The sequence below is a fragment of the Aulonocara sp. 'chitande type north' Nkhata Bay genome, linkage group LG19, assembly GCF_057382095.1.
Source record: "Aulonocara sp. 'chitande type north' Nkhata Bay isolate Kocher_YH1m ecotype deep benthic linkage group LG19, A_spYH_male_GT1.1, whole genome shotgun sequence".
Taxonomy (NCBI): Eukaryota; Metazoa; Chordata; class Actinopteri; order Cichliformes; family Cichlidae; genus Aulonocara; species Aulonocara sp. 'chitande type north' Nkhata Bay.
Genome location: NC_141362.1, coordinates 13,634,903 through 13,914,607, shown reverse-complemented (window position 1 = coordinate 13,914,607; position 279,705 = coordinate 13,634,903). Strand labels below are relative to the sequence as shown.

Here is a 279,705-nt window from a genome sequence, read left to right as displayed (position 1 = left end):
GATATACAGGGAGTGCAGAATTATTAGGCAAATGAGTATTTTGTCCACATCATCCTCTTCATGCATGTTGTCTTACTCCAAGCTGTATAGGCTCGAAAGCCTACTACCAATTAAGCATATTAGGTGATGTGCATCTCTGTAATGAGAAGGGGTGTGGTCTAATGACATCAACACCCTATATCAGGTGTGCATAATTATTAGGCAACGTCCTTTCCTTTGGCAAAATGGGTCAAAAGAAGGACTTGACAGGCTCAGAAAAGTCAAAAATAGTGAGATATCTTGCAGAGGGATGCAGCAGTCTCAAAATTGCAAAGCTTCTGAAGCGTGATCATCGAACAATCAAGCGTTTCATTCAAAATAGTCAACAGGGTCGCAAGAAGCGTGTGGAAAAACCAAGGTGCAAAATAACTGCCCATGAACTGAGAAAAGTCAAGCGTGCAGCTGCCAAGATGCCACTTGCCACCAGTTTGGCCATATTTCAGAGCTGCAACATCACTGGAGTGCCCAAAAGCACAAGGTGTGCAATACTCAGAGACACGGCCAAGGTAAGAAAGGCTGAAAGACGACGACCACCACTGAACAAGACACACAAGCTGAAACGTCAAGACTGGGCCAAGAAATATCTCAAGACTGATTTTTCTAAGGTTTTATGGACTGATGAAATGAGAGTGAGTCTTGATGGGCCAGATGGATGGGCCCGTGGCTGGATTGGTAAAGGGCAGAGAGCTCCAGTCCGACTCAGACGCCAGCAAGGTGGAGGTGGAGTACTGGTTTGGGCTGGTATCATCAAAGATGAGCTTGTGGGGCCTTTTCGGGTCGAGGATGGAGTCAAGCTCAACTCCCAGTCCTACTGCCAGTTTCTGGAAGACACCTTCTTCAAGCAGTGGTACAGGAAGAAGTCTGCATCCTTCAAGAAAAACATGATTTCCATGCAGGACAATGCTCCATCACACGCGTCCAAGTACTCCACAGCGTCGCTGGCAAGAAAGGGTATAAAAGAAGAAAAACTAATGACATGGCCTCCTTGTTCACCTGATCTGAACCCCATTGAGAACCTGTGGTCCATCATCAAATGTGAGATTTACAAGGAGGGAAAACAGTACACCTCTCTGAACAGTGTCTGGGAGGCTGTGGTTGCTGCTGCACGCAATGTTGATGGTGAACAGATCAAAACACTGACAGAATCCATGGATGGCAGGCTTTTGAGTGTCCTTGCAAAGAAAGGTGGCTATATTGGTCGCTGATTTGTTTTTGTCTTGTTTTTGAATGTCAGAAATGTATATTTGTGAATGTGGAGATGTTATATTGGTTTCACTGGTAAAAATAAATAATTGAAATGGGTATATATTTGTTTTTTGTTAAGTTGCCTAATAATTATGCACAGTAATAGTCACCTGCACACACAGATATCCCCCTAAAATAACTAAAACTAAAAACTACTTCCAAAAACATTCAGCTTTGATATTAATGAGTTTTTTGGGTTCATTGAGAACATGGTTGTTGTTCAATAATAAAATTATTCCTCAAAAATACAACTTGCCTAATAATTCTGCACTCCCTGTATATGTGAAAAAAATGAAAATATCCAGCGAGCGGCAGTTTACTGGATAAAAATCCTTTGTTGATGTCAGAGCTCTAAGGGGAATTTCCAGGTCGCTTCAACAATCCGTCAGCCGGTCTCCGGACTCTCAGTTTCTGATTCAACATTTGTTTGCACATTTGCCTGAATACTGTTGACCATGTCCATCTCTTTATGAGCACAGTGTACCTCACTTCTGATGGCTCCTTCCAGTAGGATAACACCACATACCAAAAACTTCAAATTATCTCACTAGTTTCTTGAACATGACTTGTGTTCGCTGTACTCAAACGGCATCCACATTCACCAGATCTCAGTCAAACAGAGCACCTTTGGGATGTGGTGGAATAAAAGATTCACATGATGTGCAGCCGACAAATTGGCAGTGACTGTGTCAATCTTAAATTTGATTTGATTGATAGGAGGCGATTTCCAGCAAAGTTTGGCTCTGCGCTGGAAGTGGTGTCCATCATGGTCCTACTGAAAACAACAAGTTGAAATGTAACGATTTTCTTCAGCCTTTTATCTGTTCCGCCATCTGACTAATCACTCACTTCCTGTTTCATTTTGTATCAACAGCATTGACGCAATACTTCAGAAGGGATACGATGATTAATTTAATGCATACATTCAACAAACTGTATTAGAGTCTCTCTCTCTCTCTCTCTCTCTCTCTCTCTCTCTCTGGTCATCTGTTAGAGTCTGGGGTGCAATTTCTGGACATGATTTAGGTCCATTTATTCTTTTAGAAGCAAAGATGATACAAAATGCTACAAGGTTGCTCGTAGGGATTTACTTTATGATCAACCATGACAATGCCCACATGCAAATGTCATGACGTGTCAGTGAGGATAAAAATGATGTGGATCATGTCCTTTGTCCTTTGCAGTGAGTCACATTTTCTACTCCACGACCATCATCAAAATAACCAATGGAAGGAATGTCTTTTTGGCAGACTAGTGCAAAGGTGCACTAATGTGTGACTTCCTCTAGGCAGTGCTGTGTGTTCTTGCCAACCCCTGCTTAGGCTGAATTACACAACTATGCCTGTGTTCGAAGTCAGATCTGGATTTTTGAAAGTAGTAAGTGTGTATGTGTGCGTGAACAACCCATAAAGTAGTAGTGCAGTTCTGAAAAAACTGGAAGTTGCAAACCTAACCTAGCTCGCACCGGTTGTAGCTGACATGACCTCACCTCTACCAGCAAATATGGGTCCTAGAGAACCAAATCCGCCAATCACAACAGGAGGAGTTCACTTTGTTTGGGAGGGCACGAAAATAACTAAAACTAAAAACTACTTCCAAAAACATTCAGCTTTGATATTAATGAGTTTTTTGGGTTCATTGAGAACATGGTTGTTGTTCAATAATAAAATTATTCCTCAAAAATACAACTTGCCTAATAATTCTGCACTCCCTGTATATGTGAAAAAAATGAAAATATCCAGCGAGCGGCAGTTTACTGGATAAAAATCCTTTGTTGATGTCAGAGCTCTAAGGGGAATTTCCAGGTCGCTTCAACAATCCGTCAGCCGGTCTCCGGACTCTCAGTTTCTGATTCAACATTTGTTTGCACAATTGCCTGAATACTGTTGACCATGTCCATCTCTTTATGAGCACAGTGTACCTCACTTCTGATGGCTCCTTCCAGTAGGATAACACCACATACCAAAAACTTCAAATTATCTCACTAGTTTCTTGAACATGACTTGTGTTCGCTGTACTCAAACGGCATCCACATTCACCAGATCTCAGTCAAACAGAGCACCTTTGGGATGTGGTGGAATAAAAGATTCACATGATGTGCAGCCGACAAATTGGCAGTGACTGTGTCAATCTTAAATTTGATTTGATTGATAGGAGGCGATTTCCAGCAAAGTTTGGCTCTGCGCTGGAAGTGGTGTCCATCATGGTCCTACTGAAAACAACAAGTTGAAATGTAACGATTTTCTTCAGCATTTTATCTGTTCCGCCATCTGACTAATCACTCACTTCCTGTTTCATTTTGTATCAACAGCATTGACGCAATACTTCAGAAGGGATACGATGATTAATTTAATGCATACATTCAACAAACTGTATTAGAGTCTCTCTCTCTCTCTCTCTGGTCATCTGTTGGAGTCTGGGGTGCAATTTCTGGACATGATTTAGGTCCATTTATTCTTTTAGAAGCAAAGATGATACAAAATGCTACAAGGTTGCTCGTAGGGATTTACTTTATGATCAACCATGACAATGCCCACATGCAAATGTCATGACGTGTCAGTGAGGATAAAAATGATGTGGATCATGTCCTTTGTCCTTTGCAGTGAGTCACATTTTCTACTCCACGACCATCATCAAAACAACCACAGGAAGGAATGTCTTTTTGGCAGACTAGTGCAAAGGTGCACTAATGTGTGACTTCCTCTAGGCAGTGCTGTGTGTTCTTGCCAACCCCTGCTTAGGCTGAATTACACAACTATGCCTGTGTTCGAAGTCAGATCTGGATTTTTGAAAGTAGTAAGTGTGTATGTGTGCGTGAACAACCCATAAAGTAGTAGTGCAGTTCTGAAAAAACTGGAAGTTGCAAACCTAACCTAGCTCGCACCGGTTGTAGCTGACATGACCTCACCTCTACCAGCAAATATGGGTCCTAGAGAACCAAATCCGCCAATCACAACAGGAGGAGTTCACTTTGTTTGGGAGGGCACGAAAAGTGCCTAATAATCTGTCTGGGAGAGTCCTGAGATGATTTCATTCCATGGGGTTTTTTTTGTTTTGTTTTTAAATCACATTGTTCACCTATATTACACCCTGTGCACTTAACTACTGCAGCATTGTGTATTTCATTGTTAAAAAAAAATGAAATTATTATGATTTTTACTTTGCAAAAAACTCCTGCCATTCATGTTTCGCAAGCAATTCGTCCAAACAGCATGATCAAACGATAGATGAAGAAATGTTAAAGGGGGCGAGTCCTCTGTGCCGCCATTGGTGGGATTTATTCCCCGAGTAAAACCTTACAGGTAATGGGCTTCGTGAGCTCTACTTTATTTTAACATTATACTTAAATACTTCTCCTCCAACGTCAAACATAACTTAATTTTAACTTGAATATGCACGTGTATTTAACTTTGATGGAATACAGTGTGACACTTATCCTGGAAGGTAAGTTCAAAGGGAAAAATTAGCAACCTAGCAAAGCTTCACTCGAGTGACGTATTCCAATGCTAAACAGAAAAGGGGCGGGTCCCTTGAGGTTATCCAATCAGAAAGTAGGCGGCAGTCCTCGACGGCGTGTCATTGGCTTAAAGTTTCTCCTTAGGTTGTTCATATAAATAATAACATTTCGGCTAGCATGTGGCAAGCATACCAGAGAGGTAGCGCGTTTCCTCACTCAGTTAAAATTGTCCAAAGTTGTTTGTCCGCTCGACACTAAGGTAGAGGTAGAGGTCCGGGCAGGGAGAAGCAGCGGCAGTATGTCGGTCGACAGCGTGTTTAGGACCCGGTCCCTCGGTGTGGCAGCCGTAGGTCTTCCTGATCAATACGCCGATGGCAAAGCAGCGAAAGTGTGGCAGCTGTACATCGGAGACACGAAGAGCAGGACGCAGGAGTACAGGAGCTGGGTGGTGTCCCTGCTGAAGCAGCACGGGGTGCGGAGTGTGCTGGATGTAGCCTGCGGAACAGGGTAATGTCAGGTCAATTTAGCAGTTTCATAGTGACACGTCTGACAGGGGCTTCAGCTCTGCTTCATCAAAATCCACTTACAAATCGTTCAACTTAGTATGGATTTATAAATATGATCAAATAAAAAAAAATATAAGCAAAAACTTTAAGTTCTGAAATTTCCATAACAAAATCTTAAATACGGCTTTATCCAAGTATCTCGAGCACGCTTTTGTCAATGGTTAAACTGATTTAAATTGCATATGCCAAACAAAAACCTGAACTCACAATGATACAGCAGGTGAACAGCTGCTGATGACGTCATAAAACGTGCTGATTCAGACTGCATTATTGCTTTTCAGATTTGTGAAAAGGTGTGACTCTTGTGTGATTCACAGTGATTGTGCAGCTTCAGAACAGAGTTGTGTAGGCGTAGCTGATAGTGATGATGGTGTTTGCTTCTTTGCTGTTGATAGATCTGTAGGTAAAAAAATAATGTGATTTCAGCTCACATAGGCCTTTTTGTACTTGTACCCATCTTTATAGCTGTTCAAGTGAGTTTGACGTTTGTGGAATTTCAACTCACTGACCCTTTTTAACTCGGGACAAAATCCGGATTAAGCCACAGAATAATGAATGAAAGTGCAGAGTTGCACCTGATCCTGAGCCACGTCCTGCCTCCTGCACTGGTCTGGACACAGCAGGTTTACACATGCTGGTTAAATGTGATTCAATTAGAGAGGCGTAATATGTCTGAGACACAAGCTTGTAGAAGCAAGTGTTGTCCATTTAAATTTCCTGTTTCTAAAGCAAACTAAACACAAGCGAACCCTAAACTTACATTTAGTAGGTCAGTGGGTGATGAACTAGTGCTGGGTAGTCGAAAGGAGTTTTTTCTGGTTTCCTGCAGTCTTTTTTATCTCCCTTGATACATTGACTGTGCTTTCACACAGCAGCAAGGCCATTGCCTAAGCACAGACAAGCAGACCATAAATGTCACCTCAGCTGTTGTTTTTCTCATGGAGAATTTTCACTGGAGATGCACTATAACAATTCTATTATTTGATGTTTATTATAAATGTATCTTCTTTTTTCTTTGCTCATCACTTAGCACTCATTTCAGCTGCTAATCAACATTACAGAGCTTATAATGTTCATGTAAGAACTGCAGTCATTTCCATAATAACTCAGCTCCATATATCAGGCCGCATGGTTGTTTTCCTGCGGTTTGGAGCACCCCAGCACATTGATTCTGACCCGATACCCTAGTAGTGGTGCCCCTCCATAGTGCAGCAGCCTCGAAGTAAACATATTCCTCGTGGATCACGGTTACAAATAGCTATTTTTGGCAGTGTGTTTGTGATGCTTTCTAATTCTGAGAAGAAGCTTCAGGCTGTGAATCACTTTCAGCTGAACCTGTGAGAGTTTTTTAATTTAGGATTCCATAGGTTCTAGCAGGAAATCTTATGTATAACTGCAGAATGGATAGGCATACAGACAAATTAAAGGGGAACCATGAATCCCTGACTTATACCTCAAGGATTATACTGGATCTGTTAAGCTGAGGCCTTCACAGTCACCAGACTGAACACAGTTGAACCAAATGAAGGACCATCAGAGTCCTTTGAGACTTGTTGCCAAGATGAAATCTAAAAGATATGAATTTGCTTTTAGCCTAAGACTGTTTAATCCAAATCTGAAAACTGGCTGTTCTTTTTACGTAAGCTTTATTTGTTTTGTTGTTATATTATCTTGTAGTTACCCAGTAGATGTTAATGATTTCTGCATTATTGTCCATTGAATCCCTCCCCCCTGTTGCACTGAAACACGTCAGTATTGTTTATTATTAACTCATAAATTGCCGAGAAAACATTTTTGGAAGTCAGTCAGTAGCATCTATTCAGGCTGTGGTTTGGCCCACAATCACGTTTTCCTGTCAGGTTTTCAAAATAGGAGTAGCTTCTGGCTACTATACAAATCATCTCTCCTTACCTGTGACAAGGTTAGTATTCCTGTCTGTAGTGAGACGATAAGCTTATCAACCTACTACTAAACCACATGTAGTGCAGTCACAGCAAACACACACTCGCACTCAGACTTGATCAAACTGGTTTTTTAGGGGAAGATGACAGCAGGGATTACTTCTTCTTTTTTTTTCTTTTTTTCTTTTTTTTTTTTTTTCTAAATGACATCAAAAACAGCAGTATGCGACATTACGTGATGGCAGAGCTTCAGTTCATCCTTTGTCATTTTTTTTTTTTTTTTTTTTTTTTTTTAATAAATAGGACAGGGGGAATGAATGAGAGAAAGAGGGGGAGAGAAAGAAAGAAAACCAAAGGGGAGAAGAGACGGTGAGAAGGGGGGGGAAGAGAGAGAAAAAAAAAAAAAAAGAACTCCTGGGTCACCTGTATGGAGAAAAAAAACAAACAAACAAAAAAAACAAACAGAGGAGACAGCAAACAACAAAGAGCAACATAATAATAGAGAAAACAAAGCACCATCACAATAAACTAGCTAGTCATAGATATCAATATTTACTAAATAATAAACGATATTGTGCAGCACGCAAGATAGACAGCGCACAGTGTGCTTTGAGGTAGCAGCCAAGAAAGCTTTAGTCCGCGTCTGTGAATACCCATGTGTGCATACCTGTGTGGATCAGCATGCTTGCATTCCATTACTTCAAAATCAAAACACACCTACTGCATGATCCTCACAGGTCGGTTGTTGTTTTTAATGTATTCATGGATTTTGTTTTCTAGGATTGACTCCATTATGTTGGTGGAGGAGGGGTTTAATTTAGTGAGTGTGGATGCCAGCGACAAAATGCTCAAGTATGCACTGAAGGCGAGATGGGACAGGAGAAAAGAACCAGCTTTTGACCAGTGGGGTATGAAAATTAAAATATATTTATTGAATCAGTGAGTTCCACAGATTTAGATTCTATTTGTGCCAGTAATCAAATCATATTCGCCAAGCATTTTGTGACAGTCTCTTTGTGAGCCTCTCGTCCTCACGATTAGCTCAAAAGTCCACCATCTTGGACTACAGCTGGAGACGGCAGCCCTTGTTCTTCTCTGTGACCTCAGCAGAGCAGCACAAGCTGCAGGTTCTGATCCCCAAGTGGAACATAAGAGCAGAACAAGGACTACAGAGTCAAGCTGCAGTACAAGTTGAGCTGGAGCAGCTCCAGTCATGGGATGAGATCCTCTCCAGGGAAGCAGCTAAAGGATATTGAAGCCAATGAGCCAACTGGTAGTTAAAGCATAAGACAAGGGCCAAGGCGAGTTGCCAGGGAATTGTTAACTAGTAAATTGATCTCTCATATGAATCAATGGAAAATAACCTTAAGAAGAAGTGACACAAATGAAGCATTCGTCAGAGAATGTGCATCCTAGCATAAAGTTAACTTAATCAACAGAGCAACATCAGTACAAGTGATGGCAGGGTAAGCTTAAAGTTGAAAAGCTAAGCAATCAGTATGACATTTAGTCACGGACCTCCTTATAGTAATAAAACAAAGACTGTGGTGTTTGTTTTGCATTGGCCGTCATGCCTGGGTTGCTCCCAATAAAGCCCTGTGTGTGGGCAGCACTCAGAGTTGTTTCATTTGTCTTAAACTGTTGCAAAGTGCACATATTTGTGGTGATATCTACATTTCCTCAGGTGACCTCATGTTCTGCTCTTTTCCTTCTTGTCTTCAGTGATTGAAGAGGCCAACTGGCTGACTTTATCAGAAGACATTCAGAAACCAGGAGATGGTTTTGATGCTGTCATCTGCCTCGGCAACTCATTTGCCCACTTACCAGACTTTAAAGGTACACAAATAATAAAAGTGTTGTTAATTTTATAGGTGAGCTTAAGGGCTTTTCCTCTGGGCCTGTCAAAACATCTCATTATGCCTGGACTTGGCAAACGTAGGCATTAGAGTTTAAAGGTATGACCTGTCTGGGTGCACCTCTGAACACACCCAGCGATGATGTTGCAGTGCCCTGGAGTGCTCTTTCACCTCACTGTAGCAGGGTGTAGAGGCATGGCAAGCCCATACAGGATCTGTCTCAAAGGATTTATCCCACAACCTTCGTCCCAGAGATTGTCAGAGATATTAGAAATATATTTGTGGAAGGGGAAAAAAAAGTGTCCAAATAATTTTTGCCTTGTCAGAATGATGATGTGACTCATTAAATTGCCATGTGATTACTCCTGCATCCATAACTCAAATCAAACATCTCCTTGAATCGATGCACACGCCTTTGCCTTCCAGTTTGTTACCATGTGTTTAGCTGCCAATTTGATCCCTTATTCATGCACTCAGTCGTGCTGTTGTTGCTGTTAGGGGACCAGAGTGACCAAAAGCTGGCCCTTCGAAACATCGCCAGTATGGTCAGACCAGGTGGGGTCCTCATCATTGACCACCGCAATTACGACTACATCCTGGAGACCGGGCGTGCTCCACAAGGCAAGAACATCTACTACAAGGTACCAAACATATACCAATATTGGATTTACTGCAGTGATTATTCTTTTTACAACATAATTGCATAACAGTGTAAATACAGCTTTTAAGAACTCATGGTGGAAACTACAGCCTTCAGGCTCACGACACCTGCTTAGTTTGGAAAGGTGAAATGCATCAGTTAACAGTTGGTGTACATTTTAGTCTGTTTTTCTTAACCCTTTCCAAAGTACTGCAGGCTTATGGCAATTGAACAGTTTCAGATATTTAAATTTAATTTCAAAATATTATTTTAAATTGAATATTATTTTAATTTGCTTGTATATGCTCCTATAGTTCGTGGAGAGAAAATCAGAATCAGCAAAAATCTGTTTCGACGGGTAAAATTTAGAAAGGAAAAAAAAATGGACTCAGCCAAGAAAATTGGACCCGGTGCCCCTCTGCTTTTAATCCTTTGGTAAATCACTTCTGGGATTTCGCTCTAGAGACTGCTAAGAGAAGCTTAGGATTGTTATTTTTTGGTACGAACCCAAAGCACACAGCAACATATGAATGATTAACCTTGTGTTGTGGCTGCGCTGATCACAGACGTTCTGTCTGCTGCTGTTTGTTTTAGTCATTTATTCTCTTTTCAAGGATGACGGTATGTTTGATTGAACCTCTGAGAACAGATACACTGTTTAGTTTATTCAAGTTCAAAGAACTGGATCTATTTCTTACTCAGTGGTGTCTAGAGCCTGACCACTTTATCAGTTGGCCAATATTAGCCTTTTGGTGATCTATCAGCCGTTAAATCCATCCTGTCATCCATTCGCTGGAGCCTATACAGCCCTTAAATTAAAATTTAAAAGGTAAAGAAAAAATTGGAGAGACACCCTCCAGCCATCTTACGAGTGTTGATATTGCATAATTTGTCCACCAGAGGACACTCTGCAACTTCCCTTTTGGCAACAGCAGCTTGGGCAGCACAGCTATCAGCTGATCTAAGAAGACTTGGGGATAAGATAAATGACTACATGTAATAAATATTAGAGAATCTGTTCATGCATCTGAATATCAGATTGTTAAATCTCCAAATATTGATTTAGCTCTTCCTACACTGGCTGAGCTCTTGTGGTGTCTAACTGCTTGTTTATTCTTGGAAATTATGGAGCATTTGGACCTGGAAATGGCTGATTACATCCTTCAACGGTGTAAAAGATGGACGTAGCTCCTGGACGTCACCTGTGAATTTCCCACTTTGAAGCCTTGAGACGAGCATTTTTGCCATTGGTGTCCTTTTGCTTTGAAATGTGCTTTGAAATATGCAAAATTCACTTAATTTTTAATAAAACTCAGTGATTAAAATTGAATTGATAGAATTGATCAGAAAGTAATTTACAGAGGTCAGACCTGAAATTTGTTTTCAGACTTTTTACAGGACCGGAAGTCATTTTGCAGCCACAGTTGGCGCTCCCCATTGGTCCTTCAAATGAGTGCAGGTTTAAGGCACTTCTGTGTTGGCTTCACTTTTCAGGGCCTGAAGCTACATCTGTCTTTTATACTTTGCTGAATGTGAATTAGTCATACAACGTGCAGTTATCTATTGGCTTTTTCTCAAATATCATCCTTATTTTATTGTCATACAGATCATAAGTTTTGGACTTCTCTCTCTGCCCAAAAAGAGAATCTGAAGTTTGAAGCCATTCTTCAGCCCTCAGTATGGATGGCACAAAGAAGCCCGTTTTTAATCTTAATTCTCTGCACAATCTGGTCTTTTATTGCTTTGCGAGTAGTAGTGGGACAGACAGTATTGTTTAAGAATGGTTTATTTACGCCATCCCTAGCAGCAGCTGGCTTTAAGACTTAAATCCCCACACGGAGCCTGACGGATATTGTGAGATTTTCACTAAAACTGGTGCAGGAGAAACAGAAGGAAATGTGTTTGGGTTTTCATATCATTTTGGCAAATGGGGCAAAAAATGGATGAAGTCAGGAATAATGAGTAAAAAGCCCTTTGGGAAGACGGGGAAACAACATGACTGAAAGTACACGTAGCCTCTAGTGTGCACATTAAGTGGACACTTCTGTATAGATTGCATGTATGATTTTTTTTATTTTTTTTTCTGTCTCATCCCCTTTTTTTAACCTTGTGTTCACATAATTCAGACAATCAGCCAGGCTTGCATTTGGAATGAGCTCAGATATGAGATGTGGAGAATACACAACAGCAGGTCGTGACTGTAGGGAGCCATATTTGATTCAAGATGTTTGCATTAAAAACAACGTCCATATTCTTTAATCCAGCCAAAGCAGGAAGTATCCAGCTGGAAGGCCTCAATATAAATACTATGTCAACAATTGCTAGTTGGCAAAAATCAGCTTCTGATGCCTTCGTAATCCCTGAGTTTGCTCTTGTGCTCCAACACTGAACCAACCAAATCTTTTTTTCCTTTCATCAGTCTCTTCTGTTCAGGCTGTGTTTGGACATCATAGAAGAAAATGAGGATAAATTGTGTGTGTGTGTGTGTGTGTGTGTGTGTGTGTGTGTGTGTGTGTGTGTGTGTGTGTGTGTGTGTGTGTGTGTGTGTGTGTGTGTGTGTGTGTGTGTGTGTGTGTGTGTGTGTGTGTGTGTGTGTGTTGCAGAGTGACCTAACTCAGGACATCACCACCTCAGTGTTGTGGGTCAACAGTAAGCCACATATGATCACTCTGGACTACACCATCCAAGTGCCACAGGCCACCCTCCAGAACCTGCCTGAAGTTAGGTGAGTCGGGCTCTGATGCTGCTGCAGAGCTGATAGGAGACTGAGCTCACACCTCATACATTATATCTTGATCCTTTTATGGGAGACCTATTCTAACTGGTAGATCTGGACAATACATTATACATTTGTCATTATAGCATCTACAATTTCATGTCTTGTATGCATTAAATGCAGCTTTTACTGTATCTCAAATCTTTAGGTTTACATTGCCTTGAATATTTTTGCTTTCCAGCCATAAACTGTAATGTTAATTCATTAATATGCTAAAAAAAAAAAAAAAAAAAAAAAAAAGTTGTCTTACATTCACTTTAGATGGTGTTTAAACGTCATCAGCAGGATTGTGGTTTTGCATTTTCTAATTAATTTTCCTCTTGATTTTGACTTTATTCTGAATTCAGTTTATTTTCAGTTCTTTGAAAATGTTTAGTTTTAGTTAGATTTTTATTAGTTTTAGTGTTATTATTGTTGTATGAAGGCTTATGTCAGAGGCAAGAAATAAGAAAATCAGTACATGAATAAAAGTGCATGACTTTTTGAAAGCAGTTTATTTACAGTCTTGAGACATCCATCACCAACTCATCAGGCAAACTAATCAAACAAACAGACACTAAAACTAAGGATATTTCCTCTATTTTTAAATTAAGTCATTTAGGCTTTAATTTTAATCAAAGATGTTTTTTATGTTTTGGTCAAATAAAATGTTTTCTTTTTTTTTTTTTCCCCCACATTTAGTCTTAGTTTAGGGTAACCTTGGTTACTGGTCATGCCGCCACATTAGACTATATATATATATATATATATCTCACCATAGCAACAAAAGAGCACAATTTTTCACGTAGACCAGTGATTAATCCTAACCCTCATCGGGCTTTATAAACATCATTCATGATGTGTAAATTATTTTACACCCGAGGTCGCTGGGCTCCATCCTCAGACACAATAACAGCTGTTAAACTGCGCTGCATTCCTGAAATCAAGGACAAATGGTCTGCAGTAGTGTTATTGTTAAAACTAAACTTTGATACTTTTAAGTATCACAGTTGAAACTGAGCTGAATCTCATAAATACTACCAAACTTCAGTAACTCTGGTGTTTTGCTCTGTTTGTGTCCTCCAGTAAATTCCGTTTGTCCTACTACCCTCACTGCCTGGACAGCTTCAGAGGTCTGCTGAACGAGGCCTTCAACGGCAAACTGGAGCACGCCGTTTATGGAGATTTCAAGACTTACGTGCCGGGCCAGTCTCAGGCTCCATGCTACTTCATCCACGTCTGTAAGAAAAAGGCCTAAGAGGAATACCGGGAGCCACCTTGATACTGATGTGCACACAGTGCTTGCAGGAAGGAGGGAAAAACATCTCTGCTTAAAAAGTCCCAATATATTAGCTTTCTTTCAAAAATACCACAACACACTTTGTCACATGGATACTGAAAAAAAATGTTGCTTTAAAGCAGTTTTTGTTTTTTTTTCCCAGTAGCTTTAAATTAAGAGTACATAAAAAATAAAAAAAAAACTTGTCTTTTAGGCATTTGAGCTGCCAAGACTCATTGGTTCTGCTAGTCGACACTGTTCATTCGTTTGACTTAAAACAGTTTGTTGTTGTTTGAAAAGCTACATTTACATGTGTCGGACCAGTGTTTTGCCCATGTCTGGTAGTTTTCCTCCAATGTGCATTCATGCGTTCATCTCTTTGCACTGTAAAAAGAATAACCCTATTCAAATTAAAAAAAATGATGTCCAATTGTCACATCCAAAATATTTGGCTTCAGAGAATCCAAATTGAGTCACTTGATTTGACCTGATACTTTTATGTTGATATAAACAATATTACTAGACTTGACTGAAACTTTAAATTTTGCATTGATCCAAATTGATTTTTTTACATAGAACCATATTTTAATTATTGAACCAAGCTAATATATTGAAATTTAACCAACCTAATGTATTCACATCGAACCAAATTAACATGAACTAATATGTTTGTGTTGAAGCCAGGTAATTGATTTACATATATTCAAACTATATTTTTTACATTTCATTTTATTTCAGTTCAAAAATGCTCTGCATTTCCTATAAAAAACAAGACAGTTGGCCAACCAATTATTTCAAAATTATTTATTGTTCCAAACCATTTTAACTATAATCAATAGAGAGGATTAGTAATATACAGATTTAGTGCTACGGCAGAAATGATTAGAGAAATGTTTGTTTTATAAAACCTGCAACCTTTTGAAAACCAGTATAAAACCTGCAACCTTTTGAAAACCAGTATAAAACCTGCAACCTGTCTAAAACTGGCATAAAACCATTATAAAAACTCTTTTTAAACCAATTTGCAAGTACTCAAAAATGTTTATATGTGCACTGTGCCTGTACAATGTAAAAAAAAATCTACACATGTATCAATGAAATCAACTTAAATCTCCCTTTCAAATGGGTGTTCTTATAATTTTTGAATGTAGAATACCACTGCAGGCCAACCAAGAAAATAACCAAGCACACATGCACATGCATGTGCACATACACATCCACACATGCATGCAAACACACTACTGTGCAGTGTTAAGTTCACAATTAAGTTTGCGAATCTTAGAGGTCATCTTGTTAAAGTCAAGCTCCATCATAATCTTTTGAAGAGCCTCAAAGGTGAACCTGAATCCTCGTGGATATTCCATATTAAGAGCATAACAGAGTCCAAAGACCATTGCCACTCCAGCTGCCACAGAAGGCAACTCATTCAGGACTTCCACACCATCAATGATTATCCCGATGTCTCGACGCTGATGTAGGAAGCTTGAGTTGTCCCTGAAGATGAAGAGTGCCATGGTGGTTACTCTGCAGCTCTTCCTCAGCTTCATCTTTCTGGGATATCTTGAGGTAAAATATGGAACAAAATGTACAAGTGAAGAACTGAAGTCTGGCACACCTGATAAATCTTTGACCATAATAAACTACTATTTTGATAGTTGTTTGGTCACAGACTATTAGAACAATTATTTGACTAATCAGATTGTGAATTGCATAATCATTAAATTAAATCAATGGTGGAAAATTTTCATAAATGTTCCACAAAGCCCAAGAAAAAAAAGAAAACAATACAGAACCCTAAGATATTAACTTGATGAGTTTATTAATCGTTGCTGTCCTACATTAATCATTGCATTTAATAGCAGAGTTGTCAAATTTACATCAAGAGACTGCATCTCATGTAGAGACAGAACAGATATGGACATACCATGTATTCTTTTATCAAGTCCTCAACACATCAGCAAGGTGAATGAGAGGATAATGATGGAGGGTCTAGATTATTATGAAATGTTTAAAAAGGATGTGCAGTGTAAATGCAAAATGATACCTGTTCAGATTAAATGAAAATGTATGCTTCAGCCATGGAATGGATGGAGCGATCTGTGGTTCTGAAAGCATACAGAAAAAAAAGAATAATGTTACTTCTCTATAAAACACATAACATAGAAAAACCAAGAAATACGTAACATGACATACACATCCTTATAAAAAGCTAGTACTATAATTTGATTTAGGTTTACCAAACAGTCTACAGACCAGCCATTAGCAACTAAGTTTGGCATAGGGTCAATTTAATGCTGTTAAAATTAAAATTTCTTCAGAAAATGCACATTTTTCCGAGCCGCGCCTGAAAGTCAATTGAAGGAATTAGTCTTATGTCATTGATCTTATATGCTGGCGTGTTATTTCTGTCTCTAAATCATGCACATTAATAATTATCTTTTGCGCTCGGTGTACACACACATAACACACAGATATTTATATGAAGAGAGACAGAGGCAAACGTGCGCGCACAAACACAAGCTTGTGTCTAGAAACCGCGCGCTCACCAGAAAAATTCAAACGAAGCGGAGCACGGAGTTATACTATGAATGTTATGAACTATGAACTTATGCTAGCTAGCTGTATCCACCACCGATGCATCGTGGTAACGCTAGCTAGTTAGTATACTGGTAAAAAACGGCTTTTTGCCTAACTTGCATTCCTGACTGTGATGGTCGGTTTCTGGTAACCAGTTCTAACGTCGCGCCGGATAGCTAGCTAGCTTGTAGCTAGCAGCTACAATCATGCAAAAATTAGGGGTGGCTGTCGACCCAGCTTAAATGGGGTTATTTTCTGCAATTTTGGCAATACAAATTATAAAAGCTTTTGTAACACACTTGGCTTTACTTACGTTTATTTTCAGATGAAATTAATCAAAGATGTGACACGATGTTTCCAGCAGCCATGCAGAATAAAAATGGGTCCCGGTCTATTTCTGGTAGGCGTGTTCAAGTGCAAATCACTTTGACTCAAATTAAAGATATTATCTGTTCAACATGAAAAGAAATATATGTTTTGAGAGAAATCAAAAACTTTGCGTTGTGTCCTTTGTACAGATATTTAGTTTCATCCAAATCAAAAGTGGTATTTTAAAATGCAAAAAGAAAGGGTTTCACAATCAAATCAATGATTTTATTCTGTTTTGAATGGCACTTATTAGATTGAATGAATGACTGCATGTTAGACTTTTTTCAGTGTGGGCTGCTCTCTACATCCCGCCTCTTTGAACACATTTCAAAATGGTGCTGTACATTTGTGGTACTCCTGCTTTTTGTTGCCAAAAACGTACAAAGATGTATTCTTAGATGAGTGTATTTTGTAAGTTTACCACTTTGGTCTTAAAAAAAACATCTGTGGCTTTGATTACGGTGGCCTGATTTTTTAAAATGTATTTTCAACCTGGAAAGAAAATGCAGCCATTTTGGCCTTTTGCCTTTGACAGGCACAGATTGAAGATTTGAATTCAGGTAAACCCAAGAGAACGACTAGTAATAACTGTGAATCACCTCGACTTATACAGGAAAACCTCACCTGCCTGTTAGATCAGATTTCCTCTTCTTTAAAGGGTCGTGTTGAAAACACGCAGTTCTTTGAATCTTTGGGCTGAAGGAGGGACAATACTCGGTGTATAAATGCTCAATCAACAATCATTTATTTCCATACAATTCAACAGTCAGAGCATTACAACGTCCGGACGGGAGAGATGCTACCAGAGGGTCAGGCACATGTCTCAAAATGGTGACGGGTTGCTCAGCTTTTTATAGTCTCTAGTGGCCCCCAGCTAGTCGTAAAAGCCAAAACATCACATTTTTTCTCTGTTACAGCGCCTAAGTTATGACCTCGGCAGTTGTTTCTCTGCTTTCTGTAAGGTGGGGGTGTGGAATGTGGTCTATCTATCTCCCCTGTCTTTAGACACAGAGTCTCCTGCTTACAACCTTCTCTTCATGATTCAACAATTAAGCATGTCAAGAAAACAGTGTAACACATTCCCAGCAGATCAAGGATGCACCTTTATCTAATGAACTAATATGTGAATATGTTCTGTTAACTCAAAAGTATAATGAGAACTAAACTACATACAGATCACACACTCTATTTTAAAGGGTATAATATGATCTACAACAATATCATAATTCAACTATTTTGATTACATCTATAAGGTAACATATAATAACAGAATAATATCACAGTCGTTACAGTAAAGGCTCTCCTACCTGAACAGACTTTGCTGTAGAAATGTAAGTTTTGTGATCGGCTTTTAGACAGAAAGCCTTTAAATTTTGTGGAAACTGCCACTAATGAACATGAAGCAGGCCAGTACTGAGCATCAGCAAACATGAAACGACAATAAAAACTGGAGCCCCGACTAATTGAACCACGTCATCAAACAGAAAGATGACATTAAGGTAATAAGATTATTACTGAATGCCTAACCTGCTTATCAACCAAAGATATTTAAGAATATTAAACTGTTATCTCATGTAGACTAAGAAAACTCTGCACAGTAGATAATCTTCCATCATGTTTTCCACCATTAATTTACACTGCTGTATTATCCAGGTGTAAATATTTTTTTTCTGTATTTTTGCAAACTCAGTAGGGCCATTTTCACTTGAATGCGAAAGGAGTTCGACCACAGTGAAGTGAAATATTCTCACATCTCTGCCTGAGTGCTTTGTGATATTGTGCTAGTGCTTCCTGTAGGACAAAATGTACGGTATGCAAAGTTCATGATTAGTTTAAAAGCAACATTAGATGTTAAGGTGTTAAACATTTTATAAAATTCATTTCCTGCATGATTATCGAAATCTTTTGCCATAAAATAAAAATATTTGAAATAAGCACTGCTGTTTGTGTACACAATATTTTTTAGGACAATGCTAAAAGTTTGATGTTTGCTAGTGTAACATGTAACACAAGTATGAAGTGAAGGCTGCCGGGGATGTCATTAGCTTTGCAAATAATTAGCATGAACTGGTTCTTTGAACAGAATCTACCTTTGAGCGTGCGAGTTTGATGAAAATGTAGTTCATAGCTGCTAATTAATGGTCAGTAAGTGATGGCTAATATGAACGGTTACTGAAGTCCAGTAGGCTGAAACATTAGCATGATTGTTTTCAGAAAAAACTAATTTGTCAACTCTTAAGTTTTGTGTGAGCGCAGCTTTTTGTCTTCCCTTTTTAAAATAAATAAATAAATAAAAAATCCTTGGGTATTCAAGACTGGAGCTAAATTAAATGTAGGTATTGAAGGAAACGGTTTCCAAGGCCTAATCCGTGGATCGACTTCCTTTGAGGCGTGGACGTCTATCAGCAGAGAATGTACCTTCACCTATCAGCAGAGAATGTCCCTTAGTCTGTAACACAGTCAAATATATTCTCAAGTAATATTCAAGCATGCCATTCAGCGTGTTAGTACGAGCTCGGGAGCAGCTTGGGAGAACAAGAAAACAGAGACTGCTTCAGATTGTCTTCCCAAATTGACTCAACTTTATTCACAAGTACAACAGTTTATATAGAGGGTAAAATTCATGAGACAGCAGATTTATCAGTTTAAACCAGTACAGACCAAGATAAGGCAGCGTCTTCCTGCCCTTGGGTGAAGAAGCATCCTTTGTGTAGTGTATCAGTTCAGCTACAATTGTGATTATCTCAGCGACATATTTTCAAGGCACAAAACAAAGAGTTCTTTCATTAGTGAAATCTGAAACAAACCATTTGGCCTTCAACAGGCGTCTAAAAGATTAAGAAACTAATGTAGCTGAGGGAGTGATCTCTGTGGTATTTCAACCTTGTACCAGCCTGTGATTCTCACACATCAATTCTTGGGTCAAAGAGAAAAATAACTAAAACAAAGGGGCCTTATTGAATGACAGAGTTTTCCTGCATAATGTCACTATAAAACAATATCCAGTAAATGCTACCATGGTACTAAAATACCTAACAGTTCCCCTCTTTTATTATTTTTAAAAATAATAACTCAAATAGAAAGGAAAAATCACAAATGTAATAACATAATATAAAAAGCAAATCATAAAATGTAATAGTTCACAACCTAATGTTCAATATACACATCAGGAACATCATTGGTAACATCTGGCACATCCTCAGGATCAATTTGTGCTAATTGCAAATACATTGAAGTAGCTGTACTAGTAGCTATATGGGTTATCATTGAAAATGTGGCTTGCAGAAATGTGAACAGGGTTGCACTTTACAATACGAAATAGTAAATAAAAATCCTAAGGTTAATGCAGTAGATATGATTAATAACCTAAATATATAAAAAAGACAGTTCTTTAGTCGTCTTCTGGCCTGGTCCCAGGTTCGAGAGACACCGTATAAGCGTCGTGTGATGACAATGGGCATTTCATTTTCTCCATTATCAGGATGAAACGAGTCTATCTTTATCAGGTTAGACATTGTGTGGTACTCTAGGCTTTCTGTTCCTGCTGGATGTTCGAGTACCTTGTTGTTGTTCTTTCAGGCGTTGTGTGTTAATCAGTGATTGTGTGTGTGTAGGTGGATTGGATCCGGGCATTGGCTCGCCTGAGTCGTCATCTACTTGATCCGACGCCTTAGGTGGTTTGGTGGGGCTGGTCTTAACCCTGCTGGCATGAATCCACTGAGGTTGTCCATCTGTTAGGATGCTGGTTCTCGTCACTGCAAGTACAGTCTGGGGGCTGGAACACGCGGCCTCCCCGAGTGCCCTTGGTTTTAGCGACTTTACCAACACCGCATCTCCTGGTTTCCACGGATGGGTTGGATCTATGGAAGGGAGAGGCTGAGAGAGACAAACTTTCTGATAGTTATTATTCAGTGTTTCTACCAGGTTATGAACATAGTCAGACAATGCAGTGTCTATGTCCCCTTCCAATAGCGGTGCCCCTCTGGAGGCTGACCATGGTGTTGGAAACGGTCTTCCCATGATTATTTCAAATGGAGATAATTTGGTTGCTGCGGATGGAGTCATTCTAATCTCGCAGAGGATTTGAGGAAGTAGTTTGATCCAGGTCATTCCTGTTTCTATCATTGCTTTAGTCAGGCGATTTTTTATGGTCCTATTCATTCTTTCTACAACTCCTGAACTCTGAGGATGGTATGGCACATGATATTTCCAGTCTATTGCTAGAGTTTTAGCACACTTTTGAATTACTTCTGATGTAAATGAAGGTCCTCTATCACTGTTAATTTGGTGAGGTATTCCAAATCTGGGTATTATTTCATTGCACAACTTTTGACAGACTACTTCTGTAGTTTCTTTTGATGTTGGGTAAGCTTCTACCCATTTACTAAATTGGTCCACTATTACCAGTAAGTACTTGATGCTTCCTTGTGCTGGCATGTGTGTAAAATCAATTTGTAATGTATGAAATGGGAAATCTGGTTGTGGTAAATGCTGATGTTTTGCTTTTGAGCTACCTACATTAGTTCGTGCACATGTTAGACAGGTTGCTAATATGCGTTTTACTGCGTGTGATGTTTTCTCGATTACAAATCTTGATTTTATTGCTCCTATTACCCCTCTTTGTCCGACATGACTCACACCGTGAAAATGGCGGACAAGGATTGGCAGTAGTGAAGATGGGAGGGCAATCAAACCCTCAAGATTTTTGTATAAGCCGTCTCTGTTATCTAAGGTACAATCATTATTTTCCCAGTAAGTGTAATCTAAGGCAGAGGCCTGCTCCTGTATGAATTTTAGGTCAACATTTGCTTCTAAATAGTCTGGGAGTGTGACAAGTGGCAGCTGTAAAGGCAAAGATAATACTTCCTTTCTGGGTGGTTGCTGTGAGGCAGCAGCTGCTTTCGCGGTTACGTCTGCAAGAGCATTTCCCACTGCTTCGTCTGTGTCAGCCGTGCTGTGCCCCTTCGTTTTAACAACTGCAATTGCCGATGGCAGCTGTATAGCCTGCAAAAGTCTTTGAACAAGGTCAGAATTAGCGATCGATTTTCCATCAGCAGATCTAAATCCTTTTTGTCTCCACAATGTGCCAAAGTCATGCACCACACCGAATGCATAACGGCTATCAGTGTAAATTGTTACCCGCTTATCCACATGGAGCTCACAGGCGCGTATTAAAGCCATGAGCTCTGCTTTTTGTGCTGAGTGAAATGGTAATGAGTGAGCCTCTAGTATGATGTCAGGCAATGTCACCACCAAATAGCCACAAAGAAATAAGTTGTCATTTGGTTTTGAACAGGACCCGTCCACATAAACAATGACTGAGTCTGGGATTGGTGTCTGTTCTAAGTCTGGGCGTGGTGCTGTGGATTCCTGTATACGTGTCATACAATCATGAACGTCAGGGTCGTCTGAACCATCCTGTCGGTCAGAGGAACACAGCATACGAATGAGTAAGTGTGCTGGCGAATTGGGTGTGCTGCTTGCTTTTATAGTGAGATTTGCTGTTGAAGTCAGTGTAGCTTCATAACCTGAGCGACGTTGTGCGGTCATGTGTTGTGTAGTTATGTTTGCTAGAATGGTCGTGACCTGGTGATTGGTGTGTAGAATAGTGTCATGTGAGAGTGTGAGCTTCTCGCAGTCCCTTATCATGATAGAGCAAGCTGCTACTGCTCTCAGGCAGGCCGGCATCCCCTGAACTACTGCTGGCAGGACCTTTGAGTAGAAAGCTACTGGACGGTAGCCACAGCCATGCTCTTGGGCCAATACACCTGCACAGGTTGTGCCGTTCTCTGTGACGTACAGGTGGAACGGTAAGTGGTAGTCAGGCAGACCCAAACAAGGGGCGGAGGTCAGCGCTCCCTGTAATGCATTGAAAGAGGCAGTCATTTCTGTGGACCACAGTATTCGAGGAGGCTTGTCTTTTTTGCAGCATTCACGCAGAATGTGGTCATGAAAAGAACAGTCTGGTATCCACTGTCTGCAATAGTTCACCATGCCTAGGAAAGACAGCATTTCCTTCTGTGTAGTGGGCTTAGGGACAGAGGTCACAGCTTTGACCCTGTCTGCAGTCATGGAACGTTGTCCGTGAGACAGTGTAAATCCCAAATATTGAACAGAAGTCTGACAGTACTGCATTTTCTTTGCTGATGCTTTGTGGCCAGTCTGTTGGAGGTGCTGGAGTAGCATGTGTGTAGCAGTTTGACATAGTTTTTCACTTTCAGCACAGAGGAGGAGATCATCTACATACTGGATCAGAGTACAGCCCTCTGGAGGAATGAAGCCGTCCAGGGTAGCACGTACCACCATTGAGAAAGCCGCAGGGCTGTCTACCATGCCTTGGGGTAAGCGAGTCCATGTGTACTGCTTATCTCTATGTGTAAAAGCAAATATCGGCTGTGTGTCCTCATGCACAGGTACTGAGAAAAAGGCGGAGCACAAATCCACCACAGTAAAATGTGTAGCTGTTGCTGGAATACCTGTCAGTATGCTGGGAACATCTGGGACAAGAGGAGGTAGAGGCATAATGACTGCATTAATTTGCCTTAAGTCTTGTGTGAAACGCCATACGCCAGGTTTGTTAGGCTTTGGCACAGGATTGACAGGAGTGTTATATGGAGATACTGTGGGCTTTATTACTCCAGCTGTCAATAAATCTCCTATGATGATGTCTAAGGCTGCGGCTTTTTCAGCGGAAATGGGATATTGCTTGACATATACCGGCTTGTTGTTTTTCAGCTGAGCATGATAAGGTGTACAGTCAATAAATCCTACATCATTCTCACCTCTTGACCATAATGTCATGTTTTGATATTCAGCTGGCAATGTGACAGCAGAGATAGTACAGTGTATGGGGTAGGTTAGATCTATGTGTCGACATGGTGCAGTAATGTCATAGCCTATGTCTGAGTTATGTGACAAAACCACTGTTCGGCCTTCACTGGTGTGTGCAGTTATCATGTTGTTGAACAGTGTGAGAGAAACAAATATGTGGCTTCCAGGCATGGGGTTACCTGGTAACGATGTTTGCACATGTTTTTGACACAGAGTGTGACGTGGGATACCAGTCAGATGGATATTGAGTTCATTCTCCGCTGAGGCGTCCAGCTGACACAGAGGCTGTTCCTTCTCCATGGTGTCGGTGCATAGGGCAGAGAAAACATAGCTGTTATCAGTATCTGCAAACATTTCACCCTTTGTGTTAAATGAAATACACAAGTTCATTTTTGCCATTAAATCTCTGCCTAATAGATTCACAGGCGAGTTTGGAATAATTATGAATGGATGATATGTAATTTCGTCTGGTTTTGGGCCCCAGCGTGTCTTTAGAGAATGAGTTTTGGGGCATTGCACTAGAGTTCCGTTTATTCCCATGGTGTTGATGCACACAGAGGAAACAGGCCCACTATAGAATTTTCCAGACAGTGAACTTTTAGTGGCTCCACTGTCAACTAAAAAGGAATAAATCTTTTCACCTATTTCTATATCTAACATGGGCAAGCTTTCTGTGTTACGGGACAATTGCAAATGCAGCATCGTGTGTAGTGCTTCACACTGTCCCTCATCTTCACCTGGGCCTCCCTATTGTCGGTCCAGTCTTTCGTTATCATATGGGTGGGGATTAAAATGTGGATTATAAGGTTGCTCCCTAAGTGCAAAGGGGCCATTATTTTGATGTGATTCCTGTCTGCGTTGCCAGTTACCTTGTCTGTAAGAGCTCTGCTGACGCCTAGTGGCAGGAGCTGGTCCTGTGTTTTGTGGTTGAGACCTACGTGCTGCTGATTTGCATTCCCTCCTCCAGTGTCCTATTTTTCCACAGTAAAAACATACGTCTCCACTCCTATCTCTCCTTCTGAAATCTCCCTGCTGCGCTTGTTGAGGGGGCGGGGCCCCTGCATACATCATTTTTTCACTTTCCTCTGAGCCTTCAACATCAAAATTCAACATCATCTTAACACTTTTAGCCTTCGTGCTGTTGGGGAAAAGATCTGCACCAGCTTTTGTTTTGACAAGTGTGATAAAGTTCTTTATTTTCATGTCATGGAGATTATCAGTGGCAGTCAGCTTCAATAGTTGTGAACATTCTGGATGAATATTGTTTAAGAATGTTGTTATGAAAATCTGATCATTTCCTCCTTCAGGCATGCATGCCTCATTAGTCCAGCAGTGTGTGAAACGTTTCATAAAAACTAGAATGGATTCATCTGGCTTTTGCTTACACATGGTTACTGCATTTAAATCAATTTTATCTCTAGACATTGTGAGCAGAAATTTCTTTAGATTTTGAAAAAAGGCTGTGATTTTGTCATCGTTTATCCACAAAAACGAGGTGGTATTGGCTGCTTGGTCATTTTTAGGGTCTAGTTCCTCTACTTCTTCAATAAGCTGAGATTCAGTCACACCTGGAATTCGTTGACATAATATATATCTATAGTCAGGCCCACCCAAGTGGTGGTATCTGGTACTTCTCTGTAATGCAGAAACAAAGGCTGTAGGATTTTTTAGAGGATCGGGAAGTTCTTTAATGGTTGCTGCTAACTCTGAAATTTTAGGGGGTTGAATGCAACACATGTCCCCTATTATCATGAACGGAAGGGAGGTGCTGACGTCATTAAATTGTGATCCCTGCTTTTCTTTATAACGGGTGTTTTTGTGGGGGCCCTCTTGAGTTTTTTCCTCTTTTTTCTGCTTTAAGTAGTTCCTTATTAAATTTCTGGTGTTAGTTATTGCTTTTGGCACAGTTAAACCATTCGCTACTCTAGTGTGGCGCTGAACATGATTATCTATGACGGAAACGGCTTCCTGCAGTTCAGCTTCCGTACGTTCAGTTAAAGGATCTTTCATGATTTCCTCACACTCTGTCATTAACTGTTTTGTTTGCTTTTTATGTTCCTGTAACTCTCTTTCTCGTTCAGTGTATTCTCGTTCCTGTCTTTGATCTAGGTTAAACCAGTCATCTTCTTCTGATTTAGGTGTCATTTCAGTGCCTTCCTCACTCTTTTGGGATTCTGCTGTTATATCAGGATATACGCGCTGATGACGTGCAGCCGCCGCAGCAGCTATTAATTCTGTTTTTTCATCATAAGGCGGCGGAGCCGTAGGTTGAACGGATGGGCATATAAGGCTAGTTTTTTCTGCAGTGGATTTACTACACTCTAAGAAATGACACACTGATGTTGGTAGCATTATGTAAATGCTTCATGTTAAAACTAATGCCACCAATTGATTTTTAACTTTAAACACAAGTATGTTGTTTTGAATTTAATTAACAACATAATATTTCAATACAACAAAATGCAGTAAATTAAATCCAACGTAAAAAGTTCATTTAAAATGAAGAGCACTTTAATTTAAAGAGGATTGTCCTAATAGGCTCTCCGTACTTCTGAGTTTGCACATGTGCAGTGTGGAAGTTTGATCATCCGCCATTTTCAACTGAGACTTGCATATGCTTAGCATCCTGGATAGAATCCATCGCCATCTGAGGATTATTTGGTAAGTACAACAATTTAAGGATGACAAATTTGATTAATGTATACTAACTGATACACATCTGACACTTTCGGGAATACTTTTGCATTTTTTTTTAAACAAATGATGCCTGGCAAATTTTTTAACACTCTAGCTTGTATATCTCTCTCACATGTTAGAAGTATGAAAACATTTAACAAATATTGTTGAACCTGCTTCGGTGTAATTTTCCTAAATCTTTTGCAATTCTTGTTAAGATGAGACTTGCCTACTAAGACCGACAGTTTTAAAATTACTCCCAACATCTACCGCACCTGCTCCCTGACATCAGTAATGACCACTGGGAGTGCCAGCGATCCTGTAGTTTGAAGAATGAAATGAATGTGTAGTGTATTTTAGAAATGTGCATCAATTAAGTTGCTACATTGTTTGAAAGAATTCGACTCCATGTTGATTTCTGGTTTAGTGTCAGAAATCTTCACTGAAGAAGCTTCACTTTTCTTTCCAAGCTCCTTAGACTACGATGACCTGGATGACTGTGAACCTTCACAGACTTATTGTTATCCACAAAATGTCATGATAGGATTTTAAGTCCATATTGCCCAGTTCTAATCTTCTATTTAATTTTAATATTTTTAGGGGCACAATTATTAAATATATTGTTGAACAATCTAGAATTGATTAAAGCAAAAATGAAAGCTTTCACGTAATGTCAAAATTGAAAAGCTTCAATTTTTGGGTTCATATATTTGTTAATCTGACACAGAGGAGTCAGTGCCTTACCAATCATGAACCTCACTGCACATCACTGATGTGAGTTATGAAACATTGCTTAATCATCTGCTATGTGTTAATATTTTTGACTTTGTTTTGTAAAGAGGTTGAAAGGAACCAAAATAGGAAACTTCTCTCATATTGAGTTCTTATCTCCACCAGAATCCCAGCGTTGATGTTCGACGGGAATGCATTCTGAAAGCTGTCTGTGTCTACTTAAATGAAAAGCCAGATGACCTGTTCAAGGAATTCTTGGTAAGTTAAAAAAGGAAAACGATCAGTTATTTTCCTTTTTTAAATTTGGGATTGGAAATGGAAGGTGGACTTACTTGTCCATATGTATATGTACGCAATTAACTTATCTTTTTTTAATTTTTATTTAAAGGATGTGGATCTTGGTGCAAGCAGAGAAACGGAGCAGCTGACTTTGGGAGTCTATGTTGTCAGACATGAGAGCAAACTCTGCAGATACACCTGAGGACATTGGTGTCATCATAGAAGGATGCACTGTGCTGCAAGCTCTTAGTGATGTGGCAAAGGGTTGTGCCCTCCTGCTTGGACTAATCTATAGTCTAAATCTGAGCTACCCAAAGCACCTGAAATACACATTTGAATTTCTTCAGAAGGTGCTGATGGAGTTGGATGGGAACAACCTATCCATGAAGGTGCAGGTTCTGAAAAACAAACTGCTTGAGTGAAACAGCCTGCAGTGAACTATAGAGGACACTGAACTTTAAGGTTCTCGAACCCTTCTCCTTGCACTTCATAAACTGTTCAGTTTGAATTGCCACAAGAACTTCTGCAAGGCCTTTCACTTTTCTGCGTTCTTTGTTCTTGAACCTTTACCAACATCCAACTACACTGAAAAAGACTGCTCCTAACTTTGGACTTCAGTTTAAGTTTTGAAGCAAAGGTTATTTTTCTAAATATGGACAAAAATGACACAAAAGTAATTTCTACCTGCTGTTTGCAGGGCTGTATTGTGGGCTTTTCATTGTAGCCCAATCAAGTTTAAATTAAGTCATGTTAATGTTAAAAATGTTGGAATCACAAGTTTCCAGTTTTAATCATTTCAGTTTAACATGACATTCTGTATCTTGTCTTCCTGCACCTAAAATGCACTTGAATATATGTAAAGATTGTTTGGGGAAAAAGATCTAGAAGCATTTGAATTGCTCAAAGTGTGCTTCAACAAGTTTTACACAAAGTGTTATTAAAGTTAGGTTAACTGAATAAACTTGTGTTCGATTTATTTAATTTACAAACTTAAATAGAGTAAGTTGCAATTCTGTTAAAGTGATTTAATCCTATAGTTTCAGTAGAGCGTGTTTTGGGTGAGTAGATTTATCAGATTTACTTAAAATTTGTTGTTCAAATTAAATATATCATACATTTTATATTTCACTAACCCAGTTGTGTGGAACCGGTTGACATAACTGGGTGGAGTAAATACAACATGTATAATCAGGTAATTGCTGGAACATGAATACCTAAACTAAATATATCAATTCCTTCAATAGCTAGTAAGACATTTCACTAAAAACGAAATAAATAAATAAATAACCAGCTCAAGTGAAACTTGCATCATCAAAGTCATCTGACAGGTCTTTTTGAGACCATAAATGTCTCCTTTCATGTGAAAATAAAATACAAGTACACACAATGATTCTGTGTGTTGTAGACACTTTCAGTAATAAGTTAAAATAATTGCCTTATGTATGAATTTCTCAGTCGGTCATTTAGTTGTTGAGGAATTTAAGCCCACTCTCGTTTACAGCTGCTTCAGCTCACTGAGGTTTGCAGGCATTTATTTACACACATCTCTCTTAAGTTTAAACACAGCACTTGGAACAGGTAAAGTCTGGACTTTGATGACTGGGCCATTGCAATACTTTGATTCTTTTTTTCTTCTTCCGTTGTACATTTGCCCAATTTAGCCAAACATTAGCTGTTTGGAGATGTCCCCACATTTGACACCGGGACTCTTTGGTATACAGAGGACTCCGTGACAGCCTAGTGCCCAAATCACCAACCCTTTTATTTATTTTTTTATTTTTTTATTGCCAAACATGGTGCTATCCATTATGATCAAGGATTTCCACTTCTGTCTAATCTCTCCAAAGGGCACTGTTATGTCCAAGTCTTGTGATTTATCCAGATAAAAGCATGATTTCAGTTTATCCTTTGCAAACCCACACCATACTGCCATGTTCCTTTTAGAAAAGAGGCGATCTCCTGGCGAACCTCCCAAAGATGCTTTGCTTGTCTTTTTCAAATTCTACTCTCATAACCGTTAACATTTAATGTACTGAGGCCTTTATACTCTGAGCATTTCACAGCTTTAACTTGAAGTGAGTTTGTTGGGATGTTTCCTCCCTTATTAAAAATCTAATTGTAGAATGACGGATTTAATCTCTCACCTCCAGTTTTCTTTTGACATGTCCGTTACACCAGGGATTTGTCTAGTGAGGTACTGCATGCCTTGTCGAGAGAGTCGCTGTGACAAACTGATACAGAGCATATGAATGTGTTGTGATTTATACACATTGTAGTCAGAAGTTCTCTAATCCACACAGGGTCAACGCTTCAATAGATAATCAATTCAAACATTTCCTTTGACTCTGCTGAAGTCAGAGGAAAACTGTCAAACAAGATGCTTTATTCCATCAAAATTAAATACCAGAGAAGAGCAAAATACAGGCTTGGCACAAGAGGGCAGCATCTCATTATATGATTCCCACAGACCCACGTCTTTCCCTCATCCAGCTTTCACAGTGGCTATGTTCCTCATCTGGATCTCATTATCACTTCATCCTCTTCCTTATCAGACTTTTTGTCTGCTAGCTCTTATTATCTGTTATTTATTGCCAGTCATTCTCACACTGGTTTATAGGGCCATTTTCTTTCCTTTGTTAGTAATCTTTGTTTCTCTTCTTTCTGCATGCTGAATTTTAGCTTCATACCACTTAGTTAAGACATAAATTTAATGACACTGCTCTAGTCTCAGTTTATTTTATAGCGAGTATGAAACTGATTTAAAGGGCTTTTTGAAATTTGCTTTAAATTAGCTTTATTTTTCTAGAAGCCACAAGATCCTGCAGCATCTTATTAAAATAGTAGAAAGTTAAAGCATACAGCTGTTTCTTTGTCTGGTGTTTTTGTCAAAGAATGACATTTCCTCTCTCTGTGTATCTGACCTCTGAACACAAACTTGCACACTATCCTCTAGCCATTCTTCCCTGGAGTGTCTGTATCACATCTTATGCCTGCAAGGCAGGCTATCAGACAGCCGTGCAAAGAGCTGATACACAAACCAGATGTGAAAACCGCTTGCCAGATGTGGCTGCTCTGCTTTGCTTTGCTGTAGTTAAGGGAGTCAAAGTGGTCAACCATGAATGGGTTTACTGGGGAGGATTGCTTTCACAGCACAGTCATTGGCCAAATCAAACAAAAGCAGAGGGAGCTGAGAGAGACCCATTGGCTGGAAAGAAGGAGATGAGTAATTACGATGAATAATGATTATGCTCAAGAGCCTTTAAAGGAGAAAAAGAAAAAGGAGTCAAATTAACGATTTATGCTGTATGGTCTTGTTAAGAATTTATTGAGTTGAAGAGAAAATAATCTTTCTCTGGATTTTCTTGGAAACATTAATAGAAGACAGACTCGAGGCACTTTCATGCCGAATTCTAGCTTTTGATGAAGGAGCTTTAGTCTTTAACATGCCCTTTTAGAAACCTGTTTTTGTCTACTTTAATTTTATCCAGCTGTTTCTTTGTTCATTTCCAGAAAATTATATGTTCAGTGACACAATGCAAGGTCAATACTTGTAGTCAGCTCCAGCTCTGGTATCTTAATTTAGTTTGGAATAATGAAGCAAGCTTCCCAAGCCAGTCTCCAATTAGTTTTGAGCTTCTGAAAGTGGGAAACTGTTAAACCTAAAGAAAATGTTAATCATAGTCCAAATATTTATGGACCTAATTGTGTTTTTGGGATAGAGGGACGCACAGAGCTGCTGTTACACTCCAGATTGTTACACCCATAACGTCCTGGAGGATATATTTTGAACCAATATGTAACCAATGTGTTCAATGTGTACTTTATTCTAGTGAGCACTGTAATACTTTCTCAGGTTTTTATATTTCTGTGACAGCTTCCAGATCAAATGTGGCAGATTAGGAAAACATACTGAACATAACCCAACACATTTGCCTTAATATTTCATACTGCAACTCTTCATTTACTCACATGTTTTTACGACACACTTAATGAATGTAATAATCTATAGTTATAATACAAGTATATTTAAAGCTGCAGTTATTGCCGTTTGTATGGAATCAGTTCCACAGAAAGCTTTTTAATGTCTTTTAGCTACTTAAACATACCATAAATATCTTTTTAAAAGATATATTAAAAAGTACTATATGTACCACAAATCTCAAAACTTAGTGGGAGGGGGAATAAATGCCAACACATTGTTTGGACATTGCCAATGTGCTAATGCTAATTGCTAATAACATCCCTTCAGCTTTGCTTAGTGGCCGGTAAAAATCCAATTAGTTCTTTGTTCTCTATTTCTTGTTATCATTATTTAAACCTTTCTTTGATTTCTTTCGTTTTGCTATTTGGGAGAGGATTCTTCCCATCCCCAGTCTTTGTGCTAAGGTAAGCCAAGCTAACAAGCCTGAGCTAGCTTTACATTTAAAGCAAGTTTTCAGCGTTACCCAAGACAAATAAAGCATTTAATATATAGACCGAAGAATTTTTTATGAGTGTGCGGTACCTGTAAAAACCATTTAAAAATCATGCTGTGTAGAATAAAACTAAAGCTCCAAATCTAACATGAAGTGCATAAATTTATACAGTGAACAAATTAGTGTTAATTAAAAATGTCTTCTGTTTTTAATGAGAGCTTTGCACATTAATAGAGATATTTCAAATGGTTCTCAAATAACGACTGACCCTACAAACAAAATTCTCTTAGGACTGCATATTTATCCAACACCTATTTTAATGTAAATCTAAACTTTAACAACACAATAGAATAACATTTCCCCACCTTTGATAAAACGTCACTGCTGTGTCAAAATACATTGAATTTTAGTAATTCTCTAACATTACTGCAATGTCCATGTGTGGTGTGCGTTTTATATTTTGTTCAAGGCCACCACTTTGTAACGGTGCCACTTGAGACCAAAGGGATTCCCCACAGGCTGCAGAGTTAAAAATACCCGATTTTACAGCCCTGAAGTGCATATTTAAACACGGTTACAGCAAATGGTTTTGACCTCTGTGGATGGTTTTCTTCTCCTTATTGATTTGGGGGTTGGTGACGTTTTTTTTTTTGTTTGTTTTTTAATTTAAAATATTTTTTTAATAAATGATCTGCCTACATACTAGAATAAGGGGTGTGGTTGCCGTTTTGGCAGGTGTCCAACACAAGCAACCGGAGTCAATTACGCCTGCTAAGCTTTGCCCAAAACCATTGGATGATGTCACTTTTGTAATATAAAAATGTTGCAAGATACCAAACTATGATCAAATGCAACACTTGCGTTATGCAATACCATAATAGCATTAATGATGTTGGCAATTTTTTGGCTTCTGACATGCCTGCTCATCTGGTTTGCACTTTCTCAGCTCATCTCAGAACGCTGGATGAGATGAGGTGAACATAAGAGCAAAGCAAAAGCAGCCGATACTGCTAACAAAGCAGATGAAGTGATAGGTGTGTACGAACATCAAACATTTGGGACTTTCTTAAAATAGAAAAGGACACTGTAAAAAAAAAAAAAAAAAAAAAAGATGATAGAAAGAAAGGAAAATAGAAGGCAGGTGAGAACCAAGGTTAAAATTCACTTTCACGCCTTTGCCAAAAACACCTTCCAGGAAAAACTTCAAGAGAAAACTGAGGACAACGAAAGCATGTAAAGAGGAAAAACTGCTGAAGTGAGAGAGGAAAAAACAGAACCCAGAGGTGTTGAAAGAAAAAAAAAAGCAGAGAAAGAAAAGGGAGGGAAAAGTCAGACAATATCTAACTGGCTTTAGTTGCTTCCAATGTAAGCTGCCAGATTATGATTTTCCAGATGTAAGAAACAGGGGGAAGGGAGGGAAAAGGAGAGGGGGGAATAAATTCCTAACTGAGCTTCCAAAGCTGGCCAGAGCACAAGTTAAGTGCCTTGAAATGGTAGAGTGAGGTGAGGACATCTGAGTGCTTTGATGGCCTCTATTAGCCTCAACAGGAGAAACAGCGCCGGTTAGAGTAAAATAAAATAAGATAAATCTATCGAGCTTAATGGCTTTCTATAAATTTGTTGAACTGCTTTCTTTCCCCTCACATCTTTACCAATTGTTTGCTTTCCAGGGTGCATGAGAAATCATGTTTTAGTATGCGTGTCATGTGATTCCTTCTTACTAGCTCTCAATTTTCAGTTTCTCTGTGTGTGTGTGTGTGTGTGTGTGTGTGTGTGTGTGTGTGTGTGTGTGTGTGTGTGTGTGTGTAAGCAGAGCAGCAATACTAAAAAGTCCCAGCTGTCCTTTCCCCAGCTGCTGCTGCTGGAACATCCAATACGAAGTTAAAGAATATATAAACTGCGTTTTCTGTAAATTCACCTTTGACACTGAGGGTTATTTTTTTATGCATGTATGTGTGCTTACTTTGATGTGTCATGTGTACATAATGTGCTTGAATCTGTGCCTCATTGGTTTCTTGAAATCGCTCATGGGGACGGGCCAAGTTAAGGGTCTGTAAGCATTTATGGAATCGTTATAATAAAAGAGTGGGTCACACCAAAAACTCTACAGCAGCTCTGGGATTTTCCAGCCCTCCACTCAGCCTGTGCCAAGTCACTGTTTGGACAGAGAAGGTTGGAGATATTAAATGCCTTGTCTAGTGTTATGCAGGGGAATAGTTTAATCCAGAGTGGGCCCATTCTTTCCCACATGAATAGTGTGTGTGTGTGTACGTACGTGTGTGTCTGTCTGTGTACGTACGTGTGTCTGTCTGTGTGTGTGTCTGTCTGTATATGTGTGTGTAAGTGAGACAGAGAGAGAGAGGCTGGTAAGAAAATCAAGAAACAGACAACATCCTCCTGCCGAGCAGAGAGAGCCCGAGGAACAATAAACCCTGGCGAGTGAAGGAAACACACTGGCTGGGGGCCCACTGCTGGACAACGCTTGTGTTTTTTGGGGGGACCTAAACAAATAAAACAAACAAAACAAACACACCCACCCACAGATGAACACATAGGAAAATCAATATGGTTTATTTATTAGAAAAGGATTGCATGTGGACCAAACCAATTCAAGATGTAATCAATCCTTGAGGGAATGTTTGAGTAAACACTGAGACGGATTTGTAGGTGCACTGTTTTTTTTCCTTGCTCTGAGTAAAATGTGTTCTCATAGTTTTCTCTTTATGTAACAGGAACTTAAGTGAAATAAGTGTGTCTACATCTAATGGTGAGATTATGTTTTTAGTTGCTGTCCAGACCATAAGTATTAGGTCAGCTACATATTTTTTGTCCTTTGGCTGTACATAAAAGCTGAATGTAGCCTTGTCTTTAAAGGGCCTTCTTGTTACGGGTCTTGTTTGGAAATAATTTTAAAACCTTCAAACTAAGAGTATTAAACGAACATGAAGAAACAAAAGCTATGACATTAGGTCCAAGATGTCTGTGTGTGATGTAGTATAGATATCCACTTGGTGAAATAGAGTCTGGCTGTACTCTTGCATAAAACTACTTTTTAACAAAAAAATAGTTTGGAGATTCAGGTCACTGCGCTGAGACATAACTCAAGGCAAAAGACAGACGTAGCTTCCAGGTTTTTAAAATGAAAAACAACGAATTTTCAATAATTCAATTTCAATAATGTTTAGCGCCAAATCACAACGACAGTTGCCTGAAGGCTGCTTATAGTGTAAGGTAAAGATCCTACAATAATGCAGAGAAAACAGAAAAAACCCCAACAATCAAATGACCCCTATGAGCAAGAGCTTTGGCAACAGTAGGAAGGAAAAACTGCAGTTTAACAAATTGGTGTGCTATTCAGCTTCATGGATAGATAAAGTTGGGATCATCTGCATACAGTAGCAGTGAAAATATATACTATGCCTTCTAATGATACTGTCTAAGGGAAGCATGTATAATGTAAACGGAATGGGTCCAAGCATGGAACCATGTTGAACTCCATAATTAACCTTAGATGTGAAGAAGCCTCTCCATTTACATGAACAGATTGGAGTTTATTAGATTGATATGATTCAAACCAATGCAGCACAGCACTTTAATACTTACAGTATGCTCTAAGTGCTGTAATAAAATATATTATGTTTTTATAATCACCTTAAACCTACATTCTTTTTGATGGCCACCAGGGGGCAGATACAGCGGCTGCAAAAAGAATTCCAGTCCTAATCATGTGACCACTACTCATGTGATGTTAACATGACTGCCATTTGCGATGTGTAATACTCATAGTGATAATGTAGGATTAAGACTCCAGTCACACAAGCCTACAGACCAATTTACAGTCATCTGGGAAGTATCAGTTGTGAATGGAAATATTAGTATTCCCTGACTGGTAGCAGGAGGTTGATTGTAGTCCAGCTACTCTGAGCTGTAGTGAAGTTGTGAAAAATGCAACACAAACTATACATGGAGAAGTTTTGCTTTCAAAGCAAAATGTTGTGTTTTATGAAAGAATCATGTTGGTATGACTGTGGTGAAGCTCAACTTTTACTCTGAAGGTTAGCCTTCTCCATTCCAATTTGCTTTGGAATTATTTAAGTTGAACAACCGCTCGGCATGTTAGTTCACATGCATTTGCAGATAAACAAAGCAATGACTATGAGGTTGTTGGTGCAGCGCCTTCTTTGAAACTGATTTTCAAAAACTGCCATGAATCATGGTTAACTTGCCAGGGAAAAAACACGACTGGTTGTATAATTTTAATATCGTTAGAGAATATTGGAGGAAACAAAACATCATCTAGAAATCCAATTCCATCAAATGAAGCATGTCAACATCCACATATCAATTATAAATTTAAACCTTACTAAAATTTAGATGGATGAGTTATAAATAAAATCCCCCCATATAGACTCTTGAATACTGAGCAAAACTGTTTTGTAGCAGGCAGTAAACATGTTTGATGGAGCATGCCCCAAGTGGCTATTAGGGGAACTGCAGTTTTCAGAGCTTAAGATTTCATTTTTTATTCACCACTCTATACTTTACTGATATGTGTTGATTAATATCACAGAGTACCCAGACTAAAAAAAAAAGTTCAAATGTAACTGAATACTTTGTTGCTAAATAATAACCTATAAAAATGATGGCCAATCTTGAACGAAGCTCAGACGATGAGAAAAATCAGCTATTACTCATTTCATAAGTCTACTTTCATTACAAAGAAACACCACTCTAATTATTTTACTGCAGTCAGTCTGCTTCTTTTAGTAAAATGGAGTCAAAAGGCAAAGATGTATGCCCTCCTCCCTCCTGCAGTAGTTAAATTTACAAAGCTATCAAATAAGTTTGAACTGTTTCTGGCCTTGAGCCATTTGGTCGAGCTCACACCTTTTCTGCTTAGACTGAGCTGGTGTTTTCTGTCAGTGAACGCATTTTCTGCCACGTGCTGTCAGTTCGTGGAGTAAAGAGCATGCAAGTGAGGAGTGATATCAAAGGCTGTCAGTTTGTCAGTGCATGCGCACACAGAAAAATGAGAAAAAGTGTTGTTGATGTAGAGAAAATCATTTGCCTTGTGAAGAAAAACAATTTTCATGACTGCACAGCAAGTCCAGAATGCTCTCCAGATTGGAGGTAAATGTTGTCAACAATGAGGAGAAGATTTTATGATCAGAACCTCAGAGGGTTCACCACAAAATACAAATCCCCGGTAAGCCAAGAAAACAGAGGCTGCAGGCTGCAGAGCAGAGGAAAAAAAAAATCCAAAAAGAAAACAGTGGAGTGACGATGGAAAGAATAAAGATGGAGAAAAGAGGCACAGCTTATGATGCAAAGACAAACATGGTGGCGCTTCTGTTATGGCTGAGATGCATGGGTGCCACTGGAACTTGAAAACTGGTATTTATTGGTAATTTCACTGCTGACAGCAGAAGCGGGATGACGGCAGATCTATACCAGTGCATTCTGCTCAGATTCTGCCAAATGCTTCAAAACAAAGACAAAGAAAAAACTATAGGAAGACATGAACATCCAACCAAATCAAATATAGATTTTTTAAAAATCTATCTTTAGCTTTGTTTTTTTTGCATCCACCCAATTAAACATGAACCACAGGACTCTGGGTACTAGCTCCGGTCAAATGCAATAAGAATTTGGTAGAAGAAGCTGTAACCAGCATCTTCAAACACTTTCCTAACTTAATTTGTGTGCAGAGTCCCCTTTCTGTTTGTTCTCTTAACATATATATATATATATATATATATATATATATATATATATATATATATAAAAGAAGCTGGAGAAATACCAAGGGCTCAGAGAAGAGCTCGAGAGGATGTGGAGGGTGAAGGTAATGGTGGTCCCCGTGGTAATCGGAGCACTAGGTGCGGTGACTCCCAAGCTAGGCGAGTGGCTCCAGCAGATCCCGGGAATAACATCGGAGATCTCTGTCCAGAAGAGCGCAGTCCTGGGAACAGCTAAGATACTGCGCAGGACCCTCAAGCTCCCAGGCTTCTGGTAGAGGACCCGAGCTTGAAGGATAAACCGCCCGCAGGGGCGTGCTGGGTGTTTTTTTTTTAATATATAAATATAAAAGAAAACCACCACAAATGTGTATTTTAACCTGATCCATCCATCTATCCGTTCTCTTCCATTTATCCAATTCAGAGTTGCCAGGGGGGCTATAGCCTATCGTAGCTGCTATAGGACGAGAGGCAGGTCACCAGTCTGTCACAGTGCTTAAATCTGGTCATGTGTAATAATATTGTATATTTATCAAGGCTGGGAAATTTTAACAGCAGTGTTGTGTTGCTGTGGTTCAGTTAGATCCTCTTATATGAACCATGAGATACTGATTGTATAACCATAAAAAAGGCATTTGCATGTCTTTGTTTGCCTTCTTTAAATTTTCTTTAAACAGATTTGTTTGACAGCCATTTAAAGTTTTCCAGGATTAATCGTGTAAGACTATATTTGGTGTAACTCATCGTGTCCACACAAGAGACCACACACAGTCCACATTGAACTGATACATTTTCTTTTGTATTGGTGTTCTAATTAATTCCCAGCTATGTTGAGACAACAACGATACATGGTTAGAGTGAGCCCAAGATGGTGATTTGGATTAAAATTTGTCTTTAACAAAAAAAGGTGAGAGGATAATTTGTAAACTTGTTCATGAACATAAACATTGTATTTTCAGTACCATTTCATGTTTTTCCATGAAATCAGGCTTGACTTTATTCATAACAGCCTCTGGACTTTGACACTTTGTATATAGTTAGTCAAGGTATAATTGATGTTAACATGTTGGCTGGTTAGATTATATTTTTCTATGGAAGACACACTCTGTTTGGCTATTCGCTCATGTGTTTGTGTGTGCAGCAGTCAAATCTCCCTACTGTAGCTTGTGTGTCCACTTATAGCTCAGTAAACACTGCTGTGGCCTTACTATGAAGCTGTACCACCATCATTAATACTTACACACATGCACGCAGCCCTTTTATGTTCATAGGCACACTGGTACTCCCGTAGAAACACATTAACATTAACATGTTACACACAGTCATAACAGCTATGACTCGCTGGGCCTCGTTGATTCGGTTTGTTTTTTTTCCCCCTTTGGTTAAACTCTAGTTTAACTTTCTGGTGTGTGAGGTCTCCGTCTCTTTCTGTCTGTATCTTGCCACTTCCCATTCATACACTACACACTTAGTTTTCCTCCCGGTAGTCCTCCAGGTTCCTTTCAGAGAGTGTTGCCAGCTTGCCACAGGTTAGACAGAAATAACAGCCAGGCTGTCCAAGTTAAACAGCGACCTTGCCACACCATCTGAAAGCCCCTGTGCTTCCTCTGGGCCGCCCACTGCTCAAAGAATGCCTCTTTAATTCACTGAGAAATGGCAAAAAGTGTGTACACACACTGTCAAACGAACCAGAATGCACATGGAAATGAACATACAGATGTCACTTTAACATGGGGACAAAGCAGGCTAACACAGGCAAGCTCTCGCAGTGGTCATTTCAGTGACAGTCTCGAGTACACTACGTCTATTGTTTGGAGGCTTTGAGGGCCCCAAAGAGAGCGGCAAAGGGTTTGACTTAGACGGGGGGGGGCGTATACATTTCTACACACCACTGAAACTACAGCCATTCTCCTAACTCAAGCCACCTGGTGAGTTTTCCCAGTGGTGTACAGAACACACTCACACTCGCACACACACACTTTACTCCTGGAGATGCTTGAAGTTTCCATGCAGTTTAAATGTTAAAGAAGAATTAAAGTAACATCTGCATATGAGCCTTTAAACAATATGGAGTGGGAGAAGTTAACCCTGCATGAAGTCAATTAATGCTCATGCGCTTATCTCAGAGTTTTCTATTAAAATATAACAATTCATGTGTGCCTACAGGACTGTTAAACCTTTTAGTGGTCGAGGATTTGAATGAAATTTTTAGAGAATTTAGGGAAAAACTGGGAAATACTGATGTTTGCCTGAGAAAAATGAAACTGACAATACCAAAGCCCAACAATGGATTTCAATATAACTACTGTAGCCTAGTTAATTGATAGGACTAAGGCCTCCATTATACTTTCCATGTCCACAAGTGCATGTTTTGATCTCTGGCTCGCCTAGTCTGCATGTTGAAATATTTGTGCGCAAAAGTTGGTTTTACTGCTCAAATTGAGAACAAAAGCTGTATATCAATGGCAGTCTATTTAACAGTTCCTGTCCAGGGGATAATGAAGGATCTAAGACTCAGCCATGCAAGCTCAGTGAGACTGTCCACATAGTGATGGTTTGAGCTTACAAAGGGAATGCTAACATGTTACTTAACAGCTTCATGTTTTCCAGTTGGGGGCTTCTAAGCTGCATGTAGACTCTGTCAAAGTCTTATTATCTGTTTAGTTTTATTTAGTTTTGCAATAACTTTGTAATAAATTAACTCAGGAATTGTCACTGTGAGGGATTTAAATTTTGCATTTTTGACACATTGTCACAGCTACAGGAACACGGGTTTTATTAACATTTGGAAAACAGCCCCAGACAGGAACACTGACTGTGAGTCATTAATTGCTACATGAGTCACGGTGGCCTGTTAATAGCTAAGCCTTTACACCTTTCTTGGCCACACAAACACTAGAAACCATCACACATCCACAAGAATCATAGTCTAGCTGAAATAACCACCACAACACCAAGAATTTAAGCTTAAGTTAACCATTAACAGTTTGAGTCACTGCATAAAACTGTACATACCTTTTTGTGAAAATAGTAGAGATACCACAATATATCATTCTTGCCACCCCTAAAAGGATGGTGATGCTATCCTTAGCTAAAATATTAGATTGTTTAAAGCAAGTCAATTGCTTTATTATTAATTGCTTTATAAATGCTGTATTATTCTTTGCTGTATTATTAAAATGCCATAGCTATCTTATTATTGACTGTGATGTGACACTTACCTAGCTTGTTAGTGAGCAGAATAATTAAATAGCTCTAGCATTATTTGTCTTTCACCCATTCGCAAAGCATTGTTGTCTGTGCAGTGCTGAAGCTAAACTTGGTAAACGTGGTTACTTTGAAACTAGGAAATGTTTCGAGTGGGACTCATGACAGTCTTTCTGCTAGCACTAGTTTTACGTTGCAGTTCAAACTTTCTACTTTTTTCATAAATCTGATCAGTTTTTGCCGACTCGTTGAGTTGGCAACGACTGAGGGAACATACTCCGAGTCCCGATGGCATTGCGAGACGAGTCCCTTGTATTGGAAATTCAAAGCGCGACAGGAAATTTAACCAAACTCCATTTGCACTAAATTTGCAGAGGGTGTTGTTAACAACGCTCCCTACTCTGTGTATCAGTTTAGCTGCTGCATTTCAGAAAACCATTGATAAATTGGTCCTTTTTTTAAAAAAAACTTTTAAAATGCTGTTTGCTTTTCCTTTTTCTAAATGGGTGCACAGGCACTGGTTTACGTATCGCTCGCTAAGAATGAAAGTGATAATTGTGCCTGTGTTAGTTTAAAAGATGGCTTGGGTATAACTGGAAATTAAATGCGATGTCATGGTCCTGGGTCGGTGACCCAGCGCCTTTAGTTATCATTTTCTAGTTTATGATGATGATGATTATTATTGTTTGAGTTCTGTGTGTTATATTTGGTCTGCCTTTGAGTCTGTCTCTGTCTATGGTGTCACCCCATCTGTTTGTGAATCTGTCTGTTTAGTTCAATGTCTTGCCTGGTTCCATGTGTCTGAGTTTCCTGTTTTATTGTGAAGGTTTGTGTCATATGTGAGTGTGCTCAGTTACGTTTCCCCTGTCTCGTCAGCTGTGATTTCTCCCAGGTGTGTTCCCCTTCTGTCTCTCATCCCTTGATTACTGCCGTCTGTGTATTTAAGCCCTGTGTTTCTCTGTGTCAGTGTCGCGTCGTACCCTCAACTAGCTGTGTGTTCTGCTTCTATGTTCCTAGTGTTTGGTCTCCTGCTCCAGTTTAGTGTTTCTTTCCAGTGTTTCAGTCCTTGGTTCCTCTGTTCTGACTTTTGGTTTTCTTTTGGTGAGTTTAGTTTGTACGAGGTTTTTCCCAGCAATAAAGCTGCGCCTTAAGTTTCACTTCCGTGTCTGAGTTCTGCATTTTGGGTCCACCACTCCTGCTTGCCTGCCACACAGCGATTCATGACAGAACGACACGACCAGTAATGGACCCAGCAAACTCCGTACGGAACCGGCAGCGTGCAGACTCCGCCTTCCCTAACGAGAGAAGGCGGGAGGCTCGGCATGCCCGGGAGCGCGAGTCTGCCTTCTATGGGACTCGATTGGCTCTAGGTGGGCCGCGCAGCCTCCAAACTGCAAACGCTGCTGCCTTTTCCCCACATCGTCCCACGGTGATAAGAGTTGGATGATTCAGCCTATCGCCTGCCACAACTCCTCCGGCCTTCTCAACTTCCGGTTCACCTCCCCAGTCGCCGCCCACGTCCTGCGCAAAGAAGAGGGTTACTCGGCGGCCGAGGAGAGATTTCGTGCCTCCGACAAGCAGCCTATCTCCGCTGCAGTCCTTTGCGCTCTTCCTGGGACTTCCACGCTCGGAGCTGCACAAGCTCCCCGTCTCTCCGGCGCAGCCCGGTTCGTCATCGGCTCAGCCAGCCGACATCACCGAAGTGCCTGCGCCCACTGCCTCGGGAACTCACGGCACAGTTCCCAGGAATAAACGGCGCTCACGCCGTCGCCACCCTAAAGTTACTGAGCAAACTCCGTTGGTGAGTGACTCTGACAGTTTTTTCCATGCCACTTCCATGTCGGACCGACTCGGACAATATTCTGCTCCTGAGTCCGCTGTTTTTCAGGTCCGTAACACATCAGAAATGAATAGTGAGTTTGAATATGACTGTGTTTCCAGGGCTCATAATGTTTCTAAGTTCACCTCCGCACCTTTTAAGCACGAGACTGAGTTCATCACCCCCCCAGAGACTGCTGTTCATGCTGAATTAAAGAATCCTGGCACTGTAAGCTCCATGCGCGTCATCCCAGAGGCCATTAACTCCGTGTCTGGTAATTCTGGGTCGGTTAATCCTGAACCTGCATTACCTACCCTCACGCCCATGTTTCAGAGTGACTATTTTTCCTGTGCTCCTTCCAGGTCAGCAGCAATTAACACACAGACTGATAATCTCACCTTAGAGAAGCAAAAGACTATTGTTGAGCTGCATACTCATGAACAACACCGTGAAGTTAACAGTTCTGAGGTCCCTGTACCTGCTGAGTATAAGACTGTGAATGGTGTTTCTTCACTCCTGGACTATGCTGCTCTCCAACCTATATATTTAGAAACCGTTTGTGTGAATGCTCCTGTGTCCGCAACGGATCCCTTTGTGCTCGGTATTACTGACTCTGACTCTGCTAAACCTGGATCTTCCTGTGCTATGACTGTTTTAGAGACTGCTACTCCTAACATGGACAGCTTAAGGCCTACAGAGTTGCCAGGAGTGACTCGCCATGAATCTCTGTTAGCCGCCCGGCCCGAAGCTCAGTCGCCACCTCCATCACATTCAGTCTCGCTTCCCATAGCACAGTCACATCCACAGCCTGACTTACTACAAACCTTATTTCAATCCTTAGCCCAGTCAATAGCTCAGTTGGTAGAGGAATCATCAGCCTTATCGTCAGCTCGGTTTCCAACTTCACAACCATCATTTTCCCGACCTTTTCTTCAGTTGCCCTCAGCTCGGCCACCTATACAGCCATCATCTTCACCTACACCTCCGGTACAGCAAGCTATGTCTATCCAACCCTTACAGAACTGTTCCACAACCTTGAATCCTAATCAGAGAGACAAACCAAACAATATTGTTATCAGTCCTCAAAAGCTGGCCAGTTCTGAGACTGAGATTCACTCCAGGGCCTCCCCAGAGGCTGGGTTTCAGCCCCCAGCAGACTCTGGACCCCTGGCGGTTAAGAAGCCAGCTGAGGACCGCACCCGGCCGTTGCTGCCTGAGCAGACTCAATGCTCTGTGCAGCTGCAGTCTGCCATGTGTTTGCCAGAGGCCCGTGTGCCTGCTGGTCCTGTTCTGTCCCTGCCAGAGGCCCGTGTGCCTGCTGGTCCTGTTCTGTCCCTGCCAGAGGCCCGTGTGCCTGCTGGTCCTGTTGCGTTCCTGCCAGAGGCCCGTGTGCCTGCTGGTTCTGTTGCGTTCCTGCCAGAGGCCCCCGCGCCTGCTGGTTCTGTTGCGTTCCTGCCAGAGGCCCCCGCGCCTGCTGGTTCTGTTGCGTTCCTGCCAGAAGTCTCCGCGCCTGCTGGTTCTGTTGCGTTCCTGCCAGAAGTCTCCGCGCCTGCTGGTTCTGTTCTGTGTGTGCCAGGGGCTCCAGTGCCCACTGGTTCTGAGACTGTTTTTGCTGGGGGGCCCGAGGAGCCCGTCCAGCCTCCTTTCTCGTCAGTTGGGGGGCCCGAGGAGCCCATCCAGCCTCCAGCTGCTCCACCAGCAGCCTCATCCACGCTTGCAGCAGCGGTTTCATCCATGCCGCCACCTGCTGCAGCGCCTCCGTCTGCATCCTCCACGCCGTTGCCTGGCCCGGCCTCTGCTGCATCCTCCACGCCGTCGCCTGGTCCGGATTCGGCATCCTCAGCGTCGCCTGGTCCAGCGCATGCTTTGGCTTCATCCGCTTCACCTGGTCCAGCCACTGCTTCATCCTCGCCTGGTCCAGCCTCCGTGTCTTCATCCTCGCCTGGTCCAGCCTCCGTGTCTTCATCCTCGCCTGGTCCGGCCTCCGTGTCTTCATCCTCGCCTGGTCCAGCCTCCGTGTCTTCATCCTCGCCTGGTCCGGCCTCCGTGTCTTCATCCTCGCCTGGTCCGGCCTCCGCTTCTGCTTCAGCCTCGCCTGGTCCGGCCTCCGCTTCTGCTTCAGCCTCGCCTGGTCCGGCCTCCGCTTCTGCTTCAGCCTCGCCTGGTCCGGCCTCCGCATCCCCGCCTGAGCCTCGTCCGGCCTCCGCATCCCCGCCTGAGCCTCGTCCGGCCTCCGCATCCCCGCCTCGTCCGGCCTCCGCATCCCCGCCTCGTCCGGCCTCCGCATCCCCGCCTCGTCCGGCCTCCGCATCCCCGCCTCGTCCGGCCTCCGCATCCCCGCCTCGTCCGGCCTCTGCATCCCCGCCTCGTCTGGTCCAGCCTCCGCTTCGCCTGGGGCTGCAGGGGCCACGCAGCCTTCAGGTCCCCTACTACCGCCTCCACGTCGTCGGTCATCTGCCAGGCCGCTTGTTGGGCATCTCCGCCACCGTGGACGCCCTCCTGAACACCCTCCTGAACGCCGCCGCTGCCTTCCGCGTGGCCGGCCCCCGGATCTGCTCTGTCGCCGCCACTGCCTTCCGCGTGGCCGGCCCCCAGAACTGTTTGCCCGTCGTCGCAGTTGCCGTCCACACGGTCGGCCCCCGGAACTGAACCGTTTTGGCCTCCTGCGCTGTCGGCCTCCGGGTCGGCCCCCTGAACTTGACCTTCTGGGTCTTTCTGGGCTCTGTCCCTCCTTCCTGGTCCCCCGCCGCCCACCCTGGTGGGGTTGTTTTCTGTTTTTGGCTGTTTTTTGTGCTTCTGTTGGGCGGTCTGGAGCCCGCCCTTGAGGGGGGGGGGTACTGTCATGGTCCTGGGTCGGTGACCCAGCGCCTTTATTTATCATTTTCTAGTTTATGATGATGATGATTATTATTGTTTGAGTTCTGTGTGTTATATTTGGTCTGCCTTTGAGTCTGTCTCTGTCTATGGTGTCACCCCATCTGTTTGTGAATCTGTCTGTTTAGTTCAATGTCTTGCCTGGTTCCATGTGTCTGAGTTTCCTGTTTTATTGTGAAGGTTTGTGTCATATGTGAGTGTGCTCAGTTACGTTTCCCCTGTCTCGTCAGCTGTGATTTCTCCCAGGTGTGTTCCCCTTCTGTCTCTCATCCCTTGATTACTGCCGTCTGTGTATTTAAGCCCTGTGTTTCTCTGTGTCAGTGTCGCGTCGTACCCTCAACTAGCTGTGTGTTCTGCTTCTATGTTCCTAGTGTTTGGTCTCCTGCTCCAGTTTAGTGTTTCTTTCCAGTGTTTCAGTCCTTGGTTCCTCTGTTCTGACTTTTGGTTTTCTTTTGGTGAGTTTAGTTTGTACGAGGTTTTTCCCAGCAATAAAGCTGCGCCTTAAGTTTCACTTCCGTGTCTGAGTTCTGCATTTTGGGTCCACCACTCCTGCTTGCCTGCCACACAGCGATTCATGACATGCGAGGTAAGAATAGCTGTTGTAACTTGCTGTGAAAACCATTTCGCGCATCAGTATTGTGAGTGCCCACCCAAGAATCACTGCACGCTCACTGTAATGATATGTTTTATAGTTCAGCAATGTACTTTTGACCCATCTCTATGCACTCTCTCTTGTTTTTCTGCACTTTAATTGGTTACACTGGGAACCATAATTCTGAACTAAACCACAGAAACACAGGAGACAAAGAAACCAACTAATAAGAATTTAGTTCGAGTGCCAATTAGAGTCTGGAGTTTCGGGGTATTTGAGGTTAAGAAGAGCTGTAGAAATGACTCAGAGGGCAGTCTGAGTCATGTTTTTGCCTTGATGAATGCTGGCACAGGGAAAGCTCTAAGTCTTTATTTACACGTGTATGGATACAGTGAGTGGTGACAGTGATGAACCTCTGTGAAATTTTCTGATCGCATGTGAAAAAGACTTTTTATGGATATATCAACTGTAAATAAAACTGAGCGGTTCAAGATGTTCGAGCGAGGCTTTCAGAGGTGTTTCATGTTTTGCGCATGAATTTCTGGCACCATCGCTTGGATCCCTGTCTCACATACAACACTCTTTAAACCCCAGTGAGAATGTTGTTGTTGTTTTTGTTTTGTTTTTTTAACAAGACAGACACTTTAAGTCAAGTTCAACAAATAATCAGTTGATGGCTTCAGTTTTCCATTTGATAGTTACTGAAACAGAAGGTTACCATGGAAATAGTTGTCCTAGTGGGCACTCATGGTAATGCAACGGCCAGTAAACTTCCCTGCAGCTGTAGGCATCTTCCACTGTGCTGTGGCCCTTGACAATCATGTGACAATGACTGGTGGTAAAGGGAAGTGTTTAATACCAATTTGAATTTGACCACTGACCAGTTTGTGCGCTCAAATGACCCGCTAACTTCTTTCAGCTCAGTTGCACCCCTCACATGCACTTTCAAAACACAGTGCCAGTAAAATCGTGCTTGGGGTCAAAGACAACAAGTCCAGAGACCAATAGAATGGCATTAATCAAGCACAGATGACCTGCCTTTCTCCATGTGACAAATGCAGCCAAGAAGAGGAGCGAGAGAAAAAAGAAAAAAAGGTTGGCATTTGAAATTCAGACGTAAAGAGTGAAAATGGCTGGTACAAGCAAGATTAAAAGGTTACATCAAAGCTAGCGGCCCCACTACATAATATTTCTGTCGCCCCATCCTCGCCCTTCATGATTCTATATATATTTTCCAGACAGTTCAAAGCAGCCGTGGTGCAGAACAGTAAAGGACATGACCTGAGGAAATAGGACGGTGGGCCGGGGTGGAGAGATGTGTAGCTTAACAGCTGATCTCAGGGGTTGTACAGTTAGCGTGGTGGAAAAAACGGGGAATGCGGCAGAACATATATAGAACAAGGTTAAAGGAGGACATGTTGTGGATGCTCTCGGGCAATCTTTCCCCTCCTCCAACATTTAACCTCATTCTTCCTCTCAGGTCCGTCAGACCTCATTGCTGCTACATGCTGAAACAAGAAGAGCGATTCAGGGCCTCAACAAGGAAACTTGAATTACTGCCAAAGGTATCAGTCTTCAGACAGGGTGTGGCCTTTCACACTGCCCTCCTCCCTTCATTTTGCTACTCCTCAAACTCGCAGCTGGATGCTGGAAGCTTATATTGCTTCACATTACGAGAGCGGCTGACTCTCAATCCCCTGCTGCACTATCAGAGCAACACTTAACAGCGATTAAAGACCAACGAGAGAAGAAATTAAATGCCAGAGTCTGAATGCTGAAGCATTGCAAAGGTTACTAATGAACTGTCGTTAATGTAATTAATGTCACGTTTAATATGCAAGACCTTAAATGACAATTGTGTTCTGTCACTGAAAGCAGCATATTCAGCAAACAAAAGACACACTGGCATCATCCACTTTAACAATTCATTCCCTTTACGCAGCCAAGTGGAAACTCCTGTTAATTCCTTTATTTGGTGACATTAGCCACATTAACTTTTATTTAGAGTCGTATATTTGTGCTCCTTTTCGCTCTCTTGTGTTGTGTGACAAGGGAAGATTGAAATGTGTGTGGAAATACTCTGCAGTGTTTAGTATACTGCTGTTGCTTATACAGTCAAGTTGAAGGAACCAGTTTGGACAGATCTGGAACCAGTCTGAATCAGACTTGTGAATCCATACCCACTCATGAATTAAACTGCCAACTGGCCCATGAAAAAGAGAAAACCTTACCTTAATTTGGATGGATACAGCTGCTGTGTTTCGTTCCTTCCCTCAACATCCTGATCTGACCAGTTGCACTGTGTACTTTGACCACAAATCTCCAACTTCACAAATGTCAAACTGACATCTATTTCCTGTTGAGGATAATTGTCGCGTCTCCAGTCATGTCTTTGCACCTTTCAGCTGGCAGGTTTACAGTTAAAGGTGTTTTTTGGCCACACCAGCACGGTCTTTCCTCAACACCAGGACCGCTCACCAGTTTTGTAATTTCATCCACTTCATAAAAATACATTTCAAGCAGAAAGAGCTCCATTTTTGCACACTGGCTTGGAGCAAGTGGAGGTGATCAGGGGAAGTGGAAACACATGGGGAAACAGCTGATACAAATGAGCGTGAGGCCACAGGGGAAGCAACACTAAACACACTGAACATGGAGCACAAGGCCTTCAAAATAAAACAGTAAACATGGAGAGACATAACCTGGGACTCGCAAGCTTGCTGTGAGAGAGAGAGGGAGCGGGGGAACATGGGAACATGGATAAACATAATAGGCAGGAGATAAAGAATAAACATGAGGGGAACATGGGAACAGAAAAGGGACATTTGCACATAAAGACAGAGAGGGACTTGGGACAGAGACACAAGGAGAACCTGAGTGGACAAACATGGGAGACCGAATGAAACACAAGGACAGAAACATGTAAACAAGAGGAGGAGATAGGAGACAAAGACGTTACTGAAACACATGAAGAGCGAGGGGGACTTAAACAAGGGGGCAAAAACACAAGGGGACTCTAATAAATCTAATAAATGACAAAGTTAGTTTGTGGGCTGTTTGGGAATCTTTTAGTTTCCGTTTCGGCCACTGCAATGCTCCTTGTAGTTGGAAAGCAAGGTGTTTCTGTGTAATATTGAAAATGATGTTATCTTGGGTCAAATATAAAATTAGTCAAAGATCTTAGAGCGCAGAGTCCCTACTGGAAAACCGAATGGGCAGCTCTTATGTCCACAAGACAGCTACACATCACATAAAAAGGCCATAGATAGTTGGATGCTTTATTGATCTCACAAGGGAAATGTTTGTGTTACCGCATCATCATTTAAATATGTTTTCTAAAAGGGAACGGGGATACAATTTGAGGGGGGAATTAAATTTAAAACATCCTCGTATCCGTACAACATTAAAAAGTTTTTGCATCTCTGTGTGTGGAGTGAAGCTGTGGAACAGACTAAGTAAAGATATGAAGCAATGTCCAAGCATGGCGCAGTTTAAAAAGCGGTTTAAGGATATGGTTTTTACAGGGTACAGGGAAAAGGTAGAGATTTGATAGGGTGTTCTTGTCTAATATTTTCATGTGTGCGCGCATGCACGGGTTTGTTGGTATGGGTATATATATATATATATATATATATATATATATATATATATATATATATATATATAATTGTAGGCTGTGTATCCTTGAGGTGTTAATGGGGTTATTGAAAATGTGTATATGTGCGTATGTGTGTATATACGTATGTATGGATAGATAGAAACATATATGTGTATATATTTAAAAAAAAAAAAAAAAAATTACACATAACATATAATGTAATTGCAAGGAGGTATTTCTGTAGTCTATTGATACTAGATAGTGGAAAAGGGGTGGGATTAAATAAGCTTATGCTTCTTCCTGCTCCTTTTTGAACATGGACGTTATTTGGAGTTGTGGTTGCTCGTTTTCCTTTTGTTTGCTTTGTTCATTTGTCTCTTTTAATTCTATTTTTTTTTATACTTTTTCAACATGTTCAAAATAAAGATTCAATCAATCAATCAATCATGATAAAGAGTAATTAGGCCTTGCATCCAATTATATATAATGTTAATGGCTTTTAACATGGGACAATACGTGGATTGACTTGCTTCTGAAGCCAGCCCCAAGTGGTCATTAGAGGAACTGCAGTTTTTGAAAGTTCAACATTAGTCACCGAGGACCTTTTGAGGAGCTCAGCAAGCTTGTAATGTGAAAATAAAAATTTATTGTCCAGTGTTTTGTTTCTTCTTTTCTTTAAACCAGATCTAAACAAATAAGCATGATCATTTACGAAGCAACAAAACAGTCTCTAGTCTACTCAAACAGGCTAATTAGATCTCAAGTATCCTCATGAGCCAATCAGTGTCACTGCACAGCTTTTGTCACCAGTCTGTGTTATCATGCATCAGCTTTGTTTGCCCCATTCAGAACAACACTGAGAAAAACGTGGTTAGCTGAGACCAGCCATCTCCAAAGTCAGGTTTCCTACCCAATAAAACCATTCTTTCATCTTCCGTCTTACAAACTTTGTCTTGGCACCGTGAAATATCCACTGGGGTGGTGAAGGGGACGTGCTTCACAGTCCAGGATTGAGGACAATCCTACACATTACAAGTGTTTATCAAACACCAACAGCTTCTTTGAGCCCTGAAATGCAGGCGCATTATGCTGGAGGGAGAGACCCAGAAACATCAACAACAGCCAGAGAACTGTGGATGTTATGTAAGCTGAATCAAATTGATCCTACGGGGATCGACTTGTTGGGCTTGAGCTGCGGTGACATGGATGAAAATTCAGGCATAACAATCTGTAAGCACTTGCAGAGGGCAAATCACTGCTGTAGTCCTTGTTATTTTAAACTGTGTATTGTGATTGTTGGTTTAAAGGGATCCCTGATGTGTAAGAATCTATCTATCTATCTATCTATCTATCTATCTATCTATCTATCTATCTATCTATCTATCTATCTATCTATCTATCTATCTATCTATCTATCTATCTATCTATCTATCTATCTATCTATCTATCTATCTATCTATCTATCTATCTATCTATCTATCTATCGCTGTCCTTGCTAATTAGAAAACTTGACTGGGGATTGAAATGCAGCAGACGGCAAAGCAAGAAGAAAAAAGAAACCGGAGGAGAAAAGAAAAACCTGACAATATGTATGAAGCTCTGAGAGATGGAGGTGAGCCGGGTGGAGGAGGGGTGGGACCTCCGAGGCTTTGGAGCCAATTTGAGGACCTTGTGATGCAAAACCAGTCCTCGGCAACAGACAGTTCCCATGGCAACTGTGAGCTGCCAAAGTTCCTTGTTGACAAATGACGGCTCCCCTCTCCTCAGTACTCGCCCGGCGATATTCATGTGTCTGTGTTTATGCGTGCGTGGATGAGTGTGGTATTTGGTAAGTCCCCGTCTTTGCCTTAGGCATGAGGGGGGGGGGGGTGTTGGTAAAGGGACACAGGCAGAATTGCGTTAGTACGAAAGTGTAAGTGTGGCATTCACACATACAAACACACAGTAGTTGGACAATTTTTTTTTAATATGAGATTTGTCCAAATTCCTAATGTTGAGTTTTATAAGAAAATGTTGTGAGAACAAAGAGTTTGGAAAGAAAACAATTTAACAGCGTATCATGTATCATGTGAAATAATGACTTCCAGTCACATGTATGAGAAAATAAAGGAATAAGAGAAGATGGGAAAATGGGATTTGATAAAATTGTTGAAATAGCTAAAAGTAATGGATGAATCATGTAATTAGAATTAGTAAACTGTCAGTTAAAGATAAATGATTTTAATAGGTTAGCTAAAAATTGCTTCAATGGTTATCTAAAAACCATAAATGATTGAAAATTAAATACAGCTTATCTAAATTTAATAATTAAGTAATTTTACGTTACATACAGTCCTTTGAAAAAAAAAACATCTTCATTCAGTAGATCAGTAACAACTTTAGTAGCAACAACTTGAATTATTTGTTTTTTGTAGCTCATGCACGGCTCTCATAAATGGACTGATTCTTAGATAAGGCTTTCCTACTCTCCCGGAGTACTCAAAGCACTCTAAACAACGTACGACATTCACCCAATCACACCCATTCATCCAAGCACTTTCTTCTATGCTTAGTGCTTCCTAACTACATTCAGACACATTCATACTCCGATGGATGCATCGGAGAGCAACTTGGGATTAGTATCTTGCCCGTCTTGCCCATGCCGACTAGAGGAGGAGCAAGGAATCGAACCACTAACCTTCCGATCAGTAGGTGACCTGCTCTACCTCCTGCCTACAGCATTTCAGTCAGACTGAGAGTCTGAACATGACTGAGGCCATTCTTTAAGAGATTTCACTGAAATCTAACCAGGAAATGCTAAGACGCAAGTGAATTCTTTGGTATACAGAGGAGTTCGGTGACTGGAAGGTCTTCGGGTCCCATGAGTACAAATCATGCCCAAATCATCAGTTGTTCCCCATCGTGCCGACAGTTGGGTTGAGGTGTTTGAGCTGATAGGCTGTTTGGTTTTTGCCAAACGTTTCGCTTCACTTTGGGCTCATCTGTGTACTCTCATGAACTTTAGCATTTAACATACCTGTAGAGTCTGAGATGGAGCTCTTGGGTTTTTTGCAGTTTTGCAGGCTGACCTTGGGCAGTGTTTTTGTCCACTCCTGGGAAGATTAGCAGTTGTCAAGAATGTTTCCCACTTGTGAATAATCTTTCTCCTGCAAAATGATGGACTTTACATTCTCTTATAACCTTTCCCAGGTTAACACACCTGAATGCTTCAGGCTGGCAAACTGCCAAAACCTCTGTTTTCATAGAGTTGCTCGCATTAATGATCAATGAATCAAATGCATTTGATTTGCTTATACTTGTCCTCTTAATTGCTCTGGAAGCAGTGAGAGTGCTCTAATATTTTCACACACTGTTTCTGTTTGGCATAGATTTAGGTAAATAAATGAAATAAGCACATGGTGTAATATAGTTTGTTCAACTGAAGTTGCATTTACCTAATTTTAAGACCTGATAATGACCAGGTTTCATTGTCTTCTGACATGTAAAACCTTACAAGTTAAAGAAGGTGTGCTTTCCTTTATACAACATAAAAACATTATTTTAGGGATGATTTCAGTTTTGTATGTTTCTTTTGCAATAATATTTATCTGTCCAATGACAGAAAGTGTAAAATGAGACGGTAACAGTGAGTGATCTGAAGTGGAAGCAGAGAGAGGGATGAGGCCAGGCTGAGCAGCAGGATCCAAACACCCCTGCAGCAGAAGTGTCATGAAAAGATGATCTCCCATCCTCACCTCGCAACAGAGCTGTCAAGATGTTCAGACCTGCGATTTAACCTCCCAGCTTCACACTGTTACATCCTACTGACACACACTCACATGGAAACTCTAAGCCACAATGGCTTTGCTGCTTTCAAGCAACCAGTAGCAATGTCATAGAAAAATCTGCACAGCATTAGCAATAATCCAGTAATTAGAGGCTACACACATGAAGCGCCATTACTCTATTTAACGAATGTTTAACTTAAAGCTTAACAAGAGAAATGGAAAAGAGAAATATGCAAGTACTGGAGGCTTTTTTAAAATCACAAATGTGGTTGTGTATATTTTGAAAATGTCCCTGTCTTATCTGTGGGGTTTAAAGGAAGCAGACGCTTTATGTGAATGTTGCATTGCAGGGACAATAGGTGTGCCAGGGAGCGCAGGGAGAAGTGTGGAGGTGACTGCTCCGAGCGTAATGTCAAAAAAATTAACATGAATTGAACAGCAAAGTGACACCTGAGAGACATTTGGCAAGAGCGGTGTGCTGCGGCACCGCACTCCACTGAACAGCAGACAGAGCGGGAAGCAATTCAATAACCGGGAACTCACGCACACATCCCCCGCTGCATTGTCGTATTTAAAAAAGCTGCGAGGATCAGCGTGATGTAAAAAGAATAAAAGAGGCGGCGATGTTTTTTCAACATTTCTTTTACTGAGCTTTACACTTGTCACAGAACATCACACAAAATTACCAGAGCAGGCTTGCTCTTTTGTTATATTTAATAAGACAATGCAGTTACATGTTCTCGATTCACACAAAAACATTGCTCCGTCTTCCATTTTTAAGATTACCGCTGATAGTGAATGGGTTTCGGTGTTTTAAATTCCTTTTTTTCCGGTTGAATGTGGGTGACTCTACCTAACAATGTAAATGTATCTATCCAAATCCTTTGGGCCTTAAGGTCATTATCATGGGAAAAAGGAAATTACAACAACTGGATATTTTATGTCCATTTTTTTAACAGCTTTGGCTTCAGTTTCTGATCCTCAGAATTCGCAAACGAGACACAGCATCAAACAAGACCCCCACGATTAGTCTCCTAAGTGTGAGAGCTGGTTTGGTGCAGTGCCTGTCCTTAGTTTTGAATCAAGTATATGTATTTCACATTGGCCTGACATATTTCTCCCCAATCAATGTGCTTTGAGTACATTGTGCTTGATTTCCGATGCACAAAGACGCAAGAAAACTTGAGGGCACATACACAGACGTGACTCTCGAGAGGATGGGCATACTTTCAGAGTTCAGTCATAATCACAGTTCATCATTTTGGAAAATACTTATTGTTTTATTTTCAAGAGATTAAATCAGAAGGTGTTAGCAGTTAGCGTGTCATACAGCTGACCATAAACACCATAAATGGGAGGACTGGATCTGTGCAAAGGAAACAAATCCACCATCCAACCAGAAATCTTTAAAAAAAACAAAACAAACAAAACCAACATTGCTCTATATATATTTACAGGATCTAATTATCATGCTGTCAACAAAATCTTTAAATTCCGAGTGTGTGATCCAGTTTTATGTTTTTTAGATTCATGTGATTTTTGGTAAACCAACAACAAACCTTCCCCGGTCGGATATGACGAGTATAAATGAGGTCTTTAAACATTTAGCATTTAAAGGCTTAAACATCGCTCCTTCAAAGTTTGCAGAACGTTTGTGCTTTGTCAGAAGAGGAGGTGCTAGAAAACATGCATTCCAAAGTACAAAAAAAACAAAAACACTTTTCAGGTGTCTAAATTTAGTTGAACATTTTTTTAACATCCCTGCATTTAACTACATGCCCGTGTCCTGTTTTAGTCAAACGCAGTCGCTTGGAATGCGAGATAGCTACGTTAAAAACAAGAACAAATACATAAACACGCCATATACATGAATCTATAAAAACACTAAGGCACTTTGAAAATGTGATTTAACAATGTTCATGATTGTGTTGTTTTAAAGTAATCTGAAGAATAAACGATATTGTGCCGCCGCCGCACTGTCGCGCGCCATAGCCTGAGTCAGCGTCAAAATCAGCAGTCACGCATAATCATGTGTGACCCCCCCCCCCCCCCCACCCCGATTTATTAATAAAAACAACAGCTCAGAATCAAGTTTTTTTTTAAATGCTACATATTATGTTGCAAACACACACACAGAAGCAAACACACACTCCCAGATCCACAACCCATTATTTCATAGGCTTGTTTAGGGTCCTGAAACGAGACCGTCGCACCAATAAAAAAGCCCCATTTGAGACCTTATGCTTTGTGCTGTGGGGCTTGAAAATGGTCTTGCAGACAGTGCAATAGCAAGCTTCACTTCACTTTGGGGACCTAAGACCCCGCCATATGTGACCTTGGTCTTTATAATTGTTTGAGAAATGTGTGCAGTGCCAACAGAGGCCAAGAAGAGGCTGTTTTTCTTCATCTCACTAATGCTAATGACAGCTGTGTCTGTGTACCCTGAAGTATAATAACCCATTAAAATAAAGCTGACTTGGCATTTCTATAGTGTAGGTAGCTTCCACCTTAATCTGTTATGAGACAGTTGTCGTCATCATTACATTTTTAGGAGACTTAGAATGCTATTGAATTATTGTCTGTGAGCCCTCCGATGCCAAAAGCTCAGCTTGTGTGGCCCTCTTTCTGTTGCAGTACAGTCCCACTGGCACTGTCTCACGCCTTCTTCCTCCTCCTCCTCTTCCTCCTCTTCTTCCTCCTGCTCTCCCTCCTCTTCTTCCACCCTATCTGTCATGCAGCTGTCCTCTGTCCTCCCGTGTGCATCACCTAGCAGGGTCCTAGTCCTACTTTTCTGGCTTGATTTGTTGCTAACGACATCAACCGAAGGCCCCGCTTGTCTTCTTTCATCATCGTCTTCCTCGTCCTCCTCCTCTTCCTCCCGCTCTTCTTCCTCCTCCTCATTTTCCTCCTCTTCCTCAACATCGTCATCCTCATCATCACGATCATCCACGGCCACTGCCAGCCCTAACTTACTATGGCTGGCCAGCTGAAAAAACGAGGAGGAGTGCGGTGCAGACGAGCAGGAGAGCGCTGCATCGTACATGGAGAATGGGAGGTGGAGGTAGTGTCCTGCGGCGGCCGCCGCGGCGTAGATGCAGCAGCATGTCTGGGCACAGTCAGGGCGAAGATCCCCCTGTCCCCCACGGACCATTCGGAAACGTTTGCGTAAGGGCGGCCCGGCTTGGGGCGCTAAGCAGATGCGGGCGGGCACTGCTCTGTGGAGTGCCTGGTGAGCGGGGTTAGTGCTGGGAGGCAGGATGCAAGGGCCAGAGGCAAACGCTGGGTTGGGCGGAAAGCACCAGTCAGTGCTCTGGAGGAGGATCTCTGCTCGCAGACGCCGAAGGAGGTTGTTAACAAGAACGGAGCGGCGGAGGAATGCCTCGGGGTCGTCGATGAATCGCATCTTCTCCAGGGAGAGGCGCAGCACGTGGGCACGCTCCTCCAGAACCGGTGCAACCTGAAGGACAGTTTTCCATTAGATCTACCTGTCAGTGACCTGCCTCAATTAGTAACAAAATACAGAGACGGAAATAGCTGGACTTAAAAATATTTGCATTAAACAGCACTGATACTGTAAAGTTTTTGTTTCGGAATAAACTAAACGCTTCACTTTTCAACAGTCTTTCCACTTATTCTGTCTCAGTGTGTTTGTACCAATACTTACAGTCTGGCAGTATGTCCTGAAGCTAAAGGGTGCCTCATCATCATCATCAACAAACTTCCTCTTGAAGTACGCGATCCTCGACATTGAAATATGATCAGGAACTCGTCTGCAGGATGACTCTGCGCAGAGAGGGAGAGAGAATATCACCATTAATCATTTGCACTGATGAACTATAAGTTTTCACCATTACTGCGTGACATTAGCTAACATTAATCACCGACTGAATATAGAATATTTAGACTCCTGCTACTTAAAGGAACAGTTCCCAGTCCAGCCTGTCGTGCTGTTTATCCAGCTGTATTATTTCATCTGAGATGCCCAGTTTCGTAGAAATCCACAGTAGAGATATCCACCTTCTGTTGAATATATTGGACGCAGCTGGCACGTGCTATCATGCCAAAAGTACATTTGAAAGAGTCAGCAGCGGTGTCTCTTTTTAGAACCTACGACATGGTTACTAAACAAATCCACAAACCTTGCAGTTGCCTTTAAAATACATAAAACTACTCACAACAAGGTTTGTGGAGCTGATTTGTTATATATTTATTTGAGTAATCAGGTCTCGTGATTTCTGCAAAGAGACACTGCCGCTGTATTTTGGGTCGCTTTAAGCACTGCAAGCTTGAGTGTCATCTGCCTCGTATGCGAGCGAAAAGAGACATCTCTGTATCTCCAACACTACGTGACTCACACCTGAATAATCTAGATTTATAAACAGCACCACAGGCCAGAGGCAAAAACAGATCAATTTGATTTGGGGGTAAACTGTCCCTGCAGGCGTTTATGCAGAAGCCAAAAATAGTAAATATAAATGAAATATTTTTATATTGAAATGAATGTGCACACTATGGGGATGTTTAAGACACTGAAATACATGTTAAGATTTCAGAAGTGCCAAAGAGAGACACAGAAACTTTGTGAGGCGACCCCGACTAAATTTTTTTATTCTTGGGGTGAAGTCAGGGGACAAAACCTCAGAGACCAGGGTCAGAGAAAGGTCGGAGTCAGAGTTAATACTTTAGCTGAAACATCTGTCTAATGCAAGACTAAAATACCAACATATCTTTTGAAGCTTTTGCAGGGTCTTTGTCTTATGAGTGGGCTCTAAATTAAAATGGAACTAAGAAGCACATGCCAGCCTGCTACCATGTTAATTAGCTGACCGCTCAACACAACAGCATCTGCTACAACCTCCCATAAGAAGCGCTGCATGCTTACATTCTGGTTCCTGGAGAGCAAGTCGCCTTGATGAAGCTTGGGCAGATGGCTCAGATTACAAGGTCGAGCGTGGCCACACAACTGTTTTAACTCTGCTTGTTTTACTCAACAACTTTAATTGTGCAAGTTTGAATAAACAACTTAACTGTGCAAACATCAGTCTGTGTGTACCTGGAGTGAATTGTTCTTCGGAGCTGCATGGCGGGGCGGGGTTTGACAGGCAGGTCTTAGTGCAGCGCTCCGACTCCCATATGGGCTGGTAAGTGGAGAGCGGAGGGTCTCCCTCTGGGTCCAGGAAAGGATTCATGGACAAAACAAGGGTCATCTCTCTCTCCTAATCAGGTCTGGAATAAACAGAATAAAAGAACGACCAAGCTCAGCCTCCACTTATAAAGACATCACATCAACTTACGCAGTATTTGGAAACAGAATGATAAACTGAGTTTGGTTTATCCACTATTAGCGGTTAATAATGAACCGGTTTCCATAAATCTCACAAGCGCTCTGCATATGTTCCCCTAATGACGCAGTAAATGTTAACAAGCTGTTTATCTGATGCTGCCAAATACATTGATTTTGCGTGGAGGAGTAACCAGCTTCTGTTCGAGCTGCATGACACATCTGAACGGCAATAATGGCGAGCGCTAAAAATTGGCAGATGGTTGGCAGCTCCGTTATATGCGCAGTTCTGTAAAGCGAGGGACAGATGGAGAAATGACACCCACTCACACCATGAATTCCCTATTGATTAGTTGGTGGGAGACTTGGCGAGATGTTTGACACCAATTTGTTCGGTGAAATGGATCCCACACATCAAATCACACTGGGAAGATTGTGTCAACAACATGATAATCTAGGAAGCGAAGGAGATGACGTGCGCGGTGCCAGCAGGACCGGAGCACAGGGCATACGATTTGACAACATGTTTCCAACAGGCACTGCGCTTATTTGATTCTTATTAATGCTGAATTAAGTGTGAACAGAACAAAATATTTCACTCTGCACCACCTTACGTTTGAAACTGAAGTGACACCGCTAAGACACCAAGATATTACTTGGCAGCGAGCAGCAGTAACCTGCCAACTGAGCTTTTTCAATCTGAAAACAGAGCCCTACTGTGAAGATGCCGAGTGGCCCGACAGCCAAAATCTGTCTGTGATCCTGCGAATCAGCAGAGAGACGCCGAATCGCTCTTTTGATCACAGTGAATGGCTGTCATTTGGTTCACTGTTGATATTTTCCCCCCTTCATGCAGAATGCAGAGCCAGCTGTTTGAGTTATCAGCTGCCGGACCTCCTTGTCACCACCTTTCCTCCTCAAAGCTTCTCCTGCCCCTCCTCCACCTGCCCGCTCGAACAGATATCATCGCCCACAATCCATCCTGACAGACCAAACTGAGGCGACACCATCTCAGCCTCACCCCTGTTGGGTAGCTGATTAAAATGTCCGCTTCAATAAGCTCCCAGTTTTGCTTGGCTGAACAGTTTTATTTCTCTGTGCAGCTTTTCTAGCGTTTGCCTTTAACTGACTAATCAGGCACACCTAAAGCCAACGAAACATCAGCTCAGACAGAGCTGCTCTCACCAATCCAATCTACTCGTCCCCGGGGAGTAATGGATTACACACAACGGCGGTGCATACAGCAGACATGCTTTAAAACTCAACATTGCCAGTCTTGTGCTATTTTTTTTCTACACCACTGCAGTTGTTGCAGCAATCTGGCAATGTAGTTAATTTTATGCTCCATTTTATCCTCACTCATGAACAAGACCCCCTGTGAGCTACGACCTCATGACGGCAGGATTTACACGTCGCCGTGATTGCACGAGCTGCAGCATCGGAAGAAATAGCCAGCGGGGTCAATGAAAGTGAAGTGCATATTTAGGAAATTAAGCTGATACAGACAAGAGAACAACAAGTGGTTAAGCTTGCAATGGAAAAATGTAAATGCAAACATCAAGAGAGAACAAAACAAACCAAAAAACTGTGTTTGGCAATCCACTGAATTACTGTCACTGCATGAAACTCAGCCTCTTTGCAAAGCTGTGACCTAGAGAGGGTCATTTAAACGTCCACTGCCTCGCGATGGGTAAACGCGAAAACATCTAAAAGTCGGTTAGAGTACACACTCTTTGGAATCGACCAACATTGAGAAGACAGGAGTAACACCAAAGATCAATAGTCTCTCCTCATCATATCACATATTTTCAGACCTGCAGAATTAGACAATATCATTTATGTTTTCGTACTTTGGCTTTTCATAAATCACTTCTTCAACAAAGCTGCGTCACTTTTTGCAGCTTTGCTTTCAAACTAATAAAAAAAAGTCACACAGTGACACAACCAGTCTCTTTTGAGGTTAAAGTGCTGTTTTTGTCAGTTTTAAAATGTACTAAATAGAGCACACACTTAGACCAATATTGATTTCTTTTAGGCAGCTAAAATCCACTTTGCTGCTGACCAGTTCACATGGCTTTAGCTTCTATCCCGGGCTGTGCTCCTGTCTGCTGGATCCGCCTGTTATGAACGGTCACAGTTTTTCAAGATTTCAATAGTCATGCTACGCAAAAGCAGAAGAGAACACTGGATATTGGTAAAGTGTATATAAAGTACATTAAAGTGTACAAATGGGAGAAACATGTAAAACTAAAGATGATTATAGTAGACAAAATATTTTGTGTGGAACAAATGAAAATGAAAAAGTGACATTTGTAAAGGTATGTAAGGAAAACACATCCACCCATCTTTTTAATTGCTTATCCACTTAAGGTTGGAGGGAGATGACACTGGGACACTGGGAAAGAGGCAGGATATATCCTAGACAGATAAGGTCAGGATGATACGGTTGGGCGAGACGTCCAACAACCAACATCAGTCCAGCAATCGCTGAACATTTGGGAACAAATTTGATTTGAAAAGAAAAAAAAGGGCTGGGAAGCTGAAGAAATGAGATGAAGGACTCCCTGCAGCCTCTAAATGAACAAAGAAATTTACTGCAAGAGGTTAACATAGCATGTTAGCTCAGAAAGGAGACAAACTTGGAGAGTGCTGTCCTACTTAATCATTTCAACTTCTTGTTTGAAGCCAACTTAATGCAACTTACTTAATATTCATTTTGTAAATTATGGTTCTGTTAGTTCAAGTATGGATGCAGTCTCCCTAAGATGCTTGAGGTTTTAAAAACAGGATTTTGGGTGACACCACAGTGGCTTTGTCCATCTTCATCACACACAAATAGGCTTAGAGGAGCAGCTGGTGAATTTTGACTATATATGGAGGAGAAAGTGATGATTTTAAACACTTGCCCTAAATTTGAGGTAACGGGCACACAGACTGTGGTACTGTGGTTGGGGAAATTCAGCAAGCAGATTTTAATGTCGGCACATGTGGAGGAATCAGACGGAGAACAGGCCAGAAAGAGCTTGAGGGTTTTCTTCTGACTCCCCGCTGGAGCCTGCAACTCAGCTATTCTGGTTTTGGTCATAATCCACCATGTTACATTGTGAATTATGCACATTTTCTAACATGCTGTCAAATTAGTCAAATCATACTTCTGTGAACTGCATTTCACTGCTGAGGGTTTCCACACCTGAGGACCACCAACTAAGGCCAATTATGTCACTGTTATTGAGCGCTAGTGCCATGCTTCATTAGCAGCTTTGGCCCCTCTCATCTCTCCACCCCATGCTGCTTTTTTGCCCTCAGCTATTTTTCCCTCCATCACCTCCCCTTACCGCTGCTATTGCAACGTTTGCTCGGGCACAAAGAAACAAGCATGCCATTACTCCCTCTGCCCTCCGTAGGGACCTCCATCTCGACATCCCCTCTCCCTCCTTCGCTCGTCTCTTTCATCCCCCCACCCTCTCCGCCTGAATCCCTCTCTCAGTCTCTTGCCGACATCCTTTCAACAGCGGTCACAGTTGACAGCTCTCTGAACCAAGGGGGTGAAGAAAAACAATGAGAATGCCGACAGAGCAGCTTCCCTACATGTGCAGCAATACTTCTTGTTCTTCAAAGAAAAGGAGGGGGAGGAGGAGGAGGCAGTGAGAACAAGTGTGTGTGTCTGTAAAAGAAGAAGGAGGAAGAAACGGAGGGTTGAGGAATAAAAGCAGGGAACGAGGGAACGAGGAGAGAATAATCTCTCCTCCCGTTCTTTTTCTGAATGTGTGCATTTCAGGGGCAAAAAAACAGAAGAAAAAAACCTGAGTGCGCACAAGTGTGTGCTAGCATTGTGTGAGTGCTTCACCTCTGTTCAGTCACAGCTCCTCTGGCTCCATCCCTCTTATCTTTCTTCTCTCGCAGCTTCCCTAACTCTGTCTGACTCTCCATCTCGCCTTCTTTTTCATTACACTCTTTGATGATGAGAAGTTAATTGCGGTGCCAGGGCACGAGACAAACCGTGGGAGGGATACAGAGAGTGATCGCGAATAGGAAGGAAGACTGAGGGGGGGAAGCGACAGAGGGAGCGCGGGATAGATGGTATGAGTCAGGGAACGAAAGATAAGTGCCTTAGGAGCCTTGTCATGAGTGGAGACAGATCGCCTGCAGGGATGATTTCTGCTGCTGTGATTGACTCCCTCCCTCCAGCGTTGAGACAGGCAGGCGAACACACACTCAGACACACACAGCTTGATGTGTCCTGAAACATTTTGAAAGGGAAGCCAAGAAAGGACCACAAATGCTGACCACGGCGCTCAGACACACATATTTCTATGGAGGTGTTCAGTTATCACAGTACTTGTCCCACACGCCATCAAACTGTTTAACTCCTCTCTGGAGGGGAGAGGGAGGGGAAACAGGAGGACAAAGGAGGGGGGAACAACTAAGCTGTAGTGCCTCTTCACCTCACTGTACAATACCTTGTGCAATACTTTTTGTAAATAGTCAACAGTGCAATAGACTCAATACTTGAAATGTGCAATTCACTTGTATTTTTATTTTTTATCCCTATTTATTCTATTTATCCCCTTTGTATATTTTATTTATATTTGTCTCTGTATTTATATATATGTGTGTGTGTATATATATATATATATATATATATATATATATATATATATATATATATATATATATATAACAATTCTGTAACTGTAACTTCGGTCGTTGCTGTGCTTTTTGGAAGTCGAATTTCCCAGAGGAACCCACCCGAGGGATTAATAAAGTTCTATTTTATCTTATCTCTTATCTTTTACTCCGCAAAGGTGTTGGACACGTCGCATGCTTACATAGTCATTTATCATGCAACACCATTAGGGTGTCAAATTTATTCTGCACCACGGCTGCAAACGTACAGCTAACATCGTGATCTTCAGCCACAAGGAGAAGAGCTTAAGAGCGAAACTACAAAACTTTATAATGTCAGGTTAAACTTCCCAAGTAAACCATCCTATGAAATGTAAGTTGCAGCTGGGATTTTTTTATTGTTCTTTGGGCCTAAATAAAGTGACAAAATCCAACAATAGAGAGGATTACAGATGAATCCATGACACACATTAACAGAACTTATCTGGTGTTTTTTCCTCAGCTTTCCTTCTGCCTTCATCCTGTATTAGATTTTAAAAATTTCTCACATTTGTTTTGGATATGGATTACATTTGATCCTTCTCATGAGAAATACGCAGAAATGCGTCTGTGACCGGCAGTGGGGCGAAGCAAACCCCACTGCTTTTACATGAAAGGGCACAAGCTCCACATTAGTTAGTGTGTATCTTAATTATGGTTTTAGTGTCGTAGAGTTCATTAATCCTGACATTCCTTGATAGCCCCCAAGGTAAAGCTAAGTAGGTCAAATTCATTTCATAGTACAGCCCATCAATGGGAACATCACAGAGTCGGTCTGAGATCAGACAAAGAGGCACGACAGCCTGAAACAACAGAACCGTGACAGGTTTATTGGAGAACTTGAACAGTTCTAGAAATAAAGCTTCTATATAATGCATTTAATATTACATAAAAACTGTATTTATCTAATTACTGATATGTCTTGCTTCTTGTGTTCATATGTACGCTATACATATTGTTCCTGCTGTTCCTAGAAACTGCTGCTGTAATACATTAATAATCTGCATCTCATTATCTATGTAAATGGCTCATGTTGGTTATTTTAGGTGTCCATTTATCGATACACGTTTTTAGGTACACCTTGCTAGCACGAGGTTGGACTCTTGGTACTGGCAATTCTTTTTCTTAATGGAAAAGATTGAGCAGGGTGCAGATTTTTCGGCTGAACACCTATGATGAGATCTGGTGTCATGTTTAAAAAAAACGTTCAGTTGCTCCTTTGGTACCAAGGAGCACAAAGTGTGCCAGGAACATATGACTCACAGCATCATGTTTTTCAAATATTTGAAAAATCCATGACTCCAGTTTAATGAACCTGTGAGAATTGGAAGCTGAGCTTCCTGTTCTTAGCTGACAGGACTGGCTTCTGGTGTGCTCTTCTGCTGATGTGCTCTGCACTCAGAGATGCTCTTCTGTGTTGCATTATCTGAGTTGCTGTTGCCTTCCTATTAGCTGAAAGTGATCTGGCTATTTTCTTTAACCTCTGACATCTATGAGATGTTTTATCCCTGAACGTCGAACGTTCCCTGTAAACCCTAGAGATGGGAATAGCAGCCCATCTGCCACCAAGAGCTATGCCACGTTTAAAGTCTAATCACCTCTCATTCTAATGCTCGGTGTGATTTTCAGCAGGTCGTCTTCATGCCTAAGTACACTGAGTCGCTGCCATGTGATTAGATATTTGTGTTAATAAGCAACTGAGCAAGTATACCTAAAAAAGTGTCCGGTGACTGTATGTGACAAAAAAGTTGGTTTTTCTTGACGTGAATGTTGGCGTGACACCTCCTATTGTACTGTGACCCTCCTGACTGGAAACTACAGCTACAATCTTGTGAGTGGTGTCACACATACACCTCCAACTATGACGGTGTTAACAGCTGGATTTTACTGGACTTCGGTGTTCATCTTCTTCATTTTTCTGCAGCTACATGCCTTAGAAGTGAACACTGTACCACTGCCAGCAGCTTTTGTTTTCACATTTTGTTTGCAACTGCTGCACAGCATCCACACACACACACAGCAGGTTTTTATGCTGAACGTGATACTCTGTAGTCACAGGCATTTATGACATTAAGGTGGGTAAACCAGGACCCTCAGCTCACAGTGTTTTAATATATGAGAGCGTGTTGTCTGCATCTTGTCAGCTGCTGTTTTTTAGGAATATTTAAGAGAAAAAAAAATGAGCACCAGCCAAACATGGGGGATTTTATTTGTCCACTGATTCTGAGAAGCTTTGAAGCATGTCTCTAATAAACTCTGTGCTCTCTCTCAAAGTATTTTTCTCTGCGGCCTCAAAAATGCTAATCAATCCAGCATGTGTTTAACAGAGTGTGTGTGTGTGTGTGTGTGTGTGTGTGTGTGTGTGTGTGTGTGCTAAGTGTTTACTCCCTGTTTCTTTGGCCAGGTTTTTACTTCAAGCCTTAGGGGAGCAGATAGCAGGGAAAAGATGTCTGTGGTTTTCGCATCAAAATAGATCCCGGACGGCCTGAGAGCTTCGCACACAAACATGCGATGTGTCACGACGTAACAACCACGCAGAATCAAGCAGATAAATTGTGCAAAAGGGAATTGCGCAGAGGACACAAGTGTGTCGGCAAGATTTTGTTCTGCCATATTCCATTGCAACAAATGCACAGCCAGAGCAACAAGAGCACAAATTCTGACAAGGAGCAACTATGTTTGCAGTCCTCAAATCTTAATAAAATAAATAAATAAATAACCTGCTGCAGATGTTATATAGCTCTAGATAAGTAGGTAATATTATAAGTGTGAACACTGGGGTCATGATTAGGTGCTTCTGGGTAAAAAAATGACCTTTGACACAGAGATATATGAGCAGTAATGTAAAATGTGGAAACATCAATGTAACTTCAGTTTCTTCTCTTTTAATGAGTAAATTAATTCCTTTTTAATTTTAATTATTGTCCAAAAGATGAAAAATCTGTAACACTAAATTGTTATTATTCAAGTTTAAAATACAAATTGGGATATATCAAAGTTTCTATAAGAAAGTCCAAAAATGAACGAGTTCTGTATTTCCTGAGGTGCTCGGTCACTGAAGGGCTCCTTTGATGGCACTGAATGCCAGTAAGGTGAGGTGAAATGCATTTAATACAATGCATTATAAAGCAGTGGGTATCAAACTCTCTGGCCCCAAAGCACAGAAAAAGGGCAAACCAAAATTTCAACACGCATCTGCCTAAAAAACCTGACGTCAGTTCTCGACTTTAATGTCAGATGAGGGCCCTTTTGAGCACGACACTGACATTTCTTTTTGCTTTTAAAAACACTTTGTCTACTTCAGAAGAGCTGACGGTCTGATAAACTCTCTCTCATATTTCATTTCCAGGTGCCTTTACAGCTGGTATGGCACCATGTTGGTTGGGACTAATATCATACATTTAAATTGTATTAATTGCTTTTTGTACCTCTGCAGTAATAATAGCACACCCAGGCTTGCTGTGGGACACCATCTGGAAGATATAAAGCCCTGAGAAGCACACTGATATTGACCTTATGCATATGCATGAAGCAAAAAAAGGCTTTTAAAAATTCACTGTCAACAGCGTCAGCTCCTGTCACTGTCAGCCTTTGTGTGTGTCAGTACTTGCTCCTGCACAGATACAGGCAGGTGCGTGCGTGTGCTGGCAGTTTGTGTGGTGGACCAAATCTAAGCGACACATCTCCACAGTGGGAAGATAAGTGGGTGTAGCCCTGAAAGAGCTGCCTGTGGTTGCGTTGACGGGAGTTTCAACAGCAGGCTTCCTCAGAGCTCTGTGATCTCACGGCAGGCACTTTGGATCTCGCAGGAAGAGGAAAAAGTTGAGTGTCGGCACTGCCTTCGCTGCTCCCTTGCTTTTCTTTATAGTGTGATGCCTGCTGCCTCTGCTCACACACAGACACTGAATGCTGATGTGATGTGACGGGGACAGCGGCACTGAAACCTGTCACATGTGGAGTACCTGTTGTGTCTAGAGATACCTGGCCAGATGCATCAATACAACACGTGGTCTTTTCTATCCTCAGTCTCGCTTTCACTACAGAGGCTTTCAAATACTGAAAGCTTCTAGAAATGTGCATCTGACTGCAAATGCAAATAAAGTACAATTAAATGTGGCACAAAAGCAGCCAGAAACCCTTTCGGCAACTCAAAACTTTAAACAGCATCATCTACAATATGGATACAGAAATGTGTACTAACGAGAGCTTACACAGTCAATAAATGTCATTCCAAAAGGATGCAGCTGCTTGCACTGATTCTGCGCTTCATTAACTGCATTTCCACCCACCTGTTTGTGTAACACAGAGTTAAAATAGCACCTTCAAAGTGCGAAGCTGAGAGTTGGTGAATCAGAAAATGTGACAAAGAGCAACGGAAACAAACTGTACATAAAGTGATACAGCGAGACAAAATCCTGGCTTTCTATCGCTTTGGGGTTGACTTGTTTTGCCGTTGTAATGTTAAAAATGTTAATTTAGTAGCGTGTCTGCCTCAAAATTCAACTCACTAAATAATTGACCACTAAAAGAACTTGGAGTTGCATTTGTGTCAGCGATCATTTTCCACTTATCCAACGCCAGGTCATTTTGGACGCAGGCTAGCAGGATATTGGAGGCATCCTTCTCCCCAGCAAAACTTTCCACTTCCTCCCAGGTGATTCTGAAGCGTTCCGAGGCCAGATAAATAATAAAGTCTCCAGTCGGCTGTTCATGGAAAACCTTCAAAGGGAGTCACCCATGAGGCACCCTGACCCAATGCCCACATCACCTCAGCTGGCTCCCGTTGGCATGAAGAAGCAGCTGGAAAACTGTATACAATGAATTTCTCATTATGCAGGACAAGAGAACATAGTGCTGTGAACACCTCACAGTGTATGGTCACTGTTAACCATTGAGGAACAAATAACAGTGTGGAAGTCTTAGCTAGCAGCTATAATGTGGTGACCGTCTGATTGTTTTAATTAGCTCCTTTGGCGTGCTTTTTTATCCAGTTTAAAGCCAACATGCTTCCAGCTTCATCCCAGACTGGTGACCTATCCAGGGTGTATCCTGTTTATCATCCCCCACTTATCCAATTCAGCAACCCTGAACTGGATAAGAGGAAGAAAATGGATGAATAAAACCAGTATAATCCCATCTGTGAGGAGTTCATAAAATCAGTCGGAAATATTGGACTAATTGTGGTTATTTGGAAATTCTGAAAAGTTTAAAGTAAAACTTATTAATCAATCAATTGAAACAGAATAAAATCCCTGCTTTAGTATAATAAAATACCCACAATGTGTTTTTTATTATTATTAGCATTTTGTTTCTTTTTAACACTATCATTAGTATACACGATGCATTAAAAAACGAATGTTATTTAATAAAAATACGTAAAATATAAACAGAGATTTAGATGCTGACACACTTTGCATAAAAAATAAGTGCTGCAGGTTAATACCAGCTGGCAGAGAGTGGCAGGATGACTAATAAACTCTATGAGAGAGGATGAACTGAGGGTGATCAGCATACTTTAACTGAGAACTGTAAGCTAACACGCAGCCCACTTCTTCTCAATATGGAGAAGCTACGACCCATCAACGCGCCTGTTGAAGTGGGGGCGGATAGTGTGCGCGAGTGCTGGCATCAGAGGGTGAAGCAGCGAGAGGGAACAGATAGAGAGTAGATAATAGCTTTCATGACATCAAGATCTCCTTCAGAATAGCAACAACAAGGCGCTGTGAGCCATGAATCAAAACTGAGACACTCAAATGGAAAGCAATTAGCCCCCTGCTAGTGAAGTGGACCGCAGTCAAACAGAAGCAGTAGCCATGCTGACTAAATCAGAGAGAAACGCTGCAGAGGTGTGAACAAAAAGTCAATCAACAGGTTTTTTTCAGAGATTTAAAAAAGCCCCGAGACACATGTCAACAGGGCTCGTATCGCTGGCCTTGTCGACAGACGTGGGCAGATACTGGATGCTTTTTCCTGTTTTTTGGTGTTATGTTCATTAGTAATGCAATGACGACTTTAAAATGGTCAGTTATGGTTACAAAAAGGACTCCTGTGTGCTAATAAATGCCAAAACCAAGCTGAACCCCCCCCCCCAAATAAACACTGATATATGACCAGAATTTCACCAGTGGTACACATCTGGCAATACAAAAAAAAAAAATCACAAATAAGTCCAGCTACTCTGAATGTCCCAATTAAAATTGAAATACAGCACGAGGCAAAATCCCCACCATCTGAGCTGGAGCTGTGCAGACTCTAAGGCAGTGGAGTTATGCTTTTATTTGGTCCAGATTTACGTTTTCTATCGAGCAGCTACAGAAAGCAAAAATGATTTCTGTCTGGTGTTTGTTTCAAGGTCAAAAACTGCAGCTCCCCAAGTAACTGCCTCCTCTGCTCTTACGCTAGTATTTTCTTTCTTTGCTTTTTTCTCCTTTTTGCGTTGCATCTTTGATTGTGCTTGTGCCAGCGTGCAGCCTGTCAGGAGCTATCAGAGGGGCCGTCTTGGCCGCGGTGGCGTGACTAAGCTGGGTTCAGGGCCCTCGAGGTTTTCACCGGGCGCTCTTCTTGCTGAGCGGTGACACATGTGTTGTGACAGGGAAGCTGCATTATGGACTATCTGGGGACGGCTTGTTGTGGCTGTGAGGGTTCACGGGCCGGGGTTGTGTGTGAGTACGTCACTGCCGATGCTCCCAGAGGTGGACATGCCGCACATTAAAGACAAGCAAGGGCATCGTGTGTGTTTGTGTACAAAAAAGAAAAGAAGAAAAAGCCACCACATTGTCAGATGACAGTATAACAAATCCACTTTGCTTCTTCCTTCTGAACCTGTGCATGAAACCAAAGGTGATTTTTTTTTTAAGCTAATAAAAAAATGGGAGTGAAATCCTCCAAGACTGCACATGTGTTAGCAGTTATGATAAGTGATTAACTACTTTTCCTTTCTGGAATGTGAGGCATTTTGAAGCAGTGTTTGTACATGTTGCATTAATTCTGTCAGGTCTAAATTCACCCCAGACACCCACACTAAAGCACTGAAAGAAACCTTTGAGAAAATTCCTCTTGAGCCGCAGGATCTCGGGCTGTAAATACTGCCCGTGAGCTCCTTGCTATAAGCGAGAGCCGTGTCGCACCTTCCTCTATTTTTACACTTAATTGTGCAGAAACAAACTTGCGTTATCCTTTCCTCTGAAGTTGCTCTCCGTCCTTGTGTGTCATTCTGGAGCACAAAGGAGCATTCATGATGGGAAAGCTGTGCCTGAGGGGGGGGGAGGAAAAAAAAAAGTCTGGGGCTACACCCTGCGGTCCTGACACACACACAAAAACACTCACTAAAGCAGCTCAACTTGTCTTGGCTGAGACCTTTTACACAAAACAGAGCAGGGAAAGAGAGGGACAAAGGGGATGATGTGAAGCCAGCCAGCTATCATCACCACTGACGTCCCTTCAGCATTATTTTTCCAGACTTTCCTTTGCAGTGGAGTCTCTATAATCCACTACATCTATCCTTTTTCTGCTTTTCTGCCTAATTACATACCAGTGCAGGTTTGTGTATGAGCCGCACACTTGTTAATTTTATGCTTGGCACCAGTGCGCTGAATCTCCTTAAGCGTACACTACATGTCTGCTAAGAGCCATGTTTTGCAATGCTGCTCCAGATGTGAGTCTCTGCGCCCCACTGAGGGAGATGAATAGCTGGGGGGGCTGCAGGCTACCTACAGGTTCACATCCTTAATGAGCAGAAGAGTCTGCTGAGAGCGAGATATGATTGATAGCTCAGCAACAGAACTGAAAGGGGGAAATCACAGTGAGGCTTTTGATAAAGACGGTGGGGTGGAGGGGCTCTGGCAGGCAGCAAAGAGAAGGGATCTGGCATCGGACTTGCCCGAGCTGGATGCCAAGAAGCCGTCCACCGTGCTGCAGAAGCCCCGACGCTTCCTCTTGTTACAGCGCCTCTCGTCTGTACTGTCTGACCTGGATGTTTCTCCCTGTTGCGTGCTTCACTATATTCCACATAGCACTTTTCACCCGCCTCCAAGGGAAACAAATAGCAAAGGTGGAATTCCTGGCAAGTGACTCCGGATGTTGTTGGCAGCGAGAGGAGGTGAAGCGCATCCAACACTATTACCAGCCGGCTGCACTCGAAGCCTTTATTTCACCAAAACAGCAGATACAGAAAGGCGGAGGGAGATGATGTTTATTTATTGCCTTCACTCCATTACGCATGCCAGGCTGGAATTTTTTAATCCCATCTGGGGCTAACAGGGTGTTAATAGTCCACCCTGGGAGCAGTGGATGCTTGTGACTCTAAGCCCGAGAAAGCACAGAAATGACATCAAGGAGACAACAGAAGATCAGGATTGAGCTAAATCGCCTAAAAGCCTGTCCTTTCAGAAGGCAGCAGTAATACAGGCAACCGCCACTTCAGGATTTGCAGCCAAGAGCAGTCGCCACAAAAATAATGAAGTGAGGCTGGATGGGTGCCAGGAGGGTGGCTGGTTATGTCAGCCTGCGTAATGTGTAGGACCTCGGTGTCTGTCACGTCAAACCAGTGAGCTATTGAGCGCCCCGATTCTCATTAGTCCCGCAGGTAGCAAGATCTAAATCAGGTTTATCCAACAGTTTACTCAGGTCGGTAAAATCAGGAGGACGCACAAAAACAGTTTCAATAAACATTTTCCATTCACAACTTAACATGTAGCACATTAAAACAAAATCATAAGCTACTGTTTAACAAGCAGACTGAAAACAAGGACCGCGCAGTGATTCAAAAACGAACCGAGACCATTTACTACTTCATTTTAATAGCCTACTTTTACTTTCCAGCGCCGGGATCCTGAGCACGTTCACACATTAGAGCGAGCAGATATGATCTTACCTGACTTGAATTGTTTGGACCTCGTCCTCGGCTCCACACTTGCTTTGTGGTAACGGCAGGAATCCAAGGTGCGTTAATGAAAAACGAAAAAACAACAACAACCAACTACTAAATAAATACTACCGCGTCTGCCTCGGTCTAATTTTAGACTCCTGGCAGACACGCGAGGCGCACAGGCGGGTTTAAATACTACTTGTGTAATTACCAGTTAATTAGCGACTTGTCTACATACTAATCAGTGAGCGCGCGCCGTTTTTCTTACTGCACCCGCGCGTTTTTCTAGACTGCAAAGGTTGACAGATGCTGCAGCTGTTTTATTTGATGTTTTCTTGTCTTCTCTTCGGCGGAGGGATAAAGGCGAGCCCCAGCGCTGTCTGTGGTAGTCCATTCACGGTGCTTCTCCGCGCAGAGGGTCCCGACCTGCTCCCGTCGGTTGACAGTTAATATGAACGTGCGGCGGAGAGAAAACAACAGCAGCAGCGCCGCAGCTCCATCCCGACCAGTACTGCTGAGGAGTTCACGGCCTGCTCGGAACTTCCCCCACTCTCCCGTTCTGAGTGACTTATCGCGCCCGCGTTATTGTATGTCGATTAATTTTATATTATTTTTGCAAAAAGCACCCGCAGAAGAGCGTTTTTATTAACACGTGATAGGTTGTTATGTGGGGGATCCCTGGTACAAATTAAAAGTCAGCCAATTCCAATGTCATGTCCACGTGGTCGAGACGACCTGCCGAAGTTCAAAGCCACCATCAGAATGAGGAAGAAAGGTAATTTAAGTGAGTTTGAACGTGGCGTGGTTGTTTGTGCCTGTTAATCAGTAGTTGAGAATAATTTGAATCCAAGTTGCAGATGGGTATTGCTTAATCTACTTAATATTTTCTTTATTAACCACTTTACATAATCCCCTGGTCTCTAAAAAGCGTGTACTTCGGCTTTTGACTGGAGCCATCAAATGTTGGTATTCTGCAGACACTCTGTAGGGCTGTTGTTGCTCGCTGGAGAAATGAAATCACCTCAGTGTTTGGATTATAGTTAATGAAGCCAAGTGCTGCAGCAGTGTGCGTGCCTTTTTGTAAGTTTGGATGCTTTCGTTTATATCTGCCTGAAGAACTACTTTCTCTTCTACTTACTAAAATCTCCTTCAGCTTCAGTTAAGTTTAACTAATGTCAGTAAATTAATGCCTCTTTTGTTTGTTTTGCAGGACTACTTATTGCTCAGCCATCCTGGCAGTTGCTTATTGTTTTTATTGGCTACACCATTGACTTCATTTACTTTCTCAAACGTCCACGTGCACTCTGGCTGTAATAATATAATTTCCGACAGCACCTGAAGGATTCTAACAGGTTTTTTTTTCAGACAGGTTGTGTGTTGGAAGATCTGCTCTGCAGGGATGTGACCGACAAAGAGAGGGGAGGGAGCAAACCCCTCTCATCTGTTATGCATTTCCCCTTTGATTCCACAGCAGCCACTGAATCTTATTTTCCAGTGTTTCTCCCTGAGAGCGCTTTGTTCTGCGTTCAGCTGTGGAACGTGTCGGGGAACACAGTTAATTGTGAAAACCTTGTATCTCTGATCTTGTTTTCTCTCTCTTTACCTTCTTTTCATATTTAGCTCAAACTACTGCTGGGTGTCAGGATCACACAAAGCAGAGGTGTCACTTCACCACAGCAAAGTCCCCGACAAGAGGGGGGAGAGGGCTGACAGCTTTAAAGTTGTCTGTCTGTGCAATAAAAATGAAGCTGGAATTAATTACACTCTTGTACAACAAGTGCAAACATATTTAGGTGTAGAGTAACAGATATCCACCTAAAGATGTGTTTGGTTTTTTTAACGTTCCATTTCTGTGCCATTTTTAGGATTTCTGCAACAGAGAGGTATTTAGATGTACACTCGGGTGTAGCTATGATATCTTTGCCTGTGGGGCAGAAACGTTCATCAAAAGATGCCACTGTACAAGTGAGCCCCTCTCCGCATGAGCTGCAGGCAGTCTGATTTCGAGAAACAACACCGCCACGCTTATTTTGAATTCATGCAAATTTCGGTGGTTTACATTTAACGGAGGAGAGTTAAAAGTTTATAAAGTAAGTGAAGTTCAAACATTGACAAAAAAAGAAAAAAAAAGAAACAGGATGCAATGGTTGCTCCACCTGTTGGTTATTTTGTGGAAATGCAATTTAAGGCAAATTTTAGGACATTGATTCAAATGCAACACACAATTCAATAAAAAAAAAAACCTCTTACATGATGATGTTTCTTTGTTTTTTTTTTCTTTTTTAAACAATATTATCACATAGAAATTCTCTATCAGAAGTCAATTAATAAGACAGTTTACAAATCAAAGTCAGTCCAAAGTACAGGAGAAAAATACATTTACAGGTACGTTAAGACACTGTAACACAAGGTTGCTGAGTGAAAAACAGTAAGGCACCGATGCCTCTGTGGCATAGGTAGTTTCTAAAAAATAAAATAAAATCACAAATTAAAACCAGCCTTAAAAACCAGAAAATTCTTAAAATCTTGTAAATTAAACGAAAGCGTAAGAAACGATGCAGCAAACGTACAAGTCTGAACACGTAATTAGTGGAACACAGCCTGTGAAAGATTAACACATTCAGAGCTCGTCAAAGGGATGTTAAACAGGTTTCTGTCGTTTGGTACGGAAGCAAAAGAAGACCAGCAGAGTTTAAATGTGTACACTGCACTGAATTTAAATGTACAGAGATCTGTTTTTAATTTCCTGATTGGAAATTTTACTTCTGTTTTTGTAAACAGACCACATTAAACAGAAAATTCATATGTCAAAAGTTTGCTGTTGTACATCTTAACTTCTTCAAATGACCCTGAACTAACCTAAAACTTTAAATTCTGCATTTTAAAATGACTTTCAAGTATTTTCACTTGTTTCTAAAGCACTTCATGGTCTCACATGCTGGCAGCAGATGAAGTAGTTGGCCCTCGGGTCCTTGAGCAGCTGCTTGAGGACAAAAATGTTTGTTTCAGTTGATGAAATTAGTAGATTCTCTTTCCTAAAAACCCCCCCAAAATGCACTGCTCTATTGCAGAGGAGTCAAATTATTGCCCTCCAACAAGCAAGGAAAACAACTTTGGAGAAGCTGAAAGTACTAAAGCCGGGTTAAGAAATGTACAACACATTATTGAAATCTGGAAAGAAAAAAAAACTTGACTGATCATGATCACAATCACTTAAAAACTTGGTGAAATCAGATTCGACCACAGTCATCATAGATATGAAATTAAGAGAACTACACAGCTGTGTAGTCTTAAGAAAACCACTTATCTGTGTGGCTAATCAGAAAAATGGGCTGCACGTTGCTGGGATCATAAGGACTGGACTCTGGGGCAATGGTAAAAGGTCATGTGGTCCAGATTTACCTTGCTCTAGACTTATGGCTAACTAACGAGGGGTGATGAAGTCATGCGCCCATCATGCCTCGTACCTGCTGGGCAAGCCTTAGGTTCAGCAAATTGTACGTTTAAAAAAAATGAGGTTAGCTGACTTCCTGAATATACTGGTACATATATATGCTGATATACTCACAGCTTTAACATAGTGAATGACCAGGTTTTTCCATCAATGGATGTTTTTCTCCCCTGATGTCACGGGCATATTCAAAGACGACCATGGCCAGAGTCCAGATCTTAAGGCCACTGAGAATATTTGGGATTTCTGCCTCTCCCATTGTCAAACAAGATAATAGTGAGAAATGAATGCAGTTCTAGATGGAAAAAAATGCTGGATAAATTTATCAAAATGATCCCACGTCGAATGCTGTCATCAGAGCTAAAGGCAGTCCAGATTGTATGATGTTGTTCCTTTTGTGATAGTATTGCTTTCTGGTTTTTGCAAACTCTAAAAACACTTTAACAACATTTCTGAAGTATTACAACGTGAAAGCATTTTCATTTTTTCAAATCTATAAACGTAACAGTATCTAGAAGTCAAATGTTTTGGCCTTCTTTTGCTTCCGTATTTGGAGGGAACATGAATCATGGATCAAGTGTTACGGATAACATTTCCAGTTGGTTTTCAGGTACTAATTCTCTCCAGCATAATTATATTTTCAGAGAAGAGGATTTTTTTCCCAGCAGTGTTAATATTTTTCATCTGTTACTTTACTGATAATAATATTGTAATATTATTAACTATGGGGCCTGTGATCCCACTTTAATATATCCCTGCACGTCTTCTGTTGAATTCCACCCCCCCCCCCCCCTTTTCTCCCCCCCACAGGTAATCAAATATCACACTATACAAATTCACTCAAAGGCTCCAGGCTGATCCCATAAAATAAAAACCTTTTGGATTCAGATTACAGGTGCATCTCTACACTTCCAAATGAGCTTTGGTCTTTCGCATTGTGTGTTTCACTGTTGTGCTGTAAAGGCTGTGCTTCTGTTTCAAGCTGTTAGAAAGCATCAAAGCTGAGAAGTCTTGACAGATTGCTTTGAGATAAACTCAGCCGGTCTCCATCACACCCCTCTCTGGTTTTAGAAAAGGGAACGTAAATAAGACCTGAGCTATAAGACGTGTGTTGCTTCCCCCACGTAAACAAACTGAATCATAAAGAGTAGCAATTCAAACAGTATTGCTCACGGAGTCGGTTAATATTTGATTCACTAATAACTGGCTTGACACATTTTCTTCTCCCGGCTGCTGATACAAAAATAGATAAAACAGTTACTAATATAAAGCATATGTCAGACAATCAGGACTTGGCTTGTTTTCTTCTAATAACCAGTAATTGAAATCAGAAACGGTTACACCCAACAAGAAAATGCAACAACTCTACCTACATCACAGCCCCCTCCCACGCCCCCTTTACTGTACCTTCTCCAGTCAACACACACACACGCACACACACACTTGGTAAACACTGCACAAAGCTACCTTTCACCACAACCACAGGCACAGTAAAGAGTATATATATTTTTTTTTTATCTGTATATGAAACGCAAAGATAAAGCGGCTGCAGCTAAAAAGCCCGTAGACAGTCTGCAGGGTTGTCGGTGCTCGCTGCCGTAATGAAATCGCCTCAAAAGTTTGAATTCCCTCCAGCGAGGCTGAGTGGTGCTGCACTGCGTGTGCTTTCTGTAAGTGTGGATGCAGGTCTGTGTGCTCTCAGGGTGTGTCTGTGTTTTGAACTCTTTAAGAAGTTGATGAACTGACTAAAAACCATAAGGCAAGGGCTTCTGTGTGGACACCCACAGCTCTCTTATAGCACCAGAGCAGGTTAGAAAAAGGTAACAAGTAGGATTTAGTCTCACCTGTTAGCTGTGATTTAATGAGCCGTTTATATTCAAAAAGGTGTCGGAAATTTCTTTAAAGAATCGTGACATTGCGTGTAACCTTCGAATGAAAAGTCATGTTCACAAAACCATCTAACTAACCTACATATAGCATATCCCAGTCAGTCAATGTGTCCTCCAACTGGTGTTTTCTATAAATATTCGACAATCTGAAACACTCATTTCTTCTCCATGATCACTATTGAATGTCATCTCGACACAAACCCTGGCAGTGATGTCAGGGCGTGTCTGACACCTTCTATTATTCTTCACATTTATTTATTCTACTTAAGCTTGAGATGCTTGAGAAGCTATGCTTGTAACTCAGTAGTGTCGGCAGAGAGGAATTCATTAAAGTGTAATAATTCTCACTCAATCTACAGCCATGAAAACGAAAGTATCAATTCTAAGGTTTTACTCATCAGGACAAAATAAATGTGGTCGGTAACAGAGGGGCGTACTAAAAACTGTTCATCTGACGATGTACTTTTAAGACCAGCTAAGTCCTAGATTATTTTTAACATTTTTTCCTGATACATAAAAACCTTAGAATTGACTTTGTTTTTCTTATGACTGCCTTATAACCTCCCACCACCCTGAATGAAACTGCACAGGTTACAATGCAGCGTGATGAAATAAACTTTGGTAAAGGACATTTAAAATTGAAAAAGTCCCTATATTCACTTTATAATTGTCCCATTTATGGGTACCCTGGACGGAGCATGTGGCATGCATGTTTCTAAAATGATGTGATAGTGATTAAAGCTGCAGTCAGAAAAAAGGTGAACAAACAAAATAAGAAAATGAAAAGTCCTCTTCCTCTAGTGCTCCCTTCTCTGTTCTAAACATCCACTAAAATATAATTTCTGATTTAAGACATGATCGTTACCAATCAGCTGGTCACGTCTGATAAAAAGACCTGCCAGTGCAAAGTCTCCGGTCACAGTCCAGATCTTCTAAAGCCTGAAGACAGAGGGAAGGTGAACTGTAGGAGGTTAAATGTCATTTTTTGGTCCAAAGAGAAAGAGTCAGTGCAGTTAGCATGACCAGTAATGGTAGCTCTGTGTATCCACACCTCCGACTCACACATCAGACATCTGGAGAAGTTCTATGGACTATGTAAAAGATGGACACCATAAAGGCGTTCATTGGTTTGGACTCAGTATTTTTGCTATACTAGGTTTTTGGACCCAGAATTAATGATATGTAGACAAAAGGGTGGAGTGAGAGATTTCTTGGATGGTTTGTACCACACAGCAAGCTCTTTTATGTGTTAGACAATTCTATTAGAGGTGCTACAAACAGCATAAACACAGTGGAGAGATCCAGTTCAGTGACTCCAATTAGTAGAGAATGGGCTTAGCTGATGGACCATAAACAGACTATAAACATTTTAATGATTTTAATGCTTTACATTGGGGATTTTAAAGTGGGAGTCTATGGGGACTGACTCACGTTTGGAACCAACCTCAAATGGTTTTTGCGCTTACACACTGGTGTCTCTTTTCTTCTTTTAGCTTTGGAAGTTCCTGTTTGCTGTTAGACCGGCCTTTCGCTTCTTTGTTTACAGGTCCTTATCCATGGCTCCTTATCTCTTCTAATTGCTTTATCTTTTTTGATTTACCATTAATGCATTCTGACTGAGTTAAATGTTTTGCTGTTGCTGTTTGGATTGTCACTCTTTGTTATATCCTAAACAAGCCAAGGCTTGCACTTTGAGGTACATGAACCTCATTCCCAATGTATGAACTAGGATTTTATGGAAGTTCCATGGTGACTAGTTTGACCTCCCCCATGAGTCCCTTTTTACTATTTATGACTGAATGGGTTCTCAGTCGTCTAATGGTAATCTAAAGTGTTTGAACTGAAGGCAGCTGCACTCGCTTTAGGTTCCTGAAGAGGTTTTACTTTTCATTCAGAAGATTGTTTTCAGTTCTAAAGACTGATTCGGAATGCTGTCTAGTGCGCCACCTAAGATCATGAGTTATGCTTACGTGAGTGGAGGCGTGAATCCAAAATCTGAACATTTGTATTTCACAGTCTCTTCTTCTTTAGGTGCAAATAACCCTTTCAGGTGAGAGGTGACGATGTCTTCAAAAACCTAAAAGGAGTCCAGCTGCCTTTGACTGAAGCACTTCAGATTGCTTGTAGTATTTTAAAGAAGTACAGGAACCTTCAGGTGGGAAGCTTTTTTCCTTTTTAATTATTTTACAGTCCCTATTTTACACCATTGTAGAACTGCCATTTTAAAATCTGCCAAACTTCTTGTGCTTTTGAAGTCGATGGGGATGACACAATGGTAATGTCCAGCCTCGTTTGACATTTCCAGGTAAGAAGTTGTCTCTAGCTAAATTTTAAGATAAGGATCTGCTAAGAGGTGGTCTGGAAAATATTTGTTAAAAAAATATAATTACAAAAATTAAAACCTTCTTTAGAAACTCCTACTTGTATTTATGCGGCTGGAGGTGTGGGTACATATGGCTACCAGGTGTAATTTGCTCAATGATCTTTAGCCCCAGCTAAACCGGCTCAGCAGACAAAAAGATGCCATCTACAAAAATTTAAAGGTCATTACATGGCAGTATATGGAAAATAGCATGTCTCATCATAAAACTAATTCATGACTGTTTAGCCAAACAGAGCCATGAAATCGCTTATGCCATGCCGAGCTGAGAAACTGAGTGCAGATGTGGTTGTGTTCCCGTCTCTTCATCACCACTGACGCTGGTTCATTGGACGGCATCGCACTCCCGCTTCCCAGTTGAACATTTCCATTTCCTGCCCATCTGAGACAAAGATGGCGGCGGCGCCGTGTAGCTATGCCCGCGCGCCATCTTGCTGTGCCATTAAGATTCCAGCAAGCTGTGCCAGCGGCAAACCTGCTGTCCTTTAGACTCTTTCATCTGAGTCCAGTGGGTGAGCTCCTCCTCTCCAGAGCTGTTGAGGCCCAGCGAAATCCAACCAATCATCTCCTTGCGCTTCATGCTGCGCTTGTTGTAGACGGATAGGATGAGCGTGACGTCCGAGAGCTGGAAAAGAGCTACCTGGAAGACAAACGTCTCTTTGTAGGTTGGGTTGGGCTGACCTCGACAGATGGAGGTCTTACACTTGGACATCTCATGGCCCATGGAGTTAAGTAAGGTCAGCTTAACATATGTATCTAGAGAGGAAGCAGGTGGAGGAGAGAGTTACAAGGGAAATGATACATCTTTATATATATTTTTTAAACCGTGAGATTCTACAATAGCTTTGTAGTAGTAAAAAAAAGGAAAGAAAATAATTCAGGCACCAGACTTAAATAATAGACCCTTTGTGCAAAATCCTTATGTTTCTTCACCTTTCCTCTTAGTAATCAGCCATGACGACCTGCTGCAGCTGTTTCCTCTGCAGCAAAGAATGACACATTTTCTCCACAAAGCATTCACTTCTGTAATAATGTCACACCGGATGATATATAAGAGCATGACCACATAGGATGCGTTTTTTCTCCTGATCAAACACAAAGCACAGCTGTGAGCGCAGGGAGCGTTACTTCAGTCTTGTTGCTATGCGACTACTGATGTCTAATCTGAAATGGGGGATAATGCTGAAGATGAAAACTGACTGGAGAAAGTTAGTCATACGTTTGCTTGTGTTTGAAAGGATTAGGAGCTCCTTCTGAAACGAACCATGTAGCCAAAATTAATTAATTCTGGTTACGTGGTTCATCACAAATTACCATGAAGAGCTGCTATTATTTGACATAATGACTTATGCTAAAACTTTAGAGCCCGAGGCAGTCTCAAGACATGCTTTGTCCAAAATGTGACTCACATATTGTGCAGGATATACAGGTCTGCTGACACTAAATGAGAATCTGGGTGAGAGGTGTCAGAAACATAAGGGAAATACAAGACATTCGAAAAAGCCTTGAATAAAATCTATGGAGGAACTGCGTAACAGAAAAGAACCGGGAAAAATAAGAAGGTTAAGTTGTTGCACTGAGTGTTTTTCATGATTTATGAATTGAACGCCACTGCTCAGTTCATGGAAACTCCATTTGTTTCATGCATGTCTAAAAATGTGATTACTGCTTCCATTTAAAAACATTTCTTGCCAGCATTAAAGTGTTAATATGACCAATACCTGTATCATGTTCAGAGGGAAATAAAGAAAAATATAGATTTTATTTAGATTTTTTGGGTGTCATGCATTTGCCCTTATGACTTTGGCAATAGACACTTACTGTAACCCAGATTCACACTGGATTTATTTTTCTTTCACTATGCAAAGAGGTCTTCTTCAGTTTTCCCGTTAAGGTCTATTTCTCTCAAGCAGACTCTTTTCTGTGTATGGGCACACGCGTTTTTCTTTCATCATGCCAGAAACTTGTTCAGAAAAGCTTGAACTGACGTTGTTGTTAATTATATATCTGTAGAAAATAATTTTTTAAAATGTGTTTAGTATTGTTTTTCCATAAATTCCCAACTCCAGTGTGTCCAGGGCAGACCCAGAATGGTGAAACACTTCACTGGGAGGTATTCTATTCAAATGCCAGAAGTACCTCAGCTGGGTCTCTCAGTCTGTAGGAGTTGTGGTTCCACTTTGAGCTCCTTCTGAATGGCTGAGCTACTCCCCTGGCGAGCCCAAACACTCATGGGAGGAACTTCATTTCACCGCTTTTTTCTGCAAACGTATTCTTTCGGGCACTGCTCACAGTGTTTGGCTGTGAAGGTAGGAGGGACTGGTACAACTCCAAACTCAAAAAAAGTTGTGTCACTGTGTAAAATGCAAATACATTCAGAATTTGCTTTTCTCATAATCCCATATTTCATCCACAATAAAACAGAGAAAAACAGGTCATATATTTAAATTAAAACATTTTACTTTTTGACTCATTTTGAATTGTTTTGGCAGCAACATGTCTCGAAAACGTTTGGAAAAGTAAGTGATATTACAAAGAAACAGCTGGAAGATCATTTTGCAAATAAGTTCATTCGCAACAGTCAGTAGCATAAAAAGAGCATCTTAGAGAAGCAGAGTTTCTCAGAGGTAAATACAGGCAGAGGTTCACCAGACTGTCTGCAAACTGTGGAAGAATTTCAGAATACGCAAAATTCAAAACTGTCAACATGTTATAATCTATAGTACCAAATATCAAATGAAAGAATTTGGAGAAACCTTTGTGTGCGAGGGACACGACCAAAAATCAGTATTGGATGCCCTTGAAAAAGGCATGATTGCTTAATGGAAATCAGTGCATGGGCTTAGGAACACTTCCACAAATCACTGTCTGTGAACACAGTTCACTGTGCCATCCACAAATGCAGGTTAAGGCTCTGGAAGCTGCAGCATTCTGACTACAGGGAAGAAGGAACATCCAGATTGTTATCAGCGCTGTTCAAAAGCCTGCATGCTTGATGCTATGGGGTGTATTAGTCCCTACGGACTTGGCTGCCTACAAATCTGATCGCATCTTTTTAAAGAGAGTTCTGCATCCATAACAACAGATCGGACGCGGATGGGACAACCTTCCTCTCCCAGAAGCCCAGCAACTGGTGTCATGGGTTCCCACATGTTTACAGACTGGTGTTAAAATAACACAGTAGTAAACTTGATCTTGTCCCAACTTTTTTTAGTGCGTGTTGCTGCCATCAAGTATAAAATGTGCCAATATTTTCCTTAAAATAGTGAATTCTCTCTAAGTTTTGTTGTGAATAAAATAAGAGTTTATGAGACTTGCAAATTATTGCACTTTATTTTACACAGCTTCATTGAAATTTAGCTTGTAAATTGGCCGCTTCACCTTCACACTCGGCTCACTCTTCACCAGAGTGGCACATCGTCTGCATTGATGCATCAATCCTGCTAGCCTCCTGTTCCACTCCTCTCCAGCTCCTTATCAAGACCCAGAGGCAATTGAACGCGTCCACTTGAGGCGCAACTTGTTATCAAGACCCCGACGTCCTCTAACTCCTCCAAGTGGGGCAGCAATTCATTTCCAACCTGGAGTGGGCAGTCCACCCTTGTCTGGCTGAGAACTGTGGCCTTAAATTTGCAGGCGCCAGTTCTCATTGCTCAAGGAAGCTTGCACAACCAAATGATCTGCAAAAAACCCTACTGCCCTCTGCCGCTGCACTAGAAACTCTTTAAATAATCTAATTTTTAATAATCTGATGAATAAAAATGATAGTTTCATTTGTTAGTATTTATTTTAATAGTTGCGTTATGCAACTAATGCAAGCATGTTGCCAGGTTTTCATGCATATAGGGGCTTTTAATGTGAAACAGAACAGAAAAAGCACTTGCTGCTAGTACGACTGCTGGTGCATAATTCTAATATGTTATTATATGAAGCTTTCAGATGAGATATGAAAAAACATATTTAGCTCAAGACCCTAGCAATCAAAGACAGAACATAATATATCGAGTCGGGATTAAAGTATCTAAGAATTCTGAGCTTAGAAGCACGACTTGTACCGCTGATACTCGCAGTTTGCGACATTTTCCACCTTTTATTACCCCGCTGATCACATTCCAAAAAACAAAATCCCGATAAAGCTCATTCATTTAGCCCAGAAGAGGAAAAAGCAAAAAGGAAAAACACTGCCATTATCAAGTGATTTCAGCATTCACGCTTTCCTTATTCACTCCTCATTTCAATGCAGAAATCATGGCACAAACTGAAGCCATAAATCCAGCGGAAAGTAAGCGAGGCAAGACTGGCAATCACAATGGATCTTTGAGAGTGTTTTGCCCCTCGTCTACAGCCATACTCTGTAATAATGCTGTGTATTATGTTCCAGTCTAAGAGGGGTATAAGGAATGAATTGCTGAGGGTTTCATGCTGTCGAGTGCCAGCTGCCTTCCAACGCCTAGCTCACCGCCTTCAATCACACATTCAGTTGCTCTCTTTGACATAAAAGCAGAGTGAAAAAAATAGCCTTGATTTCTTTTTTGACTGGTGCTGAATGGGCTCTGTAGAGCTGTGGATGTCTTAAGTGGTCAGTAGCGGTGATGCATGGCTCTTTGGCATTGTTGCTGAATGAGAGGGGCTGCGGCTGATGATTAACTTGACTCGTCGGCTCGGTACTGTTTTGAAATGGCAGAAAAGAAGCTTTGAAATTGCTCCGCATCTTTCACCGTGCTCTTTCCACTTTGTAAGGACGCACAAAGTCAATCAAGGCCTTCGTGAGGATTTTGCACAAAGGTTTTTTTCAGTGTTGCCAGATGCGACTATTTTCCAAGTACAATTTGAAGACTAGAAAGTATGTGGATATGCTATTCAAGAATGTACAAACAATATCAAAATCTGACAGCTAGTTATTAGTTAGAGACATTCACGAATACATGGAACATGGCAATTAATGGAAGGACAGTACAGTGTGGCTTTTAGATGAATATTTATGCAACTGTATTACAGAAGTCCTGTTTATGTTTCATATGCTGGAAGCAAAGCCGAAAAATGTAAAATGTGCAAAGCGTACTGTTCGAATTAGGCCAGCACTCAATGACAACATCTCCTTCTTGCTGGCTATCAGACACCAAGAAAACTAGACTGACATAGCATGAAAAAGGCTGAGTGAAAACACGAAGGACTTCCAGGCAACACAAGAAACGGGCAAAGGAGGCAGGAGGGGGTATCTCAGATGCATGCGTGATGTGATACGCATTCAGAAATACAGCAAGAAGACTTACAGTACAACAGCCGAGCATCTTCATGGATGAGAGTTAAAATGCAATAAGAGTCCTATGGTCCAAAGTTTACATGAATTTAAAGAAAGTCATATTTCAGGTTTTATGGGAAAAGCTTATCTTATCAAAACTGCTTCCAAGTGAGAATTTAGTTACATTTTTTCAACTTATTTGGGATGGGTGCAAAGAGCTTGGGCTCCCAATATTGCATAAACAGTTGCTGTTATATGTAATTTACATTTTTATAGCAACAATTGTTTCATAATGTAAAACCTATAAATTACAGAGAGACAAAGTTAATCACAATTATCATGTAATCCAGTAAGAGTAAGCACTTGGCAACGGTGGGAGCGAAGAACTCCCTTTTATGAGGAAGACATGAGGAAAACCAAGCTCAGGAAGCGGCAGCCATCTGATGCAACCGACTGGGGGATGAGGCGACATTGAGTCAATCCAACATACTACAGCATCAAATTAGATATATATTAATGATAGAAGCCAGTTAAATTAGTGTGTCTCCAATCAACAGTCATTCCATTTACTTACATCTATTTGCATCCATGAAGATGTATTTAAAAAAAAAAAAAAGGATGTGAAATTAACACTGATGACACTTTACAGGGAAGAACAGAAACTCACCTCTGATAATATAAACCTGTCCACCTATCAAGTGTTTTAGACAACAGAACAGTCCATCTGACAACAAGGGTTGGACAGCAGTAAGAAAAACAGCGGACCAAGATGTCAAAAAGGTAGTAGGGTGAGAGAGTTTCAGGTGCAGACATAACAGAAGATGCAAGGAAAGAGAAACAGGGTCAGAAGGCCAACAACAACAACATTTGCACAAAGTTCAACAAGAGGCAGTTTTTGTTTGAACTTGCTGCTCAGATCCCTGGAAGCTGACTGAGGAGGCTGACCGGGAAATGAGGGAAACCAGAGGAAAACTGAAAAGCAGGTGGTGGCCGAGATAGAGTACACTATCTCTGATTCGGAGAAGTTATACGCTGTGCATAGTCCCTCTCTGACTGAACGTAAGGAAGCGCATAGTATGTAAAATATATAGACTATGACTACAGATGTTTACAGGAGATACAAACTCCTATGCACAGGCTCAACTTGTCCTCTTCCGCTCTAGCATTTGAAACATTAAAAGTGTTTTCCTGCTCTTTCTCGAACTGGACAACAAAACGTTTTAGGGTACTTACTGGGTGGTTTGTTAGCAGCCAGGTTTTTGAAGTGGATGCCTTTGATGACTTCCACAGAGAGACGTCCTGTTGTGGCGTTGTAAACCAGGCCCACGAGGATCTCCGGTGTGGAAGCCTGACTGACTGACTGGAATGACGAGGCGCTTTCACTGCATGTCATATCTGAGAGGCTGACCTGGGATTCGCCACCCTGAAAGAGTTGGCAAACATTCAGAACATTCTTAATATCAGTTTTTAATTGTTAAGGATTTTCCAAAACACAAATGAATTACAATTCAAACAGCAGTTCACTACACCCTCCCTTTACTGCTCTGTCCCAGCAGGACGTCAAACTCCTTACTTGGTCATTGTACTGAATTTTTCGCATTCATCGATCACGTCAAGTAATCACTCTCAGACAGACGGGTGAGGTACGCAAATAACTGCCATCTACTTTATAAACACAGACAGATTGCTAGCATGTTTCAATCAATCTCAGTCTGTCTGTGCCAATGAGCGCAACTCATCTGTAATCCAACACAGTTGTATTCTGGTTATATTCCTGAATAAAGGCAAAGCTGCCGAATACCTTAATGCCTATTTGATTTTGCAAATCACCGTCATGCAGTTACAATGTATCCAGTTTTCCGGTTTCAAATCTACGAGGTTCTGGCTTTGACTTCTTTTAATACACTACATACATGATGTATTTACTATCACAGAGTGTTGGTTTAGGCAAAATAGTGTCGTATAGTACACGCTAAATAATGCTAGCCACTATAACTTGGATATAAAATATGGTGGTAGCCAGAGTGGGATTAATGATCTGTTACTGAAATCACACTCAGTGGATAACGGCTTAACCAGGATAATCCTACTTTTGAACACTAATAATAGTAACATTTACAAAATAAAATTTGCATTTGATTCATTATTACCTCAAACTGTTGACTGAGCTCTTAAAGTCATCAGAGAGTGAGGATGCTGGACTAGGCCAGAAGCTGGCCATGGAGAAGAACCGTGAGGAAAATAAATCAGATTCAGGGAAGATTTTAATATGATATCTCCAAACAGATAGCTAACCCGCTAAAAAAGGAGCCTGTATTAGGCTGGGCAAGCTAACATTTGAAGGTTACGTAATGCACATCTTTTCTTTATACTTAAGGACTTGTGTTTTTGGATAGGCTAAAAATACTCTTTACATTTTTAGTTATCTTATGTTCAGTGAATTAAGCACTGAATGTTGCTGTATTGGGTTAATTCAGCACCTGGATATCTACATAAATAAAAAATATTGTTACTAAAGGGAAAGAAAACTAATATCTGACAGATTCAATGCAGGATAAATAGGTGCCTTTTAAGGCTGCCTTTCTTCTTTGTAGCCTTTGAAATAAAGTGAGCGAAAGGAAAAAAATAAGTAAACTGATTATTGTTTATTCCCTAAGATGAAATGGAGGCAGTGTCGCACTACCATCTACTCCTGAGAAGCATTAAAAGCCAACAAGCAAACAAAACAGGCAGTTCAGTAAGAATGATCTGCAAAATGTGATCTCACTCTGAAAATGTTATCCAGTTGGATGAAAGATCAATCAACAAAGAGAAGTAATTAGTGAGGTGATGAGTGGCAGCTTGAAAGCCAACACCTGCTTTGATCATCTTACCGGGAGTGCACAGCATGGGTCTAATGTGACCGGCACCGACATTTTGCCCTGAAGGTTGAGCTTGGTGAGGTAGAACACCTTTTCCCCGAGCACCTTCTCCTTCTTCATTCGTCGCATGCTGTAAAGGCGAAATCTGATAGCATAATTGCTGATCATCTCTGACTCCACATGGCTGAAGCGGAAGGTCTCCGTGAAGATGGGGCACGGGCCTCTCTGGATCCCCGTCTTCGCCCTCTGTTTCTTGGTGGGCAGAAGCACCAGATGAACCTGCCAGGAGATGTTACCGGTGCGCTTGTAGCTGGGAAGGTCGGTTACTGCCATGATGGTTACAGACAGCTGCTGCTCCTCTGAGTTGTAGTCAAACACGATGTCGAGGGTCCCGTATTTTGCAACAGGATCTGGTTCATAACCTTTCGGTAGCTGGGCTGCTGATCCACGGGCTGACATATCCTACGGAAACCAATGAAATGTTCAGTGTTCAAAATAACACCTCAATCTAAAGTATCACTCTGATATTGCATGACTGGTATTTACCTCTGGGCTGAGGACAGCTGTACTGTCACTGGGCACGTCCTCCTCATAGCCCTTGTTGAGGTAACTCTCAGTCTCGGGGCCGTCGCTGCCCTCACTGGGACACTTGCCAAAAGAGAGGTGGGGGCTACCGCTGGTGTGGGACAGATCACACTTGGCATCACCCAGATCTGACAGCGTGCAGGACATCCTCGGAGAGCCATTCTCATCCTGATAGGGCGGTGGCTGAAGCTCATCCAGTGGCGGCGTCCGTCTCATCCTCTGGATGCAGTTGACTGGTTGGGAGGATATAAATAGATAAAATAACAAAATACAGACACATCATAACACATCGTTTAATAGGAACCATTAAAGAAAGTAATTTGGTTGCACACATTTACAGCTTCATCAGTGCTTCACTGTAGCAGCAGGTGGTGATATTCTGTATTCTCATCATCATCAACAAACATCATAGCATCAAAAGACCAAAACGGTCTTAATGCCTTCCAACATACCCAGCTTGTCAATCCAATTAAAAGCACTACATCCATAAAACAGGGTAAACACATATCTATTCTTTTTTTCTTTTTTAAGCAAAAACGTAACAGACGGGGGTTGAATGGTTTTCAAACTGGAGGAAAATCGTGCATTTCTTAAAGACTATTTTCAGCCTCTGATTTGGCGAATGTGAGCATTACAGCAGAGTAAATAAATAAATGGAGCTCTGTGGCACCGAAAACAAAGAACACTGTGCAAAGCTACAGAAACACAGGCAATTATTTTCAATTTTGAAGGTTTTGATCTTATTATTTATTTGTAAACAATGAGAGAAATGTAAAACTTTAACAGAGTTTAAGTAACTTCAAGGACCTAAAGTATTTAAATTTTTACAACAGGTTGGGTATGTAGCCCATTTAGTACATATGGTAGTGGAACACCAACTACAGCATGTATTCAAAATCAATCCTACAGACTTAAAAAAGACACAGATCTTGGCATTGCACGATGGATTATGTTTGCAAAGTTTCATCTGAAGAAACCACAAGACCTCTCGAGAAATGCCCTTCGGACAGATGAGAGGTGATTGGCCACACTGTACAGCATCACATTTGGAGAAAATTAAACACCAACTGTCAGCACCAAGGTGGAGGCGTGATGATTTGGGCTTGTCTTGCAGCCATGGGAGCTGGGCAATTTGCAGTCACTGAGTTGACCATGAAACAAAGTATTCTAGAGTCAAATGTGAGGCCGTCTGTCTGACAGCTAAAGCTTGGCCCAAACTGGGTCATTCGACAGCACGAGGACCCCAGGATCCCAGGCACAGCAGCAAATCACCTTGATGTGTTTCTTTTTAAGAATGGCTGAAAAAGAAAGAAATCAAGGTGTTGCAATGGCCCAGTCACAGTCCAGACCTCAGCTCAATTAAAATGCTGTGGAAGGAAAGCAAACGACAATGAACTGAAGAAGAGTGGGTTAAACTTTCTCCACAGTGTTGTGAGAGAAAACAACGACTTCAGTTAAAGGTGGGACAACAAACTACTGAGTCACGTGGTGTACTTAGATTTACACGTGACATCTTTGTACATCTTATTAAAGATTAACAGATAATAAATTAATTGTAACAATACCAGGTGAGTCTTAATGTTTAATCTTCAATTCTAACTCTATCAGTATTATTTCGATCTGTAAATTTGTCATTATTATGATTTTGTTTAAAAATTTTCAGACTTCTTTTTCAGCCTCACAAACAGATCTGATGCAGCTGCCCTCATGAGTATAATAGCTCTGCGAGAGGAATCTTTTGAATGCACAGTCTAAATAAAACATCAGATACACACCATTAAAAGGACTGAACTGAATACTTCTTAATCTGCCACACATTTTATGCCTCTCACCTTTCTAAATGATTCAGTTGCCTGGAAGGCAAAGAGTGAGGCTGTGCTGAACATTTCTGTGGCACTTACAAAGAAGCCTGAATAGTGTTGTCAGCTGCATTCTCAAACCTGACTCCTTTGTCCAATTTGGATTCACAATAACTGAGCAGCCAATGCTAATACTCCCAGAGGGACGCTGGTGAGGAATGAATGCTTTAAACCCAGCCTGTTGCAGAAAAAAATAAGGGGGCAGAGAGAGAGAGAAAAGAAAACAAAAGATGAAGAAGAACATAACTTGAAAAGAACGATCTCTTCTTTCCTCTAACTTTTGGAAAAAGCCAACACTGTCATGACGTAATCCTCTCCAACACAATGTTCCAGCTTTCTCCCAAGTTCCTGAAACTTTCACTCTTAATAATGTCGGTGAGACACCAGCTCAAAGTGGCACATATCAGTGGCAGGATAGAGGCAAAGGAGTCTTAACTAAGTGTCATGGAGGGCTTGATAAAAGGAGCAAATCCATTTTGAGCAGCTTTTTCCCGCTGAGCCGGGGGCGGTTGATTTGATAGAAGCTGCCGTGTAAAAGCACTACTCTTTTCTCCAGCCCGCTAATTGGGACGGTTACCATTCTTCCCCTCGTCTCACCCACCCTTTCATCCCTTCTCTGCTGGCGTTCGCCTTGTTTTGCCTTCTTGTACCTCTTCAAGTGGGAAAACAGTTTGTGAATCTCGCCTGTGAGAAGCAGGTAAAAATATCTCAGATGAAAAAATGAGAGATGCTGCATTCGGTTGTCCTTTTCCCAACTGTAAACAGGAGGAAACACACCTGACCTCCTGATACCTTTCTAAAAGTTTTAAAAGGAGTTAAGCAAAAATATCAGCGTCGGATAATGTAGAAGGCTAAGTGTAAAGAAAACAGAAGTGCCATCACCCCAATTCAAACAAAGCAGGTGAAAGAAGCAGATAGATTTACTATATTACCAATAAATACATAAAACTGATATTTATTCTCCCTGTGAGAAACCAGTTGTGTCAGTGTTAAAGCCACTTTCTGCATGGTGTAAATGCAAACAAGCTACTACTTTATCATTAGTTTTTTCCCAGAAACACACTGAGAAGAGCTGCACCACATTCCAGCACTGACCTCACCAACTTGAGACAATGCTTTCAGTTCCAGACGTGCCCCAGAAGTGACCGTCTGCTCCGTATCTCTTAAAATAGTGGATAATCTACTCATTCATTCATTTATTTATTTAACTGGAAGCTGTTTAAAGCTGCACAGGGCAGATGAGGAGACAGGAAGTCAGAGACATCAGGAACCGAATGGAAAATTCAGTCAATTTTCAAAATAAAAGACCTCATACAGACTAAAGTCTCTGATTCTAAAACACTCGATGGAAGGACAAAACAAGGACACCCAGTATGAGTGCATGACTCGAGTTACATTAACAGTTGCACACCCTATTGTAGACCTTTTGTTAGGTTTTGTATTGTTGATTGTCATTTATGCTTAGAAATATTTAACCATATATGCTTAGAGGTGTATAATCAATTGTGTAGTGATAGGATGTGTGATCTTTAGCAGGCTGCAAAGGCTTGGTGTGCATTGCGCACCTACATCCTGGGAACATGGGAAGAGGTCGTACCTTGTTTTATTGTTTTATGGTAGGATAAACGTGGCTATATCTGTTTTAGGCTAAGTGCCTTTTGTTTAGATGAACTGTTGGACTTCCAGACCAGCAGGTTTAGGGAAGTCATTTATGGGGTCACACTCTGACCCCCACACACACACACACACACACACACACACACACACACACACAGGCAAGGTACTCTTTGTTTGTATGTAGACGGCGTATGTTAATGAACCTATGCATATTCATGTAACCTCAATAAAAGAGCAGTATTACGGGGGAGCGGACGAGAGCAACTGGGGTCAAGCGAAGGAACGGCGTTTGTCCGGTTCTCTCCCGTGCACGAGAAACATGAAGAACTTTGCCTACTTCGTGTCTTGCTTGCGGTGTAATTATATTGTCTTCAACGTTCCAGCGAATAGGTTCAAGCTACAAACCTATCACCTTTTTACCCCCAACTTTATAGATCCTTAAAAACATATAAAATATGCTTGAAGATGTGGCTCTGTGGAACAGTGGACTGAACCCAGCTGCAATGTATTCCAGTTCTTGTGTGAAAGCTATATTTGAAAAAAATAATTAATTTATTCATTAAAGAATCTGAAACACAGCCGGGATCTATTTTTCTGGCTTAGCATGGTGGTAGAAACTAAATCTTAATCCTGAAGACAATGTACAGGACTGGAACTACTTGCTGGAACTACATTTCACTCAAGAAATAATCCCTTAAAAATTGTGCAGAGTATAGACTATGACGACTGAATGCCCTCCTCCCAGTTTCAATCCCCATTTATTCTCTGTCTACAATATTCTTTGTAAAACATGTGCTCAGAGGTGTGGATACTAAAAATGGCTTCCTTTTGCTTCTGAGTTGCAGCATATGAATAAAGCTATCGTGATCTCACTTACACCTCACCGATTTTCATGTGAGAAAAGTGCTAAATGTGCAGGTTTGAGTGCGAGATGAACAAAATTTGGCTGAGAAACATTCTCTCACTTTTGTTAGTTAATGCTTCAGAAAATGTTTTTTTGCTCTTATTGAGCTGGTTGGGTAACCATTCAGAAGTAAACAAGGTCTTTAAAAATGTGGCCGACTTCCAACATGGCACCAGTCATCGCTGCACCCTCATTCACAAGTGAATTTTGTTCTATGTGAAAAACTAATTTGCTTCTTTCCAAGGTTTATGTTGGATTTTTAAAACCACTTTCATTCAAACTGAATCAAATCATGAACTCTGGATTAATTAATTGAGCTTTCTGGTCAGAGGTAGGCCAATCAGCTCTGAGTAAAGTGCATGAAATAAAGCCACAATCAATGAAACCTCATCCCCAACCTCCTGTAGCAGATGGCTGCTGTTTCTGAGCCTGGTTCTGCCGAAGGTTTCTTTCCTGTAAAAAGTGAGTTTTTCTTTCCCACTGTCACCAAGTCATCGGGGGTTGTTTGATCTTTGAGTTTTCTCTGTGTCATTAGAGTGTTTTACCTTACAAAATAAAGTGTGATTTGGTGATATATAATTAAAATTGAACTGAAACCATAGCAACAGGTAAATTAACAGAAATGTGAGTGTCTACCATATTTCTCTTAAAAGAAAATAATAACAAAAGAAAAAAAGAAGAGTTTTTTTTACATAACAGAACAGTTTACATTTAATCTTTAAATCTAATCATTATTATTTTTATAATAACTGTTTGTTTTTTTTCACTAATTATTATAATTATTGCCAAGAGCAAAGTACAGGTGACAAGACAAAATAAAAATATGGATACAGTGACAACACAGTTTATTTATGGACCTACTCATAATCATATACAGCAAATGATTTGGAGGGTCCATTGACCATAAGCTGAAATCCTACTATCCACATGAGTGAGAAAACCATCAAAAAGCACTGGTACATGCTGTGCAACACGGTTCTCAAAGTGGCCATTAGAGCAGGGGCTTACTTCAGAGAAGGGAAACCTTAGATCATTTTTCTGCTTTCTGCTTACTTCCTATTTTTGGAGTCTGAGTGAAGCCACCGGGGCACCCAAACTCTGATTCTGCAGCTCTGGCACAATCCTCCTCATGTTTTATACATATGTCCTGAGGATGAAGCTCTTCATACTCAGACAAACACAACAGCGGTAGCTGTGGGTGTGGAGAGGAAGCTTTTATGGCTGTTTGCTTGAAAAAATAATGAAATGCGTGTCCTTTAGCGCTCGTGGAAAATCATGGAAACGATTCACCTATTTATCTAATGAAACTTTCCATATTGCAGACCACAGCCATCAAAGCCTTACCACAGGGAGGAAAATAATGATCCTCCAGTACTTTCAACCGAAGTGCAGCCACGGACGGACAGAGTTTTTACCTCCTCTTTGGTTATAGTCGAGCAACTATAAGTAAGCTGATTATGATCTGATGAACCAAAAACTTTACAGAAGGCACACAAACAACTGCTTTTCCTTGAATTTGTTTTCTTGGCAGCCAAGAAATACATCATCTGCCAGTTATCTGGATAATCCTTGAAACCTTTAAGGGTATTAGAATCATGAGGAAAAAAATCAAAACAAGACCTTGCGTAGCTAACATGTTGTCATAAATAAACCGAGTAAATTTCAAATTATTGCTGGCAGGCTCTTGTGACTCAAATCCCTGCTTCTCTCTCACGCACAAAGAACACTCACTACGTGACGTTCCTGCAACAGGCAAGTAGTCAGTGATGGATTTGTGCAAGAAAACAAACATGACTTCAAACCAAAGTAAACAGCTCAGTCAATATATACTCACCAGCCACTTTATTAGGTACACATGTCGAACTGCTCGTTAATACAAATATTGGCCAATCACATGGCAGCTACTGTTTGCACTGATCTAGACATGGTCACAATGACATCATGAACTGAGCAAACTAAGCATCCGATTGTCTGTGTGTGTGTGTGTGTGTGTGTCAAAACACTATCAATCCAGCAGGGAAATTGTTTTTATTATCGACACACAATTAAAAATTATAAATATGAAAGAAAATGTAAATGCTGCACCGGTCCGTTGTGGTGAAGAGAGAGCTGAGCGTAAAAGCGAAGCTCTCAGTTTACCGGTCAATCTACATTCCTACCCCCACCTATGGCCACGAGCTGTGGGTAGTGACCGAAAGAACGAGATCGCGAATACAAGCGGCGGAAATGAGCTTCCTCCGAAGGGTGGCTGGCCTCTCCCTTAGAGATAGGGTGAGAAGTTCAGCTATCCGGGAGGGGCTCAGAGTAGAGCCGCTGCTCCTCCACATCGAAAGGAGCCAGTTGAGGTGGTTCGGGCATCTGACAAGGATGCCTCCTGGGCGCCTCCTGGGTGAGGTGTTCCGGGCATGTCCCACCGGGAGGAGGCCTCAGGGCAGACCCAGGACACGCTGGAGAAATTATATCTCTCGGCTGGCCTGGGAACGGCTTGGTGTGACCCGGCCCCGGATAAAGCGGAAGAAGATGGATGGATGTAAACTTTCTCTACTAAAAAATAAGTAAAACAAAGACGCTAAAAGCTCCACACCCACAGCATGACTGACCTTGTGGGTAAGTTTATTGAGTCTGCTGGTACCTGCTGCCTCAGCACACCACAGTACAGATGATGGCACAGGCCACCACAGGCTCATACAACACTGTGAGCATCATCGGGGAGATATTAAACGACCTCAGTCGTCTCAGAAGTTGATAAGTTTTTGGAGAGCACTTCTGTGTTTTTAATGAAGTTTATTTTACTGTCATTGTGAACACCAAGACACCTGTAATCTTCCACTGTCTCCACCCAGACCCCATAAATGCAAACAGGAGCCAGCGGTGTTCTCATCCACATACAGTTTGCCCAAGTTAAGCTGCAGATGCTTTTGCCTGCATCACATAACAAAGTTACCCACCACAGCCTGATACAGCCCACTGTGGCTGAGTTATCAGAAAACTTTTGAAGGTGTCAGGCCTCAATGCAGGAGTTAAAGTCCATGGTGTAAAAGGGGAAGATGAGGGAGAGGGGACAGTGCCCCGCAGGGATCCCGTATCGCTTACTACACTTACTGTCCGACACACAGTGCTGCAGGCGCACATACTGTGGTCTGCCAGTCACTTAGCAAACTATCCAGGTCACTAGGGAGGCATCCACCTGCATCACTGTCAATTTATCACCAGTAGAGCTGGCCTGAAAGCACTGGAGAAGTTCAAAAAACATGATTCCCACAGTGCACGTCAGTTTGTCCAGGTGGGCGTAGACATGGCTGAGCAGGTAGAGAATGGCTGGGAGGCAAACTGGAGAGTGGCGGACATTGTCCTGACACTTTGGGCTCCTTAGAACCAACTGAGCATTGTTTGAGTCTACAGCCTCCCTGATTATTGTCACTCCTTTATGAGCACAATGTAATCATTTTCTGATAACAGGTCACGTCACAAAGCTGAAACCATCTCAAACTTGGCTTCTTGAACATGACAGTGAGTTCACTGTACTCTAATGGCCTCCACAGTCACCAGACCTCAATCAAATAGAGCAGCACTTGGATGTGGTGGAACAAGAGATCATGGATGTGAAGTCAACACATGTGCAGCAACTGTGTGATGCTATCGTGTCAATCTTAGAGGAATGTTTTCAGCGCATCTTTGAATTTGAACTATGAAGAGTTAAGGCGCAGTATTAGCAAGGTGTATGTGGCCAGTGAGTACATGTAGTGCATGTAGTGCAGTATTTTCAAAGTAAGCTTACATTTGAGGCACCAGAAACAAAATTCAGATTTCAATGATTACCTTTGGGACAATATTCTCTAGTTGGCTCCTTCGTGTCTCTAAATGAAGGCAGATTAAACATAAATTCATTCTAAAGTTTTGCTAGTAAGAGTTACCTGAAAATCCTGGAGTATAATATTACTGAATAGCACTCATTTCCCCATGTGGGATTATTTTCTATAGTGACCTAAAAATTCAAAGCATCATCTGAAGATAACAGAGACCATCTAGTGGATATCAGGAGACGCTCTGCTTTTCTTCAACAACAACCTTGTGCAGCCCGTTGCCTCTCTGCTAATGGAGTCAGAAGCACGCCATGTACTACTTCTCTCCCAGCTACGCATTCAAACGCGGCTTTAAATAGACTGTGCCAGACACCCGGCACTTGAACCCACTGTCTTATATAACACAAAAACTGGTTCAGACGTGATTCACCAATCAAGGACCCTGGCATAGACTAGATTGTTTTTGTCTTTGAAAAATACTGTCAGACACAAGCATTCCTGTCTGGGTGTGACGAAAACAGGCAACAACAGCACTGCCGATATATTTCTGCAGGATGGAAAAACAGGTCAATCGGGGACTTTTAGATGAATTTGACATTCCTTGTAACAGTTTTCTTCTCTATGCAACAGATACATTTGCTTATTTGCTTTCCCTAAAGGGCTAGTTTCACATTTAGGGGCATAGTGTAGGATGGTTCTTACAGGGTTAGATGGCAGGCTGGATATAGAGGTGAAAGAAGCACCTCAGGAAGCCACGAGCTTAAAAAACATCCATTGTAAGTGTTGACATGCACAGTCTCTTCATTTTAGGCAGAGCCAGTCTTGTCATTTATGCCATGCAAAGCTATTTTTTAAGCATAAAGTTGGGTAAACATTTACTGAGGAGAAAGTCAAGAGTGGCTTTTTGTATAGCGTTAAATCAACACGATATGCTTCTTGGCCAATAACGTGTCAGATGAATAACAAACTAATCCAAGGAGGTCAGTGCCAGCGCTCTTCTGTGACTGAACCCACCTCGACAAGGGTGAAGAACAATCGCAGCGATGGCGAGTCGGGCAGAAGGGAAACATAGACGTGTTATAAAAAAAGAAGGAAGAGTGCGAGGCTGCGGCTGTGCACATTGTACAGACAGTTGACTGTTTCACAACCCTCCCACGGAGAGTGTGCTGAACGGCAGCCTCGCTTTGATCACCTCTCTAGATTAACTGACAGTGTGTGTAAGTGTGTGTGTTACACATATGGTGTTCTTGTGTTTGTTGGTACAGAGCTGCAGAGGACTGTGAGCATTTAACTAAAACTCCCTGAGGTGATATGAATTAAATATCTGAACTTCTCACTGTGTCAAATCTGTGGATACACGGAAAACATACAAGACGGTCAAATGTGGGAGGACCCACCATCATCAGCTGAGGCTTCACTGCTGTAGCCATCATAATCAGCAGTAAGCGGGCTGTACTTCTGCCGGCTCTCCCAGCTGAATCCTCCAGTGTGCTTGGCATTAGAGGACACCTTGGCTCCTCCTCTGAGGCCCTGGGAGCGGCTGACCGCTTCCTGATACTGACCCATCAGTTCATCCTCGCTGTCTGACGATGAAGCCTGCAAGTCAGCGTCGGAGTAGACCTTATCTGTTTGGGGATAGAGGACAATACAGTCAGTTCCACAATCATTTCCCTCCACACTGTCTTATATAATCACAAAAACTGTTTCAGACATGATTCGACACACACAGTGTATATTAAATTAAAACAAAAACAATCGTGGTGTGATTGAACTGAAGACTTTTAGCATTAATTAGAGGTATTTTTAGGAATTTGCTGGCTTTATCTGAGGAAGTTTTATACACAGTCACACATTTTGAGGGGCTTAAAAGTAACTTGACTACTGACTGACTGTTTTATGGCCATGTGAGGCCCGTTACCTCGTTATAGAAATAAAAATTATGTTGATAAAAGATCTGGAACTACCTGTCTCCTGGAGCTCTCAATATGAGACCCAAAGAGATGTCCAATCAAGTGAGGGAGGCCGTTAATCATTCAATTGAAAAAACAAAACAAAAACAAAGAACCTTTAGAAGTGACCAAATCAACAAACTAGTACATTTTTTTTAAAAATAAAAGGAAGCATTCACTGGAAGAGCTGAAAAAACCCCACAGAAGATGACAAAAGTGGATGATGACAGGCTCAAAAGGTTGAAGGACATCGTGAAGGATTTGAATGTAGCTGAATGAAGGTCGATGAAGTTCATAATTTGCAAAATGAACATTGCACTGTATTTAATAAGGCTTTAAACAAGAGATTAAGTCTATAAGCTCATCAGGTCGAGTGTTTGGTACATTTATTAGACCGCCTGTCATAAAAGCAAGAAAACACAAGTTATTTAAAAAGCTGTTTAAAATAAAAATGATATTTATCAGGTAAAAAACAAAGTGAATTCTTGTTTTAACACCCAAATCTGAGCGGACAACCACCAAAAGTAATTTTTCTGTTCAAGAAAGCAAATAAATGATGGAAAATCTGGCATCTTAATCAAAAACTAATAATGTGCATTACTTTGTTTTTCTGCTGTTTCTAAAAGAGTAAAATTGAAAATGTTTGGATAACAACAATACTTATATTTTAGCATGAAAGAATATGATTAAAGAGCTTGCACACACTGGTGGAGTAACCATTACAAAAACATAAAATTGATTTTGAGAATCACCAATACTGTTAATTTAGAACATCTGAGGATTAAACCTCACACTGGGTGATGGTCTAATAGGTTTTGTAAGCACTACATGTTTGCTGATCTGATGGGATGTCCTTCCATAGACAGCATTTTGAAACCAGAGGAGATGCCCCCTGCTGGCTATTAGATGGAATTCAGGTTTAAGACAATTTTACTTTGGCTTCACTTTAAGAAGCATCTTTTTATATATAAAAATAAACACTGTATGGGTGGAAACAACAGATAAAATCAATGAGGGAAAAAAATCATTGCACTGGTTCTGGCAGCTGTAGCTTATTGGATCATTCTGAACAGAAAGCTCGTGATCGCTCAGAAAAGCCTTTGATAAGTAACTGCAGTGAAAACAGAAGAGCCCTGTGATTAAAAAGGAACATCTGCACCCTCATCCTGCGATGTTACTCTCTCCTTTTGGTTTCTCCTCCACCAAATTACCTCCATCACACATCCAGTGTGATGTAGTGACTGAATTCAGAGAAATTTACAAGATGTTTAAAATTCTGCTTGTGTTTTCAGTCTGTGTGTCATTTACTCTGATGTCATATACTCTTATGGGTTTTCTTGTTTATCTTGCCAAGTGGTTCTACAACATTTCTACTGGAATTATCACTCAATGCGACTCTTTCTTCATCACATATTAAATTTAAATCTCTTCTAAATTCGATAGCATTTATGGACTAAAGCATCCTTTAAACGAGTCATAAATTTGTCAAATGCATAAACTCATTTAGTTCGGTTAACTGATGGTTAGCCAAATCTGCTCACCTGCTTTGGTTGTATCAATCCAGCAACAATCATGCAACTTTCAATTAATGCCTTTTGAGTCACAACAACAACATGCTATCATCAATGCTTTTAAAAAAAGAGCTTCCAAATGTATTTATTAGCTGTGCCGTGACAGACTGGCAGCCTGGCCAACGGCGGATGAGATATTCTCCAGGTGTTCTCCTACGCCCCATTCCTACGCGCCAAAATGAGATTTTTGTTGTTTTAAAAGCTGAACAGGTGACACGTTTTGAAACTACTACAAAGGTTGAAAAGAAACTGGATAGATTTGTAACAGGTGTGTTTTACAAAAGCTAATGGACGTGATCTGAACACAAAAGCACAAATTGCCAGAGCCAATTTGCCTTCCACTGCAGGCAGGCGAGGGCGTCTCAATAAAAGCTGCTGCGTTTTCACAATACCATTTAAGAGACCCTTAAACAGGCAAACGTGTGATTCCACACGGAGGACAGATTGAGATTGAGTGAACCAAGACTTTCAATAGTCTAAACTTTGAACGTGTGCAGCAACCTGAAGTCACAGTGGAGGCTGTTTAAACAGTAATGAAGATTATTTCCAATAATGAAGCTGCCATGGTGCTCTGTGCACAGTTGTTACACAGCTGACAACTATTCATGGAAAACATAAAAGACTTTTTTTTTATCTTTGCCATCCTTAAATATTCAAACTCTAAGTCAGGCCTCGAGGGCCGGTGTCCTGCAGGTTTCAGATGTGTCCTTGATCCAACACAGCTCATTTAAATGGCCAAATTACCTTCTCAACATGTCTTGAAGTTCTCCAAAGGTCTGATAATGACCTAATCATTTGATTTAGGTGTGATATCTAAAGCCTGCAGGACACCGGCCCTTGAGGCCTGGAGTTGAACATCCCTGCTCTAAGTGGTCACTTAAAGACTATAGTTAGTTACACGTCCTCTCAATTAGAAGAAGGTATTTCTCAATGTGATGCAGATGCTCAGTGAGGGGATAATTAAAATTAGGGAAAGAAACACAATAAAGCAGAGAATAAAAATGTAGCTGATCAGAGCAGTAAGCGAAGTCAGGAAGCTAGTTTTCTCTCACTGTAGCTTTGTATTTTTTCCAGCAGGAGGCAGCACAGCTTTTAAAATAACCCAATCCGTGGTTGCTCTGCAAACCTTCCCACTAACTCAACATACATTCCCACTTACAACATGCAGTCTTCAATACATACATCTTTAACAAACAGAATCAGGAAACTGTAAACTGTTTTTTCAACAGACCGGTAACAATTCGAACTCAAATATTTGTCTCATGTGTCTGTCAAAACAGCCACTGTTCCAAATCTGTCCACACAGAAGGTCATTGAGATTAGTCACTTTGCTGCGTTACACTGCCTGCCTTTGTTTTCTGCAGATGGCTTCTCTGAGTCGAGCAAACTCCCCGTGTGGGCTCCCGGGGGGCACCAACCTTTTAAACCTTTGAAGCCCCCGTGGGCAGATGACAAGTAAACAGTCCTACAGCTGTCAGTAACAGTAATCCCGGCATGGGCTGAGAAAGGCCAGTGTCAGTGGAAAATGCCTCCATGCAGAGGCAGGGCCTCGTGCTGGGATCAAAGGCACTAAAGAAAATCAGATGTGAAAGAAAGACAACCGAATGTGCTTTCATTTTAAATTTATGCATGCTCACCTTGCAGCTCAGTGGCTTTCCTGAATTCATCAAGGCACTGAAGGCTTCCTGGGTTCTCTAGTGCCAACTTATTGTTGAGGTACCAAAACAGGAAAGTCATGAGGATGATGAAGAGTCCGATGGCTGTCAGAAACCCCAGCACCTCTGGAGAGACTAGAAAACAAATACGCATTTTTAAATATCAAAACGTGACTACTTAAGCTGTTTTTAGCCTTAAATCGAATGTAGTAGGTTGTCATGTTGTAAGAAATGGTAATAATGGTAATAATTTATTCACACCCGCTTTCACTTTTTCTGAGCTAAAAAAAAATATTCAGAAGAAGTGACAGTTAAGTGAAACCTGGGTCCAGGCCAGAAACAACACAACTATCCTCTAATGCTAACAGGACATCACCTCTTTGCAAAACATCTGCAAAATCAGCAGGTGAACACAAAGCCAGCAGCAAAGAATGTAGAGTGATGTTACAGATGAATGTATGAGCCAAATATTTAACAGGGAACAGAATAAGTGCCAAAAAAAAGCAGTCCAACTTCAACTCTCAATTTCTATCTATATCTATTTCTACAATAAAATCGACGTGACATCTGACTTTTTACTTTTCCACATTGACAGAGTTTTTCACGTGTTTCAAAATAAGGAATCCTGTCAGTGTGTAGGACTAAGAGACTGAAGTTAGCCTAAGATTAATCTTTATGCTTTTCACTCATAATTATAAAACATTTCAGGTCCTCTTGGTGAGTAGAGAAAAAAAAAACCATAATAAATAATTTTTAGATTAGTTATTAAGTAACGTGTGATATATGTTACTTTTTTGAAAACGACCACAAATTACATTAACCAGTTGTTAAAAATAAAAACAAATGACTAATGTCCACATTCACAAACATCTTAGTTGTACAGTTAGAACACATCTTGGCTCCAGCTGAAACCTTCGCTGGGTACAATGCAGAAAAAACATCTGTACTGTGTCAGTATTTAGCATCTGACAAAAAAACACTTCTACAAACAATGCAGATGAGAGACACAGAGGCAAAGAAACCGGAGTGAAGGAGACACTCAGAGGGGTTGTGTCACTGTAGAAACGCAACCTGTTGGTTGCCATAGTGACAGGTTCAGGTGCAGCATCACACGGACCCCCAGACGCACGGGCGAGTCAGATCTCATTAAAGGCAGCACTGAGTGCCGCACATCAGGAGATCCAGTTAGGTCTGGACACAAACATCATTAGCGAGGCTTTGTTACGCCAGAATGAACCGGCCCAGGTGATACATGTATCCTGACTGCACTGGTGACAATATAAATGCATGACCTTCAGCTACATGTATGACCTTATGACATCAGGATGGAGGTGCAACGCCATCACAGACGGTTAAACGTCAGGATGCTTTTCTATTCTCTCCATCAGTGGCATCAAAGTGATCAAATAAGCCTATCATCTTTGTCCTAAACCACTTTTTTACTGTGCTTACATTAAAGATTTAGCTGCAATCAGCCTTCAGAGACCTGCTGTCACCACCTGCAGCCAGTTCAGAAGATTTTTTTAGCATTTCACTAAGGACAACTCATCTGTAACCAGAGGGTTCACTTCACTTGTTGGACTGTCTGGCTGAAGTGAGCGGTTATAACTGTTAAATATAAAAACACGGACAATACAAGGATGGAAACCTCCATGCAACAATGGAAAAAAATAGGTGGTTGACCAGTGAATGTGTTGAATTTTTTTTGCTTTCAACAACCAACTGCATGTAGTTGCAGCAACCCGCTGGTCATCAAGATGTTGAGCGTAAAACAGTCGTTCAATCACAAGGCAATTGCACAGACAATGGCTTTTACATTGCCAACATGTTGCAAGCACAACTCATGTGTCGTATTCTGGTTATTCTGGTAATTGTGTCACTTATTTTGGAGGGTTTACAGAATTCATGCTTCAAACCTACGAGGTGCTGGGTGAACTCTAAATTCACCTAGCTGACAACACAAGGTTGTAGCACAGTGTAAAAAATGAAGTATTTGATAAGTGTATATTTTTTAGATATTGTCAGGGATCCTGGGTCTGAGCGACCCAGGATCCCTGAGCAGTTATGGACTAATATTATAATATATATTTTGTATTGCTGTCCCTCGTTATCCCTGCTTGTGTGTGTGTGTGTGTGTGTGTGTGTGTGTGTGTGTGTGTGTGTGTGTGTGTGTGTGTGTGTGTGTGTGTGTGTTTCTGCGGGCGCCTTCAGGCCTGGTGGGTGTGGCCCTGCTGGCGGACTGGCCACACCCGAAGCCACACACCTGCTGCTGATCAGGCCTCGTCGGGGGAGCTACTTAAGAGTCTTGGAGCTCCCACCGACGTGGGATCATTTCGTGAGACTTCCCGTCAGTTCTCCAGCTGGTCTGTTTGTGAGTGTGAGCTTACCAAGTGAACTGAGGGTACTAACTACTGCCTCTATTTTCCCAGGAAGGATTGCTGGATGAGAGGGCAGCAGACACAGAGTGCACTGGCACGAGGGAGCAGACACATGGGCACAAACACGGGGAGAAGACACGGAGTGGAAGTCGGGAGCACACGGGGATGTATTATTGTTGTGTATCAGTTCCATCACTGTAAATAAACGCACTGCTTGTACATAGAGCACCGCGCCTGGGTCCTCCTTCCCCACACCCCCCACGGTTTGCCATGCCGAACCGTGACAGATATGGTTTAAAATGCCAACTTCTGTTTGGCAACTCTCTGGCAACAAATCCACCCCTGACCATTTTCTCCTCCTCATTTTGTTGCTCATCCTCTGTTTTGTCAACTAAAGGGGAAAAAAATGGAACTTTTAAAGGTTTTGATGATAAAGAGCCATTTTAAAGGTGTCTGGATCCAGATCAACTTCAAAGGTTAGTCAGCTCTAAGCAGGGCCGAGCCAGATTTCTACTGAAATGTTTATGAAACACAGTTTTGAATAATCCTGTTAACAAGCTAAACTAATCCCAAAATCTCGCTGAAGTCAAAATTTAAAATGAGGGACAATTAATACTTTTTCCCCAGCATAACGAGAAACATTCCCAATTGTCTCAGCTATGATGCCTGATACTGTAGATCAACCATCTTAGTGACACAACAGACTGCAGCTGTGCTAACCAAAAGTGCTATTAGACAATAAACACTACAATGGAAGTAAAGCGCCTATTAAAGCCAATAAAGGCACTCATTAAAGCCATTTTTAATAAGTATGACGCATGTTCTTACAGAATGATTATGTCTTACACTACAGAGCTTTGCAAAGAGGCTGCTGGTTGTGGTGAACAGATCAATGGATGATAAAACCAGCAGATTCAGTGTGGTGTCTAATGGAATCAAATGTTTCCTCAGTGCTGCAGAATTGCTTTGCATTCAGAACATGTGGGGAAGAACAGGGGATTTTACCTCTGAAAGCTGCTCGCTCAAACACTTCATACACAGAGAAAGTTTGTGACAGAAAGAAAACTTTAGCAGCAGTCTGTATACTTTCTGTCATCCACCTGAGTACTGGTGAGCATACAGAGTGGTGCACAGTGGTGATGGTGAGAAGAATTTAGATCCCAGGATGCAGTGAATGAGAAATAAATGTTCAATGTTCTTTCCAAAACTTGAAAGGGTTTAACATGCTACACCTACACCTGGCTCCTGTTTCACATTATGCAACCAATGGCATCGTTACTTATAGATGTATAAAAGATAGATCCAGCTGCTGTGGTAGGATCCATCTGTTTTTGAATGTCATTAAGAAGCTTCAGGATGAGTATTTTCACTGGTTCCATTTTGGTGCTTTAAAACCAAAGGTGACTGGTGCGTTGTAAATTTTACTGTGAACCCACAACCTATAATATATCCTAGATAATCCTAGTGATACGTATAATGCACATACACATAAACACATAAAATGAACTTAACATGTTTGATATGATCAGAATGGAGTGACCGAGCCCATCAAATCATCAATAAAACAGTTCCCATATTCTTCTGTAGCATCAGAACCCGTGTTTGCAACCTCAGTCATCGCCCCCTGGTGGTCGTTATAAAGAATGCAGGTTTAAGGCCATTTTGCGTCAACTTGACTTCAGATCTAAAAGCTACATCTATCATCTACATCATCATTCAAATACAGATCAAGGAGGTCCATTTAGAGAACATTTCCTCAAACAAAAATCCAAAATGTAAAAGCCAGCATGCATTAAAATTCAATGCAATAAACTTTGATACAACTATTACGCTACTTTAGTGTCTTTTCTCCGTTTCCCTGACTTGTTTCTTTGGATGCCTCTATATGAGTTACAATGCATGCAACTAGCTTGTATTTCCTGTGTACAAACACTGACTACTGTAAAAACAAAAGAAAATGCTGATTAAAATAACTAAACTGTAATTGCGGGAAAAGTTGTGCAGAGTAAAATAAAAAATGCAGCACTAGGTCTGGGTCTGTAAAGAACAGTCCACCTATTTTTTTCAATGTATGTGGATACACATCTTTCACCAGTCATACATAATAATTTATTTGACCCAAAGAATCATGGGTGTACTGACATACGCCCATGAATGATGGGGTGGCAGAGGTACTCAGCAGCAGCCAATACGTAAAAGAATAAACGCCTGAGAAGCACTTGCTTTACAATATTTCATGCACAGTCACAAAAGTGGAGAGATGGAACAGGTTTTCAAGTGCAATGGGAGACTTTAGATTACTGCTGAGCTCATTTACCATGATGAATGCAGCTCTACATGTAAAAGTCCATTTTGTTCAATTAAACCAAGCTGCTGCCTTTCTTACAAATGGGAGATAATGAGCCCATCTGGCAAGAAAGTACTTAGAAGACGTGTTTCTCCATTAGTGGCAATGATGACTGGTTCTCTGTTTTTAATTCCAATATAATGGCTGTAACAATTAACTGGTTTTAGCCATTAGTGGCACCAAGAGGAAAGAACTTGCACTGGTTTCAGTCTATTGTGTGTTTGTCAAGATTGAATAAAACCAGGTTCATTCCAGGTTTGAAGGAAAAATACATCTGTTCTTTTAAAGGGGAACTATTATGCTTGTCCTTACTTTTGTAATATTTTACACTGATCAGAGTTTCTGCCAGGAAGTTGTTAACCCCAGTGGCTTTGACAAGCAAAATTAATCAATGTGCTTTAACACTAACTGATAGGTGCATCTCCTCAGACGCAGCGACAGGCAGTGGGGTTTATTTCCCATTTTACGGCCTACACCAGTGACAGAACTCTGCATCAACTTAACATCATTCCTACAGCCAAGAATGAGCTGGTCGATCGTATTTTGTCATCACTGGGAATCATCTTACCAGTTAAAACAAATCTTTTTACCAATTTTAAGGTTTTTTTTTTAGTTTTTTCAAGCTGGTGTTTATTTCCATCTTAGACAGGTGGTGGTGTTCATATTAAAGAGGGCCAAAGCATCTAATAATGAGATCACCACATGTACTTACTACTTGCTTACTATCAATGTTTGTGAGCATGGAAGCCCCGCCCACCAGTTTTTCAAACCATTGGTTTACAAAGCACAGCAATCAGAAAAAGGTGTGTTGAAAGGCAGACACCGACAACCTGTAGTTAAATTCAGTCTTTATTTATAAAGCACAGTCACCTCGAGGTATTTTATACTGTTAGGTAAAGACCCCACAATAATACAGAGACAACCCTAACAATCAGAAAACTGCCTCTAAGCAAGCACTTGGCAACAGTGGGAACTAAAAACTCCCTTTAACAGGAAGAAACCTCCAGCAGAACCAGAAGAAGGCTCAGGGAGAGGCACCGTCTGCCGCAACTGACTCGGGTTGATGGACGGGAGACTGAGGGCGACAGTTTTGGATGCAAAGAGCCTTCCAGCTCTATATAGGTCTTTAGGGAAACAGCTCCTAGACTTTAAACACTTTCCTGATGCGTTTATGGCCTCAGTGACTTTTCTGGGTTGGACTGAATAAAAACAATGAGACCATTTTGTAAATTTTGATCATTCTGTTTCAGAAAGGAGGATTATCTGCGATGTGCTCTCATGACTTGTGATTAATTTGTTATTGACAAGTTGTTAGCAGTCAGTTCCTCTCCTCGTTCCTGACATAAACTTTCAAAATATGTATGTGGCAACGAGTAAACTCTTATCTGAAGGCTTTCAAAAAGGACTTCACAATGCTGCATAAAGGCCCAGTACAAGTTAAATCCAGATGTTTATTGAACTCTGAATCATGCAAATCTACTCTTTTAGAGTTCAAAATGAAAAATACAGATCTGGAGCTTATTTTACGCATAACATCGTCCCAGTTAAGCTTAAGTAATTGTTGCTTTAACAACAAGACTGCTACACAAAACAACCAGACTCTTTCACATCTAAAGAAGCAGAAGACAGTTACATAACCTGCCGTGTGCTTATTTCCACCTGATACTCGTCTGTTAGCCTTAAAACATGTGTGCATGCCAGGAAATTTGGCAGATTTTAATTTTGTTGTCCTCTTTGTCTGTAATGAGCCGATTATTGTTGGTAGCTTTCAGTGTCTGGTCGCACGGCGCTAAGGGAGCAGGAGGCGTTCTCTCATGGGAATGTCTGTTTGCTCACACTGTACCAGCTTCTCACTGTTGACTGAATTATTCACAGCACAGATGGTGCGGGAGGGATCCTGCTCTGTATAATTCCCCAAATGCCTCAAACAGGGAAAAGAATATTAAATCGTGGAGATCTACAGTGAGTTTCACTCCTGACTTCAAACTACTATATATTTTTATTTTATCTACACATAAACTGCATCATACTTCTTTCATCTGCTAAAAAACAAAACAAAATATTTCATCAAAGAAAATGTTTTTTTAATTCCACAGCAAAACTGGTGCTGTGTGAAAGTGTGGGTGCTGTGTGGTATAAGCTGTCTAACATCATTTATCATTTTCCTGTTGGACTTACTTCACCAAATAAGCCAGATTCCATTAAAATACTGAGAATAGCCCCGTGTGTGGGACTGACTGATGACTCACCGGACGATTAAACAATAACCGACTGTGTTACACAAGAAGCACAGAGAACAATTATGTGGGAAAGGAACCCTGTAACAGCTATAAAATGTACCGAACACCTTTAAAAAGAGCCACTTTTTGAAAATTAATGTGTGAAGTGAATTAACAACCAAGTACTTTAGAAAATACACATATTTGGCATTTCCTGCAGCATAACTCATACTTTCCTCCTCATGGCAACAGATCAATGAAATCAGTTCAGGATTAAATTCCTAATTAAATTTAGAGAAATATGAGTATCAGAAAAATACAAAAACTTGTATGTGCAGTTTTCACAAACTGAGAAAGATTTTATGCAATTAACAGATGTCTCTGTTAATGGAAAATAAAACCTCTTAATAGTGATTCCCCCCCCCAGAAATGACACCACAGATTATAATGCTGCAAATATATAAATACTGCAACACTTTGTGGGTCACAGGCTCACCCACAGCTGTGCTCCCTTACATGTTTACAAAAGAAGAGAAATCCTGTGATTCTATATTTGGATCGAATATCGTTCTGATAATGAATTCATTAGCTACATATATGTATATACAACCAGCCACTTCATCAGGTACACCGTCAGACCTCTTCAGATGGTTTTAATAGACCTCTCTGCACTGAATCATACTTGTTATTAATCTCTGTCTCTCTTCCACAGCATGTCTTTATCATGTCTTCCTTCTCTCTCCCCAACCGGTCACAGCAGATGGCCCCGCCCCTCCCTGAGCCTGGTTCTGCTGGAAGTTTCTTCCTGTCAAAAGTTTTTCCTTGAGGCGACTGTTGTTGTGATTTGGCGCTGTATAAATAAAATTGAATTGAATTTTACCCTCAGAGCTGTATTATTCCCTAATGGCATAGATTAGCAGCTATCATGACAGCATGCAGATTTATAGGCAACACATCCATTATGTGACCCCCCCGATTCTACCACATCCCAAAGGTGCTTTATTGTAGTGAGACCTGATGCCTATGGAGGCCATTTGAGTGCAGTGTCTTCATTGCTATGTATAAGAAACCAAATTGAGATGATTAGAACTTGGCTGGTGAATTAAATTGCCATCAGAAAATACATAATGTTTGGTCATAAAGAGATGGATATGGTTAGGAGAATTACTCAGGTACACTGTCGCATTTAAATGAAGCTCAGTTGGTACTAAGAGATGCCAGATTTCTGATCAAATCATTCATCTACTGTCCATTTTTGTTGAGCCTGAGTGAGATGTACTCTCAGTTCCTGTGTCTGTTCCCATATGACAGAAGTGGCATCCAGTGTGGTCTTCTGCTGCGGTAGCCAATCAGCTTTAAGGTACAACGTCTGAGTTGTAACAAGCGTGTGTTTGAGTTAGTCCTCCCTCTCCAACAGCTCAAAGTAGAGCTCCTTCTGTGTGACGAGCAGTGTTGGTCAAGTTACTTGAAAAAAGTAATCAGTAACTAATTACTGATTACTTCCCCCAAAAAGTAATCCCGTTACTTTACTGATTACTTATTTTCAAAAGTAATTAATTACTTAGTTACTTAGTTACTTTTTAAAAACACGATTTACAACCTGAAGAGGTGATAAAGTGATAGATCTTTCAGCCCAATTCTACATTTTCTACATAATCCATCATACAAAATGTAATCAAATGGAAAAGTCTCTTTTTTAAACTTGTTTTATTAGTTTTAATCTTTTAACTTTATGCATCAAGCAAAAATTTAATTATATGCACCATTCTCTGACTTGAATAAATTAGTTTAACATTTAAACCTATTTTCTGCACATTCCAGCACATAAAATAAAATGTTTTTTGTGTTTACACTCACTATTTCAAATAGATGCAAGTAAAACACAGCAGAAAATAAATAAAGTCAAAGACTCAGCGGTCCTGTTGCTTTTTCACCTGTAAAGCAGGAGTGGGGCAGGCGGAGGTTTACCCTGGTGCAGGTGTGCCGCGGTCAGTTGAAGAATCCGCGACTTTCTCTGTGAGTTTCCCATTACGTCGTAGCTACTCGGTGCTTGTTTGGAAGTTTAAGGGTTTTTTTCGCTGTAAAAAGAAGTTTTCTTCCCACGCACAACGGACACTAATGTTTTTGTCACTTTTTATGGAATCAAACTCAAAGTAAGGTCAGTACTTCCACGCTTTAAACGCTGCACGCTCATACTCTCTCCCACAATCGATATGTGATCCATTGTTGATCTGCAGACAGCTGTTGTCACTAACGGCGCACTCGCTTACGTCACTGTCATGAGACATTCTCGCAAAAAAATCACGGTTTTAGTAACGGGAAAGTAATGGTAATCTAATTACCGTTTTTGCAATAGTAATCCCTTACTTTACTCGTTACTTGAAAAAAGTAATCAGATTACAGTAACGCGTTACAAGTAACGCGTTACTGCCCATCTTTGGTGACGAGTGGAGCAAAATGTTTTTCTTTTACTTTTCTTGATCCTGCTTTACTAAAATAACTAAATTAGGTTTTACGAGTAATGCACATATTTAACATTTTGTCGTGTGAAATGTTTAAGCCATGCCTCATGTTGCCTCAGGCAAAACTGAATGGCTCCCATTATCCTTCTCAGAGTGAGGAGTAAAGCTCAATTTAATTCTGGTATTGGATGGGTACTCCGTATCAGCAGTAATTCAGAGATTTAATTAGATTTAATTAAAAATTGATTCTCCAGTCACTGGTGAATGCAAAAGAAAAGGCACAATGAAAATTGCATTTCGCTTTAATCAGTGTAAGAAAAGCAATTGGCTTCAACTCCTCAAAAAACAGTTAAAAGATGACAACCACCTCCCTGGTTGGGGAGATCCAACAGTTTTCATGTTCGTCTAAAATAAAACTCCTGTAGCTGCCAACATTTCACACCAGTGGGAACCAAGAATTACAACCAGAAAAGCCTTTTAATAGTTTAACATTCAATGCAATGACAGCAAGAGCCAGAGGCGTCCTCGGCTTTCATTTTACAATGTCAGGTTTTCTAAAAGGACACAGTGGATGAACTACATCTCACGTGATGCTCCAGGAGGAGGAAGAGGACATTGCTGGATAAAGTCGGATCTGTCCACATGCCAACTGTCATCAAGAACCAAACCTCCTCAAATCCACATAGACACCCACACACTCCACAGGCAGCTCATAAGCACTCTCAGCGCTCCCATGCAAACTCCCACACATACTCTGAAGCACATTACCCACAGAGTAGCCACACACATGCAAACACACAACACATACACCTGTGGTAGTTTCAAACAAATGGATTAAACCCACATTAAACCCACACACACACACACACACAGTTCTACAAGCAGACCACTCAGCTGCCCCCTCCATCATGATCAGGACCTTCTGCAATCACTTGTGCATATTTATTTTTTAGTTTGAAATACTTTCTTTATGAACATGAGTATGCTGTGGTAAAAGAGAAGTACTCGGTACTTTCACTGAACATGCCAAGTTACAGCTCTTCTAGTTAACTTGATTTATTAGTGTGTAAAAATGCAAAAAAATAAATAAATAAATAAAAAATCTGGCAAGTCAGGAACGTCAATATATGAGCTGCATCGAAAACAAACCATGTCTGCTCACCGAGAAATGACTAGGAGCAGGATTTGTTATTAATATATGACAGTGAAAAATAATTACTAAGGTTAACCACGCATTGGAGGGTATAAGCATCCTGGATTTCTTTTAGGTAACCCAAAAAAGACAAAAACAGCCTTCACACTTCTTGGCTCCAAGTAATCGATCTTTAGGAGCTTCCTCAGGCAACACTGTGCACACCTCTCTCTTTTTTTTCCTGCAACATCCTCTCACTTCTGATATTCTTCACCAAATCAATTGATGTCTTTGTTATATAAGGATAAAAAATGAGAGAAATATATCCAGTGAAAGCTCTTAGTAGATAGCATACGTATCACCCTGCTAAATCCTTAGCCTCTTCCATGACACAAGTGTGAGGATTTCTATTACTATAAAGGTCATATCCAACCTTTAAATGTCACTTCCCTTTGTTGGCAAAAGCCATGATGTTCACAGAACCACCAAGAAGATGCAAATGGTATCAGGTGACATTTAAATGGGTGAAGTCTCATTTATCAGTTTGTTCAGAGTTTCATTTCAAACTCTGCTTTCATCATTTCTAATGTTTCCGGTTGCTTCCTTACTGATTGTGAAACCGTCTCCTGGACGTCAAGACTTGTGTGGAAAATGCGCTAAAAGACGCATGTAGAGGTTTCGCTCTAAAAGATGAATTCGTTAAACAACAAATTAAGTGCCTTAATTTATATTTTTGAAATATGATTTTCATTCAGTGATAATAACCTTTAATAAGAACAACAACAACCTTTCCAATGCAATTAAAGTGAAGCAGCACATTGAAGCATTATTAAAAAAGAAAAGAAGCTCTTCATATGCAAATAAGATATTAATGCAGAAGTAGTAATTTGTTGTTTTGATAACTACAGCACAATACTGGTTCAAGAACTTTGATTACAGAATACAAACTATAGTGTTTTTATTTTCTAATAATGAAAATTATAGAAAAATATGAGTAAAACTGGGCAGCTACAAACTCATCTTATTCCTTATCCGTTATTATTTGTTTCTAAAAAATACAGGGGAACCCTGACGTTCTCCTCCTAAATCTCTGAAAGCCTGAACCATCCAACACTAAATCTAAACTAATGTTCAAGAAGCTGTTTTTATGTCCCATCATATTCTGTCATAAACAAATACACACATACTTTCACTCAAACCTTCATGGCCTGCCTCCCATTTTTTATGTACGCATGATGTAGTCAGTGTAACGACATATATGTACTTTTATATTATCGTCTGACACTGCTCTGACGTTTCGTAGCTCCCTTCGGTGAGTTACATTTAAAGAAACCACTGACTGCAGATAAACAAAGAAAAGCTTGTGGTTACACCCACCAGATGCTGAACAATAAATCCCTGCGCTTGAATACCGTAGAGTTTTACAAGGACTTTTTGCCACTTCTTTACCAACATGGTAAATAAAATATTTCAGATTATTAAAATTGCTCGCCACATGAAGACTTCCCTGATTACATTAATAATCGCCCAATTTCATTACTGAAATTCTTTAGACAAACAGAACAGAGAACAGAAAACCAATTTGTAATAACTTTATAATAACATTAACTTTGGTGTTTCCTTACATGCAATTATGTAATTACAGTAACTTGTTATCTGGTATCATTGAAATCCCATCTAATAGTTGTTGCTTAACAAAACATTATTTTTTGGATTCTAATTAAGCATTATTTGCATTTATTCTAAACATTTCATTCCCCATACAATAAAATGCTTTAGTGCACTGAGACAGCAATAAAATGGAAATAAGATGGAGCCAGTCTGCTATCAATTTGGAATTGAATATTGTCAAGTTTGCAATTACATACAATCTGTTTGTGATATTACGGTGAATAACTGTGTTAGATCAATGAAAACAAAGTGTTAACTAGAGGTAAAGCTGAACTTCTGAGTGACCAGCTGACTGCTTAATATGAAATAGAAGTAAACCTATCGTGGCATCTTGGAGTACTGGAAGGGCGAATTGTTTTTTTCAATGCTTTAATTATTTAATTAAAAAAATCTGTCATGCATATTTAAAAAAAAATTAATTCGTTAAATAAAAATGGAATTTAAATGCTTCTGTTATCAGAGCAACAAGCGGATGTTATAATTTATAGGTAATTATTCCATAATTGGGTATCTCATTTTAGCTTTTAGCTTTAACCTTTGCAAACACATCAAATGTTTAAAATGCTACAGCTCTGCAAGCATTATTTTTGTTCACTGCATTTGAAATAAAGCTGGCTGCAAATTGCTACCATCACAAATGAAAGCACGCAGCAAAAGTGACATCATGACTGCTGTGTGGCTGCCATGACAACAGTTTATCTAGTTCAGTGTCAAAACGATGCTAGCATACTGTAAAACCATAAATCATGACATTGGAGCATCTTAGAAACTTGGGCATACATAAAGGAAACGCTAACTATGACAAACACAAACATACCTGTTAAAAAAAAGAATTCTTTTATAGAAATAAAAAGGCGACTTCTTGTGTCACAAGCGTTTATACATCACAGATGCAACATCAGATAATTCTAACTGATCACCTTTTACAAGCTTTACAAACACCATGAACAAGCAGTGAGCACACAGAACGAAAGAGTACAGCAGACCAACAATAAACGCGACTTGAAACAGCCAGAAACAAACACACAGATGTTTTTCAGTGGTGATAAATGATCAGACAGGTGGAGGGGGAGGTGCAGTGCATGGGTCAAAGGTCAACCTCCCAGAGCTCTGATCTGCCCTACCTTTTCTGACGCAGATCAGCTCATGTACTCCACAGTTACGCTCGCCACCTGGAAAGACAATGCAGTTTCAATGAGCCACGCCGCGATGGAGGGAACACAAGACAAAAACATCACAGCCGCACATTTAAATATGTTGAGACGCATTCGGACACACTTCCACAGAAGGACAGGAATAACACGGATAGAAGACACAGACAGTGACTGGATGGTGACAGCTGGATGTGGACGATTAACACAGAAACATCCTTCTTGCATTTATTAAAGTTTTATTGCACAATTATGCACAATAGCTGGTTATGTGAGCTTCAGCTTAACTTCACTACCTTTTAAATTAAGCTACATTCAGTCAGACTGTCATTGAAAAGTACATTACTAAAAACAATGAAAGTTTGCCATCTAATCCAAAGTCCAAACAGTATGCGTATGTATATACAAAATATACACACAACATATATATACACATACACTTGTAGCAGGGTCATTTACACTGATACAAGAGCAGCCTTTAGAGTAATTACAACATGTACATGGATTCGCAGTATTTACATTATTATTATTTTTGTACGCAATGTGCATGGTTTGTGTTTCTTATGTGCATACCACAAGTGTGTGGTGTGCATACATGTGTGGAGCTTACAGCACATTGCCCAGAGTTGAATCATCTACTTTACCTGCACAGTCTCACTCTGAACAGGCAAAGCACAGGAAATAACACAAGAACTGAAAAGAAATGAGTAAATATGTAACAACTGTTCAAAACTAGGAGAAGGGTTAGCACGAATCCTTAAAGTGGACAAACTATTCCAGCCCAGCTCTATCTTTAATTAACACAATATTTATCGTTCATTTAATTTATATGGGTAGAAATTGTTTTTTTGCTTCCAGACTTTATGCTAAGCTAAGTGTGCTGCAGAGTACTTTTCACTGGTTCCCTGGTTCATCATTATAACCTACCAGCTTTCAGTGTCTAAACACATATGTCATCCTTTCATTGTTTACCATCCTTCATGATAAACATTCACTGTGTATCATCATTCAATAAAAAAATCTTCTGAAATGAAATGTGAATAATGAATTATAATAATTATCAAGCTTTTACTTGTGTACATTTTCAGCCTCTAACAATCAGTTATTTCCAACACGAGTTTTCCGAGATGTAACATGATTTTTTATTTTTGGGTACGATTGCACCTTTAGTGAAGAGTTTAAGAGAAAAAAATACCAGTTTAAATACCTGTGCTGAGGGGTCACAGTGGAAGGGACAGTGCTTAACATTTTGAAAACACCAATTGGAGAATAAACTTGGTTTGATTTCATGACTGCATTAGCATTTTTCTTACATTTCAGCCATAATATAAATTATTTATTCCTTTATTTATTTCAGTCGCTAAAAAAATCAATCATCATTACTCATCATTACGTCCTTACTTATACAAACTTTAACATACTAACTGAATATTAAAACAACATTAGAAATGTGCAGTGGTTTAAGATGTTCGCTTACAACAAAACTCTAAAGACTTTTCTTTTAGGGAGCATTAAACCTGTAAGGAATCACCTTCAAAGCCAAACCTGAGTATACATGCAGTCAGTCTGCAGCCCCTCTGACATTTAAAAAGCCCACAACATAAGATTGTAAGATATTTAACTGTGTATCTTTGTGCAAAACAAAGGCTCAACATTTTAAAACATCCTTAAATCCATCTGACTGCAGCTCGCTGGCTCACTAAACATGGATTGAAAATGGATCTGACTGCACAAAGCACCACTGATCCTTATCCATGAGAAAAAAAACTGGAAGCACAGGGTGTCTTTTAATCCCTCTGCATATCCTGGAATAAACCACACACTCGTGTATCACAGTTTGATTGTTGCATAAACAATACAGTATCTCATGCTGTTATTCAATCATAATAAAAATGGGAACAACCAAACAAATAGTTAAGGGATGTTTGATCTGAAAGTCTGGCATCAGACAACAGTTCAGCCGCTGACGTTCTCTGTGGGTCTGAGTTTTATCAACACTCTGTCAGCCCAGCGGGCTGGACTCGATGGATGGCAGCTCCACGTTGAGCTCAGCAGTGGGCACCCACCTAAGCTTCAGTATATCATGAGGTAGACACCCAGTCACTGTTTTTCAAACTCTTTACAGAGAGTTCACAGCAGCTTTCTGCCGCAGACGGCCTTTCAGACGGTGACTGTAATTCAGAACTATTACTCACACTTGTGAGGGCCTCCCGGTCTCTGAGCTCAACGGCTGCCTCTGGGATCTGCCTACAGGTTGAGCAGCTCTGGCTGAATTCAGACAGTGTAGTGGTTTGTACAGGGCTGAACAAAGGCAACAAAAGGCTGAAAGCACTGAAACAAAAGGCATCACAGCAGGGTAAAGCCAAAGAATCTAGACCTTTACTTCAGAGCATTACTTGTACCAAGATAACAATGAAACGGTGGAAGGTCCAGGTCGGTTTGTCAGTGAAAAAAAAGAAAAAGATGTGAAACTATCAAAGCGTATCAAATTAAATCCAACAAATGAGAAAAAAGGCTACTTTAAAATGGGATGCCAAAATTATAAAATATAAGTGTACAAAAGTAAAAGTTCTTTGTTTTTTTAATGTTTTTTGTTTCTGAGAAAAATGAGATCCAAATAAGACGCCATTCATTGTAAATCTCGATAGAACAGTGGCAGTATAATGTCCTCCTAAGTGGATATCAGGCCCTTGTAGAGCAAAATTTAGTATTTTGGTCTAGACAACCCAAAATGTGATGTCCACATATGTGGACGCCAGGTCCTCTCTAAACAGAGAGGTCAAGAGAGAGGCCAACATTGAATTACCTTAAACCTGCCTTCCCTTTGATGGCCAGCAGAGGGTCAGAGTCAAAGCTCGCCAGGTCAAAAACAAGTGTATTTATATATTACTACCATAGCTGGACTGGCCGGTGGGCCGATGGTGATTTTTCGTTTTTATGCGCCAATGATTTGTTTCATTTTTTATTTTTTTTATAACAGTATAAACAATGAGAGGTGGTGGATTGGTTGTTTGGTGGTGGCTATGGCGGAGCTGCCACAAGAGGCCAGGTGGATGAGGGAGAGGGGAGGCAGGAGGAGGAGAGACCCAAGGCAGCCGCCGGTCCGAATGTCAGGTGAACTGAACTTCATGTAAGAAGTTATGACCTGCAGTCTATCTGGGTCAGATATAAACCAAGTTTAGGTGGAGTTTATTTTCGTTTTGCTGACTTTTTACCGTCAGTTACAATAACTCGTACTGTGTACTGGCTAGCATGACGGAGTTTCTATACAGCTTGGTGGGTGCTATGATTTTACTGATAGTGAACTTTATTTTATTCATAAGGTTAGTTAGTAGAGTTGCCAACCGTGACCCGTCCCCTAAAAAACGGAATCGTCTCGTATTCAGAGAAAATATTACACGTTTCGTATCGAGGTGAAAAGGAACACAGTTTGTCCCGGACTTCAGCTACAATGAAAAAAGACACAAAGCTGGATTTATTCTGCATCTTTATGAGCACAGCTGCCTCTTCTTCTCTCATTCAATCGCTCACTTTGCGCCAGAAAGAGGAAACCAGCGGATGTCGCGGTAAACAACAGCAGCACGTTTAAGCTTGATCAGCTGTTGTTAGAATTTATTTAATATTAATTTCTAGTATCAGCTGATGTTTGCTGGAGCCACAGCTGTAAAAGCTGCTGATCATTATGTCGGTTTGGATATGTGGTGAGAGGGAAACATGAAGATGAAACCAGGAGTTGTCCTTACTGAATCATCAGAGCTGAACAGGTGATGGAGAAACAGGTTTACCTTTTAGGTGACATGAATGAGTTGAAGGGAAGTTATGAACTGTGTCACCGCTTATTTTGATTGCCATTGTTTTGCACATAAATCTATTTTCAAATTCAATTTTTTTGGTCTCCATTTATTTATCCATGCTATTTGTATTTTATCTATTTGTTCATTGTACAGAGAAATGCTTTTTCTGTGCACACATGACAATAAACGCTTTGACTATTGAATGGTAAGTAAATTCAGATAGCATCGAGATAACCTGGCTATGTTGAAATCGATTCACAGTAAAGACCTCAGGCTTCCTAACATGGCCACATCCAGCTCTCACACTGTTACAGCTAACACGCAGCATCATTAGCACCACCATCAGTTTTCCGTGAACATGAAAGCAACTCATCGCTGCTCAAACAGCCTCAGGAAGTGCTATCAATCCATTAACCCAATGCCACAGAAAACCTGATAAAACCTGAAGACCTGAGCCGGTGTGTGACAGATAGTTACTGCATGTAAACACAGCTTCTTAAGAAAGTTAAGAAAGCGCCTGAAATCTTTCTTGCCAAACAAGCAGCCGAGGACGGATCTGCTGTTCGATTTGGCAGCTGTGTGTGGGAGGATGCTCCTTTTTCATTCCTCCTTCACTCATCTCACACACAAACACACAAACACAATAAACACACACAGACTTCATGTTTGTCAAAAATAACATTTTCCCCGTTGCCAGTCCGCAGTGCTGGTTGCTCGTATCGCGCTACCAGCCAAATATTCAGCTGATAAAAACTTGAAACAGCCATTTCAGTTGGCATTGTTGCATTCCAATGCTCATGTCACAAAACTGACTAGTCTCTCCATGACAAAGCAAAACCTTTACCAACCAACTACAAAGCAGATTACAGGAATCCACTGGTGTTTCAGTGTTTCTGTGATACATTAAAAGTGACTTTAAAGCTTCGATAAAGCTCCGCATCAATGTGTGTGAATTTGGGTTGTAGTCCAACAGCACTTATTCAGTACAAGCAAAAAAACCAGAGCAGCATATTAACAGGCTACCAGTCCGTTTATTATCTCCCTTTTCCTGTCGCAACTCATGACAAGCACAGTCGACAATATAAACGATGGATGATGTAGCTACAGAGTTTTTGAAGAAAATTCCTCCCCAGTTCTTCACATACAATCAGACGTATGTGAAGATAAGAGACTCCAGATAAGCTTCAGTGTGTAAACTTCACTTTTAATATTACAATTCAGAAATGAGAAGAAAAAATCAGATTTATGCAGTAACTTTACTGGTGTGCTGATGATGTAAAAGGACAGACAGGCTTTTGTCATTACATAGAAGCTCGCATGATCACATGATTTCCAAACAAGTTGCCCGCTGTCATTAAAACACGGCATGAAGATTGAGGTTCTTGTTTATCCCCCTTCTTTCACCAGGGAGCATGTCTTGCTACTGCAAACTAAATCAAGGTGAAGTCTGTGGCTTCCCAGTCTTTCCTCATTCAGACGTCTGGGGCCAGACTGGGAGCATTTATAGAGTTTGTCCCAGATTTTTTAAGGAATCTCCTCGACCTGCCTCCTGTAATCAGGCTGCCGAGGCGTACGTGTCTGGCCAGGAGAGATGGATGAACTCAGGCTGCAGCACAGAAAGTTCAGCTAAAACAAAAACGGACAGATAATTTTTCTTGTTTGAGGTCGGTGCAGAAAAGGAAGTGTTATGAAAAGAAAACTCAGGGAGACAAACTTGTTGTGTTTCTCTTGTTAACAATCAAAGTTATATTTGGTATGCCTGATACAAAAATGTTTGAATTAAACAAGTAGCAAGAAGGTTATTTTCTTTTTATTCACCAGAAATCCCCTGACTTTTTAATGTGTATGTGAAAAAATGCTGAATGACTCTTTCGGTTCGTTTATTAATAAATTATATTAAACAAATAGCCAAAAATAGGCGAGTACAACTGAGTGTACATAGGGAACTGAGCCACGTGCAGGAAAATCACTAAATGTCTTTCTTGAAGATCCAGGAGGGAAAGTCGTACCACATCAGGCTGTTCATGAAACATGTGCTGCGATGAGTTCAGGTTGATACAGTATAATAAAGATTAGCCTACTTTACCAACAGCTCAGCTCTAAGATGGCAAAGCAGCACCAGTTTCCTTCATACCTACATCTCCACAGCATGGTCTGCTGAACTGGATTTCCTTCCCGGTGTGAAATCACAGCTTTTTAATACAGTAGCATCCCAGCGGATGGAAACATTTCTTTAAACATACTAAAGTTGATTCTTTATTTTTAGACCTGATTTGCCTAATTTAGCGTCACTCATAAGATGTTAATAGCTTGAACATGAAATTAAGATGACAGACAATTATCTCCAAATCAGCCCACAGCTGTTATATTTAAACCTCAATCTGTCTCTGGATGTTGCTGCTGGAACAAAGTCTGTCGATGTCACAATGAGCTATGAATTAACATTTGCTCTACTTGCTTATAATCGGTTTTATTTTTTTGCCAGCCTCCCTCGTTGGTCCTATGCCAAGTGGACAGCCAATCAGTCGCTAAACTGCACAAAATCCTCCCAGTAACAAATCCCTCAGTCTGCCTCAAATGGATAACAAGCGCTGAAATGACAGGAAAATCAAATATACAGCAAAAGCATTGTTGATTCATCTTTGTATCTTTGTTGTGCCAGCGGGTAAAACACATGGACCACATGAGCGCGTCCAAGGGAAACATACACTCTGGAAAAAACCTGCTTGCTCATTAAAAGCTTCCCATCCTGCGAGAGATAAACAGTTAAAGACAAGAGTCTGAAACCACGCAGAAGAGTGAGGTCTGTGTCCACATTTCATCTTCATCTTACAATATAAACAAGTCAAAGTTTTTCTGTGGAAGCCTTCAGTGTCTTTCCTTTTAGTCCAGGATTAATCAAGTCTTGGAAGCTGATAATGACACCTGACAGTGTTCTTAATCAAACCAGTGAGTTTAATTTAGTTAATCTGTTAAACAGATTTAACAGAAAGTCCTTTCAGGTTCCTGTCAGCCTGTCTCAGTCCAGATAGACTATTTCTGTTAGCTCATTAACAATTTTAACTTTTGTTTACGTACCATAAATGACAAAATCAGTCACCATCAAAGTTCAAATATATAATGCTGAATACTCCAACAGTGAAGATGACAATTTAACATTAATACAACGTCTTTGCTCGGTCAATTGAGCTGGCAGTTTAGGTGATGTTTTCTTTTTCCCACCTCTGAAAATAGGTAGATAAACATATTCTCTGGCCACTTCAGTCAGTACACCATTCAACTGCTTCAACGCAAATATCCGATCAGCCAATCACATGGCAGCTGATCAGATAATTTAGGCATGTAGATTTGGTCAACATGATCTGCTGAAGTTCAAAGCAGGTCCCTCTCCTCCTTCTTTTCAGGAGGGAAAAAAAAGTACTTTAGTCAGCAGTCCCCAAACTTTTTTGCACCACGGACCGGTTTTTGTCCAACAATATTTTCACGGACCGGCCTTTAAAGTGTTGCAGATAAATACAACAAAATAAAACCAGTGCTGATACCCAAAAAAAAAAAAAAAAAAAACGAACATTTATTCATGATGCACAGGAAAAGACCCAGGGAACCTGAGTTAATGATAAAAACGATTTAAAAAACAAACAAACAATAAAAACCCTGAAAACCATAAATGTCAACCCGAGCCTCAACTCTCGCAACGACTCACAGACCGGGACCAGTCCATGGCCCGAGGGTTGGGGACTGCTCCTTTAAGTAACTTTGAATGTGGTGCCAGATGGACTGGTCTGAGTGTTTTTCATCATGGATGAGCACCTGACAAATGTGCAGTATCTGTGTGATGCTATTATGTTAATATGGACCAAAAAACTTCATTTTGGACTCTACCAGCTGTTGGGGGAGATATTTTTAGCAGGTAATGCTGAGTTGTGTTAACCAGAGATTTGTTCAAATGTTTCGTGGAGACAACAGAAATCCTCGTGCCGTTAGATTTAAACACTGCATCTTAAAGTTGACCTGAAAACAAACCAATTATCAAAAACAGCTAAAGCAAATCAACAGGTGAAAATTGTCCACAGGTTTCTCACTGCATGCAACACCTCACGTGGTCAGTTCATCCAGTTTTTTCTAAAAATATGGGATGAACTTTAATTGGAGCATCATATAATGAATTAACAATAATAACTGCTTTCCAAGGAGCATGTGCTCTTTTCCAGCTACACTGTCTCACAGCTTGTTTCATCTCAAATGGTCGGCAGATACTGGCAATCATCGCCTCACATCCTGTTTCTCGCTCTGCAATAACAAACAGTGGCATGTCATGAAGATGGAGAGGAAAATGGAGATGGAGTCTCCAGTCCAGAGGAAGCACGGGCCTAATGTTTTCAGATGTTTTGTCTATCAGATCTAAAATGACATATGGAACAGTCGTATATTTCAAACTGGCAAAACCGGTGGAAAAAAGGTGCCAGAAGCAAAGTGACCTGGCAGGGATTTCACTTCGATTTGGAAGTCTAAATGTCAGCACGTAGAGCTCCACTTAACACATAATATTTCCACAGCTCAACACACCCTGGCCTGCCTACTCTGCACTTGGCTCTAGCTCAGGATTCGACAAGTCTTCATGCACGCCGCGCAGACAGAACAGCACGCACGCGAGCTGCCCGCTTTCGATCTGCCAGCCAGAGAGCCGGACTTAACCAGGATATGTGAAATCCATTTTCCAGTCGATCTGAGTACAGCTTGTTGCAGGAGCTGATGCATGCAGTGGAGCCCGTCGACATAACATTTGGTTTCTGCAAAATTGGTCCCTTTTAAGCAAATTAAAGACTACTTTCAGAGATTTTTAAAATTTCACAAGCTCCTTTAAACTGCTCAGTGATCTTTTCACAAACAGCGTGCCGGGCATGTCCAAAAGTGATGCTTTAGGAGCTCTAACATTTGGGAAGCAGCAGGCTTTGATAATGGTGATTTAAGGCGATTCAGCGGCGCATTAGTAAAATAAACAGAGCTGATGACAAAGCTGAATGTCACTGAATACATTATTAAAGTCTCCCAGTACTCTCTAAAGTAGCCTTTAGGCATCAAGGTAGGTGAAATTGGAGAGCCGCACTTCACTCAAGCCTTCGGGCTAAAAATGAAAAAATTAACAATGCTTATAATGTTCCTGCCAGTTTCCTCTTTAAATTCATCTCCCATTCAAGTGCGCAAAAGCTTCTGCAAACTGATTCCCTCCGGCTTCTTAAATGTGAGAATTTGCTGCTTTTCCCACAGATTCCTATTGTGTTTATAGATGAAGAGATGGGTATATGAGAAGCTGAATACATACAGGCTTTCTAAAATGAAAGATTTAAAAATAACTGATTCTTGTCTGCAACGTGCAACATGTTCATCTTTGCTTTGCTCTGGTAAAACTGATGGAGCAGCATAAGAACCAGTTCTCAACCTGCAGCAGGTCGTGGTTAGACTGACCCTCCTTCTTAATGCAGATCACGAGAGGAGAAACAGTAAGGCCAGTCAGCTGCAGGCCAAGAAAGAGAATTACCCAGTGATTAATCATTAAAATAAAAAGCTAATGTGAGCTGCAAAATATACCTGGATAGGTGTTAATACACACAGACAGACTGCCCAAGTAAAGTTGCTGATATCCCTTTGTTTCTTTTCTTTTTAGACATTTAACTGAAAATAAATTTAAATTTGTTTTGTTTTTTTCACCACTTTTTCTAATATTTAATTCAAGAATAAATCCTTTGCATGTCTTTGCGGTTTAAAGTGATTTATACACTACATTATTAAAAGTGTTGACAGCACAGAAGGAGTTTCACTGGCCAGTGATCTTGATATTAAGAGTTGTGCGTCATTCCTCGACCAGCAGTTTAAACACTGCTCTACTATCTTGCACCAGAAATGACAGTTGGTTGAAGAAATCTTTCCTATATTATTGAAGCACAGCAGCCTTGCTTGCCTTTTAGTTCTAAGATGTTACACCATCTCCTGCCATTAGCTGGAGCTGCTGTCCCAACAGGCGGCTGACACGTCCTCTCCGAGGAGGGTTGAAAAGTAGATGACAGCTGTGCAAACCGGTACACTTTGATGCAGAAAATGAGCGACTGTTTGTTGGTGATATAAAGTAAAACTTGCATAATGCGAGCGGAGAGACAAGTAACAACAGTCTGCGCGGATGTCTGAACACCAGTCTGCAAACGTAGCTGACATTGTGCACGCGTAACTTGATAAACAGCACGAATGCCGCAAGTTTCAGAGATTACTGAAAACGTTCATCTAAAAGACACATGCAATATTAGCATGGCCGGTGTTTAATCTGGTCCATTAGTTGGGGCTCAGTTTTAAGTGGTTTCTTACAGAGAGACTAATTCTCCTTTTAAAAGCTCGTAAATTATTCATCAGAAATATCCCTTTACATTAGATGATGTGCTGTGATCTAAACAATGCCTTCCCCACAGCTCAATTCGTTGCCTTGAAATTAATCGACTTGTGTTTTCCAACACCTCGTGACGTTCACCCAACCTAACATCACAAGTACAGACAGAAACACAGCCTCCCACTGGTGCCGAGAGACCGATCCCTGGATGCTGCAGGTGTCAGTCAGCCCCACAGCTGCTCCATAAATCTCGGCGGGGCCGACTAGCTCCAGCAAACCACTACTCTTCAGGAAACGGCACTTTGCTGACTAATGCTAGTGAGGAAGTTGAGGTTACGGGTGTGGTTGAATAAAGCTCTATGTCAGATGGCATGAAGGAGGCAGAACAGAGCCGGTGACCTACGCCTTTCTAATATATTTAGTGACCACTAATTGTTTTCTGACATGTTTCATCCACGTGACTGTTTTGTTTAAAGTCTGAACCTGTTGTTAAAATTTTAGACAAAAAAAAGCAAACTGATAGACAAAGCTGCAGCAGCAAATTTAGCTCTTCCATCACACATGAATGACTCACACGCTTAAAGTGTTTCTTTACTTTATGTGCTGATCAGAGCCCGAAGGCCCAAAGAGAATGGATGGTCTATTTGCCTAGATTACAGCTGGAGTTCACGTCACTGTGCTGTTTTCTAGAGGTGATCTCTGCTGTCCTGTATTCCTCACGACCTATTATTTTATCACCTCCCTCCAAAGACTAGCGAGAACTTTATAACTTTACAGTTTCAGATGCTAAGATAATAAGATTTAGATGACACCAGTGCCATTATCAGTGATGTTTTTATGTTGCCTCAGTTTTCTGTGTTGAAAAACGTAGGTCCACATATGTTTATTTTTACAGGTTTAATAGTAGAAAGATAAAAAGCATCTGGCTTCTTATCTTCTGTGTACTGTGCAAAGAATCAAGAATCGATAAGCTTGGATACTGCCCGGGTAGGTGGGCAACATTTCTGAATTTCCATCCCCAACTCTGATATTCTACATACTAAACAAAAGGGAAACACAGCAGGAGAGGATACTGTATCAAACATATTAAATTAACTAAACTGAAATCAATCCTCCAGCATATATTCACACAGTCACACAATGAAATGCTGAACACATCAATTTAAAAGGACTAACACTGACTTATTTGTCTCTGCATTTCATAGACTGTGTGGGTTTTTCAGCACCGCTGCACCTGGGAACATGCCTGTGAAAAGTTGGTTCCAAAATGTTGTGATGCTGTGTAAAATATCAATAAAAACCAAATGCAATGATTTGACAATCTCATGAACCCAGATTTTATTCACAGCAGAACTTAAAAGTCATTTCAAATGATTAGACTGGAAAAAAAGATCATTTTTGAATTTGATGGCAGCAACATGTCTCAATAAAGTTGGGGCCCGGCCATGTTTACCATTCAAGACAGTCTGGGAACTGAGGAGACCTCCTGCTGGACTTTTGGGAGAAGAAAGGTGTCCCATTCTTGCCTGATACAAAATTCAAATTCAAATTTTCTTACAATGATAGATTTTCACAGTCGTTTGATTTGATTTCTATGTTTTACTTTGGATAAAATCTGGGTTTGTCAGATTTACAAATGACTGCATTTTTAGTGTTGTATAAATCTGACACAAAAACTTTGCCGCAGGCTGAGAGCAGTTGCCCACCTCTCTTTTTAGCAGCGATGCCTGCAGGGACAAGTCTAAAACTGGAATAGGAATTTAATTTAATGAATTTTCACCACTGAAATATTTGTGCTGATTAAACCAGCAGTGTGTAAAGCAATTAAATGAGCTTATTTGTACTTACTAGAGGCTAGTAAAACTCTGATCTACTGGCCTGGGAGTCAGTGCGGAAAAATGTTGTTATGTTTGAGGCTGAAAAAATTATAAAGAATTGTTTCAAATAATGCAATTAAAAAATGTCAGCAACTTCCTGTAAAGACTCCACAATGGAGAACACTGGCTTGTATGCTCATCCGCACACACTCATACAATATTTCATCCTATGCATTCAGCACCTTCACAAAACAGGAAGAAACCAGATTATTTGGGATTAAATGCCATGCTCGCAGGCACGTCAGCATGCAGACTGAAAGACTGGGGCAGGACCAACAACTTTACAATCACTGGATACCTGGCCCTTCCTCCTTACCAGCAACAGTATAATGTCCACTTACGGGGACATTATACTGCTACTGTTCTATCAAAATTTTAAACAAATATCCTCATATGTGGCTCTCATTTTTCTTAAAAACAAAAATAAGGTAAAAGAAATAATCTGGTAATTCTTTGTTTTTACATTCATCGGGCCCCAATATGCCCAAATATCAAAGAGAAATTAAAAATGCATGCCGTGGAAGAGTTCGGGTCTTAGTAGGATTGCACCTTTAGTGCAGACTCTAGCTTTTCACTGTACTGGTCCATAACTTGATAGGATAAAGAAAAGGTTCTGTCTTATCAACACAAAAAAGGGAACTCTATATTAATAAAAAATAATAAAAATCTATCATTAAGCTATGGTATGTCTGCCTTCCTGTGACATTTAATGTATCGCAGCAATGTGAGCATGGGATCCAAAGTGATAAAACAAACTAAGCACCAAAGCTGCTTACAACCTGCAAAGTTACATAATCGGAGTAAGGTGAGCAGTAAAAGCACACGGTGGACACTGGAATAGAAATCACGCATTCATTATCCGCATTAACAGTGCGTTAATGTGGTTTGTGTGAGCTCTGCTCCGAGTTGTAAAGCACAGGCGTGCAGCAGCGAGACTGCAAACCAAATGACAGCTCGAGTTCCGTGAAATTAACACACACACGCGCACACACACACACACACACGCTCGGTCTGAATGAATGTCATGCAGTTTAAAGAGCGGAGTGGAGCTTTCCTTTCAGCACCACCTTTACAAACAGAGCAAGCGCCGCTTCCAGCTTCCTCCTGCCTCTCTTCTATCACACTGCAAAGGAAAATTACCACCTTAAAGAAAATTAGAAAAACAACTTTCACTGCTTCCAGCCGAACCAAGCACTCATCTCCTGAGCTCACGAACACTTTTAAGCAGAGGCAAATCACCGCTGACACGTATCATTTCCAGCTGAAGTTAATTAAAAGGAGAGGTGAGCCGTTATTGGCCTACTTACCATCAATCGCCATGATGTTCTGTTTTGGCTTCAACCAAAGTGGGCGGTAAAGAAGGGGGAGCGGCCCACTGCAAGGGTGAGGGAAGGGGGGAACCCACGGTGTGGTACAGTCCGTGAGATGCTCGGGGAGGAAGCTGAACGTCTGCTGCACAAATACCACACACAGCTGAGAGGATACAGGCTGAATCATATGATCAGGAATTCTATTACTTATCAGAGTTTTGCTAGTCCGCTTAACATGACTAATTAGATTATATATATTAATATTATTCAGATCCTGACACATCTGAATCTAAAATCTGTTGTGTTAATATAAATTATTCTGGTTCACAAGACATTATAGGGGCTAAAATGGTAGAATGGGATCATTTAATTGCTCTGCTTGTTTATCATACCCATATTAATTCATTTGCTTCTATGCAGATATACTAAAATGTTCATCATCAGTCATTTTTATGTGAAAGCAGCTAATTCCTTTCATATAAAAATGACTGACTGCCTTTATTGTCACTTTGGGCATCAAGTATCTGCCTCAAGGTTTCTGCAGGAAGAAATCTCGCTCGTCTGCGTCTGTTAGCCGCAGTTCACTGCGCAGCTATTACAATAAAATCACAGACTGACAAATATATGGTAGAAAACATATTTGCGATTGAAAATATCAAAGCAGCACACAGGTCGCACAAGAGTGCCAACAGGGACTTTGGCTCAGGCGCAGTTCAATTCAGTTTATTTATACGGCACAAAATCACAATAACAGTCATCTCAAGGTATTTTATTTTGTAAGGTAAAGACACTAAATAGTACAGAGAAAACCCACTATGACCACCTATGAACAAGCACTTGGCGAGAGTGGGCAGAAAAAACTCCCTTTGAACAGGAAGAGACCTCCAGCAGAACCAGGCTCAGCGAGGGTAAGTTTGCCGCGACTGGATGGGGGAGAGGGGAGGAAGACAGGACTGCAGAAACACTGTGGAAAAGTACCAGAGATTAATAATAACTGATGATGAAATGCAAAGTTGTGTATAAAACAAAAATGGCCCCAAGTTAAATCCAGAATATAATGTAATCTCCTTCTTCCTGAAGAATTTCAGAATTTCTTCTTTCATGTTTTATGTTCTGTTGTCCTTCTCTCTCTATGCTTCTCTTTTGTCTTTTTATCCCCTCAACTGATGCCAATCTGAGTGTGGTTCTGTTAAAATGGAGTTCTGTCTTCCCACTGTTGCCATAGTGCTGTTGACATGGGATCATTTGATCACTGAGGCTTTCTCACTTTGATTTGAAGGGTCTATTTTAAAGATAAAGTAGATATAAAAACTGAAATATACAGCTCTAGTGATAACTCCAGTGATATCAGTCTCACACTCACTCTCATGTTTTCATGTAACAGACACACCAGCTTGTTTAAGCTTCTTAAAAAATACCTGAAAATGGAAAGACCTTTTTCCATAGCGTCCAGCTTGAACAATAACTTTCTTTGATTGCAGCTGAAGGTCCAGTTCCAGTCCAGCTCCTACACCATCCCACTCCATGTGGAGTCACACATGCAGCCACTGGAGAGTCTTAAAAGGTGTTGTGGTAGAAATACAGAGGCACGCTTTGGGATGTCCTCGCCTTTCTATGATGCAAACAGAAACTTTCTCTGCAGCTTGAGCAGTTTAGATTATCAGATAGTGCACTGAGATCATCGGTTATTGAAAATTTATCTATTGCAATTAATTTTCATTCATACCCTGCTTTGTCTTAATTTTATCTTTAGTAATAGAAATTAGATTCAAACTAACTCTTTTTTATAAATATTGAAAGTTGGTTCATTTTGTTCATTGCTGAGACATGAAAGCAATGTCAGTTTTGTGAGCTTATTCTAGTAAGCCGTGATGCAGACTGGTTGTTGGAGGGCTTTTACAACCCACTTACATTTAAAACTAGTTGGCTTGGAACAGCACTTAATGTGATGGACCCTGCATGGCGATGGAAATGCAGTGAAAGTAGGGAGGTGCTGTATTGGCAGCTCCAGAAGTTAGTTAAACAGTAAAAAGAAAAAATCCCTCCTACATCTTTTCTTAAGCAGTGCTGCTTAACCTCAATAGAAAATTACATAAGGTCAATAAAAATGAGAAGCAGAACTCCAAAATAGAAAAGAATGCAGTGCAGCAGATCCCAGTGACACAGACAGGCTGCTTAATGGGACAGATATTTTAGATGTAGCTCTGCAGTGCGTTCTACATGTTTTGGCCCATTTGTTCCATTTTATGCAACACTTCCAATCCTGCTAAAGAGATTATCCACTTTAACTTTTGCCTTTAAGGCTTTCAGTATCTATAAAGTAAAAAAGAAGCTGGCAGTACAGCAGTGCTCAGAATGAGGACAGATATAAACTTCACTTCGATCATTTTAATGTATTTCATCATCTTAGTTTAACGGACATTTTTCTATTGCATGTTCCAGTGTGCTTCAACCCCCCCCCCCCCCCCTTTTTAAGGCAATGCATACAATAAATGAGCCATTATTAGTATAATACTTGGGTAACAGTATCGTCAGTGCATTCAGTGCAATGGAAAACCTAATTGGTAGCGCTGAAAGACAGGAGGGCGGTTCACTCTGAAATACTGCACTGGCACATGGTTATAAACAGAATTGCAGTCCTGTTTAGTCCAGAATTTAACTTCATATCCTTCTTCCTGAATTATCAGGCCCTGTCATACATTTAAGACAATTCGGCACTTTTGACCCTAAAATATGTGAAAGATTCAGGAAATCCAGAGAAAACTATGCAGAGACAAAGCTGAAAAGTCTGTTTAAAGCTCCGCAGTCCAAAGACAAAAGATAGATATTCAAAAGCCTGCCCTTTGGTCCAATCAAATAATAATTCAACTGGACCTTAATGATAATTAGTCATATTTTATTGTCACTGCACATCAAAAAGTCAGCATGCGTACAAGGTAATTACATATGGCACAGAATATGCTGTGATACTGCAGACAGTGCTATTGCTTATTTCTCCATTCTGCACACATTCCTCTGTATCGAGGGACTATACTATACTATACTCATCTGCCTGGAGTCCTGAACTGTCACCCAATGGAAACATGTCGGCATGAAAAGCACAGGAGACCCTGATCTGTTGAGAGCTGAAATCCTGACTCAAACAAGCTTGAACAGTAATTTTGCTTTGAAAAGCTGCAGCATGTGCTTTTAGCTCCCAAACTGTAGAAGTGTGTAATTAAGGGCCTCTTCATTAACTCGGTAAAACATGTCACAGATTTTCATTTTAGTCATTTATAAATCTAATTGGTAACATATAATTGGAAGCACAGATTAAAGATTATGTTCATTTAGCATTTCTCTGCTGAGATCTGATTTCTTGCCACTAGATGTTCAACTGATGCTGATGGAGACCTGTGGAAGGAAGAAAGCACAGATTAGTTTAGATGGTTTAGGTAGGAAGTATTTTGAATAGTTCAGCCCCTAAAGTGATTAACCTGAAGACTGATTATTTGTGGATCAGGCTCCACCTGCTGAATGGTGTGGCTCACAGGTCAGTAAGTGGAAATCAATAAAAAAGGTGTCAACTGTAGATGATTGTAATCTACCTCTAAGCTGGTTTGACAGCTGCTAATTATCGCATGCCATTTACTTAAATTTTATGTAAAGTGTAAAGAATGGATATTAGTATTCTGCATTTTAAATATTTAGGTGTTGTTTTTTTCTGATACATCTGCAGGTAAATTGATTTTTCAGTACAGCAGTGCTTCACATGACTCAGTGCTGCTTCACCCACCACCTCAGATCTTAATCACCAATTGCTGACGGTTGAAACGAGTGCCCAGTGGAGAGAGTGGACAGCTTCAAATACCTCGGAGTTCACATCACGCAGGACCTGTCATGGTCCTGTCACATCAACACCGTGGTGAAAAAGGCCAGACAGCGTCTCTACCACCTCAGACGCTTGAGAGACTTCCAACTGCCCTCCAAGGTGCTCAGGAACTTTTACTCGTGCACCATAGAGAGCATCCTGGCGGGAAACATCTTAACCTGGTTCGGGAACAGCACCATGCAGGACAGACGAGCTCTACAGAGGGTTGTGCGGTCAGCTGAGCGCACCATCCGCTCCGAGCTCCCTGACCTGCACTCAATCTACAGCAGGCGGTGCTGGACCAAGGCCAGGAAGATGGTGAAGGACCTCAGCCATCCCAACAACAGACTGTTCTCTCTGCTGAGGTCAGGAAAGCGATTCCGCTCCCTGAAGACCAACACAGAGAGACTGAGGAGGAGCTTCTTCCCGCAGGCGATACGGTCTCTCAATCACACCACCACACAGTACTGACCCACACATATGGTTCTTACACACACACTGGACTTTCTGGACTTTGTTTTTGCACAACACTGGTCACTATATTCTTCATTTCCGGTTAATACTTGTACAGCTGCTGTTATTGTGTATATATTTATTTATATTTAGATTTCTTCATACATTCTTATATAGTTCTATATTGTGTATTTTGTTGTACAGTTATTTTATTTTCAACTTTAATTTATATATTTTATCTTATTCTTCCCAGTTAAATTTACCCTTCATTCTAATTTGTGTTGTACAGTTATTTCATTTTTAACCTTAATTTATATTTTATTCGTTCCTAGTTAAATTTACCCTTTTTAATTTTTCATATTTATTTCCTATCTTATTCATAGCCTTTTCCTTTTTTGTTTTCTTTAGGTCACGAGCAGTTGTCCAAGCATTTCACTACATATCGTACTGTGTATGACTGTGTACGTGACAAATAAAATTTGAATTTGAATTTGAATGTCAAAAATAAAGCAGGAGGGCTCTGGTTTCTAAGAACAGACTGACACTGACATGAAGTGTTTGTCTTAGCTCTTCAGATACAAAGAACGAGCTTCTTTCAACACACAGCCCACTGACATCCCTCACCTGAGTGGCAGGTATCAGTATCATCACTGATGGTACAGCAGTCGCAGAGCAATAAGTTATTTCCAGTGTTTTTAGGCAAGCTGATCATTTCTGTTAGAGTACTTAAAAAGCACTTTTGAGTTTCCAGGAGATATCAGAACACCCGAACTGTTCTGGATTTACCAACAATTACACAGTGTAGTGTAGTGTGAAATCATTGCCTCCCTGCGATGTGAATCTTGAAGGTCAGGTATTAAATACAGCACTGAGATGAAATATTCATACAGCATGCATTATTGAAATGAAAACCACTGCTGCCTGGGGTGTGATGGACATACTGTAATTTTCTATTGTACTAAAATCCTACAAGCCACAAATACCCTGCTTTAAACTTCTATGTATAAACAGCAACCTCTGGAGCTGAAAATTGAAATCCAGAAGTTGCAAAAACTGCAGTTCCTCTAATGACCACTTGAGGCGGGCTCCAAAACCAAGGCACCCCCCTTGGGGCCTTTTAGAGCATCGTCAATGGTGTTACCTAAACTAATTTAAACTTGTTGTGACCTACAGCTGGTCCAAAGACTTTACACTCACTGACTACTTTATTAGATATATCTGTTGAACTGCTCATTTGCACAAACATCTAATTATCCAATCAAATGGCAGCAACTCAGTGCGTTTATGCATGTAGACATGATCAAAACAAGCTGCTAAAGCACTACTGGGCATTACAATGGGGAAGAAATGTGATGTAAGTGACTTTGAATGTTTCATGGAGGTTGTTGACTTATTGGCTGGTCTGAGTTTTTCAGAACCTGTCGACCTGCTGGGATTTTCCCCAAAAATAATCTCTGGAGTTTACAGAAAATGGTTTGGAAAGGAGAAAATACCCAGCAAGCAGCAGTTCTCTGGAAGGAAATGACATGTTGAAGTCGGAGGTCCAGAGGAGGGTCAGGCTACCTCAAGCTGATAGGAAGGCAACAGTAAGTGAAATAAACACTTGCTATAAACAAGGTATGCAGAAGAGCTTCTCTGAATGCAGAAGGAGAATACCACACTGGGTGTCCTTCCTGTCAGCTAAGAAAAGGAAAATGAGGCTCATCAAAAACTGGGCGACAGGAGAATTAGAAAAACCTTGCCTCACCTGATGAGTCTTCGGTTATGACTTTCAGATGTTAAGGTCAGAGTTTGTCGTAACATGAAAGAATTGATCGATCCTGCCTTATATCAACAGTTCAAGCTGTTGGGGTTGTGTGGGAGATATTTTCTTCTCTGAGTACCAGTCGAGCATTGTTACTCACCATGTCCATCCCTTTATGACCACAGTGTACTCATCACCTTCTTAACACACCATGGCACTTGAAACTCAGATCATCTCAGACTGATGTAAACTCTACTGAAACGGCCTTCACAGACACCAGATCCAATTTGCATTGTGAACGTGCAGCTGAGAAATCTGGGGCAACTGTGTGATCATGTCAATATGTACCAAAATCCCAGAGGAGGGTTGAATCTATGCCATGAAGACTTAAGGCGGCTCTGAAGGCAGAAGAGAGCCAATCTTTTACAAACAACATGTAACTAATAAAGTGGCCACGGTATCTGATCTAACCTGAGCTCACTGTGTGGCTTCAGTCGCCCCGTTTACTGATGAAGCTCAACCAACCTTCATTCATTTTTATCAAAATTAAACTGTAGTTAAGATCATCCTGTATTAAAGTATAGGATGATAGGACAAGTATAAAAAGTATAAAAAGTATCTGAATTTTCCTGAAACCCATGAAACCGAGCAGCTGTTGAATAACAAGTATTTTAATAGGAACCTGTTGCCATGATGAAATCCTCAACTCATCAAGCTTCATATTAAGATTCAGTATATGCTCCTATGCCGTCATCAGGTTGCCTTGGATACACGCAGCAGCTGCTCAGCTCTACCTTGTGATTCCCTGTCAAAAAACATGAGCAAACATTCCCAAATCGAGGCATCAATAACACGCCGTCTCTGCATCGTCATTCTGCTCCTCTTACTAATTTTAGAAACACAGTTTTTCAGCAATAAAGGAGCGATGCCTCACGGCGTGTGGCATGAGTTAAAAGCAGCGTGTTCGCGGGACACCGCGCTCTTTGACATGAACATCAATTACAGAGCACTCACTGCAGTGAGCCTGTGCATGTAGGGTACATTCAACAATGGGAAAACAAAAGGGGTGAAAAATGTTGATCACTGGCCGGCTCAGCCCAGCAGGACTGACCACTCACTGTGACCTTTACACTGCCACATGCAGTACGTGACAAACAGGCTGCAAGACCTTTGTAAAGTAAGAGAGCCCATACAGAAATCGTTAATTAGTAGACAAAATGTCAAGCTTCCTTTCTTTGTGTATTCAGCTGCAATTAGAAATATATTTTGTCTCTTTTATTTTTATTATTTCATTTATCTGAATGCTACAAAACAGCTTCATCCCGGTGAGAAATTGTTAAATAATTTCTTTTAGAGTCAGTGGAAGTGAAGTCACCTCTAACCGCATCCTTTGCTGATGCGGTGAGTATATACTGTAAGAATACTTCTACACTCACTTTGTTCACATGTGGGAAACTGTGTTCATAAGGTGGGATAAGAGTTTGACAGGGGAAAATGGAGGGGACTAATGGACAGGATAAATGGGACATTAATCGCATAAATAAATATGTGCAAATTACATGTACATATGTAGAGATGTGCATAACACATACACAGACATGCACCGCTCTCGCCACCTCCTCTGCTCATACTTGTTTACTTGTTCTATTTATAGCCGCAGCTCTGTTCAAATGCCCTCTGCTGGGCTCATCAAAGCTTTCTGTTGTCATAGAAATGGGCTGCTGCGACCATTAGCTCCTCTGTCAGTCCGCTTCCCAGATCACATCCACTAGAGGTGGGAGCACAGCTGCAGGTCAGGTAGATGGATGATGCAGACCAAGAATCTTTATCATGTGGGAACAGAGCGGAAAATTGTTCAGCCGTTAACAGAGCAGGTGAGGCGACACGTACCGGTTTCTCCCGGTCGTCTGAATGGACTGTGAGGCTGTTGTGTCACAGTGAGCAGCATTTACAACACAATCATGTCCGCACCATGTGTGACCTTGAAGTGCGAAGTGTCGACTGCGCTCCTGGGATTTACCTAGTCTAACCAGACTGCTCAGGGTTACTGCTGGAATAAACTGGTTTCTGCTTTCAATCAGAGACTGCAGCTGAATGAGAAGCATATACTTTAATGTTGTCTGAGCTAATCCTGAGATAACCTGCTTTTATATTTGCTCCTTTGTTACTGAATTAGATCCGATAGGGACGACGTGATGGCAGATTTCAACCTCTTTAAAATTTTCAGCAACAGATGTCCTTAAAAACCAAGCAGAGTGCTGTTCAGAGGAGCATAACAGGAAGACGATTTTCACTGTTTCATACTCAATAATAAAAACACTGTGCTGATTAGTTTTTGATGTGTTGCACAATTTTGAGTAATGCACCAAATGAAAGGGGCAATGAGCACTTTTGGTCCTGCACCCACCCTGCTTTGAGGGTCATTATCCATGCGTGAGAGCTGCGATCTGGGACCAAGCTCCAGCTATAGCTTGTTTTGAGCAGCCATCTAACCCACAGGATGATATGACCTTTGAATGTTCAATGTTTGAATGGTTACCCAAAATGCAGTTTTTGCCAGTCAATTTTCAGAAAACAGACCCCCCACCCTCCAAAGCACCAACGTTTGTTTGTGTTCTTTTACAATGTAGACATTGTGGTGTTTTGCTATTAGAACTGTTATTCAGTCATGCTTTAAAAAAATGAAGAACATGCTTACTTCTTCTAAGGGAATTAATAAGATAAGCAGCAGGCAGGTGCTGGTCACCAAATGCACTTGATTAACTGATTGTCATCAAGCATGATCATCTCTGTAAAAGGAGCAGTTTTGCTGGCCTGTAGCATACAGACCTTTCATTAATACAATGCCACAGCCTTTTTATTTTCCAGGCTTTTCTTCTGTCTATGCAGCTATTCAAATTGCATAAGTCTTTATTAATATTGCCGGTTATTCTGCAAAGGAAACCATCTAATATTTTCATTATAAAACTATAACAAATGCCTCAAAGGCTGTTTGAAATGCAGATTGAACCAGAACACACACTGCAACATGCACCTTTATCATAAATATCATTTTATCATCACGAAAAACTCCCATTTTCACCTCCACAAGATTACACGTGGAGCTGTTCTTATTTTAAAATTCAATCTTTTGTCGCTCGGGCTGCTTCTGAACAGACAATGCAGAGAAATACACAGGATTATGCAAGTGTTCACATCAAGCCCATTATCTGCCAGTGCTCTTTGTGAAGAACCTGATATCTTATGCAACTGTCTGAGAGCTGAGAAGGCAAACACTATCTCCAAGTTGTTAAAATGAACTCTGCACAGAGCAGTGAGGAGCTGTTTCCATAGTAATAGCCGCCTACACACAACACAAAGTGACCTGACTGCTAATTTTAATGTGACATGAACAACAAAGTCTGTTGTTTTGACTTAAAGCAAATCAAAGCAACAGCCTAGGAAATAATGGGGGGGTTGCATGGGTTTAACCACCCTGCAACCCCACCTTAACTTCAAAAATGTAAAATATAGTCAATCCTGCCCTTTAAAATATCTAATATCTTCTTTTACTGCGTGTCTACTTCAGTACTGTGACAAGCTGGACCTGTTCCCAGCTGTCAGGGTTAGAGGTAAGAGTTAAACCAATCCGATCGCAAAAACAATCTGACCAGCAGATTTTTCATGTGCAGTAACACGTGCATGAAAAATCAGCAGAGTATCCCAAAACGCACGGGGGAGTGCCGGAAATGCACATCAGAGGAAGGCAATGAAGCACCACCACCACCACCTCACAGCAAGTGAGGGTTTGAATGCACCAACTGATTGTGGCCTTACAGTGCGAGTTGTGAGGCCTGCGAAAGACGGGTGACCTCTCTGAGGTGTCCCCTACCCTCACCCTATCACAAGCTCCACCTCAACCACTACCTCGACCTGGATAAGCAGAAGAATATGGATGTATAGGTATTTATTAGTGGTGGGCAGATCGATCCAAATATCGATTGTATCGATACCAAGTCAGCATCGCTATTGGATCGATACCAAAATATGCAGCATTGCACACGACTAGTATTTATTCATAATATGAAAAATTTCCAAGCCTCTCTTTGCAATTTGCTATTTTGGCACTTCTGCTTAACATAGCACTTTACTAAACTGTGACACCTCAGTGCAGTGTAGTGTCCTTATCAGCTGATTCTGGGGGGACAAGGCAGTGATGGATATTTCAATGAATGACCCATGAATTCAGTTATGCATGGCAAACACTTTATTTTTATCTCGTTGCTTTGCTCTGGGTTTTATACTGTTTTTTTCATTGCATGTAGTCAAAACTGTCCATATTTGATGCTCTCTCCTTTCATGCCGAACACCACAGGGATCAGAGCAGAGATACTATCAGTGAGCAAGTGCCGTTTCTTGCTACGAGAGTCACCAACCAATACTCATTTTGTTGTCAACACACATGTGGGTAAACACAGTGTCACACTTCACTGAGACTTACTGCGGGCTTTCTGACAAACAAAATGGAAAAAAAGATGCTAATACTTTTCTGAAGTGTTTCTAACTTTGAGGCACTTTTGATTAGAGAGCTGTGACACCACCATGTGACAAAACTGTGTAACTGCATGCTAAGCAATAATTACTCAAAATGACATTTAAATTAAAACACTTAATAACTTATAAAGATTTAGCTCAGTTACTTAACATATAATCACACTAAAATATTATAAACTTTCTTTTAAATTATATAAAGAGACTTTTGCTTTTAAATTTACAGTAAAACTGCACATTTCTTTATTTTTCCTTCCATTCACTGAAGTTTTTTCATCGTTATACACACCCTGCCCACACACACACACACACACACCTGCACGCATACAAAAGTTTAACTCTGCAGTTTGTGCTTCAGGTTGGTCAGTTGCTCCATGTTGATGGTGGAGCCACCGCACACAATCATCAGCAGAGGGCCCATGAGAGCTGGCAGACGACCTAAAATGAGGAGAAGCAGTAACTGATGTAGTCATTTCTCTGAACTGAGAAGGTCTCAACTGTCTCAGCCTGATGGACTGAAGTACTCATCAGCTGCTTCAGTATGAAGAAAACAGAAGGAAGGTGAGGACTTACCTTCATTTTGTAATCTGACTATGATACCGCTGTAGACAGCTGCCAGCGCTGCTCCACACGCCATCTCCACCAGCACGCGTTCCTCATCTGCAACCGGCATGCCATCACATTAACTCTGGTGCAATTTCCACTTAGTTGTGCATAATTTTTCAAACATTTTCCACTATTCAGCAAAGCCACAAAGCAGCAGGCTTAAAAGTTACTGATTAAAAAGTTTTGTCATGGTGTGAACATTGTTGCCATAGTTACTGAAGGTAGAGGTATTCAGACCCTTCACCTGAATTCTTTGCATGCGTGAATCATCCAAAAACCAACTTAAAGTGGACCCGCTTTGTACAATTCACATTTCCTCTGTAGAAGCCAGTGAAGGTGGCTCCGGCCTCTGGTTAGGATGCCTCCCTAGTTTCTCTCTTTGCAGGTTTCCAATCACACCCAACTGGGAGGAGATCCTGGAGTAGACCCAGAAACAGCTAGAGAGACGATACATCTCATCTGGTCTGGGAATACCTCAGGATCTCCAGGAAGAACAGAAAGTGTTGCTACCCTTTAAAGCCTAAACTGTCCTCTGACTGGCTGGCTGGGTAGGGCTCCTGACTTCATACAGATATGAAGTTCAAAAAAACCGACAGCAAAATGTTTCTAAAGTCTCAATGGAGAAGTGTTTGTTCTGTTATAAAATGATAAATTAGCATGTTTAGGGGCTTTTGTGACACTGCATTTTATGAGGGAAATTTAGGCAGCATTTTACTGCAAAACACAGAGGACAGGCTGCACTGGAGGTTGCCAGATTAATATGGGAAGATTAATGTGAGAGGGAAGAATTTAAAGTATTGCTGCACAGATCTGTGTTCTTTAGTTACATATTTAAGTTTATAGTGCAAAGCAGCCCTAGTCTAATATTTCACAAAGTGTTGTGCTATATAAGATTAGTATATGTTTTGTTGTATTAGATAAATTAACTACAACTGATGTTGTTCAGTATAAGTTAATAATAAGTACCAACAAGTATAGTGCTTGAATAAATGTGCTAATAAATTATTGCCTTCCCCTGGCTGTAGCTCTATCATTAATCATTAGACTTTCTCTGCCCCCAAGAGGGCAGAAAATGGCTTCCACAGGCCTGTATGGTTTGCAGTTAATTTCATTCATTCTGGGGCATAAAGACATGCTTGTCCAGCAGCTCGAAGTGAAGAAAAACATTGTACAGGGAAGCCAAACGAAAGCATTTATGTACAGGAAGTCTTTTACAGAGTAAAACCTCATTCTAATTTTCTGCAAAAACCCTTCTTTATACTCCTTATTATCAAAGTAACCGTGGAAACTGGAGGTATTAGGATGCACAGGATAGAAACAAAAGTCTACCATGCTGATTTGGACACTGACTTAATAGCATTTGGTGAGAATAAATGTGATGCAATATGAAAAAAAAAAAAAAACTATTACAGATTCATTAATTGACACTCATCACCAAGCTTAAAGGCAAATTCAGAGGTAAAAACACTCACCCAGGAATGTTTGGATAGCATGCAGAGCCTGCTGGTCGGTCACCAGCTCAGAGATGATTGTCAGCTCGCTGCTCTGGCTGTAGTCGAAGGCTTGTTTACAGGCTGTCTTCGCTCCAAGACATTTAGCCTCGCTGTGGAGAGGCAGTAGGTTTGATGGATGAGGGTACGTTCGAAACACTTCATTGCAAAAAACTTTTAAACTCCTTTAAAGTCAAACCTGGTGATGTCATCTAAAGTGACCAACTTCCCCGCTTTAATTGCAGCATTGAAACAGTGTGCCCCCACTGTTTCCATCGCGACGATGGGCACGTCTGTCCAGCCCACATCCTTGAGGCCCTGGATGACCCCACACAGGAGGCCCCCTCCGCCCACAGACACCACCACAGCTCCGGGCTTCACGCTGGGACCCAGAGAGGCAGTGACCTCTGCAATCATACTGGCGTGGCCTTCCCTGTATGGGTGAGTGCGTGGACACAGGTACAGTTTGAAAGTGAGTCTTTTTAAAGTGCCCTGTGCTTTAATGAGGAGGTTCTCTACCATAGCAAGGGGTGATCGAATGGAGCAACATAAGTAAGCCCTTCAGTTTCTGCCAGTTTGAGAGCCTCTGCGTTGGCATCATCCCAAACCTGCAAAGATAAGAGTCTTAGTCTTCTTTAAAAAAAAAATAAAAAAATCTAAATTCTGGATTTTAAACCATCATATCAGTGAGCTTCACCTTGCCTACAATTCTGACAGTAGCACCCTGATCATGGAGTCTCTGGACCACCAATGGAGGAGTGGAGGAGGGAACTATGATGGTGGCTGGCACGCCCATTTTTTGGGCTGCATATGCTGCAGCCATACCTGCATTACCACCTGAAAAAACACCACCTTCAATACTAAAGAAACACACTAATGACACTGCATTGTAATGAGAATATGATGTTTAACAGGACAGAGTCACCTGAAGAGCAGATTACTCCTTTGGAGTGTCTGGCGAGCTGCAACGACACATTAAACAGTCACTGTGTGACAATGTGGATCTGAAGAAAGGGAGCACGCGTGAGGGGGGCTGTAAAGATTCCCACCTGCTGGCAGAGGTGCCCGATGCCACGGATCTTGAAGGAACCAGAGGGCTGTGCATTCTCCATTTTTAGATAGACAGTGGTTCCCACCCTCTTGGACATGTTGATGCTCTCCAGCAGCGGTGTCTTCAGGTGGAAAACCTCTGCCATGGTGCACCTAGATGCCAATGAAAGAGAAGCAGTAAAAACTCCACAGAGTGCAAGTGGGTGGTACAGTGGAAAAGTTGTTCATCTTTTATACACATTTTCATCTTCTGTTAGGTTTATTGGTAGTCAGAGCACAACTATCACCAGCTCTCAGATTGCAGTGCTGAAGAAAGAGAAGAAACAAAGAAGTTGCCTCTGCACAATTTGTGTTAATTTAAGGCACTGAACTCTTGAGTCATTTTTCATTGGTAGACTGTCTTTCACATGTAATTTCACTTTAATCTTTCTGATCTGATTTAAAATCAACTGCATCATATTTTATTAGTAACCATGAGAATATCACCCCCCCCCCCCTTCTCTGTGTACTGTATTCACCTACTGTGAATATTGTAACTTTGATTTTTCTAATCTCATCTATTCTGTTTATTACTGCACAAATCATTTCTCCCACTTTCCACCGAAATCTGTAAAACCACCATCCTTCACTTCCTTCTTTCCATTGTTGTTGCCACCTTCAGTTTCTGCTTCTTTCCTGATAAACCCGAGTGTTAAATTATTTTCCTTGGCTTCCTTCGAAACCTAATCTCACATTTTCCAATGATACCAAACGTGCCAGAGCACATAAAAACACCCCAATGTGTGAATTCTTTAGTATTTCTCTTGGAATGCCCGGTCTATTGCCTGTGTAAATACACTGTAAATGGGTTCGTTTTTAATATTAACTACTATCACCGTTTGAATTATGTACCAAGCATGGGCAGTGTTGCTTTCAATAATAAAATAAATTGTCCAAAGTGGAAAATCAGGTATTTATATTCTTCACTTTAATCTTCAGCAGCTCTCTTTAGGGGTCGAATCTTCTCGCCTCTGTGGCAGCAAAACCTGTCTGCCAGCGGAACTTTATTAACACAACAAAGCAATAATTAACATAAAGCGTCCGAAATGCTACGTTGTAATTTGGGATATCAAATACAAACCATTATATAAACCTCTGACTTACGTTCGGTTAAAATGTCTTCGTGAATGAGCCCCGCAACAAAAATTAATCAACTGTTTTCTTTTGGAAATTGTATTACAGTTTCACCAGACGCTACGCTACATACGAATGTAGCACATTGTACCGGAAAAGCATCCAATAGTAACAAGACTACTTCCGGTCACTGCTTCAAAATAAGTGTTTGATTAAAACCAATGACTGTAGAAACTTAAAGTGAATTTACTGCTGGAAACAAGATTATATTACGTTTGCCTAAAATAAACTTAAACTAAGTGTAAAAAAAAAAAAGCATTTTAGACAAATAAAATTACAAGATAACAAAACTAAATAACATAATTGTCTAAAAAGTGTCTTAACAATTCGTCAGTTTCGCCAACTATGTCAGCACACCAACTCTGAGCCAGCTTTGGTAGGCATGTAAACTGGGTTTTTACATGAGTATGAGTATGTGTGTTAGTAGTGTTTTGCAGAGGTGGGACCAAGTCATTGTTTTGCAAGTCTCAAGTAAGTCTCAAGTCTTTATCCTCAAGTCTCAAGTCAAGTCTCAAGTAATGTCAGGCAAGTCAGAGTCGAGTCTCAAGTCACTGGTGTAAAAGTCCGAGTCAAGTCACAAGTCTGAAACTTTGAATTTCAAGTCCTTTCGAGTCTTTAAAAAAAAAAACAACGAAAAAATAATGTTGCAGTTATATGCTAAATGTAAATATTAGACCATGTAATTTTAAATCTGTGTTTTTCTCAACACATGACAAAAGTGAACGTAGAAAATATACACAAATTGTGAAATTGCACCTCTTTAAAATGCAGCTCAATTAAACTTAGCTCCAAGAATAATTTTCACCGACAGTTCTGAGATAAGCTGCATGTTATTCTTGGATGCGGTTGTAGGACCGGCTTTAAAATCGCATGACAAAAATATCATACACATTAAAAAAAACTGTATCACCAACGTAGCCTGGACAACATTTGCTAGTTAGATGAAGTCAGCTATCTCATTGTAGCATATTTATATGCATATTTATAATCATACGGTTCTTGGAGTGAGTGCATACACTCATGAAGTTTAGTAACTTCAGGTCACTGCAACAAGCCCAGGTACAGTTTACCGACGGATGGGTACAGGACCTTGAAATGCACCGTGTAGAACGAAAGACCATCGTACGTATCATAAGTTTACCAGTCTCACAAATTGTCATCATAAATACACATTCATTAACCGTTTATTAATAGGACCTTTGAGCTCAACGGTAATTAATTAGCAGTGGAAATAATTTCTGGTACCCATCACAGAAATGTAGCAGTGACAATAATATTGTATGCTGTAATCGTACTGGGCAATTAGTGATACAAAAAACCTGTTTTAGCTTCTTGCCATTTTTGTGTTTCTTTTTATCGCTGTGTAACTGATTTTAATTGAAAGCCTGCGTGCGCTAGTACCGCTTGCCACGAGTTCCCAGAATCCTTTGCGGTTCTACCCGTGAATGACGTCACATTTTCAATCTCTATATAATATGCATGTTAAATTTTATATTTGGGGTAAAATATCAAGTCTTTTCAAGTAAACCGGTTCAAGTCCAATTCAAGTCCCAAGTCATTGGTGTAAAAGTCCAAGTCAAGTCACAAGTCTTAGAACATTTTTTCAAGTCAAGTCTAAAGTCATAAAATTAATGACTCGAGTCTGACTCGAGTCCAAGTCATGTGACTCGAGTCCACACCTCTGGTGTTTTGTAATTTTGTACAGTTCTGAACTCATCAAACAACATCCATTTCACAGTGAATACATTCTAAACTCCAACTAATAAAACTAACTGAAGTGAACAGTTTAACAATAAGAACTAAACTGGAAAACTGCCCAAGTAACTCAACTGATTTTGAAATTTCCCCACAGATCGGTTTGCCAAGTGTTTTTATTTTGAAATTACAAAATAAAGGGCTGACAGTTTTCTGTAGTTCAGTTCCTGCATTAGAGTTAAATTACATAACAAACGCCACAGTGATTGAATTTAGGATTTTAATCTGGAAAAAATTTACGACTGAAGAGCTTTCTGTCGGTGCTGGCTCTCCTGAATGACCTTTGAACTTTAATTCCCATCTAAAGTCCACGGTTTATTACTTGAGGCTTGTAATTATGTAAGCTCACGTGTGTCTGCCTGTAACTGTTCCAGCTGTGCATTGTTTGACAAAAAAAAAACAAAAAAACGAGCTGAGTCATTGTTATTTTTCTCTGTAGGGATTATAATTTCTTTATTAATATTGTACAGTAGCTGTATAGTTACAGTTTGCATATACACAAAGTGATGGTAAGCACTTCTCAGAACAATATCTCACTCTCACACCAAACATCACTCATCTTATTGCTTCATATTTTACACAGCTCGTGCTGAAGAAAACGGCGCTTTATTTTGTGGCAAACCTTTCCTGTACACTAGGTGGCAGCAGTGAGCAGCACCAGCACTGATACATGAAAAGAAACAGGAGCAGCGTGTGCTAGTAATGAGAAAAATAATAATAGAAAGCAATGTTTTGTTTTAAATAAAGCAATATAAATCAGGGCCAGAAGCAGAAGCAGTGGAAGCAGTTCTTCCTCCACTCACGGCTAATTTAGCCCCATTTCAACACTGACACAGGTTCTCTTTCCCAGGCCAGAATTAGGCTGGGCTTTCCTTGAAGCCACCTTTCTGAGCAGCCACAGGACCTTTAATTTAACACATTTAACAGCAGATTGACAGAGTAGCGTTTAATTAATGGGTTAATCGTCAGTTTTTACATGAGGGTCGGTATCTTTAGTCTGAAGAAAAATATGCAACAACTGGCAGCATTTTTTTTTATCTCCTCTAAATAAAAGTATCACCCATCCTTCACTTTCACACCCTTTTCTCCTCATTCTTGTTTTCCTTCCTCTTTTCCCCCTTTCTCCTCCTTTACCCTCAACAACCATTTTGGCAGTCGAACACATGTACATGTGAGAGCGTGCATTCATCCCATAATAGTTGACAAATGCTTGAATGTCAGATTATGAACTCAGAAACAGCCCATTATTCTGACTTGACTTCAAACCTTTTTGCTTCACCGTGCGTGGGTGGATGCAGATCCCAGCTTCCACGTGTCACAGTCTTGTGGTTGCACTTCCAACTCTTTTCCTCTGATTCATTTTCTGCCGAAACCTGACTCCCGTTAACGTTGTTTACCCTCCCCTCACTTTCCTCTTTCCGGCTCCACTTTCACATTTCACATCTCACACGTACTTTCAGCCTGTAAATTTACTGCATTTACAAATCTTCACGCCGTGCAGCGTGAAGGTGTTTCCACTGTAGCTGAGAAAGAGCGCATTCCTTTGCTATGTCGCTGATGAGGCTGGCATTATTTTAAATTAACACAGTACAAAAATAAAGCGACATTTAAAGAATATTTGGAGAATATCAGACAGAGCTTTATGACTCCAAGCTCATTGTTTCATATTTTAAGCTGCGTGGCGCTTTAAAAAAGCTTTAATTGCTTTTTTAATACTCTTTTTTTTTCCATTCAGCATTTCTCATGCAGCTGAACACTTTGAGTTATGAATTTACGTCAGCTCTGCAACATCTTGGTGAAAATGCACACTGCATCTATCACGATTTGGCTCTGTTGCATCCACACAAATAGAAGAAAGTGGCTCCATCTTTGTCCTCCCCTCATTCTGCTCCTTCTTCTCCTTCTTCTTCTTCTTTCCTGCATGCATGCCCCCTCTTCGAGCATGAGGCTCCTGATCTGGGCTTTATGCCAGTGAGCGTTGTCTGGGTTTGATCCTTGGATACAGCTGCAGAGAAAACAAGACAGACACAGAGAGCTAGAAAGAGCAAGCGAGGATGTAGGTGAGGTCACAACATCATGTCAACATGTTCTCAAGGTGCCTGAACATCTGAAGGCCAGCAGACTGAGGGGCATCGTGTGGGAAGAAGGTCTTCCTGCATTTGCATGTTTTCTGTGTGGTATAAACTGAACAGAACATAGGACAGACAGGTACTTGACATACTCTTGCTGCTCTTTTACACCATCTATGTGACGGCAAGAGTTGGATGGGGCAAACTTTTCTGCAGTTAAATAGCTCAAAATCAGAAATCTCATCTTTTCTAAGTGTCCTTGACGTCTTATATGCTAACATGAAACCAGCTGCTTGAAACTTCAGAGCAGAATTTCAGTCAGCCCTAACCTTTGAATAAAACTGGACTATTCTTTGAAATAAAATCCTTGTCAAACACACATGAAAAGTTTCTCTCTTGCCTCCCACAGAGCAGCATCTCCACTTCCTACTTTCACATAACCCCTAATCTGGCTTCTCTCCACTGGCCTTCTGTATGTCTTAGAGTTGATTTTATGATTTGCTGCTACATGGCACAACTGTTGGCACCATATGAATATGTTTACAGGCTTAGATCCTCAGCTGGGTCCTCCTGGCACTGTGAAAGTAAGGTGATCGTGTTTATATCATCAGGGTCACTCTACTCTGCCTGAGGAGATAAAACTCACAGTATCATCGACTCCTTTGAAGTCTTTCTCTCTCTTTTTGTCCTTGAGTTGTACCTGTTCTTATACTAATGTCTAACTTTCTCACTGTGATATTTTCACCAGAGTCGCTCTTTTGGTTTCGGTTCTCTCACCCCCAGCAGATTTCTGGGCACGTATCCCTCGCGGTCATTCAGGCGCGCCCACCACCACTCTGTCTCAGTGTCGTCATGGCGACGCACCACAGTGATAGCATCACCTTCGCTGAAGGAGAGCTCATCAGACTGCTGGGCTGTGTAGTCCCACAGGGCATAGACTAAACCTTTGTTCATCACACCCAACTTTTCCTGCACACCTGTGAGAGACACAACGATGACTTTAGACGTTTACCTGTGCGATTATGGTAATTGCACACGCAGGTGAGTGCGTCTGTATCTTCCTACCGTAAAGGAACTGGGAACACTGGGTGTAGCCCTCTTCCATTTCTTCACATTTGTCCGCGGCTGTTTCCACGTCGCTGATCGTTGTGGCAAAAATGGCCGCCCCTGACTCCACCAACATCTTGCAGAGGTGGACGCTGTTACATGAAGCTGCACAGTGCAGCGGGGTCCTGTGAAGACAACAACATTAAAAGGGACCTTGCAAGGAAGAAAAAAAGGAAATTTGATGATATATTATGTTACTGTAATTGCAATAAAGATCTTTTGTAGATCTAAAGCAGAGTCAGCTGAGCTTTTAGTCGCCTTAACTCGCTTGATCAAATTTTGTATGACTGGCAGAGTTTGTGACTTCACAGCAAAAAAAAAAACAAAAACAAACTGTTAGCATAGCAGATATCCAAAACTACCAAACTGCTGTCCCTTTGCTGTTAGCTTCCTTCACAAATAGATTCACCCATAGGTGGGTCTGATCCAGCTTTATAAGCCAGTATTGGGCTCATGAATTCCCCTTATTATTAGGACTATCCCCTCTTTTTGATATCATATTGAGCTAAAAGTAGAAAAAACTGCATATACCAAGCATTTAGAGCAGTATCTGAAATCTGAAACGTTGCCTATGTTTAATATGAGCATCGCAATTCGGTCAGTATATGCAGTCCTATGAAAAATGAAGTACACCATTACCGTTTGTTTCCATAGGAATTAGAAGGGTAAGCGTTAGCACCTTTATAAAAACAGAACGAGACACCAGCATATCAGCACAAACTCCTCGTACCAGCTCTCAAGCACAGTGGTGGAGGGATGATGATTTGGGCACCTTGTAGGATTGAGTTACCAAGGGCTTCTCTGTATACCAAAGTATTCTAGAGTCAAACGTGACAGCTGAAGCGTCACTGAAACTAGGTCATGCAGGAACACGATGATCCTAAGCACAGCAGGAAATCTACAACAGCTGCAATGGCCCATTCAAAGTCCAGACCTCCAAAAGAAAGATTGGGTCAAAATTCCTCCACACTGATGTGAGAGAGTAATGAAATCCTACAGAAAACGATTTCTCCAAGTTACTTAGTTTAGCTGCTAAAGGTGGTTCTGCAAGCTACTGAATCGTGGGCTAGATTTTTTCACAGCACTGCGCACATTCCATGTGAGAGGAAATAAAGAAAAGGATTAGGTCCTCCTTCAACATGAACATTTCTCTTTTTACCAAAGTTCATTCACTTCCAATCAAAGAAAGAAAGAAAAGATGTTCCTGTAATGCATTTTAAAACAACTACAGTTTAAATTAAACTAACCACGAAAGAATCAAATGCATCAGTAATTAAATCAAGCAACTTGTGGATACAGACCCTAATTGCATATTGTAATCTCCTCCTTCAATACTGCTAAGGCAGCTGAGTCAAAATGAAATTGGAGTCAATTATCTCTGTCACTGCTGCCTCTGAGCCGAGCTCCAGCACCGCCACCACAAAGCGTGCTCATTACTCAAACTCCCTCAAGTCCTTCATGCAGCCGCTGCTCTGTTATTGGTCTCTGTATTACTGCATGACGCACAGACCGAATGAAGGCACTGACCATCCGTCACTGTCGGCTGCGTTCACGTTAACTCCAAAGTCCAGTAGGAACTTCACAATATGGTGATGACCAGCACAGACGGCGTTATGAAGAGGTGTTATGCCTTCGTCGTTGGGCATGCTGGGGTTTTCCACCTGAAATAAAAAGAGATGCGTATAAAGAAATATTAGACTTGGAGAACGCCGGAATAAGTTATTAGCTGCTCACCTCCACAACAGTGATATCAGCCTGGAGAAGCTGAGAATGATCTCAGTGCAAAAGTCAGGAAACAACATGTTTTGAGCAGGTTGAAAACTATTGAGTCTCACAGCCTCAGAGTGTAATAATATCAAACTGAGCTTTTTGTGGATCTGACTGTTTCCTTGAGAACATTAACTTCAGTTTAAAGCCTAAGAAGTCAGTAAGGACTCTCTTCTCCCGTGAGTGATGGCAGGGTTTCCATCGAAAGATGTGAGGCTCTGTTTTCTCTGCTGCTACAGAGTGCATCCCCGACTATAACTTATACAGTTCCCTGCTGAGACCTCCTCTCTACTGGCACAGATTAAAGGGAAGTATTGTCAGGAAGGTACTGAAAATGCTTTAAAACTGCCTGGTAAATGGCAAATTTGTTGAGGCAGTCTGCATGTGGGTGTAATTACTGGCATGTAAAAATATTACACTGTTGCATAACCCAATGTTTTTTTTAATGCGACACAAAAAAGTAACCTTTACAAGTGTAACCACATTGTGTGATGATTTTCAGCTCTGCTTAAAAATTATCTCAAAATCTGAAGGCTCTGCAGAAGTTTCCCTTGTCTTCTAAGAAGGCCAGCTTTCCATAGTTGACCAGCTGCTACCTCGCACTTCAGAGACTATTTGTTCAACAGGACTAAAGAAAATATCATCAGGACAGCTTCTGAGTTCAAATGCACTCGTTATTTTTTTAAGTTTACTGTTGTATGACACAAGATTTCTGTGGTTTAGGTCATTCTCCAGATGCAGATCATATCTACTGTCTCTTTACAGTAGGGCATATCTCAAGCCTCATCACTCATTCTGACACATTTCAGTGTCTTCACTACAATAAGTTTCTTCTTCTTCTTCTGGGCTCAGTGGGATGCTGGATATCGGCTTCTGGCCCAAATCCTAAATGATAGCGATCCATTTGTGTCTCATCAGTGCTCCAACCTGATCACAGTCGGTGTGCTTCTGCTTTTTAATCACTGACCACATCAAAAATGTCCTCAAAGACCTGTCTTGATGCCTGCTCAATCATCCAGGTAAGAGCATCATCCAAACCGACGGCCAAACTGAGGTCACTTTGATGAGTGATGAAACTGAAATAGTGCTTTCAAATGTCTGTGAGTCAGTTTTCTTGTTTTAGCTTCTGCGTTTAGGAATCATTTGGAACTATGGCTGATGTAGTTATAGAAATAAATTATATTCAACTTAATTTTACCTTTGCAAAGCAACACAGTAATCTTTGCAAGTATGAAAAGTGAGACTGTGTTATAAGAGCACTATAATTGCACAACATCATGTTCTGATTTACCTCATATATGATTCTCTGCACCAGGTCAAACTCTCCCTCCAATGACGCATCCAGGAGAAGAGCCAGAGGGTTAAACTTGACTCTCAGGCCGTGACCGGTTCGCTCTGATGACGGCTTCTTCAGGTTGGTTCGCTTTACCTGCAGCAAACAGCATAAGAGAAACAGTAAAGAAAATGAACCTGGTGTATTGTTGTGTGACAGATGCCCAGGTTTAATGTGTATGCTTTGTGTTGTTGTATACATACCTTAGGCAGAGTGGGCGGGGCAGGAGGAGATGGTGAAGGAGAGATGTGGCCAACTGAGTTTTGAGCAGGACTAGAGCCTCTCTGGTTGTTATTATTTTGGTCCTCTGGTCTCTCAGGTACAGGAATCGGGCTTGATTGGGTCGATGGTGAGACGCCGTTGCCAGTCTCTGCCGCTGCTGTTGTCTCTTTGGATAATTCTGTCGTAACTGCAGAAGGAGACGAACGGCGGGAATCCGAATTCAGGTTTTGGGCTTCACTCTCCGCGGCTGCTGCAGCGACCTGTTTATCTCCACGTTCTACGTTTCCATTAGCTGAATGAATGTTGTCCATGTCTCCCAAAAGGCAGTCCGGTTGGTAGAAAGTATTGCCTAGAATTAAAGAAGGAACTTAAATCTATATATATTTAGGCACACAGATGTCACCTGACCATCATATGTCGGTGTCTTACCTGAGCTTCCCTCCATGCCTCCTGCTAATGTGTTGAACCTGCAAAAAAAACGGCAAAAACAAATTACATTTTTCCATTTTGATTCTGTTTCTGTCTTAAATTCCTAAAAGTTTTTTGTTTGTCCTGGTGCAGTTAAACATGTGGTAGCACCAACCTCTGGTAGAGCAGTTTTTGGATGTTTGGCCCCTGAGGGCCTTCAGGTTCAGTGATCGAGCTCCGTTTCTTGAGGGGCCGCGGCGCGTTGCTGAAGCGGCGGCGGAGAACCTCCAGGTCTGCATCGCTCTGGTATCGGAGCTGAGAGTGGGCTGTGGGGGACAAAGCTTTAAAGCTACTTTCTTCTTTTGTCATTTGTTCTTGGCAAAATGTATTTTTTTCTGCTCCTGTTTCTTAGATTGTATCTTTTTTCTTTTGCTGAAATTATTCCCAAAAGCTCTTCAGGATAGCGTGATCTGTGACTGATAAGCACACTACCATAACTTAATGAGAACTTTCTTTAAGACTTACAGTATAAAAAAGATATAAATGTGATATTCTGGGATTTAAAAATCTGGTCCTGCTTTTAATGATTTCCAAGGTGTGGGCTACAATTCAAGCGGGCCAAGAGAGATAGATTTTTTAAATGTCTTTTTTTAACATGTTCTCGCATCGTATTTTTGTATCAAGGGAAAAAGTTAAGTACAAAAAGATCTAAATGTATCATTGGAAAAAGAAAGAATTAAATATATTTTATTTGGCTCACGTGATTAAAGGTTTGGGTGTGTTTCAGGAGATTTGGAAGCAGGCTGCAGTTTGAGAATGGCTGATTTAGCTCTTTCTAAGGAAGGTCCTCTGACTCAATTCTAGGGCTGCTCCCAGGAAATCAATGCTTGACTGAACAACTGACATAAAATTTGTGGTTAAATGATGAAGGAGGCTGGAATCTGCTTTAGTAAGAATAAAAAGCTAATAAGAAGAGTATCACTCAAAGAGACCAGTGAAGACACGGGAAATTTATGAAACTATGCGAGTAATATTTCTGCAGCCAGTGTGACTAAGTGACTGGGTTACTGTAATAAACTTTAAAGTGTGTAGACATGCATTTAACACCCAAACAGAAAATAAACAAATGCATTTTTTATAGTTCAAAGAGCGTTAATTTATACATCTTTTGCATATCTAGATTGCTTGAAATGAGCTTTTTCAATCCTTAGTGTCGTATTTAACATGATGTGACATCTTTTTCAGTGTGCAGACAAATATACTTTTTTTTCAGCACAAAGTTTGGCCTAAAATGTGACAGTGCATTAAGTGCTGCTCCATCATCTGCCTCCATCCTATCCCTGGCTATCATCTGTCACACCAACCCTCTGCATGTCCTCTTTCATTACATCTGTGAATCTTTTCTCTGGTGTTTCTCGTTTCCTCCTGTCGAGGTCCAGCGTTCAGCATCTTTATCACTCTTCTTATTTTAACACAAAATGTGTTTTCTGGTATTAAACACATACAGGAGAAACATTTTAACAAAGAAAGGTAACATTTATTGGTGATTGGTTGCACCTACCAACTGGGGTGAGCTTAGTGGGACTGAGGGGACGAGGGATGTTGTCCACACTGGGTGGAGGTTGAATTTGGCCCTCGCCGCTCTCTCCTCCTTCTCCTTTTCCTCCATCTTTATCTGTAGCTTCCTCCCCTGATATTTTTACTCCTCCTCCTCCCCCCTGGAGGAAAAAGACAGGGGATGGAGAAGTGGAGGAGGAGGGGAGGATGGGTTTACCGTAGACTGTGGAGAGACAGGAAAAAGGATGGGTTATGGTTTGTTTTCACCTGCAGAAGCTGTCAAACTGTCTAAACAAGTAATTGCTGTTTAATCACCTGCTTTGACAGTAGCCCTGTTGCTCAGAGATCCGTAGTTTTTGGCCTGAGGCTGCTGTAGGTACATGCTGTAGATGGAGCTGCTGTTCATAGTAGCAGGGCCCTTCCTGGGGGACTGTGGCCTGGAGGGATGGTCCGGGACGTAGGGACGTACGGCCACCGCCGGAGGGGGATCTGTCCGCTCTGTTTGTGGGGACAGCGGGGAGGGCTGGGAGGTGGTGGCAGAACCTAAGTGCAGAAACAGAAAAACAAAGTTATACAATCAACAGGACTGAAAGAAGAAGAAGAAGATAAGCTTTTATTTTAATAAATAAAACTATTTATTACCTTGGCTTGAGTTAGGAGGGACAGAAATACGGTGCTGTATTTGCTGTGAAGAGGGGGATGATGAATGGGGGGATGAGGCGGCACCGGATCGAGGCCAACCCAGTGTACCAGGGGCAGAACGAGGCAGGGAGCTCGTGGCGCAGTGATGTGCAGCTGCCTGGTGGGTGGCACTGGGGTACGTACCATAACCAGAGGGAAGCTGGTGGGAGGGAGACACAGATATGAAGTATACAGTGGGGCAAAAAAGTATTTAGACAGCCACCGATTGTGCAAGTTCCCCCACTTAAAATGATGACAGAGGTCAGTAATTTGCACCAGAGGTACACTTCAACTGTGAGAGACAGAATGTGAAAAAAAAATCCATGAATCCACATGGTAGGATTTGTAAAGAATTTATTCGTAAATTAGGGTGGAAAATAAGTATTTGGTCAATAACAAAAATACAACTCAATACTTTGTAACATAACCTTTGTTGGCAATAACAGAGTATTTGACTAAATACTTTTTTGCCCCACTGTAACTGCATAACCTATTTTTTTTTTCTTCTTACACCAAGACATTCATGACTGCTTCCCATGGAGATTTTCCTCCTTAGACATTTTGAGTTGAAAAGTTCACACCATCACTTCACTGCTAAGCAGAAGCCTCAAGTGAGCCTTGATACCTCTATAACATCGCTTACAGTGCAATAAATTATTTATTATGATCACAGAATTCATGAGAATAACTAATATAACTGAGAATTACACCAGTACCTGTTCTGGACTGTTGGTCCTCCAGTCTGTTACGCTCTTAGTGATGGTGGGCCACGGTGCTTCATTGGCTGAAGGGAGAAAGCGGCAGAGAGTCAGGGAGCCGAGGAAGGGATCAAAACAGGAAAGGAAATTAAAGTGAGAAAGAAGCAAATAAATCCAAATGGAAAAGACAAATGAAAAAAGATACTATGAACGGTTAAGTAACTAAAAAAATGATCGGTTAAAGGGAGTGTATATAATGTGTATTTGTTGCATATACATGTATATTTTAATGCTGCTAAAATAGCATACACAGAGCATGTCTGTAGTTTACTCGGCAACATAAATCCAAGCGGACAATGCACTGATTCCCAACCAGGCGTACTCCAGGCGCTTACACCTTTCACTTTTCAAGAGTTACAATTAAATTTTAAAAAAAAGGGTTCTTAGCAAGAAAAAGTGAGAAAATTAAGAATGAATGGTTGAAAAGGACATCTAAAATAACAATACTAAGTAAAGGTAACTCATCAATACTTAAAATTTGTAGCCAATATAATTTAAGTTGTAATAATGCACAGTGACTGACAATAGCAGTCACAGAAAATGACTCGTGGCTGCAGTTAAACTATTTTTACTAGAAGAATAAAACCTCTAAAAAACAGGAAGCCGCTACAATCAGGGTTTAAAACAGAACAAAACTCTACAATGTGAAGTTTAACTCAGCCTCTGTCTCTGCAGAGGTGTTGTTACATAATAAACTGGCTCAGTTCAGTGCAGAGTCACAGTAGTAAATCTTCAGCCACTGTTGTCTGTGACAGCTAAGGTCAACAGCCTAGCTCAATGCTTTGGAATTTCATGGCAACTTGGCCACACCCTTGAAGACATTTAACAGGAAATAGCTTTGTGAAGAAGTCAGGTGATCTTCCAAGGTATTGCAGAAGTGGAGAAGAAATGACTGATGGAGATCCACCATCAAAGCCGTGGCGCTAAAATGGCTAAATAAGTGCTGCTAAATAAAATTCCACATAATGTTAAACTCCAGCAGCCATTTACAAACTGTTACCTAACCATTTCGCCCAGTCACGTCACAGTCCTGGCTCATACCAGACTAATACTGATTAACTCTTCAACCCAGGAGCCACGCAGTCTGTACAGTAAGTTGTGCTGCGAAACCTGTTGGCTGGTTTAACCCGCTGACCTCAGGAAGAAAACAGTCACGACAGGAAACAAGCAGTCAGTTCTGTGAGAGGTGGAAACTTGGCCGCCTGCCCCTGAGAGCCCAGATTAGAAGCAGTCACTCAGTGTTATAGAGGAAAGACAGTTTACAGCACAGTCACGGTACGTCCTGGTGCAAACGACAAACGGGTCATGCAGTAAAGCGTTTCAGCCTCACCACTCAAGTCTCTTTAGTTCACCATTTTTAAGCGTTTGAGTTTGATATTCTGTCTGTAAAATATGATGTTGCCATAATCAGCAGCCACAGCATTTAATGCAAACAAATGATTAAATGCAATGCTCTGCTGAGAAATCTCTCCTCCTGCCTTTGACGTAGATAACAGCTGTATCTGAACAGCATCATGGTGGCTCTGTGGTTCCAGGCAGACCATTCTGTTTCTGAGTTCTCCCCTCTGAGCTCCAGTTTCTCTCTCCATTTAAAAACATCTAATTTGATGCTGTGAGGACGCTTTCACAAGAGAGATTTCACTTCCTGTTTAAATAAAGGTTTGGCTGAAAAACTGCACGCTCATACAGTAATGAAATCAACAGGCACACATGCTAAAGCATAACCTGATTTATAGTCTATTTTTCTTTAAATGCGAACATGTTTTACAAGATAAAATCATTTCGTATTAAAAACAGAGCGAATTCACGACAATGTTTTTGAAACGTGAAGCGTAATTTTGATCTTCTTTTGCTGCTGGTTCAGTGAATTTTGGTCGGAGAGAGACCAAAGCTGCAGTTTCGGAATCTGTGAGATGTCAGCTTTCAGCCCCGACAGCGTGTCCGTGGACGTGCCGTCAGGTGAACGGTCCACACTTTGTGTTTACATCTTTTTGCGGAATCCGTTTACCTGCTCTTTAATAGTTCTGCTGGTTGTTGAAATAGTTTTGTGAGCTTTAACATGAGATGCTGGCATTTCTTGCAAAATACATTTATATTCAAAAATCAATTCAGGATTTAATGAATCGATATTGTATTTTTCCAAACTAAAATCGATTTGAATCGGAGAAAAACGATTTTTTTAAACACATCACAATTATTAAGGTCATATATAAGAGAGGATCACGATCATTTTCTCACAGACTTTTATATAATCTGACTTCTATTTACAGCTGGAGAAGTCGCACCCTGATGGCCATGAATAAAAATGCAGCTTTTCAGAGCCAGACTCAACAGCCACCTTTCATATACAGTCACACTACAAAAACTGCTTACAAATGGCCTCACGTAATGAGAAGGAACTGAAGGAGTTCACCAGAAACAGATCCGACATCTTTCACCCAACCATCAGGATGCACAACAGAAAGCTTTAGATCCAAATATAAAATTATTATAAAAAGTAGTGTAATAAATATCCATCGTTTCAGCACTTTCTAGCAAATATGAGCCAGTTTTGTTTAACATATTTTAAACAAATAAATGATTCCTTGCTTTGCTTTTTTTCTGGGCTTAATCTCCCCGATGACATCACCCTCTCACCTAAAACCTCTTGTTATCCGACTCCCTCACACACTCATCACACATACTAAAGATAGCTACAATTCAGGCTTTCTCTCATTCATGTGCAATGGCCCCCTGCCCAGTAGACTGTTGATTTGATTTACAACTACGAATTTTCCGCATTACATAAGCAGCGACATTAATAGAACTGTGGCATTTGCTTTGGGATTCAAGAACACAATGGGTGTTAAAACAAAGCTGGTTGAAGACTCTTTATTTTACTTCAGTGTAGGTGAAAAAAATAGATATCGGCAGTTTAAATTGTGTTTTTCCACACTGTGTAGGAAGAGATGTCGGAATAAATAAACTCGAGTCTAAAGCCAGACTTTGGTTTATTTTCTGAAGCTGTGCTTCTTAACCCTGAGCAGCTGTTGGCTATCAGATGGCATGTCTGCACCCTTGTACACTCGACCTTTACAATTTAGGGTCCTTTGAGCAGCTGATTCAATTATGTTTTGTCTCTTTACCATCTGGTCTGCATAGCGGTTTAAACACGAGCGTGCTCGGTTTGAATGCATCCACTCTGGGAGTCAGATTAAGAAAATGTGTGCTGTGAATGCCCTTTTCTATTTTGGGTCTTTGCAGCTGGCTCCAAAAGTGAGTCAGTCCCTATAAACTCCCGTGTTAAAATGTTCAAGTTTACAGCAGATATGAACACATTTAGAACCACATACACAGAAATTTTAAGCTCTCTGTATTAAATTTCCCCTTCATGACAATAACGGAGGTCAACTTTTAGTAAACTCAGTTCCTTAAACTGAACCGCTCAACTACATCTGTGGCATTTTGGAACATACTGGAATCTTTTTAAAATCCATTATCTGAAAATGACAGTGATCGCTATGTAGACTGCTGGACTAACCTCCTAATTAACTTGCACTAATTAGCAGGAATACAGTCTATGATAACTGCTCATGAACATGTTTTTCTGACACACACACAGAGACACACACACACACACACACTTATTCCTGGACAGAAAAATAACTTCTTGCTGGACTGGGATGGTTTATAAATCGAATAAAACATCTTGCTCTGAATGAGCACCATCACTGGATCTTTCTAAAAATATATATATATATATAAAATAGTGTCAGCCCTAGATTTGAAACCTCTGACCTGATTTGAACCGATTTAACGAATGTTATGTGCCTTGTGTATGAGGAGCTGTACACAAAATCTCAGTCTCCTACCTGCAAAACTGTGTTTTCTACAAGGCTCCAAATCTGCTGTCTCAGATCACACATCTGACATTAACTTTCTATGTTAACTCAAGCTGCATGTCTCCAGTTACTCTCAAGAGCAGCACCCTGACCTCCTTAGAGGCCATATTTACAGAGCCATACCACCAAATATTCACCCTAAAAAACTCACACAAGCAGTTTCTAGATAACAGAATGTTTAAACGTCTGCTCAAAAAATCTATTAAGTGAATCTTTCGAGTGGTCATCCCCTTCTTTTTCACATAAACATGTGGTGCTATGTTGAAATAATATTATAACCTATAAACTAATTTTCACTACTATCCCATACACTGTTTTGATACTTTACACTTGGATTTGTGTAAGGTGACTTTTGGCAACTGAGCAACTTGGTTTTTGTGTAAAAACGAGGAGTTAAGGCTGAAGGTGCTGCTAGCATCGTGCTATCACCAATAAACCCAGCGGTGAGTAAGTGTGTTTAGTGGTTTCTCCTGGACTCACTGTTACTGTCGCCCCCCTGAGGGGACAGAGGCCCCTCCCACCGCTCAGTGGGCTCTGACAGGACGATGTCTAAATCTGACTCTTTCCATTGGCTGGGAGGCTTCCTGATGGCACTCCTCTCTTCCTCTGTAAGGCCACACCCACCACCACAGACAACACCAACCACGAGACAGTAACACCCACCAAACAACAGCACAGACGTAAACATCACCACCATGACATCGGAATGACGAAAACAACAGCGAGACCCACACCAGCACCACAACACATTACAAAACAGCAATCACAGAACCACCACATTAAATCATTGAACATTGGAGAGAACACCGACAGAGAAGGGGAAGAGGGAAAAAACACGACAGGAGAAAGAAATGGAAGAAGAGCAAGTTAGAGGTCAGACAGTGATAAAGACAAACCAAGTCTGGTAAAGCACAGAGACTTAAAATGGGGGAAAAAAACAAAACAAAATAAACATCCACCAACCTGAGAGGGAGCGAATGTGGCTGAGAGGGGTGGGTTTGGGCGGTGGGTCAGCTGGGAGCGGGTACCCTGGCTCTTGTCTCCCCTCGGATGGAACCTGGATGTAGGGGCAGACAGCTGCCACTCGACCCGAAACTCCAGCACCGGGGTGGGAAGAGCTTTGAGGGGAGGACAGAGTGCCTCCATTCATACGACTTAACTGAAGTGGACACACACAGACACCCAGAATGAGACTCATATAACATGATAAAGAAAGACCAGACTTCTTTGCAGACTGCACCTCTGCTCTCTTCTTATGCAGGCGTTCTCTCAGGTCACCGATGCGTTGATCCATCACGGTCACCTGGGCGTTCCTCTTGTTCAGCAGCTCCTTATTCTGGGCCAACTTGCTGCTCTGCTCCAGATTGTGCCGGTTACGAGCCTTAAAAACCCCCAAAACGTTTTACTCACATTTATGATTTCTGACACCCAAAGCAGGCAGGAGAAGGTCGCACTAAACATCTTTTTTTCTGCAATATTTTTATTATGTTTTTGATTGGTTTTAAAATAGCTGTGATCAGACAGCCACATTATATCCACTGTAGGTACCAAACTAGTATAACCTCATGGCATTCACAGTGTTTATTGCATTGCTTATTTGCATGAGCTTCTAAAACATATTGTTCCCACATGCTTAGATGGTTTGGTGGTGCAGCGGAGGTGTTGGTAGAACAGGTGTCCTTTGTTTTTCCAACCAGATTGAGACATAAACATTTACTACACATCTTTTCAATTAGCCGTAAAGATTGCTTGGCAAAGGCCAAGTGTTTGCTCAGGGTATAGTTTACCTGCAGCTCCTGGTAAAGTTTCCTCAGCTCCAGAGCTGCAGGGCCTGAAAGAGGCGATCCCTTATGACCAGTGCCTGCACCCTGGGGTCCCGTGGGTGCCCCCTGACCTGGTGCACCAGAGTGTAGCTGCAGGCGTCCTCTCCTCAAATCCTCCAGCTGCTGAGTCAACTGTTAGACCAAAATTAAATACATATATGTGCACATATATCTTATCAAATCAAATCTGCTTCAAAGTTTATAGAAACCAAATAAATTTTCATACCTGGTCGACTCTGATCACCGCAGTCTGCAGCTCCGCCTGCTTCTCCTGAAACAGGCTGCTCACATGGTCAATCTCTGCAGCTACACACAGAGAGCAGGACGTCAGATTGAAATTACATCGCTGTAGTTATTAAGATTTTAGTGCTCAGATTCTACAGAAATACATATAAACACCGAGCACGCTGTAAGGGACTGAGTAAATGGTCAAAAAAAATCCCTCATGCTGCAGCATCAAGGCTTTATGAGGTTAAATTCATGGTCTTTTAATATGCAGTCGTTTACTTCAGGGCCTGTAATCCACAGTCACCAACTCTACAGTGTTACAGAGTGTTTAGGCTTACAGAGGTTTCCGTTGATCAGTTTGCTGTAGTCGACTTGGCCTCTCATGGCTCGGATCTTCTTCAGCTTCGCTTCCTGCGTCTCCACTCGCTCTTTGAGCCGCTGCAGCTTCTCAGCTTCAGACTGAAAAAGAGAAGTCAGTGTTTAAAGTGGTTAAAAACTCCCCATACACTCAAGTGGTGGCAGTTCCAGTCATTTAGGTATACTGAAAGGATACCTGCTCTGTAATTTAACTAAAATGTGACCCAAGATGCAGAAAAATACATGTTTTAGTTGATTATTTACTGTCTCAGTTTCAGGAATAAATGCCTACAATGTGTTTAATTTGAAGATGCTCAAATGAATTCTGAAGGTTATCCAATGAAAGCGCAGGTATTTGCTTTACTTGGAAAATACTTGCAGACAGCAGTAATCAACAGACAGAGCTTCAGCACCTGTTAACATTTAGCCCTCTGACAGACAAACAGGAAACTTAACCTTCAGCGAACTGGCCTCTAGGTTAGACTGCAGTCACATTATTAGATATAAACCACATAAAGGAAGCAGTATGCAGATTATTGTATTTTAAACTGTATTAGTTTGATGAATATATTGCTCACACAATTGTGAGTAAAGCAACAAAGCAAACTTTAAATAGGGTGTCCTTGTGCTGTATAGACTCAAAGGAGACTAACAGAGGTGTGGATCGCACCTGTGACTGTCCCTGGTTGGATCTGCCTCCTTGCTGAAGATACCTCAGTCTCTGTTCCTGCAGGAAACAAAAGTACAGTGAAAGTAGAGTCATTTCCAGACTTTCATTTATTTCATTTGAAAAGTGGCATGGCATTTTCAGTTTTAAAGAAACTAAATCATGTTTTGCAAACCCAGCCAGAAAAAAACTAAAAAATACTATTTTTATATTATAAAAATAAGATTATCTGGTATACCAACTAAACTTAGCGAGGTTGAGCCCGTTTTCACTTGGAGAACCTGAAAGCCTGTTTTCTGAATCAGCTCACTGACTGAGGAGGATCCTACACAAACAGAGGAGCAACAGTGGCATTTGTTCCAGCACTTCAATCAGCAGAATTCAAATTTGATAAACGTGTTGGTGTTATTCGGTTACGTTTTCAGCACTGGCTGTTAAATCCAACTAAATGACTATAGAAATGAAAACTACGTTTCAAGTGGTTTTAAAAGAGCCTCTGACACAAATATTTTGGGTCTTTAATGAATTCAGGCCGGTGCTGTCGACTGATTGGCCAGTTTGCTGTCTGCCTCATTATTTGTCAAGCTGTCATTCAAAAATTTCATGAGTTCTCAGTGAAAAACAAATCACATTCAGTTTATGCACTGATGATAGAATTATTTCACGGTGCTCATGAATTTGATTTCCTCTGTGACCTTTCCAGGGAGTGCCCAACGTTTCGCCCTGTGACAGATGAAATAGGCCCCAGACCCCCACTGCAACCCTGAATTGGTTGAGTGGTTAAGAAGATTAATGGAAAGATGGATAATATTTCCTGGTTTTTGGTGCTTTGAGAACACATGCATGTGTTTTCACATTGTTCCCTCTCATTTTGCACACCTGCATGTTAATCTTATTTTTCATAAATAAAATCTTATTTCAAATGTTGGTGAAATAGATTAGTGTGCCGCTTCATACCATGCATCCTGTTGTACACACATAATACCAGATTATATATATCAGCAGCACTAGCACCAGCAGCTTATTGCCGTGTTTAAGTGTTTATCTTTACTCTACATAAAACATGCATTTTCTGGACCATCACATCTGCAGCTACACACAGCCGTCATCTATCTCAACCTCAACCTTTACTTGAGCCTTAAGATCTTAATAAAGCTGAAACTGTAAGTCAAACTTGGAGACACCAGTTACCCCACTCGTCTAATATTTTACCAAAGAACAGAATGTCAGATTCCTCATTAATGAGGAATTAATTAAAGGCTGGCATCACTTTACCAGGAGCAACAGTGAATTGGAGTACTTAATGACTTAAGTACAGTTTCCACAAACTGCAAAGAAATCTAGTGGGATAAACTGGGCCCTTTGGTGTGCAAGTACTGGTCCGTGGTCCACATGTTGGATGCCCATGTGTTAGACCTAACAGTCAGCTGGTCTTCTGCATTCATAAAATATGAATTATTCATTTAAACGAGAAGTGTTTTCAGTGCTGAATAGTGAGGGCAGGAACACTTAATCATCTGGCCGTGCACATCCTTAGTCAACAGCATAATACTATAATAACTGCCATGCATGCAGTTTATTTTCACCCGATCATCACATCCAACTCCGAAGACCATCAGCTGCTATTGATTTTCATTTAAGCTTGTGTGTATCTATGTATCTGACACACACAATAAACTACAGTGAGGAGACAGAGAAAGGCTGTGATGTGTGATGCTGACTGAAGCAGTTTACACCACTCACTCTGTATTTTGCAGGTACATAGTACGGCTGACCTGTGTGTGTGTGCGTGTGTGTGTGTGTGCATGCGTTTGTGTGTCTCTCTCTTTCACATAAACACACAAAGAGGAGGAGAAAAGGGCATGTTGGCAGGAAGCTGCCCTGCTAACACATTACATAAGAGAAGGGTGTTTAATTACAGACGTAGTGCAGGAATAAAAGTTTTTATGTTTTCGACTTTTTATTTTCCAGGAAGTCATCAATCTACGTTTCGTTATATTAATGTTGAGAAGACAGAAAATGTTTCTACATCAGCGCCTGGGATTTTTTTCATCCAGCAAGGAAATGCTTGAGCAAGCTGGAAGGAAACACTTAATAGCTGTCAAATTACAGAAGCAGTTAAACTGCTGCTTTAAAAAAAAAAAAAAAGCTGGATATCAGCATTAAACTGACAGGCAAAAGAAATCACTTCCACAGCAGTCTTGAAAAACTCAAAATGGCCAAATAAAAGTTTGTGGTTGATGCATTTTATCGAAAACTTTACCAAATGAATGCCGTTTGGCTCACTTTCCTGACTCCTTCCTGGAGTACAATACTGGGTAAACTTCCCAGCAGCTGTAGATCCCTGCTGAACTCATTTCCTGCTAACTCAGAAGGCCACTTCCTGAATCTGGGGATGGGGCCGAATGACCATGATCTGTGTCTCCAGATATTTTCTCACATGTGCTGCAGCCCTGAAGCTTTCTAAACATCAGCCAAAAGAGTCAAAAGTGAGAAAAAGTCGAGTTCACACCACATCAAAAAAGAAACATCTTTACCCCTTTCTTTGATAAAGACCTCTGTTCTGAATCCAGGCAGTATTTGTTTATCCCCAAGGGGCAATTAACATACAACAGAGCAGCATAACGTTGACGAGAAGGACAATAAGAACAAGCAATAAGAGTGAGACAATAAATACACAGAATATACAGTTTTAAAATTACACAGTTTTTAAATTAAAGTGACTGAAAGAGGGGGGAGAGAATAACATGAAAGCATGGGTCTATGCTGCCTTGTATCAATGCTTCATGCTTGTGGTGGTTTAATGGTGCAGGAGATATTTTCCTGGCACACATTTGGCCCGGTAGCACCAACCGAGTATTGTTTAAATACCACAGCCTACTTGAACGTTGTTGCTGACCATGTCCATGCCTCTATGACCACAGTGTACTTATCTCAAACTCTAATTAATCTCATATTAGTTTCTTTTACATGACAATGAGTTCACTTTTAGTCCACTACAGCATGCTTGGGATGTAGTGGAATGGGGATTTGCATCATGGTTGTTCAGCCGATAAATCTGCAGCGACTGTGTGAGGCTATCACATCAATATGGACCAAAATCTCAGCACTAGCAAGGTCCACCAAACAACATTTCTACAAGTCTAACTTCTTTTTTATGGTCAGCCTAGCTAAAAATCCATAGCTCAGTCTTCTGCAACAAAGCCGGCTGCAAGGAAAAACAAAACTTGCGTTTACAGTTCCAACACTCTGAAATGGGCTAGAACAAACTGAGCCTGTGGTGCTGTAGTTGCGCTCCTATTTTTAAGTTCAGCTCCTATGTGAAGGCTTTCCAAATGTTCAAACGACCCAAATTATGTTGTTCTAAAACAGAAACTCTTTCATGACAAAACAGACGCACTATGTAAAGACCCACACTGTCCAGTCTCTCAGATCTGCTCAAACTGTCTCCCTTCAACATCAACAACGTGTGCACATCTACAACTGACGGGGTATATATGTACTTGAAAAAAACAACGACAAAAAAACTTAATCTGGGCGTAGCAATATTTTGACCCATGTCACCTTGGGCTTAAGGGGTTAACGTGCAAACTCCCCAGCACAAACTTACTGTGACCTTCAACTGTGCGAGTTTTCATCGATTTGTGCTGATGTGAGAAGAGCGCTGGTAATAGTCTGGAGAGCAGCTGTCATGTGCGCTTCCTCCTGCATGCTCCACCCAGGCAGCTCCCTCAGGTAAACCTCACTGAGTATTTCTAAACCAGACTATCTCCTGTGTGGTGCATGTAAGAAACTGCAGCCTCGGAAAAAGTCTTAACTCAATTCTCCCCAGCCTACGTCTGAAAACGACATCTCTCCTCCAGAGCCAATCTTTCACGTCGTTCCTCAAACCCTGAACTCAATCACACACACACACAAAAAAAGATGCATGTGATGTGATGCGCACACACATTCATCTGAGGCTCCAGGGGCCTCAAAGCCGATCTTTTCAGACAGACTCTAATGTAGCTAACCTTACATTAACTGACAGGCAATCCATCCAGCAGCTCTGTGTGCGTGTACAGTATGAGTGAGTGTTTTACCTTGGCGAGCAACATCTGTTGCTGAGCCTCTATTTGTTGTTGTTGTCTTGTGGCCATTTCTTGGAGCTCAGAGAGGGTCAGCTCCACACGGGGAACCTACACCGGCACACAGGGGTTATACATTAATACATTATGTACATAGAGACAGACAGTGTTTTCCCACAGTTTCCATCCATTACACGTCTCACTGTTGCTGTCGAGATGAAAACCCAAACTGTGACAGGAGATAAAGCACAGCTGCACACATATATCACCTCACATTTTAGGTCACTGAGCAGCTTCACTGAATGTTATTAGGCAGGCAGCTGGTGGCTCTGGAAGAGCGACAGAATTATAGTTTAGGGCTAAGAAAAAAAAAATCGCCAGAATCATCCCCTTTCCCTCACAGCATTTCCTTACAGATACATCTCTGGGAGAGTGCTTTGTTCAGGAATATCTTTCTAGAGACTGATGTGTGTTTGCGTGTACGTGTGAGGGTGGGAAACGGGGAGGAATGCCTTTAGCAGACAACAACGGAAGGTTTCAACCCAGCTACATCCTACTATTGTGCACATTTACTTATGAACACACACAGACACACACTGCACCTGGGGTGTTATATTCATTTCCAGTTCACAGTGAAGTCAGACAAGCTGGATATGACTACATCTGTCCTTTAATAGCCAGGTTATCAGAACACGGCTCCACGATTACAATACTTTTCAACAGACTGCGGTACAGTATTATAATATTTAATAATTATTGTTTGACAGTTTGACTCCTACAACACCAGAAAGGTCTGGCCTCTGGAGATATTTTACTATCAGCGTGTGAATGACTGATTATGACATAATACACTACATCAACTTAAGCCATCCTAGGACAGAGAAAATGGAGTTTCAACCTGGGATTAAAAATGCGATCATACTATTAAACCTCAGACAGGCTTACAGCTTCATTTAGTTTAACCCCCCATCCAGAGTAACATTGACGTATGAATATCATCCATCACTCCCATTTGGGCTGAACAAACTCCGCCTATTGTGCTGCAACTGTATTCTTGTGCAAAGTTAATCTCAAATCTGAAGCTTTTCCAAATGTCAAAATGACTCAGATGATGTTCTACAAAAACAGAAACTGTCTTATGGGCAAATGAATGCATGAGCATTAAAGATGAAGACTCTGTACACTGATATCTATTGAAATTTGCTCCCATCAACATCTTCCATTTTTAAGACTCGTCGTGTGACTGTTGTTTCCAATTTTGAACCCCTAACATATGAGCCATCTGCCCACATCACCGGGCGAGAATGTGAGTTGTGAATAATTTTTAAAAAACTGCGAACTTTTCAGTTATGCTTAGTTTATTGCATTACATCACCAAGAAGTATTTATTTCCTTGGTCAGCCTTGGAAACACTATATGATTAGTATAGTAGATTACTTATACGGCACAGATATCTATTAGGGCAGTTTGATCATCTAAAAGGAATCAGTCGGGACCTGAGATGAAACCCTGAGGAATACCAGAGTTAACAGATTGTGGTGGGACAACATTATAAGTAATATAAACGAGTATGGCAAAATCTAAGATGGTTATTAGTATAAATGATATACTCACAAACAGGGAGTATCAGAGTATCAGTAACAGAGGTCTAAACAGTAAAACCAGTGCAGATGGGCCTTAAATGGGAATCGCTTGTAAAGGCCAGCAGGGGGCGGTTGCTCAAGAACAAGACAGATTGGATAAAATTCTTGGCAACTGACTCGTGATTACTTTAGTAAACCCTTTTCTCTTGAGTTTATGGGCTCAATCACTAGTTTCAAGTCCAATGTAATAAAACATGATGTTCATTTTATAAATTATGGTCCTTATTAGTGACCCTGAGACCTTGAGTATGCAATGTCCTTCGGTTTCTTTGTCATGTGTTTTCACTTGTGTCATCTGGTTTCAAAAAGCTGAAATGGTAATGGCCAAAATGCTTCAGAAACCAGCGATTACAATGTTATTGGCTGACATTACAGTGGCTACTTCCTTCTTTATACTCAGTCTTTGGATACACAGTTTTAAAGGGTCAGTTCATCTATGTTCAGTGCACTAAAAACATTTTTACTTATGTGAGTTCTGAGTTCTGATCATTGCAGGTTTTTGCCAGATGTCTGCTTGAAACCATGGACGTTTTTTTTTTTTTTTTGATGGCGCTCAAGGAAAAAAAATCCCAAATCAGTCTTTTTATCTAAATAATCTACAGTCTTCTCTGTGAGAGCTACATTGGTGTCTGTTTGACTTGAAATGATTATTGGCAGTACTTCAGTGGCCTGAATTTGGGGACTGCTCCGATTATCGGACACAGAAACTGGAGACAGAAGAGTCTGTTGTTACTGGCATTTAATGGGACTTGGAGTAAGGGTTGAGTAGTTCAAGTAAAAATGATTTTTTTTCCCAGTGATAAGACAGAAATAGTTTCCAAATGTTAAATTAGGGTCGAAGAGGACGGAGGCCACTGCAAATTTTGTTAAATGTGTGAAAAAATATTGATGTCTAAGTGGAGACTTAGATGTGCCATGAGTAAGGGAGGCGCTGATGAATAACTCCATTACCCAGAACAGCGCCCTTGGGTTATGACACAAGTTATGAAATCAGTGAAACAAATTAAAATCATCATCAATTTAACTACTGGAAGCTCTAACTCTGGCAGCACTAGTGCTATGCTAAATATCAGTATTGGTGATTAATAGCCCTGACAGCCACACTGTGCTATAGACCGTGGACCGAGTTATGTAAATCTACATAAAACATAATGCACACATAGTGTATTCCACTGCAATACATCATGTTTTAGACAGTGACATTATGCACAATACACAAGGTTTTCCAGGCAGTGTCGCCACATATCATTAGCTAATTGCTGACTTTTGGGATCCTGTGGTTCCTCACTTTGATGTGCAACAATAATTGCATTGTTTTCTCATATCTCAAGAGTAATTTCAGAGCCAATCAGCATAAGACACTTTAAGATTTTGTTATATTTTTTAAGCCCTTTCAGTCTGATATCCCTTTAAAATGTATATAATGCATAGATGGAACTACAGGGTGGGGCTTCAGACAAGCAGCAAAAAGCAGTTTTTATGCTTACATGCAGTAACCATACGTGGTTGATGAAGGATGCAGTCAGACTAGGCACACTTGTCTTGTGCCATGCCTGAGCCTGATAGCCTCCCCTCCACACAGACTAAACTAAAACTGTGCAACAGCATGCTTCAGTCTTTTCTGTCCACTGCTGAAACCACTGCTCCTTTCTCTCTCTCCTCTCAGTTCCTCGTTCTTTTAGTGCACGCTCTGCGTTTTTATCATGAAGAAAAGTGCTTTTGCAGAGCATCGTGAGGTTCATGAGTTTATGTATTTATGCTTTAATTGGTGTCATTTCACATCGGCCTTTCTCGTTGCCTTATTGATTTATGAATTTGTTAACATGGCAATTTTCAGTTAAACTTCAGAAATGCTGTTGTTGGTGCCAAAATGTTGAAGTTCTACATAGTTACAACATGCACAACATGTCCTCTCGGACCCACCTGTTAAAGTCAGACAGGGCAGAACGGATGGATGGTCTGACTTTGGGGGTCAAACATGCTCAGGCACAGCTCTGATCACCTAAAGTGAGTATACACTTCATTTTTACTCTGATATAAAGCCGTCCAGAGACCATATATAGATTTCAGGCACCTAGTGACATAATGTGGCAGGACCTGAGATAAATTCTCTCAACTTCCACAGAGTGCAGGATGCCACTGATTGACATATGACCTCATGGTAAATACATTAGTGGCTTACCAAGGCAACCAGAGCCTAAAATGCCCACTAGTGACCAGCAGTCAGTTTCAAAGTCATGCATGATGATGGACTCGTTTCCAGTTGCAGCTTAATGCCCGTACAGTCACCTGGATGAGTTGCCAGCATTCTTTCTCATGCTACATGCATAACAATCCTACTACTGCCAGCACTGAGGACCTTTTAGAGCTGTTCATTTGAATATGTTTTAGTAAAATTTTTCCTGCCGTGTATGATTTTTGTTCCATTTTTCACGTTATTCATTAAATTATATTGTCATCTTTTTTCTGCCTCTGCTCTCCATCACAGCCGAGCCTGCTCCTATTTTACCTTTAAGCAAGAAAAGTAATTGTTTTCTTTCTATTGCTTTTGTATCACGAGTGTTTGCACAGGAGTACACGTGTGTGTTATTTGAAAATGTACTAAACTAGAACCCTGCAATGCATCAGCACTTTTCACATTTTGGAGCCATCGCAAATACATTTTAGAAGCATCTAGAAAAAGTTCTGAAGATTCGACTGCAGCTGGTTTCAGAAAAGCAAACATGATACGTATTGCTCTGTAAACACCCTGAGCAGTTTTGCTGACTTCCTCAGTTTAAAAACCTCCGTCTGCAGGACTGAGGCTGAGGATCGCTTGTCAGTCAAAGCAGTGTGTGAGACAGTTTTCCTGGGATTTCCTGCCACTGAAGTCCTCTAAATGCTTCAGCTTCTAGCTTTCCACTGATTCAAATGGGAACATGCACTCCAGCTACAGGCAAGTTAAAAATTCACCTGACACTTAGCCACAGTGTCATGCCGCTCATGCTGTTAAGACACTCTAACACATCCTGCAGACTGTGTTGCTGCGAGCCCCCCGCTGACGTTAACATGCAGTTCCTACCAGCATCCCGCTGTGCTGTATTTACCTGCAGGCTGTCCCATGTGATCCTGCAGGAGCGGACTTTAATTTTGCTGCATTGTCCTTCAACAGTAAATTCCTGCACCAAATCTACCTCATTCCACTCCATCCTCACAAGCGTCTCAGAGACACGCCGGACCTTAATGCTTTCTGATGGAAAAGCGTTGCCAGAGGCTTGCACGAGAACCGCTTAAAGAGGAGGAAATGAGAGCGATCCTTATCACAACTTTCCCTCTCGTCCGCCTGGTGATGTGCTGAGATTTACGACACTCGCTCTTCCTCTCCCTCACTCGCTCGGCCCACACACCCTCCCTTCTCCTCCTTTCTCTCTCTCTCTCTCATAAAAACTCTCGATTATTAGTGCGTTCTCATGTGACGTTTTTACAGAGAGCAAATCCCACCGATGTGACACCGCTTTCAACTGCCACAGTAAACATGAAAAAACACAAATAGGTGCGAAACGAGAGAAGGAACTCCTCGCCGCCCTCGTTTTCTGTTTTCTTTCAGTATCACCCTCTTTTTCTGTTATTGCTCTCAGTTTCCAGTCTCTTCGACCTCAACCTTTTCTTCATCTATTCGTCTCCACTCCTCCTTCACTTTTCTCTCTGCTTATTAAGCCCCATCTTTCTCCATATCTGTATTCTTTCATCTCTCTTTCTCTCAGTCCTTGTCATTTCTCTGCAGCTGGCTTTTTGCTGCAGCGACATCCTCTCTCACTCTCTTTCCCTCTCTCTCCTCTCACACCTCCCTTTTTCTTTCTCCTACTTTCTCTCAGAAGGAAAATCACTGCACCACAGCCTGATGGGGCACTAGCTGCTCTCATCAACCTCTGCCTCCTGCTCCAGATGTGTGGTGTAAAAAAGGTGAAGATGATCAATGGCTGTGGTAGTATGCATGGCGCACACACTATACAGTTAACAGCTGACTGCTGCTGCGTCATATTTTCATTCACACACACACACACACACACACACACACACACACACACACACACACACACACACAAACAGAGTGACATGTGACTCAGTTGCTGCATCACACATTTTCATCTTTCACACAGACAAACACACATTTGTTATTCCTCCTGTTCTGGGTGCAGCCCTCCATGGGCGTGACTGTGCTGTGTGTATAGTATATTGAGCTATGTCAACTATTTATAACCAGCAACACTGATTTTAACATGTTGTACTTTAGGATGTGAGTGTTATTTCTTTATAATGGATGGAAACTTTGTATCATTGTCACTGCAACAGTTGCTTATTGCTTTATAGTGGAGTGGAGTGGAGCTGTGTGCTTCCTGAAGTCCACAATAATCTCCACTGTCTTCTGGGCATTCAGCACCAGGTTGTTGTGGCAAAAAATAGCAAAAAATAGCAAAAATGTTACTTTTAACAGTTTAATAGTTGAAGCTCAGATCTCCCAATAATTTAATTCTTACAATGTTTTTCCAAACTTGACTAAAACGTGACCTCTTTTCTATGAGTGACTCCGGGAAGGTTGGCAAAATTACTTGGGTTTTTAAGGAAATGGAAATCTTGACGCTAGTATCTGCAGACTGCAATGGAAACACCAAAAACATTAACTATTGCACCGGTGCCATCAATGAGTTCAGTCTGTAGCCACTTTAAGAAGAGGATCACAGGGCATTCTTCTAAGTTGGGTAAGTTTAAGGGAGATACCAGAGCTTTTAACTTAGTTACTTCTGTAACTAAACATCAATTACATTTAAAGTGTTTTCTTGTTGCGGCCTGCATTGTTGTATTGTTGTTCTAAATGTTTTATAGCAGGTGAATAGTCCGTTTCAGGTTTGCATCACTCATTTAATAATGCATAACACAAAGATTTCAATAAAGAGCTTCAATATTTTTGTGGATACAGTGTTATAGATGCAACATTAGGATGTTCAAAGATCCATATTTGGACTTTGCTTTTAGATGGAGGTGTTCTGGTGCTTTGTTTGGCTCCAGGATCCACATTTTGGCTGTCAAAACCCTTTTCCACCAACACTTTGCTGTGCCAGTGCAGAGCCAGTTCTGTCTTGGTGTCTTTTCAGAAACAGCCCACATTTACAGAATAACGAGAACAAAATATTTACTAATAGAAGTTTGGATCCACTTATCTGTCCTGATTTTCATTTCATTGAAGTTACCCAACTTTTTGTTTTTGGTGAGAACATGTGGAACCAGTTCTAGACTGGAAAAGAGCAATTTGTGCCGTGGACTCCTGATAGACAGAGGAGCTGCTTTCTCACTCATGGTCCAGGTGGAAAACAGTGATCTGAAGGTGACTGAAGTTTCTGACGTGCTCTTTATGCTGTGCCACGTTTCCTTCTTGAAAAAATGATTAAACATCTACATGCCTGGATGGCAGTAGAGTGTGTGATCTGGGTTTTGATCTCAACCATGTGGGTGCTCACCTGCTTTGCTCAGTTGTCAGTTTTGTTGGCTCTAACTGGTGGAGAAGTCCTAGTTTAGGGCAAACAAAATTGGGCTACTTTGATGACAGCAGGGGGTGGCTTTGAGGCTTGGATAGTAATATTTGGTGTCAGACAACCCTGGCAACCTGAGCAGTGTGTGTTTTTCAGCTGTAAACTACTTTCTCATGGTGCAATTGTGCCTATAATCTGAAGCACATGGAGATATTTGACCTTCTTAGTGTGTGCACACTGCCTTTCTCAACAGTGCTCAAAGTTATGCATACATAGGTCCCTCCAGTAATAAAACCCATCCCCTGCCCATCTGCTGTGCACCTCCAGTAAAAATATTTTTCTAAATTTACAATAACAGCCTTCAGACATTCCTGAAGCCCCAGGCCGGACCAAAGGGGAAAGCTCTGTTATCAGAAGAGCTTCAGTAACCAACATCCACACAGCAGGGTGGCCTGGTGGCTGCAAACATCCTATAACTGAAAGAGCTCATCTTTGAACTTGTCCATCATGTGACCCGACTGTGTCCTTGGGCAAAGCAGTTAACAGCATTTAATTTAAGAGTATAGGAAGCTTCGGCACAGCAGCACCTGGACTTGCGTCACAGGAGGCAATTCAAGTCCGCAAACGCCCCTGACCCTGGACTTTGAAAGGCTTCATATTAATTTAAATCAACACATCCCCTGATGTGTGTTTGGTCAAGAGCGCTCAGACACACCTGACTGCTTAATATATCCCACAGCAGCGCTCCCACATGCAGCTGGATGGGGTTGAGTTACACAGAGCAGGATCAGCAAACTGAATTCTGTGCCTTAACTCAAAGTGTGTGACGGCCCTCGTGGTTACTCTGAGGTCAGGGGCGAGGTTTGTAAGAGAGTGTGCTGCAAAGGGAAAGGCCTGCAAGACACCAGCAGTAAGTAGTAACAGCTACTCATTTATTGAGCAACTAGCACTGTGTCAGTCAGATGAGAAACTATATGCTAACATGTTTTTCCTAAACAGAATAAAGTGAAACAACACAGCGACCATCTCTAATTTAGAGTATGTGTCAGTCCTTCAAAGAGCGGCACAGTTTGAGGACACAGACGGCTCCTTGATGCAGTTAATGTCAGCATGAAAATTTAATTTCGTCTGTAATTTATTATGCATCAGTACTATTGGCTAACAGCAGGACAGTATATGCTAACAAAATGCACCACTCAGAGCCATGCCAAATGTGTCAGAGGGAATCCTCTTGATTTGTTTTTTCCCTGAGATGCGAGCATAAAATTTTAACACATTTCCCAACCAGCCCCATCTGGACTGGTCATTAGACAGCCATGCCCTCCTTTCCCTAATACTGTTAGAAACTAGCTGGGTCCTGACCAGGTTGGTGTATGCTAATAGCTATTATATGCTACCAACAAACAGAGTTAGTACTTCAAAAACTTTCAGTTCACAATTAAATGTCTATCAGTGTTTTTTGACTTGTGGCTCCGTGTTGCAGTAGTTAAGGCTTCAGGCCACCAAAGATTATTGGGGAAAACTGTGAAATTCGGTAACCAGGGAGTGGGTACAGGAGGTTGCTGGCCAGGTAAAATCGATCCATAATCCACATTGATCCATACGATGACCTGTCTGCAAACGCTCGCCATTTACTCTCCGAGCTCCAGAGAAAGGTGTGGCTTTCTGCTACAATCAACACAATTCAAAAGGTACATCACACCTTTCACAGTTTCACAACTGCTTGATGTGTCGTGTTTTTGTGTTTCAAACTGTGGGCAACCAGGTCAATCTGCTAGTGGCCAAAACAACTGCAAAGAGGTTTTCATTGCTGTACTACAAACCTTTTTGCAACCAATTTCACTTAGTGACTGATAGGAAAGTCCAGCGCCAAAATCCAGTTGGGGAATACATATTTATTCCTAATGACTGGTGATTGTCAAGGCGTCACTGGCTGGTCTCTAGACTCCTGTGATTGGGGCCTAATATATATGCCTTACACACAAAAGATTACCAGTTTCAGACCAGAAGGAGACACAAACCCAGCCTCACAAGCCAGTCATCTTCTATTGCAGGTCCCAAATTCAGATAAATGAAAATGCTGCATCAGAATGGCATCCAACATCTAAAATATATAACAATAAATCTGTGCCAAATCAAACATGTGGATCCAGCTGTTGTGGTAAAGTCTTCAGAAATACTTAAAAAAATCTGAGCAGTTTGAGGCATAAATGAAACTCTACATGATTTTCTCTGTAGCTGTGCACACACGTAATGATGGATAGACTGAAAACCTTGTGGCGTAGATGAAAATATCACAACTAAAATCATCATCCAGGAACCACAAATACAGGTAAAAAATGTCACTACAATCTGTAAAATATAACCATCAAATATAAATTATTCTTTACTCGACTGACTTTACTAGGCTGCTCTTGGAGCTCGTGTATTTGTCCTTTTTTGTCGGAGAATGACAAAGTCTGGTCTACTTTTTAAAGAAAACAGGGAATACTCACTTATCCTGGATTGTTGCAGTCAAAAACTTAAAGGATGAATCACTATTCATTAGTGAATAACAATTCTAAAAACTACTACACACCGATCTCTTTCACACATCGCTGTCATCTTTACATCATCCTGTGGCAAGAAACAGCATCTGGTGTGCGTTTGTGTGCGTAAGTGAGTGAGCGCTTTTGGATATGATTACACAGCGCCAACAGCTACACCCCAACTCGGAGACACGCTTCCAAATCCCAAAGTAAGGCTGACACACATACACACACGCACACACACACAGACAAAATAACACAGTCAAGCAAGAAGAAGCCACACCCTGTTTTCACAAGATGTAAACCACACTGATTCACTGACACACAGAGAGACACACGGCCAAACGCTCCACCCTGACACATAGACAAACTGCTCGTAAAGTATCCAGCCAATGTGTGTGAGTGCAACCAGAGTCAGAGAATATCTCTCAGAAGTTTAAGGAGGAGAAAACAAGCTTATACACAATTATTCACTCGCTCAAAGTCACCTTCAGATTGGCTTCTGTTTGGTGGAGTTATTCTACTGTTTCATCTAAAGTGAAAAGGTCAAAAAAAGTGGAAATCGCATCAACGTAGCTTCAAACACACCCACCCACACACACACACACACACACACACACACACACACACACACATAAAAAGAAATGGACCAAAACTCACCCCCTCTGTCTTGTTGTGCCTCAGATCTTTTTGCTTTAAAGCAAATGTTCAAGGATGAAGACGAAGAAACACGGAGACCTTAAGAGTGTGAAGGAGTGTGTGAGGTGAAAGGAAGACGAGACGAGGGAGGAGGAGCTGTTTGGCTCACTAGCAATCCTCTTAGCCTGGTTATGTCATGGGACCAAGCTAATCCTACCTTCACTGACTGACCCACACACACACACACACAGAGGATGACCATCCAGCAGACTGACCACCACCAATACGCACAAAAACAGTCTATGACTGGCTAGCCGAGGCCTAACCCAGATATACAAAGCAAATGTGCAGTTTGTGCTGAAACACAATGGTTTGGATGGTTCAAAATAGCTGTTAGTGACAAATTAAAAGCACCAAACATGAGGTCAGTTGCTCTTTTTACTGCATGACCTCAAGATAACAGGATAAGGCACGCTGGCAAAGCAAAACATGGTTAGCTGAAGGACTGACTCAGGCTGGTGACAAAAGACTAATTACCCTTTTTTTCTCTTTGTGAATTTATAAACAGCAATTACAGTGTGCGTGTATAGTGCATGTGCTGTGTTTGTGTGCTCGCATGGTTGTTCCTGGTAGAACAGTTCAATCATCACTGTCACTAATCCCCCGGCTAATCCGCTGCACTACACACACAGACAAATACATACACGCAAACGTGCACATGCATTGTGCTGTACGTGTGGGAATACTGGCTCACAAAGACACACTCATACAATTACTTCGCTGCGACTACGGGGTTTATTTTGTATTCCTCAAATTAAATGCTATTAAGGAAAGTTTAAAGAGCCAGATGTCTTTTATCCTTCGCTGACTGGGATTATTTCTTGCATTTATTTTGAAAGTCAAACCCAAAAGCTATCAAAATAAATTATAGGAACATTTCTGCAAACAGAGGGTATGACTAACCAAATCCACCTTTAAAGCTCACCAATAAACACTTAGTGTATCTCTATTGGTCCATGCATGAAACACCAATATGTGCGGTACAAACAAGCTTGGTTAACCCTTTTAGATTGCCAGATATCCCTTTAGTTTATGGGTCACATTCAGTCCAATCTGATCTCAAGTGGGCCGGACCTGTAAAACTGCTGCATGATAACCAAAGTGTCTTTTAATGCTTACATCATTTCTTCATCATTTTACAAAAACAGCCCGAGTAGTTAATTTCAGCAGCATGTATTATTACATTTGCAAATCACAGCGAATCTGCAAAAGCAAAAACATGTTGACTTTGAATTTTGAGTTCTAACCATTTCAGATCTAGAATTGACTTTCCAGATATTTCTATGTATGCAAAAGACTGCTGACATGACATCACCAGGAGCAGCAGTGCAGCTTATTAAAAAAACAAACAAATGAGAATAAACTGCATTTTCCATTCTTGCAAAGACATCCAGGTGACCTTTTGACCCCCGGGCTGCATGTTTGTCACCTCTGTGCTAGTATACTTTACCTTTACAGGCCACGATTTCCCTCCTTTTCCAGTCGTTGCTCTTGCCACAGTTTCTAGCAGTAAGCAGAATCCAAATGCAGGACTCGCAGACAAAACAAAGTAAATCAAAACTAACCTTCAATTAAGTCAACAAAAATAACACTCCAAACTCTTGGAAAGAGCACACACAGGGCATTAACACACACAAAAACAACAGGAAACTGAGGCTATATACAAACACACAGACATGCAATCAATGGAAGAGGAAACAGGTGGGAAATGGGGCACAGCTAAAACTAATCACATACAAAAGAAGTAAAACTAAATACAAAACACGAGAGACTAATCATGACGACGAAGAAGATGCGGGAGAAGATTAATAACTCAAAGAACGCAAAATCCAAGCAAAACACAAAACCTTAAACAGAAGCTAAACAAGGAGAAATAACCTGAACCTCACAATGACAAAACCCACAGGCCATGATGGCGCTATGCCAAACTGGCTGCAGGTTAAACCACAGACAGCCCAAAGCTGTGGCCTGAAGAGGCCGTGTGCTATCTGGAATCAAGGAAGTCATAACTGACATGGATGGTCTCAAAGCTGTGGATGTTTGTTTGTGTGCTGCAGCTCTTCACCGAGTCCTCATCTTCAAATTTTATAACAGAGGTGTTTTGATGAAATTTTACAAACCTGAACCTAACGTGGAGCTTCAGAGGAACAGAAACAATCCCAGTTTAATAAATCAGAATATTCTTTTGGTGCATGCACATCAGTATGAATCCTGCAGTTTTAGAAATAAAACCTCTGATATGTCATGCTTAAATAACTGCATGATATATATTTTTTGTAGTTACATATACAAAACATAGACTGTGTGTATAAACATGCTGTAACTGTACAGAATCAAAATCTCAGGAGACAATGAAAGCCTGGATGTTGAGGTTGAGCCAATTGGAGATGCAGAACGTGGCCTGTCGTGTTCCTCATGTGTGTGTGTGTGCGTGTGTGTGTGTGTGTGTGTGTGTGTGTGTATGTGTGTGTGTGTGTGTATGTGTGTGTGTGTGTGTGTGTGTGTGTGTGTGTGTGTACCAACCTTGTCATTAGCACTTTCTGCTGTTGCTGCTGTGGTCCAGCTCTGCTCCAAAGGCTGCTGACTTCCTGCATATAAATGAACAATGAAAAGAAAAGTGTGCAGAGATATTGAAACAGCATATTAAAACTGGACCTGGGTGTGCTGAGCCCTGTGACCTGGCAGACATGTGACTGACACACACAGAAACAGAGCCTTGGCCTTAATTAACCACCGAAGCGCGCGTGTTCGCCTTATCGCAAGGATAAACGAACAGGATGTGAAAATCTGCTTTCTTTTCCCGTCCACCGCATACTAATCATTATTATTATTTTAACACTGTATTTTCAAAATAGAGAATATTTACAGCAAATACTGACGACATAATTGGTGTTCACAAAAAGAACAATAACAATATAGTAAAAAAAAGAGAGAAAATCCTTTTTTTGCACCCAAAAAGAAAAAAAGGGATCCACTTATCTGTCCTTATATGTCATAATTAATTATTATGACATATTAATATCTTCAGTTGAATGTAAGCTCTCCTTTAAGGATGTCAGCACTAGGGATGGGTACCGTCATGGCACCGGTTCTGACATAAACAGTAGTAACCAGACCGAAAAGCAGCGCACATTTCGGTGCTTTATTTCGGTGCTTTTTTTTTCCTGAGCTGTGATACACTTTAGATTCTAGCCAATCATTTTACGTTTCCGAGGATAGTAGGCGGGGCCAGGTACGTACGTTCTTTTAGAGCAGAGCTACAGATTAAAAATGTCCAAGGAGGACCGGTCAAAAGTCTGGCTGTACTTCACAGCAAAATATGCAAACTCAGCAGCCTTCAACAAGTGCTTTAAGCTGATTGTGATACTGTCAAAGGAGGTAACACCTCAAATCCGATGAAACACCTGGCGACGCATAGCGCCCAGAAATGCGCCGTATTTGATAGCTTGCTGCGAGACCTCACACCGTGCACATCTACTGGGGTGGGTTGCCAGTTATCGGAGCCGGAGCAACATCCCCCAAAAACCCGAAGAATAGAGTCCTGGCCCCTAGCTCTGCCAGTGTAGCAGAAACGATGACGGATGATGACGGCAGCAGCAGCCGTTCTTCTCTGCGTGAGTAGCTTAATGTTGTTCGTGTGTAATTTACGTTGAGTAGGCTAACCACGTTATTACATTAATGCATGTAAGGTGAACTAGCAAACATCATCATAGCTACATGCGGCTGTCTTCTTGTTTGATGGCAGATGCTCCCTTCACCCTGGCCAAAAAGGCTAAAATGACCAAAGAAAAAGTGGAAAACAGTTAAACTTGAGAGGTTTTTGGACAAAGTTTGTGTTTTTTCCATTGTTTAAGCACTGCTTCCAGCCAAGAGTGATACCATATATGCCCCATAGCTGCAGAAAAGGCTAACATTGTTATCTTTTCACAAAAAAACAGCTGAACATGAGAGGTTTTTGGACAAAGTTGGTGTTCTCCATTCTTTAAGCACCGGTTTGAGCACCGTTTAAGCACCGGCACCGTTTCAAAAGTACCGGATAAAACCTAAACGATACCCATCCCTAGTCAGCACATAGATCACTGGGCAGCCCCAATAAAAATTGCCCAGGATCTTTACAAACTTTACTTTTTACAACTCCACTTATCTTTTAACTACATATTTCCAAAACTTGGAAATATAAGGGCATTCCCAAAAACAGTGAATACACATTCCTAGGGGGTGACCTGTTGGAATGTATTTGATTCACCACAGGACACCATATTTTCCATGTATTATCTTATATTGAATTCCTTTATTTATTACTTAGAAATAAGGAATGGGATCATTTACACTAAACCTCCCAAATATCCTCACCATAGGCTTTCTGTAAATCATCCTGAGAACATTCCCAGCATTGTGATTATATTATTTCTGCAGGATGTTGTAAAAACCCAAAATAAAACCTTTATTTAAAGCAAACTTCACAATAATTTTCTATGGAGCCTGGAAGTGAGCAGGAATCCTGCGACGTCACATAGTGACAAATTTGAAGATATGCATAAAAATCTTTCTGAGGAAGGCCAAAGGTATTTTGAAACTGGGCAAAGGTCATAAGTTTGTTATTTTCATCAAACAGGTCTGCTGTTAGTTTGACACCTTTTCTGCACCAGGATCCAAATACAAGCAGGGAGAAAATCTCTCTTGCTGAGAGGAGGTGTAATGTGGGTAACTAAATCCTTCCTACCAATTTATGTCTGTTTATATCTCGCCATCTTATCATTGTGTTTGGAAGAATTGGATTGTCTTTCGTTTTGAAGCTGGGTTTATTTTCTACATGTAAGCTCTCCTACTAAATCAAAGGCATTACATCCCCATTTCTCAAAAGGAGTTTAAGATAACAGTAAAGCCACTCATGGATGAGCCTGCCATGACATGCCCAATTATAATGTCTAATGTTAGGGAAGGATAAACCTCTGCAGAGAGCTGCACAGTCTTCTCCCTTGCCAAATAAATTTAGAAAAGTCTTTTTCAGTCTCTTTTGCTATCTTAGAAATATATAGTGGTAACAACTGAACAGAATAAAGTAATCTTGGCAGGATATTCATCTTTATAAGAGTTATTCTACCCATCCATGAAGCTGTCAGATTCATCCATCTTGTAAGGTCCTTCCTTTTTTTTTTTCTTTTTGCACTCTGGTCAAATTGTGCCTCAAGAAGGTGTCAATTCAGAGTCAGTCCAGAAGAAAGGGGAAACAGATGGATGTGAAGTTTTACTATAAAACCAACTGGCATTGCTCTTGATTTTATCAAAGTTAATTTTATAGCCTGAGATCCAAAAAAGATAAACCCCCTGACGAGTGAGGCTCTTATCGCCCAACTAGCTTAACCAATGTTGACGGCAAAACTTTCCCCAAAATCCTGGTTAAAAGATTCGAGAACTATCTCCCTCTCTTAGTTAAATCAGACCAGACTGGTTTAGTTAAAAACAGAGCACCTCTTACAAACATGAGAAAATTATAATTATCCTGTTTTCTATAGTGAATAAGATACAGGAGCTTATTATGTCCATGGGTGCAGAGAAGGCTTTTGATCGGGTAGAGTTGCCTTATTCATTTGAGGTCTTAGAAGAGTTTGTACTTGGAGAGGGCTTTATCAATTTTGTCAATTTTGGTCATAAGAAACCATAATAGTACAACAGCACTTCAAACAGATTCTGTGCAAACAAGATATTTTTTTGCATGCTGATGATGATCCTCTTCATCTCTACAAATCTATACTCATGTTAATGTTGATCATTCAACATTTTTGGATCTCTTACTAATACCTTAAAATAACTTAATTACATGTAATTATGTAGCTCTGTATTTATCTGTTTTTAATCTATTAATTGCAGGATTCATCTTAGATCTACTAAGATAATAATAATAATGGATTGCATTTATATAGTGCTTTTCGGGGCCCTCAAAGCACTTTACAATCCCACTATTCATTCACTCACATTTGTAGCCACAGCTGCCCTGGGGCAGACTGACAGAAACGAGGCTGCCATATCGCGCCATCGGCCCCTCTGGCCAACACCAGTAGGCGGCAGGTGAAGTGTCTTGCCCAAGGACACAACGACCAAGACTGTCCGAGCCGGGGCTCGAACTGGCAACCTTCCGGTTACAAGACGAACTGCCAACTCTTTGAGCCACGATCGCTCAAAGAGTTGAGCTCAAATGAGACAGGTTCAATCTGGGCTAATCCCAGGCAGCTCCAACTTTCACCTCCAGCCAATAAAGCAGCCACAGCAGCACTCCCCATTCAATAAAGTAGTTAAAATTGTATTTAAGCACCAGCAGAGAGAAAGTTCACATCAAGCAGATCAATAACTAAATATACTGTGTACTCTGCACTTTGGTTTTCACCGTGGGACATCGATCCATCAGTCCATCCATAATCTGACTCTTATCGCGGGAAAGCGGTCTGAGAAGAAATGCTCAGACCTTCCTTTTGATGTAATCACTCCAGAAGTGTCAGGATTTCCTACTCAGCAGACATGCTGAGACACCTCACCTCAGAGGGATCCAGGAGGTATCCTAGTCTGATGATGAGCTATGGCGCCCTTTGAGGTGAGGAGGGTTGCTTCTCTGGGTTGGGAATGAATGACTGCACCAAGTGGTGGAGTTTAATACAGATATCTAAAAATAATTTGGTTTTCTGAATGCTAACCTGAACTAACGAACTGCTTAATGAAATTCTAGTCGTGTTTCTGTGATACTCACAGCCTGTGCATGCATCTTGCAAACGTTAGCCTATATCCTTCTTTCAAACATATTTGTTTGGACCATGGATGTGACCAAGCACACATTGGTTACATCCATCACTCATATACAATCTGTGCTGTGGGCCATATTGCTTCTATTAAGTTACCTCTGTTCCATTCAAATAAGACCAGTTTGCTCTCCATGGACGGACCAATAATTTTTAGGTAATGTGGATTAATTACAGAAGTCTTGATGATGGAAAGTGATATCCTTGCACAGGAAGTGCAAACTCACCACAGGCACCTTCAATAAGGCACTGAGGGCAGATGAAGCTAAATTAGCCTAGGAGCAGGTAATGCATTAGGGTAATGTGATGCTCCAGTCCCTGGAGAGCTATTGGCTCATTTAAGAAGCTGTTTTATTGTATTAGGTGCAGAGCCAAACACAAGCTGGCAGCAGAAGTGTGGGACAGTTTGGCTGCCGCAGGGGGCTGCACCAACAAATCCATCCCTTACAAGCACAGATGATGTTACTCTTTCTGTAGCTACGTGCGCTCACAGCTCAAAACCACATCTGTACTAAAGAAGCAGGCGGACCACAGGGAGAGAGAAGCGCTCCACAGCAGCAGACCAAATGAGCTGCTGTTCTTTTTATGTTACCACAGATCTCCTGGCATATGAACTGCGACTGGATAAAATCTGAGATCCAGACACCATAATGAAAAAATCTCAACAGACACGAGAAAGCTTTAATGGGCTGAGCCAAGATGAAAAAAAACTTGGTGGTGATTAATTCATTTTTCTGAAAAGACTTCACAGCTCGCTAACAGACGATAATAATGAGATTCTAATGAATGATAATTGAGCTTTTTAATGACTGAGGGGCAAGACGGGAACCAGCAGGTGGTGAGGTTGTCCCGTCCCTGTGGGGAGCACCAGACGCAGGCACAAAAACACACCAGCGCTACAGTGACGCCAGTACATGCCTGCTGATGAATGCTTTGGCCGGTAACTCTCAACAAACGTTACACAATCGCTCATTCGTTGATTAAGAAGTTTACGGGGGAAAATCGGGTCATTTCGCCTGCCTGGTTTCACAAAGTTCTTCTTTATGGCTGCCAGCACATCAAAGAGTTGTTTTGGCAGAATATCGCCTGGCGTTTCAGCAGCATTTGTCTGCCCCCTCGCCGTCACACCCCTGCCATTATGTAACTCTAATCATCTTATCTGGCTAATTACTGACCGAGACCCTGAACTCACCTCTAAACCTCATGCACAGCACTTATACCGTGTTTTTCCCACGTTCTCTTCAAATAATACCCCCAAATCCTTTTTTTTTTTGGTTTAACACCAACAGCTGGATATAAACGTAGTTTTTACTGAGAGCTTTAATGAATTCAGTGTGTATGTGTATTTGTTTTGCTGTACCTTGTGTCCAGGAAGGGCAGTGTCTGAGGTAGAAGCTGACCTCGGGCCTCCTGGCTCCCCACTGCTGAAGGAGATCCAACAATAACAACTCCTGAGGGAGAACTCGCTCTGAGAACAGACGAAGGGTGAGAAAACATTTGACAAAGATCCCACTAATTACATAACGTCACACTATTGTGTTATAGAGCTAGAAAGAGATAATTCAGAATTCTTACTTTGTTAAACAGCACATTTACAATTTTATCAGGTCGACATGTATAATTTCACTGACTAGTTTCAAAAAATTACCTGTGCACGTCGTGTACGGCCAAAATTGTCTATAAACGTATCCTCCACACATAGATACTGTAAAATATGTCTTTTTTTACAAACTGTGCAAAAGCTCCTTATAAGAGAATGAATAATCTTTGCTTTGGAATAATGAATAAGAATTCAAAATTGCAGCTGTATTGTTGTTGGCTGTACATCAAGCCACACATGAAAGGTTTGCAACATATATGCAGCATATGCAAGACAGCAACCTATCACCATTGTCTGCACAGTGACAGTGAAACGCACAAAACCCCAAACCTCTTTCTGAGTGGAGCGGGGCTTTAAGGATTTATTTTTACCCTTTTTTGCAAATGTTAGTGTGGAAAAATGAAGCCAGAAAAAAACCCAGAGAATCAATATTTTCACAGTGAAGTAAGCCAGCTGTGCCCTTGAGGCACAGCCTGTTGTCACGCACCAACACTCGGCACACAATTTATGCCGCCATCTATTATGTGCTGCTTTACACAGACACTCACGAAGACATGGTGTAGTATTAGAGCCGTTTATATCCTGTCTGGCCGCTCAGTCACATCACAAAGCCGCACAAACGCACCGCCGTTACTGCGCAGGCTTCACCGCGTCGACAGCTATGACTGAATGAATGTGGGCCATGCTTTAATGGACGCCCTCAGTGTGTGAATGAGATGGGCTGGTCTATTCATATAGTAAACTTGGAGCACACAGCACTCTTGATTTCACAAGCTGAAGCCGCAGCATACTGTAGGTCTGACTCGGTTTATAATTAGCTTCACAGCAAGTGACTCAGATCTGAGTTACGCCGTGTCGATTATCCTGTCTCTTAATGCAAGATTATAATCATGCAAGTGCTCCGATGCTCCAAAGACAGACTGCCAGTAGTAATTATATGAGCTGGACTCTTTATGACGAGTGTATGGATAAAGAGATGCACTGTGAGAATAGTCCAGTCCCGCTAATTTTCTAGATGTAATATCCTGTCTTGTCTTGGCTGATTTCTAACTTTGGTCAAGATTTCTTACTGATTATGATTATAAGCCTGGGCGCCTCCAGGGTGAGGTGTTCAAGGGCACGTCCCACTGGGAGGAGGCCCGGGGCAGACCCAGGACATGCTGGAGAGATTATATTTCTTGGGTGGCCTGGGAATGCCTTGATGTTCACTCGGACAAGCTGGAGGTGGCCGGGGAGAGGGAGGTCTGGGCTTCTCTGCTTAGGCTGCTGCCCCTGTGACCCGGCCCCGGATAAGCGGAAGATGGACGGATGGATTATGATTATAAGTTAACAGAAGATATGAATAGCGGGTTGTTTTAGGGATACATTAGGGATATCCCCTCTCTTTGACATCACTGAGGCGAGAGCAGAAAACCTGACTTAAACAGAGCAGAACTGAGCTTACAGCTTACTGGGGTTATTTGTACTTACACTGACCTCCTTATTTGAAAGTTTGGTTTTAATATGAGCATCCACCACCGGACCAGAGATGTGACAGAATTTAAGCACCTAAAAGGGCCACTGACACTGATCAAATGATGCCACTTTTCAGCTCCGTGTGTGAATCTGCAGCTGCTGAATAATGCATTCGGCGTCTCCACTTTAAAGCTTTCATGAAGTTAATGTCTTGCATTTGCAGCATGTGCTGCTTTCCTTAAGTGATACTAATCAATAAGCATTATCAACCAATGAATGGACTCACCATGCCCGTTCCATACTTCAGCTAGGTGACACTCCCCCTCACCGGCCTCTTTGCAGTACTCCACCACATCGATAACTCTGGTCGCTGGAGTGACAGGGACCTCAGTTAGCATCTGCTGGGTGTCATTGAGGTAAACTGTCAGGATCACCTGCAATCAAAGAAAAATCAGGTTAATATCACTTAGATATTATTTTATATGGACTCAAACTCAGTAAGATTGTTTCCTATGACTCACTGGCTGGAATCAGATCACCAATCTCCAAATGCTGATTAAATAACTAATTTATCAGCCATATTTAAACTCTTATTTTGAAGGAGTTATTGTGGCTGGTAGCGATGATTACATTCAAAGCTAAAAATCCCAGTATGAAGTCAAGACCACCTCTGCAGCTGGATTTCATTATGTGCAGACAACAGGTGAGTCAGCTGTGATATTCAAGTGAAAAATAAATTTAATACAAAAGTAATGTATTAAAAAAACAACACATGTTAATGTTGGGCGATATGAAGGTGACCAAGGAGCAGGGGCAGATTTTGTCCAACAAAAGCATGATATAGTCCTTCATCCATGTCATCACAACACTGATCTCAGCTTAATAACCTCACAAAATCAATATTGTGAGGTCTCACTTTGAATCCTGAGTTACTGTTTTTCTTTGTTGTCTTTTTCTTGTTTTATTTTGGCGTTTCTTTTCTTTCATTTTTAATGTGAGTTTAATGCGTGTCTTCCCGTCTTTCAGTGGCAGATTCTCTTTGTACTCCATGTGAAGTTTTTTTTAGTGTTATAATTCTGTTTTCTGGTGTTTGCCTCTGAATACTCTTTGTTGGGTTTGCTTGTCTGATTTTTATGGACGCCCTCTTTACTTTTTGGCCCAGTAAAGACTGAATCTTTAATTTGTTTTCGAATCTTGTCCTACTCTATTAGTTGTGACACATAACTGGTTGTACACAGAGTAACACACACGGCCAATTCTCTCTATGACAATGGCAAACCCAGCCTAATCCATCCATCCATCAATCCTGCTTATCCGGGTCTGCGTCGCTGGGGCAGCAGTCAAAGAAGAGGTATCTCCTCCATCTTTGCCTGTGGGTCTCCACCAATTGGGACCTGCCTGAAACACCTCGCTTAGGAGACATCGGGTCAGATGAATGACCTCAACGGGCTCTTTTTAATGTGGAATAGCAGCTCTACTCTGAGCCCCTCCAGAATGATTGAGCACCTCACCCTATCTCTAAGGGAGAACCCAGACTTTCCCTGGAAAAAGCTCATTTCTGCTGCTTGTATCCATGATCTCATTCTTCTGGTCACGACCTAAAACTTGTGGATAGGTGAGGGCAAGATCATCTTTACTACTGCTGCACCAATCTGCCACTTCCTCCCCAGGTCACCAATCAACAAGACTCCAGATCACTTGAACTCCAACCAGGGTGGGCACTCCACTTTGTTCCAGCTGAGAACCGTGGGCTCACTCTCATTTTAGTGTCCGTTTATTTCTGTTAACATAAATAGAAAAAGCACTTTATGATTTTAAAGGTGATCTGCGGAGTACTGATCCCCTCTCAATAATTTTGTTATCAAATCCTGTATATTCTGCAGCCAAAAGATTAAAATGTCAATCAGAAAAGGACATCCTGTGTTATCGTCAGTGATGTCACTGGTGATGTCACGCCAGATAGTCAGCCGGCAGTCGAAAGATAAATTTAGGGTAATCTGGGATAGGAGTGCATCGACACACCACAGCGCTCACAGATACATATACACTTTTTAATCTCAGTGTTGCTTTTTCTTTTTCTCTCACACACACACACAAACACACACAGTCTTCCTGTGCAGATACTACAGTATGCACACACTCAAAGTATACTCTGTACACTAATCCTCAGTATTCTATATACCTGTCCCAGATCATGTCAAGTAATCTCTGGCTGCATGCAGACGGACAGAGCAGAGACACGGGCTCTAAAGCTTGGATTAGACACACACACATACACCCACGAGTAAACTCCTAAACCCTGCAAACACACCAGGGGTTTTACTCGTCCACAAATCGTTCAAAGTAGGCTAATCGTGGCCTCAGAAGCGCTGTTATGTTTTTCACATGGTCAGAAACATCATTTGTTACACTCACGGGGTGCCGGCTGCAATAAAAGAACATCAAATCATCCAGTGTGCTTTTCTCCTTTAAGTGATTTAATAAAAAAAGACTACACAAAGCAGACAAAGACGAATGCGGTGAATTTCACTAATAATAAATGCTGTATTTGAAACACTGTCTGCAGCACATTTTCTTGTATTTTGACCTTCGAGTGACTGAGTGTGATCACTTATTTATTTACATGTGGCCCTGTAATGTTTTTAATTGTGAAACTGGAAAGTTCGTGGTGTGAGACAATCTGTTTCTCCTAAAACTTTGGCCTGTGAGGGATCATTTATTTCCCAGCATGGCCTTTGGTTTTAATGTCATTTATTGGTAATTAATCAGGCGTCTCATATTAACAGTTATATCTTTCAGATCTTTTAGTAATCTAAATATTTTAAGCGTGTCTCGAGAAATTGTTTCAATTATTACAAATCTACAGTCTTGATGTACAAAGGAAAGTCAAATGAGGGACCGTGCCGAGTGATACAACACAAACATTATAAAAAATGAGGCAGGCCTTTATTGTGGCTGATCAAAAGTCTCAAATACAAAAGTCCAACCAGAACCAGAATCAAAAGAACACTGAATATGCAGAAAAATCAAACAGGAACAAAGCAGCAAACACAGACAGGAACATAACAGATGCTTTGATAAAAGACAAAGAGAAGATGAATTGATTGATGAGCCTTTCTGGAACTAAAACCTCACTGTTGCTCATCTGAACTCAGACTTTCCTGAGAAGGGATGCAAAGAAACCAAAATACAAAGACCAAAGACAGAGTGAGGAACAGAGAGGAAAACACTGAGGGAACCAAGTCTACAGCAAAGAATAAAAATCAAAGCCATAATGTAAAAACAGTAAAATACTGTAGGTGAGCTTCCTCCAGCTCATCTATGGTGCTAGCATCCTGCAATACACGATTCACTCAAGCATAATTTAAAGGTTTAAATGAAACTGTATTTTCTGTTAAACAATCAGATCAGGCTGGTCTAAGCAAGTAAGTTGTATGATTTGTATTTTGTATCAAAATTATTTCAAACCATAACAATTAAAGGAGATCTCAAATTCATCCTTTAAATAAATAAATCAGTTTATTTGCTGAAGCAGTTCAATCGCATGAAGGTAAAGCTGAGCTCTCGGATCCCTCACAGGCTGCCATGTTAACCAGCTGCGTTAAACCTAAAGGCTTGGACACGATGTCTGAGAAGAAAACAAACACTGTTTTGCACTTCGCTGATGTCATCCTGCATTAAACTTTCCAAAAGCTTCTTCTGGGTTATTATGAACACTGCATAAAAACACGAGCTGACGCGTACAATAGAAAGCTTTTTACCTCCAAATTCTGTCCCAGCTCTGTCTAACATACTGTCCTCACATAACTCCTGCATCCCCGTCCAAACTACAGTCTTCTTTTACAGTTTACCTGGAACTGAAAACCTTATTATGGTGTCAAACTGAAGCATGAAAAGAAAAAAAGATTTTGTGAGCCACTTTGTTAAGAAATATCTAAGTTTCATGATATCGTTTCACCTCCCATGTAAGAGGCTTCTTCATTTCTAAAAAATGGCGGAAAGTCCCAGGTACCATATATCATACCTACAGCCATGTTATAATAATAGCGCTGTATTGGATTGTAGATTCACCATTTGGTAGCATGGCTACAAGCACAATTTGGGCACCTGTTGCTGACCATGTCCATCCCTGTATGACCACAGAGCTTCAGCAGGATGATGCACCATCTATCTGTCTGTCTGTCAATCTTGTTAACATGGAGATTAATCTTTGTGGAATTTTTCTGGCACCTTGTTGAATCTATGCCACAGAGAATTAGGAAAGCTTGGAAGAAAAAAAAGGAGCCGGTCCAACTCAGCAAGGTGTATCCAATGAAGTTACAGGTAAATGTGTATCAGTGACACAAAGCAAAAGATCACAAACCAGAAATTCCAATTTTCTATTTTGCAGCAGCACATTTATGTCCTAACTTTAACTCTATACTTTGTGCACATGCAGACCTCTAAAGTTAACAGACCTTTAGTGACTTTCCTAATGTCAGCAAGCATTTAAAGCAGAGTCAGCCTGAAACCAAAAGAACTGACAGTCAACCTTTGAATAATAATAAAGTTCACGGGGACCAGAACTTACTAGGAAAACCACAATGTAAAGATCAGGAATAAAAGCTTTAGTAACAGAACTCACCGTTAGAATAATAACATAAACCCAAACTAAAAAAATGTTCATCAAGAATCTGAAACTCAAAAGCACCATGACAGCATGTTAGGATCAGTAAAATCACTTGTACTAGTGCTCACTGATCATGTGAACATAATGACCTCACAGTAATGACAGTTCCTTCCTGGCTATCAGTGACTGAGATACACAGAGGCAGATTGAGCTGTAGTTCCTGAAATGCCTGTGGGGCTGAATGGAGTGACTCGGGCTATTTTCAGCATTAGAGAAGGAAAAAACAGAAAGTCAGATAGAGGAAGAGTGAGCCAGGGTGACAAACAGCCCGTGTTAGTGTCTGCAGGAAACAATCAATGCTCGTTTTATTAGTCATTTTAAAACAACACGTTAGCCTCTATCAGGGCCCAAAACTCAAGTACAGAAAACTCCGTCCAGACCTTTCCTAGCAAAAACTAAATAAAACTCACACAACTAACTTCATCATGTTAGACTGAGAAGAACATATATGAAAAAGCAAAGTAGAGCTCTTCTCTCACTCACCCACTGTTTGCTTTTCCTGGTTTGGAGCTGCTGCTTCTTCTTCTTCTGTTTCCTGCAATTACTCAGTTTGAAGTTTTCAGACAGAAACACCAGCCGCTCCAAAACCAGCCCCCAAAAACGCCTCATTGGAAAATCACTGAGCAGAAGCACACACACCAGCGTGTGTACACGTGTGTGTGTGTGTGTGCGTGCATGTGTGTGTTTGAGAGCGAGAGTGAGATATATAATTGATGGTGTCAGACAGAGAAGGTAGTGTGTCTGTAGGTGAGAGTGTTTGAAATGTACGTGGAGCAGGGAATACAAATGTGAGAGAGGGTGTCAGTGAGGGAGGAGGGAAGGGAGTCGGCTTTCAGTAAATATAAGGAGAGGGGGTGAGGAAGATGAGCCATAAGAAAGGAAAGGCCAGACTCTGTTCGTGTCTGTTGTTGGGAGTAGACCGTGAGCTGATATTGTTATATGTTCATCATACATCTGGCATGACGGGGGCGGTTCTATTTTTTTGTCGGTGACTGAGTCAAAGGTTTGACTGTAAAACTCGGACGCTTGTCACCATTCAGTTTTAGGTAAAAGTTTAGTTCTTCATGATAAAAGTAAACCAACTTCCAGCTGCTGTGAAAGGCTGCAGTTGGTTTAAATACAACTCGACCTGACGGAAACAAAACAGAGCTTTATTTTAAAGAACATCTGTTAACCACAGTCATATAAAGATGATGTTAAAACAAAAGTAACAAAAAAACAAATCAAGTAGCTAGATGCAGAGGACAGGAAGCACAGGAACATAGATGATGGAGCCAAGAAGGAACACAGACAACAAAGACCATCCCTGATTCTTGTCCCTCTCATCGTGGATGCAGGTGGAGGAGGGGAGCAAAGTACGAGCGGGGAGGACTCGAGACATCGAGACGATGGTATTTGGTACAGCTGCATCACAGATAGTTTTGTTTTAGATGAATTAAAACTACAGCTGAATTTTATAACCTCAGGTGTTGCACTATGAATGACATGTTTTCTATTTAGGACAATGTGATCAAACCTTTTGTTTTTTAAATCATGCACACAGAAGCAGAGCAAATCAGAAGATGAGGAAAGGATGAGGTCACTATGTGACTTTGTTCCACGTTATAAATTTCTCATTTATGAGCTTTTAATTTGACTTAATTGCTGTAATTGCAGTAATTCTTATGTCTAATGAGTAAATTATTGCGTATTAGGGAAGCATAAAGTCTATCACTCACTGTACTTTTCAGCTAACTGGTTATAAAAGAACAAAAAGCTCAACTCTGTGAGTTAACCCTCTCTCGTAACACTCTGCTATTAGCCCTTCCAAGCAAATAGCTAATAGCTCTTCCAAGTTTTGTCAATTGTGATTCACGTGTCAAAAAAAACTATCACGTGGCAACAGCCCAGTGCATTTAGGGATGTAGACATGGTCAAGATGACCTGCTGATGGTCAAACAGAGCATCAGAATGGGGAAGAAAGGTGATTTAAGTGACTTTAAGTGTGTCACGTTTAGGGGTGACAGACAGGCTGATCTGAGGATTTCAGAAACTGCTGATCTGCCTGGATTTTCCTGCACGACCCTCTCTAGGGTGAGAATGGTCTGAAAAAGAGAAACTATCAGTGAGCGGCAGTTCTCTGGTTGAAAATGCCTTGTTAATGCCAGAGTCGGGAGAAAAAGACCAGAATACTTCAGGCTGAGAAGAAGAGAACAGTAACTGAAATAACTTAGTATAGCCAAGGTATGCATGAGAGTATATCTGAATGCAGAAGCAGAAGAGCACACAGGGTGCAGTTCCTCTCAGCCAAGAACTGGAAACTGGGGCTACAAATTTTACCATAAAGACTGCCTGGTTGTTTCAGTCTTGATTTCTGCTCCAACAATTGGATAATTTTCAAAATTTGTCATAAATGACTTGAAAGCATGGCTCTATACTGCTTTGTATCAGCTGTTCAGATTGGTGGTGTGGTAATGGCATGATATTTTTGACAGACTTTGGTCCCCTTGGTACCAACTGAGCGTCATTTAGACTCCACTGCTTACCAGAGTACTGTTGCTGGCCATGTTACGTAATCCCTTTATGGCCACAGTTATCCTGGTGCTAGGTTATCTAGGAAAACACGCCATTTCACAAAGCTCAAATTATCTTGAACACGTGTAAATCATAGATCATGGATGTGTGGCTAATTCATCTGCAGCAGCTGTGTGATCCTATCACCTTGTTGAATCCATGCCATGAAGAATTAAGGCGGCTCTAAGGCAAAAAGGAGGTAAACGTTGGTTATAGCAAGGTGTAACTAATAAAGCGGGCAGTCAGTTTAATGTTTGTTGAACAATTACTGCAAAGTGAAATTTTTAAAAAACCTCAACTTAAGAGAAACACCTAAATATAACAATGAAACCACACCACCACCTAATAAACTACAAATCTGCAGAAATATGAGCGTATCTGTATTATTTGAGCTGTGGTGTGGATTGAAGCTGTCCAGCAGCAGCAGTGGTAAAGCTGGAGGGCAGAGATTAGAGAGGCTGCACTGATATGCTGCAGCATGACTGCACTGACACACACACACACACACACACACACACACACACACACACACACACAGATAGGACACAGAAGGTACACTGGCAGAAGAGCTTCACCCCTCGCTCTCTGTTCCTGTCACACAAGGTCACATGTTGGGTGCATGTGCTCAAACACACACAGATACCCTCTGTCTCTGCGGCAGCTATTGGCAGAAAATCAGTACACAGTTCAGTAGAAAAGAGACGTTACATTAACATGCACTGTGACTAAATCTACTGTTCCTCCTGTTCTTGCACACGCGTAATCAGAAATCTTCAACACAGATTATTTATCATGTGACTCTGACTGATATTTATGCCCCACAATCCTTTGCAGCTGCTGCCTGAAGACACTTGAGCCAGACAGTGATGAGTGAGAAGGACTTTTCTTGATTAAAGAGTTATATTCAGAGATACTCGAATTCAAGTGAAGAGCATCATTAAGACGTTTCATCAGTCACACGTGTCATTAATAGATAAGTGGAAAGATTAACTTTTAATCACATAGCAGGCAGTGTTTTTCTTATAAATGATAGCAGTCTGCAACTGCCACGTGTATTATCAGGGCCTTCAGACCAACGAACATCTACTATGAGTTTGGATTTAATACACAAAATGTTTGTCCAAGTTCCTAAAGAGGACAGTGATGTACAACCACCTACAACATACAATACAGGCACAGAACAGAGACAACCAGGCTCTCTCACACCCACTTTTCCAACCATTCGTCCATTACAGCTCTACAGGAAGTACGCTGACTGCAGTGTGCATGTTTGCACGTCACACTAAGGCATATGAGAAACCACTGAGGCATGTTTATCAGCTGTCACCAGCTGTCCACTAGAAGGACAAGTGCTTACAATAAGTTCTTAAACAGCTACAATCATTCAGTGAGCTAATACCGTGTAAACTAACTTGTGTCTGTTTGCAAGTACTGCATGACTGAGTGTGTAAATATCAGAATATTTTAGTATGTTTGTTTAAATAATTTTATGAACGTACGTACATCCAGCCACAGGTTCACCTTTATTTCAGCCTCTAGATGATCTAATGTACCAATGTGTTTCTTTAAAACAAACAAGAAAGTTACAAACTTCATTATTTCTTTGTTTAAAATAATGAGGAAAAAGTAAAATTCATCATACTAGGATAATAATAACCCAAAAAAGGGAATTCCATCCTCCGTTACCTTTCAGTTAACCAAAGTCAGGTTGGGGTTGCAGCAATGCTTTTCAGTTCCTCCTCGGGGAATCCCAAGGCTTTCTCAGGACAGATGAGATATATAATCTTTTCAGCAGGTTCTGGGTCTACCCAGGGGTGTCCTCCCAGACGTGTATGCACAGATAGTACGCACCCAGGAGGCATGTACATGCTACCTCAGCTCCTTTCAATATGGAGCAGTGGCTCTAATCCCACCAGATGTTCTTGACCCAGTGTCTAAGGCTGATCTCAGAGGAAACTGCTAAGAGTGGACTGCTAAGAAGAAATCGTCACCTTCCAGCTCAGCTCTCTCTTCACCACAGCAGGCCAGTTAAATGCCTGCATTTCCACACTAATCCATCGCTCCACCTCATGCTCCCCTCCCCATTAATCGTGAATAGGATTCCGAGTTACTTGAAATCCAGCCTCTCTTCCCTATAAAATCTCTAAAGGATCAAACTCACTTTGGGGATATTTAATCAAACTTGGAATCCACCACTTGAGACAATAAAACAGACCTCACACTGCAGCTGATTTAGCTTTGGGGCCATCAGTCTATGACCAAGCGACTGGTGGTGAGGGAGCATGACTTCTTTGCATGCCAACAACCAAGAAATAGCCTGGTCCACAGTCCATGTAATCCTCCTCATCATCTTTTTCAAAGAAGCTGAAAGTTCATATTTCATTTGAATCTAGGCCTCGATGGTTCAGAATGCCTACGACATATAAAGTTTCTACAAAGACGGCCTTGTATTTACAGACTGTGAGTCTGTCTTTCACCGCATTAGTTGTATAACCAAGCATAATGGCCGTGTCAGGAAGTGTGTCATTTTCCTGTGAATTATGTAACCAATGTGACTGGATGATGTTTGGGCTGCTGTTGCATTGCTGTTTTGAATGATGATAGACTGTGTTGGGGATGTGGGACTGTAGTGTTCCTATATCTGCTCTACCAGTCGTTCATGGAGAGAAGTTCTCCGGGGAGTGAAATGGTTTGCAGGTGGTTCCTTTCTTCAAAGTTTTGCACCATTTTCCACTTTTTTTTCTGCATGTCCTGCGACTGCTTCTGCTCTTACACTGTTGCCTCCACCTTAGATCTTTCTGGTCTAGGAGCTTAAATTAAATCAGGAAGAAGATCTGAGAGCAGCTGGTTGCAGCAGCCCACACAACTTAAATTAAATTTCTGTGATATTTCAAACGACAGTGCGTTTACTTGTTAATCATGAATCATGAAAGGATAAATCAGCCAACGTGGGTGGGGAGAAAATTTGGAAAGTGTTGCACACTGAATAGAAAATAGCTCGGCCCCTCCAGAGAGGCAGCTTCAAGGAACACCTGCTGTTAAACTGGAGGGATTTAAAGCTTTAACTAGGAGATATGGAGCAGTGCTCACTGAGGGCAGACTGATGACATATTTTAAGCTAACTCAAAAATACAATTAAGCAAACCGTTAAAAATGCTCCAAAAGGTACCCAGAGCACAAAACAGACGTAGAGATCTAGTTCAGTGGCTTCCATTAGCAACGTGAAATCTAACAGACAGCAATTAGCTACAGCTGCCTGTGTCAGGACACCACGCCCTTAAATCCAATATCCAGGTGAATGAAACCATGTAAACAGATGATGTAAAGATGGAAGTAGCTTCCACGTCTGTATTCTCTTTAAAGGCCAACAGGGGGCGACTCTTCTGCTTAAAAAAGTGATTTCTGTTTGGATACATAGTGACTTTGATAACAAAGTCACAATTTGAAAAGCTGAGAACACTGCACACTCAAATCTCTCAACTCTTAGAACCACAACATCAATACACAGTGAAGTGATGGTGTGATGTCTGTCTATCATACAGTTTATGGTGTCCTTCAGCCACCTGTAGACTTTTTAGACAGGTAGGAAACTATCTGCAGAGGCTATAACCTCTGCAGATAAAACACTTTTGTTGTAAAGTTGGAGATTTTAACCACAGACCAGATAAAAGAAGCTCCATGGAGCATCGTGGTGGGTTTCCTTTGTTCTTTTTAGCCAGAAGTTACCTGATATGGACGAATGGCTGGAGTGTTAATTTATCGACTAACGCAAGCATTCATAAACTGTCTGGGTAACTTAGGTAGAGGATTAATACAATGCTAGGATTTCACTCACTAAAACTGAAGCACACAGATAATTCAATTCAAAAATGATTTTAAAGACACTAACACCATAAAATATAGTGAGAAAGTCCAGTTTTAGGATTCAAAGTAGTGAAGATGAAAACAAGAAATTGCTAATCGGCTCCAGCTGCCTGTCAATGAATGTGGCCACGCCTCTAAGGCAATTATCTAGGTGAAGGAGTGATATTAAGAAGGTGCCTTTATGGATAGGATTAACCTGTCTGTAAAGGCCAAAACCATTTGTGGTACCACCTGTAAATGTGCTTGATATGGGTTAAATATGTAAATTCGGGTGGGGGACTCACTCTGGAGCCAGCCTCAAGTGGCCACTACAGGAACTGCATGTTTTGGCATTTTAACTCAGACTGTTCTTTAGCTCTGGAGGTTGCTGCTTGGTTTCATTGCATCCAAAAATGTTTCCTCTGGTTATTAAAGGTGTGTTGCGCTTAAATGAATAAAGCTTCTGAATAAAAAAAAAGCAAGGAGCATAAACAACAAATAACAAAACAAAAAATTAAAAAACAAAAAACAATCCCAGAGTCACACCAGCCTCCCTACTGCCAGATCTTGGCCTCTGTGTATGTGTGTGTGTGTGTGGGGGGGGGGAGTAGGCCACAGTGACAGCTGAAGGTGATTTGTGTTTCAGCCACCCTACTCTCACTATCCACACCCCCTCACCCACACACCCACAGAACAGTCAGTACCGTCTCTATAGGGACTGTGTGCATTGAGTAAAACATGAGCTACCAGCTCAATGAGAAGCAAAACAATTCTCACACTTGGGGGGCAATACACTGCTGCTGTATTAATAAATCATTTATTTTCATGGACTTTCTTTAGTCTTTCTTTTTCTACAAAGTCTATGCATAACAACTTTTCACAAAATACCACAGTTATTTGACTAAAATAAAGAAATACTCCAAAGCAAAAAGCCACTTGATCCATTTACAAATATTTTCACCAAGCTTAAAATGTTGTTTTTTCCAATCCAGACGTGATGTATTACAGACATTAGCGACGGACAATGCTAAATTTGCTACTGGTAAAAATACACGAATAAAGATAAAATAATATTTAGAGCCTAGAGCATTTCAGGTGTGTCTCTGACACTTAACTTAGATCCAGCAGCACTTAGAGTTAAATTCTAACATAAACGTCCTAAACCAATAGAAATGACTCTGCTCCGTGACGTTTACATGTAACTTCTGTCACCAACATGGCACGCCTACAACATGGCACGCCCCCTCTGTATTTACCATTACATTTTAAGTAAAGACATGTTTTTAAGGGGAAGCTATTGAGCTTTTTCTTATACTCTGTCCTTTCAATTTCATATTATAAGGTAAACAAAAGCGCCAATGGTTACTATGTCAATATATGAGTCTGAATCATGCAAAGCTACTCTAGTAGCAGCATTTGAGCAAAAATATGGCGCTGTAAATGAGTCTTTTAAGGTAAGAGTATAGGTTTTCTGTGCTAAAGCTTTGAATAAAAATTCTGAGGAAGATGCAAAATTTTTCATGAAGTTCAACATAAAATAAAGTAAATGAGAGATTGTACGGCGTTTGTAATATTTCTGTAGCTTCGCTATTCGTGGAAAAAGAAGATACTGACGGCAGTGCTGCCGGCTCTGTACCCAGGAAAATATGTGCCGGCTGCTCAACATTTCAGAAGAAGTTGCCAGATGATATCATGCTCTGTTTTGAATTTGTTGTGTCAGTCTTGTGAGCTGCCCCTGTTTGGAGACACGAGGGCAAAAGAGCTTTAATTGTCAAAACAATACAGTGAACAGTGGCTGGTTTCCAGAACAAGCTAGGAGATGGTGTACTTTGGATCAAAGGTTAGAGAAAGCGCCTGAACCGAGGTGGAGGACTGGAAATTCAGGGTGAGGTCAAAAGTCAAAGTAGCAGGCTTCTATGCCTCTCTTTCTCTGCCTCGCTCTATAGAGTAAACACTTCTGTATATCTTCAGAGTATTGTCTGGAGCTGACAGCAGCCACAAAGAGGTGTAGTGTTTTCTGCCATGTGTCATGTGGGAGAGAGAGAGATAAAGAGAAACGGGAATAGAGGGAGGAAGGACGGAAGGGAAACAGGAATACTAATGTCCACCGATTTCAGGGTTGGTAATTTGAGACTTTTTCTCTAAAAGATGCAGATCAACACAAGCACGAACGCAAACATATATATACATTAACTCTACTGTGTGAATGGAAACATAACATTGGTCGGGACCTTCAGCAAAGTAGATGAAGCAGATGATGCTTTTTATAGACAGTGAATGGAGGTGGCTACTGTCACATCACCCATTAAGTTTGTGAAGTCTCATTTTCAAGCCTCAAGATGGCTGTTTTCGCCATCACTATCTTGGTGTTTTGAAAGCTGATACCAAAAGCAAAGGGTGGATCTCATTGGCTAACGGCTTGTGCCACTGTCGTGATGTTTGAAGTGCAAATATAAATGCAAATGCAAGAAGTGCAACGCTATCAGTGGACCAGAAAAGAGCAGGATGATGAGAAGACTCTAATATTATGCCCCTCGTTAGCATACGCCCTCTGTAAAGCACCTACCCGTTCCAAAATGCACTTTTTTATCTTTTCAGGGATTATATGTTCTAGAACAAAATGTGAAAATGTGTCAAGCTGGTGCTAAACACAGACCCCGCTTCAGGCACCTAACCAAAAACCAGCACAAATGGACCTGGCAGTACAAAAACACTTCAGGCACTCTGCGCTCGACTGCAGATATTTCCTGTGTGTACATACAGAGAACCTCCAGCGTCTGCTGCATAACCCACATTATGATAAGGCTGTTCATAAAGGGTTAATGAGATGTAGTTAATGCTTTATAAATGGTTAAAAGACTTTTGCTTAGACACCAATAGGAAGACACTGATAGGAGGTAATTTGGGACAACTGTGGAAAATCTCAGCACAAAACCAGTGAACCACAGTTTATTTTGTCGTCATGTCCATTTTTCCTCCAAGTCACAGAAACTTGATTCTGTTCATCTGGTTGGAAAGTTTTTAGTGTCAAAAACGTCTTCAATGACTTCCTCAACATCATCTGATGTTGCAACAGTACAGTTGCACCACGATCTCAGTTTCATATTTGTTAATCCTGTCGTGACCATTAATAAATGGCCGTGAGTTCCATTCACAGAGTTGGGAAATGGCTGCAATCACAGCATTGTAAGATAGTGAAAGATGTGCCCTTAGACCCCCTCAGAGATGGGAAGAAAATCTAAAATTACATGAAGTATTGCACTGAGTCACTTTGCAGTCATCTGGCTCAAACAGACTAAATGAAGTCTGGTGTAAAAATGTTTCCCACAATTCCAAACGAATGTTTAAATATTAGGAAAAAAACATGGTGAAAAATATCAGGATACAGTCACATAATCAGCTGTCTTGTTGGTTCTGGCTGATGATTGGCTGTTGTGTGACGTGCACTCACTAAAGTTGAAGGAATGTGAGAAGTGCTGAGCAGTTTAGTTATTTCTTTGTTTCCTTGTCTCTGAATGAAAATTCACCGCTAACATTCCTGGAGATGACATGGGAAGTGCTCAAAGCGTTTCCTAAACTGTGCGTTGGTTTCCAAGTTCGTGCCGCTCTTGAAAATTAAACAGTTAAGTGGAAAACAAGGGTAAAAATTGGACTGTCACAGCACTTTACATGCTGAGCTTCTCATGTATTAGAAAACTACAGTTTTATTGAGTCCAACTATTGAGCCACTTTGTTGCATTGAAATAAAACTTTTTACATAGCTTTATATATTTATTATATATTATATATATTTATTTATATATTTTTTTTATTTTTTATTTTTTTAGCCTTTAACCCACTGAATCTGATTTCTTTTTTTCTATTAGGTATCAATACCTTAATGACCTATTACTGCCTTATTTCAACTATTTTGTTAGAAGTAGTACCGGTATTTAATATTTTGGCAGCTGTGTTACAGGAAATTCCAAACTTTTAGAATAAATAAATTCAATCCCAGCCTATCTTATCTTATCCTTATCCTGCCTATCAGTAGTTGCACTTGCACAAGCAAGTGAAAGCTCAGCATGCATTTATATTGAGGTTTGGCACATTTAAATTAATGCACACAGTACGTTTAAAAAATGTTTAATTAATAAATGAACTGAAACAAACTATACCCTCATCCAGACATAGATTGCAGGAGTGAAATGAGCTTATTTCTAAGGGTCTGACGTGTGTTTGAAGCTGTAGGCTCCAGGCTGCTGCCTCAGCTCGACTCTTCAGTTCAGAAGTTGCATATCCATAAACTCCTGGAACCTTTCATGAATGAAAACTCACCGGTAACATTCCTGCTGCTCGCTGCGATGCTGCACCCGTCCCGCTGGAAAAACAACTTTCTCCTCCTTATTTTCCTCTTCTCTCCCCTCTGCGCGTGCTTTTTCTGCCTTTTACCTTTGCTTCGGGACAGTTTTCCATAAATCCGAGCCCTTTTCCTTTTTTCGTCTCTCCCTGCCAGACATCCAGATGCTTGGGAAACCTAAAACTCCAGCTCCTCTCTACTCCTCAGTCCCTCCCTCTTCCTTCCTTCCTCCCTCTCTCTCTCTCTCTCTCTCTCTCTCCAGGGGGAAATGCAGCTGGATGTTTTTATAAACTTGAATCACCCTTAAAATCTCACTAATTGCATCCTTTGATCAGCTGTGGGCGGTCGTCCGGTTTGGTTTGCGGGGTGAACTGGGTCGCCGTCCTGATCATCCCTCCCATCTGACCCCTGCTCTCCTCCTCCTCTTCCTCCTCTTCTAGTAGTCCTGTAGTAAAAATCGGTGGCTGAACAATCGTTAAAGTAAAGCTTCATATCATTTTGCGTTAATTCATCTGATTTCTGAGTGCGAGCGCCCTCTGTCGGCCTCATGAGCAACAAAAAAAGTTTCACACTACAGAGTGCCTTCTGCCTTGTTCCTGCAAACTCGCCTAACTACGCAGAATATGTGGAGGTATATTCACGGTGACTCGGACTTTTCAGTGCCTGTATTTCCACTGAACGTACAGTGCTGAATGAAGCACTGTGGTACTTAAAAGTACTCACATTAAACCGTAAAATACTGTTATAGCTGGTTTAGCTGAGCTTTAACTTGAACTGAAGTAAAAATACTTCTCAAAGCCAGTGTCATCATTATAAGAAACGCTTGTTTGGGAAGGTATTGTAAAGTATTTTCTAACTTTAATTTTAGTGATCACCAGAACATTAAAACTGCATGTAAAGAACCACCAGTCAAATTAAATTTTTTGTTTTAAGCTTAGGTATTCTAGGTTTCTGCCATAAAATAAGCCTTTAAAAGGTTTATCTCTTTCTTACAATGTCTCTGCTTTATTAGTCAAAACAAAATTATTTACTTCTTCATGTTTACGCTATAAAATGTGTGATGGGCTCAACACTTCAAAGTTGAGTCTGAGATGGAACTATACGAGTAAATTTGCAGATATATGTACTATGGCATATAGCGTAGTTTTCTAGCTGAGAGCAGAAATATGGCAGAAACCTGGATTTAAAATGAACCAATCAGGATTCAGTTGACATGTAGACCCAGAAACCATGCCTGTCTGACAGAAAGTGATGTAGGCTTCAGATCTTTTGGCCTTTTATTTAATTTCTTCTCTCTGATTTCATCTTAATCTGATTTTCAACCATTAAAAGAACTTCTGGCTCCATTTCTTTTTCTGCTCTTGCGGCTGATGAATCGCTTGTGTTTTCTTTCATCTTCACAGTAGGTGTGCATCAAGATATGCCTGCCACCTGAAGAGTGTTCTAGCTTGGTTGCTCTGAAAAGGGTTATTTATTGATTTTTCAGTCATGGAAAGGATCCTGCGATCATCCACTAGAGCCATCTTCTGTGCACATGTAGCCACTTTTAGTCAAACCGCTGACTTGGTGGCTCTTGTTGCTGCAGCCCAACGATGGCTGGTTTCACATTTCTCCTTTGATCACACTTTGGTGTCGGTTCAACATCAAAATACCAGATGCCCCGCTTGGAAGAGAAGCCAGACTGTTTAATTAATTAATGTAAGAAATAACATGTCCATTATACACCTCGGGAGTCAGTTTTCCTGGTCCTTTGAAAGAGAGTACATGGATACAGAATAAAGAGTCTCAATTGCTAAGTCTGAAAGCTGAGATTCTTTAAGCTCATTCTGCAGACCTAACCAAAAAAAATAAAAATATTTAGGTAAACAGTTTTACAGCATCAATTAAAATATTGAATAAACTTTACAGTTTTGCAAAATTGTAATTTTTTATAACAGCAGAATTGTTGGGCAAGATATTTTTTTTCAATCCAAGATCCGTCTTAAATTTCCCATCCCCTTTCAAAATTAAACGGGAAGAAGGAAAAACGACGACATAGGACGCCGTGGACTCGCACACAGAGTTTATATAGCTTACACTGAGCTTAGAGATGCTCAGCTGCCATAAATTCAGCAGATTATCACAGAGCTGTCCTCTGCTGCCAAGGACGATTTGTCTGCCCGTGTATGTATTTATGTCCTCAATGAGCCATGATGCTCATTTTAAAGTCATAAACGACTAAATTACTGCCCTAAGTTCATTGAAATGCTTCCTCTGACACGCTGTAGGCCTTTATCAACTAAAACCTGTTATTACTGTGATGTGGTCAATCACTTGTAAACAGAAATTACCTTCATGTTCAAAGCTTTAAATGCATTTGAAGGTTTACAAAGTGCAGCTTGTGGTTTTTCTTTTAAATCTCAGTGAAAATTACTTAATTATTTTTATTTATTTATGTTTTTTAAATCCTGTCTGGCAGCTTTTGCAATCAGAATTATGATCTGAGCCAAACATATTTTGCTTTTCCAAGATTAGCTCTATAAATTCTCTATAGGCTCCTCTTGTACCACATTATATGTGGTACACAGTATGACAATGTCTAAGCTAGGACAGGCAGAGTGTGTGCGTGTGTGTGAGAGACAGAAAGAGACAGAGTGTGAGTGTGTATTTGTTATGAAACATACTTGGGAATGAAGGTGGGAAGCTGTAATAGCGTCCCCCAGGAGCCAGAGGCAGGAAGAGATGGGTCCGGGAGAACTGGGCCATCCGCAGCCCCCAAGAGTACTAAAGACGCAAGGCCACACGTCTCTGCGCGCTCATCCCATCAGGAGGAGGGAGGTCCCAGATGGGGCGCCCACACCAAGGAGTGGTAGTCCCAGAGGAGACAGGCAGTCAACCCTGGTAAAGGCCGCCCACCCCGGTGCGAGCAGAGGGTCCCAGCGCTCCAGGCACACGAGAACCACCACAGCTCCAGTGTTCAAATTGTAGGATCCATGCTTTCATGTTGTTTAAGACAAACAACATGAAAGCATGGATCCCTCCCACGTCCCACTTTATGAGCACACTTGAGAGTGTTCATACCAACTGAGTACAGAGCCATTAGAGTACAGTTCTTAAGACTGTACTCTAATGGCTCCCACTGTCACCAAATCTCAGTCCCACAGAGCATATTTGGAGCATGAAGAATTGAGGCAGTCCTGAAGGTCAAAGTCCCAGTAGTCACTAGTAAACTGTACCTAATAAATCGGCCCTCACGGTTGGTGGATTATTATCAATCAGCTGCAGCTCGTCAGTTCAAGGTCAGTTCCTGTGCATGTTTTTCTTTTTGTAGGTCAGTCAATAAAACCAATCAACCTTCAGCCATCCACAGGGTCCACGTGATGCTGCGATTCCACTCAGACAAGCACCACCACAGCCGAAGGCCGGCTCGCTTTGTGCAATGGCGAGTTCACAGAAATCAGGCATGGGTAACAGTCCAACCGCTGAGCTGATGCGGAAGATGGCCAGAGCTTTGTGAGGATAAATTATTAATACGTCTGAAATTTTTAAACCCGTACAATGCAGGGATTTTCTGCATATCATTTTGATCAAGGGTTTATTTAATTAAACTTAAATATATTTGTGCCAAAAACAAACAAAAAAAATACGTGTGGCTGAAATGATCAGGACCACAGCATCCCCCCGGATAATTTGGTCTGATTACAGTTTCCTTTATGTGGCTATCACTCTAAATATTTGTCAAATTTATCAATTGATACCAAAGACAATTTAAAAAATGTATTTTCTTAAGTCACAATAACACTGGGACTGCCAAAATTGCCTCATTTTGCATCAAAACATACAAAAACCAACAGTTAAGATTACTAAACACTTTAATTTTCCAAGACTAAGATTTTTTTTCCCCCATCCATCAGACAAACATCTCACAAAGAAACAATAAATAACAGATACAAACAGATACAGGGTACAGGAAGGAACAAATAAAATAAAATCTATAAGAAAATAATGGCACAAAGACCAGATACATCTTACAAACACTGACCGAAGAGCTAAGTGGAGCCAGAGATGGATGAGAACTATGGCCAGTAATGTTGCAGTGGCAGCCACTGTGGCTCCACAGTGCCGTTACATGGTTGTTGCAACAGGAACACATAAAGTATTTGGGAGATTATCCTGTTGATCAGAGAGATGAGAAGAACTTTGGCTCTAAAATCATCTGAATGATTGTGTTGCTAACTTATCCCCTAACGTCTAATAGTGAACATTAATGCGTCTGAATGGACCCGAGAGTGGATCTCAGATTTTCATCGAGCAGATTATCCACGCTTTAGTGTTAGCGGGTAGATTAATACCCCATACTGTTTACTGGCCCACAAACGTGTATGATGCAGTGGAAGAAATGTGAATATTTGGACGATTTTAATTATGTTCTTAATGCTTGTCAGTTACTAGGATAATCTACCAAAGCCTTTACATGTTCCTTTGTTAACAACTGTTCTTCCACATGTTAGTCCACTTCCATGGAGGTCAGCGCCAAATATTTATAGCCAACACAAGTTTATTCTACAGAAGCTTATGACTGATTTGGGACATAAAAGGAAAGTAGATAATCTAACATTTGCATCACACTGAGAACACATGTCATCATATGTTTTCATCTTAAATATTGTGTGTTTTCAAACTGAATTCTTCTGGCATTCTGGTTGCAGGACATTGATTTGATCAGTGAGCACAGACTCATAAATAAATCACTCTCAGTCACTGTGTGGATTGATGTGCAATAAACCAACAAGCCTCTATTTATTCAGCATTTAGCTTAGAGCAAATATCAAGCTGCAGACTATAGAACACTGTCAAACACACTGCCAGCTGCATTATTCATCACATCTTATTGGGGTTTTTTATTTTTACATTACAGACAAACAAGCTTTTAAATCTCTGTTTAAGTATTTGTGGGTTTTTGCTACATGTTCAGGGGAGGTTTGAAACCAAAGAAACGGAAATAAAAACTTTAAAACCTCCACTTTCTTTTTGCAAAGAGTCCTACTGTACACAGCAGCTTTGCCCGTTGGCATCTTTGGAGCGCAGACACAGTTTAGGCTTGTAGTTCTCCAGGTAATGCAGCTGCTTGGCATTTAAAGCTCCACGGCGCTTCCTGGCAAAATGGAGGAGACATTAGGCTCAGTTTCCGAAATACAATGCAAGAAAAGGAGGAGCAGCAGAATCAAAGCTTACTGTCTTATTAGGTGCACCGCATCCTCGTATTCCATCCCACATTCAATTAGAGCCAGAGCCACCAACACGGGCGCTCTGAGGACAAACAAGAGGAAGCCTTAGTTAAACTTTAACCCCTGTATGTGACTGGTGGTAGACTATAACAGGTGACTCAGTTGCATTTGTTGGGGGTGATATTTTCCTAGTTTAATCATTTGCCTCCAAGAGAATTCAACTCAGTAACTTTTAAGAGCCTACACTTGTAGCCTTCGCAGCTAAGACAACTACTGACGGACAATTTGGAGCTTTGAGTCACCAAGGGCAGCCTGCAGCTAAAAAACACTGCCATATATTTAGGCTCCAACTTACACACAAGTACAAGCCAGCCAGTTGTAAAGGTTTCCAGAGCTCTGATTTATTTGACACCTGTATGACTTGGCAGGTTTTTTGTGGGAAATAACTGAAACTACCACAGCGAGAGCAAAATGAATGCTTTTGTCAGCTGTCACTTTATTGCAGTCATCCTTAAAGTGTGTTAAACTGACTGTTTATATTATGCTCATTACCAAAATAGGAACTACTATCTTGAAGTGTGAGCACAGTGGCTGCTGTCTGTTTAAGGCTTAGAAGTAGGAAAGATCAAGCAGACACACACTAACCAAACAAAACCTGAAGAGTAAACGCAGCTGAAAACACGCACAACACATTGTGCTGTATATAAAATTATTGTGTACTAAACATCAGAATAAATCACGTGTCAGCTTCATACTGACCGTCCCAATCCAGCTACACAGTGCACAGCCACACAGGAGCCAGGCTCGTCTCGAAACTTTGTCTGCAGAAGGCTCAGCCAATCATCGACCACCTGGTCTGGGGGGGCGGATCCATCATCAAATGGCCAATCCTAAAAAAGAGTAAAGCATTAACTTGAGCTCAGTTTTACTGCAGACCAGTCAGCGTTCATAGGTTTTTAAAATACCTCTAAATTATTTTAGTGACCATCCTTAATGCACGAGACGTTTCTATAATTATAGTTCTATAGTGTATGTGAGGATAATGTGCTGTGTCTGAAAACAAAGCTGCTTTAGCTACTAAAATGACCAAGTGGGGTTTTTTGTATTGGATTCATTTACACAGAAATGATTTTTCTCTTTAAAAAATAATTTGTGTTTAAATATTCTATCTAAATTGTTTATCATTATTTATTACAGATATTCCAAAATGTTATGCTATTAGTTATGTTTTTTAAAAACATTCTGAAACTGTGTTCAGCACAAGACTTTAAGTATTTGGGTAACTGAACTGCAAACATTGTACAAATATACCTGAAATCATCAGGTATGTCTTGGGTCTTGTAAGCGAGATATAACACATTGATTTTCTTGTGCTTTAAAGACCCAACTAAGAATGAGCTTTGCAAACCAGCTAAAGCTGTAAACGCTGTGATGTAAGACTAAAGTAAACTAACATAAACAGGGTCTGAAAAGTGAAGCCAAGGTAGAAGAGCCTAACACTTTCATTCTTTGTTGTATGGCCAGAAGGGGCCAGTAGATGCTGGAGAATTTAAAAAAAAAAAAAAAAAAAAGAGACTGAACTCACTGACACCTCAATAAAAACCTTCCTGATGAGTTTATGCCCTCGGTCACACATTTTACATCATACTGAACAGAACATTATACCAACTTAGGAAACTGTAATATTTTTTAAAGCTGTTGAGCACGGCTACATCCATCTTTGCACAATCTGCAGTTTGTACGTCTGCTCTGGCTGCTTAGGTGTCAAAGAACAGGTTCTTTAGGATATCTTTCAGTACTGGTCTAGCCACATTTCACCAGAAAACATCAGGATGCAGTGATGAGAAGTGGGACATTATAATAAAATCAAAGTCTATAATATTAAAAAATATATATATAAACCCACACCTTTCCATAACTCTCTTCACACCAGTACATGTAAAAAACCATTAAAAGCTGTAGAAAAATAGACTGAAAAACTCGTAATCTGCTGGGATAGACTCCAACTCAACTATGACCTGAACCAGATAAGAGGGAGAACAGATTCATGGATTCACAGAAAATATCACAGCAGGACAGTGAAATGCATAACTCATTCACCTGAAGGTTAATTTTCTTCTTTCAGCTCATTAATCCTTTAACTACCCTGCAGATCATGTTCTTACTCCTCCCTTTGTGGTTGACGTTCACTCTATTGTTTGATTTAGGTTCTGTGTGTTTTTAGACTTTGGTACTGGAAGCTGGCGTAATCCATTAATGACAGTAGCTGCATTAAACTCAACGTGTGACTCTCTCTTCACAAACTGCTCTTGTGATTATTTACAGCCGCCTAAGTACTGTTTGCTACGCATCACCTACCAGAACCTGGATGCCTTCTTGTTCCACCGGTGTCTTGTCATACGTGGCAGCGCACACTCGCACTAAGGTATTTACTCCGAATGCTTTCAGATCCTACACATCAAATCACACATTTTAACACAACACCCTGCTTCTGTGTCTTCCAAAGGAGAAAATGTGCAGAGATCTTAAACACGTGTTACCTCTATAAACCGTCCGAGTTGTGCATTGGTGGGATTGTGCGTGATGAGGAATCTCAGACAGTCATAGGAGATCTCCACTGGAGCCGGCCGGTTCATTTTTATACCCAGAGAAGCTTATTAATAAAGAATAAAAGTCTGGAAAGTACTGTGCTTCAAAGAGTGGAGTAACAGAGTCTGAGGAAAAACCCTTCTGAGTGTTAAAAACAAAATGCAAACAAACAAACAAACAAAATCTTCCCACTTAAAGAAAAACAATTGTGTTTTTTAGTGAATGTTACTAAATCAATCTCACGAAAATACAAAATTTTGGTCGAGAAATAGAAAAGTAAATTGCCTTGGCAATAAAGTAAAAGTAAAATTGGCTTGGCAAGAGTTAAACTCTTTTTCTTTCAACTCTATTAGCCCATTCAGAGAAGACTTGTACAAATCACAGCAGAAGAAGAAGAGGAGGAGGAGAGGAAAAGCTGGAAAGAAGAAGAGCAGAGAGGAAACTCCCAGGCTGAAACCAATGCTTGCCCCTCTCTCCGAGACAGCTCACAGACTGCAGGGTGGCTCTTCTTCATAAGGGTTGAACGGGATGGCAGTAGGGACCTATGAGGACAGGAAGGGTCGGCCATTTTAGGTCACTTTAAAACAAAAAAGCTTTGCTGTGACTTTTTATTTACTGGTAAACTTTAAATGTAATTCTCATCTAAATAAGATGTATATATATATATATATATATATATATATATATATATATATATATATATATATATATATATATATATATATATATATATATATATATATATTCTGCTTTACTGTGATGAAATGGTTTTTAAAGTCTCTATAAATTCAAGTTTTTATGTGTCTACTAGTGAATTTTCTGTGATATCAGGACTTTTGAGACAAACAGAGATGGTAAATGGCCTGTATTTGTATAGCGCTTTGCTAGTCCCTAAGGACCCCAGTCATCCACTAGAGGTGGGAATCACCATACATCCCACGATACGATATTATTGCAATTTCTTAAAATATTTTGCGATATTCAGATTCTGTACATAAAGGTAAACTTTATCAATATTCATTTTATCTAATATCAAAGTCTCACACTCAGTCTTTCTCTCATTTCAGTTTTATTGTTGACAAACTGAACGGTTTGTATTACAGTCTAGTCCAACTTAACTGAATGCAACCATCTGGTACAATTATAGCTATTCTGAACTATGCAATTTATGATAACTATGCAGCCCATTCAGCAACTGAAGAATTTGAAAGTAAATTAAAACAAAATATAATTTTACATTAAATAAAAAGTTTTAAACTTAATTAAAATAAAACATGTCTTAAATTAAAAGAAGTAAACTGTCATGTTTATTGCTGCCAAAAAACAAGTTAAACACATTTGGACAGTCAAGCAATGTCAGGATTCTTGCTCAGAAAAAGGATCAACATGCTCTGAAGTCAGAGTTCCAGTCTACAAAAACTTTTTTTGTAACAAAATATCGATTTCTGCTGTCCCTGTATCGATACATTATTAGCAAACAAAATATCACGATACTACACAGTATCGATTTTTTCCCCCACCCCTATCATCCACCCATTCACACACACATTCACACACTGGTGATGGCAAGCTACATTGTAGCCACAGCCACCCTGGGGCGCAGTGACAGACTGCCGGACACTGGCGCCACCGGGCCCTCTGACCACCACCAGTAGGCAACGGGTGAAGTGTCTTGCCCAAGGACACAACGACCGAGACTGTCCAAGCCGGGGCTCGAACCGGCAACCTTCCGATTACAAGGCAAATTCCCAACTCTTGAGCCACGATCGCCCCATTTGGAAACAAACAGAGATGGTAATCTCTGCAGTGCAATCCCAGCCATGTTACTGCAAATACTGAACTGCCAGCTGATGGAACGCGTCCGTATCGCTCATTGAAGGAATTTGCGACTGTTATCTGAATCAACGCACTGATTGGATTCCTACATCAGCTGATGGGACTGTGGCTGTGGTAAACGGATGTGGATAGTTAGCTTGACTGTCCTGTTCACATTTTACTGGACATGCAGCTGAACACTCAAAGTCGTTTCAGCTCCACTGCCACACAGACGGATACAGAAAATCTTTACCACCTCATCATTTATAGTTAAGCTCCTTATTGTAACATAAACAGGTTATTCATTGTATCCTGTTTAACTGAGCCCCTTTTTGAGTGACATTTTTTTACCTTTCTGAACTGTTTTACTGTGTGATAATTATGTATTTTATTGACATTGAACCAAGTTATTTTTCATGCTCTGGCTGCATAACAGCTTTTTTTTTAAAAATTGGGACATCGAGTTCAGGAAGGGATTGCGTATGAATTCATGCTGTGCATGCAGCTGATTCCCTTTCACCTTCAGGAGAAACTTACTGGTTTTAAAAAATAAGCATTCCTTAAATCATGGTTAGTAGTCATTTTTATAAAGAATTTGCATGACGATCTTCACACAGTGAACTCTAAGACTGAAGTGAAGACTTTAAGCTTTAATATGGTACGATTAACAAAAGTACAAAAATGGAGCCATGGGTGCCAGGCAGTAGAAGTAAAGCTTTTGATGCTGTAGAGATAACACATCAAGGACTAGACTTTATCCTCAAAGTTTCAAATGAAGGCACCGCCTGCCTTTATCACTCACCTGTGTGCGTGAATGGCAGTGAGTGTGCCTAGCTGACGTCTCCTTTTCACTTGTCCACAATAAGCAGCAGGTGCTGGGCTTGGCAAAACTCCCCTCCAAGCCTCGCCAACGCCATACATGTGCAGCCTGAGAGCGAGACATGAAGAAGAGATGAAGTCATGAGACCAGAGTGCACAACATTTTCACCCTTTGTCCTCCTGTAACCATTTAATGGTTTATAAAAGTGAACACAAAAAACACGTGGCTCATAAAAGAATAAAGTGATACATAGACTCATCCCTACTAAAACCCAGCAAAGATACGAGACAGAGGAGCAACTGAAAAAAAACAAAGAGAGAACACACAACCATGCAAACACTAGAGTGAAATCTGCGATCTCGGTCTTGAGTGTTTTTACAGTTTGGCATTTCCTTAGTGCATCAAGATATTCTTGCTGTGTTTTACAAGTTTTACAAGCAGATGGATAAACCCCGAGCCCACCGAGTTCACGTAGCATCTCCTATTCAGCTTGGTTATGTTTTGAACTTTTTGCAAACTCTATTCCAGTATATCTGAGAATTTAACTACCAAATATAGTAAAATATATCAATTCATTTGTGTGAAAACCTTAGAGAATTTAGTTGTGCTCCTGTAGAGAAAAGTCTAGAACTAAGGCACTTTTGGGAGTTTTCCTTCAACCTCATAAAAGTACAGAAAAAAAATGTAGCTTCCTTTTCTATTTAGAAGGCTGGGAAAGAAAATACAGGATATTTATCCTTCATATGATCAAGTAGACTGATAGGTGAACTGCCACTGTGAATACTGAAGGATTATAGACAGAGCTGTAGTCTTAACATAGTCATAACAATCTTAATGACATAAATAAAGCTTATTGACTACCTAATAAAGCTAATAAAGCTACCTGTGCATGATAGCTGATATCTGGATAATAGTTTGGGATGACAAATAATGATATATGAAATACTCAGTGGTGTAGCTGTCTTGGTCTGACCTTCCTACCTGACCCAAAATCTCATGGTACATCTGTGTTACTCTTACAGAGAACAAATGATTCAGCCTGTAAAACCGCAAACCTAAAACACAGACGTGTATCTAATATTAGCCTAACCAAGTTGTTTATTCTGTTTACCTCTGTCAGAGATCATTCTGACGTTCATGTCAGAGATACCAGCACACGAACAGAGACAAACAGGTTACCAGCTGGATGCGCTAATCTCCCGTCCTTACCTTCTCCAAGCTGCCCACATAATGTTTCTAGCCGGCCCTAAACTTATCCCAGATGTAATTTATCTGGAAATATGGTTACCCGAGTCCAACACGAACTGCGGCGTGGTGATATACTCACCGTGATGAGAGCTGAGGAGATGGTTCATTGAGCGGACACAGGAAAATGTGACGGCTCCGGGATGTAGACACACCATTGATGATGATGCTGCTGCTGTTTTTCTGGGTCCTGGCTGACTAACGGCCCGTTAGCTTAGTGCTAACCTGCAGCGAATAAGAAGAAAACACGTCGATATTTATCGATGACTTCAGCTGCTGCGTTTTAGCTTATATGTTGATATTCCAATAACCAAACGCAATATGACTTTTAAAAAAAAAACGAAAAATAAACCGGGAAGCATGACACTTAACTAGGTTAATCACTTAAATACCTGTACGAGAGCATCCATGTTTAAAATTAATCTACACGGCAGTTACAGTTAAATTACCGAGAAGCCAGCTGGCTTTTTTGTTTTTTTAAGGCACACATAGAGCGATTATGACACACGCAGATTAAGAGAAAATGTCAGCATATTATTTACAAACTGTCTTACTGGACTAAACAACAGCACCTTCTGTCATTAAATGCTCCGCAAGACAGGTCAGTTAGAAACCAGGTCAACAAGCAGAATAAAAAGCAGGCTAAAACGCTCACCGGCTTTCAATAACAGCGAGTACAGTGACCTTGCTAGCAAACGAAACATTAGCCGGACAATAGCGACGGCTATAGCGTAGATTTGAAACGCCCAGCGTGAACAAAAGCACTTACAAAACGAAGCAGTTTCACAAAATATCCAGAAGCTTCTAATAATGGACGAGAGCCTGCGAGGGAGACATGTTGCAAAAAAACGTCAAGTTAGCAACGTAGGACATGATGACTACCGGTCACCGTCTTTCCAAAATAAAACTGCTGAAGACCCATGTTCCGGTTTAAAAAAATGAAAAGAAAGACCATTATTCGCAAACTCAATGACACTATGTTGTTTTATATGAGTTTTGCTTAATTTAATGATAATCACTTACTCAAAACTGAACAGCACCTGTTGTGTTTGAAGAAATGTTCTCATTTCCAATTTGACCACCTTGTGAATTAGGAAAAAATGTGTTGTATCTGATGTATCTTGAAATTTAGAAATAGTCAATAAGTCAACAATTTGAAAGAACTCAAAATTTCAACTTCCCTCTCTCTGCAATTTTTTTTATTAATTCATTTAATTGTTAGAAACAAGTTTCCATTTTCTCGTCCTCCTTTACCTTTGGATATTTATCCATAAGAAACACAAACTCAATTACATTACAGACCATTAATTACAGACCATTATAATGGCTAACTGGTTTGATTTTATTTGACGACTTGCTCTTTTTGCATATTTAATTTAAGTTTCCTCCTGTGCAGAGCAACACAGTACAAATATATAGGAGTTAGCTCATGGCTTAGATGAACAAATTGTAGCTTTAATATCCCACATAACCAAATGTAGATTGTTTAATATTTATTTCTTCAGTATGTTTTCCTATGCTTATCATCTACAAAGGGATGATCATGTATTACAGACTAAATCTACCCACTGATACAAAAAAGTAACCTGAGCCTGAACAGCTGAGGTATGTCAACTTTTAAAAGCCAAAGGATAAGTGAATGTTTTTTGTTTTGGTGTTTTGTTTTTTTGGTGTATTTTGTCACATAGGCCATCAACAGTCACCTCGAGTCGCTTTATATTGTAGGGGAAAGACTAGGGATGTAGCTAGCAATTATTTTAGTGAACGATGAATCGATAGATTATTCCATCAATTCACTGAGTAATCCAACAAGAAATATTTTTGTCTTATTAATGAGCAATCATAAACATTCAAAGGAGAAAAAACACAGGTCTTTCAAAATGAACTGCTCGTTGTTTTCCATTTTAGAAATTGCAATGTTTTCACGTTTAACTACATATAACATCTGTCAAAAAAACACAAAAAACAACTAAACCCCTTTGATTGTATGTACATGTCATAATAAATTAGATTTTTTTTAAAATAAAACATTTTCTTAAATTGTAAAATGTATAAATAATCTCAAGCACAGTCAAAAGTCACAAATAAAATAAGATATATATGCAAACTAAACTAAGGCATAGAAATGCACCTTTACTCTGTCTTCTTGGAAGGCTTTCTGACTTTAATAGGAAGCAAGTGCTGCTGAAAACAGATGCTATGTTAGTGTAGATATTAATAATAATTCAGTGTCCAACCTAACAACCATCAGGTCAGTGGACCAGAGTTTAATAGCCCATTTATATTTTTATTGGCTTGTGGAAAAAATCTTATTTCTATATTTTTAAATATTAATGGATTTTAATTAACACAATATTTGATATTATTTCACTTACAGTGTTAAAAATCTTACAAAAGCCTTGAAATTAATAAGGTCTAGGACACCCAATGCCCCCCTTTATACTCACCCCTGTTTGCTGCATATAAAACAGGACGGCTATTGTCAGCATTCAGCACGCTGTATGAATAACATTTCATCTGCATATTTTAATACAACTTCTGGACTCTTACTGCAGATTTTGACTGTGTAAAACAAACGGAGCAGCGGTGGATGGAGCAGCTACAGCGTTTGCTTTTGGTCGTGTCAGTTTGTTGATCAGGTGCTTTGACAAAGGACTCCACTAGCCTTTTCCCAGTAAAGGTTTTAATGGTGATCACAGGAACAGCTGCTGTTTTTTTCACTCTACCTGAGCTCACTGTCTCAGTAACAGCTCCGCCTCTTTGCTCTTCGCGGTGTGTAAACAGACTCCAGCTCCACGTTAAACTGTGCCAGCGTCATCATTTCTACTGCTGTGTTGTTATCAGTGTGTGTGGGCTCAATATGGTCAGACTTATTATTCACTGATAATAAATACGTGTCTATTGCAGGTCTGTTTTTAGTGGGTGTGCGTGGGAATGTGGGGGAAGATGCTACAATAATACAGAGAGAATTTCAACAATCAGATGACCACTCTGAGCAAGTACTTCACCATCGTCATCATCATCATCATATGTCCCTTTCTATAGATTTTGACTCCTTAGGGTATGTCTATGGTCTCCAATAGATGCTGAAAAGTTGTCATAAATCACCATTCTCCATATCTGCGGGGCATCTAGCCCTAACAGTCAGATGACTTAACAGTGGGATTATAAAACTGAAACAGATGATTTTTGTCCTTAGGACTATTGTTGGATAACAGACTCACATTTGCCAAGAAAACTGAAGGTAAAAAGTGGATTTTTGTTCAGAAGCAAATCCTGCTTTTCTTCTGTTAGTGATACTGTATGCATGCATGCTTCTCCCTCCATCCATCCATACTTTTCCATTCACATTCATTCAATTTTAACTTAGTTCAGGTAAATTGGTACTTTATATTGTAAGGCTAAAAACCAGATCACAGAGCAATCAAACGTCCCCATTTGGCGATGCTGGGAAGGAAGACCTTTCTAAGAAGAAATGACCTTCAGTAGAACCATGCTCAGGGAGGTGCAGCCATCTGCGTCAACTGACTGGGTGGTCAGGAGAAAGAAAGAAGGAAAGAGTTAATGGCAGGTAGGCTATGAACACAACGAGGACAAAACTCAACCGACAGAGTGATGGCATGCAGTAGTAGCATATAAGTACATCAGGAAAAGAGAGGAAGAGAAAGGCTCAGTGCATCATTGGAAGCCGCCCCAGTCCCCAACCCCCAGGGTTGGTTCAGACTCACCTGATCAGCCCTAATTATAAGCTTAGAAAGTCTGAAGGCTCTGCCTTTTAGATATAAGCCAGTAGTCTCAGACCAAAATGCTCTATTAAGATAATTTTGTACTATGTGGTCTTTGACAAATGATAGGGCTTGAGTGTTTAAGACTGTGTATGTATGGACTTAAATTCACGTCTGGATTTAACTGGAATACAGTTCATTATAATACATGAGTGTTACCATGATCTTACTGTGAATTCTTCCTACATGATCCAGAGTTGAGCAGCCAAACTTGCCAAACAGGTAAATTTTGCAGGTCTCAGGTCTCTGGGGGTTCTTATCTGTATTATGAAATCATTGTTGCATAACAATCACTGACAATAGGCTAAAATTACCCAGCCTTAGCATGTCTGCACCTGTAACACCTTACAAAAGCGTCCATCCATTCAGCTGACATGGGGCAAAAGGCAGGGTACACCGTGGACAGATCACCAATCTGACACTGGGCTAACACATAGAAACAAACAAGCATTCACATCTATGACCAGTTCAGAATAGCCCAATAACTTAACCCAAAGCAGGCCTTTGGACTATGGGAGGAAGCTGGACTGCAAGTTGAAAACCCCCAGACTGGATTCAAACCTGGGACCTCCTTGCTGTGAAGCATTGGTGCCACCTCACCCCCCCCTTTGCATCGAAACATCACATTATTTTAATTTCACAACAACAACATCAAATTTATATGATTTTATGCCACCTATGCTATCATGAAGCCTTCCACCTATCAACTGGCCTGCAGAAAACCAGTATTCAGACAAAACCATAAATAAACATGTGATCATGCACACAGTTTTTTTTTTTACCTTTAAAATAACTTATTAGAGAAAAACATGTATTTTAACTTCCTCTGTTAAAAAAAACAACATTTTTTCCCCAAACCTAAATGTCCTGCTATTTGTTTTGTATGCAGGTTATTTCATATAAAATCTGTCAAATTGGAAAAAGGTTTCGACTCAATCCCCTCAGAATCGATTTCACTCTGGTAATCTCAGCATAAGTAATACAATATACTATTTTTCCAAAATACAGTACCTACACAGGGTTGCACTAAAATTTGGGACCTTTTTCAAGAAGCGTACCTTTTCCAGCCCTCACAATGTCTTAAATAAAGAGGATATCCACATGGAAATTTCAGGGCTGAAAAACAGATTTTTGTTCTGTTCTGAGAAAATTTATTTTACCCTTAGTCCAAATCTTTGTTTGGTTTGTTCAACATGGAGAAAACCTGCAGTGAATATGGGTTCCCTGTTGCTTGTACTCTGATAACAGAGGCAGGCAGAAAATGCAAACTGTTTTTATGTTTTTATTATTAAGCACACTGAGTTTGCATGTAATGCAATGTGCTATAGGAATGAAATTACAAATGCCAGTGTCACACCAGAAATTTAAGGAGCTTGGAAAGAAAAGCATCTGGACTTCTTTAAGTTTCTTGAAGACATTTCACCTCTCATCCGAGAAGCTTGGTGGAGAGTCTCATATTTAAGCCCTATGGGAGTGTCTTTCCACCAATTCAAGAAACTTAAAGAAGTCCAGACGCTTATCTTCCCAAGCTAAGATTATAATGACCTCGATGACTGAGAACCTTCACAGACAGACCGAACAGAAAGTTAACACTTATTATGGAAAATCACACTGGAGGATGAGACGGGCAAAAAGCAGGCTTTTCCTATACTGTAAACTGTTTTGATTAGCCACCTATCGCACATGGTTACACAAACTTGAAAGGTTTATCCAGATCAAAGATCCAGGCTGATTTCTGTTAATCTACTGTGTGTCACAATCATTAAACAGGTTGAGATAAACTGCTGCAATCTGCTCCCAACCCTGTTTGATATACTATGATTCTGCTAAGCTGTTTGCCATCTGAGGATATTTGCATTAGTTTCCACAAGCTGTCCGCATTCAGGGTGTGGCGTTTTCTCTCTTAGTTACTCTCTTCAACCCCCAAACACACACACACACACACACACACACACACACACACACACACACACACACACACACACACACACACACACACACACACACACACACACACACCAGGCTTTCTGTTTGACATAGCTGGATGTTCTGTCTTCCTTCTCAATGAAGAATTTGTGTCTGTTGCTTTACTTATTTATAACGTGTTAGGTTACATGTTTTCTAGGGAGTGGAGTCTACGCAGCCGATGTTCATGTGTGCGTCTGTCATGACGTCGCTGCTGAATCTGGTTTGGCAGGCGTTCTGAGGAAAGAATGAGTAGACAGAGGCAGCAGGGGAAAGAAAGGAGCTGAAAAGCTGAAAGTAGCTTTTCCCTTCAGTGCTTAGTCTTCGCCTGCTGGTGTCGGCACACGGGGTGTTTAAGTGGCGTTTCACTTCCAAGTAAGTTCCTTTCTCTGTTTGGTTTTCAATAATTTTACTGTATCCTAAAGTCAGGAGTGAGCGGTAAACATGGAAACTGTATTCAGGAGTCTGTCATTTTTCCCCTGGCCAAGCTAAAGTATGTTTTTGTTCTTTTTAAAAGTAATGCAAAAGGTGAACACGAGTTGTTTATATGCTAGAAAAATAGGGAAACTCATTTAAAATAATAACCAGCTATGGAACAAACATTTCCTTTTGTTATGACTAAGTGTTAGAATATGAGGGGAAAAAAATGGTGGTCAACTCTAGGTTCATCAAAAAGACCGAGGCGTGGTGGAGCGGGGTTCACATTACAGTAAAAACTTTCCATGTAGCCACCGATGATACATAAAGTTTCTATTAAAGTGCCTCCTTTATGTCTTTTAGGTTTTCTCTTTGCTTTAGTCTCTTACATGACTGTAACCAAATATATGTCTATGGTACAAAACACTGCTGCTGAGGATCCTGGGATGGCTCGTTTGTATTTCTTTTGGTTCTTTCCTGCATCACTGACAAACTGTCAGAATGCCCGCCACCAACGATCAGCTGCTTCTCAGTCCACTACTGTTAAACTAGACTGTACAAGCTACGAACAAAGCACGTCCACAGTGGCATTAGTAGAAACCACTACTGATTCCTTTTATTAAACAATAATTGTCCCACAAAAATTGGGAAATCCCTTTAAGTTTAGTCTTAGCACAGACTAACATTACAAGCTGTTTGCTTCTGTCCTCTTCTCTGTGCTCATATAAACTTAAATACAGCTGAAATCCCATCAAAGCTGTTCTCATTTATGTTTTTCTGCTTCTGTTGTCCAACAGCACAACAGGTCCCAAAAAGCTTTCAAACCTTTCTTCACTTCCGCACAGCTAAAATACTGATATCAGTGATTTTGTATAACAAAAATGGTTATACAATTTTTAAATACAATTTTTTCTTTTTACAATTGTTAAATAAATTGTGTCATTTTAGCTACAATTAAATGTGAAATGATCCTTTTGGAGAAAAAAGAAGCAACAGAATTTCATAAAAAGTTAAAAACGTTTTCACTCTGGGAATGAAATTTGGCTACTCTACATGTCATAAACCTACTGGACCCTCAAAAAGTCAGAGCAATGGTTTAGCTAATAATGGCTGTGTGTTGGTCTTACGTAGAGCCTATGGACAGCTTTGCAGATTGTCACCTACATGTTATAACTGATTAATGCCACCAGGGGGCAGCGTCACAACCAGCTGCATGTCAGCTGCTCTCTTATGCTGTGGTTGATCGTTCAGCTAACTGTGCAGACGACAGAAATGATAACATACAAGTAGCTCAAGTGAAAAATGTCCACTGAAGAACTGTCTGTGCTTTTCGTGCTGTTTTTTTCCTGTTATTTCCTGTTTCTGTCCACTTTGCTGCTCTGAACATCTGCATTCCCTGCATTCCCACGCATGCCACTCTCATCCACCAGGAGTAAACCATTGGTGTTAAAGTGGTTGAACTGGAAGTTTTGGTGAAGGTGTCTTAGTGGCATTTTACCTGTCAAACGTTTGATTGTAAGCAGTGTTGAGCATCCAAAATAATGGCCATGCCTGAGTTCATGGTCTCAGTTGGGTCACCGTTTTGCTGGTCTGTGCTTGTCAGAGGTCGACCGTACACTCCCAATGACAATACGATTTACACATGCATTGTATTATCGACTTTTTTGTTGCTTAGTTTGAATCTTAAAATACTTTTTGCCCCGTTTCTACAAAGATTTAACAGTTTCTTTATTTTTAAAACAATATTTAATTTGTCTTAAAAAAAAGGAAATTCATCCTGGAATACTGCCTTCAATTCAAAAATACTGACCCCAACATAAACAGCCTCTGCTGCAGGAGTTAATCTGGAGTTTAAAGTGTTAACAGAGAAAACTCCTCCAAACTGAGCCAATGCTCTTTCGTAAATTCCAAATATTTAACTCTTTTCTAAACACTGACTGACCTTCTACTGTGCCAGAAACCACAGAGGCCTGTGCGTGTTACAGAAACCATATGGATTTTATTTCCTTCTTCTAAACGACTGCAGTACTTTGAAAGTTCATCCTTTTCTCTTTGAAAGAATACACCCACGCCTTCCATTTAAGCTTCTTCTCCTATATTTCTGCATTTAACATTTGCCTGAAGCACATAAAAATCTAAGCAGAAATGTAGCAAAAAGCATCAAAAGCATGTTTTTGTCTTTGCAAGCTTTGGAAACTCTGAGAGTTCAGAAAACTTCACTTTGATTGCACACACTGAACAGTGTTCAGAAACCATAGCCTCGTAGATAAGCTGGGGTGCATGTCATTAGGGTGTTCACTGATAAATGTCATTCAGCAGCAGCAAACATGCAGACAGTTGATACTGACAGATAACCTGTGAGCACATAGAATCCAAGAGCACAGTGTTAATAAAAGACTCTCTAGGTGTTAAAATCACACAGACATACAGTCATGTTGTGCTCAGATTATATGTGTACATATTTAAGAAACACCTTCAGTTATTTACAGCTTCATATTTCTATTCTTGGACCGTAGTAGAGTAACTTTGGAGGATTCATTGCTCAAAATAAGTCTTATTCGGCTTATCCCAAGCCTTAAGGCAGCCTCTGAATTTATCCTCTATCTGAAACAAGCCATTTCATCTGCCTTTAAGGTTTTAATGCCAGAGCAGTGTGTCTGTGACGATCGTATTGGGTATATCCACTGCCACTGACATCATACACAGTCAAACTGAGAAGAGCGTGAGTCTTTTTCTAATATGAGAAGCTCAAATGTCTATAATAAAAAAGCATTAGCACAATAACTCTAATACAATTCAAGATTTTCACAAGCTTCCCTGCACATTTGTGTGTGATGCTTTGTTTTGTCCTTAAGAAAGATGCAATAATCCATTTTGCAAGAAAGAAATGTGTTGGTTGCATTTCAGGAGTTAGAGCAGGTCAAAGATTTACTGGATGGTTAGTGGTTTGATCCCTGCTCCTCCAGTCTGCATGCAAAATGTCCTTGGGCAAGATACAAACCCCAAGTCATTCTCCGATGCATCGATCGGAACATGAATGTGAGTGAATGTTAGCTAGAAAGCAAAAAACAATGCTTTTGTGAATGAGGCATGTTATATAAATCACTTTGAGTGCTCCATTTACATTTTGTAAGGTAAACAAGTGGTTAGATGCTCTAACCAGCCCAAAAACATTGCTGAAGGACATGTGACCATATTGCTTTAACACTTGCTTCATAAACAAGCTGCTTCTGTCAACTGCATGCATTCAGAATCAGATACTTGTTCTAATACTAGAACCAATAAAACTGGAACACAGACTTGTCAGCTTCAAAAGGCACCAATATGACAAACGACAAATGAGATAAAGAGCGTTAGCCACTTGTGCAGGCACCCAACTGTCAACCAAGGGAACCACGCCCACAATAATACATAACTTTAAGCCTTGTATACACTGTAAATGGGTGCGTTAAACAAAAGTTAATCTCCTGTAGATTTGTTATGAAAAGAATAAAATGAGCTGGCCTTAAGTGTGCTTGTTTCTGCTCTAAATTTGGGTTTTTAAACTAAGTCCACAGGGCCTGACTTGTTTCTGGGGCTGGTTTTTGGCACGTTTGCCTAGATTTAATGCTTCAATCTCAGAGGATGTCAGCTGTCACAGCTAATTTAAACTAACATAAAATTGTGGTGGTCATATTTTTCTACATGTAGGCAAATGCAAACAAACGGTAGATTTGTTTTATTCATCATTTTATGGCCCTTATTTTATTTTATTTTAACTGTTTACATTTTGTTACAGTTACTGAAGCATGCAGTTTCATTAGTGAGGATCCAGATAAGATGAATAAGCCTAAATAATGATTTATTGGGCATTAAAGGGAATCAGCAGTTGTACTGTTGTGCAAACCTACAGTGTTTCTAAATGTGTACTCTCTCCTGTTTGGCTGATACGAAGGAATTCATGCAAGCCCAGACATGTATTTATGTGACCCACATTGCAGCTGATCCTTAACGATAGCAAGACCAAATTTGAGAATAAGAATAGAATGCAAAGCTAAATCTAAGGGAAGGTAATTAGTATTTTTGTTTTTCTTCACAGAGCATTTATCTCCAAGGCCAGTCCAGCAGCGACAGGGATGAACTGGTCAGGATTGGAGAATCTGCTGAGCGGAGTCAATCAGTACTCCACGGCGTTTGGGCGGATTTGGCTGTCCATGGTGTTCGTGTTCCGAGTGTTGGTGTTCGTGGTGGCAGCTCAGAGGGTGTGGGGTGACGAAAACAAAGACTTTGTGTGTAACACCCGACAGGTAAGGCTGTCACTAACCCCACCTTCCAATGTTTTTCAGTGACAGGGAGAAATAAGAGTTGTTGAGAATGTTACAGCACTGGTTCATAAGCCCTTCAGGGAAATCTGGTCCACTGATTTTCTACATTTACACTCAATATAGAGACGTTTTTAAAACTGGAAAGTTAACCTGCCCGAGTCACTTCAGAGGTGGTGATGGTGGTTGTGGTCTTGGTTTGAAAGAATGTGCTTTACAGTCCAAAGCATAGATAAATGAAAAGAAAATGGGCTGACAATTAATGTCAGCTGTCCTCAAAAGTTGAATTTGTGTTGGTTACTGATGCAGAAAACTATCACCAACCAGCAGTTGATTAAAGCATCTAACTTTTTCTAACAAAGGTAACTGCAAAAGACGAAATTCCCTCTTAGACACAATATGTTGGCAGGCTGGGATCTACATAAATTCAGTGCAGCTTTCTGATATAATGTTTCAGTCTTCTCTATACAGAACTTTTTATTCTAAATTTGAAACTGTTATATAATGAAGAACGCTGAAACTTTGTCATATGAACTAAAAGATGAAAAATTGCCCAGCAGTGACTTCGGTCTGTCAGTGCAGCTTTACCTCTTTGGTCTCGTGTTGTGAGCGCTCTGTTTTGCATGTAGTCTTTATGTCATTTGACTGTGTTGCTCTGTGTGTGATGTGCAGCACGACACAGTCGAACACTGCGATGAAAGTCAAAACAACAGACAGATATCACATCGAGACAACACGGTTGAACCGAACATCAGGAAGACACTAACGAAGTGATCGTAAAAAAGTTCAGTCGACATGAACGGCGGTCGTGAACAAAACAAATGTAACTTCATAAATATGACTCACATCGTTTTCATACTGTTAATCCATCTCTTGTGTTCCAAGAATCACCGGACGCCACTAATGTAGTGATTTGATCCTTCCCTGTCAGAGTACAGGTGCGCCGAAAAATGCCACCAATAGGACGGGTTTATGAACTTTCACCTTGTGGTCTGTTTATCCTTACTGTTCACACTAATGCACGAGCATCACAGCCACTGAACGTGACCACAAAACGATTATTGATGACTTTTCCACACATCATAAAGGCAAACCTTCCTTTGCTCACTGTTCCTATTAAAACAGGAGCCAGTTTTGCAGCTTTTGTGCGCTGCGATTTATTTGTCTTCCATTTAATCAGTGGGATCTTCTCCTCTCACGATCAATACAGAACCTACCCAGCATTTCCAATGCCTGCCTTAAACCTCGACTGAATGTTAATTCAGTTGTGCACTTCGGTGAAAGCCTCTGCAGTCACTCGTTTATTTGAGCTTTTCCTTTCATTTGTCACGTATTTACCAAATTAGATTGTAAGACTGAATTAGTGTTGGTGTTACATTAAAAGCCTTGTATTAAAAGCATATTGTGTACAGCATATTATAATTATAGGATATCTTCTCAAATAAATGAAAGCAAGCAAAAAGTAAAGAAAAGCAAAATACTTCATGTCTCACTAACCTGGTTCTTTTTGTATCTTTTGTCTTAAACTTTATTTTTGTTTTATATTTATGCCCTAAAAGCAGAAACTGGTTTCAAAGCATCGTCAGTTTTTAGCGTCATACAGAGGCATTAAAACCTTCTGCATCAGCTTCTCATTCTGACACCACAACAGTCCCTCTGTTTGTATTTATCATCATATGACATCTGCATTAGCTGTACTCTAAAATAAAAATACAGCCACTTTCTTTTCTCCAAGTTTCTCTTTAATGCAAAAATCCTTTGCTCTTGCTGATTTTCTCCATCTGAGACGTGAGACGAGCTACTTAAGCGAGTTACGACCCCGACTTTGTTTTGCAGCCCGGCTGTACCAATGTCTGCTACGACCACATCTTCCCCATCTCCCACATCCGCCTGTGGGCGCTGCAGCTCATCTTTGTCACCTGCCCGTCTCTGATGGTGATGGCTCACGTGAAACTCCGTGAAGGAAAGGACAGGAAATATGTCGAGCTGCACCAGGGCTCGCACCTCTACGCCAACCCTGGCAAGAAGAGAGGAGGCCTATGGTGGACGTATCTGCTGAGTTTGATCTTCAAAGCTGGATTTGACTCAGCTTTTCTCTATATCCTGTTTCAGTTATATCATGGATATGACCTGCCCAGGTAATGCTGGTAACTTACTGTTATTAAAATGAACCAGTGTTGTTCTGAACTCGTTAAAACCTGCTGTACTCTTTTCTGTCAGGTTGTCCAAGTGTCAGCTGTCGCCGTGCCCCAACACCGTTGACTGCTTTATCAGCCGTCCGACGGAAAAAAAGATCTTCATGCTGTTCATGGTCATCTCCAGTGCGGTTTGCATCCTCATGTGTATCCTCGAAATGATTTACCTCATCGGCAAGCGCATCATGAAAATATTAAAGATCCGACATGAGAACGAGAGGCTCGTCTTCGCTGACCAGCACGAGCTCACTACCATTGCTCCAGCCCGCTCTCAGTGCAGAAGCAGGAGAGATCCGACAGTGACCGACAGCGAGCTGGAGTTAAGCAAGAGGAAGGATGCTAAAACTACAGTACTCTAGCATTCTGCAAGCTGCAATCATGGCTCGCCAACAGGAACAGAAAGTACCCAATAAGACTACTGAAACTGATCAAAAAGGGTTGTAAGCGATGGGTATTGTTTAGGTTTTATCCGATACCAGTACCAAACTGGTACTTTTGAAACAGTGCCGGTGCTTAAACGGTGCTCGAACCGGTGCTTAAAGAATGGAGAACACAAAATTGGTCCAGAAACCTCTCATGTTCAGCTGTTTTTTTGTAAAAAGATAACAATGTTAGAGTTTTCTGCAGCTATAGGGGATTTATAGTATCACTCTTGGCTGGAAGCAGTGCTTAAACAATGGAAAAAACAATCTTTGTACAAAAACCTCTCATGTTTAACTGTTTTCCACTTTTTCTTTGGTCATTTTAGCCTTTTTGGCCAGGGTGAAGGGAGTATCTGCCATCAAACAAGAAGACAGCCGCATGTAACTACGACGGTGTTTGCTAGTTCACCCTACATGCATTAATGTAATAACGTGGTTAGCCTACTCAACGTAAATTACACACGAACAACATTAAGCTACTCACGCAGAGAAGAACGGCTGCTGCTGCATCATCATCCGTCATCATTTCTGCTACACTGGCAGGGCTAGGGGCCAGGACTCTACTCTTCGGGTTTTTGGGGGATGTTGCTAACTCCGGGTCCAATAACAGGCACCACACCCGCAGTAGATGTGCTCGGTGTGAGCTCTTGCAGCAAGCTATCAAATACGGCGCATTTCTCGGCTTTTAACAAAATGCTATACGTCGCCAGGTGTTTCATCAGATTCGAGGTGTTACCTCCTTTGCACAATATCAGCTTCAAGCACTTGTTGCAGGCTGCTGAGTTTGCATCTTTTGCTGTGAAGTACAGCCAGACTTTTGACCGCTTCGCCTTGGGCATTTCTAATCTGTAGCTCTGCTCTAAAAGAACGTACGTACCTGGGCCCACCTACTACGCTCGCAAAGGTAAAATGATTGGCTGGAATCCAAAGTGTATGACATCTCAGGGAAAAAAAAGCACCGAAATGTGCGCTGCTTTTCGGTCTGGTTACTACCGTTTATGACAGAACCGGTGCCATAATGGCACCGGATACCGGTACCCATCCCTAGTTCCTGTGGATTATGATCCTCTCATCCAGCTGCATATGAAACGTTCATGATGTCAGCTGCGTTAAAGAAATGGCACCTAGAGCTGCTGACCAGAAAACACTGCTGAAGAAGAGGACTGTCAGCGGTCCGACATCGCATTTTTTCATTGTTTATGTCACAAAGATGCGAGGACAAACATTCAGGTTATTCCGTATCAACAAGATAAATTAAATGGAATTTAATTTTAGGTTATTGATTTAAGAATCTGCAGCAAACGACTATTTAATTAATTGTCTCACACCATTGTAAATATTGCAGATTACAACACTTGCTATCTAAAACTGCACTGTTGAAACTGCACTGTGCAGTTTAACATCTTTACACTGACAGAAAGGGGTGTTTGGCTGGTTCGGACACTTAAGATGTGTCACAGGATGTGAAATGAGTTTGAGATTCCTGCTTTACACTAAGATACACCCGGCTTGTTCTGATCTGAGGTCTACGGTGCATTTAATGCACAGTTTTTGCAGTAAAACTGCAACCCTGACAAAGATCTAACAATTTTGTATACAATTCTAAAGATTAAAATAATATTCAGTGAAATGTGTGTTAATTATAGACACATCTATTTTTATCGTTTTGTTAGCGCCATCATCTGGTGGTTGAATCTTGTGCTTTAATAAGGCCACCGTAATGTCACGGGGCAGCAATGGAGGCAGGAGGTCTGTCCCCAGTTAAAAACATCAGGTGTGGTTTTTATTTCTGACTTTTCTGATACTTAAACAGAAAAATATGCCAAATGTAAACAAAGCTGTTGATTTACTGATCGATCTACACTCCCACCATCATCTATGGTCTCATCTATGTCCCAAAAATTAGATTGTGGAAAAGGCGCCTGGTCTCTCCATTAGACTAAAGTGCCAAGTAGGTGCCTTCTAAGTGAGGAGCATGAGATAAAACCTTGGGGCACACTGGTGAGATTAGAACAAGGGCAGGGACAGGATGGGCTCCTCTGGTTAGCTTGGAGCAGCAGATGGATGGATGGATTTTTCTCCTGTGCTTGTTCTTGATTATCAAATCTGGTGGTACCTAAATGGCAACAGATGGGTGTAAAAACTGTGCCTTGGGCCCTTTGACCTTCAGGCAAAAATGCCGGACTGCGATATCCAAATTGTGGCCACTACTGCAGTTGGGTCCAAGAGTTAAGTTAAGGCCACAGAATTTGAAATATGATCCTTAAGTCATTTTTTTATCCCACTTTTGGAAAGAAGTCAGTCGGAGTAGCTGTCAGGTGGTGGTAGCAAAGTTTTACAGTAAAGAAGAAAATATCCGACTCTCACTAACCGTTTCCAGAGCTGAAGTTTGGGAATGGTTAGAAAGCAAACACAAGTGATCTGCTGGACACCTGGGAGACATGTTTTAGACACATTTTTGCTGTGTGGCCTGTTAAGATGAGCTTTAGTCACCAGGTTTTAAAATTTACCTTTAATTACGGTTATTAGATTTTTACTATTTAAAGTGGAGAGTGTGAACCTTAGCTACTGTCTTTGTGTGATTTTTACGAGACATGTCTACTTTAATCTCTAGTTTAATCTTCGCACTCACTTCTGCTCTGACTATGAGTCAGCTGGAATGACATGCTGTGGTCCAAGATTATTTTTTATATAAATAACAGGCTGTTGTTGACATTACAGTGATATATTTATCTGCTTGTAATAAAAAAGAAACTGATTATAAACTGTTTGTGTAGACTGTCTTTTCTTTGCAGGAATGAAGCTGTATATGTGCAGTATTATCCTACAATGCTGCTGCGTTGTTGCTTAAACAGCAAATAAAGGTTTCATTTTTCATTAAAAACACAGAGTACTTCACAAATACACCATTTGTCATATTTATCTGACTGAAACCTGAGCAAAAAAAGTCAAAATGTGGAACAATAACAGTTTAAACATGTTACCACTAGATAGCAGCATTCTCAAAATTGAACAAATGTGACATTTATTTGCATATTTGCACACTTTATGAACATTTAAGTTAAAGTTAATATCAATAATGCTTCAAATTTGTTTGAACTACATACAGTTTTATTTGTATGTCAGGCAATGCTTCAGTATAATTGCCCGAATAAGTGACCAGCGGTATTTCATGATGATTGTGAGACTTCTAATTCTATTTCATGAAACACAGACAGCTCATGAAGTTAAAAACTCCAGCATGAAAAAATAAATTTTAACATCTTTTAAACTGTTTACTTTCAGTATTTAATATCATTGCATCCACATGAAAATAGACACATTACATGTTTTGTAACTAAAAACCTGTCAGGATTTATAAATTAATTACATTTATTATGTTTTTACTCATCTTTAATGTTGCCAGACCCAATAAAAGGAAAGCAATGCATTTAAAAAAAAAAGAAAAAGACATGACTTCACTATAGTTTTAGCACATTGCTAAGACATCCAGATGGCCAAATTAGACCCTTTGGTGGGCCAGTTCTGGCCCTCAACCCTGATGTTTGACACCCCTGTTGCACAAGGAATTTAAAAGACAAGAGTAATGCGGTTTTCATCCAATTTTTCAAAGCAGTTTAACAAAAAAGCCAAAAAGGGCGACAGATCTTTTAAAAAATTTAAATGTCTCTTTACTTCAAGACGGAACGTGTTGTTAAAAAAGGATCCGAGTCGAACTGTCACACGGAATAATACCCATTTCAGGTTTTACCTACAAAACATTCACTGCGACGAGGATGGGATTCGAACCCACGCGTGCAGAGCACAATGGATTAGCAGTCCATCGCCTTAACCACTCGGCCACCTCGTCTGTGAACCCGCACGAATATTACTGAGTCTGGACATCAGCGGGACCAGTATGCAAACATGATACATAGATAAACGGTGGGCAGCGTTTGACGCCATGTTCGCTTTTGTTTCTGCGCCACTCTAACAGTAAATACGGCTTTCACTGTAAAAAGTCTGCAAAAAAACAAAAAAAGTAAACGTAACAAAGTGGGCTGAGTTAAATTTAACTCAACTTAGCAACTACCAATAGGAGCGAAGGATAATCTTGATTGACATATGAGTGGGTGGCAGCCACTGTGTAGACTCGTCGATGTTCGACGAGCTGATCGGTTTAAATCTGTGTGTGCGTGTGGTTAAAGGCTTACCAAAGCTGTGAGGAAAAGGAGGCTGCAACTGCGATTTATCATCAAACACCAACAACGTGTAAACGAAACGTTCATGATTAACCGGAAGGCAACAGGCGGCACAGGCACTTGCAGTACAGCAGTCGCTCCAGCAGAGGGAGATAAAGACCACCAATTACAACTAGAGGGTCGCCAAATAAATGGCCTCTAGTGCCTGCGTATCCCATATGTTGCGTCCTAACGTTAATTAGTTATGTAAGGATATATGTATATTTATGCTTTGCTTTGCTACACGTGACTCAGCATGCTTTATGACCACATACTGGACCAGATGAGGTCGTGTAGCTCTTGCATTAAGGTTATGTTTGCATGACAATGATGCTTTAAATCTTTCCTTTTGTTAATAATTTAATTTCTCAGGGTGTCTACTGCTGTCATGACCTGTACATGCACACCTGATATTTATTCATGTGGTGTCAATATGCCATCATGTGTTTGAATCCAGTTTATAGTATCCCATCTATATGTGGTACTGCAATCAGTCCAGATTGCAGGTTTAAGCAGCCAGATTTTCCGGTCTTGGCGAATCACAAGGCAGAAGACAGACAGAGGGGATCAAACATTTATTTACCCTTATTAAAAGTTACAGTAAAACCATTAACATCTTCAAACGATAGCAAAATAAAGAGAACCAAAAATATTGGCCAAAACATATTTACAGAGACAGTTTGCAGATAAAAAGCTCACATTTTTTTGTACACAATCCCAACCCCTGCGCCATAAATTCTGAAATGTGAACACTGCAACACTCAAGAAGCTCGAATGTGGTTTTAGCCAGAAAAAGAACCAAAATGCACGAACAAAGACATCTTTTTCCACCTCCCCTCCTTGATGTTCTCCTCCCTATACATGACAAAATACTTGAAATTTGGGGGTAAAACATAGGAATGTAGAATTCTAAAAATTAATAAGATGATCTGAAAGGTTTATGTGTCCATATATCAGTCATTTCGAGTGAAGGAGATGGTCTGCCCCGCTCCGCCGACGGTGACAATTTTTAGATCCCAAAAAAAGATGAGAAAGAAAAATAAGATGTTATAGGGCTGCCACGCTGTTTAAAAGGATGCTTCTCCATGAATTGGGAAAATAAGTCAGTATTCCTGATTCGCTCCACATCCAATCCATTACCTTCGCCGCACGCCAGTCCCTGTGTGTACCATGAGGGGGCAACGCCAGCCAACGCTTTCATCATGAGAGGGCCCGGTGAGTTTCCGTCTGTCGAAGAACTAATAAAAGGCAGTGAACTGGTGGTTGAATCAGCAAACGTGATATATCCTTTGTCTTCTTTTGTAGTTTTGTTTATAACTTTATGAGCGTGGCACGAGTCTCTCATATATATTTTTATATACTTTAATCTTGGAAAATCAGTTCAGGTGCCGTGCTGGAGTGCAGTCACTCTGCCTTGGCCTCGCCCTCGGAGGCTGCGGGTGTCGTGTCCTCGGCAGGGGCCTCCTCGGCGGGTGCGGCCTCTGTTGGTGGGGCCTCCTCGGCGGCCTTGGCCTCTTCCTCGGGTGCAGGAGCGGCCTCTGCGGCCTCGCCCTCTTTAGCCTCGGTGGCCGGCGTCTCCTCTTTGGTTTCCTTGGCTGCATGGCCGTTCTCCTCGGGCTTGTCCTCGGTCGTAGGGGAGGTGGCCTCCTCCTTGCCCTCCTCGCTGCCCTTCTTGTTCTTCTTCAGCGAGATGCCCTTGAACTTGAAGGAGTTCTTCAGGGAGAACTTCTTCTTCTTCTTGACCTCCTTGGCAGCCTCGCCCTCCGCTTTGGCTGCCTCGCCCTCGGCCGCAGGAGCAGGCTCGATAGCGTCTCCGGCGCTGGTCTCGCCCTCCTTGGCTGGCTCCGCGGTTCCATTTCCATCCGCGGCCGCTGCTTCCCCGTCGGGTTTGGCTGAAACATCGCCGTTGGTTTTGACATGGCCGTTCTCCTGCGGAGAGAAAGAGTCATAGATTAAAACACTGGAGGTGGGTCAACGCAAACACACTGCCTGCGGAAACGAAGAATTATTTATGCATAATGAGATGAGCGCACTGTAAACACATTAACATTAGCCCATTTATGCCTACAGTTAATCCATGTTATTCTTCAGGAGAGCAGCTCTGACTGTGGTGGGAGGGGGGGGGGGGGATTTAACAGCTGTCTGTATTACTCTGAGCTGGCACACGGGGGCAGTAGTGCTACATCAAAAACATCAACACTACCAGCAAGTTGGGGAACAAAGGAATCCCCGTGAAACCTGCTCTGCGCTCTCATCCTACATCTACCAGCTCCACGCAAGAGCGCAGACAGCTCACATCAGCTTCAGCTCAGACAAAGCCACAATCAGTCCACGCACTCGCCAACAGCAGCAACAGGGACGTTTTTACATGTCTCGAAGTGGGTCACATGAGTTCATCTGGGCATCTCTGTAATAACGCGTATCCTGACCGGATCAGTCACACACCACTAATCGAAACGCACAATTCACTTCTAACATATTTAAATTGTTCAAAGTTTACGCGGAAACCCACTCCACAGTGTGTGTGTGTGTGTGTGTGTGTGAGAGAGAGAGAGACTGTGTGTGGGTAACAGCCGGGGGGGAAATGGGGTCAGAACTGGCGCCTGCACGCGCTTTGTTTGCAACTCCGCAAAATGCGCCTCCAGCAGAGCGCATTTGCATCCTTTGCACCGCTCGCCTCACATCTTTTGTTCGACGCTCAGAGCGACTATCCGCTCAACTCATGACAGAAAACACGCTCAAAACTCACACGGGGACCCAAATCCGACGCTCTCGGGTGAAATGTGCGCGTAAATCTCCCCAGTGGGACAGCAGGCGGAATTAACAAAGGCAGGCGGGCAACTGCGCGCTGCTCGACGGCTGCCCAGCCGGAGGTCTCCCGATGCCCTCATTTTAGGCTAAATTCAGTTTTAAGTGTTTTCCCCCCACAGCTATGAACGAACCCTGACACGAAGGAGCGACCGCCAGCCCCCCACCGCGGCACCCATGCCGCCAGTGGGCGTCGGGTGCCATGTGGCTCCCCGCTGATGCTCGGGCGCACCGGGCCCGCTTTACTCACCTGGCCGTTGGCTTTAGCAGCAGCAGGGTCGGCGGCGGCTTTGCCCTCAACAGCTACTCCACCCTTGGACAACTGGGCTCCCATTTCTGTCTTTCCTTTAGTTTTTATGAACAAAAAATAAAATCGAAAAAGAAAACCCTCGAGTTTTTGAGATTTAAAAATCCAGTTCTGGGATAGGTGAGAGCTTTCCGCCTAAAAAACAGAGGTGAAAATCCGACAGGATCTCCTTCTCCCTTACAAAGGTTTGTCAACGAGAAGACCCCCCCTTAAGCGTGTGTGAACCCCACGGAGGCTGAGCTCAAATTAAAGGATGTCAGGGAGACGGCTGTGAGTATTTCAACCGCGCCTCAAAATCGACCGGAGACCCCTCCCCTGGGCGTGGCGGCCGGGCTTTGTCCAATCTGCAGCGGGGGGATGGGCCTCCTTCTCCGGGCTGTCACTGCCACAGTCTGCCACTCAGCTGGAGAATGAGCAAGACTTTATTTTCCAGCTGCTTCAGATGTCTGGAAGATTGTGGACACATTTTAAACTTTGTTCTCTTGTGAATTGTTTATAATTTGGCACAAATTGAAAAATTCATTCATCTGTTCAGGAAAACAAGACAAGTTTTAGAAGTCTGACCCGAACAGGTGAGCAGAAAAGTTAAGTGAAGGTAAGAACAAGCAGTGGAAATAATAAAAGTCCTGAGTACATGCACAGCATCACTGCTATACATAAAGGAGTTTAAAGAAGTGCATCAAAGCATTTTAAAGAAGACGTTTTATTTTTTATTTGAAATGAAAACCTAAATGTGCACGTGTCTCTTGTTTTGATTAAAAACTCTAATATATGACACCCATTGGATAGAAAATTATATTCTCCTCAAATAAATAATGTCTAAGACGTGATCAGTAAATCATAACCATTCAATAAACTGTGAGAAAAAATAGAGGTAGCATAAAGGTCAACACTAAAAGTATTTTTTATCAGTGTTTGTGTGCCTGAAGATGAAAAATGAACATAAAATATGTCTTAAGACAAAACACATGAAAAACAGATTCAGCTTTAACAGTTAGATGAAAGAAGAAACGAGTAAACATATAAGCACGAACATGTAAACACACTGCATTTCAGTCATTTTATTCCATCACAAGCAAGTAAAACTGTTCCTTTTCATCTGTAGCGGTGATGAGTCGTTACAGTTGTAGCTAAAATGCAGACGTGGACTAACAGTGGATGTTGTCAGTTAAGGATAGAAATATGGAGTTGAAGCAGTTGTGTTCACTAGCATACTGAATATCTGGTAAATAGAGTAGTAGCCGAATGGTTGAAGTAGTAAGCCATTAGTTATGGATAAACATTTTGAATCCCTCTAAAAAAGTTCGATTATTCCAAACCTAGGACTTCCAGCTCTCTGAGGTGTCCCACGTTAATCTGCTGTTCAGCCTCCCGGCAACATCCTTTATCTCAAAGAGGCCCTCCGCAGAACTCGATGATCACAGAACAACAGCACATCAATGAGAAGCGAGGAATTTTAATGGCCTCCTCTGGAATTTGAGTGACAGGGCCCGGCTTTCCAAGAGAAAACCTGTTACATAACACGCAGCGCACTCAGAAGAGACTTTGAGATGGCACTGGGGCTGCTTTGTCACCAACACAGACACCGAGACAGTGAATCAGACTGTCGGCTATTAATGAGGTCTCGTTGGCTAGAACCGTGCATCCCACGGTCGCTGCAGTGACACTGCGTTTTTTTTTCTCCGAGAGGTCAGGGGTCATGTGTTTTAAGAGTTATGAAAGCCAGTGGAAAGCTTCTATATCCTGCATACATGCTTTTGTATACCAGCTTCTTCCTTTTAAACCTAATTGTCAAATTTCCTTTCCCATCATTTATCCCTCATGGGACCCCACGTTAACAAAAACACGGCGCCGAGCCCCCTTCTCCTGCTTCATTAAGTGCAATTTATGATTTCCTCCTTCTTTTAGAGCATCCCTACGTGGGTCCGTCTCGTTCCCCCTGTTCACCCACTAGAACAACCCCCCTCCACACAAACACACACACATGTCACAGCTGTGGTATGCAAGGCATGCATACACCACCCAGAGAATGATCCCCAGCCATTTGCGGGCCAAGCTTCCCAGAGTGGAACACACTCCGAGGGGTTCAACATCTACACCTCCCCACCCCTCCTGACCGACCTCCATACATTCTCCCAAACTGAGTCAAGAAAGAGAAACACATGATGTTTTTAACCCCCCCGGTCTCACCTTTCAGTGGATTCATGGCTCAATTATGGTTGTGTGGTTCCTTTCAGTGCTCTGATATGGAACACTAGGATAGGTGTACCCGTGAGGTGGTGCTGTGGGAATTATGTTCAGTCTGGCATCAAGCATTTGGAACCAAAGGGAGTAAAAATTATATTAACAATAAGAAATTTCTTAGGTAAGAATATTAAAAATGAGAAAGACACTGGGAAGAGGCCCTGAGTCCTCGGCACAGGAACGATATCCAAACAAGTCCCTGTCAGGCAGCTTAGCGGGGCGAGGTCAGCCCAGATTTATTTCAAAAGCAGTGAAGGTCAAAAAGTCACTGGCTGGAGAAAAAAAGTGTTTTACTGGGTGACAAACTTAAAGGTCAACTTTAATTTGAAAAAACTCAAACAAACCTCAAATTTCCAGATTCTTCTGGCCTGATTTTTGCAAGTGGGTTTTCTGAGTACACAGGAATGCTTTAAACTTTGGGGATACTTTGATCTGTAAACTTTCAAAGATGGTGGGGCGGGGGTATAAAGGCAGGTTAATTGCCCCTTTGGGCCTCCTGCTCTCACACCCCCTCGCAGTCTTGCCTACATCAGATTGATAACAGTGTCTTATCAGCAGTGGAAGCAACAACTATTGTTACAGCTACTCCCATTATTGTAATGATTATTTTAATTAACATATATTTAACCTTCTTTTCTCTTATAGAGGGTGCATGCCCCTTAATGAGTATTTTATTTCCAAGTATGAGACGTTACTCTTACTTAGTATGTAGTACACAATGTAATCCTGTTCACTATTTATAGAATCAATATCCAATATCTGAATGTTTTTTCTGCATTTCTGTAGCTAATAAGATTGTGTAATTGCAAACTGTTACAGGAAAATAAAACAAAGCCGTATTTAATAGAGGTTGAATGCTTTCAGTGTTGTTTGTTAAACAGAAATATAATCACAAACCAACTTGTGTTTCAATCCAATGCTGAGGTGGTTTTCTGATCCCTTGAAGCGTTTCCCAGCAGACTTTGCATGTCACTCTGGCCCTCCTCTTTTTGGTATCACATGACAAACCACTATGACCTGGGTATTAGAAGAAAGTGTATACAAAAGTTTAATATTACGTTAATACAGGGATCTTTCTACTTGTATGTAGATGTACACTGGACATGCATGTGCAGGTGAAAAACAGGAAGCAGACTGTTGATCGGCAGTTTTAAAAGTGACATAAGATTATAAGGCGCTCTGTACTGACTGGGAGGCTTTTCAAAGACTGCAAAGTGACATCTTAGAGCTGTACTAGGAGTGTAATTGATTGCCAGAGAAAGCCTTGGCAATGAGAAAGAAGAACCCACACAAAACGGCTGAAATCACTAAAGGTTCTTGAGAGTAGGTGTAATATTTTGGTTCCTAGTCAGGAACCAAACATGAGCATTATTGCTTTGAAAAGACTCAGTGTTAGTGGGTCTTATAACACCAGGGTTCAGCTTTAAAAGAAATAGTTTTCTCCCTCTAAAATCCTCTGCATGCTTTCTTTTACACCTACTTGGCCTCATTGCCCCCTTAGCACTTAAGGCTTTGCTTAGCCTACATCTATACCTTTGTCCAAAGGTAAAGGTCCCTGCTCACAAAAAAAAGAAACAATAGCTGCGGTTGCATGATGAGAGTTTAAGGATGTGGGTCCTTATGAAACCACTTGTGCAGAGGTAAAACAGGACATAAATTATTAGGCAAATTTAAAAGTGACATTGGAGTGTTTTCAGGGTGAAGAGAGCTGCGCTGGCTGTTTCCCCACTTTTTAAAGTGCTCGTCACTCTATATTGGTTCGCAGGTTTGAATGTGGAATCAATCGTCTCATCTCATTCTCAGCAAACGGAAAAGAGACACAACTCCCACAGGTAATGAGGTGCAATGGCCTTCCCCAACCACCCATTTAAAAATGAAAAATGGTGCCGTTAAGAGTGCAATAAGCACAAAAAAAGCCAAGGCACTGACATGGAAGCCTTACTATTTATTAACTATGCAGAGCACACATGCACACTTGTAGGATGCACACTGTGATGATAACAAGTCCTGATTTCCTTGAGAAAAACGAGAATGTGGCTGAAGAAATACCCCTGGTCTTGACCTGTCTGCTTATTTCTGTCACGTTTAATGTGGTGCCCCCCCCCCCAATGAGCCGGTCAATGCCCCTGTTTGTGCTGCTGGCCATTTTTCATCCCCTGACATGGGATGAGTTCTCACCAAAAAGCCCCCATTGTCTCTCTCGCTCCCTGCAAGCCAACTGTGCATTACAATTAGAAAGAGAGAGGGATAAAAAAAATAAAAGAGAGAGAGGAGGACTGGAGCGAGGGAGCAGCATCAGAAACACGTCTCTGGAGTTCCTTTTGCTTCTGGGAGGAGAAAAAGTTATCTTTATGACAGTCACCTTGAACAGATTACTTGAGCAGATCAGCATGATGAATATGTAATTTCCCAAGGTTCCTCAGCTTGTCAGCAATCCATGCATACAAAATCACAAAAACAAGAGTGCAGGCTGTTTCCTGTGTGCTTTCCTTTGGTTTTACTTCACGTTTGTCTCAAAGCTGAGAGCTCGAGTACCTAAATAACTGATGCAATCGTACAGCACCTTTCAGAGTAGAAAATAATATTATTTAAAGCATCGAAAATGCTAATGCAACACTGAATTTTGCTCAAAAGTGGCGTCCAAGCGGCTTTGTTTATACGCCGAGTTGTAAATGCGATTTTATGTCTCTCCTAAACACAGCATTTGCATTGCCAAGCACCTAATTACAAGGACAATCAGGTGCACAGCCCTCTTCACTGCCATGAATACGAGCGTGTCGACTTAAAAGAAAGCCCATTGTAATGCTAATTATTTCGATCAACTAGCTTATTGACTGCAAAAAGGCCCTCACCAGCAGGCAACCACAAAGCTGCACATGGCAGCCATCTTGGCCAGGGGCTTGTGCAGGGTCTGGCAGTGGCTCTCAGAGGAGACGGAGGAGGAGGAAGGGATGCAGGAGGGATGTCCAGTGCTGAGCCAGGCTTGCATGTTTGACTCGCCTCATTGATAAAACAGTCGTTCACATCGCAGGGGGAGCCTGGAAAACAACACAAGCTCTAAAAATGGAGGGAAAGAAACAGTGGATGTGTTTACTGTAGATTTCCCTTCAGACACACACACACACACACACACACACACACACACACACACACACACACACACACACACACACACACACACCTCCCTGCCTAAGGTGGCAGACATGACGCGACAAACTCCCCCCCCTTCCCAATCCACCCTACATTTCTGTATGCGTGCAGACAGGGGGCCAGAGTCGGTTACCATGGCAACTGCTGCTTCTATCAACATTTCTGGCCGATGTTACAAAGGTACACAGTTCAGTGGAAAGGCAGGAGAAGGGAAGGCCTTGGCGTTCTGTTTGTTTGTTTGCCTTATCATTTTGCCGAGGTTTGCTTATCTGAGATGACTCCCACAATTTAAGCAGGCAAGACTCTCAGCCTCTCTGTGACTACAGGGAAATTAAGCGTGGTTCCCTTTTAACATCTACCCTCCCCACCAGGCTTTATTTTGGTTTTCCTCATCATAAATTCTTTCTGTCTTTGTTGACTCCTGTTCATTGTCTCCCTGTGTTTGTCTCTGATCTCGAGGCTTGAACAGTTCTTGGCAAATTCCACCAACGGTGCCTCATTTCTGTCTGTTGTCATAACATGCAGGGCAGGTACGACGGGAGCGAGAGATAAAACAGATGGTAGGACAAGTAAGAGGAAAGGGTGAGAGGTTAAGGAGAGCAGAAAGGCTTGATGAGTGAGGCAGAGGGAAAAATGGCTGTGTGTATCAGACAGGGGCGTACAGTAGTAGTAGGGCAGCTTACCCCCACTGGCAATGAAGCTGCTGCATTACTAGGTCAGTGTGCCATCATCTCATTCATCATTATCACAACCTGCTCTTCCTCCTCCGCTCTGCCTCTTCATCCCTCCCACATTATGGTTCGATTGTTCTCCTCGTCCAAGCTTCAGAGACAAAAGGAAAATCAGCCTAAACAGACCAGGTTGATCATTTCAGAGTCTGTAATTAATTTTTTATTTGTAAGTAATTTACAAAAGCAGGACGTACAATTGATACACCATAAAGAATACGGTTTGGTTTATAAGATTGCAGATATTCACATTTATGCTGAAGCTGGCTAACTTCAAAGAGATGTCCACAAAGGAAGCATGTGCATTGCGAATAATCCAGGCTCGGGTTGCCTAGTTTACCCTCTGGTGTTTTTGCCTCCCTGTCATGTGTCAATCAGTATGAGCTCTTATTGGTAGTTGCTTAAACTGCTCAGGAGGCGCAGAGTTAACTGTTTATTCATTACGATGCCGAATGTCATTGACATTGACAAAAAAGCCAAAAGAAAAACAATTGACATTGACACCAACACCTGGATGATTTACCGTTAAATCCTTGCAGTCAACTTAACCGGATCCATCCATCCAGGTGGGCTGGGACCTATCCCAGCTGTCATAGGGCGAGCAGCAGGGTTCACTCTGGACAGGTCTGCAATCTCTTGGAGGGCTAAAATTTGTCAGTTTGTATGCTACTGTGTTGTGATAAGAAATAAATCTTAGCAGGGCTATCACTGCAAACTTGAACATATGAGCACGCTAGTGTTATATTTTAGAGTATATTGGTAAATGCTGTGTTTGTATAACTCCTGATTCTGAACTGATTAGACAAAAGCACCTCTCCAAAAACTACTCAGTGATCATTCTTGTAAAGATACATGTATATGCTGTTTAAAACTTTCAAAAGATTTCTTTACTTTTGGGATCTGAAGTAACCCAAACAATGCAGGGACATAATAGTTTCTTCCATCTTCATTGTTTTATTCTTTCCATATGATGGTGTTTGTCTTTACCATGGATGTTAGCTGAGAGCAGTTTAACCCTCATCCTGCATTACTGTCCCTGTGTTAATATGTTTATATTAGCCTAACCATAGACCTGTAGCTTATCACTGTGTAGCAGATAATACATCAGCTAACCGTGTGTCAGCTACATGAAGTCCCCATAAGGAGCTTGGACGGATGGTCATGAGAACCTTTCCAGACTTTTTGAGACAGCCTTTGGGTCTTAGTTGATGTTTTTCTTTTGGCTTTTTCCCCCGTGATCTTTTGTGATGTGGGTTGCACTCGGAGTGGCTGATCACTTTAATTTATGCCATAATCCAGTGCATCACGTCACACACTCCAAACAACTCCTTTTGAATAAATTATCCATGCCAGCGGCCCTATTTGATGCTGTGGATATGTGCATAATCAGCACTTCTGTGACTGATTATGGCTTGTTTGTCACATAATCTAATCATTGTTTTAGTGCCCAAGTCGGACCCAGTACCATACTCATGTCTCCTTTGGCTTTCTTGCAATTATTTTAATGCAATCTGAGCTTTTGTTACGACTTCAGCAACATTTATATTTACCCTGTATCAGCGACTTACATACTTAAAAGTGGGCTTTCTTGGAAAGTTGAAACCCCTTTTCAAGCAGTAATCAGCATGAAAATAGGAAATAAAGTTCAGACATGAAAACCATTTCAGCTGAGCTGACAACCATTTAATGTGTCAGCCTCAAGTGTGAATAAACACCCTGCTCTATAAATGTCACAGTGCGGATCTTATTAGAAGGTCTCACCTACTAACAACAATTTATCACTTTAAACACTAAACAATTTAGAATGAATGAAGTTCTAGTGACAGGCATGCAAAATTATTATGTATTAAAGCTTTGACAGCATTACATGTCATCTTTTGCAGTATAGGCATTACATGGCACAAGCCTGTGATGTCTAGGCTTGTGCGTTAGATGTTAAAAAATTGGGCTATTGTGTTTTTTTATTCCTGTAATGGCCCTTGTGTGTCTCAGAAAAGCTGTCAGTGTAAAACAGGCAGAAGGCAGCTCGATGAAGCTTTTGAAAAGTCAAATCCACACCTCCTCCTGTCAAAACTGCAAAATGTCAGCTGACCTATGACACTCAGAAATCCCATGAGCACAAGCATAGACATGCTGACACACTGCTGAAAGTGGATAAATAAAACATGATAAGCTATATTATGTGACAGCTTTCGTGCATATCATAAAAAAGGGCTGCTTTTGATACAAAATCAAACGGACATCTTCCCTGCTGCTCAGGAATAGCTGACAGCACAAGTGCAATTTGTTTGCTGCACACAAAGAAATATATATGACAACAACCACTTGCGTGCAGCCACATGCAAATGAATCTACCCCCAACTGCTAGACACCCAACACACACACACAGATACACTCATTAGCTCAGTTTTGGGTTAACCGCTATGTGGGGCTTTTTTTCGACCAATCTGTGAGATCATCACTCTCTCTGAGCCCACCATCAGTTTTTTTTCTCTTCGTCGGCTGCTCAAACCACCCCCACCTCCTCCTTTCCTCTCTACCATCTTCATTGTAATGCAGATTTAAGAATCGGGTGGGGGATGGTGAGAGAGGAGGTTTGTGGAGAAGCTGTGGTTAGTGTTAAGTATGACCTGGCAGCCCGCTGTGCCTCAGCGGGCTGCCCGGCGTGGGCTGGGGGGAGGGGAGCCCAAGAGAAGAGAGAGAAAAGAGATGAAGAAAGAACTTTGAGGGTTTCCCCCTCAGCCTCTACGCATGACTCAGACATTAGATATCATCATTTTGAAATAAAAGATGGCAGACACGCCCCTCCTCGCATCTCCATGCAACACTAATCTCATCCAGAGAAGAATAGGATGTTCAGCGGCGTTTAGTTCTGTCTAGACATAATGAGCTTAATGTCACTGAGGTCATGTTGTTGTTCTCTCTGTCATAGACTAATACCATGTCAAACTAACTGGAAAATTAATAGTGATCGTTATTTGCAAATGGCTCTTTATTAATCCGTGTGGAAGCCGTAAAACATCAAGCTCATCAATGTCCCCACAAAAACTGTAATACCGAGTCTGCTATGTTTTTCTGCAGGTTTGCCAAGTGTGTGTGTGTCTGTGTGTGTGTGTGTGTGTGTGTGTGTATGTGTAGCTGTTGTTACTGCAGGTTCAACTATGGCCACACTCACAGGGGCAAAAAGTCAAATCGTGCTGCCCACTTCTAACAATATACCCCACCCTTCTTACCACACACACACACACACACACACACACACACACACACACACACACACACACACACACACACACACACACACACACACACACACACACACACAGCAGGAATGGTAGAGATGGCAGAGTGCAGAAAAAGGCCTGCAGCAAAAATAAATAAATGTCTAGAGTCGACCCTGGGCCATTGTGCTTTAATGAGCCGCGTGTGGTCGGATTCATTGACTTTGCACCTCTTAAAATAAAAGGAGCTCACTTCTGTTGTTGACTCCTCATTCGCCGTTTAATCACAATCAACTACGCTCTTAACCCATAAGAGGAGGTTTGCCAATTGAGGATTATTACCACTGTTAACTTTCATAAGCCAACATTTGTAAAAACAGGATTAATTATGTAAAAATGTGCCTATCCCGTGTGCCCACCCATCGCAGACATCTAAGTGTGGGTACAGTTACGGTGACTTGGTGGCATGCTTTCCTCCTCTTTTGCTTGCTTGTTCCACTTTGGCACGGTTCATTATTTGGTTGTCATTTTGCTCCACTTTTCCAGTTTATCCATCTGCCATTGCAGCTGGGTTGTCATGGAGCATCATTGCGGCGTATTTGTGAGTGACCTATTTATAACCCGCCCCCTTTATCTCTTGCCCCCAATTCCCTCTCTTGTCCCCGTCCAGTTTATCAAAACACGGTTACATAAAAGCACATCCCTGTGAACCGCGAAAGTCCTTGTGAGTTATTAAATAATTCAGGAGAAGAAGTGAATTGTTGAGTCTGGGTTATTCACATTTCGGTCTTAGTTTATTCTGAGCATATGACTTTTTCCTGGTACGTACACGTGCGTTTGAATTATTCCACTCAAACAGAAACTAGAGTGATGATGCCTTTTATGTTATGTGCTTCTGAAATCAAACATAGGAAGCTTCTGCCAGCTAAGATCTGAACATACACCTCCTACAGTTTGATGTTGTTCTAATGGCTGCTTCAGTGTGCCAGCTTCTAAAACAGACTGAATGAACTGAAAAGGTGCACCAAGGCTCAGTGTAAGCCAGAGAACAACGTCTAATGGAGTCCAAGAATAGAAATATGGAGCTGAAGAGGATTACATTAAAACCAGTTTAAATGTCTGGTCTATCTGTAGGTTTGAGCGATTGCTCTTAAGACCTCAGATGTGAGTTGTGTAAATGAGGTTAGAAGTCTCGAGCTTGAAGGATGTAACAGTGTACGGCTCCCTCTCCTAATTAGATTAACGACTCCGAGGCTACAAAGACAACGGCTGCCACTTGTCAAAATCTCACCCTGCCTTTTTGCTTTGACCTCAAGCCAGCCTTCACAGCTCTATCATCAGACTGGAAACCCAGTTGCATTAGCTCCTGCTATACCAGCAGACATCTTCCCCCTCGACTCGTGAATTAATCTAGAGCCGCCTGGCTGTGCGTGCTGATCTCATCTGCACTGGCCTGCTGAGGCAGGTAGCATTGATCTGTGCTAGCTTGACCAAACTGCCCAGTTGAGTCTGCATTAACTGTCTGAAAGAATGGTTAGCCTGTAACTCTTTGCTCGTCCTGTGACAGCGATTGCGCGTGATTGATCGGGGATTGATTGGTTGAAAGAGGGGACAGGGAGGAAAGTGTAGTGAGGTAAGAGAGTAGGTGCAGTGGGTCATTATTTAAGTTTGGGTATCATTGGAAAATGAGTGAAAGGCTGAGTAAGATTTACTGTTACTGCCCATATTATTCTCTCATACATTCGGTCACTGTCAGAGGCTGAGATACCATCCATAAAAAACAAAATGGTGTAAGTATATCTCCTTATGACAAGCACAATATGAAAGACACCTGCTTCAACAACAGCAGAGGGAAGAAAAGAGCATTTGACTCCCCCAAAGGGAGATCCTGTCTTTGTGTGATGTCCCTCTGGGGCTTGCTAACTAGGTTATTATTGGTCAGTGATGAGCTGGGAGTGGAGATCAATGGTTAAGCATTTAGAAGACCCTGAGCGTCTGTCCACAATAAAGCTCTTAGCATCAGGAGAGACAGGGGTGACAGCAGGTGTGGTATTTGGGCCAAGGGCACCAACTGCACCATTTGATCAGGCGCTGCGTAACCCAACATATAAGCAAATCGGGCATCACTCGGGACTGTCAGAAATATAATCTGCTTGAACATAATAAAAATGATTGACACCTTTATATACGTATACCTACGGAGAGTGAGATAAAGATAGAAAAAAGATAGAAAAAAGCTCATAATTTGATGAGATTGTCAGCTCTTTATTGATGTCACGGTTGGATTTTGGCCTCTAGATGCCTGCAGCGATAAGCACATGTCACAAGGAGATGATCAAACAGCAGGGGTGGATTTGATCGCCGTGCATTGTGCGCTGATTTTTTGCTTATAGCACCCTCAGGGTCAGTTGAACTGCTAAGGCTATTTGATGATGGATGTCACTCTGGCTAATGGTGGAGCGGCTCCTCTTTCATGCGCTTAAGAATTTGCCCCGAAGGGACTCATTCCTGAAACATTCCATGGTGTCAGATTATCTCCCTGAATTTAAAAGTAACCAAAACCATAATACTTTTATGATGCAGTTGTGTGAGAGTGGGCAGAGAAAGGAAATCAAGCTGACTGACACCAGTTGCCGAGTTATGTTTAGCAGACAGAAGCGTCTTCAGTGCAGCGGAGCCTGGGTTTATGCTCTCTGGGATTCTTTTAGGGAGATTTATGGGGGTGTCATGGGAAAGTTGCCTGGGTGGAGGCGAGTCGCTCCTCGTAATGGGCTGTGTGACCCTGGTCTCGTCAAGGTCAGCGTGATCCGGAGTAATTAATGACTGGCAGCAAAGCGCTTTGACTGGCTTTATCTCGGTCCCAGTGCTATCATTAAACGCCTCAAATCTTCAGAGGGTCCTGCTCGGATCCAGCTCAATACAAAGACTCACTACGCACCTGTGTGTACCCCCCTCACACATCACTGGACTAACACAGACACACTCAAGGTTGGCCAAGGACACTTTCTTCAGCTTGATTGACGAGCGTGTCATTTGCACGGGTGTTTCTGAATTTGCTGTGTCAGAGTGTAACAAGAGGGTGTTTCAGGGCCGTAATGGCTCGCCTATGGGGAGAAATAAAACTTAACGAGCTGAATATCTCAGCATTTAGAGCTGGACACAAACAAGAGCTCTCAATGATGGGTGTCTTTCTAACGTCCCAACCTATAGACTCATCTTCTTCCCTGTCCGACCAGAGACTGAATCACCTTATAAGGGCTGAGAGAGTTTGGAGTCTCGAGCAGTTTGGCAGCAAGCTAGTGACTGCTAGGCCTGATGTATGGCCTTGTTATTCCAAATAGAGAAGAGGGAAACGGCTGATTATTGATATCTGTTAAGTGTCCAGGATGAGTAATGTGGCTGTCCAATTGAGCAGCTGTTCACCAAGCTTTTGGCAGGTGGGAGAAATCAATAGCAAGATGCACCTTTCAGATGAGGATAATGAATGAGAGCAGAGTGCCGTAATGGAAAGATACCTGTCTTTGCTTTGGCCCGAGCCTCTCGTGCAGTTACGCAGACAGTCATGTGGCAGTGCTGATGAAAGCCAGTGTGGGAGTTGTGGGATTTTAAACAAACTACATGTTTGATCAGTGGTGTTTGTAATGGTGTTGAGGTTTGGAAACAGACGCAGCGGTTTTACATATTGCCTTAAACCCAGAGTGTCGAACTTGGTTTGACTAAGGGCCACACTTGTCAGGCGCAGTGGCCCGTGGACATGGGATGGACTCAAGCGCAGATTCAAAACCGGAGGCCAGGGGTGAGGTGTAACGAAAAGAGACTTTATTTTTTACAATGCTCAGAGGCTAACAGAAAGTGCAGACTAGAATCAATGAACATAAACTAGATGTCTGAGGCGAGAGAAAAATACTGTGGTGAAAACTAGATGGCAGGGATAACTGGGTGCAGGTACTGGGCAGGGAAAACTGTGGCGGGCCCGGGCAAAGCTTGCAGGTGGGGGTTGCGTGGAGGGGGGAGACAGGAGAGGTCCAGGTGGGTGCTGCATGCAATGCAGGGAGGCAGGCAGGAGAGAATGGCAGCTCCAAAACGGAGAGGGATTACCGGTGGCAGCAAACTGGTATCCAGGAGAGCTTGGTAGGTGGTTTTCAGAGGCTGACAAAAAAAACAGAGATACGGTCAATACACACGATTAGTCACCAAGGAACGGACGTGAGGCCGAGAACTGACTAAAGTTGGCAGATAATCTGGCGAAGACCAGTTGAGTGTGCCGGTCATAAATACTGCTGGTCCGATTGCCATCAGGTGAGGAACAACAAAGACTCCACCCAGTGGGGAGGAGCTGATGCTGTGGAAAACCACCCAGACCACGACAACACTGGGAAATGAGAATCACATCAAGGGCCAGACATAGTACGCTGCAGTTTAATGACAAGAAAATCCATTTCACACTTTGCATATATAATGAAGTCCACAGAAAGCTCTCAACCAATCAACAAAGCTGCAAATCCATCATAACTTTGGTTTTGACTGTCTGAATATGACAGTTACTAGCATTACGCCTTTTCATCAACAAAGATATAAATTTTGAACTTTGATCTTGTAGAAAAATCTTACAAATTAACATAACGAATATTAAACAGCGCAAGATTGGGAAATATTGTTTGTTTTTCTGGTAAATTTCCAGTAAAATAGTAATATAGTAATAGTAATAGTCATGGGCCATATTATAAAGTGTTACCTAAAAACATAAAAAGGAGAAATTTGCCTGTCTCATACATCCTGGCCTTTTGCCATAAAATTTACTGCACATAAAAATCCTTTTCAGCCCCATCACTGTGAGATTTAGCTTGCTGTAGCTGCATGCCTCTTTAGCTCAGTGACTTTTTAAGTCTCTGTTCAGTGTTTATGGCTGTATATCTTGGCATAAATTCCCTTCTTGGAAAACAGATATCTTGTGGGTCCCACTTTACACTCTGCTATCAAATACTGAGTCTCAAATCGCTCTTGAGATTGTCTCCCTTCAGCACCAGCTTTTTGGTGGCATTCTAGGTTAACAGGCATGTTAACTTGCAGGTATGTTTGAAGTGTGCCTGTCATTTTGGTGCATGGGACCTATGTGACTGTGTGCTGACAGCTAGAACCTAAATTGAAGGGCTGGCTGGAAGGAAATTTTTAAAGGGTGTATTTTGCCCACAGGCCTCGAGTTTGACACGTGACAAAACCCAGACACTGTCTGAAGTGCAGCATCAGTGTTCGGCTTATAGGTTAGTTTCATAGTAAAAGAGAGAAGCCTGTGATGCAAAATGAAGCCAGAGCCTTTTAAAGCGTTTTTCTAGCCAACACAATTAAAAGCTACCACCTACGTGATGTGACCAACCAGTCAGTTATATTACGGGGCAGATAGAGACATTACGTAGGCAATGCTAATGAGGGCATTTTCTGTGCAGCTTTAAAACGTCGCAAAACTCACAATTAAAGTCCATTGATATGGACATTGTTGGAACATCACCAACACAGGCAATAGGTCATGGCACTAACAACTAATTTCAAGCTAATGTTTTGGTTATTAATTGCTCGTTTACTTCCACACTTCATCCTGACACTGGAGGAAGACAGTGTGTGGGATAAGTGTCTGATATTTGCTTCATACCCCCAGGTCTCTTTGAAATTAGAAAGAAGTCATTCATTAGTTTATCAGTCCCAGCGTGTCATGAGTTCATATATCCATTTGTGCACCTTGACAGGTTTTTTACTCTTTGCTGTTTTGTAACTATTGCGACATTAAATGATGAGCGTGGTGCTTTTAAATGGTTATGCATTACAGGCTGTTAATTGGGCTTAAGGGGTTGTTGTTTATGCTTTAATTTGTTGTGTAACTTGTGAAAGTGTACAAGCTTAGATTAATTATATAGAAATGTCTCCTGCTTTGCTAACTTCATTGCAAATTATTGTGCATCTTATTTATAACTTCCGGTTTACTGGCGTGGAAATGCAAGAACAAATGTGTACTTAACTATGCTCTTGTATCTATGCCATATGCAAGTCACATAGCTGTTATTACGTTTATAATCAGCTAGAATTAATTTGGTTTAAATGCCTCTCTGTTATAGCTGATTCTTTTTCTATCTGGCGCTGACCCCACTGAGGTGACAACCCAATTAAACTCCTCAAAATCGAATCAGCCAGTGTAACTTTTTCTCTCCAGTAGCCTCATATAGAAAAGACAGCTCTCATCACCCTTGACGCGCTCCCTGCAGGCATGAAGCACATTCGCGTTTCACTTTTTCATCAGCTTGCATCATTACATGTCATATATCATCCACTGATTCATCAAAGAGCAGAGGCCATGCAGGCCTTTGCACACACAAACATCTTACTTATTTTGCAAATACTGAGTTAATAATTGTTTGTGTGTAGAACATTTATGAGCTACGACTTTATTTCTGACCGTCTGCGGGTGCACCTTACTCTCTCACAGCCCTTTTCCTTTCCCCTTTCTCTAGATGTTGGTCCCTCTGGTCGCTCCTCTCTCCCCTCCGCTGCTGTGCAAATGGATTATTCTTGTAGCTCCCGGTCTGAGGGGAGGGAAGAGTGGCGTTCTTATGTCACGACACAAGTGAAATATGCATATGAATGTGTAGCTACATTTGTGAGCTGTTGAAAAACTAAAACAAAGCCAAAAAATTAATATAAAAGAGATTTGTTTCATTATGAGATTGTATGAGTAAGAACTGGGAGCTGGGGGGAATGCAAAGAAGTAACAGGAAAGACAATTTGGCTATAAGAGCAAGCAAAATTTGATTCTGTTCATGTTTCTGCATTATGAACGATGAGAAGGAGAAGAATGAAACCCATGTAACCTGCATGATATAAACTGAAGTCCATAATCCGGACATTTTCTGCCCTCTAAGGCAATCCTTCTTCACATAGAGTCCAAAAATAGAGTCATAATCATTAATAAACCATGTACCTGCTGTGCATCCCAGCTTTTTTCCAGTATTCCTGCAGGGGAAAGAGGTGGGGACAATATTCATGTGAACAGAACAGGATCTGCATAAGTCACTAGCATGTCAGCCAGTGCTCGCAGGCTCCCTACATTATTGAAAATGTTTTAATGGTCAGCTCGCATCAAATATTTACTCTCATCTTGTCATTTACTGTAAATCTCCCAGAGTTATTTCCGACTCCACATTTTCCCCCTTTCGACCTCCTCCTGCCATCCTTTTGCATTTCCCCCAACCTCAACTCTCTGTCTTGTGCTCACTTTCCCTGTTGACTGAGCAGCAGCGTCAATGACAGGCATTTAAGTGGTTGCCAGGACAACACCATGACGACAGTGATGGAATTCATTCGGCATGGGGATCACATGAATGGAGAAGTTTCAACCTGATGAACTTCATGTCTGCTGGCTTTGAATAGATGGGCAAAGTAGACCAGCAGTCTTTCAAACAAACACACACAGATCTCCATCATGAAACTTCCAAGCTGAGGTTGACTCACGGTCGCCTACTGAGTCACAGAGTCAGCATTTTAACTTTCAAACTTTCTGTGGCTTTTCACTGCAGGAAGGCTGCATCTTCATCTGGAATCACAGGAGGTTTCACACAACTTTTTTTTTCTAGCAAAAAAAGTGTCTTTTTGGCAGAAGATTGTTTTTTGTGTTGGAGTCTTGCCGCATCTGTTAGCAATATTGTAAGCTGAGTGCTAATGATCCATTTTTCCTGCATAAGAAACTTTGCCTCCCATCTGTGCAGATAGCGGTGGTAGTATCATGGTTTAGGCCTGTTGTACTACATATGGGCCAAGATGGCTCAACATAAGTAAAGAGCTACAAATTTTGAATAGACCTGCAAATTCAAAAGGAAAGTATCAAAATACTTGTCTGTGAAATAAACAGTGGTTCACAAAGAGAGACAGCTGCACTCAGCACACGAGAAAAATAATGAGGTCTCTTCCTCGGGTGTAGTTTAACTCTGTTTTGTTAGATGCCCCCTTCTTATGCACAAAGTGTCCTTTGGTGTTGGTGTCGTGACACAGCAGCTACAGCAGTAATGGCTTTGGAGAAATATCTGTCATGTTAAAGGACAGGAATGCCACCAGCATTTTGGAGATTCAACACCAACACCTTCAGGTTTTGTAGATTTTCACATTTTCATTTTTCACTCCAGTCTTTATATTAACTCAGAGATGCTTTTTTAATATTAATATAGGGAGTGGTTCCATATTGCAATGGTTTGCTTGCTATGTAAAAGGTTGCTGGTTTGATACCAGCCAGAGATGCAGATCCGCCTTGGGGTAACCAAACTATCTAACTACTAGCTATGTTGCAGCTTCAAAATGCAGAGTCAAATCTTTTATATTGTTCATGGTCAGTACAGAGACCAGATGACACTTTCTGGATAAATAAGAAAACATGGCAGTAAAATGATGACCTAGGAAAGAGAGCAGAGTGGGATAAAGATGTTTTAGAATATTCAAATCAAAGTGTTGACCACAATATAACACAAAAGGTCAGGAAGGATCCTAAACAAACAGTTTATGTGAGGAAACCAGCAAACATCTTAGAGCTGAAGCTGTTCTGTACAGAGAAATTGGACTCATTACCTGCTGCTCAAAACATTTACGTGCATTAGGCAACTGGGTCTAATCCAATACATAACATTGCATCACTTCCCTGCATCATACACTTTTTCCCAGTTACCTAGTTCAGAGTCATGGTTTGGGTGGAGCCTATAAGTCATGGGATGCATGGCAGGGTACACTTATTAACCTTACCCTAACCATGCATGTCTTTGGACTGTGGGAGGAAGCTGGAGCACCTGGACAAACCATCCAAACTCCACAGCTGGATTTGAACCCAGGACCTTCTTGCTGTGAGGTAATAGTGCTAACCAACCGATCGCACAACCATGCACCAGCATGCCATTTACACTTCATGTTTTTTTTGTTTTATTTAAATTTTCCATTAATATAGGAAATTCCACTTGCATCTTTATGCAGTAGTACTCTAAAGTATTTGATGTTTACAATTAGTGCACCCCACCTTAAAGCAAAGTAACAAAGCTGCTTGGCTGTGATCACAGTAACATGAACACGTGAGTCAAATATTTCTTTACATTATGATCAGCAGAACTCTTTACTTTGAATATAAATTGTGATTTAGGATTTTCTATGATGACGGTGTCAGGCTTAAAAATGAAGGATATGATGAATGCTGCAAAGAGACACTGAATGGGACAGCTACGATGTTTTGTTCTTGTTAAACAAACAAATAAATAAAAAAACAAATAAATAAAAGAAGAGGCAAAAAGCTGTGGATGATATCTATGCTGCAGACACTCACCACTCATTCTGCCACCCTCCCTACTCTCCTGCAGCTGACAACAGATGAGGAATCATGGGAGGTTAGAGTGGGCGGGAACTGTGATATGATATCATATCCATTATGGCCGCCACAGGCTCCAGCTGCCACCAGCTGTTGTACATTAAGCAAAGTGCAGCAGGCGGATTTGGCTGAGCCTGTTATGAGATAACTCAATAACATTACTGTGTTAGTGGCTGCCTTTAGCTCTTTATTTCATAATGCATTGTGGTTTTACCGCGCAGCCCGCCATTTGACTCTCAGGCGCTGTCACAAACTTCTAAGCTGATTAACGCGCCCCGCGCTAAGTTTATGGCTCATTATGACTGGCTTCTGCGCATCAGTCAAGTCTTACCACACCTCTGAAAACAGTACTGACAGTATACTAAAGTAGGCATGGAAGTCCTGCATCTCATCAAGCAGGACCAAAAATCAAACCTGGTTTTTCCTGGCCTCTGGCTTTTCGGGACTCCGCTTTAATGCGTTCATGAAAGTAGGTTCAAGCGCCCCACAGCATGCCTGTAATTATCAGAGCTGCCACAAGCACCATACAAGTGCGCCTCGGTAAATCGATGGAGTTTACAGAAGGTTTCCTGGGCTACAGTGAAAGAGGGTTTAAAAAGTCAGCAGTTTATAAAATGTGTGGCTTCTTCTAGAAACCGCTGGAAGAATCCTGAATGGAAAACTATGGGAAAATTATGTAATGCCAAACTGGTTGATGCATAACACAAAAGTCATTTCTACCCCCTCAAAAACCCAACAGGGAAGGATCTAGCCAAGCATGTTACTACTTAGTGTAACAGTGAACCTTACTTTGGGGCAAAGTTACTAAACATTTATTTTATTTATAAATTGACTGGTGACTCTATAAATGCATGTTTTATGTCCCGGGAACCCTTGAAATTGCCGTTATGGCTGTCTCACCATTCTTTTAAATAAGGCCTTGGTTTTGTGTTTGGCCAGGGGCGTTACAAAAGTGGCTGCCAAGTGGTAAAACTGACTGAGGGTTGCTTTTTCTAGAAATGCCAACATCTTTCCATCCTCTACTGGTTTGTTCTTGGTCTGGGTTTGTGCTTGATGAGCGTGAGCAAGAAAGGGTGTGCAGTAAGTTACACGGGCTTCTGACAGTAATTATTTAGGATGGAGGTGGCAGCTGTGGGAGAGCTCGGGGGCAGAAAAAGGTGATAGTTTGACCCTCTCCCCCCTCTGAGCTCTGCTGAAGCCATGTCAACAATAATGGAGATAAATTGGAAACAACATCTTTTTCTCTGCATTTTGGCCTCCATCCATACAAAACAGACCTCCACCACCACCAAATACAAAGCCTCTCAGAAAGATTCACCACAGGGAATGCATTAAAAAAAAAACCCACTCTACACAAGGAAACCTTAACTTCTTGAAAATACTTACTTACATTCTGAAACCATCACAGACATTGCTGTATCTGTCTGCATAGCAATCAAGCTGCCTTGCAAACTTTGTGTCCTCTCAAGCCCTCGCTTATTAAATCCAACCAGGCTTATCTTAATGTGTGCTAATATGCTGTCAGATTTTTCTCTAAGAGCCCCACATGAAGATGAAACAAAATCAATCCCTCAAAGCCACAAAAATGACACAACATTACATATTTGATATTATTTTTGACTTATTCTGTCAAATGCTTATAGCTATACTAAATGTAGAGCTCCCTATATTCTCCAGCGAATGGGACTTTGTTGTTATTTGCTGTCGCAGTAGTCAAACACCAGCAGTAAATCAGCTGGGGAGGTGTGATTGGAATGCAGAAACTTGTGAGCAGTGTTAAAATAACACGAAAGGTAACATCTACAGGAATAAGGGCTAATAGTAGCAAAAACATCATAAAAATAATGCTATTGCAATGGGCATACAGCATCCTGGGAGCAGCGGCATATTTCCAGGACAAGCAATAGTAGAGCAAGCAGGATTGAGCCAAAGCAATCCATGCACCGAGTCTACTCCTCCTTATTAATATAGTCTTTTGAACATTTGAGTTAATTCTGCCTTTTATTTTATTTCTAATATGTGCAGGATAAGTTCGTTTTAGTCAGTTTATGCTTGTATGTTATATAATTATAGATGTGCACCTAGTAACCTTTTGTAAAAGCACCCATAGCCTTAGCTTATGACAGAGACAGTTTGAAACTTTGACATAGACACACACTGAAGAAGAAATATGCTGTGCTTCATTTGAATTCAAGTTTTTCAACTTCTTATTAGAATGAATCGAGGGGCGGGGCGATCATGGCTCAAGAGTTAGGAGGTCGCTTTGTAATCGGAAGGTTGCCGGTTCGAGCCCCGGCTTGGACAGTCTCGGTCGTTGTGTCCTTGGGCAAGACACTTCACCCGTTGCCTGCTGGTGGTGGTCAGAGGGCCCGGTGGCGCCAGTGTCCGGCAGCCTCGCCTCTGTCAGTGCGCCCCAGGGTGGCTGTGGCTACAATGTAGCTTGCCATCACCAATGTGTGTGTGAATGGGTGGATGACTGGATATGTAAAGCGCTTGGGGGTCCTTAGGGACTAGTAAAAGCGCTATATAAATACAGGCCATTTACAGCTTGTTTTTATCATCACCGGATATTCATTTATACCTTTTATTGGTTATTTGAGATGCTGTTTTTGTGTTAGTCGTCTTTTGGTATCAATAAGTATGCATGCATAGGCACATGTCCTCTGGAACCATGGCTGAGCAGATTTTCAGCCAACAAAAATCAGGGGCATCTGCTTACCTTATACACAAACAGAGTTAGCGTGCTTAAGATGTGATTTCACTACTGAAAGGACTGCATTTAGATGAGCGTGCTGCCTGGATAGAGCATGAATGAGGCAGGAGACATGGTGACTGCTCCTCTGTTGCGAGGAGCAGTCACTAAAAAAATGATCAGCACTAGTGTCACGTGGAGCTGGCAGGTTAAACAACTTTTAATGTCCAATCACATGATGTCAGCCTAACCAATGAGCCGTTTGTTGGTCAGACCCAGTATACCAGGAGCTTTCTTCTCAGGTAAACATAGTGGCTAAGTTTATAAGATAGCCTGGTTCCCCTCACATATATACAGATACATTCAACCTGAATTATTGTTCACGTCTACCTCTAGCTATCACTCACCTGGAGGCTTTTTTAGGTGCAGTTTATGTTTCATCACAAAAAATGCAAAAAAACGTATGTTTCAGTTCAACTAGAACTAATTGCAGTTTCCATTCAGCATGTGTAGAGGGAGCCTGGAGTGATACAGGAGTAGTTTGTTGTGAGCTGCGCTGTTTTTGTTGCTTTCACTCTTCTGTGATTGTCTGGAGCGTCCTCATTGGTTTCAGCTGTCTTTGATTGTTTCCAGCTGTGTCAGATTACCTTTTCCATCCGCGTGTGTCTGTCTCTCATTTCTTATGCTTCTCTCGCTCTGTGTTTGGATTTTTATTTTGTTTTACTTCCCCCCCCCCTCTTTGCATTCATTTATAAAAATGTCACTATTCATTTAGTTCTTCCTGCCTGTGTGTTCAGCATTTAGGTCTCTTTTCCAGCACGCCTTAACCACAACCTATCCATTTCATTAACTGCTTATCATTGTCATAATCGATACAAAACTCTGATAAATAGACTCCCCCTCTTTCTATCCTAGTTGCTTCACTCTGCAAAGGATTCTACCCCCCCCCCCCCAAACTCTACCACCTAATAAAATAATGCATATTTACCTCTCTAACCAAAATACATGTTGTAACCTCTTTCACCTTGCAGTTAGAATTTGCGCATCTATGTGGCTGCTGTACTTTTACAACGCAGACATGCAAGTTCATGCATGCTTGAGGTCCATCTGATTTAAAATGAAATTTTCTCACACTGTTTCCTGTTTCCTTTGCACTCCCCTCGCCAAACAGTTCTTGATCCCCCACTGTGCCACCCCATTTAGAAAATCCTTAAAACATCCCTGCTGAAAATCTGAAAGCAGGGCTTCATCTCACAGGAATTGGATGCTGGTTGTTACTCATTATTGCCATCTACTCAGAAGAACAGCTCCTTCTGTTAACTCTCACCACCTCCCTCCACTCTGTATCAGACAGCCTTTACTTGCCCTTTGCTGCCAGCTGTTACACGATGCCCGTCTTTGCTTTAAGATCACAAAAGCTTCTTCAGGCGCCTAAAAATTTCACCCTTGATGTTTCCATCTCCACTTTTGATTGCATACCGTCTGGTTCAGCCACCTGGCCTAATACCTCTGCCTCGTTAATGGCTGAATGCTTGTTAGTCTGCCTCGCTGTCTGTCTCTTGACTCAATAGGAGGGTATAAATACCTTCTCCAGGCTTCCTCCAAGTATCTTTCTTTCCTTTTCCCTCATCCTGTTCTTCACATCCTTCTCTAAACTCGATTCTTCTTTTTTGTCTGCCTTCCTTCCTTTCAGGTCTCTTTTTATGCAGGGGGTTGCACAAAGGATAATAAACATGCTATATATATTACATGGCATGTTTTTGTGTGTGTGCATCCTCAGAAGCAGACTGCACAGGTTGACATTTATGTGTCGTGTAGCAGCTGTAGCATGTTGTAGCATGTTGTAGCATGTTGTAGCATGGTGTAGAATGGTGTAGCAGCCATGTGTGGATGACATTAGTGATTACGGTTAGTTGTAGACAGTGGAGTAGTGCACAGTGAGGGTTTCACAGTGATAAACTCACTATAAGAACAAGTAAAAAGAGGCGAGTGTGTGGCTCACATGTGGGCCTGGGGGCCACAATCCCTTGATGCGGGTGGAGTGGTTTTAGGGGTTGGGCCAGAATCTGCTTACAGCAATCTGGGTCACTCGGCTGGGAGAGAGAGAGCCCCTTTAACTGGATGACCTCATTGTTCCTGCATTATCATTATTTTCCCGGTCAGTCACGATACATGGAGACTGTGCACCAGGAAGTACATCCGATTCCCCCGCGACGCACACACACAAACACTAACCCAAGGGAGAGGAAACGTAGTTAAGACAGCCCAGGTCAGAGGTTACCATTACAAATGGCTCACTCTCACGTTCAACAGGCAAACTAATCACATTCTCTATTACACACAGACATATGTGACCCCGAAACCCTCTCTGCTTCCATGCTACAAGATCAAACATCTCATGGGTGGAATTTCATTTGTGCTGCGAAGAGGGCCCCATTTTCTCACCATGTAAGTGTTTCCACTCTGCTCTCTCTTTGCTCTGTATCAGCAAAACCCCACAGCCATCAGCGAGAGAAGAAAAGGAATGTGCTATATACTCTAAAGCATGTCAGCTTAGATTTCTAGGACACAAACTAGCAACCTTTTCCTCTTTGATTCACTCACTCACTCTCTCCCTTTCCTTTTTTGCTACCTCCATTTCTCCCCAGTCCATCTCTGCCTTCAGAGCCCGGAGCTCCTGCCAATGGCTGTCAGAGGAATCTGATTTGTGTTGATTACATGAACATTCTCCAGATGTTCATAGTCAGAGATCTGACGCCTCTGTCGCACAACTGTCTCATCTTGGAGAGCAAAGAGATGCAGGGCTACATCGTGGCAGCGCTGTGAGGGAATGCTGTATGTCAACAGTGTGAGCAGACACATGAGATGAATGTGGAGTGGGTTCAAAGGAAATGAGGTGTGAGCTTTAAGGAGAAATATAGCTGCAGTGGACGAGAAGGAAAAGACAGAAGGAAACTGGATACAAGTGAGGCAAAAAGTAAATGAACCTCGTGAAACAAGCATATCAAGCTGAACAGAAATGGTGAAGTGAAACTTTGATCAAAGGAAATGTGAGTCTGCAAAGAAGAACAGCAGAAGAGCTTCAGTTACAGTGGAAATTCATTTTCCTGAACTGTGTCGAGTCCATCTGTTTGATCTGGCCTTTACAGGGTTTGGCGTTTTTGGTGCTTTCTGGATGGCCACAGGAAGTGGTCCACCCCCCCTTCCCCTGTCCCCTGGGTCATCAGAAGGAAACACGATCCCCTTAATATGGTCTGATGACGTCCTTCGCTCAGTGCTGGTCCTTCGCACTACATGGGGGCTCAACAGGGGAGCTGAAGTCAACATTGGAAACAAAGATAAAATGTAAGAGTTAGAAGCTGCAAAATACGACTGATAGCTGCAAGATCAGCAGTTTAGTATACTGCATGGTTGAAAACAAAAAACCTTATTAATAGATAGAAACATGAAACTATTCCAGCCTAAAATAGATATGCTTTTAATGTGTTTGTGTAATATTCAGTCTAGTATAGGAAGTGCGGTATTTACAGAGTGTTCAGAATAAACTTTACTTGCTCGTTTGCAAATTTCATGATATTTATTCCAGTAGCTGTTGAAACATTTCACTCAGAACCACAAAATGACTATCTCATGGTGGCACCGGAGATCATTCAAAGTCACCAGTCTCATCTGATAAAACACTAAATTCTGGCTAAAACTTTGTGCCAATCCATTGTTTAGCTACAGAGATGTCACAGTGTCTAACCTTGAAATGCTAATAGAGAAAAGGTTAGAGGATCACCAGATACAATAAATTTTATTCTCCGAGTGGAAAAAAAGTCATGTACAGAATTTTACAGACTGTGTATAAAAAATCAACACAGCCACCTTGATGTCACCAATTGGTTTAATATTCCACACTTTCAGACACAAAATGTTTAACAGACTAATAAAGAAATTCACCCACCAAAACCGGGGCACAAACTTCATGGAGGTGCTATTAGCACAATTAACCACCATATTATCTGTCAGATAATAACATTTAAAATGCTCGAAAGCATCAAAGGTGAGGCTCTAGCAGCCTGTGTTCAGACAAATGTCAAGTGCCAGTATCCATTATCCTGATAGGTAAATCCCATCTTGTAGATTTCTTATAAAGCTGAAGATATCCACAGTTTTTGTTTTGTTTTTTTAAGCAGGTTTTAAAAATGCCTTTTAATCTTGTAAAGTTGACCAGCCACAAGTGGCCACTAAAGGAACTACAGTTTATTAAACTGCAAAGGCTTCACTTGTTGGAGTTGTTACTCATTGTTCTGAACCAAAGCCAGTGTTGGCACACCAAGAGCATTTCTCCCATGTAAGGAGGAGATGAGACTGACCACTCCACATAATCTTAATAAAACCACTTTCACTGTTATCTTGGACAGAGATGCAGGTGACAATGAAGATGTTTGATGAAATCAGATCACGTTGGATAGCTCAAATATATGAATGTTGCAGATAATAGTTCAGTGAGTTTACTGTTAGCTTGGGGTGCATCATGTGGAAAATATCCTGACTAGGAAAAGCAAAGGTTTATGAGAAAATAGCTAATTTCCTCTTTTTCTAAAATCTCTGCACGGGCAGTATAAAAAGGGGAAAATAACTAAGGTTGGCAGACAGTTCACTGCATAGTCCAATGACTGCATGCATCATCCTCACTGCTGCAGCGTGCAACAATGTCAAATTTGTTCTAAGCAAGAAGCTAAATTTAGATTCGGATACAGATGCATTATGTAAATAGGCAAATCACCAGATGTTCTTTAAAAGGAACTTTTAATGTAGACGTGACACTGATGGAAATGTTTATTCTTCCTTCCATTACTGAGCTGGTGGTTTCATTTTTCATCATATTCAAGTGGTCAGGCTGTAGCGTGACATTACATGCACCGTCCTTAATGACATTTGGCATTTCTATAAAATGAGGGCCAGACCACTGTTTTAGAAGCTCAGCATCTTTTACATGTTAAGTTCCAGATCAGAGGTTTAGTCTTCCCAAAAGGTGCCACTGATAGTCACAGTCCGCTATTGTCCCGTATGCTACAGAATCTTTTTTTTTTTTTTTTTTTTTTTCGTAAAATGGAGTTCAGTGTGAAAGAAATTGGTAACAATTTGAATGCATTACTGGGAAAAGATACGAGCAGAGCTAGAATATGATATGATACACTGAAGCTCAGAGTTTCTGTCATACTCATGAATATTTTGGAAGGTACTGCTCTAAATGTGATTTTTTTTGGGCTTTTGGGATTTCAAGCAGCTTATCGAATGGTGAGAGGGAACAATTACGCCCATTTAAAGCTTCTCTTTTCCAACTTGGATTGGACACAAACATGTATATGGGTTTCTGTGGAGTCCTGTGATCTTCAACTAAAACAGTTCTACTCCCTCCTGTGCACAGAGAATCATAAAGAAGCAAAACTTAAAAAAGGTTAATGATGGAGAGATGATGATTAGAGAATGTCTTTGAGAAGGGGATGAAGAAAACTCTTTTTTTCTGTAAAATGTCTTCACTATCCAAATCCCAGCATTCCTCCAGCTTCATCTCAAGATGGAGGAGGACAAGCAGAATCTGTATCAGCTGTTTGTAAACATGCAAAATCCGAGGAATCTGAGTTATGAGAGGTATGAGCGAGGTGTTGTTTAAACATGCATGCAAAATGCGCATAAACTCACCACACCACTGATAACATTGTAGTGCAAACAATCCGACACTTTTTCCGGGTGCCACTTTTCATAGAGGGCATGTGCGTGCCTGACTGCATTCTTCCTCGGGTTTGAGTCAGAATGAGGGTCATTTGTGGCACTTCCTCGCTTAGATTGGAAATCTGTAAACTTCACTTACTCAGTGAGGATTTTCTTTTACAGCAAAGAGGAGTAACCATGTAGTAATTATACTGTCCATCTGTAAGTGCATTCTTTCTTTCTTTGGAGTTGCTGTAGATGACGCCCGAATGAAACACTCACAGTTTGTAAACAGTGGAAAGTGGAAACTCCCTTGACAACCCTGAAATCCTACATCCTACTCTTAATCCCATTAATGTGCAAAAAATCACCTTCATCATTTATTAGTTAGCGACCTTTACCAAAGAAGAAGAAAATGAGGGACAGACCTCGAATCAGTCGGTGAGTTTGCAAGCTTCTAGTTTCGTCTACAGGTGGTAGGGTTCCTTTTCCTTTGGCAGGTTAAACAAAGGAAAAGGAGGGGCAAACTGTAATGTGTCATTATAAGCCACATGAGCATGTTCAGTGTGCTTACTGGTCAGATGTGTCTCTGTGGGGACCAAGTAAAGGAAATACAGGAAATACAAGAAGTTGCTGTGCTCGGGACTTTTGGAGAACATGGAAAATGTAGGTTTTATTTCACCGCTAGTTACTAGACCCTAATGACCTTTGCTATGGGACGGTGTATATAGCTTAAACCTGCAATGTACACCTGGTAGTTGGGTTGGATCGAGGAGTCACACCATACACAAACTGCACCGAGACCCTTCAGAGGAGGAGGTTATTTTGGTCCAGTGCAATTGCCGCACACTAAACTGCACCAAATTCAGTTCAACGCACCAATCATTGCAGGTATGAAAACTCCCTTTGAGTCAAGCCAGGATATGGATCCAGGAATTAGTGCAAGGATCTTTGGTGCCATGTCTACACATACAGATCAAATAGAAAAATAGAAAAGGTTACAGAGACAAGCGCAGCCCACGGTGCCAGTTAGTGATTACACAAAGAGCAAAGTATATAAGCTTCTTTATCTTAGAGTTAGAGTTGTTGCTGCTTTGCAACCCAGTTCCTCCTTCTCGTGAGTTTGACTAAATCAGTGTTTTGTCTGTTGTCACTGATGCTGTCTTGCTGGGTCGGCCCTTTTTGAACAGTCAGGAGGAAGTCAAATATAAGTTCCTGCTAAAAAATAATTAGTCTTCTCTAAATGAAACTAAATAAAGGTCTAGAGTTAATAAACTTGAGTGAGCAGTTGCTGTTTATTAATTTAGACAAAAGGCACTGATGCATTTTTATTTTAAAATATGTCTATATGTAAAATATTGTCCCCTTATTACTCCATTTCCCAGTGCTTCCTCTGGTAATGGATAACAATCCCACCCAGTGCTGCTCTAATATGACGCACTATATTAGAGCAGCCTGTTTTCCACTGTGATTATAATCTTCTGTTAAACAGTTTTACCTAATCGTCACTCAGCCAGTTACATTTCTGTTCTTTTTGTCATTGCTGAACTTCAGCTGATCCTTTGTTTCCCGTTTACAACTCTCTGTTTATCTTCTGATATTTGCCTCCTGCTTCACCCAGATTTTAGTTTGACAATCAGCTATCAAGTTATGAGAAAAATAATAAAGCTCTAAATCATTTACAACCAGAGATTAGATGAGAGAGCACTATAACATTGTTTATTGTTCTGTTAAAGAAGTCGCCCCGATTTTTATTAGGTTTTCAGGAACACCCCCTGTGCTCATTTTTGATTTATTTAATTTAAGAGAACGAGGAGCTGAAACAGTCACTAGGGAACCGAGGCAGTTTTTCCCCTCAATCATTGCCAAACATAATGGCTGCAGCTGGAGACATGCAAGTGCCGTTTGAGGCTGGTTCTGACTAAGCAGGGGGAAAGGCCTCAGGAGGATGTTTCAGTCATTGATTTTCCCTAAACATGCATTTCATTCCTGGTGTAAATGTTCATCTTGCTGAATAACTATCAGCAGTACACAAACAAAGTTCTCTAAGCAGAAACTAAAATTCCAGCCTTTGAAACAACACGACATGATTACTCCAACTTCCTGGATCATTTTTCATTGTTTAGACACCAAGCTCATAAAAATCCTTCCACCATATTTGCTGCTATTGAACTTATTGTGCTGTTTCTCTCCGATGATGTAAACACAGTTAAAACCCTTCAGTAAACTATCTCCAAATCCTTTAATGGGGCCTGTTATGTTAATTTCCAAGTCGAGATATTTGTTCTTGTCAGAGTAGCTTTGGAGCCTTGGTGTAGCACTTTAGCCATTATATCCCCTCTTTTTTCAGCTAACTTTCTCGCCATTGCTTGTCGAAAACTGCTTGCTTACTTGCTCACCAAGGAAAACTGTGTATCTCCCAGCCAGTGGCAGCAAAGAGTTTGGCAGTAAGCTACACAAAACCTCCTTGCGATGTCTGATCGTTAGCAGTGTTGCTTTGTAGTGAAACTTGAAAAGCTGAAGGTAAATGGTCTGGTTTGCATCACAAAGTAAAAGTTGCAAAAGAGCAAGATGTTGGTTACATCAAGCATGACAGTTTCTTAAAGTTTAACAGAATCTCACAAAGTAGTTGGCAAATGTTTGGAGTCAGCATCTTCCATGCAAACTATGGGTGAGCTGCTTTCACAAGAAGGGTTTTGGGTCAGCATCCACAGAAATGCAACCAGGTGAAATTGCTTACAACCTGTCAGAGGAAACACATTTTTTCCAGTGACCAGGAGGTTGCCAACTCAACTGTAGGCCAGGGTGACTGAGGCCTTAGAAATATCCGCCCTCTCTGACATCACAAAGCACTCAGATTTGGAAACAGCTGTTTGAACCCAAGCATTCAGGGTGACTGAGTGTTTTGCTCATAGTTATTACATGTATGTATGCTGGCCTCATTATTTAAAACATCGGTCATGATTCATTTAAGGATACACCAATGCAACAGTGTGCATAAGACAGATAATAAGAAACGTATAAAAGGTCCAGTCGAGGCTTTATCATCTGTCTGTGAGTCATGCCCCCACTATATATACATAGACATACTGGATCTGCAAAGCACATTGCAATGTTATTTCAACCCCTGAATGTGGAATTACTTTATTATTTTTTCATTTTAACTGGTTATAGCACATTAAGAGGGTACTTAGTCAATTATTACTTGCTAAAATTAGTATTTTTGCTTCAACAGGAAGCAAGTTCTTTCCATTTTAAAATAGCTTCACCGCAGCTACAAAGTGGGACAAAAGCTTTGGATCTGTTCCTGAATGAAAATGAACAACTAATGAGCCACTGCATACTCATTATTTTCCCTCTCAGCCTCTTTGGGGATTTTAAAATGATCCCTTCATCATGTCATAATGAAGATTTATATTTAGGCGCGCACAACACCTGGAACGCTGCTCAAACCTTGAATCACATTTAGATTGTTTTTACCCTCTCAGACACTTTTGGTTCACTTCAGCCCTCTGTGCCCTCAGGTCATGCAGGAAGTGACAGTAACCCGCTGGGCGGCGGAGCACACACAGGATGCTGGGTCAGTCATCTCACAGGAAGTGCCTTTACACGTTTTCCCCAGAGACATGACTGGATGACACATGTGTAAAAGATTGTCAGAGCGAGATAGGGAGAGATTTGAAGAGTTGGAACGTCACGCTGATAAACTCCCAAAGAATTCGCAACGTCGGCAGAATCTGAGAAGACCAGAGAATATTGGGTAATAGTGGATGTGCTGACGCTGAGTCACAAACTGATGAGACTCTGAAGAGCAAACACAGGCCATTTATTCTCTGCGACAAAACACATTAACCACACAGATAAGTAGGGTCAGTGAAGTTGGAGATATGAAAGATGAGGGTATGTGGCTAAGATTGCAGACGCTGCGGCTCCTTAGAGGAAATCCTTTCATGACCAACAAGCTTCCACTTAATACTAACAGCACAGTCTCATACCTGAACGGCAGATTAATCATCTTTCATCATCATTCCTGAGTTCGCAGAGTTACATAAAGCACATAGAACATACAGACTGTCTTAGTATGGATGCTCTCTTGTCTGTACTTTTTTACAGGATATTGACTTTTGTCCCTTCAGGTTTAACACCTCATATAAATCTAGATATTTTTGTGAAAGTGTTAATGGCCCTGTGACACACTCCTCCTGGGGGGATATCCAGTCAGTGTGTTTGTCTGCTCCTACCCCATTAACCCACCCCCAGGAGAGATCAGAGGAGTCTGCGTCATGAATTCGACCCCATCCCGGCTGCCTCCTAAAGGCAGCCTTCAGCCAATTAGGACCTCGTAAATAAGAAGAGGACAGAGGATGGGGGATTGTTAGTCTTTAACACAGCGTGTTAAGGTCCTAGCATGTTACTGCATTCGTAGTCTATAGTTGCCACCAATGACCCAACTCTGCATGTTGTAGCTGTTTACTTTCACTGATCCTGCTCTTGCTTGTTGTGCTGAAGTGGTTGAATCTACACAATCCTTCTCTCAAGGTTCAAGGTTCTTTATTTGTCACATGCATAGTTATACAAGTATAACACACAGTGAAATGTAGCCTGACACGCTCCTCGACATGTGCAAAAATGGGGCGGGGGGGGGGGGGCGTAGAGGAAGAACATTATATATTCTCTCTGTGTCGTATCAAATACGGGCCATGAATTTCTTTCACTTATCCATTTCAGGGTAGCAGGAGCCAATCCCAGCTGTCATAGGGCAAAATGCAGGGTATACCCCGAACTGGTTTCCAACCAGAAGCAACTTAGAATTGCAAGTTAGCCTTACATGCATGTATTTAGACTGAGGAAGACTTGGAGAGAGCCCATGCAGACACAGCCAAAACATTCTATCTTCACCCAGCCAACCACTGGATTTGAAAACTGAACCTTCTTGCTGTGAGGCAACAGTGCTAACTACCATGTCTCCCAAATCTAGCACGAGGCTAGATTCAAATAATCGAAGTTTTATCACTCGTTTCCAATGAACTGATAGTATCGAACACGGAGACTTAATGTAACGCTTGAAAATCATAAAGCAAAAACTGCACAAGCAAGAAAACCCCAACACTCAGATGATATAATTTTACCCAGTTTTTGTTTTGCACTAATTTATTTATTTTTCACATTTTTAAAATTAGTGTAATTTTTACTTTGCTTTTCACTATAGTTGTTAGACTTTAGATTATTTGGGTTTTGGGGTTTTGTGTTTTTGCTTTTAGACACCTGGAATGTTAACATGTTTGTGTTAACTATAAATCACTCAGTCAGATACTGTTGTTTTAAATGTGCTTAATAAATAAAAGTGACGTGATCTGACTCTTTCAGCTACAACCCCGTCATCATAATCAAGTCAACCAGAAGTATTCTTGAGCCCTGTTGGAAGTCACTTCAGTCTCTCTCCTGAAAGTTGAGAACTTGGGACTCACCCACTTCATGTCTCTAGCAGTTATTTTAACCACAAGTTGCCAAATTCGACCAAATTGCTGCTAATCTCTAACTATGTGGATGCGCTTTTTATTCTTACATATAACTGCATTGATTATGCTTTTCTCTTTTTTCTGATCAGTTGCATTTTTTATTTTATAATATGTTATATAATAACAAGACATTATTTATGATACAATATAACTGTTCCTAATGCAAAAAAGCCTGTGGATGCACGTACACGCTGGTGTAGAGATCTAAATGTTCAAATATCTGGTCATACGTCACTGCACTCTGTGCTAATAACACTCTGAATCACAAGGTCTGTTGCAAGTACTGCAACAAATGCATGCATAACTTGGCCCTTCATCAGCTTGATCTCTAAAAGGCAGCTATTCATTCTTTCACAGTGAAAATGAGATGACTATCACTCCAGCTATCTCAACACATATACACATCATGTTCTTCGAGTGGGAGCTGCATTTTTCCCTGAAGACGCAACTCTGGGGGAAAGGTGAGAGATCAGGGGGGTGTTTAGTTTAACAGAAGCCTCAAACAAAACAACAGTGCAGCTGATATTTTTTATATATTGATATTGGACATATCCATTTAAATTTCTGGAAATTGAGTGGCGTGAAGCTTCGTTGCTTCATACTGAGCTGTTTTGAGAACTGAAGCATTTAAGCCATCTCCATCCTTCATCCTGTGTATCTTTACATTCCTGGAATGCTTCAGTACACCAATGAATGCCATGTGCTTTTGAGAACGCTCTGTCTGTCTTTGTCACGTATCTCCAGGAGTTCCAACAACACATGGAAAACAAGCAGGGTCTTGAAAAGAGAATTAAATGAGGTATCTTTATTTCCTCCTCATGAAGAATTTCTTCAGAACAGGAACGTCAAACTTCATCATATCAAGTGAGTGATTTTTAACTTCCTGTTAGTATTCCCTATAGCAGAGGGTGTTTTCCCAGATTGCCTCACAGCCTAGCTGTGTGAGCATGGGAAATCACACATCTTTTCACAGGAAGTTCCATCCATCCACACACACACACACACACACACACACACACACACACACACACACACACACACACACACACACACACACACACACACACACACACCAGTGAGACAGGAAACTCTGCCAGGCTTTGGTCCACCAATTCATTCATAAATCTTGCAAACACACAAGAGCAGAGCATAACCAGAGAGCTGGGCAGATGAAGTGCAGTGTTTCAGAGATAGAACAACTTCTGGAAGGATATGTGAAGGTCAGAGGTCAACATAGCGCTAAGTGTAAGTCAGGATCTGTGCGGCTGTTTTTAAAGCTCGACAAAAATATGTACTGGATCATTGTTTGACTTCGGATGAATCCTCTTCATCTTCAGATGGAGCTGAGATAGGCTGTAAGATGGAGAGGAATTTCCTGGAAAGATGCGGATCACATTGTGGGTATCTCAGTTTTTCCTCTTCTTCTGTTCACTCATACACAGAGAAAGAGAGAGAGAGAGTAAATGCTTAAGGTGACCCTGAAGATAAAATACATTTTACTGCACATGCAGGGCAGTTGATTGTAATAATAAAAAGATTCTTATCGCAAGGGCCCTTTCAAAGTTATAGCACATTCGGGAACTCTTCTGCAATTATATTTTGACCAGAATCTGACCGGCTGTTTAGAGAGTCCATAAAGGACACAATAACCTCCAATGTTAGTGAAGAAATATCTTTGAAGAAGTCCTGAACCGGCTGCCTTGTACATCAACACCCACACACAGAACATCATTAAAAGCTCACACAATGTGTTTCACAGAGTTTTGCCCCTGAAGGGAAGAAGCGTAAGACAGACAGCGAGAAGTGTAGCAGAAACATCAAATGAGAGGCCTGCCCGGGCTCGTGCCTCACATTGCCTGTGGGTAATGAACGGGTTAGTGTATGTGGCAGTAGATACAGTATGTGATCATACATGAGTCACATCTGTCCCCCGTCACCAGTTTCCAACTGACAGCTTCCAGGTAAGAAGAGACGTTTGGTGTCAGTTGGAAATCTTATGACAGAGTTAATGACGGGAAACAAACAGGAAGGTTCACTTCATCATCGTCCTGCCTCATGACCTTTACTCATCCTGATGGGGTTATAGACTGTGGCTGTTCATAAAGGATTCCAGTCATTTCTGGTTATTCAAGAAGTCCTGTGCTGATTCATCATTGCACTTATTGTCATTATCTCTTGGTGTCTGCAATGGTGAAAGAAAAGTGAACATTTGAATGTTTTGCTATTATTGGCTGATGTAACATGGACCCAGTGGCCTTATTCAGTAAGAAAGGTACATAGTACGGTGCAAAAGTCTCAAGCCGCCCAACCTCACATTATATTTTGCTTGGATAATATGAAATAAATTCAGTGATTTAGTGAAACATATTATAAAAAATGAAAAAAAGGAAATAAAGTATAGAAGGCAAAAACTGAGTTTGCACAATTCTAATGAGCTTGGTTAAAAGTCAGTATTTGGAACGACCACCTTTATTCTTCAGTTGTGTTGAACTCTCTTAGGCAGCTTTCTTGTAATTTCTTGTAAGTAGATGAAGGGCCATATCCATCTGTCAGATTCTGTGTTAGATCTTTGCTCACTTTTTCTTTTCCAACATTTCATAAGAACATGACTTTCAGATGAACTATGCTCTTCATCTGTTATCAGTAGTTTTTGCTTAGGCCTGCAGCTTCATTTGTCCAGTCTCCTCAATTTTTAAAAGGATACACTGCACACTATACTGAGATATTTCAAATCTCCAGCTAATAGCTCTTCGTAGAAATGAAATCATCACGTAAGCATGCAGTTAAAGACACATTTAATGTTTTTTATCTACCTGGACATAGACATTGGGACCAAATGAAAACTGTGTCGCACACTACGTGGCACAGTACGTGGTTAGGTCACCTTCATTTAAGCCTTTGTGTTAAACTATTTGAAAATAGCATATTCACTCTTATGCAAACAAGCCCTGATTGGGTCTCGCCACTTATCTGAGGTCCTCTCCACTATTTCCTGGGTCATCACCCCCTTCTTCCACCTCACCCAGCTCTTTGTGACCCTTCCCGCCCTGGATGCTCATCCTGTTTCCTATAGTTTCCTCTTCCCTGCGGACAGGAAATAGCTGGAGCCCATGAATACGCACACAACAGGGAGTCGGCAGGAAGTGATCTCACAGCAGCACCTGCAACCAGGAAACAGAACAGCCCCAGCAGGGAGGTGGAGGAACAGGCCACGTACGCTCACACACATGCAGGTTGTGTATATATACACAGACAAGTGCCGAAGCCACAAACACCCTCTGACTTCCCCTACAGCTGTTGGCATTGGAACCACAACACAGGAAACAGAATGTGAGCACATTTCTCAGACGCATAAGCATAGCTCCTCATCACCAGAGTCTGTTAAACATTCACACACAGGAACTAAGATAAGTCAAGAGGCTGTGGTGCATCTTTACGTCTGCTTTGTCTTTGCCTGGCTTTCTCAGGGTTAGACAGACTAGAGGTAAATAACTTCTTCATTAAAGTTCTAATTCAATTTGAGATAACGGGGAGGTCTGGGGGCGGGGAGCGTGCGCATATGCCGGTAATTGTGTTTGTGCTGGGGGGATATTCCCCCAAGTGCTGTTGATAATCTAAAAAGTTTTAAATTTCATTACCTATTGAGGAAATACATTCCAAGGTCTCATTGATCGCACAGACGGCCGGATAATTGGTGGTAACGAGGAGTGGCGTCCCATCTCTGAATCTATGAAGTGGGGATGAATGTCCCCTCTGGCTCCAGTGTCAGTGTACAACAGGATGCTCCTTGTTTTTCAATATCCGCTTTGAAATCTGCTCAAGGGTTTGGAACAGTCTGGGAATAAAAATTAAAAGTGAAGGAAATTTTGTTGTCTTAGCATAAATAATGCTTGCATGGCTTTCTATATATTACTTACTAGCTCCTTGTTGTTAGAGTAACCCAGTAACTGCTGCTGGTCAGGAAAAGAGACAGAGCATTACTGAGTCCTGATTCAATGACCTGTTAATGTGTTGCAGTCCCTCAACTGTGTGCTCGAGCAAAAGACATAAAAAGTAAAAGAATGCCCTTAAGTTGGGGCCAGTATGTTAAAGAAACCAGAACTTGGATTTCAGAATTCCTTCAGTTTTCAGTAACTAGCAGACAGAAAAACTGAGCTTTTAATTTGACGGGGCAGGCACTAAGAATGGGCCAAACTGTGGGAACCTGGTACTTGGCTGTGGGTGGATGTGGCTCAGGATGTAGACTGGGTTATCCAGTAAGGTTGATGATTTTGTCTTTAGAACTGCCATAATTCCTCATGGCACAGAAGGAACAAGATGCTGGAACCATTTCTCAGAGATTTTCTCTGTATGGACATGAGAGCATCACACAGTTTCTCCAGATTTGTGTTGTCAGGTGACAGGTACACTATGGTCATAATGGGATGGACATGGCCAGAAAAATGCTCAGGTAGGCCCATTTGGTACCATGGAGCCCAAGTGGTGCCCAGATAGACCTCTTCAAATCCATCCATTAGCCAGTCGATGTGAGCGTGCAGTGTGAGCTGTGCAACAGTGTGGAGTACGCACTCTGAATATGAATTGACTGCATTGGCAACAGACTACTGTACTTCACTGCACTGAATCAGTCTTTCTCCCAAAGGCTTAGAAAGTGGAAGCGAGAGATGTGGGCCAGGCAGATAGTGCAGCCTACTGACATACATTCTCCAGATGGAAAAAAAATGGAGATTTACTCCTTTTCTCTCTCTCTTTTTCGCTCTCTGCTTGCCTGCCTCCCCCACCATTTAATCAGACTTACTACAGTCTGCTCATTCCTGAGTGTGAGTGAACCGTTTAGTATTCTGCGCAGGGAAAGCTTCATCTCTCTTGAGTGTTATTGCTTGTCTTGTATGTTGGAGAACCTCAGTGGAAACAAATCCCAGACTCTTCTTTTTTTCCTAATTTCTTTCTTCCTTCACAATCTGCTGCTTATCTTTCCGATAAATCTCTTCCATTCTCCCCCCGCAGCATATTTATTTTCACCACACAGTATTAAAAAGTGCAACAACGATCCTTCTTCATTGCTGGAATAGTGCATTCTGGTTTCATCTCATCCTCCAAACTCCCATATCCCCTCTGCAGTGCTCTCCTCTGTTATCTCAGGAAGGAAGGAACCATGTGATTCCTGAGATTCCTGCATGGCAAATACAGAAATATTTTTCCACTAGTGCTCTCGTATATTGGTATGTATATATTATAAACATGCCAGTGTTGTTTTTAAACTGCAGGCAGAGGAGGGAGAGAGTACTTTTGTGCTGCCAAATAAACACACTGCAAAATATTTACAAGATGGGTCACCCAGTGTGTTCCCCTTGACGTCGTACGCGGGATTAAATACAAACACACGAGCGATGCCGCATCAGGAGAGTGGGCGATGTACTAATCTGCTGCCTTTGAAGGCTTAGCACGCTGGGGCTCTACTTTATAACACTGTAAATTTGTATTAGCTGCAGTTTTTCTCACAACTGTTTAAATTTAATACCAACTCTCGTTTTGCCGTATTAGCTATGTAAACATATATTGTAGCTCAGCATCAAAGTCTTGCTACTTGATACTTTGGGTCAGACCACCCGAAAGCCCACCCGAACCTGCTGCAGTCTGTCTTTCAGCAGAATGTTGAGTGAAGCAATGCATCTTGGGACTTCTCTTGCAAACCACTCCATGTAATGAAGACTGTCCTCTCAGGAAAACACAGCCCTCCCCAAAAATGGGTGCACGTCTATAAGTCTGCAACCAGTACTGAGTTATTCAACACACACATGGAAACACAGCTATTAATTTCAAATAAAATGCACATGTTTATACATCCATGACAACCATACATTTGCATGCACACTTTGCTCCGCCCCCTCTTTCACGCTCTGATGTGTTTAGTTGTCCTGCAGTCACATGACTCAGCAGCAAAAAGAAACGAACTGATGAGGAAGTAAATCCCTTAGACACACCCAGAGCCCAAGCACAGAGGTAGAGGTCAATGTTACAGAGATCCAAAGATTGACCTCTCTGAAGATATTCTCTGAGAATAAGAATAATGCTTTTTATTATTTGAAAGTACTGAATTGGTATCTGCAATTCTGGCCCTAAATTGCAGCATCAACCACTACTAGCAGTGAGTGGTTGTCTATTTTCATGTTTTTGGTTCTTCATGTGAAGCAGTAAACTGTAGCACCATGCCCTGAAAATGAGCCAAGAAGATGCAAACAGCTGGTTCACATGATTTCTACACCTGAATCTAAATTATTACCATTTAATACTAAATATGCAAATGCTTCTGGAAAAATGCCAGCAGTACATGTCGTTTAATTGGAGGGACTTGTTTTGGGGGATAATGACTTAAATGCAAGGCTTATGCTGTAGTTTTGGACACAAAATCCATCCGGTGATTATTTTATTCTTCCTGTAAACAAACAAAGGTCAATAAAATAGAACAGTGGAGTCAGAGACACTTGACCAGCTCTTCGAGTGTCATGAAACAGGGCCGCCTGCCAAAAGAAGGCAGGGAAAGGGACGGAGGGTCATATGACTTCTTTAAACCACTTCCAGTGTGGCCAAAGGCAAAGGAACTGAATACTGTGAAAAACAGAAAAGAAGTAAAAGTAATCTCTCAAAAGCGAAAGGACAAAAGGTTGCCTGGCACACCCTTGCTCATGCAGTTGCTGCGTGTTGCTGCTCCACTCCTTAATGTTATTTATCTGTCACTATTATTGATTTCTTTTGCAACTTCTGCAATGTTGTGCGCAGTCAGAAAGGTGATATTGGAATTTTTGACTTGTGTTGATATGTATTGACCCCCACTCTGCTCGCCCTCCCTCCCTTTCTCCCCGCCGCCATTTATTTTCCCCTCTTTCTCTCTCCCAGCTGTCAGCATTGGCAGAGGGCCACACAGACGCTTGCCGCTCGGCTAGTGACAGATGCAGCAGCAGTCAGGCAAAGAGGAGAAAAGGAACAAGAGTTAAAACAGACAGAGATCGAAAAAGAAAGATGGAGAAAGGGCGAGGTGGATGGGTGGGAGGGGAGCGAGCAAAGAAAAGAGGTAGAAGAAGAGGGATGAGTGACACAATAGAGAACTGGCCCTCCCCATTGTGTGAAAAAGGGACACGGTGCAGGATTAGGCCACGGCCAATAATCACAGCCAGATGGGCTGTGGAGGGGTGTGGACAGAGAGCGAGATTGAAAAACAAGATAGCCTGGGACATTTTCAGAGTTGGGTTACAGAACAACTTTATTCTGACATTTCCATTCACAGCCTTGTGTACAGTCAGGACACAGAGTGAACAGCTTCCAACACACTACAGAGCACTACAACTCATTTCCTTGCAAGATTGCATCACCGATAGGCCACATCTGTGTGGCATTTAAATCATGTTGCCCTTTTTCTCTCTTATTAACATTCCTGAGCCCATTCCTGAAGCACTCACACTGTGGGATTACCTTGACCAAAACATGGCTGTTTCTCCCCAGCTCCAACGCAAAGGACTGCACTTATTTCTGTTTTTCTAAATAGCAATCTGCTACTCGTATAATGTTTATGTATCAAGTATCTGGGCGCTAGGGTCACTCTGAGCCTTCAAGAACCCCCACAGGACAAGAAAGTTTGCAAAGTGGGATCAGAGGGGAAAAACGTGATATTAGAAACAAGTTTTGGGGGAACACCAGTGCGGTTGTTATTTCTTACTCACATGAGGCACCCTCTCCCTGAGTGCCAGCGGTATCTCCACCTTTTCAACCAGAAAACAAAACACAGTTTTGCATGTTTGACCAGCTTTGCTTTGCACAACACATGTAACATTACCATGAAAATGAGAGGTGTTACACATGAGATCTGGACTCTAAATGAGTCCCCGAATGGGTGTAATCACAGTTGACAGGCTCGTGAACTTGGCCAAGCTCTGCATTGGCCCAACAAAGGCTAAAACACCCACAAGCAAACAAACAAATGAGCCCAGAAGAAATCCTCACTGCCCCATCCCCCTACCCCTCGCTGCCTTTATGCCATTGTTTTTCTCCCCCAGTTTCTTTGTCTCTCCTTCTACCCCCATCTGGTGCATGTGGACGAGGCATCTCGGTGCTAATTCACTTCCTTGGACACCATCTGCTGTGTGACTTTCTTCAGTAAACTGAGCCTGACTGGCCATCTAAGGGAGGGGCCAGGCAGTGTTGTCACCTGTTCTCCACACCGCCTTCTACCACCCGGCATCATTTTTCAGTGAGCAACATTAGAGAGTGTGACGAAAAGGGTGTTTGTCAAGCATTAGCACTTGACTAATCAGATTTTTTCTTTCTTAGTCTTTAATGATTACCTCATTTGTCACAGTCAGCGTCATTTATTAGTGTAAGCTGATATCTTTTCTACTCCTGCATGGACTCTGACTTTAAAGATAAACTTTGGTATAATCGGTCTCATGGGGAGATGGCACTACAACTGGCAGTTCTGTAATTAATGACCCTCTTTACCTGCAGGTGCCACCAATCTTGGGCAAACAAAGAGATTGTATCTGACTAATCAGTAACTAATTCAGACATTCAGAAATGACATTTGGCATGTACATATAAATTTTCATCCATTTATGTTACATAGTTTAATAATAACAGCCTAATAAATTTAATGCTATGATATTTGTTATTAAATAGATACACTTGGTCACATGACTGGCAGTTAGTTACAATTAAATGACAGTTTTTTCTTGCGCGCAAGGAAGGTCCTGTCCTGTTTCACTCCAGGGTGACCGAGCAATTAGAGTGAGAAAGAGACTTTGTGAGACGCTTGGTGCAGGATTAATTGGAACTCCTGGAGACAACCCACACAAGCACCATCAGAAGAACCCTGCCTGGGTTTGAACCCTATACCCTCTTGCTGTGAGGCAACAGTGCTAATCACTGAACCACTGTGCTGCCAAAAAGCTGCATGTACACGCTCAACATAAATTGTAATGGTGCTTTCAGAAGTGAAAATTTAACTTTGGAGGAGTCCAGCCAATGGATGGAGTCAAGTTACAGTAACATATTTTCAAAATGTACCATGAAATCACGCTTCTCCGAGCTCTCTCCGTTTTTCCTTTCACTATGTCCCCGCCCAGATGTGCACGGATATTTTGTTAAAGTTTTTTTATGACTTTTGTCCGCATGCAAACTTTTTTTTAGCTTTTAAAAAACTCCTTCCAGGGTAAAGAGTGTCAGAAACGGCATCTCTGTGTGTGGGATGCCATTTTTATCAGATTGTGTGCCGTGTTATTGTGTGAAGGCTTCTTATTGGCCAAGATTGCAGTTAGGGTTATTTTGACGTCCTCTTGGTAGAGCCTCACATAGTTTTTGTTTTCATTTGGAGGGAAATACTTTTTAAAACAAAGGTGGAAAATCCTTCATTCAAACAATACCAGTGCCCTTGTGAACCTATAGCTTTTTTAAAAGCACAGTTGAATCATTCGCCTCCTGCTGCCCTTCATGCCAACAGTGAAGTTTTCCAAATGCACCTCATTCCAAAGACTTTTATGTGAACTTACTGTAACATGGAGAGGTGAGGTTTTGGAGCTGATGGCACTGAAAAGTAATGTATAAACTTTTTTTTATGACTTCCCCAATTTATTGCTTAATTCACTCACACAGGCTTGAGACAGGCCAGACTTTTGACTAGTAGGGTAACTTACTGCTAACACGGCTCAGCACCCTGCCTTTCTTGGATGTGCTTGATTCTAACACCTGGCAAAACAGCTACGCTAATCACTCTGTTGGAGATGAAAGAATTAAGGCACTTTTTAATCCTTAGCGGTGCCTCGGTGTTTGTTTACTTTTGGGATCTGAAGGAGTCTTTGGCTCCGGAAATGGCTCTTACTTCAAACTTAACAAGCAGATACCGAGGGGCCATAGATTAAGACCAAAGGGGATAACAATGAAACTGAGATATTCCTCTCGACTATTCTCTGAGAATTTAATTATATATCAGGTCCCTAATCAGCTGACTTAATTAACAAAGACTTCATTATTAAGCATGTCAGCGTCTCGAAGGTGAACCAGGATAATAATAGAAGAACAGAGACGTTCAATTACCGAGCTCAGCAGGTGATTTTCTCACAGTGCAAAGAGGCCAGACTTTAGTTTAAAAATGTCAGTGGATTAGATGCTTTTCCCCCCTCAAAGGTGCTTTTCATTGCTAAGAAAGATGTCTAGTCTAGGAACGTTTTGATCTTAGTACCACACATCACTGCAAAGTCAACACTGTCAAAACTTGAGCCTGAAAATTATGAATACGCATGAAAATGAATATGCTTTGAAAGAATATCTCATGATCTGCAAAGCAATAAAGATTCTCGCCTAATCCTAATGGATGTGTTCCAGTGTGTGAGCGCTGGGTTGTGGAAACAAACGGCCTGTCTCTGCTCCGTTTCCTCACACATTTCTAGCCAGATCCATTTCTTTTTCCCCTCTCTCTGCCTTTTTGACCTTCTAGCTCTCCAGCTCTGAACAGAGTTGGATTTCTCCAAAGCACGGCCCAAGTTCTGCCATCTGTGGCTTGTGCTTTGACCCTTTTCCATGGCTCAGGAAGTAAAGGATCCGAGCCATAGCTTCGTCTAGGGGAAGAATACTGTTGCTGCTTTGCCGGCTGACTGACTGGCTGTCTTTTGACGTGACAGCTGGGTGAGGAAAACAGAGCTGTTCCCCGGCGAAAGGACTGGCTAAGGACAGACCAGACAGTGCGCTGGATTGTATGATTTGGTACAGGGAGCAAAAATGTGAGTGGCACATGCATATGTTCAGAAATGAATGTATATGCAGTTGCAAACGAGCAGACAGTAGCAACTGGAGTCTTGCAGCTGTTGACACCGATGCATAAGAAGCTTGTGTGCCTGGGAGCATGACCCAGTGGCAACATCCCTGCTGATAGTGAGGACAGAAAGCGACTGTCTGCTGAATATCTATCAGTGGAGGCCTCAGCACTGTCCCCCTAATCCTCCCTCCCTCCTGCTGTCTTTCAGGAGTTGATAGCAGCCCTTCATCCAACCCTTGTCCAAGCAGCCTGTCGCTGGATTGCTCTTCTTTTCCCTTTAATCTTTTTTTTATCGGGGCCAGCAGAGTGCAATTTATGACGCTGCTTTCTTGTTTGGCACTGCTTTGGGCTCTGGCTTGGTTTAAGGACGGGATTGTGAACAACTTCTAATGATGAAGCAATACTTTTGATGCTGTGGATTAAATTGAAATATTTCATTGGCAGTTGTGCTCTGAACTGCTGTGTTTTTATAAGGGACAGTAAAAGTGTGCAAAGTTGTCTTCTCCATCATATGGTACATCTGTATATAAAAGATGGCTGTAGCCACTGTGAAGTCACTGTCATAGTCCTCGGGTTTTGTATGTATCCTAGGGTCTTATAAGAGACCGCAAAGACAGTCAAGATGTCAGTTTCAGTCAATTTAGCGGAAATGAGGTCTTACAGACAGCTGCCTGTGTTGAAACCAAAGTGGCCACAAGCCTATATTGCATGACTCTTAGTACAATTTAAACAGTTATGAATGAGAGTGTTGGCTAGAGAGCAAAACTTTTTGTTTTTTGTGTTGTATCAGGCTGTGATACATGTTTATTTCTCATTTAAACACAACAGTCTGAAGATTGACTCACTTTTGAAGCCAATAGATGAAAAGCAGTTTTTGGCCCTTCCACGTTGGCTTCATTTTTCAGCACCAGTTTGAATATCATAGTATAAAATACTCTTAAGTATTATTGGTTGACCTTCCACAAACCTTGTGCATTTACAAAGAACCGCAGCATCCCGGGGATCTTTAAATAACATCCATTTTCCCTTTTTTTCCACTCATTATACCGCTATCCATGTCTGTCCACATGCTGTGGGTTTGCACAGCGATGTGGAAAATATGCGTCTTTCTTGCTGTGGTAGCACGTGACTGATTTACACAGTAGTCTTGAATAAATGGGAACACTCTTGTCTCTTTTTCTGCTCACTGAGAACAAGTGTATAAAAGTACCACGTGCCTGGCCACATGAGTAATAACTCATTTACCATACCCTCCTCCTGTCGCCAGCGATCGATTCCCAGTGCTCATTTAGCCCAATCAGTTGTTATGGAGAATCAATTGACAACTGATGCTGCACTGATTCAAACTCATCCACATCAGGAATAACAGTAAGGATTCTTTTATGGCCATTTCTCACACATTAAATGGATCGGCTGATCTGACAGACGCTGGCTGGGCCGAGTGCGCCGCCGTATGTGTGTTGAATTTGCGTGATGTTACATGCCTTCTGGGTGGGTGAGGCTTGTTAGGGTTGGGGGGTTCTGATGTGCCCTGGTGTGGTGAGTTAGGAGTCAGGGGAGAGTTAAAGCAGAGGGATGGTCTCCATCTGTCAGCTTGGCTCTCTCTAAAGTGGCCATCACTCAGGATTGATTAGCCACAAGCCCATTAGCCCCCTGGCTTTTTCTCTCTTTTCACTTCTTTCTTTTTTTCATGCTATTTTCTCCCCTGTAACCATCTACCGTTCTCCGTTTCATTCAAAATCATCTATTTCTATTTTAAATATCTCTCTTTATCTTTCCCCTTTGCTTTCTAAAGTCTCTTGGTTCACAGTGGTGCCAGGCCACTTTGTTCATCTGCTCAAGGTTCCAACTTTCTCCCCTTTTCTCACGTTTTCATTTTCACTCCCTGTGTCTGTTCCTCTTTCTTTCTGTCTTGCTATGCTGCAGGGAAATGCTTCTCAATGATTTAGTCTTCACCTCACTTGTTTCATTTTCTCTCTTGAAACCCACTGGTGCCATCGCACCTCTTTTCACCCCTCCCTTCTTCTGCTTTTATATCAATTGCCTCAATCAGTTCAGCAGGCAGACGCACCCCGATAGTCACAACCATTCTGCTGTCATGACAACAAGATGCTGTGGGGCATAGAGACCATTACTAAGTCCACCCATTTAGGTCATGTCCTCTAGGTCGTGGAGGGATGTGGTAGCTGGAGGGGTAGAGGATATTTATATAAACAGAATATTGGGTTGGCGATGGGGGGATTGGGAATGGACAATTTAGTGATGAAAAAAAATGGGTATGGGGTCACTGTGGTACTTCATGTGTGGTTATACAACAAGGCTATGTGTCTGTAAACATTTCCTTTACCGCCTACAAGATTAAAATAATAATTTTAGCTGCATGTATCTGCACCTTTGGGTTAATACGCCCTCACTTGGTCCACCACGCTGTGCCACTCTCAAATATCTCAGCAAATACGACG

At 41.2% G+C, this 279,705-nt stretch overlaps 8 protein-coding genes, 2 long non-coding RNA genes and 1 other non-coding gene across 23 annotated transcripts; 2 read left to right on the top strand and 9 right to left on the bottom strand.

Annotated features, from left to right (window-relative positions):
- Positions 1 to 4,904: 4,904 nt before the first annotated feature.
- gnmt (glycine N-methyltransferase) lies at positions 4,905 to 14,261 on the top strand. The gene is made up of 6 exons (XM_086274196.1): positions 4,905 to 5,248; positions 7,989 to 8,116; positions 8,931 to 9,044; positions 9,563 to 9,705; positions 12,308 to 12,429; positions 13,546 to 14,261. Exons 1-6 carry the CDS (start codon positions 5,040 to 5,042, stop codon positions 13,715 to 13,717), a joined length of 888 nt encoding a protein of 295 aa, XP_086130322.1. The 5' UTR covers positions 4,905 to 5,039; the 3' UTR covers positions 13,718 to 14,261.
- Positions 14,262 to 19,887: 5,626 nt separating this feature from the next.
- Positions 19,888 to 25,825, bottom strand: LOC147306681 (uncharacterized). The gene is made up of 2 exons (XR_015126374.1): positions 23,746 to 25,825; positions 19,888 to 21,698 (listed from the first exon to the last, which is right to left on the bottom strand). It is a non-coding gene; the product is annotated as an uncharacterized LOC147306681 (long non-coding RNA).
- A 29,447-nt stretch (positions 25,826 to 55,272) lies between these two features.
- Positions 55,273 to 72,775, bottom strand: sertad4 (SERTA domain containing 4). Its single transcript, XM_086274062.1, has 4 exons — positions 72,031 to 72,775; positions 58,266 to 58,438; positions 56,877 to 56,995; positions 55,273 to 56,669 (listed from the first exon to the last, which is right to left on the bottom strand). Exons 2-4 carry the CDS (start codon positions 58,417 to 58,419, stop codon positions 55,785 to 55,787), a joined length of 1,158 nt encoding a protein of 385 aa, XP_086130188.1. The 5' UTR covers positions 58,420 to 58,438; positions 72,031 to 72,775; the 3' UTR covers positions 55,273 to 55,784.
- A 3,506-nt stretch (positions 72,776 to 76,281) lies between these two features.
- Positions 76,282 to 128,623, bottom strand: syt14a (synaptotagmin XIVa). 4 transcript variants are annotated; one of them, XM_086274058.1, is made up of 9 exons: positions 128,505 to 128,623; positions 115,124 to 115,171; positions 101,773 to 101,925; positions 98,013 to 98,240; positions 88,394 to 88,665; positions 87,860 to 88,309; positions 86,220 to 86,409; positions 85,654 to 85,710; positions 76,282 to 80,500 (listed from the first exon to the last, which is right to left on the bottom strand). In XM_086274058.1, exons 1-9 carry the CDS (start codon positions 128,515 to 128,517, stop codon positions 80,187 to 80,189), a joined length of 1,725 nt encoding a protein of 574 aa, XP_086130184.1. In that variant the 5' UTR covers positions 128,518 to 128,623; the 3' UTR covers positions 76,282 to 80,186. The 4 variants fall into 4 exon arrangements, with proteins under 4 accessions (XP_086130184.1, XP_086130186.1, XP_086130185.1 ...); XM_086274060.1 differs by lacking the exon at positions 85,654 to 85,710; XM_086274059.1 differs by lacking the exon at positions 115,124 to 115,171 and having other exon boundaries at positions 128,505 to 128,540.
- A 10,154-nt stretch (positions 128,624 to 138,777) lies between these two features.
- sdsl (serine dehydratase-like) lies at positions 138,778 to 143,529 on the bottom strand. The gene is made up of 9 exons (XM_086275396.1): positions 143,374 to 143,529; positions 142,230 to 142,383; positions 142,106 to 142,142; positions 141,878 to 142,017; positions 141,700 to 141,788; positions 141,380 to 141,613; positions 141,163 to 141,293; positions 139,658 to 139,744; positions 138,778 to 139,522 (listed from the first exon to the last, which is right to left on the bottom strand). Exons 2-9 carry the CDS (start codon positions 142,374 to 142,376, stop codon positions 139,419 to 139,421), a joined length of 969 nt encoding a protein of 322 aa, XP_086131522.1. The 5' UTR covers positions 142,377 to 142,383; positions 143,374 to 143,529; the 3' UTR covers positions 138,778 to 139,418.
- Positions 143,530 to 145,562: 2,033 nt separating this feature from the next.
- On the bottom strand, positions 145,563 to 202,155 carry LOC147306677 (apoptosis-stimulating of p53 protein 1-like). 6 transcript variants are annotated; one of them, XM_086275647.1, is made up of 24 exons: positions 201,689 to 202,155; positions 186,593 to 186,740; positions 184,612 to 184,719; positions 178,984 to 179,048; positions 166,099 to 166,194; positions 162,020 to 162,076; positions 161,331 to 161,451; positions 160,991 to 161,070; positions 160,729 to 160,896; positions 160,182 to 160,322; positions 159,905 to 160,100; positions 159,422 to 159,547; positions 155,019 to 155,086; positions 154,264 to 154,462; positions 153,937 to 154,164; positions 153,626 to 153,844; positions 152,240 to 152,390; positions 152,086 to 152,123; positions 151,638 to 152,005; positions 151,393 to 151,530; positions 149,862 to 149,995; positions 148,293 to 148,459; positions 148,005 to 148,204; positions 145,563 to 147,163 (listed from the first exon to the last, which is right to left on the bottom strand). In XM_086275647.1, the coding sequence occupies exons 1-24, from the start codon at positions 201,695 to 201,697 to the stop codon at positions 147,122 to 147,124; spliced, it is 3,267 nt and encodes a 1,088-aa protein (XP_086131773.1). In that variant the 5' UTR covers positions 201,698 to 202,155; the 3' UTR covers positions 145,563 to 147,121. The 6 variants fall into 6 exon arrangements, with proteins under 6 accessions (XP_086131773.1, XP_086131772.1, XP_086131775.1 ...); XM_086275646.1 differs by lacking the exon at positions 201,689 to 202,155 and adding an exon at positions 191,459 to 191,711; XM_086275649.1 differs by lacking the exons at positions 159,422 to 159,547; positions 201,689 to 202,155 and adding an exon at positions 191,459 to 191,710.
- Positions 202,156 to 205,543: 3,388 nt separating this feature from the next.
- LOC147306676 (protein tyrosine phosphatase type IVA 2-like) lies at positions 205,544 to 214,302 on the bottom strand. Of its 4 annotated transcripts, none has more exons than XM_086275127.1 (8): positions 214,156 to 214,302; positions 213,469 to 213,611; positions 212,124 to 212,249; positions 209,458 to 210,048; positions 209,276 to 209,368; positions 207,677 to 207,807; positions 206,925 to 206,999; positions 205,544 to 206,844 (listed from the first exon to the last, which is right to left on the bottom strand). In XM_086275127.1, the coding sequence occupies exons 4-8, from the start codon at positions 209,551 to 209,553 to the stop codon at positions 206,733 to 206,735; spliced, it is 507 nt and encodes a 168-aa protein (XP_086131253.1). In that variant the 5' UTR covers positions 209,554 to 210,048; positions 212,124 to 212,249; positions 213,469 to 213,611; positions 214,156 to 214,302; the 3' UTR covers positions 205,544 to 206,732. The 4 variants fall into 4 exon arrangements, with proteins under 4 accessions (XP_086131253.1, XP_086131254.1, XP_086131255.1 ...); XM_086275128.1 differs by having other exon boundaries at positions 214,042 to 214,175; XM_086275129.1 differs by lacking the exon at positions 214,156 to 214,302 and adding an exon at positions 213,959 to 214,083.
- A 4,866-nt stretch (positions 214,303 to 219,168) lies between these two features.
- LOC147306675 (gap junction beta-3 protein-like) lies at positions 219,169 to 229,253 on the top strand. Its single transcript, XM_086274907.1, has 4 exons — positions 219,169 to 219,511; positions 223,632 to 223,839; positions 225,691 to 225,992; positions 226,075 to 229,253. Exons 2-4 carry the CDS (start codon positions 223,669 to 223,671, stop codon positions 226,406 to 226,408), a joined length of 807 nt encoding a protein of 268 aa, XP_086131033.1. The 5' UTR covers positions 219,169 to 219,511; positions 223,632 to 223,668; the 3' UTR covers positions 226,409 to 229,253.
- A 986-nt stretch (positions 229,254 to 230,239) lies between these two features.
- Positions 230,240 to 230,321, bottom strand: trnas-gcu (transfer RNA serine (anticodon GCU)). Its single transcript has one exon. It is a non-coding gene; the product is annotated as a tRNA-Ser (tRNA).
- A 930-nt stretch (positions 230,322 to 231,251) lies between these two features.
- On the bottom strand, positions 231,252 to 234,063 carry marcksl1a (MARCKS-like 1a). Its single transcript, XM_086275240.1, has 2 exons — positions 233,750 to 234,063; positions 231,252 to 232,620 (listed from the first exon to the last, which is right to left on the bottom strand). Exons 1-2 carry the CDS (start codon positions 233,831 to 233,833, stop codon positions 232,096 to 232,098), a joined length of 609 nt encoding a protein of 202 aa, XP_086131366.1. The 5' UTR covers positions 233,834 to 234,063; the 3' UTR covers positions 231,252 to 232,095.
- Positions 234,064 to 236,950: 2,887 nt separating this feature from the next.
- LOC147306672 (uncharacterized) lies at positions 236,951 to 239,965 on the bottom strand. 2 transcript variants are annotated; one of them, XR_015126414.1, is made up of 3 exons: positions 239,884 to 239,965; positions 238,903 to 239,088; positions 236,951 to 237,067 (listed from the first exon to the last, which is right to left on the bottom strand). It is a non-coding gene; the product is annotated as an uncharacterized LOC147306672 (long non-coding RNA). The 2 variants fall into 2 exon arrangements; XR_015126413.1 differs by lacking the exon at positions 239,884 to 239,965 and adding an exon at positions 239,232 to 239,298.
- Between the last annotated feature and the right edge of the window lie 39,740 nt (positions 239,966 to 279,705).

Bases quoted from the DNA above. Each gene is read 5' to 3' on its own strand.
- sertad4 (XM_086274062.1), bottom strand. From the start codon at position 58,419: ATGACCCTTGTTTTGTCCATGAATCCTTTCCTGGACCCAGAGGGAGAC. The intron at 56,996-58,265 runs GTACACACAGAC...CTCTCTGCGCAG, and splicing joins CGAAGAACAATTCACTCCAG to AGTCATCCTGCAGACGAGTT. The intron at 56,670-56,876 runs GTAAGTATTGGT...ACTGTCCTTCAG, and splicing joins TCAGGACATACTGCCAGACT to GTTGCACCGGTTCTGGAGGA.
- sdsl (XM_086275396.1), bottom strand. From the start codon at position 142,376: ATGGCAGAGGTTTTCCACCTGAAGACACCGCTGCTGGAGAGCATCAAC. The intron at 141,614-141,699 runs GTAGAGAACCTC...TCACCCATACAG, and splicing joins TTCGATCACCCCTTGCTATG to GGAAGGCCACGCCAGTATGA. The intron at 139,523-139,657 runs GTAAGTCCTCAC...TCCTCATTTTAG, and splicing joins AGTCAGATTACAAAATGAAG to GTCGTCTGCCAGCTCTCATG.
- LOC147306675 (XM_086274907.1), top strand. From the start codon at position 223,669: ATGAACTGGTCAGGATTGGAGAATCTGCTGAGCGGAGTCAATCAGTAC. The intron at 223,840-225,690 runs GTAAGGCTGTCA...TTTGTTTTGCAG, and splicing joins TTGTGTGTAACACCCGACAG to CCCGGCTGTACCAATGTCTG. The intron at 225,993-226,074 runs GTAATGCTGGTA...CTTTTCTGTCAG, and splicing joins CATGGATATGACCTGCCCAG to GTTGTCCAAGTGTCAGCTGT.
- LOC147306677 (XM_086275646.1), bottom strand. From the start codon at position 191,584: ATGAGGCGTTTTTGGGGGCTGGTTTTGGAGCGGCTGGTGTTTCTGTCT. The intron at 153,845-153,936 runs GTGATTAAACAG...GTCTCTCCACAG, and splicing joins CAGGGCTACTGTCAAAGCAG to TCTACGGTAAACCCATCCTC. The intron at 151,531-151,637 runs GTATGTATACAA...TGTTTGCTGCAG, and splicing joins CCCCGCCCACTCTGCCTAAG to GTAAAGCGAACCAACCTGAA.
- marcksl1a (XM_086275240.1), bottom strand. From the start codon at position 233,833: ATGGGAGCCCAGTTGTCCAAGGGTGGAGTAGCTGTTGAGGGCAAAGCC. The intron at 232,621-233,749 runs GTGAGTAAAGCG...TTCTCTCCGCAG, and splicing joins CTGCTAAAGCCAACGGCCAG to GAGAACGGCCATGTCAAAAC.
- LOC147306676 (XM_086275127.1), bottom strand. From the start codon at position 209,553: ATGAACCGGCCGGCTCCAGTGGAGATCTCCTATGACTGTCTGAGATTC. The intron at 207,000-207,676 runs GTCAGTATGAAG...GTTTGTCCTCAG, and splicing joins TGTGTAGCTGGATTGGGACG to AGCGCCCGTGTTGGTGGCTC. The intron at 206,845-206,924 runs GTAAGCTTTGAT...CCATTTTGCCAG, and splicing joins GCGGTGCACCTAATAAGACA to GAAGCGCCGTGGAGCTTTAA.
- gnmt (XM_086274196.1), top strand. From the start codon at position 5,040: ATGTCGGTCGACAGCGTGTTTAGGACCCGGTCCCTCGGTGTGGCAGCC. The intron at 5,249-7,988 runs GTAATGTCAGGT...TTTGTTTTCTAG, and splicing joins GATGTAGCCTGCGGAACAGG to GATTGACTCCATTATGTTGG. The intron at 8,117-8,930 runs GTATGAAAATTA...TCTTGTCTTCAG, and splicing joins ACCAGCTTTTGACCAGTGGG to TGATTGAAGAGGCCAACTGG.
- syt14a (XM_086274058.1), bottom strand. The intron at 101,926-115,123 runs GTAGGGCAGATC...TTTGTTTTCTAG, and splicing joins GCTGATCTGCGTCAGAAAAG to TCTCTCCAGAGGTGCTGGGG. The intron at 86,410-87,859 runs GTAAGATGATCA...CAACTCTTTCAG, and splicing joins ACCCATGCTGTGCACTCCCG to GGTGGCGAATCCCAGGTCAG.